Source organism: Perissodus microlepis, chromosome 8 (assembly GCF_051167445.1).
Source record: "Perissodus microlepis isolate ML-2025 ecotype Zambia chromosome 8, ASM5116744v1, whole genome shotgun sequence".
Taxonomy (NCBI): domain Eukaryota; kingdom Metazoa; phylum Chordata; class Actinopteri; order Cichliformes; family Cichlidae; genus Perissodus; species Perissodus microlepis.
The window spans coordinates 21015468-21298752 of NC_140468.1; the positions used below are offsets into that span (position 1 = coordinate 21015468).

The window sequence follows — 283285 nt, forward strand, 5'->3', positions numbered from 1 at the left end:
AAGCCTAAAGGCAGGGAGTTATCTCGTTGGGTGGAAATAAAGGAAGCACTTGTTCTGCTTTGCTCAGTGATGAGACCTGTCACAGTGATGTATTGCTCTATAAGGAGTGAATTGGTGATGCTGGAAAGGATAACTTTTGTGATGATGCATTGGATAAGGTTCAGGATAGAAAGCCAGAACGTCTTAAATGATTCAAAGCGGCACTAAGCATAGCGCTAGTCCAAGTCAGCTTTATCACAGTTATCATTAAAGTTAGGTGGGTGCTGTGTTGGTCTTCTAGGCGAGGCTGGACTAGGCCATTGGCTTTGAGGACCAAACTAGTTAATTTAAAGTGTGTTCTAGACTTCTGCTGCTTCAGTAACACTGCCCCAAAAACCTGACTGTGCACAATAATATGCTACTTTAATAATAGAGTACCACTGTGCCTTTATATCGCATATAAAACGGTTGTTAAAGAAAGAAAGTTATTAAAGAAATACCAAACATGAAAAGAAAATTCAGTTTACAGCATTCAGGTTCCTTTTTGGCATTTTTCATCAAGAGTTTTGCGAGATGTGTAAGGCATGCTGAGAATTAATCCATATTATTTTGTTGAAAAGAGTTGGGAAATTAATCAGCAACCAAAGTCAAATTAATTATACAGACTAAGACTTTTGCAAAACAAAAAAGACGTATAACCTCTGAAAATATTCACTGGTAAATGAAACGGCAGATGCTGTAATATGTAATCACACAGCGAAAACACACAAGGAGCTTCAAGTATAATCTAATTAGTATGGGAAGAAGATCTCAACACTTAATTAATCTGCGGTCAATTGCATATTGTTTTACAAGTATTTGTTTTGATCAGCGTATACATAATGAAAGGGACCAGATCATAAAGCCCATGATGCTAAAAAACGTGTTGAAAATAATGTTCATTTTGTAGAGCCGCCAACGCTGATCTTTAAGGTATTGAAAAAGCAATCACTTCACTGAAAGAGTGTGGAGATCTGTCATACTTTATAAAGAAAAAAGGTATCATAACAGAAAAGTCATTATTCCAGTTTTTTTAATAGAAATTCAGTTCACTCATTTATATAGTGCCAAATCACAACAACAGCAGTCGCCTCAAGGCGCTTTACACTACAGATCCAACAATAATGCAGAGAGAGCCCCAACAATGGCATGTTCCCTGTGTGCAAGCACTGTAGGAAGAAAGAAACCTGCAAAACCAGGCTTGGGTTTGCATACAGAACAAGAAAGCTGTTAGAAAGTAGGATCAGATGACTGATAAGTGACCGAATGCTCAGGGAGATCGGGCATTTGCCTCTACTACATTAAATTTATACCTATAAAAACTATATAAATAAATAAAAAATCAGAGATTATTTTGTGTTTGGCTCATTAAGCAAAGAGAAAGTAAAAAATTAGCATTATGAATAAGTTTATACATAATTCAATTTGCATTAGGACCTTCTGTGCACAGTGGATCGGAGCAGAGTCAATTTATTGCAGTCCTGCACCATCACTGATTATGCCATCATGGACCGAAACCTCTAACTAGCTATCATCTCCCAACAAGATACAGACACCCTCTGGATCCAAATTCTTATTCTGTTTGGGTGTTCCCTTGAGCAGTAGTCTAAAAAGGCCAGGAGTTATTTCCATTTTTATTGTGCTGCTTCAGTCCCCCGATGAATAAATCAAAGGCGTAGCTAATAGCCTTCTACAGATTCCTTAATAAATCTCTGCTTTAATGTGGATCATTAAGTACTCGCTTGCGTGCGAGGTGGCTCAAAATGCCACAAGTACTTTGTTTTCATTTGCTAAACAGTCATTTCAAACACCTTTCAAAGTCCTTCCTTTCTCTCTTTGTCGTTTTTTGCCATGCCTTTACTTCATGGAGGCAGTCTTGGGGCCTTAATCGTGGTACTCTCCCTGATTAAAATCAGTGTACTAAGCCAATTAGCATGCCCACAGGTGGGCAATTAGGAAAGTGAATGTGCAGCACAGAGCTGAAGTGGGTCAGCCAAGGCTACAGGTTGGGGACACGTGCTCCTTTGATTGTGAACACTGCACCAACACCAGCCACAACGTCTGTGCAGCAGTCATTAACAGCGGTGCTAAAAATGGCAATTGTTTTCTCTGCTACATGCTATCAAAGAAGCCTTACTTTTACGATTGTCCAGCCACTTCATCAGTCCCATCAGATTTGGCCATTACCTTGACTACACGATGGCAACATCTGTATCACTGAAATGGATCCTAGCATTAAGAGTCCTTCACACACCACTGGGAGCACACAGACCTGGCTTGGAAACGCTTCAGTTTAGTCCAGGAACAAAGGCCTGGATGGTTGGTCCGTTTGGCTGGCTGTAGAAGGCAGCTCTGATGTAGTCTCAAATGAGATGCTGGACTGTTGCATTGCGCAAACAGGAGAGAATAGGTCTGTGATTGGTGACAGAGATGGCAGTTGGAGGTCCTAAATTCTCTGTTTGAGTGTAATATGCTATCCTCTGCTTCGCTCCTCTTTACCCATTTGCTCTCCTTTCGTTCCACCCTGTCCTATCAGAATCTTTTTCATTTTCAATCACACTAACAGACACACAAACACACCCTCTGTGCGTATGGGATGATTGTTATGGCACATCTGTTTGAGCAGTAGGGAGAGGACAGCAGTCAGGCTAATGCTTAATGCTATTCTATTGGTCCAGATACCCAGCTTGTGGCTTGGCTGAGAGAAAATAAACCCATCGCACAAACCCTTAACAGCCTCTTCCTCCTCTGCTGCTGCCGCCTTCTCCTCCAATACTGGAGGAGAAAAAAAAAGTTTGAATCCAGAGCCTTAACTTCCCTTTTAAATAATTCAAGCACTGGACCACAAAAGTTTTTGGAGACAGTAGCTCCTGCCAAGATTTTCTCCTCTCCTGCCGGGAGTCGTTGCGCAGCCTCAGGTATGCACAAAGACGATTCTCAGGAGAAACAGGTTGGAGAAAACTACAGCCACAAACAAGCATCTGCGCTATTCAAAGAAGTGCTCTCCAGAGGACATTAATGTAAACTTAAACTCACGTCCACGTGGTTCAGTATATTAACTTCAACCCAAATCGTCGCTTCTCAGGTGACCGCCAATTTGCTGCGTTTTGACGAGTGCTTCCTCTGATGTGTTTGGTATGATTTAATCAAGCAGAATCCAATTTCCATTCAGCTTCAAAGTGATTACTTTCTCTGCCAGTAAAGTTGGGAAAGAAAAGAAAAAGGTAATTTAAAAAAAATTTAGCTGTCGCATTAAGGGTGATGGTATCAGCATACCAAAGAAAACCGGCGTTATCCTTTCACCAGCAACGCTTGGCACAGCAGACCTGACAGTGTTCATTTGTCTCTATAAAAATCACAGTAGCATGTTTATATTAAGTCCTCACACATCACAGTTAATTTGAACAGCTGCCTCAGAGCCATATCAGCTCCATGAGTGGACAAACAGCCCTCACTGCTGCAAATAACCGTTACCAGGATGACACTGGAAAATTGGCTGCGCTGTGGAACGGACCTCACACAGGCAGCCCACGGATGTTTGCACACAGTGGTGGTTCGAGCCTCAGTGGGTTTTTGAATGCTCTCGTAGAAAAAAAAGAAATGACCCAAACTACAACAGATAACTGGCATATGTTCACCTTTTTTAAAGATGCAACAACATGCTCAAGCAGGGCTGCAATGCTTTAGTATCCCAATTTTTAATTTACACTGGTTGCTGTCCCATAAAGGCACAAATGGTAACCATCACAACCTACAATCTGTTCCCATAGAGAGAAAGATGTAGGGAGTGGGTCAGATCTACCTCAGATCCATATTTTGCTCTTGACATTGCAGCTCAGAAACTTACACATGACTGTGGCTACCATATTTTATATACAGTCATGTTAAAAAGACTGTTTTGCTGCTAAAAACTCATGAATCCTTGGGTGTACTGTGCATAGAATCCTTTGCTTTGGTTTTCACCAGGCTGTAGAGTGGAGAAGCGGTCCCCAACCCCCGGGCCACGGACCAGTACACCAGTACCGTGAGTCGTTTGGTGAGTTGAGACTCGGGTGTGAAATTTATGGTTTTCGGGCCTTTAATCGTTAGCTCTGTCTTTTCCTGTGTTGTAGTTGTGTGTCTTATTTTGAAAGAAATATTTTACGTGTTACCATAGCAACCAGAGAGCATTAACGGGCAGAGAGGAGGATGTCACTCTCAATGTTGTTGGCGCATTTCAGGAGGATGCTGCTAATAAAGTTACACAATTACAGAGTGAATTCGTGTTTATTATTATATTTACAAAATACCAGTTTTTGTCTTGGTCGTATCATTTTATTTTGTTGTATTTATCCGCGACACCTTAAAGGCCAGTCTGAGAAAATATTGTCGGACATTAAACCAGTCTGTGGGGCAGAAAAGGTTGGGGACCACTGGTGTAAAGGATCCATGGGTTATGGGCTTGTTATTGCTTTATGAATTTAGTGTCTCGTGTCTGTTTGGTCTCTATGTTCATCTTTGATCTGTCCAGTTTGGGTGTCTTTGTCTCAGTCTCAGTATTAGTTATGTTTCCTGTTTTATTGTTATGGCCTCTTGTCTCGTGTGCATAATGTTGAGTTTGACTTCCCTTGTCTCATTAGTCATGATTTACTTCCTGTGTTTCCCATGTGTCTCATCTTCCCCCAATCACCCTCCTGTGTATATGGTGTCCCAGTCTTCCCTGTTGTTTTGGTCAGAGTGTACTCTTTAGTTCCCCGTCTTTGGTCTCTAGTGGTTCCTTCCCCAGGGTTAGTTTAGTGCCTATAGTGCAAATGTTTTCATCAGCTATAGAGTCTATATCTGTTCCAGTTTCTCCCAGATATTCAAACTGGATCAAAACCTTGAGTAAATTTATTGAAGGAGTGTGTCTCAAACTTAAAACACAGTATTGTAAGTCACCCACCAGCATCCCACCTTTTTATTACTCCGCTTACTTCTCAGCAGTTTCCCTTTCAGACAAATATTTCATAGTTACAACTGGCTTTGGGAACTACTGACCAAGTTTTGACATTCATAAGAGGTGACCAGGGAGGAGGCATTTGGAGGAGCCTTAAATGAGATGACACCATTTTCAATCTAATCACAAATGCCCAACAGAGTATCTGCTTTCCGTGTCCACTAAGTGCATCGCGGCTAATTCAATTCTGTCGATCATCACGGTTGACAGGCCCGTGCTTCTGCCTCGCACCACCGCGGGTTGCACACAATCAATGAGGGGAAGGATGAAGGAGAAGCGGTCTTCACAGCCACCTGCTCAGAAGAGGATCCTCTATCATCATCTGTCTACTAGAAAATATGTTTATACCACTAATTTGCTTTGGCAAATACATTAATGAGTAAACATTAGAGCTCCCTGCCTGAGGCACTGCTTTTCTCAAATTCTGGTAATATTCTTACACTCTGACACCAGAATAAGGCCACAGCAGGCAACTCTGATTACTCGTTGCTCGTAAACTCAGCACAACATTAACATTCAATCAGAGTCCAAACTGGTTTACACTCCACCAAGACTTGATGGAAATACTTCATTAGATCTATTAAAGCCTTAGATATGTTTTTAGTTTGACAAAAAGAAAAAAACAGGTAATCTTTTGCTCCTTTATATTCTATATTTAGACTTCAGTCAGATGATGGAGACACAAGTTCTCACAACTTGGATTTTTGTTTAACTAGTCACATTATTTCTTGTGAGGTCACAGGCGCTGTTGGATTGTACCGTGACACCCCCGCCAGAGTAGTATCACAGCTCCATCGGCCAATTACGTCTCCCCGCTTGCCACGCGGACGGCCCCCTGATCCAACTCATTCCTGCCACTGGTCCATGGGCTGGGGACGCAGGTGGTTGTGGCCAATTTCCCCCTCCCCCCATGGGGGTGGGGGTGGAGGGGGGTTGGCTAGGTCGGACGGCTCCCCGACCTAGGTTGGGCGATGGGGTACGTGGTGGGGTGTGGCTCCATCAGCCAATTACGTCTCAAATAAAAACCAAATAAAAACATCAAGGGAACTGTGTGGTTGGTGCCATCATTCGTGTGTCACAACATAATAATATGGAGTTTTATTTTGTTTATTTTTGCCGTGATGCAGGTATGATCAAGGGATCAGGCCTGTCATAAAAAGGGTGCTCCCCTGGGATTTTGTTGTGTTTGTTATTTACGGCCTGATACGGCCCAATAATTGAGGTGTTAACATGTGTACTGAAAGCTAAAGTGTTTGTGTGTGTGCATATGCAAGTTAAAACTTGTATATGCACTCAAGTTTTACCAGCAATCAGTTTGATGCTCAGGCAAATGCAAAAGCTCATGCACATCGCACCCCCGCCACAAGGTGGCGCACACCTTGCCGTTAACTGCAAGGCTTCCTCAAGGGAAACTTCCGTAGTCGTCTGTGTAACTCAGAAATCCTTGTTATGCAGCTTTGTGCAACTTCAAGTTTGTTGGACTGACAAGCTTTTACTTGCTGCCAGTGACAAATATTTATTTATTGAACATTTTACTGAGACTAACAAATGCTAGTTGTCATTTTTACAGTGCAGACCTGATGACACAATAGTTTGAAAAGTAACAGATTGCCACAGTGCAATTCATCCTAAGAGAAACATTAAACTTTGAATTTCATTCATCTGGTAATTTTTCATTTTCCTCCTACTACATGCTCGTTCTGCTATGGCTGTTTATTACCCACTTGCTTCTTGGATCCATTAGTCTTTTTCTCTTCCACCATCTTTCCCAAATTCTGATCACCACTTACCCTGCTGCTTCTAATTCCTCCCACTTCTGTCTTCTCTCGGTTTCTTATCCCTCAGTCGTTTGCTCACAGCCCTCCCAAAACAACCTCCAATCCCTCCGTGCTGCCTTCCATCTTCTCTCTCCCCTGCGTTTTCCCACACTGGCTGTTAGAAATGGCAGCAGGTTACATCAGACCTGAGCCAAGTTGTGCTGTTCCAGAATCTGCTATGCCTGGCCAACTGTTCTGCTCTGTTTGGCACACCTGACTGGGCTGGGATCTTTACAACAACCCCACCTTGAAATCCCCATCACGGTCATTCTGCTTCTCCTCCTCCATCTCACAACAATTAAACTGCGAGCCAGTCACTGAGCCCATTCTCAACTGCCATTAGCCTAATTGTCGCACTGCCTGCCTTGTTTTTTACTTGCCTGAATGCCAAATAGTAGGGTTCAGTCCAACACCCCCATTGCACTTGGCTAAGGGAAAACTCACTGCTGGGCCAATACATCTTACTTATTCTCTTAACAACTCTGATTTTCCATCAGGGCTTTAGCACAAATAGTCCCACATCTCTCCATCCATTAACTGATGATTCTCAGCTAAACTGGACAGCACAGCTTTAATGTGAGCACCTCAAAATGTGTAGCAATTACAGCACTCTGATTCTGCTAAATGTAATTTTTTCAAGAACATCCAGTTTTTGCTTGATGCATCTTTGACTTTACATTATTTGCTTTTATCATAAGGCCAGCATGAACGTCTGGACCAAGTTATGCAACAATCTGTCAAATAGTTGATAAGGCATATTTAAAATACATATATAAATAAACAGCTTCATTCCCACTAACATGAATTTCCTAGTCCTGAATTATTTGAGATGTTTTTGTTCCAAACAAAACATAGAAAATAGCTTAAAAATCGAATTATTGCAATAATACTTGTCGACAGTAATATGGTATTCAATTCAATTCAATTCAATTTTATTTATATAGCGCCAAATCACAACAAAAGTCGCCTCAAGGCGCTTCATAGATACAGAGAAAAACCCAACAATCATATGACCCCCTATGAGCAAGCACTTTGGCGACAGTGGGAAGGAAAAACTCCCTTTTAACAGGAAGAAACCTCCGGCAGAACCAGGCTCAGGGAGGGGCGGCCATCTGCTGCGACCGGTTGGGGTGAGAGAAGGAAGACAGAATAAAAGACATGCTGTGGAAGAGAGACAGAGATTAATAACAGATATGATTCAATGCAGAGAGGTCTATTAATACATAGTGAGTGGTAATAAGGTACCTGCAAACATTTTAGCACTTAAAGTAAGTGCAAATGATTTTTTGCTTTTTTTAGTAACCTTATGAATACTTTGTCTTCATGAAGTTAAAAACATTGGTATAGCCTACCTGTTCCGAGTATCTTGGAGAACTTGACACAGTTCCTCTGAGGATTTTACATTTTACGGTTAAATATTCCTTTTTGCTTTCTGTCATATCTCCCTTAGCATATGATGCTCTGGAATATTCTTTAAGAAAGTGAAATAATGCCATCCCAGCACCATCCATCCACATCTCAAGATAACATAAATCTAACTATTATGTTCATAGAGGCCAAGATTGTAAATGAGCCGGTTCTAATATAGCGCTATTCTACTCTATTCCAACACTCAAAGCACTTTATACAACACTCCTCATCCACCCAGTTACACACATTCATACTGTTTTTTTACAGTAAAGTGCTGTCTATCTAACATTCACACCCATTTACTGAAGTGTGTCTGATGGATGCATCTCAGACCAACTTCGGGTTCATTATCTTGCCCAAGGATACTTCGGCATGCAGAACCACTAACCCTCTCATTAGTAGATGACCTGCTCTACCTCCTGAGCCCCAGCCTCCCCATCAAGGGTCAATCCCCATAAAACTTTGAAACAGAGATAAACGTATGTGTATAAAAAAAACATCTTCAACCCGTCAGTTCAAAGAGAACTAACGGCTAAACTTTTAATAAACAAAAAATGATATTTTCACTTCTATCTCCACATTTTGTGTTTACTTAGTCACTCTAACAAGTTGGCTATTCAGTTTTGTTTTGTTTGTTTTTTTTAACTAGACTTCTACATTAAGCTGTAACCTGTAACCAAAACTTTAGCCTCCCAATTTAGTCAACTGTGAACTATAGATTCACCACGCTAAGCTAGCTTATGCTAGCATTAGCTGAAAACTTCCCTCCGCTTTGTACTAGCAGCATAGCATTCTTTGCTTTAGCCATTTCAACCATTTTCTCAATGATTTGGAGACAGAGAGAAGACATGTAAGCACAGGAGGAACATGCTAACACCACACAGTAAAGCCCTAGCCTGCTAGTGGATGTAAACAGAATTTTCCTTAGGATTTCTTTTTTCATTGATCCCTTTTATTATTTTTCACTGATGTCAGGAAAAAGTTAATGATATACCATAAACCATAAACAGAGCATCTCCTGTCATTTCTTCATTCTGTCTGGTAAAATACTTTGTTTAAACTTTTTTTATTCTTTTTTAAGAATTATCTTGGTCTGCAGATTGAATTTGACACCACTCAGATTTTTACCAGGTGTTGTGTGATCGATAAGAACCTAAACATATAAAGTGCATATAACTTTTCCATAATATTCTATCATATAGTGGCTGCAACAAAAATATTTGCCTAACACATTACTCTGTATGCTAAGATAATGCATTGTTATTCAGTATTGCATTAGTCAATGGTATAATTCCATAATCCAGTTAAAAAAATCTAATTACACCATTATATTTGACATTAAGCAGCAGTGTTGGTCAAGTTACTTGAAAAAAGTAATCAGTAACTAATTACTGATTACTTCCCCAAAAAAGTAATCCCGTTACTTTACTGATTACTTATTTTCAAAGGTAATTAATTACTTAGTTACTTAGTTACTTTTTAAAAACATGATTTATAACCTGAATAGGTGATAAAGCGATAGATCTTTCAGCCCAATTCTACTTTATCTGCATAATCCATCATACAAAATGTAATCAAATGGAAAAGTCTCTTTTTAAAACTTGTTTCATTAGTTTTAATTTTTTTAACTTTATGCATCAAGCAAACATTAAATTATATGCAACATTCTCTGACTGGAAAAAATTTGTTTAGCATTTAAACCTATTTTCTGCACATTCCAGCACATAAAATAAAATATTTTTTTTGTGTTTACACTCACTCTTTCAAATAGATGCAAGTGAAACAAAGCAAAAAATAAATAAAATCAAAGACTCAGCGGTCCTGTTGCTCTATTTTCACCTGTAAAGCAGGAGTGCGGTAGGCGGAGGTTTGCCCTGGTGCAGGTGAGCCGCACCGGTCACTGGAAGAATCTGCGAGTTTGTCTGTGAGTTTCCCATTACGTGGTAGCGTACTGTCGGTACTTGCTCGGAAGTTTAGGGTTTTTTTCGCTGTAAAAAGAAGTTTTCTTCCCACGCAATGAACAGCGGACGCTAATGTTTTTGTCACTTTTTATGGAATCAAACTTAAAGTAAGGTCAGTACTTCCACTCTTTAAACACTGCACGCTCATACTCTCTCCGCACTCGATATATTATCCATTGTTGATCTGCACACAGCTGTTGTCACAAACGTCGCACTTGCTTACGTCACTGTCATGAGACATTCTCGCAAAAAAATCAGGGTTTTAGTAACGCAGTAACGCAGCGTGCTTACACGAAGTAACGGAAATCTAATTACCGTTTTTGCAATAGTAATCCCTTACTTTACTCGTTACTAGAAAAAAGTAATCCGATTACAGTAACGCGTTACTGCCCATCTCTGTTAAGCAGTGTGGTTTTACTTAGCACTCTATTACACATTTAACATTTGCAGCACATAATGAGAAACATTGTTAGCTGCAATTACAACATGATCATTAGCTACATTAGCTGTTACATTCTATCTGCCGCCGTAATGCACAAGGAATTAGTGTTTTTGCATTTTGTTTTTATGTGTGTGGCGATTCTTCTGACTTTAATGTCAGGACTCAAGGGCATCACAGGAAAGGAGAAGAATGGGAGGAGACAGTGGGAGGGCTGGCTTTGACAGGTGGAAGGATGACAACGCTATCTACCTGTATATGAGCCTCTCTATGCTTTGATACACGGCAGACGACTGATTTTCCAACAGACAGATGTTATCATCAACAGGAGATACAGGTGACAAATGACTGTCTGGGAGACGGGACGCGGGTGTGGGTGGAGGGGTAAGATGAAGTGGCACGTCTAGGATGTATAGGCAAGTGAAGCTGAGGTGAAGTGGGAGAAGTTTCAAGGAGAAGGGAGAAGGGTTATGCATATTAGCAGACAGTCCAATAAGTGGCTCAACACCTGGAGGAATTCATGTGCACATTTGGTGACAGGTAACTTGAAATAGAATCAAAAATGACAGAAGCCACAGAGGGAGGATGGGGAAGAGAGTCAGCGGGATATGCCATGCTCGGTAAACTGTGATAACTGGCTGGATGAGAGAGATGTTGTTAGGCAGAGCAGAGCTGCTGCTGTATTGATCAATGCAAATTAAAAAAACAAAACAAAAAAGAAAATGACAAGGGGAAGACAAGAAAATAACAGTACATTCACGAGACAGAGCAGCCATTTGCAGCAGTTTCATATGTCATTGATAGTCAGCCAGCGTCTCTCGTCTGCACATGCTGACTGGAGACGTGTGGTAATATTCCAGTTATCCTGAAAAGAAACCACAAACCTGCTGCACTCTTTTACCCTGCGCTGCTGTCCTCTGAAGCATGAGACGCAGCTCAGTGCTTGTGAGCATCACAAAATGCAACAAGTCGAGCTGGACACACACACACACACGCACGCAAAAAACCCTTGTTGCTATGGAAACAAGGCCCTCAAAAGGGGCAAAGAGTTTTGGAGGATGCAAAAAAAAATACCCACAGAGGTTCTGACTTGCAGGAAAACAGCAATGTTAGAAACGGGGGAAAAATGTTAGCACTTACGCCATCAGCCGGTTATGACAACGTGTGTTTGATTTATCTGTAAGGTTAGGACGGCTGCTCTGTGGCATTTTTTCTCAGTGATTATTAGCTTTTCGGCTCTTTCAGCGCACTGAAAATGGTTTGGGACGCAGCACGGCAGCAGCCCACTTTATGTTTCGTTTTTCTCTTCTGGCATTTGACTCGACAAAAGACGTTAAAATAGATGTTTTATCCTCCTATGTTCACGTCCTGTCACATAAGCACAGAGGGAGATGTGTTTGCACAAACGCGCACACCGAGGAGAGACATGTAACTTATTCCAGGATTTCAGACAGACCATTGTTATTTAGAGAGCTCCCTCCATCAGCCACACCACCCCCACACACACACACACACACTCCAGTCATACCCCTCCCACACTGCCGCCCATCATCCTACCTACATCACCACGCACAGAGACACACACAAAATCAATGCATCCTCCAAATATTTCACTCTTGGCAGCGTGGCCAATCCTTCAAAGCAGCATTTAGACATGAAATTCAGAAATTGAGACAAATTTTCAGTTAGTAGCTCTTTAAGAAATATCAACAAAAAACCCCACAACTTTACAATAATCAGGGGAAAATCCTCACACACAGACACACACCAGCCAGACTACCCCTGCTCACCCATCCGGCAGCCAAACAAATTAGCGAAGGAGGCTTGACCCCTGTTAAAAGAGAGGGCATCGCCAGGAAATTGGAATGCAAAACTTGATTAGAGACCCCGCGAGCACCACGCACAGATGCATGTCACCGATATGCTACATCGCCCCCCACGTGTTTAGGGCCCGTAATTAACACACACCACCGATGCTCATCTGTGACAATGGACATGGGCGAGGGTGAGCAGACTAATTTTTACCCATCAGTACATGAATATGCAATTGTAATCAAAGCTCTCTAATTACTCTCTTTTGGTCCCGAAGCCTCCGGAAAGGACGGAAAGGCTGCGAAACTCAAGAGTTCAGTCCATGTCTGAAGAGCTGAAATGTTATTAATGTTCTGTTTAGCTGTGTAGGAAGCCAAACAAAAATCCGTTGCTATTCCGCCCACAAAAATTATTCTCAATTCTACCTCCCCCCCAAAAAAACAACAAAATAAAAGTTCACAATCCTCGTTTACCAGAAAGTGCACAATCAAGCTCTCCATTTTTTTTATGTAATGGTTTTGTCAAAATTTCTGTTAACTGCATCTTAACATATACCCTGTTTCCACATTTAGCCCTTTTTCAGGTCATTATGCCCTATTTTGTCAATCTGCAGTCTATTGTATCCATTCCCGCCTCTCTCCAGCCACGTCAGAGTACATAAATGCCAGCAAGCAATGAGGAAGCAGGAGTGTTTCTAAACCCGAACAGACAGATAGATTTGGGCTGCTTATTCAATCCATTCGTCTTTGGATTGGCATTAATGAAAGAGCTATTAGACTGAGAACACATTAGGCTCTCCATATGTGTGTGTGTGTGTGTGTGTGTGTGTGTGTGTGTGTGTGTGTGTGTGTGTGTGTGTGTGTGTGTGTGCGCGCGCGCACGCAAGTCCACAAAGAGAGAGAACATGAGATGGTATCGGCCACTAAAGGCCAATAGTCTTTAAAAAAGGAGTATTAGTCCTTATTACTGTTGAGCTTTTCTTTCAGCAGTTCTCCAGGTGCTATTAGTGTAACGTATCACATTAATGCTTCCTTACACACTCGGTATGACTCATCTTCACAGATGGGCAAAGGATGTGAAGATGGGTCAGGTCTGTTTGCGGACCCGCGCTAATTACAGTCTTTAAATGTTGTAGTATGAGCTGTTTACTCCAGTAAAATGAGCCGGGCGAGGCCAGCTGTTTTCCTGTCACTTTAGATGAACCACGCTGCACTGCTGCTTCATTCCCCGTTGACATTTAAGAACAGATGAACCGAGCTTCCCTCTTAAGAAATAGGCTCCTCTATTACCTCCACCCGACACAGCGAGTCTGCCCGTCCCTGTCTCTGTCTGCTCCTCGCACCACTGCAGTAGCAAACTCAATAAACAAACCACTTGTTCCTGTTCTAATCACTATCCATCTTCCTGAAAAAATAGAGTGTGACTTCAGTGATTGTCTCCAGCTGTTTTGGTGTCTTCTTTTCCCCAAAAAACCTAATTCACTTTAGACTTGATGATATGCTTGGTAAATTGGAGTCTGAATTAGGAATGGAAAGAGTGCCGGATCAGGTAAAACGTATCAGTGATTGCAAAGAAACAAGCACTGTGTTATCTAAAACGGCTCCCATTAGGGCTCGGTTAAGTTAATCCAACAGACAGACTTAAATGTTTCATCAGAACTTGAGGTGAGGTTTGGATACTGAAAGAGAGGATCATTAGTCATGCCTAAATGTCTGTTCAAGTGGTATATAGTAGCAACAAAAAAGATCAAGAGGAAATGAGGAATGCAAGGTTCAAATTTGCATATGGAGAATGTGGGAGTAGATGGTTGAGTAAACAAAATGTCAGACTTCAACACAGGAAGCCATTGTTCGCTTTATGTCTGCCAATTGTTAACAGAAAATGTCTTTATTATTGACCACATACGGTAATGCTCCATGTGTAATATTGCCATCACAAGAACAGAGATAAAATGATCTTGGCAAACACAGTAGCAAGAATCACGAGCTTCCTCCGAAGGCTGTCCAGGCCTGTAAAAACAGGATAGCAACTTCTTCCTTGCAATTTAGACAAACTGGAGGTTGTTTGGTGATTGCTTTGAATTTTTTTGCATTTAGCAACCGATTGCAAGTAGTGAGAATGCAACATTCTCAACAACTTTTGTTTAGAATGTGATTGCGCAACAGGCAACCTGTCTCCAAACAATTGCAGTCCAACTTGGACTGATTGCATTCACCCTCAGACAGCCTGGTGAAGCTTTGAGTCTCTTTGCAATTGGGGACGCGACTCAACTGGTTGCCAACTTGTTGCCATTTTGTTTCTATTCTTATATCAAAGCAAGGTTGCTGAGCACCTGTGGCAACTTAATTGCTATTCTTTAGCAACTATGTCACTCTTTGTGGAGGAATTTCTGAAGTTCTTATTTTTGATCCTTTTTGCTGATTTATCACAGTAAATCAGTCTCACAAAAAGAGTGGCTGTATTTGCCAACTTGACCCCATTCAATCATAAACCGATAGCAGACTGTCTCACTACTATTTCTCACTGTTCTCATGCACTAAAGTCACTTTGACGACTTGGACTGACTGTGAGTGATCGCAGGCATGACCCCATCTTCAAAGTAACACTTTCAAAGGCAAGAAGACTGCAAGTTCATTGCACACTGTTGGCACAATTTTGGCCGTGCTGGGGTCTCTAACAACTGTTAGCCCTAGTTTGACTGTAGTATTAGAGATGGGGTGAAGACCTTAGTCATTCACGAGAGGCTTAGAGTAGAACCTCTACTCCTCCACATTGAAAGGAACCTGTTAAGGTCCTTTAGGGATTGGAGTTGGATGACTCTAAGGTGAGGTGCTCTGGGCATGTCCTTCTGGATCGAGGCTCTTTGGCAGACCCAGGACTCACTGGACACCCAAAGAAGAACTGGAGGAGGTGGTGAGGGTAGAGGGAGATTTGTGTATCTGTGTTTAAACCAGGGGTGGGCAACTCAAGGCCTCGAGGGCCGGTGTCCTGCAGGTTTTAGATGTGTCCTTGATCCAACACAGCATATTTAAATGGCTAAATGACCTCCTCAACATGTCTTGATGTTCTTCAGAGACCTAGTATGAACTAATCGTTTGATTCAGGTGTGTTGACCCAGGATGAGATCTAAAACCTGCAGGACGCCGGCCCTTGAGGCCTGGAGTTTTCCACCCCTGGTTTAAACTGCTGCCCCATGACCTGGACAAAAATAAAATCAAATGGATGGACAGTAGGAAGAATTCACTGTCACACTGGATTTGTAATGAATGTTACTCCAACATTAAGTCTTTCTTTTTGTGCTGGGCAGCTTTGGTTTTGAAGAAAACTGCTTACCACACCAACTGGACTTGACTTTGAAGTTAATGTCCTGGCTGCAAACAGATAACAGCAGGGACTGCTGACATCCTGTCTGTGAGGTGAGACCTTTACCAAACCAAAAGTATGGCTGAATAGAAAATTTCAATCAGGCAAAAGCACACTGAGGATTTAAATGCCTCACTGCCTTTATAGGCAAATGCGTGTCCTCATAAAACTTCAACAACTCACCAGGCTGTCTGCTAACTGACTTTCTGTGGTATGTCATTGTCAGACTTAATGTGCAAAGCAGTGTCTCATGTCTTACAAAATTAGGCCTTAATGAGTATCTCCAGCCCCCGAAAAAGGTTGCAAAATCCTCCGAAAACTTTCTCCCCTCTAAAACTGCAGACACGCGGACGCCCTCGCTGACAGTACATGAGCATTTGATGAGCTCTATTGTGAAGGCGCTACATGATTTTACAGTGTCTCGCGCTTCCCTTTTGGCAAGCTCTCTTCACCCATCTATTACTGCATGTAACATCGTGGACAAGCTGCTTTTCCTCCTCCTCCCTCCCTCCACTCCCCTTTTCTCCAAAAATGCCTCATCAAGGTCTGAGTCAATGTGAGCCTGTGAGAAATTAAATTCCCCTAATTAGGCCAGCAGATTTGCCTACTTTATCCTTCTGCCTCCCAAACCTCCCCTCATCGAGACAAATCTTTAATTAATCGCCGCATGCTGCTGTTGACTATACTTCAGAGGCCGGGCCTCAGTGAATAGTGAAGCTTCACTCTAGAAATAGGATTCTAAAAAAGGCTATTATAATCAGAGCTCTTCTAGTATATATGTGCATATTCTCTCAAGGGTTGTTCAGTGTTTACATCAAAGGAAAACTGATAGATGGCGTAACTGGTGATATATATATATATATATATATATATATATATATATATATATATATATATTTAGCAAAGGCTTGTGCATGTTATATAACCCGTGCCTCCCTGTTCGCGTCCCATCGGCCGTGTGATGGACTTTTGAGTATCTCTGGAAACACTGCATGTGGACAAGATGGCTTAATTGCAACAAGAGGGCATAAGATGGGGGGATTTCTGCAGATTTCTTCAGCTAATTAAGGATCAAAGTTGCTGGTCCAGACGACTTCAGAAGTTCAGATTGCTAACAACTATGTCATCAGTGCTTCATACTGCTGCTTCAGATCTGCAAATAGGAAAATAAAATCATTTTCTTAGAGGAAATCTGAGTAAGTGAGTGAGAATTTCTGCTAATTCAGTTCATGAATACTTCTGCTGGTTTCTTTTTTGTGTGTGTTTATTTTGAGGAAACATGTCAGGGTCTCCTTTCTCTCTCTCTGTATTCTCAAGTGGAGGGGTGGGCCTACCTGTACCTCCAGCTATGGGCAGAGCTGCCCTTTCCCAGGCTTGAAAGCACACGCCTGCAGTGCATTCACTCATTAAGTCTGTGTAATGGTGTCTTCCCAGGTAAACACTACGTTTCAGTTGACTTATTTTAGAGCAAAATTTCAATATGGGGGATAAAAAACATGGAAATATCAGTTTATGCTCATTGCCAAGGGATCAAATACCAATGTTGGTGTATCACAGATAAGCACAAAGCTTCCTTTGGGTTTGGTTGCACGGTGAGACAGCGCACTCTATGAACTGGTTACATGGGGATAATTGCAAAGGTACACTTAGTGCCACATTTAGGCAAAACATGTAGGGTTTTGCCTAAATGTGAGTCATGCAACATACAACAAGTAACCAGTGGTGAGAAGAAAATAGTCCAAAATAAGATACACACTGAAATCTCCTGGCTCAGAAACCTCCAAGTGCAGAAGTTGCCACTCTAACCATTATGACCAATATGGCCAATAAATTTGCCAAATAAGATCTTTGTGAGACCAGAACAGCAGTGTTTGATGCCAGGAGATGAAAATGCATTGTCAGCATCCAGAGTCGTGTTCACTTCATTAAAGACAACATTAGATTTCTAAAAATGTTTATATGTTTAACACACACAAGCAAGATTGTAAATAGTTTTAATAGTTTTTGCGGGTTGGTTCACGGGTTGGTGGTTGCTCTTTTAATTGTATTGTAACGATGGTTAAATGTTATTTTACAGTGACAGGTTGGTTATCTCTGCACGCTGTTGTTATTTCTTTAAGATACATATTTGGTTGTGCTGCAGGAAAAAGGGAGTTAATGTGTGCAGGAAGGGGAGGGGGGTCCTTGTTGTTGTATGACTGTATGGGGCTGAAATGAGGTGTTGTACGAGGGCACTCTTCCCTGAGTTAACGGCCCGTTTGCCTGTGTTACGGAATAAACGAGATCAAAATGTCTGGTTCTTGAGAACGTTACAGTATTAATAGCACTCTCTAATCCTGCCACGGTGTCTTGGGCACCAAAATAATTTCTTAGCGGTATCAGTTCTTGATTTCTTTTGTAGATTTTCTTTAAATGTTATTTCTAAACTTCTAAAACATGACCGATCAATCAAGCATAAAGAAAGTTAAACACAGGAACTGCTAAAACAAAACAATGCTAATGTGCAAACTTGCTGAACAAGAGTCTCGACTGAAATCCAGTCCAAGATGTGTCATTTTATCACTGCTTTCTGTAATCTGTACCTGGGAAATATCAGAGCAGGTGTCAGAGTACTCTAAATGTGCTGCTTTAAAAATCATTTTTTTTAAAAACCTTTAACTCCTGTAGAGAATTTAAGAAGATACTAGTCCCACTGATCAGCCAAAGAACCATGAAAAAACCTGTGTGACTTTGATTTACAAGCAAATACAACAAACAAATTCCTATCTCATCTCTGTCCTGCGTAGCATTTGTTTATAGATGGTGACTATGTAGATATAGTAGGTGTAATGCATAAGAAAAACCAATATCCCATACCCCACCCCATACATCCTCACACACACAACCACATAGAGTCACCTGCTGTTTACCCGGGCACTGCTCCCATCCCACTAAACCTCAGTTAGAGAGCAATAGAAAATTCATCTCAAACTCTCAGCTAGTCCAAAGCAATCAGTGAGATGGGATTCGGCTAGCTGCTGGCTTTACATGTTCAATCTGTCTCTATCCTCTTTAGATAAACATGGCTTGCCAGGGTCTCCAGCTGCAGTCGCAATGTGGCTTCACTGTAATGAGTCGAGGACAGCTGACAGCGATGAGGAAACGGAGACCGTTTCGACTCGTGCACTGATAGAACCATGTGTAGCTGTAGGTGACTGCTGGACTACACGGGGGGAAATATGTAGGGAATATATGCCTGAGCAACTGAAAAATCTGTGTACAGTCAAAGTATGTGAGTGTAATCCATCTTGGAGAGGGCCCATGCATACCCATTTATGTGGAAAAGAGGCACATTTCACCTTTAACCTCCAAACACAAACAGACAAACACAGAGAAGCCTGAAGTTTCGCTTGCAGCTGCCGCATCTGTCAGAGGTTAATGCATTTCCTATGAGTGCAGGGGAAAGACTAAGAAAACACATTGTGTAGATGCATCCTTGTAACAGAAACACACACACATGCGCGCTTCAGATGCATGGAAATTGATTTTCCCAGGGGCCGTCTGGGCGTTTCGTGCTGCTCGACCGTAGTGTTTCTGCAGCTAACTGTTCATTCACGTGTGTCATGCAGGGATCACAGCAGCACTCTGAAGCCGGAGTCTTTGTGAAGTTCTCAAACAAAATGCGAAACAGTGCCGCTTCCCTCTCCCTGCTCATGTGAAAGTCAGTAGCTGTCCATAGTTATTACTGCAGCAACCAATCAGCATCCTTGGAGGTTTGTTGGACATCACAAATCTGATCTAGCATACCGTTAATAAACACAAACGGCACATCCGTTTGCCATAATCAAAGTCAGTCATTTGCTTGGATATAAACTGGGTTTTCTCATTTTGTCTTAATATCTTCAAACAGAGGGCGAAATTTAATGAACATCAGCGTTTCCATGGTGATGCGCAAAGGAATAAAAAAGCCCTGGTTGCCATGGGGTTTGAGGCGTATATTGAGTTAAAAGCTCCCTAAATACACTGTCAACACACTCAGCAGTCTCCCGGGACATAACAGGGAGGATCCCTCCCTCTCTTTCTCTCTCTCTCTCACTCACACACACACACACACACACACACACACACACGCACACGCTGGCTGACTGACAGAGACACAGAGTGAAGACACTTAAATGCATGGGCACGTCAATCACCAGGGGAAAAGACAACAGAACAAATATAATTATTGATTTCCATATAATTATCGGTTTGTTTTAAAGTTGGTCCTTACTTCTTCAGTTCACAGTTGCATGTTATAGTGAAGAGAAAAGTGGGGAAAAGCGTGCCTGTTCTGTAACCTTTATTTAATTGGACAGGAGAATAAATTGCTCCTAACAAATGGCGAACGAAGAGTTTAATTTGCTAAAACAAATGTGAAAAAATTCAAATAAAAATGTGGTTCTCTTTATCTTCTTTCTAAATGAAAGTATCTCTGTTTTTTTTTCTATTCTGCAGCTGTTGTGTACTCTTTAACATGCAGGACAAACAATTAAATCCTTCAGTTTATTTCATTTGTATAAATCTAATTCATTTCCATATATATATTTAATTGAACTTTTTATTTTATTTTCTGAGTCGCAGTAGAAACATTTCAATTTTAACTTTGACTATATCCTCTCAGCAGAACTCACTCTTCATGCTGCCAAATGCTTACAGACATCACTTCTTGCCCTTTTTTAACTGTAAACTGTAGCTATACTGTCCTAACTTACACATTATAACATATGTATTTGTGGTGTTTCTGATTGCTTGCTCAGGAACATTCATACCAATGTCCAGCTGGAGGTCATTTTGTAGCTCATCCCTCTTTGTCAAAGGAGCTTGCAAAGAAAAGCGTCTGGACTTCTTTAAGTTACTTGAAGACGTTTCACCTCTCATCCGAGAAGCTTCTTCAGTTCTAAGGTCAAATGGTGGAGAGTCCCAGATATAAACCTAGTGGGAGTATCCCCCCACAGAGGGACAAAAGGACCCCCTGATGATTCTCTAATCGCCTTTATCCTTAAGATGCAGATGGACTGCTGAGTCTTGTCCTGTGATAAACACAGAAGATCCACCTCCACAGGACAAGACTCAGCAGTCCATCTGCATCTTAAGGATAAAGGACACTCTTTCGAGGATGCCAATGTTCACATTTTGGACAGAGAGGACAGATGGTTTGAAAGAGGAGTGAAAGAAGCCATCTATGTCCACTGTGAGCGACCATCTTTGAACAGAGGCGGTGGTTTACGACACCAACTCTCTGCCATCTATAATCCAGTTTTGAGTTCCCTCCCCAGACGCCTTAACGCCCACTGACATCCTGGGCCATCTGACCTCAGGAATTCGCATGATAAGGTGGGGCCAGGTTTCACAATGAGCTCACCCAAAACTCTGGCTGATTGGGACCCACACCCATTTTCACACCTTGGCTCAGGCGATTAGAGGATCATCAGGGGGTCCTTTTGTCCCTCTGTGGGGGGATACTCCCACTAGGTTTATATCTGGGACTCTCCACCATTTGACCTTAGAACTGAAGAAGCTTCTCGGATGAGAGGTGAAACGTCTTCAAGTAACTTAAAGAAGTCCAGACGCTTTTCTTTGCAAGCTCCTTTGACTACGATGACCTGGATGACTGAGAACCTTCACAGACTCATCCCTCTTTGCACAAAGGAGCAGATACTGGTCCTGCTGATGGGTCAAGGACGTTTTACGGCCCTGTCCAGCTGTCTTAGAGTAACTGCCTGGCTCCTGGCATCTCCTCTATGTTCTTGAGGCAGTGCTGGGAGACACAGCAAACCTTCTGGCAATGATACGCGTTGATGTGCCCCCCTAGAGGAGCTGAACTATCTGTGCAACCTCTGTAGGGTCCAAGTATCACCCAATGCTTCCAGCAGTGACACTGACCTTAGCCAAAAGCAAAAAACTACTGAAAAAGCAGTTAGAAGAGACAAGAAGGTGCATGTGGAACCACCAAAAATGGGGAAAAAACACTATTATTTGTCTATTCACAAGAGTAGAAAAAACATGAGTATTTGACTTGTATTTGATAGCTTGAACACTGATTTATTTCATCCCATTTTTCCAGTATTGTTAGTATTCCAGACTTTATCTGAGGATTTAACATTTTCTACCTACTTCTTAGGTAGATAGATGTAAGTTTGCTTAAGACGCTCCACCTGTGACTTTCTGAGCAAACACCTCACAGATATTTCATAAAGGCCAGGTCAACGGTCCTCCATAATCCTCTTGATTTCTTATTCATTTGTCTTATATCGTTAACATGCTGGGCTGTGGCTCAGGTGGTAGAGCAGGCTGTCTAGTTAGTTGCAGGGTTTGCTGCCGGTGCCTGACCCTTCCTTTCTATAATCTGAGGTATCCTTGTGCAAGTATTAGTGGAAAGTTTAAATCCCCTGGGCAACTGTTCGGGTAAAATGAAAGTATTTATTGCCAATAAGTGCATGATATCTTTGTTTTCGTGATGTTTTCTGATGGACGAAAAGAAAAAGGAGATATTCTTGTTTTTGCCTTGACCTTGTCTTTGAGAGGTACATTTGGGAACTGAGGCAAACCCGAAATACTTTCAGTAATGCACATTATTCCTGCAGTAAATATACTGCACAACACAGGGGACTATCCAGCCTATCCACTTTACCACGTTGCTCTTGTTGACACATCCGCCCACGGCCACTAAGCAACCCAAATATGAATTGTCTCCGACCAGCTGCTTCTTTATCTGCTCTCAAATCCCATGCACCATGTTGGAGCAGAGACGTCCTCTTCCCGCTGTAGGTGGAGCGGTGGCTGTCTTCCAGATCAGACAGAGAGATGACACCCTCTGCCCTGGGCCACATGTAATTACTCCCACAACAGAAATCACAAGTGGGCAGAACAGAGGCTGCCAGAGATTTGTCTTCTCGCTCCTGACTGGCCCACAGTTTTGTCTTTTTCCTGATATCGTCTCTCTAACTTTCTCTCCTATTTTTGTGTCACCCACGCACAAACGTTAATAATACACAGTAACTTCACCTAAATGTCCACCGAGTCCAAAGCGTACACACAACCCGGACACAGTCAAGCGGATTGCCAGATACTAACAACAGCAGCACTGCTGGGAGTGCTGAAGGTTATGGTCCATGGAGAGATTTATGTCTAGGCAAACAGTCCCAGAAAGACACTAAACTACTTCCAAAACAGAAGTGTGCTCTCTGGTGTCATTGCTGGAGCTACTGTACTTCCAGAAAAGCATCACTGTTTGTTTCTGGGAGTCAATACGAATCGCTTAAAAATTGCTGAGATTTCTAACTTTCTCTATAATCTAGATTTGAATAAACCTTGTTTGAGACGCTCCCAATCCCCCCTCTGGATTTCCACTTGCATTTCAGCTGCTTAACAAAGGAGGATGAGAAATCACCGCCAGCGTGGGATTTAAAAAAAAAAAGTTTCTTGCAAACAGAAAGAAAAGAAAGTGCTCTGGGATATCTGCTTTCACTGCTATAATGTGGATGTATTCATGGGTGCTAGATATATAGTTGCCAGTCTGCATGGAGACGCCACCTGTTCTGCAAAAGCAGCCACAAACTCGCTAAAAATGGAAGCGAACAGCTAATCGCCGGCCGTGAAAGACCTGTGAAAATGAGGCGAGCGGGCTGACCGACCCGTGATGGTGTAATTGTTGCACTTCTCCGAAATAGCAGCAGTCGCCACTGTTGCTGAGAAATGAAGATAATTAGCGCACAAACAACAGAAGGGAGGCGAACGGAGTTAGGTGTGCACATGAGCAAACAGTGGCATCTTCCTTTGCAGTGACACTCGCGCGCACATAGACGCACTTACTTCCAGCAAAGCACCGACACTTAGAGGCATGTGAGGGAAGCCTTACGTAGGCGAGGAGGGAATCTACAGTACCGACAGTGTGATATTTCACAGTTTATCGTGTCGTCTTTCATGGCACTAAATCACAAGGATTCCACCTATGACTCAGCAGTAAATAAAATTCTGCCATCACAGGATAAATTGTCACTTTCTTGAGCTGAAGAAATTCTCAGTACATAACTCTAATATTAATAACACACTTAACATTCATTGTGAGTTGATGGGGGGCTACATGGAGCAGATGCTGGCTGCTTTCAAGATGTTTCTAACCTTGAATTTTAAAGTGTATTGGCTACAACATCTGACGGACCCCCACAACCCTGTTTGACAGACTCAAAAATCCCTTTCTACTCAAAACCTTTTATGTATGAATCTGTTCAAATAAATTCTGATTTCTTCTTTGGACAAAAGCAGATTTGCGCTTGTACATTTGACATGTTTTCTGTGGTCTATTGTGAGTAAAATGTGGGTTTATGAGATTTCCAAATCATTGCATTTATTTTTATTTGGATTTTACACAACAACCCAACTTCTGGAATTGGGTTTGTACACACATGTTAGGTTAGCTGGTCTGAATCGGTTTCTGTTGTATTAGAGGAGGTCATCTTTCCATGAAGCCCCTGTGATGCTTGTAACTGAATGAACGTCAAACCGACATCAATGATGTTTGTTCAAGGTATGTCTTTAGTGTTGCTTAGCCGTTGTTGTTAGAACTTCAAGTAACAGAGGTGAGTTGGGTTTTTTACTACTTTTTCTACCAAAATGAAAGAAAATAAAAATGTTTCTTGATGATAAGTTCACGAAAACTCCAACTACTTCAAGGGAAATAGAATTTGAAATAAATTACTTAAGTGTGTTTTGTTTTGTTTAGAGAGGCTGAGGTTATACTAGTGTGTACGAAGAAAAAATGTTCTAAGGATGTCTGTTCATATCTGTGCAAAAAACAGGACAAATGTATTTCCTCATTCTTTCTTTGCAGTAATCTGATCTATTATCTGTTCCTCACTTTGTAAGAGACTACATGGAAACATCAACATCCGTCTATGGTTCTGTTTTTGCTATTGTACCACAGTGACGAGGGAGATGATGTAGGTGTTTCAACCGTATATATGCAGACACAGAGAACAGAATGATTTAAGGTTTGATTGTACTTTGGGAATATTATGCTGGCTGTGTGTTTCACCTACGCGTCTCAGCACTGGACTTTTATAGGATCTGCCACTCTGTGACTGAGTTGCTGTGGCCTTTGAACGCTTCCACTTTGCAGTAATACCATTTACAGTTGATCCTGGAATATCAAAAAGCAAAGAAATTCCACAAATGGATTTGTTGTAGTTCAATGCCCAAATTCAGCGAGCTCCTTAGAGCGACTCATTCGTTCACAAATGTTTGTAAAGGCACAGCGAATGGCTAGGTACTTGATTTTTAAATACCTGTGTCAGTGGAGTAAAAACATGACTTTACACTATAGGATTCAAAGATTAGGAGGTATCAGCTTTCGTCAGTGTAGTGTTTCTATAGTGCCTCTTGATCAGTTCAGTTGTGTAGAAACCTATAAGACCTTCTTTAAAAACCTTCTAGAGTTAGCAGCAGTTGGTGAGAAACTGGGAAACCTTTTGGTTTTCTAAAAAATCTAAATTATTATCTTATTTCCTCCCCTAAAAACATTTGACTTTGAATTAATTGTATTTTGAAAGTACTCTTTGGGTTAACTTTGGGTTCCAGGCATGCAAAACTTGCCTTTTTACATCAGCCTTGAAAAGGCTAAAAAGGAAAGGACTTTCCTGAATGCTGTCAAACCATGTTATTTTTCACCACTGAAGGCCATCCTGTCACTTTCTATTCATATGCAGCGCTGTAACGGCAACACCATTATGAATTCATAAGAAGCACCTGCTTGGCAGTCAAATATATTCCTTTCTGTCACCTGTGTGTCTGTTTACTGGTTACAAGACCTCAGAAGATGGGATCAACCTTCATGTTTCCCACTGTGGACAGCCTCATCGCTCTTGCTTTTCTCGCTCTCGCGCTCTCTCATCACATGAGGGACCCTCTTGTCTCTGTGAAGAACAAATGAGGCTGACCTTGTCTGAAGCACATGAGATGGATCCAGTGTGGTGCATTTGCCAACTGCGACTTTGAATTCTATCTCCTCCATGTGCTCCATTTCCGTTTCTGAAGAGGGTGGTAGGTGGCTAGCTTCACTCTGTCCACTCCTTTTAATCTTTGCCTCATTCATGGGATCTCTACTTTCTTCGGATCGTTCCACCTACTGTCCTCTTCTCAGTTCATTTCTTGTTTCCTCCTGGTCTTGATTGGTCCTCAACCTCTTCTCACTCTCTTCCACTGCTCACATCTTTTTCCCCCCCTTCATCCTGTGAGCAACACATTTTCTCCTCTCTCTGTGTTCTTCCAACTTTGGCTCTTTTTTTTTTTTTAATTGTTTTTGTCTGTGTGCAAAGAAAAGACATCTCAGAAGCAATGACAGGGGTCATAGTCCAGGGTCAGCAATTTCTGCATGGAGCTAACGACTGAAACTGTCAAGCAGCCAGAATCTTGGCTAAAGTAAGACAAAGAAGAAAGTAAGTGAAAGGAGGAATTTAAAGGTAAGAGAGAAAAAGTAAATGTAACTTATGTATACCTGTATGTGCAGTCATGCTGCAAAAGGGTGATTAAAGCCAGTCTTCTTCATCTTTTTCCTCCTCCACTAGTACATCCACCCCTTTCTTCCATTAAGGGCCATCAGTTCTAACTGTGAAACACCACTTCCTGTGATTAAGTGTCCAATTAAAGCCCCATTTTAGTCCTACGCCTTATTTTGGCTCATTGTATGAAAGCAGATTTGAAATCATGTCTGAATGATACTCCAATATGAAGAAAAGCCCAAGTAATTACTGACTGACTTCACCTGACTCAGATGTATTTAGGACATTCACGTGTTCTAAGGTCAGATTACCTGCTGGGCAGAGCTGATTGTTCCTGTGTGCGCCAGTATGTTTATTTGGAAATTAGTACCACGTAAGTGCTTCTAATTTTGCAACACTCTGCCCAAATCAAAGACTGTGCAAAAGCTGGTTTGGCCTCTGGATCTGAGAGGTTGTAAAAGTGCTTCAAACCTCCTTTCTGCCTGATAACCAGCAGCAGGCAACTCTTCTGAATGAAAATGGAAGTCTGATTGTGTCTATGACAGGATGAGGTGAATTCTTAATAAGAAAGGACACATTGTACTAGCTCAGAAGGACCAAAAGGCCCCAAAGACCACAGATAATGTCTCAAGTGCATGACCACAGAATTATTTTTAGGGTTAAGTCATAATTTCACAACGTCTAACCACGTCACAGTATTCAGGAGGCTGGTGCATCACTGTCAAGGTCAACAATTAAGAGACACATTCAAAGGTGCAATATGACACGGTGGACTGATATTGCCTGTATATTAACTCTATATTTGCTGTAGGAAATGGGCACTAGTGTGGGAGTGGTTTTATGTGTCTCACAACTGCTGTAAGCCAGGTTGGGTTAACTGAAGACAGGTTTGCTTACATTCACAGTCTCGTCTACTTGTAGCCCTCACTGCAAACGATGTCTGTGGGACTGTTTCTGTCTCTCTCTGCAGGTATGTCATGTGGTTTTCATTAAAAATATTTATAATGGACAACTTGTTGCTCTGAGTTATACAATGAAGATACATTTGAAGGTGAGCATTATCTCTTTGTGCAGGCCAGGGCGTATTATATGCTGCAGCCTAAAGGCAGATTTGGCTTACTGAGGCTGGGATGATTGCCAGCCTACTACTTACAGGGTGGTGGCTGTTTGGTCTTGGGTCTTGGAGGACAACTGCTGTTTCCTGTCGAAGTTGTCAGCATGTGAAGTGTAACTAATTTGTGGAATAGCTGGCCGTGACCCTGGACTATGTGTTTTCTCCCCTTTACAAGTGGGACATCGGGCTGTTATAGATTATATTTTAGAATCTTATCGGTTGTGGTCTTTTGCCCACAGCTGAGGCTGTCGGTCAGACCTAGATTCTGTGTGTGTTACAGCAAACCACCAGCTACACTCAAGCACAACAAGGCCAGATCAGGCTTTTCTGTAAAACATGTCGAAGAGCCAGCACTGCTCTGTAATTAAAAAAAGATTGAAACAGAAGAAAGCAAGATTAACTTGTGCCAGAATGAAGATAGAAGTATAGAGCAGGAGAGAAATGGCTCACAGTCAAATGCATATCATTGGTCAGAAGTGTTTATTAATGATATGATTGCAAGGGGTTTTCATTGAAGTATTAAAAACAAACCTTTATATTGTCTAAGGAGCTTAGAAAGAAAAGCGTCTGGACTTCTTTAAGTTGCTTGAAGACGTTTCACCTCTCATCCAAGAAGCTTCTTCAGTTCACTGAAGAATTCCTAAACAGTTAATACAAAAGGGGTTTAACAAAAAACCCTTTAATTAATGCTGAAAGTCGGCACTTCAAAAAAAACAAACTGATTGCTAAAACTTAAAATTCACTGTGATGGCGTACAGAGGCAAAACTACAGAAACTTTGTCCAGTAGATTAGGATGACACATGTTCCCATTAGCTACTGTAGCTAAGTGAACATTTTCCTGACAAGTCTGGTGTTTTGCCAAGTTTCCAGTCATCTTCAATAAAGCATGAAGTTTATTTTGTAATTTAAGATCCCACTGAAATTGAATTAGACAACAAAGCAGGGTATGCTTGAGGGCCCGGATCCTGTGTGATTGGCAAGTCCAGTATTTTTTTCACTTTAGGCGAGCATGAGCTCCGAGTCTGACCTGGATAGTTTATCTTACTTTTGAAGAAATGTTTGGTAGATTTTTCTAGGGTCAAGCTGTTAACCTTTGTGGGTTCAATCATGCCTTTCCATGTTCACATGAGTTTTCTTTTGCAGTGACACTGACAGAACGTGTTTCTATCAGTGACCAAAGCACTGATAGAAAGCACATTTTTCTGCCTCACCAGGACCACGAGTGTGGCAGCCCACTGTAATCTTTGATGTAGTTTCAAACACATAGTTTATGTTGGCATAATTTAAAAAAAAAAAAAACCTTTCATTACTGGCTTGAGTATACCACTTGACCTTAGCTATCCATAGCATGAAGTAGAAGACTAGAGAGGAGCTCAGATTTTATTTTTTGTACTTTACACCCAGCTGTGATCTGTGCACACACACTTTTTGCAGTAGCGGTATGAGGTTGTCTCCTTTAAAGCTTTCAAGAGCTGACCTTGAAGTCCACAAGTGTGAATATAACCTGTATGGTGGCCAGTTATGAAATGACTGTCTGCCTCTCCAGTGGAGTCACCACCTGCCAGGTGTTTCTGTGCCCTCCACACAATAAATGCCAAGAATGACTCCAGCGTACGTATCCCTGCGAGAGTAAGGAATGAGGGGTCGTCTCTTTTTATTCTGAAAAATCAGACAGTGATGTTAGTAATATTTGTAAATGTATTTTGGGGTAAAAGTATACACATACAAATAATTAAATTAATTTGCATTTGTTTACTGAAGTGAGCTGTTATTTCTATGCAGCAGAGGTCAGTTATGCTGCTGAATGCAGCACATCATCAAATGCGGTTTGCTAGCTATTATATGCTCGTAAAAGCTGTGGGAAGTTGGGCAATAAAAAGACAGGCAGGGGACAAAGACATGCATGTTAGGTTAATTAGTGACTGTCAATTGTAGGTGTAAATGTGAGTGTGAATGAAGTGTTGTCTGTTCGCCCTGAGATAAATTGGCAACCTGTGCAAGGTGTACCCCGCCTCTCACCCCGTTGATACCTGGGATTGCCTCCGACACAACCATAGCTCTGAATGGGATAAGTGAAAGGAAGTGGATTCATCGGTGCTTTTGGAAATCTGTTTTTTCCTATTTCTGTTTGCGTTTTCTGTTTAATATACAGGCAATATGAGTCCACCGTGTCATTTCTATTTCCGTTGTGTTCGGTGTGCTTTTGCAGCGTTTTCCTTATTGCTGGTGTTTCCTTACGGTAAGTCCGTTTGGCCTCTCAGGGCCACCATACATTCTCTTTCAAAGCGTCTGCAGAGACAAAATGCCAGCACCAAGCTAGTACTGTAGCAAAGAACCTGGGACCCTGAGTGATGTTAAAGCTGAGTGCGTGCTAACCTGAGATAATTAGTCAGGCTTGTATTATTGCAGCTTCCATTTCCCACCATACTCGCCATGTACTCTATGTGATACAATGCAGTGTGTGTTTGGTGGTGGGTACAGCAGTGTAACAGCATTTTTGCCCTCCAGGGCTTCACACCAGTCGCATAACAAAACTATGAAGTAGTCCGAGACATTAAAATGTCCTCCATTGCTTAACATTGCCGTCTATTTAGAGAAATCAGCATTATTTCCACCTCTGAGTTGGAACAAGTTCTCAGACACCTTCAGAAGTCCTTGCCAGCGCTAGCAGCTGCATCGTTAGCGCAACGCAGGTCCCTCTCACCTCCCACTTCCTCCCCTGCTGCAGTGTTCTGATCAAGCTTCTGGGCTGATTAAAAGAGCGCCATGGACTATTGTGGAAAGCCTGCGATAGCTTTGAGAGGCAGGTAAAGCACAGTTCAGGACCTGATTGCATTGTGAGGAGGAGGCAGGTTGCAGTTAAAGGAAAACTCAAATGAAGACAAAAACAAAGGAGGGCCTCGTGAGAGCTGTTGGTTTTCTGCAGTAGGAGCTGAATCCCAACCTGAAGCTGTGAAAATAAATGAGAAATTGTAAGACAATCCATGCTGCTTGTGTACTTTAAGCATTACCATGAAATTAACATACCATGTCGCATACATATTTGATTCTTTTTTCTTATCTGGCCCCAACATGATGAGAATCTGCACATCAGTTATGTAATTAACGCTGCTGCATGTTCCCTTCATACCGGAGACGTTTATAAACAGCTTAGGGATAAAGCACACAGTTTATTTCCCATGTTCCCAGAACTGATAGCATATTAATTAACATAATCCATTACAGCTTAACTTGGGATTTCATTTAGATAAGATACAACAGAAATGTATCCTCTGATCAGAGCCTTAAGTGATCGAACCCCCTGCTCCCTCCTTATAACTACAGGTTATGTGAACTTTGATGTAACAGGCAGGAGTCTGCACTCAATGCAGAATAAATTGAAAAAGATGAAAGGAGGGGGGGAAGAAAAGCCTGAAACAATCAATTTTCCAAGACACTATTTGAAGATTCAGCGACAGACGGCAGCAGGGAGAGTTGAGAGGAAAATCCTCCGAAGGGCTGGTTCACTCTGTCTCTCCTGCCTCATCGCCGAGTAGGTAATAAATAGAGGCGGCGAGTGACTGGCTGAGTAAATACAATGTGCCAAGCAGGCTCAGTCTCTGAGGGAACAAGGTATGGCAATAGAGAGAGAAAGGATGAGATTGGAGTGGTGGAGGGCTTGGAGAGACAGGAAGGGATGGGAAGCAGTGTGAGAAGGATAAAGGTAGTCTTAGGGTTTGAGAGGCTAGAGAAGAGCAGGATAAAATCAGCTGCCTATAGGTGGAAAATGGAAGAATGGAAGAAGACATGGAGAGAGTGAAGATGAGGTGGGGATTGGAGAGCACTGTTAGAAATGAACATCATCTGAGAGAGGGTGAGGGGCTGAAGGAGGGCAGGATGAACCTGAAGAAAATCAACAATGAAGGAAACAACGAGGCAGAAAAAGGTATTAAGATAAAAGGTAAGAAAATAAAAAGACAAAGGTGAGAGAGGGAGCAGAGAGGAGAAGAAAAGACTCAGAGAGAAAGAAGAGAATGAGAGAGCAAAATTTGAGAAGGTGCTGTTCATTGGCGGTGCAGAGGAGGGGCATGGCCCACCTGCAGGGATACAGTGAACATTTAATTTAGCTTCTGCCAGCTGAAGAACAGCAAGACTGTGAACACACACACAAAAAAATGCTCACGCTCAGATGCAGGTCGTGCTTTCTGACAAATAATCAAAACCTACAAACACTGAGAAACACAAACAGCCAAGCTGAATCACAGGCTGCAGGGAACTGAAAACAGTAATAATTGCCACTTATTAACTCGTGCTAATTGATACAGATCAAAGGGTTTGGTTTTGGCATAATAGAAAATTCTCTGCAATCCTAAGAAGCACAGGAAGGGATAAATAAATACAGTGGAGAGGGATGCTAAGTAAAATGCAAAATAACTATGGTGAAGAGTAGAGTGGGGTAGAGGTGAGGCTGTTCCATGTCGTTATAAGTAACATGCGATCTGATGCCACGTGTGTCTTGTAGAGAGAGTTCTGCTTATACAGTGATCTTGTTCAAAGCAGGGTCTCTGTCTCCTTGATTCTTCTCACAAATGTAATAGCTGGGTAATTACATGCTGTCCTGTAAAATGATCCCACGAGGATCTCTGTGTCTTCAAGGAAAGGCTGGAGAGGCAAAGAAAAAGTGGACGGGGGATGAAAAGGTGAAAGATTGTACATTTCTTTATGAAATTAAAAAAAAAAAAAAAACAGGAAAAATGCAAAATTTGCAAATAAATATGGATTAATTTTGAATTAGATGACAACAAAGACATTGGCTAGGGCCACGTAGCAGCTCCTCTTTTACGGTCTGTAAATGTCTGGTAACAGACTTTTGGGAGAACAATGTTGTGCCATTCTCTCATTTCATGATGTAACAGATGTTTTCAACCAGTAAAAGGTCTGCACTGCAGGCCAGTTTGGACTCTTTGACTATGAAGCCGCACTGATACACTGAAAAAGATGTCATCTGGATGGGAACATGTGTCATCCTAAAACATGTACATACCTTCCAGCACTGATTGTACCTTTCAAGATGTGCAGACTGCTAATTCCATAGATAATGATGCATCTCATCAGAGATGCAGGCTTTTGTTGATTTTCAGCCTTGCTTTGGATTCTCTGACTCTTTTGATTATTTCGTGTACTATAGATGATGAGATATTCAAAGTCTGAGAGAACGTAATGTTAAAAACCATTGTTTGCAGATTGGTGAAGCTCTGCACATCTGTAATTCTGAGACAATCTGCGTGTCTAAGATGCTCTTTTTATACCCAACCATATAACTGACCAATTGACAGTTGAACTAATTAGTTGCACAATTTTTCTCCAGCTGTTTCCTTTTAGTACCACATACTTTCTAGCTTCTTTTTTCTGCCTGATTCTAACATCCCAAAGGGGTTCAGTCTGGTTAAGGTGAAGACTGTGCAGGCCAGTCAAGTTCTCCTGCACCGGACTTGCTCATCCGTGTCTTTATGGACCTTGCTTTGTGCACGGTGTGCAGTCATGTTTGAACAGAAAAGGGCCATCCCCAAACTGTTCCCACAAAGTTTGGAGCATTAAATTGTCCAAAATGTCTTGGTATGGCATGACTCGAATGGCATCCTGGTACCATGCTGGAATTCATTGAGCTTCTAAGAGCGATCCATTCTTTGTTAAAGGTGTTTGCAAGCCTAGGTGCTTGATTTTCACATGTAGCCGTGAAAGTGAATACATTTGGTAATACAGTGTATTTGTAAAACACAGGAACATCCCATATGTTCAGGTTTGCACAACTTAGGTTTTTTAATCTCATAAAAGCCAAAGCCAAGTCCGGCAATTTCCATTAAAACAATAGAAATGTTAGAGAACGTCTCGTGCTCAACGCTCGGTGTTCTTGGCTTATATGCAGCCAAATGAGTGTAATGTTTAAGATTGCCAAAAGCAGCCATCCACATCCTAAACGGGCTTGTAACCAATTTTCCGGTCAATGGGCGACAAGCATTTTGTACACCCTTGCTGTTCTTCTTTTAAATTTTCCCTCTATTCCAACCGAGCACAGCAAACCCAGAAACGGGGAACTGTGTTTCCCAAAAGCTCAGAGAATGCTTAGTGAGGCAGTGAAGGTTAAGTATTCATTAAACCAAGAGGAAAACAGATGCAGCGAAAATCAAATCCACAGCATCTATCCATGTATGCATACGGTTCACAGAGAGAATGTGATGGGAGGACTGATGAGTTCATCTCGCCATATAAACACATCTACGCTTTACTACACACCTAATCTGTATTTAAATTGCACGCACACACCATCTGCACGCGTGCATAAATGCACTCTGACATGACTTCGCATTCTGAGCTTATTATGCAACAAATGTAGTGGCTGATTTGCTTTCATCCGTGAACGCGAGCAACAATGTTAACAATGACAGTAAGTGACACAGAAGTGCTGGTAGCGTAGATGCGATACTCTTTATTGTTCAGTCCCTCTTTGCTGTGACAGTGATGGATAAGGCCAGGCCGCTGACAAAAGGCAAGGACAGAAAAGTACATAAGAACAAACGAGGCATACTACAAAGAGAACAGTTTGGCTGCAACTCAATAAGCCAATTTCACTTTGTTTGCTTGTCATCACTCTTGTTACCAGCCTCAAGGTGCAGCAAGCAATTACGGGGGAAGGAGATGGACTCATTTGAAAGAATACTGATGTACTGAAAACTCTACCCAAAAAGAAGGGAAGCTCCACCACTGTGCATTTTAAGACTACCTGAAATACGTAAAGAAGTGTGTGATGGGCAGCAGAGTTTCAGGTTTAAAATAAGCCCTGTGGAGTATTGAGTGCTTTTTCTCCAAAATAAAATAATTGCAAAGCTATTTTTTTTTTAACGTTTTAAATATACTGCATTGTTTACATCAACAGGAGATTGGGAGCCTTGGTCAAAATAGAAACAGCGTGTATATGGATGCTTCATAGTGCTATAAAAACCCCAAAGCGTATCAATCAGCTGCTTTAAGGGTTTCTTAAGTCTTAAATCACAAAAGCTTTTTGTTATTAGCGGGAGCTGCACAAATCTGATAAATTAGCTCCTTGTTTCTGTCTTTTAGGTTATATTAGCCACTAACAGCTAAATGCACCCTAAACTTCAACTGCAGCTGTGTGAGCTGTTTGATTAATGTGGGCACCATCCAGTCTAAAGCTCAGTGATGGTGGCTTTCTGATTGATGCTGCATACAGTTGCTGTACAGGACACTACCACATATATCGTATGAATATTTGTGCTGAAAAGTTAAATGATTCCCACCTTCACTGTAAAACTGATGAGTGAAACAGCTGCTTTTTTATTACTACAATGAACACACGACATGTTTGCTAGCAGTACAGATTACACACAATCATGATCTGTGGGCTTATTTTCTATAAGGCAGTTCTGCACCTGCAGTGTTTTATTGTATCACTGTCATATAAAAGGAATGATATAGGAAACCTATATAGATATTGATGAAAGTCGTGTGACAGTTTCCTGCCATGACTGGAGTGTTTACCAGCGGCTCGATACTAGTGAGGGTCGTTTTTTGTGTGTTTTAGAATATCAACTTAATTAAAAACACACAAGGCTTGTTCTGTTAACCTCCCATCAACAATAGTCAGGAGTGTTTACCACTTTTGCGAGCCGCCCCCTTTGATACAAGTTTCCCAAAGCCCTTCTAACACAATCACTCATTTGAACGTAGTCCGACTACTCTTGCGTAATCTATGCATATGCATGAGCTCCTGCTTTACACCACACTTGATGCTTGGCAGCACTTTTCTTGCACTCTAACAAGCAGCTTTTCTTCAAGTGTTTAGTCATTTTTAAAACATTCATTTGCAACATAACGCCGCATGAAAATCTTGCTAAGACACATTAGCAAAACAATCATTAAATATTGAATTGCAGTTCAGTCAGTCGACCTTTGATAATCACCCATATTTATGTAATGAATAGGAGGGTAAACCTCCAAAACACAGCCATTTCACAATCTTGTTCCCCCCTCCCAAAAACAAACTAGTTTAAAATATAATTAAAAACAGAGTGCAATGATATGCAAATAATTTAAAGACCCATATTTATTTGAAAATGGATGCAAGGACAACATATCCAATGTTATAACTGGTCATTTTTCTAGATATTTTTGAAAACATGTCCGTTTTAAATATGATGCCAGTCTCTTGTCCCAAAGACACAATGTTTTCCACTAACTTGCATCATTTTAGAACTGAGGAGACCAGCTGCTGTAGTTCTAAAAGTGAAATATTTTATTAATCTTACTTTTAAAAAAATAAGATTTCTAATGTTTCACAGTTTAGAGCCTCCTTTGTCATATCTTTTGTTTTAGTTTAGTAATAGGTCTGCACTGCAGGCTGGCCAGATTAACAGCCGTGCTGTTGTGACAAATGCATTGTCTTGGAGAAATGTGTAAAGATGTGCCCCAGTGCTTCCTGTGTACTATGTTCAATATCATGAAATCATTTGCAGATGATCGCGTTCTGTTTATTAGCATTTTACAGAAAAGTCAACTTTTTCGGTAAAAGACTTATTTGGTAAATTTTAGTGGTATTTTATTATTTTACCGTTTTCTAATCTTAAAATATGTACGACACGAATTGATATTACACAAGGACAAATGTACTGGGCCATCTCATTACATCTATAGGAGCTGCTCGATCATGGGAACCGATGCCATGAAGCTCCTGGTGCACAGTTTCTAAGCTGATGTTAACACCTGCAGATATTGACTCACTTTTATGCACTGTGTGCCTCAGCACTCGGCAACACTGCTTTCTTACTACACAGTCTGCAACTTTCTGGCTCGAGTTGCTGTACTCCTAATGCTTGCTCTTCGAAATGATACCTCTCACAGTTGGTTGCGTTTGTAAAATTTGCAAAGGTGGAGCACACTGCTAGGTTCTTGATTTTATAGACCTGTGGCAATGGGACTGAAAACCCCTGAATTTGAAAATAAAGAGGTGTGGGCCAATATTTATGTCCATATTATGTTTGCAGGGAAGGTTTAAGAATCTTTTGGAATAAATTGCCTGCATTTACTCATAAAATGTGGCTGCTTTAATTCTAAGTCACAATCCTGGTTATCCCAAACCTTATAACCGTGCATCAAACTAAGATCACTGGTTATGTGATCATTCATTTTTGAGAGGACATACGAATTTACACTCATTTACAGCCATTTATTCATTTTACCAAGGGGCTATTCAAAAACTATGAAGGAAAGGAAAAAGGAAAGACTTCTTTTTTTTCCTTTTTAAGCGAAACTGACTCCCCAGACACTCATTTTCACAGTCTCTTAGATATTTTAGTTTACCAGTGGTGTTTAAACCAAATCCTTTACCGTGATTATTAAATTGAAATTCTAACTTCTTTTGATAATTACTGCACCCATGGTAACATTAAGTTATGTTACACATATCACAGATTTTCTATAAAAGTCATATAATATATCAGAAGCAGGAAGAAGGAATGCCCGTTGCCTGGTGGTCCACGCCACTGATGGTGAATCAGTGTTGTCCAAAAATGTAATGGCACTAAAATGCTGAGACATAAGGAGAAAAAAAAAATCATTTCCAACCAAAGACTTTAATCCCCCCCTTTGACCTCCTTCACATGCAAACCCGTTCCCTACCAACCCAGAGCAGGAATGCAGCTACAAATACTGTAGGCACTGTGACCATGAAATACTTTCACTACAAAACTTAAGAAAAACAACATGTCCCCATCATCCCAGTGTGTTTGAGAAAATAGAGAGGATTCCAAGCTAGTCCAGGTGCAGCTTATAGAGTCTTACAAAGAGTCTTGGCAGAGAGTCTTTCAGTCTCTCAGTGAGGTAAAAGACACTGTTTGATTGGGTCCATCAATAGGCAGTTTCAGGGGAGCAATTCATCCCTTACTTAGCCAGGCAACACAAAGAAATCTTTTCATATTCTCCTGGAATTGCCTGCAGTGAAGATTTAGGTGACCCAGGCGTTTTATCTGTAACGCCTTTAGTGTCCTTCAGATGCTCCAAATGTCCTTTCACACATTTGAGCCTGTGGTTCACAGTCCAGAGGCACTGCAACATCGTCCCCAGATCTGAGTTCGAAGGCCCTCGGGTTAAAGGTCACCACTCTGAGGTTCAGGTCTGGCTTCCTGGGTGTTCCTGCGGCCCAGTCTGGGAAAACGTGACGAAGTTTTCGACCGTGGCGTCTTGGCTCCGCCATCGTTGGCTTGGGGTGTGTCTCTAGATAAGAGAGAACAGCAGGAAGGAGAAGAAAGACACGTGGAATTTAAACGAACATCTGCTGAAGTTTGTTACCAAGTTTATTATTCAAACACACCACTGATGCTGCGTCTGGTGGAATAAATGCATCATTTCCCTTCTGCCACAGAACCTCTCCCCTTTGAAAACCAGCTAACAGATACATTTCCATTTTGCTTCTCTAATTGACTGTTTGTTTCCCTTTAGTTACTATTACTACATCTGCCAAGATTCTCTCTTGGATGGCTCATTTGCAGTTTACAACAGATTCATTATTTAAAATTTGGAGCAATTTTTGAAACATGAGGTCATTGCTTTTAGACAGAGGGTGACAAGAACAGACTTCTCATTTCTAATTAGTGTGTTTTTTTTCTGTGACTAACTGATTAATTCAGGAATACCTGTATACATGGGAATAAAATTAAAGAATTGTTTTTCCAATTCAATGCAATTTTATTTATATTGTGCCAAATCACATCAGTTGCCTCAAGGCATTTTGTATTGTAAGGTAAAGACAGTGAAATAATAGCAAGAAAACCCCAAGAACTAGCCCCGCCGCCCATAAGCAAACACTTGGCGACAGTGGGAAGAACAAACTCCCTTTTAACAGGAAGCCAGCTTTTGTGTTGTAAAGCCACAGAGTCCTGTCATTAGTTGTGTAATTATAAGAAATGTGAGATCGAGTTCTAAAGGCCTCTTTTTCTTGGATTACATATTTGCTTAGATTCCTAATCAAATCCTAAAACAAGACAAAATCCTTTAAAATGAATTACATAAACTTTTATAATATAAATTTATATAAACTTCTACAGTGTGAAAAATGTTGCAGTATGTAAAGAAATCCATGGCTTGAGCTTTTGCAATGATTGTATAATCACTGTTAGTTTTACCCTTTTTTAATTTCAATCTGATGACATTGAACGAGAGCCACTTGTCAAACAAAGGAAATCAAAGGCAGGAGACCGAACACATCGAGTTGAATGCTTTCTCTGTGTACCCGTGTTCTCCTGCTCAGATTTGATTCCTTTCAGAAACAACCAGCAGCGACTGCAGCATATTAATCATTATTTCTCAAATACAGTATATAAGCCAGTCACCTCTCACTGCTGCTGGTGACAAAACTGTGACCATTAAGTGTAAATAAAAAATGGACACAGTCAAAAAAGTCAGCCATAGTTTTTTTTGACACCTTTAGAAGCTAAAATTTAGCATCTTGGCTGCTTCACAACAAGCAAAAGGTGGTTCAGACTGAGAAATCAGGGACACTGTATGCTCATATATACTTGGCCAATTGCAAAATGGCCTCAACCTAAAGTAGACCCTTGTTTATTGTCAGTTTTGGCCTAAATGGGACCACTATTTATATAATATTTTTGATTAAATACCGAATGACACTAGCTTTAGGGCTTGAACTCATATCAGAAGAGTGTTTACTGATGTCTTTTTTGCAGTATCCTGCTGCACTTGGTTTCACCTTTGTTACCTGAATGCTACATCTTTCTCATACAGTCTGTGGCAGTGACTCTGTAATAGAAGCAGTGGGTTCAACTGTTCAAGTACCAATAAGGAAGAGAGCATCTCCTTCTTGATGTCCAATTGGCCCAAATTAATGATGCACCGCAGCTGCTGGAGGTATGATTAAGATTAGCGGGGACATCTGAGCTATTCAATGTCAGGGACTTTCATTTCCACTCGAACAATACGGGCTAAAAATAAACACACTTGTGGCATGGTGAATGGGTGGAAGGCAGCAGGGGCAAAAAAGCTTCACGGTGGCGGATCCCAAAAACTCTGTCATGTTAAAACAGATGTATACATAGAAGGAACAGTCACAGCACAGGCATACATTTGCATTCAAACATGCAGTGTATAAATGCATGGCTCACAAGTGTCTGTGTCATAATCATCAAGATCAGAGAGCTTTGGGCTACAGCGAACTGCCTCAGATCAATTAATATATGGTGAATATTTTTTCCCCCCTCTGGCATAATGTACATTTAGCAGTGGCTCAAGTACCACTTATTCCCAGACCTCCACTGCACCAGGCAGGCTCAATCAAACACAGTCACACTATTTGAATTTGACAAAGATTGGAAAAAAAACTGATATGATGGGGAGTTTTATCAGCAAAAATCATACTAAATTGAGTGCAGCATGCAGAGTTGAAACTGCAAGCCACCTCATTTATTCATAGCAAACTGTGTAAAATAGCAAAATGTGTCAAATTAATTAGGCCTATAGATTTTTTTTTCCTGCCTCTCAGCATGTGTTTGTCCTCCATTTGGACACGATATTGATTTGTGCAGGATAATAACTTTCCCAGGCACTGTTGGAATATTAAAAACTTGAATGAAGAGAAATCTAATTAGAGTAAACAGGAGCACAAATACAAGCACACACCTAAATGACTGCCTAACCCAAAGGTAGGTTATAATAAACAGTACAGTTTGAATAAATATCAATTCTCGGCCATACACACACAAACAATGCACCACCGCAGTAAAAGGTTGTATACTTATTCTGAGGTCAAACTGCCTGAAACTCCTCAGCAGTGAGATAAAGGTGTACAAAACTCTTTTTCCCCTGATGCAGCAGGTCAGTAAGGCAAGAGCCCAGACTGAGTACCGTGTTCTGAGTAAACTGCAAAAGTGGTGAGGTTGAGCTGCATACTAAGTGGTGGCGAATCTAGGAAGAGGTGTTACCTCGTCACTGTTCCAGACAAGTGAGGAAAATTGCAGCATGCAAGACTGGAGAGAGTGTGGAGAGAGACGAAGATCTGTGGCCAGATAAGTGTTGGCCACCTTATTGTGCCTTATTTCTTAAAAAAAAAAAAACAAGAAAAAACACACTGCTGTAACTGAAATGGTAAATGAACTGCTTTTATATGGTGCTTTTCAAGTCACAAAGCATTTTACACTACAATCAATGATTCACACACACAAAAAAAATCACAGCTAGGTCTGCCCATGTTCGCCTCATCATCAACAATGAAGGACAGAATCACCGACCTTCTGACTGCTGAACTAGGTGTCTATCACAGTGAAGCTGGTCATTGTTAATAAAACAAGGGTACATGCACGCTAGCAACTTTATAATCCTGCTATTAATTAAGCAAACGTACAGGACATTTATTGGCTCTTCTGAAGTAAGCCTTCATTTGAAAAATGATCTTAAAAACCAAATCAATCAGTAAAAACTCCCATAAAATTGTGCACTTGACTAAGACTAAACTGTTTATAAAGCATCTTCTGTTTACTTTTCTAAACCTTAACTTTAGCATTTTTGCTACCACCATGTTGGTTCATTGGAGCCAGAAGTCTCCAAACTTAAATAAGGTGCCTAAATGCCAAGTTATCAACTGATGCTAGAAAATTCTGTTAAAATGCTCCAAAAAAGCTAAAGAAGTCACTTGAATTAGCTTAGCTTAGAGCAGTGTTTCCCAACCACTGTGCAGCGACATATACGTGTGCCATGAGAAATGATCAGGTGTGCCGTGGAAGATTATCTGGTTCCACCTGATTGGTACTCTCAGCGATTGGCTGAGTAATGGGCAGAACAATTACATTCTCTTCCACTAGAAGGCAGTACAGCTACCTGCTCTAATTAAGTGAGTTGCCAACTGCCAGTAAAACAAAAGAAGATGCAGGGCATAATAGCAATAGCTAAATATTTAAAAAGGAAAAATTAGTCAATCTGACCTGTGTCCTGGAGACAAACCGAGCTAATTCTGCTACACCTGGTGCACAGGGAAAAATGATCACTGTGCTTTTTGTGATATTTTTGTTTGGTGGTGTGCCGTGTGATTTCTCTAATGTGAAAAATGTACCGCGGCTCCAAAAGGTTGGGAAACGCTGGTTTAGAGCAATCAGCTACAGCTAGTCAATCAAAGTGGCCACTGGACTCACTTTAAGGATTAACTAAAGCCTAAATGGGTGAGTTAGAAACTAAACCCATTTTCTGGTTTTATTTAGTGAAGACATTCTTTTTAATGTGTTAGATTTATGCATTTTAACATGGGAATCTCTGGAAACTGACTCACTTTTCCTTTTTTCCCCTTTTTTCCTACACTTCAACTCCTCATAAACAAAGTTTCAAGTAATATCAAAAACCACAAAGCGTTTACTTTTAGAGCCTGCCTCATGTAACCACTCCAGGAACACTGCGTGTTAATTTAAGTGTGTTGTGCAGTGAAAAAAACAAACAAAAAAAACACTGAAGATCACAGAAGATACAGCATACTGACATCAGATAAGATTTAGTTACACGAACTCTTTGTGCTCCGTTTCGCATTAGAGACGTTTGAGCCTCTGGAAATAAAGACACCGTCCACTGTCACCTTAAAATCTCATCCTGTAACAGACTGCTGTGATCAAATAGATAAGCGTCAGCGCTTATGTCAAAATAAAGTAAAATCAAAGTAATGGGAACACTTCCAGCTCTCCGACACTTCAGACAAACCACAGGAGGAATAGTAGTGTTATAGCTGTTTAATGACTCACAGCCCATATCGAAAAGCGATGGTAAACTTATTTCTGGAGTTTGTGACAGGAATACGGTCAGTGCAAACAACCACGAATTTTCAGGTGTTGACGTCACTGCTTCAGCAGCAAAAAGCTGTCAAATCAATTCTGGCTTTGATTGATGCATCTCTCTCATAGCGATCTTTGAGCCACTGCAGATTTGTTATCTTGCATTTGTGCCTCTTCAGTCTTAGTGTTTGCCATTGTATCTGCCAAATCAGCAACCATACCTGCTGGCATCTTGTAACCCCAGACAAATATTGGCTGTGCACAGTTAACAGAGGGGGCGGGGAAACAGCTATTAAGAAAGTGAGCTGAAAAACTCATGTGTACAGATGCACTGAGTATCTGAAACTGTGAAGTAAACAACCGAGAGCTACTTTTGAGGTGAAGGTCACAGTTTATGTTAATGTTTCTCTCTGACACTGTGGTCAGATAATAAAGTGATGCATGGTTTCTTTAAAGGCCGAGCGCTACTCAACCTTGCGCCTCCTCCACCTCCGACCCCTCCCTCTTCCTCCATCAACAGGTTCATGACCACATTATTCAGGTGCTCATTCCTCACCGCAGAGGTTAGACATGAAAACACCAAAGGCAACATTGTCAAGGGCTGTTGAGATGCACGGCCCCTTACAAACCCACAGGAGTCAGTATTATTGTGGTACAGTATGCTGATCTGAGTTGATGAAGTGTCATCTACAATTTCACTGAGTCGTGTGTAAAGATTTCAGCGTCACTACAAATTACAACAAGAAGACAACAGCTATTCAGCAACTGACATATTTAGAGGCTCTCTGCTACATGCTACACGTCTGCTTGCACACCGACTACAAAGCTTAGTTGTGCGATGGTGTCACTACGGTTACACTACAAACCAGAGTTTTTTTATTTGTAGTTTTAATTGAAAACCAGCACAAATGAGCTTGTCAGCACGTTTGTTTTCCCTTTCTGCTCTAATACTTTGTTGTCTAAAAACCACACACAGAAAATATAAAATCTCAAGGACATGCCTTAAATGGGTACACACTGAGATGTACATCAGACACCAAATGACAAGGAAGGACTGCAGAAAGTAATGTCACACTGCAGAGTTATACCACACACACACACAGACTCACTCCTGAGGTGAAAACAATATCATCCACGCTGGAAAAAATGTAATCGTTTCATTTTGAAAGATGACGCCGATGTCTCGGGAGAAGAAACAGCATTCCACTCGGATGGCGCGACAGGTCAGACATGCTGGCTGATCGCAGTAAGTGGAAACTGATGTGAATATTGACAGGAAACAACTGGAACATCTCATTTTGAAATGTAGCCTGGGCGGTAGGTGGGCATCCGAGGCATCATACATTTTCAGACTTGCTAGTGTGTGTGTGTGTGTGTGTGTGTGTGTGTGTGTGTGTGTGTGTGTGTGTGTGTGAGAGAGAGAGAGAGAGAGAGAGAGAGAGAGAGAGAGAGAGAGAGAGAGAGAGGAGAACATACTGTGTATTTTGCATGTGTGTGTGTGTGTGTGTGTGTGTGTGTGTGTGTGTGTGTGTGAGAGAGAGAGAGAGAGAGAGAGAGAGAGAGGGAGAACATACTGTGTATTTTGCATGTGTGAATATGAGTGTTAAAGTCAGGGAAAGTTTGTTTTCCAGAGACTTCCAGGATTCTGTCTGCTCGCTTGTATCCTGTGCAAACTCTTCACACAACACTAGTGACAGTTAACGCTTCCTACAAAATGTTGTATATTACAATGATATAATAAACAGAGGCAAATGCCAGGAAGCTGTTATTTTTTTCTTTTTAGATGTTGTGTATGCAAACAGTGGTTAAACAAAATCTTTAAATAGGTAACCATGGGGACTATATTTGAGCTTCCTGTAGACAAAAAGCTAACACCTGCATTTGATGATAGATGTTATATAAAGGAAACTAGAAAATTATTTACATTACTCCCACTCAAATTAGGTGAGAGTTCATTCTTAGAAATTTCTGGCAAAATTTCTCTTGTAAGTTTCTATAAGACGACGCCAACCTTTAACAGACACGATCTGAACATGTGCTAGAAGCTGTTACCTGAATCTGTTGCACCTACGCACACAACTGCATGTCATATATTTAAGCTAATATTCTGTTTTTCAGGAGCTTATGGTGTGACCACTTACTGACAGAAAGGCAGCAGCGACAGCAGCGTCTCTTTGGTGGGGCTGGCTGTGAACTCTGGCAGCGTCTGGATCAGTTTGTTCATCACCGTGCGAAGGTAGCCCTGCAGCTGCTTCCTTCTTTCCTCCACAAACTTGGCATCCTGAGACAGATGAAGAAGAGTTAGTCTGAAATAGATACTGAGGTTAAAGCTGTACCTGAATACATACATCATGGATTGTTTGACTGCGTGTGACAGGATAATATTTCCTCATAGCACCGAAACCACACATGACTCTGCCTTAGAATTCATTTTCTTTTGGACTTCTGACCTGCTGATTTGGGTTCACTTTAACTGCTATTATCAGTATAGCACAAGCTGTTTAGGTAGAAAATCCCACTGCAAATACAGCAAATTTTATTGGATGATTTAGCCAAGTGCCAATGAAGGTGGACGTTTTCAATGTTAGGTTTACTGCTATTCAGCTAATAGTTAGCAAGTGCTTGAAGACTAGCTGGCATCTTACATGAAAACTACGTGTGACTGTGGAAACCTGCTAACAACCACAGAAACTCCTCTTCGTGACCGATTTCATCTAGTGACTCCCAACAATCACTCGCTAACCAGAGGTTGCTCGGGGCCAGTGATTGGTCTTTAGGCTCGTGAAAACTGAGGCGTGAAGTAATTTAAAAAATAAATAAAGCAAAAAGCGCGTGTACGCCATTAGAAGAAATAAACTTCAACATTTGGAAAGGTCAAAGAGGACCTCTTTATAGAAACAATTGCAAATACTGTATACATTTACACATTTACAGTTTTCTTTCTTAACTGTATTGGTGACAGGAAGTATGTACATTTTTGCACATGTGTAAAGTGACACAGATCGTGTTGTGACAAGCTGACCGGGACCGTGGAAAGGTAAGGAGTTGCAAATTGTGGCTTAAAGACATGTAACTGAAAAAATATGTAACTCGTGTGCCAGATTCAGATCCTTTACAGGTATCCTCTGTGATGAATGGCTTTCAGCTTTTCTAGCATCCATACAAACCAACAGCACCCTGCTGACTCTCTGCCAGCGGCCAGGCTGTCCAATCCTTTCCAATCTGCTCTGACAAGAGATATTGCATAATCCAAAAAATAAAAAGCATTTTTTAGGATTACCACATTTATTTGTGTTGATTTTGTCATTTCATTTCTGATGTTGATAAAACGCAGTGTTCTGAGCATTCAGACCCGCTTCCACTGTGCGACTCTGAAGGCAGAGGCACAGAGCCACATGGCCAATGTGAGCATGGCTAATCGGCATCCAGCAAGGCTCAGAACAAAGCCTGGGCAATGCTCCGTGTTACTCTCTGGTGTTTGGGACTGGAACAAACAGCCATTGAAGGAGGCCAATATTTCCCTTTTTTTTCCAACTACTGCTTCTCTTTTGATCTCAAATCCCAAAACACATGTGAATTTAATTGTTATGGCTTGAAATGCACATGTGGTTCTTTTGAACAAGAAGAATGAATACCAAGGCTGAATATGCAACCATGGGGAAAACAACGCTTTATTTTAAGAAGATACAGCATGTGATAACACATCCAAAGAACAACTCACAATTAAAGTGAGAACACAGGAGTGATACGGTCTTTCTTTTTTAAAAACATCTGGAATGCTTGGTGAGTTTTCTCAAAACTCATTTTCCAAGGAGCAGCCACAGTCACACTTCATTCCTATCAATGCTTAAGGAATAAATATGGCAAATGCTTATAAATAAAGACAAAGCAAACACCAGGAGTCTTCCAGGAGTTTTTTTAAGATAGGAAACTGTCTGTATACCTGCGACATGATGCCTTACAGACAAATTGTGACTCAAGATTTGTTCCTTTCACAGGAACAAATCCACACCTCACTGAGAACTATATCACTTCTAGTTTGTTAAACAGTGGCACTGATGCTGATAGGACAGTGCAGAGCAGACAGAAAAGTGGGAGACGGTGAGAGAAAGACTCGTAGGTAAGTATTCATGTGCTGTTCCCAACTAAAAATGAACCCGCCTAAAATCTCACATTTGAGTTGCAAGTCCTACATTTCACAATTGATTAATTTAGATGGATAGTAAAAGGAAAAGAATTCATTTATTTTCCCATCCCCAAAGTCATAATTAAATCAGTTTAACCCACAATACACACTTTCAGTCGGATCTTACACGCGACGCACGGCAGTGCTCCGATTACATCAATTAGCACAGAGGTAAGATAACAGGACGTGGAAGCTAAAACACTGAATCATCACTGGTTTTGCCAAAATGTTATCATTAAATATGAGAATATATTATATGATTTAATACTGAAAAACTGAACAAACTCAGTTTGGATTTTGTGTTTGAACACGAGAGGCACTCTCAAACCTTTAAAATGTACTTTAATTATTTTTAGATTATTCTTTTATCCTATCTTCATGTAATTTATTTGAAATTGTTCAATAATGCAATGACTGGATTTTTCAATTATTGCTATTGTGAACTACAGAAAAATGAACTGAGCTGAGCCCAGTTATCTCTTGTTTGCGTGTGCAACCTCGGAAAAGCTCATTTTATCATTTTAATAATAATAATAATAATAATAATAATAATAATAATGGATTGCATTTATATGGCGCTTTTCAGGGCCCTCAAGGCGCTTTACAATTCCACTATTCATTCACTCTCACATTCACACACTGGTGGAGGCAAGCTACAGTTGTAGCCACAGCTGGGGCTCGAACCGGCAACCTTCCGGTTACAAGACAAACTGCCAACTCTTTGAGCTACAATCGCCCTTAAATGGGGACCACTGAAACTCACCTCTCTGTCAGCATAAAGAAGTTCACCTACATATTTAATCCCTCAGATTTTTCAAGATTTTTTTTACTCACAAAGAAATCCTGTTGTAGCACAGAAAGAAATTGATCAGCAACTCCTTGGGCTTAATTTCTCAGAAATAATAAATGAGTAAAATTACAGGAAAAGTTCTGGCAGCGTTTTTGCTATGTCACAGAAAATATCCTTTTTTTCCTGTAGTCCCATAGAAAAAACAAAAAACAAAAACAGGAACAGAAACTTTCCTGTCATTTGATTGTTTATCTATTTCGTTTTTGGCTTGGTGTTGTATGATTGACCATGAGGGCTCAAAAGTTGCAAAAAATGACAATACAATAAAAAATTTACAATTAAAAAATACAGTAGGAACTATAAAGTCCTTCAAAGCCATGAAGTGGACCAAATTACGGTGTTTGCCAGGATGATTCTGGCCCTTGGGCCTCATGTTTGACACTCCTGTGGTAAAATATGTTTAGAATGAAGATGTTAAAGGTCGGATAACAACAACTGGTTATTATTATTTCAATCATTGATCGTTACTAAAATCTCTACATTTCAACCAGTAGTCTTTTTAGCCTTGAGTCAGAGCAGAATGGCAACAGTAATAATAACCAAGCTAAGCTGAACTTTGAATAGTACACTATTATTGCATATTTCATACAGGCAGAAAATACTAAAGGACCCCTTTAGGTCTAGCACTGCTCGGCTTAAAACAATTTAAAGAAAATCATCAGCACTTTTCTCTGTGCTGAGTTAGTAACTGTGTAAATCACTGCAATAAACACTGTAAATGTGGTGACAAGAAACATCCTCTGTGGGAGGATATGAGCTGCGTTCGGTGCAGTATTTTCACATTTTTCCTGTCTGAACCTACAAAAGTTAGGTAGATGATATGCAGGGCAACAGCTAGAGAGAACTTTAAAAAAAAAGTTCATTGTAGCCCCAAATAGCGGATAAGTACGTAAGTTCAGCAGAGTGGGAGTGGATAACTAAACTCAGCTGCATGCTGGGTAAAGCAGACGGGGGTAAGAGCGGGTAAATCTGATGTGTCAGATTAGGCTGTGCATGCCAGCACGGGTTTCATGCTATGTCGACACAACAAGGGACACCCTGCCTGCTTTCACGGATGTCAGAGCAGTAATAACACTAATGGACATCATGACAGACTCATCCTCTTGTGGAAAAACAGAGGTTTGAAGAGAGGCCAGGTGCTGTGTCTTGTTTGCAGAGAGGAACAAGAGGGCAGAGCAGAAACTACTGTGGCATACTGATGCAGGCGGATGCTGTCCTCTTAAATCTGTCCTCTTACCTCCTGCTATCATAACACTGCTCTTTACTTGCTCCCCCACACTACTACACTCGTGTGATATCACAAGGACATATAAACATAAAGGTGGTGTTTTATGAGCATCTCGGTTCTAAGCTTTATACTGTAGGTCACACAGACTGTTCAATCAAGATGGAAAAAAGAAGAAGCAGCAAGACCGACCGCTTTAGTAAAGTCAAAACTAAGATTTTGCATTTTTGTATGTTATAGAACATCTGTTCACTAGATATTATGAAGCACGTTGGTTTGGTACATCTAGAATAAAAGACTGATTAGAAGCAAGTCATGCATCTTGGCATTGCCTTCAAGCCGTCATTTTAAATTCCTTATTTACATAAAAGGGGAGACAGCAACAATTTTCATTTCTATGGTCTCAAGGAGACAGATCTGATTTTTAAAAATGATTTTAAATTTTGATGTCGCCCAAAATGAGATTCTTCAAAGCCCACAAGTTATAGTACAACTGCTACAACACAAACACTGCAAAACATTACAGCTTCATTAACTGCTCAGTGCAGAGCGCCAACACATCGACATCTGTGGCTCGTTCCACCACAGCACTAAACTAATGCCATGCTAATTCACATGAATAAATTAACCAAGTGAAACAATAACTACACCTTCATATATCATTTCTGTGATAAAGAGCAGAGATGCCTTGTAAACCTCAACTGTGTATAAGTCAGTGTGACACTACGGCTGGCCCATATATTTCCAGTTTGGGCTGTTAGCTGGTTCTTTAAAGGCAAAACCAGGACAACCCTCATCTTCTTACCATTACAGAACTATCTCCTGTAGTTAGCCACATATTACAAAGCAAACTTTTCCCATCTGACTGCTCCCGCCACTGATGATGTAGCTGATATAAGAACTGACAAAGATTTAGAGTGAGTGATCAGCGATCTTAAAACATTTAGTTAGATTAGCTAAAGTGTAAGTGCAGTAACTACCCTGTTTCTGTCCTTTTCATGGTCAACATTAAACCCTTGTTTCTTCTCTGCTGTGGTAGTTAACTCAAGCAATGTCCATTAATAAGTCTCTAAAGTCATTTGTTGCAGGAGAAATTGGGGTTTGTGTCAGAAAATGCAATGCAAATGCAAATTCCCACTACTGAGCCATAACGACTCAACAACATGGTCTTAAAGTGCAATCTAGATACATGACATTATAATAGCAGCACTAGCTAACATTTAACTGTCACTTTCCCTAGATGTAATCCTTGTTGTTTATTTGATTCTTAGTGTTATTTATGGTTTATTTTGATTTTCATTCATTGCTGAGCCTTTAGCTCTTCTCAACTCGTAGATCTAGTTCATGTTTTACATTTGTGGAGTCCTTTCTGTGGTTCCACCTTCTGTTGAGTTCATGCATGTTCTATGGATCCTTGTTCCAGTGTGGTTGTTATTCGTCTGCTGCTTTGCTTTGCTAGGCCTTCCCCTCTTGTGTTTTGTATTTAGTTCTACTGCCTCATTGACTTCACCTGCAGGATTATACACCCCTGATTAGCCTTCTGTGTATTGTCCGTCTCTGCTTTTCTTTGTCATCTGTAATCCTACCCTGTCTGTTTCCCTCTGTCTTATCAAGTGGATGTTGTTGCCCTGCTTTGAAACTGCAATTCAGTTTACTGGATCTTTTGTTATTGGAATTCTGCGTTCTGCATCCTCTCACTGGACATCTACACCGATCTGCCCCGAACGGGGATTATGAAATGGTCATGTAATGACAGATGGAAAAGCTGAATATATAGCACACATATGTACACACAGCACAGCTAAATGTCACCTCCCAGAGAGACAGATAAGCAGGAGACAGGAGCTGCCAATGGAACAGAAGTGTAAAGTAGTCACATATGCGTCAGGGTCTCCACAAGTACTCTGTAAATTTGCTGCCAGCTTTTCGGTATTCAAGTCTGGAGGAGGGAAGGAAAAAACTCTAAATAGATAGTCGGAACGACGGAATGTTGCCTGGCAACAGAAAAACTCATTTAGAAGTGAAAAGTAACTACACCCTACGGTATCAAACATTCTTACCCCCCTGAGATAAAATCAATGCCTTTGACCAAGACTTCGATCCTGCTTGAGAATCTCAAATTACTGTGTTTACAATGAAATAAATTCCTGCTGTGGCTTTTCCCCCCCCTTTTAAAGAGAGAAAGGGCAGATTTAAGGACTTTATATGATAGAAGCCTCAGGCAATGCCGTTTTTTTCTCCCAGCAATTCGCATAGTTATTAGAAGCAACATTTAAACACAGTCCTTTGGAAGCATCTGGCACTTGGTGTCTATCAGGTATTTCCTGGAAAAGAAGGTTTTTCAGCACTACCTACTCAGGTGAAAAAAAAAATTTATCATAATGAGCTACCCTTAGTCATCACATTAAAGAAGAACATCAACCTGGGCTCTGATTTAGCCTGCAGTCCACTTGAATTAAGAGGAATGACAGCAGTGGTACATGCTGGCAACAAAACAAGGTCAAAATGTTCCACAAAGTCGGCCCACACTGGACCACAGTGGGGCTGAAGAGGCTTCTCTCTTGATGCCTTGTTTAAACACTCTCAAAACTACGGGTCCGGATCATGAATAAAACATCGCATGCAATTCAAGAATGCCCATGCAAGACCTTCACAACGTCTCCTTTGTCATAATTAAAAGCATATAACATGCATATTGCATAATATGTGAGCACAACATACTAAGACTTGTTAATAATTCACTGTGTAGTTTCTGATTAATTAATCAGGCCGGCCTCGGCACTCTACTCACTTTTTGTCTCCGTATGCACAGATGGGCCAACCGCCACCAAGGGCCATGCTACTTTCAGGAAACCTAAACAAACGTTGAATGATTGTGATCACTGTTCACACCCTTGAATTCACATCAGACTGTTTTAGCATTTTGTGCATTTTAATGTATCACACTGCTATAAATGAGTCAAGCTCATGACCTGGCTAATATCTGCTGCAGATTTGAGGTATGATCACAAAACCCAGCGTGAACCATAACTTCACAGCTGTATCTTAAAGATGTAGTTTTTATACATAAGCAAGGAGCTGAATACATTTGGCATCAACAGAGGTCATGGACAATATAAAGAGACCGCTTGCATGGTTTTAGTTGCAGGAGGAACACAGGATACTTAAAAATCACTTAAACCATTTGATGCCAGAGAAACACCACATCTCCCACCTACCCCATGCTGTAGGTGATTCAGTGCCATTAATCAGCAGCACACATGAAATCTGTGTACTCTGGTTCAAAGTTTCAGCTGTTGCACCTATAATCATGCACAACAGTGGTTTCAGAGTACACTGCTTCACCTTTGAGTACACCTGTTTTTACTGCAACAAGGTAAGAATTAAAATCAGTGAATATAATCAAATATTAGGCTTTTAAGGAGCTCTTAAGTTACACTTTAGAGATACTCTTTTAATTGTCTTTCTAATAACCAGTGTAGTGTTATGCGTGCATATCTTGACAGACTGTAGGATTAAAAGTGACTACCCACCTCTACTGCTCTCTTAGTACTTTGATAATGCTCAATGACCACAGGGGAACTATCCTACTATTAATGCCACGGTACGCTTGAAACAAGCTACCCTGACAATTATCAGACCTGTTTTCTGACCTCATCTGCAGGAGAAGTTTTCATAGCTCTTCAAAGGGTGCAAACTTTAGGATAACTTTTCCTCAAAGGCATTCATGGGCTCATGCTCATTTACGCTTCCAGAAATAACAGGCAAAGCATGTTGGTTTACTCGTTTCAGAAAATCCCAAAACTGTGAAGGTGCTGAACCTCAGAAGTAAATCAGTTTACAGTTTATATCCTATAAAAGTAGATATTCTGAACCTTCCTATAGAAAATATTTGTGAATTCCCTGCTGTAGAGAAACTATTTCACCCCTGGACTGTTTGAGCCCTGAAAAACAAACCAAAAAGAAAAAAGATTTGGGGGTCTGATAATAATGTCTCTTTGATGTCATCACTCTGCCTCCTCTGTGCCTCAACATTAGCAGAAGGGAGGAGGAAGCTGACAGACATGAACAGGGAACACTTAGGCTGTAAGCGTGGGCTGGTCCCTGACAAATCAGCTGTTTAAAGGCTGTCATAAGCAGAGAGCGTGCATGTGTGTTACATCTTCTGTTTTACTTAGTTAAACAGCTGGACAGTCTCACCTAAAGCAGATGCAAAAGTGGGCGGTGGGGGTGTCTCATTAGCTCAATAACAGGACTGAAGAGACACAGAACGAAAACAAAGACTGATCAGGTCCAAACTAGCACTGACTTTGGGTGTTGACACTAAAGGTGAAGATACCATGAACAATATTAAAATCTCTAATTAATGCTTGCCATAATCAATGATCTCTTGAAGACACCAAAAAACCTACTGCATTAGGTTTGCCTACTTTAACAGACTTTGAGTCAGAGTTATGCAACTTAAATGTAACAAGACTCCAGGATGTAATTACAGTCTTTATTTTGTTTATTCCTGGCCGCATCAATCCTGCGTTTCCTTGGGACCTTGTTAGAACAAAGACGCAAAGGTAGGACTTACATGTAAAAGCTTTAGAGTAATTAATTTAGTGAAGTAAGAGGGATTCATCAAGTAACCTTCTGTTATTTACTGTACAGTGAATCTTTAAAGTGATTATGTCAGAGAGTAATGACCCACCTGCAGCCTGACATTGGACAGGAAAAAGCCAGTGATCACATTTAAATGAGACAAAAAAAACCCCCCACATGATTTATGTGAGGCAGATGAAAGTTACATAAGTGGTCCAATCAGGGTGCTACTTTAACTGCCCAAAAAGCCAGGCACATACTTGCACATGCAGGGTTAGCTGTTACATGATAGAAGTATGTATCAAAAACTCTTCCATAAGTTTCCCAGCAAACATAAATCCATAGCGTAGCTGATGTTCTTTGACAACTTCAGAAACGTGTCTCTCTGAACTGTCAATCACGTGTGTGCATTTATGTGCGCTCCTGTTAACAGGCATGAAACAGAGAGTAGGAGCCATGTAATACAGTTAGTAAGAGGTGTGTATTCACCCATTTCCTCTGTTACCTGATATTCACTGACAGCCGCTGTGTTTCATCCCTAACACAGCGAACCACAGCAGAGCGCATATTCACGGTGCAGATAAAGCGCTTTTGAAGGTCTTTCTCCCTCTCTCTCCCTTGCAACACACCAAGTACCCTATTCCTAACACTAACATTTCTCCATCATTAGCTGGATATAATGGTGTGAGGCTCTGTGTGTGTATGTATCAAAGTCCGCTTTGGATTTGCAAAGTGCGTCTGTGATGGTGGAACCCTTGAATGAGACTAAAAGCACAATAGACAATAGGAAAAACAGATGGACTGGCAGCGTTTGTGAATGCGCGTTTCAATCAAGTCCTGGCATTGTAAACAGACAGGAGACAAATGAAAGGACAAACTACAATACGCTGTCTTAGAGTAAGGTGCCTCCACGCGCATCCAAAACAGCTTTAATACACCTTGAAATTGATTCTTCAGGCCTCTGGGGCTTGTCTGGAGGGCAAAGCATCTGTCTGCTAAATGCAAGGTGGTCTATTCAGTGCCCTATGGATAGGAGCACTGTTATGCTAGAATATATCATTCCCATCAGAATAGAAATGTTTCTATAAAGGTCAAAATGCCCCCCATCAGCATAAAGGACCAAGGATCTCCTCACTGTAGGAATGAAGTTCAGGTGTTTTTTCTACCATGCATGTGGCTTATGACATTTAATCCCTCCATAGCCAATTGTTCTGGGAAAACAACTGTTTTTTAATAAAGTAAAACTACATATTCTGATAGCATTGAGTTAGGGTAATCACCAATAATGACACATGACTCAGAGGGGTAAATTATTATATGTCATCCCCAAGAAATGACACTGCCAAACATTTACATAATCTTTACATTTCAGCTAGATTTACAGCTTCCTTTAAGCCAGATGCTCTGACCACAGGACAGACAGCTACATCACCTCACACCATATTAGGAGATTAAGCCCAATGTTTCTGCTAGCTAGTTGGATACTGACACATTTTATATGTACACATATTAAGCTCTTATCTATTAATTTGTTCTTTTTTTCATTAACCATAAAATAAATAAGGTTTAAATGCTGATTATTGCTACACATGTACCTATGAGGGGTTAGACATAAGGCACATGACTTTTTATAGTAAGTCATGTGCCTTATGTCTCCATAAGAGACATAAGGCACATTGTACAGTCACACCAATCTCTGTTCAATATATGATTCATTTTATGATATATTTAACTTCAACTAAAACAAAATGTATCCAGAAGGTACACATCTTTGTTCAGCTTACAGTATATTTTCTTATTTCAATTTGGAACTACTCAATCCAGGGTGTGAGTTTGAGTAAACGCGCTGATATAATCCATTCCTGTTTTCAAAAGCAGCCCTGCTCTGTACTTCACCTGAGGTCATCACTGATACAAAAACTACAAAGTACTCCTAGGGAGCCAGAAACAAACGCTCACTGAACTGAAATAACAGGGAAATTCAACACGGCAGGCCTGCTGCTTACTGATACAACCAGGTACACAGGAACAAATACACAATAAATACACAACTAAATACCATATACAAACTACATGCACTTACTTTCACACACATACGCAGACACACAGGCACACATTTTGTTGTTTCTCTGCTTTGCTTGTACACAGAGACACAAACACTAACAACCACTTAATATTTATCATATTTCGAAGCGGTTCATCCCTCCGCCTGCTGCTGCATTTGATTTTAGTCAAGACCAAAGACTTTGAACTCTGTTTCCTCTCCCAACCTTTGTGCCTGGAACACCGGATTTTAGCATGAATCGTCAAATCAAATGAAATTTACAGACATAACAGAGGTCAAACAAAATGTAACTAATATGAAACAACTACATTTAATGCAAGCAAAAGGTCAAAGATTTTCAGATTTTGAATAAAAACTGAATATTATATATGCAAATCATTTAAACTGCATATCTGATTCAAAATAATCCAACGGCAACATAGAAAATGCTGGATTTGTGACTAACTAAACACTCATTTTAAATCAACAATGCCAGAAAACACTTTTTTTTTTTTAAAACTGGGCTGGGCACATGGTAATACGGGAATGAAGCAGTCTTGCATTCGTTGTTTTGCTTCATGATACACATCCTTTAATGGGTAAGAAGTCTGGACTGCAGCCAGGCCAGTTTAGCACCTGCACTCTTTCACTGCTGTTGGAACACATTTAGAAACTAGGTTTGGCATTTCCTAAAAAAATTCTGCCTAGACTGCAGTATATGTTGCTCCAAAAACTTCGGTGTTCATAAAATCTTCACACATATGAGAGTTACCGCACCGAGTCCAGTAACACCCTCCCTGGCGTTTGTGTGCCGATACCAACTGAATGAGCCACTTCCTCTTTAGCCCAAAGGACTATGCTTTCACAATTTCTAGAAGTATTTTAACATTAGCGCGGTAACAGAGTGAGAAAGATCTGCTCTCACACAACTTTTTGGTTGCTGGTGTCAAATTCGAAATAATAAAATGGGGATAAAATCCAAGCATTGGAGTTCTGTAGTGTGTGAACCACTAATTCGTCTCTATGTCGATTCACAGTTGTTGAAAGAGAAACAAAACCATTTCTACTCATGTGCTGCTTCCAATTAAATATAGGTAATAAACAATATGTAAGTCATTGCATTCTGTTTTTCTTGACATCTACCATCCGAACTTTTTTGGAAGCATGTGTTTCTCTTCGAGAAGAAAGTGGTGTCCCTGCTTTAAAACGTGCTCAGAGTGTAACAAAGCCTGGACTACTTTTTCTGTCATGATGGGCGACTTTCAGGAGATGGTAAAAACCAATAATTCACACAGACTGCACTGTAATGGGCTTTCAAAGAGCTTTCCAGAACACGATGACACCAACTGTCAAGGCCTTTGATAGACACGTGCACTTCCATATGATACCACATCATAATGTGAGACAGACACACACACACTGATGGCCTCCTACTTCTTCTTACATATGCAGTGCCTCCAAACACAGCGTTCGGTCCGCTTTCTACCCATGAAAGTGGGCCGTCTTTGAAGGTGGGTAGTCACACCGCATCGTTTTGGCTGTGGCAGCACTAAATCCAACCAGCCACAGAATTGAGGTCAGAGCCAAATTATCCCCCAAAGGTTGTAGGCAGACAGTGGAGAACAGGATGAAGACGAGTAAGGGAATGGTGCGATGAGGAGAAAGGTGGGGGCTCTCCAACCAGACAGAAGGGACACAAGCTTTGAGTGCCCAGGCAAGCAGCTGAAACCGGTAAAAGAGGAGGAGTGATAAACTGATGTGGTTGTTAAGGTTGCCTTTTTCCCCTCTACAGAGCTTACCATCTTAAAAGGCTCCAATCAGTTTTTACAGTCTGATATAAAAATTTATGAACATTATGCAAGGAAAGACCTCTTTTATGGGGTTTAATGCACAATATATTGAAATATATTTCAGTAGGAGTGCTTCCTATAATCAAATTGAATTTGTTTGGGATTTTATTTGGATCGAACCTCCAAGAAACTTTCTCTGAAACAAAAAATACACATTTGTTTAAGAGGCCAAGAACACACTGCCTGTATTTGTTAACAGCAGCCGATCCACATCATACTGTATCATACTGCACTGACCACATCACACTTGTCATATGAAAAGGTGACAAACACAGATTTCTGGATTTATAGTAAATATGCACTTTAATTTGTTATGATAAACAGCTGTTATTATTTGTACAGTTTTTATTGTCTTCTTCATTTTGGTTTAAGAATATTTTGGAGGGAGAAATGTCATGCTTCTGATATTTTTATATGCTTACACTTTTGCTCAGTTCAATTCACAAATTTTGAAGATTCATATTGACAGACATGTTCAGAGTTCAGTTTTTCTGGTTTGTTTTTTTTTCTTGCGATTCATTTGTTGCACGTTTCTCTGTGATTCTGCTGTGAGGACTTTCAGCATGTTTCTGTAACCGGTTGTGTTGGGTTCTTCTGCGGCTCTGCTGTAATTGATTTTTTGGTTGTTGCTTGGTATTATTTGTGTGTCTGTTTGCAGGATTAATGAAAAAGTTATGGACAGATGTGAACAACAGTTTTATCAGAGGCAACTTAGCAATGATTAACAAAGTGAAACTGGACACTTCAGCTACCAAACAGCTTAGCAGGGACACATAATTCATCATTGCTGAAGTGGGTAAGTGAGAGACAGAGCGAGGGTTGAGGTGGCTGACAGTGAGACAAAGACACACATTATATTTACTATCAGCTCACCTTGTTCCCTATGGCTTTCTTGGGTGGGAAGTTGAAGGTGTCCACCTGAGGAAACTGTGATCTCAGATGATTGTGGAGCTCCCTGAATTCGGTGTAACGCCTGTACACATTCCACTCATTGTCCAGGATGCGGATGTACACCTGAAGACATGCAGACACATCACCATGGTTGTCATCAGTATCAACACAAAGATAAGTTAGACTAGCATGTCCTGATTTTCAAAAGTTCGATATACAGTTTAGGACCTCCATCTATAATTAAATCTAATTTCAGTTACAATACTATAATATGTAACCTAATTTCTATATTCTTGGAAATGTCAAACACACCAACGACCCGCTGTTATGCAACAGCCATTGTGCAGTTCACATATTGGTCATCAGGCTCTGACGGTGCTTTACAATAACCCTTGTAAATGTGTATTTTCACTTACATATTGCAGCACATAACAGAAAGAGTCTATAGACGTAGCTGTGCAGTCACCATTTCTATGCGCCATTAGCTGCTTTATTCAGACTCACAAGAGATAGAGGGAGCAGAAAGAAAAGGAAAGATGAGCCTATTACAAGAAAGAGGGGGAGTCGGCTTCCATTTTCACAGCAGAAAACGACTGCACAGAGACAAAAGAGAGAGCAGAACAGCTTTTGAAAATTCAATTTTAAAGTGGCCTACCACAAAAAATACAGCTTTGATTCAAGTATATGAAAACAGAAACTGATTTAAAAATCCACCAAATGAACTTCAGCATAGCCCCCCACTGCCAAGCAAATCAACAAACGCCCAAACTGTGGTTCAATAATGAACCGCGTCCCTTTCAAACCCACATAATACTGAATGTGTCCATAATGGAAATCATGCTTTTATGTATAAAAGCTGTGATGGAGTACGTTAAAATGATAATGAACACTGAGGCAACCTTAAAAATGGAGAAACCCTGAGTAGAAACATCCACGCTGCAATGCTGTGCAAAAGTCTTGAGCCACCTCACATTTTCAAGTATTCTTTATATTTTCCTAAGAAAACTGGAAATGGGTTCAGTTTGTCATTGAAACGTGGAAAAACATACACAGAAGTAACAGCTTATCATGCAAAAACAGAGTTTGAATATTTTGAACATGATTGAAAGTCAATTGGTATGAGCGCCTTTATTCTTCTACACAGTCTAAAGTCTCTTACACATTTATTTCTTTAACTAGTCTTCAGGAAGAGTTCTCCAGACTTCTTGGAGGACATTCAAAGCTACTTTGGATGTCGGCTGCCTTGTGTTCTGTTGTGTTGCGATGACTGTAGAAATGGAAACAAATTGTATTGTTGCAAGATGCTGCTAGTAACAAAAGACTAAAGATATCATTTAAAACTGTTCGTCTGTCACGTCTAGACAACACTGAATTAACCTTTGAGTTAGGTGCTATTTTTATGCTTAAATGATCCACAGGTCAGTGTTCAGTGGCTTAACTTTGAAAGACCTTCAGAAAATCTGGAGAACTACTGTTCATGACCACCACAGACTCCTTCAGAGCAGATATAAAGAAATGAAAACATTTTGCAGAGTACTATACATTGATGGTTATCTTTAATGTAAACTTTGTATTTACATAACTCAGCTTACTAACTCTAGGTCTGTGATTAGCAGACTGATTTACAGCTACAGGAAATCTTTCTACATTTTGTTCATGTCGGCCTCAAAGGTGGTTTGACAGACAAAGGAGGGAGCAGATAATGACAGAATTTTTTTACTTTGAGGCAACATTTGCTTTACACCACTGAACTTTTGTCAGCATGGATGCTACGTGCAGTCTAGACTACATAGCAAACATAAGAAAATATGGCACTTTTGACAGCCATTAAGAGCAAACCAGCAGCTGAAGCTCTCCAGAATGTTTCATGGTGAATATCTCAGCAAGAGTAATAGGCAGGTCTAGACAGGGTTAAAGTTATAAAAGTAAACTTTAACTAAAACCGCATGATTGTTTAAAAATAGCATGCTTTAATTCATTACAAAATATATAAATGATGAATATCACACTATGACTCCATCTCCTTCGCTTTGTTAATTGACAATCATTTTATCTACAGCACAATTACTGACTAGTGTGATAATATGCTTAAAAAAAATATGAATTTAATACATTGTATCCCCAATAAAAACTAGTTGGTCAAGGTTATGTTTAAGCAGCTTGTTGTGTGGAGAGCAGCCGTGCACAAGCAAAGACCTAAATCTGGTAAGTGACAGTGGTTCATGACAAGATGGAAGAAGACAAGGCCACTAATGGACCGAAGACCTGTCATCTCAGCACTTCACATCTGACCTACAGAAGCACATTTAAGTTTCCACCAACTTCGCTTTTGCAAGTTCAGAGAAGCACTGCCCCGATACAGTACGGTCTAATTGTGTGTGTGCGTTGATCAAAGTGGATGATGGAGACTCAGCTGACAAAACTGGGGCACGATGACGTCCTTATTCAAGACACATTAAAGCTGTTTTGACGTTGTACAGGTCTTCTTTTTTTTTTTTACGGTAGATATTCTGACAGCTGATGGGAAAAACACAGGTGTAATTAATCGCACATCAACAACAACAACTACTGTGCATTAGATGAGCTAGTTTCAGGACCATTCTAGTACCTGCTCACTGTCACTACTTTTGCTGACATAATGTGTTCAAGTATAGAAGTTCAAGTAAGTATTGATTCTAACACATTATACATGTTGGAAAATGAGTGAAGAATACAAACGACTTAAACTGTGCTTTGAGCACACCCAAAATATTGGGTGTCCTAGCCCAGCTTTCTGGTGAGGTGGGGAACTAATACAACTAACAGGGCTGAGCATGTAACCCATATCATGCGAGATGATTGCAGGCCCTACTTTCTCTCCCACTTTTCCTGTCCACTTTCAAACTGTGAAATATAAGATAATCTTCTAACCACATGCAATATTATAGTTTCACATGCTTAATTGGCTTGCAGTTTTCTCCTCCTAGGACTGGTGTGAAAGTCTAATGAGGTTTTAGGTCATATTTTTGCAGAAATAGAGACATTCTCAAACTTTTTCACCAACTGTATTGTCACGTCTGAACCACAACAGCTGCATTAGCAACAATAAGATGACAGAATCTGTGCAGTTTCTCAGCCATCACATGGCTCCTTACATATGGCTGTGTGAACACATCAAGCTTAATCCACTTTACAGCGTCTCATTGGCATACTTATTTATGGCAACGCATTAGCCTTTGCACACAGCTACCAGCTCCTTTCCCTTGACAGGTCACAAATCTCTCTCATTATCTCCAACAAAGATCTTGGCACCATCTAAATTGTATCCCTAATGTTTAAGCACTGGTGGTTTGATATCTCCAATAAAACCAGTTTTCAAACAGTGACGTGGCCTTTAATGATGATTCAGATAGACCTTGTGGAAGAGAGTTGATGGGTTTGCGCTGTTTCTGAAAGCTTAACTGTGATGGACGCAGTCCTATTGTCAGTATTTGAATGGCTTAAAAGAATATCTGAGAAAACATAATAATACGCTTAATAAAAATACGCCCTCAGCGGGTCAACACAAAAAGGAAAGAAAAAGCATTTGGCTGCAAAAGCATAAGAAAGACTTTTTTGTTAGTACTAAAATTCATTCGGTGTGCTGAATATACCAACAAAATTAACTCAGTTACGTCAGTATTAAACTCCCAGCTTTGAGCTTCTGCCTTGAGAAACAGGCTAAAAAGTGTGAGCATTATTCATAATTCTTAACACAACCATAACTTCACATCTTTGCGTACTCTCACTGGTGCAGGTAGAGAAAGTTCCCTGTTTATGCCTGGAATTCCCACTTTTTGGGAACTATATGCAGTTGATACAAAGAGCCTGTTCTGGGAACACATTTTTCTCTGGACAGATGCTAATTGTTTTAGAAATTATTATTCGTACACAAAAATATTAGCATTTTTTTCCAGGTTTACTTCCATTATCCTGTGTACTTTAAGGTTGTGTTTAATTCACATAAATAACTTGTGTTACTTATTTATCTAATTTTCAAATCAAGAGCAGTTTGTCTACAGAAAGTGTGAACACTGCTGATGGTTAACGGTTTTCTCACAGCTGTTTAGACTCTCTTTTTAACATTCACCACAAACGTGGTCACTGCTAAACAACTTTCACTATGCTTATATAGTGAATCTGTATTTTTCCAGAACATTTGTATGTCAAAAGGCTGCTATGTGCTTCCATTTATTCATTAGCATCCCCTTTAACAGACACCTCAGTGACTGAAAGCTGGTCTGAGGTCCCCATAAGTCCACATATCCACAAAAACGTATGATTCAAAGTTTCTTACAACGTAAATTATCTAGAACATCCAAACAGCACACAGTGACAGAACCATTTCCGCAGTTTATCCAGAGTAGCAGACAGCCGAACATCTTCCTGTGAAAACGAGCCCTTGTATACTATGAAAACCCTTCGGAAACAAAGATCTGAAACACAAAGTCTGTGAACAGATAATTGCAGCTATTTCTTTCCTTGACATTTAACTGGATCTTTAGCCTGAGGGTATTCCAACAAGCAGATTGAAATGGGAGTAACTGTGAGCACAGCTAAGAAATGCAGAAAGTGCGGATGATAATTGATGTATTTCTCCATCTTATATCTTCCAGCACCACAGGAGACCCACAGAGAAAGCCCTGTTGCTCAATTTCCAGTTTTAACAATATGCAACTACAGGGCACAGAGAAAAGATGGCTAATTATGGCTTTCATTCAATGTCTGACATCATGAATATCACTGTTTTTTGGAGGCAGCTTAAGCGGCTCACACTTAAGCTCTGAAAGTCGGACATAGCCACCCTGACATCACTCGTAGGATAAGTCTCAAAGTGAAGCCTTGAGCTAGTGGTTGTGGTCATCTTGGTGTACTAAGACCAGATGTGATGGGCTAAGGACAGGTGGATCTGACAGTAGAGGTGACATGTACAAAATGAACATGCTATCATTACATACTCATAAACTTAACACTAGTACTTGAGGTCATATACCCAACTAAGACAGCGTTTGCTAAAGTCATACATCAAAGGTGCCAAACTTTTAAAGTCTGTTTTTCCAATAAAACACTTTAAAAATAGGTTTAAGGCATTTCTGCACCCTTTTCACATTTCAGACCCAGAACCTCCATCGATCTGTAATAACGTGGTCTCTGCAAACATACAATTTACAATAGCTTTGAGCAAAAACAGATATAACAAAGACGTTGAAAAAAACAAACAAAAGTGTTTTAATTAAAAAACAAGTACCTGCAAGCTACACGGTTATTGTATGAATAAATGATAAATTTACAAAATAAACAACTAAAGAGGAAACAAATCTTTTGAAGCCTCAGAAAGACACAACAGACACCCGACTGTCATGGAATATTTGTGAATGTATGTTTGTTGAGAAGGGGAGAATAAGAGGTTTGCTCAAACCAAAGGAAAAGCAGCAGAGTTTCATATTATCACCAGTCTCTTGCAGGCCTAACCAGCTGCCCAATTAGGCAGAAAATAGAATCCATTTGGAGGCTTTAGAAGGGAGAAGAGCAGCAAAGGACCATGGAGAAAAGAGGACTAATGTGCCCTTCCCCCATCTAGGTTAGCAATATAATCTGGTCTCTTCGGCCCAGACTGAAAGTCCAGACTATTGGGTGGACTGGCATTCATGGTCCCCAGAGGATGGCTTGTAATGTTTTTCTTGATTCCTTAACCCAGAGGTATCAAAGATAAGCCTCGGGGGTCATACTCAGCCAGACAAAGACTCCAACCCCGTCCACACTGCTCTCCTTCATGTTTTCCAACATAAGGTCAAAGCAGGCTGTATCTGGCCCACGATGTAAAATGAGTTTGACATCCTGCCCTAATCTTTCCATCTGACATAATTATGACATCTTTGGTTTTGTGCGAAATATCTCAATAATGTACTATATTGACTACTAAACAAAAGCATGTTTGTATCACCTTTATAAGTTAAAATGGCAAGATGAACTCAAAGCACCACCTCCCAAAGGTAGCTGGTAAAATTTGGTCTATCAACAGAGGCCAATGAAAGTTTCTACGAATGGAGACGCCACTCTCCACTATATGAACGCATAAACTTGCAGAAAGTTCATATTTCCATTCTGTTTGCCACATCCTTTTCCAGGACGGTTGGTCTCATTTAATCGCGCTCTGTCACTGTGATTAGTTTCTTTCAATTTTTTAAAAGACACGTAATTATAAAGTAAGCACAACTAACTGTTCTTGAGCCAGTTTTAATTCAGTTAAAATTTGAAAACAGGTTAATCGGAAATGAAAACTCATAAGTAATGACAATTTAAACAGCCATAATTCAAAAAACAAAGAGATCATATAATAAGACAGAACCATTTATGAATCTGTGTTACTTATTTATCTAAAAAAGGATCAAAGAAGAAGCAAAAACAAACAGAAGGTAGTGAATGGGTGATTATTGTCTTTGAATGCAGCAAAGGCGTTTATTTTGGAACGCTGGCATCCTGCAGAATTAGACGCTGAAATAACAAATCAGAAGAAGAAGAGATAAGGAGGAGGTGAAGGGGAGGTAGATGAATGTTGGTGAAAGATTAGAGAGGAGGAGGAGGAGGAACTAAAGATGTTCAGGACAAGGGGCAACTACATTTAGACAACTACGAAAACAAAAATCAAGAAACAAGGAAACAGACGCAGGACCAGGGAAAAATGGTGACGATTAAGAGAGGACGGAGGTGTGTGGATGGAAAATAAACTATGCATCTCTTTGATGAGTGTGTTTGCTTTTAACCTGTTTAGACCAGATGTGACATGTTTGTATTAAACGATCCGATCACACAATCAAATGGGGAAATTAAGGTTTGACTGAATGATTGATGAATGACCTGGAAAGCAATGGGTGGTGAGATAATTAATAAGAGATTTTATTTACCTGTTTTTTTTTTTTAAACTAGTTTTGTTGATTTGGGTTTCATTTAAACATGGCCATTTCATTGATGCATGAATTACTGCCAAACAAGCCAACGCTCTCCTCACCTTTAGGACCCAGTTGTTCTCATGTGCAAATCAATCCAGAATGCTTAATGTGGGTCAGCAAACACTGCAGAGGATGCTACAGTGTAGAAAGCTGCTATCTCAAAGACCAACAGCCTGCTGTGTACACTTTATATTCATTTGCATGGATTAACTGATGAAGCAAAGCACCTTTGCTGCCTCAGTGAGAAAAGTCAACAGGAGATATATATTTGCAACTGACAGAAAGATTGAGGGGAAACAAGTTTTCATCATACAATATTGAAAATATTCCTAGAATTCCTAATTTGCGGTGCACACATCAATAAGCCACTATTGTGTTGCTCCCATTAGCTGGTAATATGTGACAAAGGCAGTGTTTCATGTAGGATTCTTCTCATTAAAATATAATAACTGAAACTAAAGGAGCCTGCACAGGGAGGGCTTTTCCACCGATTTTACCAAGTACCCGAGCTTCTCTTGCATCTCTGTTTGAAGCAACTCTGGAAAAGGAAAAAGGGGGTTTATATTAAACAGTTCTGTTTTCTATTTATCTGTCACATCACTCGACAAATCAAAGACGCAAACACATTTCCATCTGCTACAGAGCATATTGATGCTTTAGGAAAACGAAATTACCTAAGCTAAAACTTGTTGGATTGCAGCATCTGCAACCTCATCAAACTGCATGTGGAGCCCACGCAAACACGAGGAGAACATACAAAGTCCATACAGAACTAGTCAGATGGTGGAGTTGAACTCAGGACCTTCTTGTAGTGAGGCAAGAGTGCCAACCACTGTTCCACCATGCTTTTGATGACTAAAACATAAAAGTTGCCGTCTTTTTTTCTACTGACAGTTGCTCCAAACACTTTACAAAGCATCTTACTTTCTTTAACATCAAATGCAAAATTTTTTGTTGCATTTTCATGAGAAACAGGGAGCACAGAAGCTAGTTGTACAGTTCCCTGATCAAATGTTTGCATTTAACCTTACTGCACAAGGAGATTACTTGGGATTGAATCACTTCCAACTCATCCTGCCTCGCGTCTCGTTTATATTCGCTGACCAAAGTCTCCGTACATTACATCACTTTTAGTGCTCGTACATTCGTTTTTATTTAGTTATCGTCGTGTTTCTGTCAGGAAACAAAGGTTGTTGACAAAAAGTATGACGAAGCTTACACTGATGGCACAAAGCAGCTTCAAAAGTTATAGACTTTTAACTCAGAATAGCCATCTCAAGCAACACATGAAAGCAGGGAGAGTGAATAAACGAGGTAAAGCTGTGGGTCCTAAAACAAAAAGAATGAGTTCAAATGTTTATAAAGCCTTCATAAAGCACAGAGCTGACAAGGGCAATGACCGGCGACCATTCTGAGTGGGTTAATCATCAGGAACAACCCCTTTCACAAGTGGTCCTGTGATCTATTATTCATATAGAAAATTGGATCGTAGCAGCTTGAAAACAGCATGAGCCAAGATTTAAAGAGGCCTAATCATCTGTGACAAAAGCAGTAACCTCAGAGCTGAAAAATAAAGGCACAACACAAGAACCAAAAACTGCAGTTTCCAGTATCCAAAAAAAGTCAACCCTGATTAAACTCTTCAAACAGATATCTGCATGAGGACGGGCACACAGTCTGTGTTCTTTGGTACTTTCTTCTGATCTGGGTTAAAAAAACAAACAAACAGTAAATATGCTATAATGTGTAATTAGGTACAGTTTTGCTTCCATTCTGGTTTCCACCTGGAGACCACGTGTAGTATTGAGTTTTATTAATAACTCAGGATTATCAGGACAAAAGCTGCGACCAAAAACTAGCAGAGAAAAAAGCATAAGTGTAATATATACAAAGACAACATAAGCAGGACTTTTATGAATACAGTTTTTACTTGTTGAGATGATATCACTCCACTAATTAGAGTAGGTTAAATCCATCGCTGAATATGAGCAAGGTCTAATTCTGTGCTCTCGCTGGTATTACCTTTCATCCTGGAAGTGGAAAATAAACCTCCTGGTTTTGTGTTACAGTGGGTGGACAGCTACATTAATTGACTTCAACAGTAAATTGCATCATAGCACAAACTTTTGCCTAGTAACATATGCAAGACAGGCAGAGTCGAATCATCTCATCCTTCATTTGTATGTATTAAAGGATACTGCAGTCTTCTTCTTCTTAATCTATACAGTCTGACATCTCCTGTACTTATGGATGCGCCTTGCTAGCCAAGCTAAAACTGCACAAACAAAACTGAAACAAAACATTCAAAATGAAATCAAAACGGATGACACGAAAAGTAAAAACACATGACAATGCCTCAGTGTGGTCTGTAATAAGGTGGTAAAACTCTTGCTATCATCATAAATGTAACCTAAGACTCGTAAGGCCTATAGGAATTATTCCAGTCCAATTTGATCTATTCCTAACACAGAACAGCCATCGACACGTCAGACATGGAGCTTTTTAATCACCGGAGCAATCAGCTAAAGTTCTTTCTCGAAAACTGGCAGGTGGTTACCAGATATGAGCACTCAACATCGAAGTTGGAAACTACCCAGGAGAAACTGAGTGACGCCACAGCAGGAGGAAAATGGGACACGCCGCAGCTATTATCTCCATCTTTTTATCACAATTGCTTCCCTTACGCTGGTCTCTTCATCTCCCACTTCCTTCACCTGTCAGCGCTCTCCCTCCCACTCCTCCTATTTGTGTGTCCCACACCACCACCACCACTCCTCACTCACACACATACACTCGCATGAACAAATGAGTCACTGACAGTTTGTGAGAAAGGGTTTTCAGCATAGTAAGGAAGTCAGAGATCAAGTGATTGAAGGATAGGCCACGCAGTGGATGATGCAGTGCAAATTAGAGCTGAATGAGACAAAAAAAGAGGGGAGGGGCAAGAGGAGTATCAGGAAAATGGAGCCAAGAGGGAGCGGCAGACAACTGGAGACACAAATAAATGTGTAAATATAAATTGAGGTTATCAGGGGAGAAGAAAGCAGGGAGATGAGGCAGTCTGACAAATTATGTTCCAGCTCAGAGATCTAATCAGATATCTGGAGGCTAAAGCAGAGATTACCACATTCCCTTCTGACTCCTTCCACCAAACGACGTCACCATCCAAATCCTTCCATCAGTCCAACTTCCCAATCACCCTCAGGGAGAAAGTTCCCAGCCCCCCACATCCCATTTCCACCTGCAAAGACACACTTTGAAGTTTTTATTGGCGGCCAGGTCACTGATCAAGTGCCATAGCAGGGCTTAGCACGTACTGCTCGGTGCCTTTCAAGAGCTCAGTGTTGCTTTGCTATGTTTATAAGGGTTAAATCCAGAAACAGGTGCTGCGCAAGCCAAACAGTAAGAGGTGTATGATAAGACAGACTGGAGCCAATAGAACAAAATATTCTTCAAATAAAATTTCAGCCTATTCTGAACTGCCTTCATAAAGCAGTGTGTGGATTGATCTTTGCAAATAAAAGTGCAACAATATCTTTGTGAGATACAATATCTTTTGTTTGGACAGTTTTAGCAAGGAGGAAACTCCATCCTATAGTTTCTCCTGCAAATGACGCTACCCACAGGCACAGCTAGAGGTAAATCTCCTTCATGGGGGCTTGCAGTTATGATAAATAACGTTTAGTGCAGATAAAACTGAATCGAATAAAACTGCAAGTTGAGAAAATTAATCATCCTAATTCGTTACACCAGAAACCTTTTGCCTTTCCCATCTAAAGATATTTGTACAGGCTCTAGTTGAGGCGAACTGGTAATTCCAGTTTTACTCTTTTCCAATGCATTATGCAGGTGTTGCATTTTCTGTTCTCCCCCTCAAGTCAGAAGGTCACAGCCTCATCCCTACTCCTGCCAATGCCCGTGTCCTTCCACAGAAATGCATTTTATTTAAGTACTATTGAATGAGACGCTGAAGCTCAACCTTCCCACTGTGAAATGCTCTGGATAAGAGCACTAACTTAAGTGCCTAAAATGGAAATGTAATGTAAATTACACTGATGATGAAATTGATGAGGTGCCTGTGCTGCAGTGTACAGCAGCAAAAGCAGCCTCTGCGTCTTCCCGAGGGTGTTTAATCTATGACTGATGGATGTAAGACGAAGACAACGATTGTAATTATCATCATCATCATCTTTGTAAAACATTCATCATTACCATCATCAACATAACCGTTATCTCGCTCTTTCACCAACCAGCCATTATCATAACCATAATCACTCACGTGCACATCCATACAGAGTCCAATACGTGTGTGTGTGACAATACACACACACAAAACAATCCTGCAAGCTCATGATCAGCGATATTCATGTGTCTTTAAATGCAACACCAACAAACATGCACTGCTATCTGCACACGCTCAAAGATCACATTAATACATATGGATGTACTATCTCATCTGCACAGGGAAAGCAGTCCAGCAATGCAGATTAAGCCTCTGGCTAATCAGAGCTGCTCACGTGGAGCAGGTCTGGATGTAGGGCATGCCGGCTCAGTAGCCATGAGTCTTCCTAGCTATATCCAGTGGATAACACAGAAATTAAAGGTGTTAACACAGTTCCCAGTTTGCATGTCTCTGGGGGATAGCAGTCCATTGAAGGCAGCTGTGCACACATCTGAAAGAGTTTCAAGGACGTATCAAAGATTCACAGATGCGCTGATTTATATAGTTTATATACATTAAGGTCTTTGAGAGAAGCAAGTTAAACAAGGTTTATGTAACTGCTATTTCTGTAATTGAGACTCTGCTTGAACAGGCTTGAAGATAAGCATACGCAAAGTAGATAATAACAAATATAATTAATGAACTTTAATGAACTGCAGTAAAATTAATGGACTTAATGATAATTACATATTACTTTTAGAGATGCATCCCTTGTAATCAGATTAACAGTCGATGTGGTCAGTTAACTAACAACCGTAATCTGTAATTTATCACCATCAACAGTATTTTCTGGGATCATTTTTAAGCATTTTCTGGCCTTTGTTACAGTTTAAAGTGGACTTGAAAGCTGAGAGAGAGCAGGGGGAAGACACAGGGCTGGAGCAGATGGCTCACCTGCTCAACCCAGTGAGTTATACTGGCACCATGGAAACGGTATCATCACTTTAACTTAGCTTTGAGTGCACAACAAAGCAGGTAAGGTTATATTTACTTACCGATGTTTTGAGTGTCTAGCATTGTTGTGTCTGCATTATCGTTGCTGTTTATCTGCTGACATTTGAGATCTGTTTTATTAGTTCCAGTTGCCATAAATGGCAAAGCAAGCTTTGTAGCTCAAGCAATTTTAACTAGCTATGGTCTGTTTAAAAACTTCTCAGGAAAAGAAGCCTGTAAATTTAACCGCAAAACAGCTTTTCAACCCAGGAGAGTGGAGCAGCAATGACCGGTGGACCCAACCCGAGCCTCCCTGTTACCCAACTAATAGGAAAAAAAAAGAAAAAAGAGAAACACTATTTCTCATTTCTTATGGTGTGTACAGTCTACACCTCATCTCCATCACACCCTCTTCTTATTATCTTGAGCTCAAGAAATACACAAGACCTCTGAAACAGGCAGAACCTTCTGCTGAATAAAATTACCTCTGATGGCTTAGAGTGCATACACGCGCACGCGCGCGCGCACACACACACACACACACACACACACACACACACACACACACACACTCGCACAGCCCCGCTGCTTGCGAAAAATATATTTCGTTCATAATTTAATGCCGTTTTGTGGAAAAAGAGCAACAGTGTGAGGGACAGAGGAAAGAAGAGAACAGTAGATGTTTCCAGTCAGATTAGCATAACGGAGTTTTCAGCACTGCAATTATAGGTGCAGCATTTGGCTGATCAAAGAGACGTGCTCCTCTTGTATGTGCAGATACTGTATATCTATTGAATTTATATGCGAAACGGCTAACGTGGACTGGAGACACCAGCTCTCAACTCCAGCATTTTCCATTGGACTCACTTCAAACTACAGGATGCTACATTTGTTCTTGATACCTGGATTGTGTTTGAGTTTATGGATGGACGCACAGATGTAGGCATCTGTGCATCTACTTTGCAGTTTTGTCAGTTTGCCGTCCCCCCTGTTCACGTTATCTTTGTCTCACCTGGGAAGTTGTATGTGTCACGGCCCAGCGGCACGAGGGAACAGGGATGGACACAGGTGCAGAAACCAACCCGGAAGCGAGACGGTAAGAGAACAAAGGATTTATTTCCGCCCACAAGTAAACACAAGCAAAAACAAAACGACGCCACCACACTAGTGGCGCGTAGGATAATCTAAGATAACTAAGGGTGACCTAGACACCTCTAGGAGGCAGCTGAACAGCTGAGGCAGCGGGGAGGTGGAAACAGGACTATGAAGGGGCCGGGGCATTGGTTTCAGGTGGAGGGGACAGGTGGGGCGGAAGGCCCGGATGCGGTCGAGACGTGGGGAGACAGGCAAGTGAGTGGTGGGCCGGCAGGCAGCGTCGTATCAGCAGCAGGCGGCCCAGGTCCAGGAGAGCGGGAATGAGGGACACAAGACCTCCACTCCAGGTGCTACCTATGGGGATAGCAGATACTCAGGCGATGAACGGTTGAGAGCGCAGGTCTGATATACTGCCGGAATAATTGCTCACAGGTGGTCAGCCAGGGAGGAGCAACCGAACTCCGCCTAAAGGAGGAGGAGCCGCTGTTGGAGACCTGCAGGTACCCACCCAGATCATGACAGTATGAGTTTAAAATTATGATGCATTAGTATCAAATTGCTGTGGAGGTGGAAAGATCCCAAGCATTTTGTCCTGGACTTTGTCAGCAGCACTAGAATCAATGAATAGAAAATTAATAGGTGAAAGAGGATTAAACCAGTAAAGGAGAAAAATAGTAATTGGAGGAAAAGTAAAACAGCAAGACTGATGAAAAGAAAAAGAACAACAGATAGATAATAAAGCAAAGGAGAGGAAAGCAGAAAGAGCAATTTTTAAAAAGAGATTTGGAAAGGAAGATGATGAGGGGCTATATTCAAAAACTTTGAAGTGAACAGTGCATTTGTTGGACTATTTCCAGCTAAAACCCCAAGAAAAAAACAACTTAAGAATCTTCTTGCCTTTGGAGTTACAAAGGTGGTGTTTAAAAAGCTCCTTTTATGCAACTTTTCTCTTTCTTTTGATGTAAACTGAGGTGTAACTTCCCATTTTCAGCATTTTGGTTGGAAAGGTCCCAGACTAGCTTTCGCAATTATATGTCACAGCCCATGCAAATTTACTGAAGTTATTGCTTTACTGAAAAAAAGTCAGCTCATGATAATAATACCCGTTTCTGCTTTGTTAGCAGATAAAACTTTATCATAGCTAAATGCTGCTGTGATACAAAGAGCATATCTTTCATCTACACCACAGGTATGACACCTCATAATCAACAAACTGAAAGCTCCCATCAGACAGCAGCACAGCAGTAAGCTTCTCAGCAGGACTACTTTAGAGTGTCTGACAAGAAATAACATAAAATACTTTTGAGCTAAATGGCACAAGGCTTTTATCTTTTATTGTATGTGAGCAAAAAATGAGCTATGGCGCCTAACCTAAGGCTAAAAGCTCCCCAGCTTCACTCTTGTCACACTTTGCCATGAAAACGATGTGTTAAAAACAAAAAGAGGCATAGTATGGCACAGTCGTAGTGTGCAGCACGTTGCATCATCTGATACCTCACAGATTGCACAACAGACTGCAAGAGAACAAATATGATTGTCAGAATGTCCCAATGCAATGCATGCGATGAATTTGTTATTTCTCTATAGCCCCTGCTCTCATACCCTGACCCATCATGACACATCTTTATTACATTCTATTAGATTCATTTGTGGAACTGCATTGAAAACAACAACACTTATTTTATCTGGCCTAAGTAAACTCTCCAAAAGGCACAGTAACTTTTTTTGAATTGAAAGATCAATAGGGTGTTATGTCCCTGAACATTTCTTGGTCAGGACCCGTAACTAGGCAACCAGTGAAGAATCCACAAAGTTAGTGCTTTCAGTAATGACAAAGGTGCGCCATTAGTTTTGCAGGTATTTGGTTGCCTGGGTCCACACGTTTTAATCCGTCTACTCTGATGTGTCTGGCATTGTTAAATGTAACAGCAGTTTCTCCATTACAAAAAAAAAGAAAAGAAAAAGCAGTCCAATGAAAGCCGCAGACAAAAAGTGGCGGACCAATTTACCAAACCACTGACACCGCCATCTCCAGAGGCAAATACCTTACATTTAGTTCTAAGATGTCTTTCCCAGAGTGTTTGTTTCTTCTACTTTTCGCTGACAGCCTTGTTGCAAGCACAAGGATCCCATAACACACAAGCAGCCAGCACCGACACTTCTTTGGAGCAGAGTTCCTCATCAGCCTCTGACTGATGCTCTTTTCACAACACAATGCTGGTCCAGGATACACAGGTAATGAAAAGCACAGACGCTCACGCGCACACAGAAATCACCGCTTGTGCTCGCTGACCGTGTGCAAACGATGCGTTCTCTCATTCTCTTTTAATAGCCTCTATTGTTGGGATTGTGTGGGAGCGAGTCAGTGATTTGCCACGGCCGGTATAATTCTCTCATTATGAGTTCAGGAGGGGAAAGTAAAGGGACGGAATGATGGAAGAATAAAGGCCCAGAGGCGCACAAAGAGCAGAACCCAACTTATAATGGAGCAAATCCATCAGTCTCTCTCTTCACCTCTGTCTGTCTGTCCAATGGCCGTACCACACTTCAGATGGAAGTCATTTTAGAAATCTTGGAGGGGAAAAAAGGGGCTCTGAGGACATGCAAAGACGAAAATGGAGTACAAGTAGGCTTACCCCTGTCATAATGGCATGCAATCTGGCAGGGGGAGTGAGACAGATATGCAGGCTGAAAAGGAGGACAGTGAGAATGAAGCAAGGAGGCAGACGCGCTATGAGATGCGATGGTTAGATCAGCCCTTCCACCTCTCTGGATGGGTTTAGCAGCAGTATAGAGCTCCTAGCGAGCTTATTTTCACCACAAGGTTGCCGTGACCTAACTCGGGCTCGGGCTTCTGAAATCCCATTCACTCTCCAAGCCTTACAAAAGCCAGCTTTGGCTATGGCTCATTGCTCGCATCATTGGTTCAATTTTGCAAGCATATGGGTGTGTGCGCGAGTGCAACAATGAAGGAAAAAAAGACCCAAAAAAATCTTTGCACTCGCTTGAGGGTAATTTAAAGACACCCCTGCCATTTCCTCATGATACCCTCAGGTCTTTAAGACTGTTGGCTCAGTGTTCAATCACCACAACAGCCTCACCTTAACAACAATGACTCCAGTAACCTTGGCCATCCATTAACCTGTCTAAGAACAAAAGCCGTTTCCACAGGGAGCCATTAGACGAATATAGCTCTGTGAATGGAAGTATCCAATACACCAGATGGGTTGTGCTTTATACCAGCTCCAGGGCTGGACAGTAGTCTCTCAGAGACCATTTTTCAGATGGAGAAATTAGGCTAAATTAGCACAACACATGGAAAATGCTCAGCTTCAATACTGGAGTCCATCCATAAATCCGCAACTGCAGGTGGATGCTAATAATTGCCTGCAGCGCTGTACATGCCTGTGTGCGGTTCACCTACTTTTAACCAACCATTACATCGCATTCAGTTGAAAGCGTGGGATTCCCACAGGCAAAAAAAATATCTTTAGACTCTCGTAAAGACTACGACTTTTTTTATTGTTTGTTGCACAATATATTCAGAAATGAGAGGCTCAAACAGGGTGTAGTGCTTAACAGTCTGTAATTATTTCTGGCACAAAAAACAACAACCTGCCTTTATGGGAGCACAATTACAAAGCAGTCACCCGAATATAAAAGTTACCAACTGCATTGAACGACTCACTTCACCCAACACTGCACAGCAGTTTAAATGTGGGCCACTTTCCACTGAGCATTTTACTAGCAGCAAATGATAATTCTAAATTATTGCCATCATGTGTTTGGTGGTACATCTATTACTGTGCATGCATAATGCAGAATAAAGGCAGTGCCCCGTGCATCTGCGAAAGGCGGCGTGAAGCTACGAGCGGGTAGGAGAGAAATTAAAACAATGCGCCTCATTTGCCTTTGTCGTGCATCAGTCCTGCTGAGAGGACGGAGACAGTCTGGCTCAAAAAGATGTCACACAGCTAAAAGTTTGAGTCCTGAATTGGGAATTTACATCTATTATGTATAAGTTGAGCCAAGCTGAGATGGTAGCCAGTCACTCCTGCCTATCCGTTACAGCTAAGGATGTGTCACCTGTCTCTTCCTGTCCCATATGGTTTTCACTGACTAACATTACAGCTGTACCTCCTGGCTACAGAGCAGATAATACCTGTGTGTGTACACACATGCACTTTTCTGTCTGACAAGTGTATTTGTGCAGCGTGAAGAAGGTGTCCACTGTAGCAGCACTTGTGTGTGTGTGCGCATCAGTTTTTGTCTCATCTCCAATAGTGCAGGTTTGTGTAAACACCTGAGCAGGCAGGCGTGTGTGTGTGTGTTTGTCTGTCTGATGAAGCTCAACCATGGGACTTAATGTCTGAGTATGTGTGTGTTTCTGTCTCACATGGGGGAAGCAGGGGACAGCCACGGCGAGAGAGCTGAGGTGTAACACCTTGTTAATGTGACAGACACAGTAAAACAGCCACAGAGGGAATGAGGTGCCGTTGTCTACTTTGCTCGATAACTTGACAGATACAAGAAGCAGCAGCAGTTCGGTTTGTTAAGCTGCTCTCGAGTCCAGTTCCCAACACACCTTACTTAGATAAGTACCTGGCACAGAGCTCTGGAAACACTATTTTAGTTAAGTGGAGCTGCTTTATTATCATTGGTGTAAACGCTTAAAGTTCTGACCAAACTTGATTGCAAACTCAGAAATGGCAGGCTTGAGTGGGAAGCGCAGTGAGCATTCTGGGACTTATTTAGGTCTGCAACAGTTCTGGCAGGGCACCAATCGATGACGAGGGACACGCAGCCATCTTGGAGCACAGACTGCCCCCCAAAAAAAAGCAACAGCTAGCCTTTTATTTCTTGGCATTTCTAGACAAACCTTTTCTAAGCTTAAAGAGCAACTCACAGGTTGAATTTGTCACAATTTATACTCGTATGTATGATTGCAGAAGCTCAGTAACTTTATGTTCCTGAAGATGGAGTTCAGATGTGATGATGATGAAGCCAGGACCATGTTAGATTGATATCCGGTACAGACGCCCACCATGTACCAACATTAGAAATGATCCCAGATTCTTCGGATAATTAGTTTCAACAAAAATGTGAACTATGTGATTTTTTTCCTGATGTATGCCAGCTTCTACCTTAGTCATCTCCCCCTCTTTCTGATGAGGCACAGTATTGATTTATGTGGTCAACGTGAGACATGACGAATCCCAGCTGAAGCATTCGTTTCTGTTATGGACTGTTAGAGTTGTTACAGTTTTTTATTTTCTGACTAGTTTTTATTTTTATTTCCTTTTTACTTTTTGTTTACGCAGTGGATTTGCTCGTTTCTGTTCAGCTTTTATTAATTTCAGTGAATTTGTTTATCAGTCTTTTTTCAGTACTCTTGTATGGCAAGCATAAACCAATGAAAACTGATATTTCGGTATTAAAAAACTTTCAAACAAAACAATTTGAATAAAAACAGATGATGAGCTATTAATGCACACGTGAGCGAATGTGTAATTATTTCAGAGCTTTCTCATTTTGTTCCTTCGCTCTGTGCCTTCATGAACTTTTAACTTCTTGTTCTGTCCATTACTTCCTTCCACCGTTTCTATTCCAATTAAAACGTTATTTTTGTCTTGTAACTACAGCAGTCTGTACATCAGACATCAAAGTCAATGTTTAAATCGGTATATTTTGATGAAATGACTCATTTTGCCTGGTAAACACAACGCGTGGCTCAGACAGAGATATTAATGTGGCTGTGTATACCTGATAGACGTGGTAGGCGTTGGCAGCTCTGCCTTGCAGGAACACAGAGGGGATCCATACGTTGATGAGAGCGCGATGAGCCCTGAGTGACACAAACAACAAACAGTTCTCACCGCCGTCTTCATTATCATCATCATTATCCCGAGCAGCGGCAACATTAACAGTATGTCAGCACTGTGTTTGGACAGCTACCATTGTTTGCAGTTCACTCTGGTAAAACACCTGAAAATCTAATTTAGTTGTAAACTCAGAGGAAACGGTGCAAAGTGAGAAAAAGGGGTGAAAGACATCAAACTATGAGAGGATAGAAAGGGGTGAGAGAAAGATGCGTTGGACGGGGGATGTAGAGAAATGCTCTTACGTCTCAAAATCTGACAGGCTAGGGTCATCTGACGTCTGGCTTAAATCACCTGGAACCTGGAAAAAAAATGAATGAGAGGAAGAACGCTAAAGAGCAGGGAACAAACAAAAGGAGGACTTTCATTTCAAATACAGGACAAACTCCTGCACAAATATGTTATCAGATACGCACAAAAAAACACCGAATCCATCTACCAGTGATCCCTACACCAGTGTGTTCCCTGTGTATGTATTCATCAAGCATGCATGGCTCCAGGTTGGTGAAGTAACCACATTAAACGTGCTACATGTTGGCCTTGTGGATGAGAAAGAGTATGTGTGTACATGGCCGTGGGAAAGAAAGGAGACAGCAACTGCCCCTGCCCAACAATATGTAACAACATGTGAAACGAATAACCTACATACACAGCATACCCATGCATCCATACATGCAGGATGTTCCTGCAATTCATACATACAGTGTGTAATTACTATGTAATCAATCTTAAACTTCTAATACTATTCAATTTACTGCTATTGTGCAATGTCCAAACACTCAGACAAATTACATTTTGATGCTTTGGCAATTTTGTCTCTTGACACTTTCATGCCAATAAAAGCCTCGAGAAATGAAGTCAATCGAATTGAGAAAGAGAGAGAGTGTACTTGTGTTACTCATGTTGTGTGTGTGTGTGGGGGGTCTAAATCTGTTTAGAAAATCATGTTGCCGGGATAAAGCAAGAGCCCGTAACAAAAATCATCAAATTTCACGGTGCGACAGCTTGGTTTTGATAAGGTTATGGTTGGGTGAGTAGTGCTTATATCTAAGGTTAGGGTAAGTCTCCAGGGAATCAATGCAAGTTAATGTAATGTCGCCCGAAGTGTTGGGAATACGATAGCTTGTGTGTCTTCCCCCAACCTGTCTCTCCCAGAGCTGGCATGTCAGCTATTCAGATTTCCCAGAGAGCCTATCTAAACCTGAGCAAAAACACTGTCGCCACAGCCAGTGCAAGTGGGCCGCCAGCTCCAGGCTTTCATCAAACACACACACACACACACACACACACACACACACACACACACACACACACACACACACACACACACACACACACACACACACACACACACACACACACACACACACGGTAATAGATGAGCAAGACCAAGAAAGGGATCAGTGAGGCAGCGACCCTGGTTTGGTTGTCTGCAGCAGCTCTGAGTTGTAGCAAGCACAGAGCACTTAGGAAACAGAGATGGACATGCACAAAACACACACACGCCCACAGGAGTCCAGTACAGCAGGGCTGAAGCTCAGGGATAAGAGCTCCTATCTGCTACCTGGGGCTCCCTTCACTGAAGCTATACCAACTCAAACTGTGGGCAGGCTGTGTGTGTGCACGTCTAGACAGCTTTAGGCTCTCCAGAGCATGACCAGACGTTGGTAATCTGTGCGTTTTTCTTGTTAGTGTAGAAAGTAGTGAGAAAAAGTAGCTCTGTCTGTGTACTGTCTAACAAGAACAATGGATACTTAGTATTAACATTGATAGCCATCAAGATCAGGAGAAAGTCTCCTGGAGAAAATCAAATCTCACCAACAGAAAATGAGAAAGAAGATAACTATTATTGACGCCACTGACTGTTGGCGAAAATGAACGGAGGGATGGACAAACAAACAGGACCAAGTGTAAATGAAAATCAAACAGAATCAGTGGGCGAGTCAAAGAAGAGAAAAGGAGAAAACCCGCAGAGAAATCAGACGAGACAGGATGCGTCTGTTGCTGTGTGCCACTCACCGGTCCTCTCAGGTCAATGAGCTCCTGTCTCATCTGGATTATGAGGTGGTCTTTGGCCATGAGCGAACGGTACAGGCGCTCATTAAACTCTATCAATTCACCATGCATCTCAGCCACCTAAAACACACACACACACACACACACACACACACACACACACACACACACACACACACAGGAAGAAAACTTGAATTAATCAAACCGGGGACCACTCTTCTGCAGGACACAATTATGTACAGTGCAAAACCATTTAAACATCATCGTAGGAGTCAGAAAACAAAAAATTAATTGTCAGTTTATATGAAAATCACACAAAAGGCAAACACACTCCAGTTAAGACATAATGGATAAGGACAGCAGGACAATTTCCAACAGAGATAGGAATGATGGAGGGAGAGGAGGTGAAATTAGTTCCCATCCTATGTGTTCTCCTTCCTGCCTGCTATTCAAATGTCATGAGCTCTAACTAACCTTGACACAATGTTATTCCGTGTGTGTGCGTGTGTGTGTTCATGCAAATACAGCCAAGCTATCCAGTGTGTCTGTGTGTGTGTTCCCCAGCCTGTCTGCCTAACCAGGCTGGACGCTGTGGACAGGTCTCTGTCAGGAGACTGACATCTGTGACACACACTGTGCTGTATGGAGGACACCTGCTGTCACAGCCACTTGGAAAGAGCGCCGTTGCCGGCTGACAGGTGAGCTGAGCATCAGTGTTGCTCCAGTGCTGACCTTCATACATTAACTTTATCCCATCGCATTTAGAAGCCACACACTGCCATAAAGAAGAGGGGAGATTTCTCGAGTAATAAAGACAAGAGTGTTGCCGACGATATTAAATCTGTGGTTCCCTGAATATTTTACAAAATAGTTTTATGTCAAAGTCGATTTGTGTTCTCGTACCAGGCAAGGTATATGAAAACTGCAATATTACCAAAGGAAAACAGTGAAAAGAGCAACAGGAAAGGCTCATTTCAAACAAAGGTGACAGTGAAAGTAGCCAGAAAATGTTTTTAACCAAGAAAAATGAAATATTGCAGCTTTATTTATAGAGTATGTGTGGCACTGAAAAACATTTACACAGTAGTTCTGATGCTGGTTGGCTGCAGTCTTTGCTGGCTGTGAGGACAACAACTCTGTTTCTCATTTAGGTTTTTCTTCAACTAGGTGAAATCGACTGAGGTTTAGGGGTAAAATAGATTCTGGCTTGGATAACATGATATCGATTCATTAAAATCCTGAATAGATTTTTTTATATAAATTTATTTTGCCCAAAATTTCAGAATCTCAGGTGAAACGTCACAAAATTTTGACAACCACCAAACATTTAAAACAGTAAATGAGAGCTTCTGCACAAAGACGTAAACACACAGCGTGGACCCGCGGATCAGAATCAGTGAGATGTCGCCTTTCTCACCCGACGGCACAGACACGGTCGGGGCTGAAAGCCGACAGCTCGCTGATTCTGATGTTTCGGCGGGTCCGCGCTTTGTGTTTACGCCCTTTTTGCGCTGATTCTAAAGCTGTTAGTTTGATGTCTCACCAAACAATATTGACTGAACCAGCAGCAAAAGAAGATCCAAACTACGCTTCACATAAACATTGTCATGGACTCCTTCTGACTTTTGCTGTTTTGCTTCCACCACAATAAAATCACACTTCATGCACAGCTCTCTCTCTCTTTCTCAGTGTACTTCAAGAACAGTTTCCCGTCTATCCCCAAAATCTGTTTTCTGCATCATTCGCTTGCTTGTTACGCACAAGTCTACCATTGTTTACAGCGCTGTCGGCTGATGTTTTTTTTTCCTTTTACTTACTTCCGAAAAGAAAACCTAATTTCTGCCGTTCAATAGACTTCTGAACAAATTTAAACTTTTTAAAATTAAACAAAATGCAAAACGCTTAGCCGTGTCTCTAATAAAACCGCTGTAACGTCAGAGGTAACGTTCATAAGTTGATTAATGGTTTTCTTTCGTTTTTGATGTACTGCAGAATATTTTTATAAAATCCCAGGCCAGGAAAATCACCTTCATGTTTTTCTGTGTTTTATCTTCAGCTACTTTGACACAAAGGCCTCTGCTGTGATGCTCACACCTTTGATAAAGTCTGGAAAGTGTCAGCTTCCTTTTTATAGATACAAAAATATGTAAATGTACTGATCTGAGTTATAAAATTTCTGACTGTCTGAGGCAAAATTTCCCAGATTCAAATCGAATTGAATCGAATCGATTCAGGACCTTGTGAATCGGAATCGAATCGATTCTAGAAATCAGTGACGATACCCAGCCCTACTGAGGTTGCAGCCCACTTTTACAAGCGTCTGCCATTTAAACTTGAGTTTGTCACTTTATTGGTTTGTAACAATGATTGAAATTAAAGGGGCAGTATTATGATTTCTCTTCCTCAATACAATATAGTAGATGTACTGTTACGGCACATCTTTCGTGCTCTATAAGGTCATGAGAGTGGATATCACCAATTTGGTCTGAGAAACTGAGCATGAGCTCACAAGCCCAACCCACTTGCTGTTTAAACCTTGCATTTGTAAGAGAGAACCAATTAGGAGACAGTTTGCTTACAATCAGTGAAAAAAAGCTTGTTTTACCAGTGACTACCACTGCCAGAGACAACAGTGCTGTCTGTCAGGGAACAACTGACGCATTCTATAGGTAATTTGTCAACATTTATTGAATGTTTCAAAATTGTATCAAATTTACTTTTCAGTTGCCATGACAACCACAAGACAACAGCAAAGGCAGCAAAGCTGCAGTGGAGCAGAGACGAGTTCTGCCACAAGAACAAATAACAAATCTCCTTGAAATCTGACTGCATTCAACTGGACAAAAGAATGAAATACAAATAAATAAATGAAAAAGAAGAAGAGCAGAATAAGCTAGTCTTAAGTATTCAATAGTGATAATGGGTTTTTCCTTGATTGCAAAAGACTTTACAGGTTTTGTCTTAATTGTCAATTGCTGTATTTATCTCAGTAAGGCCGCGGAGCACAAATCACACTCTGAGTCATGATGCCTGCCGTGTATTTGGTAGAAACCGTGAGCAGGAAAAGATCATTTTGCCAACGTAGGTGGAGATGTTAAAATGCTCTTTTAGGTGATACTGCTGTTCACTTCTGTCACAGCTTTGTTATTTTCAGGTAAACAAATAAAGTCATGTGTTAGACTACTATTAGATTGAGAAAGACAACTAAACAAAGTAGACACGATTCATTTTGTGTTATATGCACAATCTCAGCACATTTGTAGACTTCAAATGTAAAAAGGGAAACATGAACAACAAATGCACACGTCCAGGAAAAAAACGAAGCCACTCCACGGTTTGTTTTGATAAGTTATCGTGTTGACGTCGCCAAAGTTTGTGTTTTGCTATTACTTAGCACTCATTAGCATTAGGTGGTGTGTGTGCCAGTGCAGTCTATAGATGTAGCTTGCTAGCGTTAGCTCATAAATTTGTATTCTCACTTCTCATCCAAATATGGCCACTCGTGCCAGAAAAAAAGGAATAAACTGGTTAAACTCTGATTTTCTCAAGCTTTGTGCCAGGTTTTGTTTTTGTTTTCAGGTATTCCACATTGAATGATTTTGGTCTGGCATTACAAATGTATGTATAATTTCAGAGATATCAGTACTGCAGATTTCATCCAGTGTGATGCAACAAATAAGTACTGTATGCAACTCTACAGTCACAACGACCGTTATCTACATAGTCGTAAAAGTATATTATATATATCTCTTTTATTTACCTGTGAAAAACAGCAGACTGTTAGGGGGGCTGGGTCGTCGACCCAGTGGTTTTGTGTTTTTGGTCCTTTGATTGGGTTAATTATATCTAATGGTTTGTAGGGTTGTTCTGAGTTTAGGTTCTCTGTGTGGTTTACGTTAGAGTTTTAGTCTTTTGGCTTCTGTCTGTGTTCCTTAGTTGCTGTATCCCCTTGTCAAGTCCGCATCTCTGTGTTATGTTTCCTGTTTTACTTTGAAGTCTGTATCTCGGGTTAATGTATCAGGTTTTGCTTCCCTTGCCTCGTTAGCCCTGATTTGCCCCAGCTGTGTTTCCCTTCTGTCTCTCATTCACTGATTGCTCCCTCTGTGTATTTAAGCCCCGTGTTTTCCTCTGTCCGTGTCGCGATCTACCCTCATTCTGTACTGTGTGTTCTGTTTGCCAGCCTGGTTAGTTTTTTGTATTTTTTCCAGTTTAGTTTTTGGTCTGGTTCACCATTAAAGCCGTTTTCGTATCCAAGAGTCTGCACTTTGGCTCCACCATTCCAGTCCTGCCTGCACACAGCCACACATGACACAGATTTATTTTTCTTCAGAATTCTGTTTGTGCTCGGTTGATACTCTGCCTTGACGCTTTTTGTTTAAGCAGGTATACCAGTGCTCTCAGTCAATATAAAAATGTCTCTAAATAAGCGAGGCAGTATAAATCACTGGATCAGACAGTGCTGCAAAGCAATGAAAACAGCTGATGCTAATCTTTAAACATAAAACATAACTGACAGTGGCTCAAAAATTAATCCCCCAACCCTTAAAGTTTCCATCTCTCTCCCGAGCCCAGACATTTGTGATGAGACCAGATGAAGATGCGACATGATTTGTACGAATGAGAAACACAAACGCACAATTTGAACTTCAATTTGATTTGGTAAGCCCAGGTCAGACAGGGAAGAGTAAGGGACCCCGCACATGTATGCTTAACACCTTTGACTGCCATGCAAGCCATTCATCACCTCTATTTATTTAGCTGCCATGACTCTTAAATAGGACATTATAAAGGAGGGAATTAATTTTAAGCGTGAGGAACCCCAATTAATTCTCAGTGAGAGTGAGCTAATAGGTTTTTCTCTGGCTGTAGATGTGTGCGTGTGTACAGTAGTGTATGTAGTATAGAGTATCCAAGTGTGCATGTGAAAATGTGAATTGCAATTTTACACGCCAAACACGGGTCTGCATTAAGCAGTAGCTACGTGCTAGCATTGCCAATTTGTTTCACCAGGCAAGGTCATCTCCTCTGTGTTATTAATGCTTCATTAAAATGCACAACTAAGTTTCAGCGTTCATTCACTCATATCTGGACCTCACATGCAATGGGAATTACTCAGTGGGCATTATCACATTCTTTAGCTGACCTTTCTCTAGACAAGGCCACCCAAAGCCTCACTTCAGTGTTGCATCAGCCAATAAATATCTACTGGGTAGGAGCTGATTAGTGGCTTTTGAAATTTCATCACAAAATAAACAAAAAAATCTGTACTTCATAAGGAGATTATGGAGATTCCAGAAGTTAGCTCTAGAGTTCAATTTGATGCCGTAAATGGTTTAAAAGGAAAGTATATACATACGGTGTGGTAACATGCCAAACAGTAATAAGCAAACTAGGGATATGATGCAATTTAACCCTTGCAGACAGTGTACTGCTAGACAATACACAAAGAACAGCAATAAAACCACTGTTGCATATGTCGCCCATACTCTTCCTTGGCTGACCCAGGCTTAAAAAAATCAGGTTAAAACAATGTCCTTCTGGCAAACCTCAGACATGGATTCATGTGGATGTTAGACAACCAACTAAACACTGCTGCAGATACAAGAGGACAGGACAATGCGCCTCACCACAGTACAACAACATGACATGACAAAGAGCCCTCCAACGTTTCCAGTCTCTCCCAGTGTGAGTGAGAATCCATAGAATCCAACCCAAAATACCCCAGGACAGCATCAGAGGTCTCTTGCGTCAAAGCTATTGTGGGTGGCACCTCCAGAGTTAGGAAGGTGGCAGGGATCTGTGTGTATGACATGTATGTCCTCTTTCTCCACCTTTATTTTCCTCCTAGTACCTTCTTAGCCTCAAGGCTGATGGACTAGCTGACAATTTCCATCAAGCAGCTTCAAACTCTAAAACCTTCAGTGTGGAACCATAAAACACAAGGAAAAGCCCTGACAACTCAAAAAGTCTGAAAAATGGAAGCCTGACAGGCAGCTGTTGTAGAGCTTTGCAAAACTTAAAGTCATGGCTCAGGTAGGGATATCCAGAGGATATCCTATAATCAAAACTGAGAACCAAAAGTGACCAGAATGAGCTGCAATGGCCTGCCTGAGGAGGTAGGACATGTGATAACTGCACTCCCTTGCTCCGAACTAGGATGACTTAGGTTTGATGAATAGGCCACAATTCTGAATATTGTGCATGATAACAATATCAGACATATACTTGCTGACAGTTTCAAGCTATTGCACTGTTGGTTATGGCAATACCTTGGGAGCCAAGGACACACACAAAGCATTTTAGTGACAAGCTGTGAACGTGAAACATTACTTTACAAGGTGCTTTTAATTAGCCACGAAGCCGAAGTTTAATTGCTCATTTTGCAGAATTTCATTTGCAAGCAATTAGATTTACTAATGTAGGAATAAACACATTCATGGCTCGTTGCATTTCCTGGAAGCTGTGCTAATCAGATTAAAAATGATCTAGCAAAAACTCTGAAGGACAATATGCCTTCTCTAATTATAATCTTGCAGTATAACAGTATACAGTACCATACTTTTACGCATTTGTAAAAATAAGTGGAAATTAAACTGCAACTCACGCTGTGGTTTTTCTGGGCTGAACGAGTCTATCATTTTAATTTTCGATGAAACTGATATAATTTGTACCGTTAGCAGCACTTAAGTGGGATTAACAGCAGGAACCTTTAAATAAAACAAACGAAAAATCTGATTCAACTGATTCTCTTCCTCTACCATTAATAATGACAAATATACTAAAGCTCTGTGATTAAAACAAATACCTTTGTTGGTTATTGTGTATGGAAGAAAGACAAATTGCTTTCATTTATTCCAACTTTGCGACTCGGCGAAGTTGAAGTGTACGGCTTAAAAGCAAATACAAGGCAGCATTTATTTTTAATCGCACTGCGTGAGCCTTCACCAACCTAACTAATCACATCAAATATTTGAATAAATTAATCAGTCATGTTTTATGTAAGGATGTCATAAAAATAGCCAACAGCTTCAAAAAACGAAAACAATCTCATCTTAGCTTCAAATGCCTCATCCGATGCAGATATATCCAAAATACGGTAATGACTGACTGTGACTGAAAACTGGACTACAGAAGAGCAGAAGTCTGCAAAACTGCCACCCAAGTGATGTCGACCCCATACAGTAAAAACTCCCTGCTCGAGTGCTCAAAGGCCCACTCGCACAAGGACAAAAATCTCATGGAGGAGGATAACGCCTTATCCTTCTCTGCTTCTCTCCACTCCCATCTCAGAATCTCTCTGTGCGCCTCTCCCTCTCCTCTCCTCCCATTTATGATCTGATCTGAGCTGCGCCAAGCTGAGCTGGCCTGAATAAAAAAGGCAAAGAAATGCCATGGTGAGCTGAAACCCCCAAAAGAAGAAAACAGACGGGGGGAAAGCAGTGGTACAGCTGACCCAAAACCTCATAACCTTAATTACACATACTATAAATGGGGTGGAGCAAAATTAGATGGAGAGGAGGAAAAGCTCATCAGGACAAGAGGAAACAAAAGGGAAAGCTGATATCAGGGTTTGGAGGTCACAGGCTGTGGTACGGTGGCAATATTTATGCGTAACACTGAGTAAAACAGGCATAGTGGGTGTGTGGGTGTAGGGTAATGTGTGGCTACATACTGACTAACAACTCACTACCACATGAGTGTGCGTTGTCCCTCAGTTTCTGAGTCATACAGGGAGTGCAGAATTATTAGGCAAATGAGTATTTTGTCCACATCATCCTCTTCATGCATGTTGTCTTACTCCAAGCTGTATAGGCTCGAAAGCCTACTACCAATTAAGCATATTAGGTGATGTGCATCTCTGTAATGAGAAGGGGTGTGGTCTAATGACATCAACACCCTATATCAGGTGTGCATAATTATTAGGCAACGTCCTTTCCTTTGGCAAAATGGGTCAAAAGAAGGACTTGACAGGCTCAGAAAAGTCAAAAATAGTGAGATATCTTGCAGAGGGATGCAGCAGTCTCAAAATTGCAAAGCTTGTGAAGCGTGATCATCGAACAATCAAGCGTTTCATTCAAAATAGTCAACAGGGTTGCAAGAAGCGTGTGGAAAAACCAAGGCGCAAAATAACTGCCCATGAACTGAGAAAAGTCAAGCGTGCAGCTGCCAAGATGCCACTTGCCACCAGTTTGGCCATATTTCAGAGCTGCAACATCACTGGAGTGCCCAAAAGCACAAGTTGTGCAATACTCAGAGACATGGCCAAGGTAAGAAAGGCTGAAAGACGACCACCACTGAACAAGACACACAAGCTGAAACGTCAAGACTGGGCCAAGAAATATCTCAAGACTGGTTTTTCTAAGGTTTTATGGACTGATGAAATGAGAGTGAGTCTTGATGGGCCAGATGGATGGGCCCGTGGCTGGATTGGTAAAGGGCAGAGAGCTCCAGTCCGACTCAGACGCCAGCAAGGTGGAGGTGGAGTACTGGTTTGGGCTGGTATCATCAAAGATGAGCTTGTGGGGCCTTTTCGGGTTGAGGATGGAGTCAAGCTCAACTCCCAGTCCTACTGCCAGTTTCTGGAAGACACCTTCTTCAAGCAGTGGTAGAGGAAGAAGTTTGCATCCTTCAAGAAAAACATGATTTTCATGCAGGACAATGCTCCATCACACGCATCCAAGTACTCCACAGCGTGGCTGGCAAGAAAGGGTATAAAAGAAGAAAAACTAATGACATGGCCTCCTTGTTCACCTGATCTGAACCCCATTGAGAACCTGTGGTCCATCATCAAATGTGAGATTTACAAGGAGGGAAAACAGTACACATCTCTGAACAGTGTCTGGGAGGCTGTGGTTGCTGCTGCACGCAATGTTGATGGTGAACAGATCAAAACACTGACAGAATCCATGGATGGCAGGCTTTTGAGTGTCCTTGCAAAGAAAGGTGGCTATATTGGTCGCTGATTTGTTTTTGTTTTGTTTTTGAATGTCAGAAATGTATATTTGTGAATGTGGAGATGTTATATTGGTTTCACTGGTAAAAATAAACAATTGAAATGGGTATATATTTGTTTTTTGTTAAGTTGCCTAATAATTATGCACAGTAATAGTCACCTGCACACACAGATATCCCCCTAAAATAGCTAAAACTAAAAACAAACTAAAAACTACTTCCAAAAACATTCAGCTTTGATATTAATGAGTTTTTTGGGTTCATTGAGAACATGGTTGTTGTTCAATAATAAAATTATTCCTCAAAAATACAACTTGCCTAATAATTCTGCACTCCCTGTATCAAGCCCTCTATTAAGCTATGAGGTACCAGCTGTTTACAGCAAGTACATTTTGTTTAACGTCGGCAAAATCGTCATCCGGATTAACATTATAGTGATTACAGGGATGTCAATGGGCAAAAAGTCAAACTCTAGCCTTCACCAGTGGGTGATGTTGAGGTTTTATTTGCATACCATTTATGGATTCAATAAGTAAAATTGTTTTAGGAGTTGCTGTCTGATACTGACCTAGAAACCATCATCAGAGGACTGTCTATGGACGCCAGCAGGGTGTGCTGTGATGGAGTACACCCAGACTTCTCCTTTCTTTTTAATACTTGATTTTAAGTGGGTTTCTGGTGAAGTGGAGGCCTGTTAATTGGAGTGACAACTTGACATGAATACTCTGATTACAGAAGACAGAGAAGCAGGTGCAGCAGCACAAACTGAACCTGTTGTCTATGAACACAACACCCTTTTTTCATGTTACACTTATCCACTTTTTAAAGTTCGCACATTAGTATGTGCTCAGTTCGAAGCCAAGCCCGACTGTTTCCTCTTAAATAACAGAAAGCACTTTCATAAACGATAATGTTCATACTATTTTGCTTTTCCGGGAAATTGGAAGGTAGTGAGCAGCTGGAGACACAAAGAAAGGGGATGAGCATGAGTCAAAGTGGCACCAGTGTCCCTGTTATTTAGCAACTACACTGCATCAATACAAGCAAACAAACAATGCAAAAATCATACGTGGTTAAAGATATTATGAATCAGTAACAGACATTGTTTTTGTTCATACTTCCTCAAGTAAAATTCAAGTCATTTGTCTCCTTCCCAGTGCGTCTGAATCATTTTAAAAATAGGACTTTGACTGTGAGATTACATAAACTGTTCATGCAGATAGGAAACCTAATAAAAGGCATCAAAGGTTCATTTAAACGTTAAACCTGGGTGAGACCTTAACCATAACAGGGCCGGTACTGGGCTTCTTTGTACATCTAATAAATGCAGCTTGGGTCTCTATGTGCATCTCTGAGTCACTTCAGCACAGCTGCTCCTTAAGAGGAAGAGACACAGCTGAGAAATGAGGGAGGGGGGCAAGAAAGAGTGTGAGAGAGGACAAATATAGACATCACAAGCTGTGCTGTCCACTCTGAACTGAGGTGGAAAAAAACAACAACATACAAATAGAGATGGAGAGATGCGTTAAGAAGTGTGAGCTCATGAGAGCGGAAGATGGGCCGATAGAAAAGCTAGAAATAGAAGTTTATGGGGGGAAAAAAGAAGCTAAATCTGTCCTGTGGTACAGACGTGGGTTTTTGTCACTGCGGCATCACACGGCGAGCTGCCTGTGCACTTGGATCACACATTTTTTGATTATGCAGTATTATTACTTTGAGACGCTACAGTGATGACAATGTTAAAATACAGTCTGTCAGCTTTAATTTTAGGGGTGTTTTCATCACATGCGGATGAGCATTCAGGAAATGAAAGCCCTGTCTTGGTAAATGTTCTCGTGGCCTACACATGCCAGAAGTATTTGGGTGGATTAAGATTAGGTTTACATTGGAAAAGTTGTCACTTTCACCATCAAAACTTAACATTTTAATATACACTGACAGGAATTTGTCGGGATGAAGATTGTGGATTAAAAGAACACTCAGCTGGTAGTTATAGATTATTGCAACACATAATAAATGTTTTCTCTTATTTGTGGACTTCTGTTCTTCCATGAATCTGAAGGGCTGATCTGTGTTTGCTGTGTGGTGTAAAACCAGCAGAATGAGACATATATTATGTACAGTGTGGTGAAAAAGTATTTTCTCCATTTAATAGTTTTTTTTTTTTTGCATATTTGTCAAATTTCAATATAAAGATAATCCAGGTTAAAGCCAAGCGTTTCATATTTGATACAAGCTTTGTGAGTTTTTGAGACTTTTACATCATCATCCTCATCAGTATGATTAAATCATGGCATAATGTGCTGATTATAGAGATGTTTTAGCCTATTTCACTGTTTAACCCTGGAGAACCCATGGGGTCAAATTTGACCCCATGGGTTCCCTAGAAAACCAATGGGGTCGGCTCTGACCCCATGGGTTCTCCAGGGTTAAGAACACACCTCTCACGTGTCAGGTGATAGTTGTAACTTTCAGGCAACAAAATAAATGTTGTGAACCACTGAAATGATCCAGTTGTTTTAAAAAACTGCAAAGAAGTTCAGTGATAAATCTGCCAGTGTCTTTGATATAAACAGCATCGTGTGAAGATTAGCAGGCAAAATGATGGAAACTTGGAGGAACCTGTCCTTGGTGAAAAGATAATAAGACTGGCTAAATAAATTGTGTTAATCCTTTTAGAGTCTGACTCAACCAGCTTTTCAAATCTTACTCTGGTGCTGCAGAGCTTCAGTACAGTAGCAACGCTCAGGACTCCAGGAATCATCAGCCAAGTTCGATAGTAACAGAGACGAGCTGCGTAGCATTAATATACTTTGGCATATTGAAGCCCTGCATCAGGTACGCTGTGTTTTCATGCTGGTCTGGTGTTCGACTGCATTACAGGTCTTGAATGATTCATCTGAAGATGAATAAAAATGCCCACAAATAGTAATTGAAATCATTAGTGCATTAAGGTTATGCAATCGAAGACATGAGAAAGCTTACCAGTCCAATCTGAACAAAGAAATCCATAATTCCTATAAAAGAGAGAATTTAATGCTCTGAAAGGTTTTTGTGCTCAGAGCGTGTCTGAACACTTCAAAGCAGATTCACCTGCATTATTTGAGAAAGAATAATATGCATTATGCAATATCTGGGCTACTCAAGGGTCACATTCACTTGCATTACACAGCAAAGACAAGGAGAATTATAGAAGCATGCTGGTTCATATTTTTCTGGTTATTAATATCGCTCTTCTGAGTCAGTAGCTTGTAATTGTTGCACTTGTTCTTGATGTTGTTTATGGTTAATTAATGAGCTTGTGGATCAAAGGGAGAATCCCTGATCCCACTGGAAGTTTCGACCTATATGTCTTTTCTACCCTGCAACAGCAATCTCATTCTACTTATCAATGCAGTACAGCAGATAGAAAATACTCAACACACTACGTACTGAAACAAGATGAAAAATATCTGTAGTGTAAGACGTGACAGATCACTACTGAACAATCTGGCTAATGATGACAGAGGATCGGATGATCTGATATCGTCGTGTTGGTGTTGTTCCCACATCATCATGAAAATGTTGTTCCAGGTTCAACATTGCAAGTGACCAATCACATTCTTGTGACGTTATTCTTTTGCGCGCCAAGCCATTCGTGCATTTATGAAATTCCAATGTTGCAAGGACAATATCAATTCTGCTTACCGTTTATTAAAGGGTTAGGGTTAGGGTTAGGGTCAGGGTCCGTTGATCGGCGGACAGAGACGGTTTCTCGCAGCTTAAGTACAGTTTTTTGTTTTACGGCGGTTTTTCCCGAAGTCGCAAAAGTATGACGTCACAACATTCTGATTGGTCACTTGCAATGTTGATCCTGGAACAACATTTAGTATGATGATCTGGGAACAACACCAACACGACGATATCAGATCGTGCACAGAGGATTAGCCTAGTTAGATTACAGCACTACTGTATGATGTACCAAGCTCTCAAAATGAGGACAAAAATTGGCTGTTTAAATTAAAAATTTGCAATTTTCAAACGACTTTCAGACACAAAAGAAATATTAAATGTTTCCAAAAACTAATTACTACATAATTATTAATCTCACCTTCCAGTTTGATTAATGGTTACCAAAATTAAAAAGCCTGTTTTGGATTTTTATCAAATACATTTTGTTAACAAAACAAATAATTTTATGTTTTTTTTAAAAGCCTCTAAAAACATAAGTAGTTAAATCTCTGTCTATAACGTGCAATTATATGCCTAAATATGGGATATTTAAATGAAATGAAAAAAGAAATCTCTACATATCTGATCTGCTTCAGCAGCACTTGTTGGATTTAATTAAACTGACATTTGCAAAGTGCCCTTGTGTGCATTTTTTAAAATCTAATCTGGGTAAAGACTTCTTATCATTAGCGTACAAATTCAGTGGTTATGGCTAACAAGGTGTTTTATGAAGTCACAGTGACCTTGACCTTTGACCGCAAGATTCTCATCAGTTCTCTGATTTCAAGATTTTAAGAAATTACCAAAAGTTGTTCTTGAAACATTAAACGTATGGATGCAGTAATAATGCTTTTGCCTTATGAATGAAACTGCAGGACACTTTGTACATATTGCAGAGTTAGATGTGGCTGTTCTCATGAAAAGGATCATCACTGGGCTGGGTTGTCAGGTGACAGGTGGGAACGTTGTAAAAAGAGCATATTCCTATGATAAAAAGAGTCGCAGCAGTCTGTTGTTGCCCACCGTTTCCACTTTTTTAAAATGAGACTTCCGCCTATTCGTAGGCGACAATAAGAGGTTCTTAAAAATATCCAAATTGGTTTTCAGAAACACAAAGAACTGATTTTACTCAAAGGAGTATTTGAACATCTACTGGCTTAGAGGTTTCCAGGTATAAATCTGAATTGCCTAAAGAGAAGTAGCCTTTAAACTCTCCCTTTTTAAAATCATAACTAAGGAAGAGTTTTTCTTTAAAACTCTTTTCCTTCATTTATTTTTTTTTTTAATAGGAGGACATTTTGTGCAAAATGTTCAATAAAAACATCCTGAATGGCTGAGTTAAGTTAACTTTAAGTGAGCTAAAGTACTGCACAAAAGCCCCAAGTCTCTCTTCATTTCTTTATAGTTTGCTAGGAAAATGGAAAATGGTTGCAGTGATTTATTGAAATGTGCAAAAATATTAAAACCTAGTATGAAAGGCAAAGATTCAGCAAGGTTTTTGGAATTCAAACAAACTTGAGTCAGTATTTGGTATGACCACATGTATTTTTCAACACAGCCTGAACTCTTAGGCATCTTTCATTTCAGTAAGGATAGGCTGCAAGAATAGTTTTCCAGGCTTCTTCCCTGTCAAGATAATTCCCGCACTGTTCCAGTAATGTTAAGGTTGGGCTCTGGAGGAAGCCAATCCATGACTGATAGCATGTTTTTCTACCCAGTTATGCTTGGACTGCATTGGGAGATAGTATTGCATAGGATCAATTTTTTTTTTTATAAAAATGGCGATTTTCTCTGCAGTTTTGCAATTTTGACAGATTGGCCAACACCCCTGGCTGAAGTTGGAGTCCCAAAACATTTTATTCTAAATTTGCAGCTACTGGTTCTTTGGGAATCACCTCATTGTTGCAAAAATACTATTTTATGCTGTCAAACTGTTACCTCTGGTATTATTTGCTTATTCATCTAAAGGTATGATTGCACTGTTTGCTCAAGGCCATTTAAAGATATTACAAGAAAGTCTGCTTCTTTGGAAGCAAAATACAAGGACATGAAAGCTGGCTCAAGACTTTTGCAAAGTGCTCTGTCGGATCAGCTTCACAATTGATAAAAAATATAATTAAAAACGAACAGTCACATCCTGGTGAGTGTGCATGACTGGAAGCCTGATAAGTTCATAGAGGTGTTTCTGTACTGTACACCTTCAGCCTGCCACCAACAGCCTGCATGCGCTGATAAGACGATGTGTTACATCATCGCCTGCCCACCTTTTCCTTATCGCCCAACACTCACAGATCGGTGTCATGCAGTTTGGGTGTTTCTCAGAAACCTCGGTGGAAATCTTTACTGCATTATTCAAAGCATTTTTGTTGTTTTTTTTTTTGTTTTTTTTTATTATTCACAGACAAAGAGAAGTACAATGCCATAAAGATGCAAATTAAAATGGTTATGTCTTTATTCCCTGGAGTTGTTGCACTTGCTCTCCTCGTTTTCATCTCTCTGCATCTGTCTGTCTTTCATGTCCTTTTTGTTTATTTCACTCAGAAACAGATCCACTGGGATATGGTGACGTTCTTGCACACTGATAGCTTTTTTTAAACCAGCTTTGATCAGACATTCATGAAGATTTATGATAGGAATTCACGCAGTTGGCGAATGCGCTGCAAGCACACACGAACACGCTAGCATCACCCTCTGATTGACGCAGCAAAGAATGAAAGGAAATAAGTGAAGAATGAGAGAAAACAGATTGTGGCACCAAAAACAAAGGCTTCTTACTCACTGAGACAGTTTGGTTATAGGTTGAATGAGTAAAACCAAAAACATTTTAAACAGATGATTTAAAGAGATGATTTTAAAACAGAGATGGGAAAGGCAGACGCACAGCTAGCTGTTAGTCAAAGAGCAGACAGGCAAACGCAACCATATCAAAGAATTTCCAGATTTTTGACCTACATTACATAATTATTTAAGACACTTTTCTTGTTTATATTCATATTCATCATGCAAGACCATATAAAATGTGAAAAATTAGGACATGGAAACTTACCATTTAACCATGGCAACCAAGAACATAGAGTGGCATCCCATTATTGATAACACAAACCGTGATCATCTTCTGTCCCTACACAACTGTCTCTAGTTTAACACCTGGCTCATGGACCAGCAACAGCACAAGCAAGAATGACCAACAGACCAGCTGTCCCACAAACTGTGTATATCGTGTATATTTGTGTTTGGGTGGTTAAAAAAAAAAACAACTACAACTCCCTATTCAATGTGTGTGCTGACACATAATGGCACACACCACAGTTGAGGTCATTTCCTGACAGATGTTGCCCCTCAGGCACCTCAGGATGTTACAGCAGGACTCTGCGTTGAGTGTCCAACACAGTGCATTAACATTCCTGACGGTGGTCTGGGCCTGAACGCAACACCTTCAAATTACTGCAGAAACTTTTGCCTATTTCACAGATAAATCCTGTTCGGTCTATAAAAGCTGGAAACTCAGCTCTCATCGCTGGTGATGATCCTCAAAGCAAAAGCTGGTCACTGAGATACAGAAACTGATGTTTGCTCTCTTTGGCAGGGCTGTGGTAAAATTGCAAGGTGCATATTAGGGCTGCCACAAACGATTATTTTGATAGTCGACTAGTCACCGATTATTTTTGTGATTAGTCGACTATTCAGATCATGCATCCATTGAACTTAAAACGCACAGCTTATTGCACCAGCATGCATCTGCTCTTATATAACTATCATTAGGTTACAGCTTGAAGTGTTTAAGGTATGTGCTAACTAAAAATAAAGACAAGATGATAGTTTATTAAATTTAAATGACATTTGCAGATTGTTTCGGTGGAGTTTAATAAACTCAGCCGTCTGCTCCTTGCTACCTAAAGTATAACGGGACACCGGAGTATATTCTCGAGCATCTCACACTTCTGATAATCAGCTGTCTGCTTGATGTTTATTCAGCTGTGTAAAAACTGTAACTTTAATCTCAGCCAAACTGATTTACTCAGGAACAAATAAAATACTGAAAAAAACCAAACAATAAAATTTTTAAGTTATCTAAGTGACTTAAATATATTTAACCTGAGTAGCGAAAGACAGCGGTGGGTTTGAAAACGATTTTCCGGGAGTCCGGTGTTCTCACGGGCTCTAGTGAGCCTTGCCCCCGGCTAGCTATCGAGCTACTGGGTAACAGACGTCTCCGAAAACGTCAGAGTGCTTTTGAATATATGTGGTGTCTTGATAAACTGAGCAGATATTTGAGGTTTACACAGCTACATTCTCGCCTGAAAATATGTTAAACGTTTATTTTGTGACCAGAAAGAATAATAAGAGTAATATTAAAACTAACTAGCTGCCGCCATTGTTGGAAACTGAGCAGGGCCGCGCTATGAATTCTGGGACACAGTTTCTTCTTCTTCGGGGTTTAACGGCAGCTGGCATCCTTGTACATGCAGTGCTGCCATCTTCTGTTTCAGTCCGTTATTACACTCTTAAATCCTACTACTTATTCCTGCGTCTTTTGGGATCTTACAAAGCTTCAAACGACGCGTCGACTATTAAATTAGTCGTCGATGATTTTAATAGTCGACGTAATCGTGACTAGTCGACTAATCGTGGCAGCCCTAGTGCATATTCTAAATCTAAGAATGCGTCTTGCAGGGATCAATCTCAAACTAGCAGCCACGCTGGGAGGAAGTTCAGAGGTGTTCAAGGAAACTACCTTAAGGAGAGGTCTGCAAAGTTTACATCTGGTAAGATTTTTGTTTCCTGTGGGCATCATCGTGGATGTTTTTGATCATACTAATAGAATCAGTAACAACAGGCTGCTGTCGGTGTATTTCTCTTCACAGCCTTTTAGACTCTTGTAGCTCATTGTTTGATTTAATGGTCCACCAACTGTCAGTATGTTCATTTGTAGCCCCAGAAGGCAGGCGCTTTCTGAGGAAGTCTGATAAACCCACTGTATACTACCTGCTTAGGCTTTACAAGATGAGTTGGTAGAAACTAAAATTCAGAAACAATAGTCCAAATGAATGCCGTATGGCTCCATATCTGTGTAAATTACTTAATGATCCATTGAAACTGCCATAATAAGGCTCTAAGGTGATTATGTTCTTCTGTCTGATCTTCAGGGGAAGCCATTTGCCAGTTTATCAGAACACCAGCTAATGCAGCTTTAAAGACATTTAATAAAAGTGGTTTTATTGTAATGATAAACTGAACTAAAGTGAGTTCACTGAAACTATAACAAATGGATTTTTGTATCAGCAGAAAGAAATACTTCTTCTTTGGAGTAATCAGCAACCAGCCAATCATATTTGCTGCCTTGAATGGTGCAATCAGTAGCTTCAGTGGAATGGCCATATGAGGCTTCATTGCCCTTCATGCCTTTACAAGACATCACATGCTTGGTTCTGGTAAAAGACCCCAAGCCCAAAACCAAACTCACAGGCCATCATTACCTGCATGTCAGGAAAAAGCTACCCTGTTGAGCAACCACTAAATTACTTTCATTTGTAGAGGTTTGCCTTGTGCACAGCTTCAAAGGCAACATGAAAAGGAAACGAGCATCGAGTTCTGAGTGCAAAGTTAAAGTCAATACGAGGCATTTGCATCATTAAATTAAAACTCAAATAGGTCAGAAACACGGGCGTGTTTCACAGGTTAATGAAGGTTGAGCCCCGTCCAGTATTTATTTGTCTCAGTGAGGCCTTTATGTATCAAACAAGGCTTGATGTGACATTTTCAAAAATCAATAACTTGGCTGCTCCGATTTTGTCTCAGTCACCGAACGGAGACAGTGGAATCAGGAGTGTTGACAGCTGCTCGTGTAAATCACAAAATGTCAAATTCTTATATCAGGAGAAGCTGCGCTGCAGTTTCAGCTCGTGTGAGCGGTGCATTTATCACAGACTGAACTATGGACACGCACACACATACACTTACACTGATAAGCACTCACTCATCCCCCCTCCCTTTCCAACGCCTTCGATGCTTGTTGCCCCCTGGGAACACGAGGCGGGTCCGGGCCCGTGCTGTCGAAGAGATGACGGCGCCGTCGCAGGATGGCTGCTGTGTTGCCTGGGGTTACTCCTCATCCCCTACCCATCCCTGTGGCTTGTCATGTCTTCCATAATGTTGTGCTGTGGACATTTATGTGCTTTTTTGTGCAGAGGAGTTTTTTTGTTTCCTGTTCTCGTGCTGTCCTACCATGGAAGCACAGCATGAGTGGAGGTCTCTTTTTTTCCTCTTGTACCTTCCCGTTGTTGTGTACATTTCAGTGTTTTTCTTGTAACGCTACCGATCTCCGACTTGTAATCCCATGTGATGTCTGTGTTATGTGTGTAAGGTCGGGGGGGGTTACCATCTCGCTGCAGGGCAACCTGCTTGCGACAAATAAAGCTGTCATTCATTCATTCATTCATTCAAAAGATGGACTGAGCTGTCAGGACTGAAAAGTATGGTCAATATGGAAGCGCCTTTACTCTATTGTTTTTATTAAAACAGATTATTTTAATAAAAATAAATTCAATTATTTTTATTGCTCACCAGCCATGAGCCCAGTTGTTGCTTTTGTCTGTGAATACAGCAAACAACTTCCTGATGAGTTTATGGGCTCCGTCTCCATTTTGAAGTTTATTGAATATAACACTAAGTGCGTTTTGTAATTTCTGGCCATGCTAGGAGGCAGAAAAGTGGATTATCCAGGATAGCCTCATTGCCTCTTTTGGAATTGCTGAAGTGTGTGTTTTTACAATCAGATCCACACCTCACTCATCACATTCGGCTTCAAAATGCAAAGACACAGCTTAACAAACCAGCGGGTGACATCACACTTGCTATACACTAAATCTAAGTTAAGGTGAGATTAGGGTTGCAAAGGCCCAGGCCCCTTTTGAGATTTCCTGCGGCCAGTCACTCTACTCATCTGTATTTGTTCTCCCAGAACAAACACTGTAGACTGCAAACTCCACCTTGAATTTATTAGAGGATTTCTTATCAGCTATAGCATGCTAGCATGGTCAGCACTAAAAGTAAGCTGATACCGTGTCACGTGCAATGCACACAGAGTTTGGATTTTTTATGTGTGTTTGCTTCAACTGTCGTTCCTGTGTGATTGATGCTGTGCCTGACAATCAATTAGTCGCCACTAGGGATGGGTACCAGTATCCGGTGTCATTATGGCACCGGTTCTGACATAAACGGTAGTAACCAGACCGAAAAGCAGCGCACATTTCGGTGCTTTATTTCGGTGCTTTTTTTTCCTGAGATGTCATACACTTTGGATTCCAGCCAATCATTTTACCTTTGCGAGCGTAGTAGGCTGGCCCAGCTACGTACGTTCTTTTAGAGCAGAGCTACAGATTAAAAACGCCCAAGGCGAAGCGGTCAAAAGTCTGGCTGTACTTCACAGCAAAAGATGCAAACTCAGCAGCCTGCAACAAGTGCTTTAAGGTGATACTGTGCAAAGGAGGTAACACCTCGAATCCGATGAAACACCTGGCGACGCATAAGCGTTTTGTTAAAAGCCGAGAAATGCGCCGTATTTGATAGCTTGCTGCGAGACCTCACACCGAGCACATCTACTGCGGGTGTGGTGCCTGTTATCGGACCCGGAGTTAGCAACATCCCCCAAAAACCCGAAGAGTAGAGTCCTGGCCCCTAGCCCTGCCAGTGTAGCAGAAATGATGACGGATGATGATGGCAGCAGCAGCCGTTCTTCTCTGCGTGAGTAGCTTAATGTTGTTCGTGTGTAATTTACGTTGAGTAGGCTAACCACGTTATTACATTAATGCATGTAAGGTGAACTAGCAAACACCGTCGTAGTTACATGCAGCTGTCTTCTTGTTTGATGGCAGATGCTCCCTTCACCCTGGCCAAAAAGGCTAAAATGACCAAAGAAAAAGAGGGAAACAGCTAAACATGAGAGGTTTTTAGACAAAGTTTGTGTTTTTTCAATTGATTAAGCACTGCTTCCAGCCAAAAGTGATACCATATATGCCCTATAGCTGCAGAAAAGGCTAACATTGTTGCCTTTTTACAAAAAAAACAGCTAAACATGAGAGGTTTTTGGACAAAGTGTGTGTTCTCCATTCTTTAAGCACCGGTTCGAGCACCGTTTAAGCACCGGCACCGTTTCAAAAGTACCGGTTTGGTACTGGTATCGGATAAAACCTAAACGATACCCATCCTCAGTCGCCACATGAAGCCCAGACAGGATGCTCGTGTTCTGTGATAATTCCAATAATCACTCTGCATGTTGCTGTCTTCATTGTGCACAGAAAAGGCAGAATGTTGGTGCAAGATTGGACCGACTCTGCCATCTTACTCCACCTAGCTTAACCCAAACCAGCAATCACAGCACTCCAGTGATTGCTGGACTTTTCTTGTTGGCAATATGTTGAATAAGAGTAACTTAACTATTTTCCATAAAAAGCCATTTTTCTGCTTTGCCCGTCTCTATTTCACACTAATATCCCACTGCACTGAATATTATGGTAAGTCCTATTAAGGGAGACAGCTGACAGCACTGGTGATGAACAATAATAAGAACATTCTGTATCTCCTGTTAGCTGCAAGTCTTTCTTGTTCCATTTTCCTCTGTGGTTTGCTGTTATCTAAAGAGCAAGCACTAGCCTCACCAGAGCAGTCACATTTTACAAGATCCCTACTCTGCAACTTATTACCAAACAGGGACGAGGAAAATACCTGCATCCTGCACGACAGGATAATTTATACCAAGTTGGATGAAGGACAGAGTCTGCAGGGTGATTGTGCTCCACACTGTCCTCCGGGCTTGCTGTAAAGGCCCAAATGACACTGACAGCACGGTAAACGAACAAATAAATAAGTAAACATCATTAAAAATGCACCATACATGCATGTGCATAAATAAATGAGGACACAGTTTGGGGAAACACAGACTGAATTATTTCTTATTAAAAAAATATAAAACCTCAGATGAATTATTCATGCAGACACCCTCACACGTGTCACTACCCATTAGAATACACTCTTACTGGGAGTGTTGTCATATTGGTCAATCTAACAGTAAACTGGACACAGCTGTCATCATTACTCACACAGCAGGCAGAGTTATGCCTTATGTCCTATTATTATAGAGCTTCCTGAGATCCTCAATTGATGTTTTTGTAAAGAACCTGCTCGGGGGAAAGCTCTGTTGGCACTGTTATGGGTTTTAAATCAATGCAAATGCAGAAAGTCCAATTTCTCTACTTTATTTAGATGGAGTAGCCTGGGGACATTTTCCCCCAAAACTAAAAGCTCTGAATGCAGGTATTAACGCAAATCATGACCTCATTTACTTTGATAATATATGCAGTAAGTGAACACTTTGTATTGTGAGGTAGAAGCTGTGACTTCCCCCGTTCGTTTAAAGCAAACAGAAGCTTTCTGAAACTCGTGCACCGGCAGATGATCCTGAGAGTGAAATGCAGACGGGAACGTCGTGTTTATCCTTCCGAGTAAAATAAACAGAATAAAACTCAGAGTGAAAAATCAACTTCTTTGAATTGAGGCGCAACAAGGTTTATGTGGTTGGAATTTTAAAAGCTTCATTTCAAAGACAGACATAGCCACAGTCACAGCACATTACAGCTTCTGTACTACAGCGTGCCAGTCATGGTCATTTTTTTGAAGATGGGTGGAACTGGTTACCTAATCCTACAAATACAAGACTGAACAAACAGCGTAGCGCAAGGCATGTGTGGGGAAAACCCTAAAACCTTCCCCACTTTATCAACTACTTTAGTCTAAACAGGACCATCATCATTTACTAAATTCAATAATATACTGTAGGGAAGTCAGAAGTGAAGTGAAGTTTATGTAGAAGCACATTTAAGTGCAAACTGTTCGACAAACAAAAGAATATGAAATAAGATAACAACAAAACTGATCAACCTCAGTCTGTATGTCTGGGTGGTGGTGGTTAGTAATACTGGGTTACCACCAGTAGAAGTTCTTTGATGACCCTGCAGTGGTTGGCTGCACTAAGGGTGGGCAGGAGTTCAAGTACAGAAAGCTGGTCACTGCCATGAATGGCAGAATGGACTGGAGGACCAACAGCAATGCTCCGTACAAGAAGGGGATGAGTAAACTCTACTTTCTAAGGAAGCTCAGATCCTTTAATGTGTGCAGCAAGATGCTGGAGATCTTCTACTAGTCTGTGGTTGTAACTCCCATCTACTTTGCTGCTTTCTGCTGGGAGGAGCAGCATCAGTGCCAGAGATGCCATCGTTTAAGTCACTGAGGGCCAGCACGTAACTGAAGATTTAGTGTACATATTATTTATTACTACTCTTTTGCAAAATTCTCAAAAGTCTTATTTTTATTTTACTTCTCTATATGTAAATTTTTGGACTCTCTCACAGTATAACGCCCTCATTATGTGCTTTAACAAGAAAGAAAGAACCCACCTTCTGACAAAAATGGGGTGAAACATAAATCCAACAGCAGTAAACAGAAATCAGCATTCAGTCTGCTTTAAAAGCCAAATAATGCTCATACGAGTTTCAGAAATGACTAATTTTGGAAAGGTCCTGATGTGAAGGTGCAGTTTGGTCCACTGCAAAGGCCTGATCTCCTTTATGTTTTAATCAAGACCTTGGGACAGCTAGGAGCATCTGCTCAGCAGACCTCATTGATCTAGTGGGAGTGAGCAAAGTTAAAAGATCAGAAACGTAAACAAGTGCCAACCCATGTAATGGCTTAAAAACAAACAAGAAAATCTTCAAATCAATTCTAAAACTCAGCGGGAGGCAGATCTAAGGAAGCCAACACGAGTGATATCTGGTCTTGCTCGCATGAGCCAGTTTAACAGCTGAGCAGCTGCAGTAGGACAAGCAGTGACAGACTGAATAAAGACGCAACAGTCGAGACAAACTGAGGGCATGGATGCCCTCTGAAGCAGAGCAAAGAAGCTCGTTTTAACAACAGCATGGATCCGTTTATCAAACGCAAAAAGTGCTGTGCAGACCACTCCCAGGTTCCTCACACAGAGTTTTATAGATCCTTAAAGGCCTGAAGCAATGGAAAAAACTGAACATGTGAAACTAGTGGTCGAGCAAAAGCTTAGCAGAAAAACATTAACTGAGGTCACAAATCGAGTGATTATTTTCTCATAGACTTCAATAAATCTGACTACTTTTCACAACCACAGGAGTCCCCTTGCTAACTATTAGATAAACACAAATTGAAATGGCAGTTTAGCTAGAATTGATCCGTATTTAGTAATGTGGTAGAAAACACAGGGAACCGCTCTGGAACTAAACCCAGAAATACAATTTGTTATTTTATCTCTCTTGTTAGCACAATAATTGTCTTAAAGTGTGAAAATTGGGAGCAATGCAATGTCTCAAACATGAGGAACTAACATTTACAGTATGTCGCTCATGTGATAAACTGGAGGGAACCTGGAAACTTCCTGGTTTTTATTATAAACAAGCTTTAAAAACAGTTGACGCTGATCCTTCTCTCTGTAGCAGTATGAATGAGTACAACACTCACCTCGATGAGTTTGCGTTCATAGCTAGCAGCCAGCTCCTCAATGTCGCCCATGAACTTATTCTGTGGAATTGGAGTCTGCTCTTCGCTTGACCGCAACACGGACAGGGCTGCAGCAGACAGAGAAAGAGAGAAGGAGCATTGACAAAGATGAAAAGATACTGAGACATGTCCAAAGGACACGCTGTGGTGAAAAACTCATATTACAGAGCCATCTTCTGTGGTGAGCTTTGACACTGGCAGCTGTTCCATGTCTTGTTTTGAACAACGCAACCATGCAAACACAATGAATCTCAATTTTGAATGCGATATGAGTATAACAATATAGTCTGCTTGAAAGACAACAACACGTCCACAGAGTATGCACTCTCTTAGAGTATGCATATATACTTCCTTTCATGTGCACTTAAAACCACATTTTTCTTTCTCAGAAATCTTCTTACTGTTCTGTCAAAATGATAAACTCCCCTTCTCTCACCATTGCCTGTTCTACTCCGACTTCCTCTTCAGATAGAGTTTATTGTTTCTTTGCACTACTGTAGCTTGCTAACTCGCTAAAGTCATCCCAGCAGAGCCTGAAGCGGCGCTTCTGAGCCTATTAACGTCAACTAATCCAGTTCCCTCAGCAAAGAACGGCAGAACACGCTAAAGTCAGAGCACTGAATCTTTTTTCTTTTTTTTTTTTCCAGAAGATGGGTGTAAGATGGATTGTTTTTTCACCTCAGCAAAAGCAAATTAACAGTGTTATTTCACTGCCACCACACATAACAAACACAGAGACTAATAGACTGAGGCTAGAAGGAGGGAGAGACAGGGAGAGAGACATGAGCCAAGACAAATAAAAGAGGTTGAAAATAAATTACACAGCATGTCCAAAGGCCCAACAGAGCTCAAATAAACTCGTGGCAATGGCTCTTTAGGGGGAGGTTTTAGAAAATCTACAGCTAGACTGTAATTATAGAGAGAACCTCCAGCAAGTGTCTGAACGTCTAGACAGAGTGAGACAGGTATTGATGAAGGAGCTTCCTGTGGTTCCAAACAAAGGTACCGTAGGGAGAACAGCTGCTGAGAATCACAGGCAGGTACAAGTTCACAAATAAGAGGAGTAAAGTTATCCAAGTGGACTGCTGGTACGCACACATACCTGTTCACATACTGTAAACATGTGCATTTTATTCTCTGGAGCAATGGTTCTCCAGGTTTTTTTTAAAGGTATTTCTTTGTTTTTCTTTGGACATTGGCTTGTCACATTGGCAAAAGCTTATGTGACAAGAGAATGCCAATCAGAGTGCTGGCCAGCGACGACCAAACACGAACAAGCTCTTCACACCATGGAGATGAAGATGCTGAGGTGGCCTCTGGGTCTCACACGACTTGACCGAGCGAGGAACGAAGATGTCAGGAAACAATGGGGAGTGACACCAATCACAGACAAGATGCGAGTGGCGAGGCTCCGATGGTACGGCCATGTTGTCCGTAGCGTTAAAAATTCCATCGCAAAGACAGCCCAGCAATTAGATCTGGATGGAAACAGGCCACAAGGAAGACCAAAAAAAGCGCTGGATGGACCGAATCACGGATGATATGAAGGCTGTGAATGTTACACCAGAAGACGCCCTTGATAGGAAGAAGCGGAGGAAGGCATGCAAGATAGCGGACCTGCATCGCGGGATATAAACCGCTAGGAAGAAGATTGGCTGCTTTTTTCCATTGATTTCCAGTCCAGTCCTTGTACCTGACCATTTTTACAGAAATGCCTTTCACAAAATAAGCTTATAGCTAAAAAAGCTTAAACACTAGAGCCTATGAACACAAAAAAGTACCATCAGCTGAGTGACAATGATCCCAAACACACTTCCAATGCAATAAAAGCAAATAAAAACCTGGATAGAAAAACACATAATGGAACGCTATCCTTCATAGATCAGCATGAATTATTTTCTCGCTGAAACTGAACTGGCCTGTCTTCCCCATGTGATGTTTGTGTAATGTATGTATGTATGGTCGGAAGGGTAAGATGGCGCTGGCACGGCTGGCAGCCTTAACCCAATTTCCCTCGGGATGAATAAAGTATGATCAATCAATCAATCAATCAATCAATCAATCAATCAAAAACTGTTCACTTGTATACCATTTTTCTATGTATGTTGCCAAAAGATAAATAAATCACTGCACCTCTCTGGCAAGTGCAGTGATTACTTTGCCCAGCAATGTCTGACAAAAATCACCATTTGTAATAATGTAACACTTTAACAAACAAGTCAAGTTGTTTCTATTTTTCAAGTCCCCTGAGCTGGGTCCATTCTCATTGTAGAGTCACCGCATAAAACCAGTGAACAACTTTTATAACAAAAAGCAAACTGTGACATTTTTAATGAGGTTTGTGAGTCCACTTAAAGAGTCACTCAGAGCTTCAAACCGGTGATGTCTAGCCTCCTGCTGCTGTCTCGTAACAGCTCCAGTTTTAGGTAAAACATTCATGGCTGCAGAGCTGCACATTTTAAATTATCAAGGTAAAGTTTATGAAAGGCCAAAGTGTTTAATTAACTTATTTTCTGAGTAACAGTTAAAAAGCCTAAAGGGATTCAAAGGAAAGTATACGCGCCCCACGGACTTGACAAAATCTTCATATTTCTCTTATATAAAGATGTATGTACGCATGCAACAACAGAAACACCTCAGGAGGCTGACAGAAGCACATCATCACAGCTCCAACAAAGCGGCAGCGGCAAAGCAATCCCCCAGCTTATCTCTGGCCCGCCAACAGCACTGTACTGTATACAACAGTCAGCAGCCTAATAGCCTAGAAAGCTACAGTACACCGATATACACGGAGATAGAGAGAATGAAAATGTATAAATACTATAAAAAATACTGAAAGACATATTTCCCCAGAGAGGAATCCAAGATGCACACACACACACACAAAATCAAGCATAAAGAGGCAAACACACACACACACACAGAAAAATGCACATACATAGAGGACTGCTGACGGTGGAGCTTGCCATACCAATTTAACTCAGCTCTGAAGGGGTTTTTCCCCTTAAGTTGGATTTCTGTTACCTGTCACACTGATACGCTCTTAATAATGAAAATACAAGGAGTGTGTGGGCAGACGACAGAGGAGAGATAGTGAGAGGGGATTAGGAGGGAGGGCACACACAGATGTTCCTGACTCTAGGAAATTGAGCAGACAGCTGGTTTGGAATAACAAAACTAACTGAGCAACCGACCAAGCAGCTGTGTGTGTGTGTGTGTGTGTGTGTGTGTGTGTGTGTGTGTGTGTGTGTGTGTGTGTGTGTGTGTGTGTGTGTGTGTGTGTGTGTGTGTCCTGAAGAAAACCTCCAAAATATTGAGCTCTATGTGAGCAGATGCTTCAGCAGAACGAGCATTAGACATCGTCATAAGACTGTTTACTGGTGTTTGTGAGTGCCCTGTCCCACTCCCAGGAGTGTGAGTCTCCAGAGACATCTCTGAAATGATCACAGCGTGTGAGATAATTAGTCACTTAAGTGACGAGGTCCACTGAGACACACACATTGGGGAAAGACGGTGGAGTAAAGTTTTGGGTTTGGTTGTTAGGAGTGTTTTTGTGTTTTCAGTTACAAAGCCAGTTCATGTTTATAGGGAAGTCCATGTCATTTAGTCCATTGAGTTATTTTGCCTAAAATAAAACGTTTTTTAGTAATAAATGCATGAGAGGCTAAAATAATTCTAACCTTGCAGTACAAGGTAATGTGGAACATATATAACTTTACTCTGACCCTGCACATATGAATGTTCTTACAGACAGACTTCCCGGTTAGTTGTGTCTTATGTACACAGGACACAGATGGATGCGTGTATTTTCATAAAGCTTCCAATTAAGGTTCCAATTCAAGCAAAACAAAACTACTCATTGCTGAATGACTCAATAACATCATGCCAAGTATTCTATTAGATATGCAGTTTTGTATTTGTAAGTTCTCTTTGCTAATTTTTCAATCCTTGATAAGTAGGGCTAACACAAGTTAACCCCCTTTGTTAACTTTCCCTATCACGCACAAAGCCACAAGTTCAGACACGCCTGAGGCCACGTCCACACTAATACGTTTCGTTTGAAATCTTATGTCTCCACACTGAGACGACGTTTTCGGTCAAGGAAAACAGAGTGTTTTGAAAATGCTCTCCAAAGCATATACATTTGAAAACGCCGTTTTCGCGTCGCAGTGTGGCCAACGAACCAAGCTTTTTCGAAAACGATGACACATTTAAGTCATGTGATGCAGTCATGCGACCAATTAACCTAAGATAGCGGAGGGCATTATACAGCAGTTGTTTTGTTTACTCTCAATTTTGACAGCCCTAATAAAGCAAGTATTATATTATATGCAAAAGCCCCACTCGCTTTTGCAACTTTGTACTTTTGTGTTAGTCGCAGCAACAACTCCACCTCATTGTTAGTCCGTTTAAAAAACTCGGTGCTTTTCTTCAACATTTTGCCGCCACGTTTCAAAGAGCCGGAAAGTAAATAAACGGCAGACAGAAATGAGGCAGGTCGAATCGTCTTGCGCCTCATGCATGCGCAATACAGGAACGTAAGCATTTTTGGCCATTTCAGTGTGGACATACAACTCTGTGAAAACGACTGAAAACGATAGTGTGGACGAGGAGCGTTTTCAAGGAAAACGCCGTTTTCAAATTTATCCGGGCTAGCGTGGACGTAGCCTGAGAGCAAGAGCCACACAGCCGCCTCCCTAATATAGTACCTAAAAAGGGAGCTACATCAACCACCAGTGTGCAGTACTTTGTGAAATATGCCAGAAAACTGTTCATGCTAAAAGTGTAAACGACAAACCTGTTTCCAAAAACACATCGCCAAGTACAACCAGGAAGAGATACCAGTAGGTGTTGGTGTGGATTGTGTAGCTCCTGAAGATGTACAAGTTCCTTCAATGACAGTTATTGTTAGACTAAAATGTTAACCCATTATTTTATTAAATTTTCCAGTGAAAACACTACCTTGGCTACTTTTGTGCTTACACTTGACTGATAATACTGCTGTTGTATCCTTGTGGCTATAGAGTCATCAAAGTAGGTAGTCTGTCAGCATTTTGTTCAAATTAATGCTGCTGCTTGCAAGCTGCAATCACTGAGAAAATATTCACTATATCACAATAAACATCATTATAGGAAATTTTCCTTGAAAGATCATAACCTTGAGGCTATATTGCCCAACCATACTTAATAGCAATCCTGGGAACCTAACAAGACCATGCTCCACTTTTTTTTAAATTCAATGGTCCCTGAAACATCATCCTGTTAAAATTGGTGTCAAACCTGATTTAGAAAAAAAAAAAACTTTTGAAAAACTTGGTTACTTTGGATCAATAGAAGTTTTTGATGGCTGTATGAAGCAAATGAAACTATATACTATCTCCCAGTGAAACACAGACGAGCAGAAATATTTCTTCTCTCCTTCAGCCTGATGTCGCCACAAGCTCAAACTATGCAAAAGAAGACTTGCCAGATAAACTCCATCTGGCCTTGAAGCACTTCAAAAGCAGGTTCATATGTACTGCGTATGAAATACAGAAAGGTCCCATAAAGAATGACCTAAACCTTCTGTGAAATCAAGGAAATCCTGAAATATCCTTTCTAAAGTGGGAGCTTTGACTGGTGATAATAACATCAGTGCCAGCAGTCGAGAAAGCGGGGCAGAGCCTGACACACTTGACTAATGCTGCTCCGTCCATTAGCAGTAAGGAGACGTGGCTCTGCATCCACGACCCTGAGCACGCAGCAGACTGAAGAACAAACAAATGTCCATCCTGCTACAGATGAGCTGCTGAATAAAACATGCTTAGTGCTCCCACTACAACAGGACTTATGTGCAATCAAGTGAAGCGCTCCTTGTAATGCCGTAACGGCACAAACCTGCGGCACTCACACCACTGTGAAATTGGGGCTCTTCTGAATCTTCCATTTCTTATCTCTGTATGAAATCGCTCCATCCCTCCCAGCTCCCGTTTCCCATCCTTTGTTCTTACTGTTTTTGTGCCTTTAACTTTCTTTCATCTCTTTGCACTTAAAAAAAATATGCGCGTCCTTGTTTTGCTCGAGTCTTCTCCTCTATTAAGAATTGATTTGGTTTCTCTTTTTCTCGTCTTTGCCGCGTCCTTCTTCCCAACTTTCTGCTCTTTCGTGCTGCCTTCATTCATCTCCTCTCACCTGCTTCTTCTTTTAAATCTTACTCATTCCTTAATCATTCTTCCTTCACCTTAATGTCTGGCATCGTCTTTTATTCACTCTTAATTGTCACCAATCACTCACATTGTGAGTGCAGGTAACTTTTAATCATGCATATGTACGAAAACTATAATTTAAAATGCACACACACACACTTGGACATCAACAGAAATATAATAAAGAAAGATTAAAAGATGAGCTGATAAAAAGGGGGGAAAAACATGTTTTTTTCTCTACTAATGACAACATGCCTTTCTCCAACTCACACAAACACACACAGCTGAGTTAATCACACAGCCAGGCCATGTATTGTGGATGGGCTGGCTGGGGAGCAGGCAGGCGGCTGACTGCGTTAATTAATGAGTGCTAATCAAAAGCAATCTTCTTTCATTTTCTAATCGTTCATACTTCATTTCTCCCGTTCTCCTCCTTCCTTTGTGTATCAGCACTAAGAAAGAAAAGAGAGGGGAAAGATCAGAGCCGCCTTGCTCCCGTTACACGGGACAAATAGCACAAGATTTTCATTCACCCACACGAGAGGCAGAAGGTGTGGAAATCACTATTCTCCGCGCTCTGATGCAGGGCTCTAGAGTGCGACCAATTTGGTCGCAAATGCGACCAAATTTTTCAGTGGTGCGACTAAAAAAAAAATATTTGGTTGCACCTGTGCAACCAACTGTTCGGGTAGCAAAAAAAATAAAATAAAATCTGCAACCTTCCCTGTGGTCAACAACAGACACACATTATGCCCCTATCGTGGACTAAACCAATCAGAGATAGTAAGGGGCGGGACCTCTCTGATTGGCCGTGGTCCAGTTGAAAGTGCAGGTGGAAGTGGGAGGTGAGAAGCTTGAATAAAGCGATATCAATTCATTAAATCCTGAATCGACTTTTAAATATAACCGTGTTTTGCCAGAAACGCCAGATTCTCAGATTAAAGCTCACAAAACCATTTCAACAACAACCAAACAGCAAATGAGAGCAGGCACACGGATTCCACACAAAGACGTAAACACAGAACGGACCCGACACATCAGAATCAACTTTGTCTTTCTCGGCTTTCTCACCCGACGGCCCGTAGACGGACACGCTGTCGGAGCTTAGCGATTCTGATGCGTCTGGTCCGTGCTGTGATTACGTCTTTTTGCGCTGATTCTGAGCTGCAGGTTTTGTCTCTCTCCAACCAAAATTCACCGAGCTGAATTTTGCTGTTTTGCTTCCACGACTATTAAAATCACACTTCATGCACAGCTAGCTCTCTCTCTATCTCTCTCTATACTTCAAGAACAGTTTCCCGTCTCCAATCTCTGTTTTCCGTATTATTCATTCGCTTATTACCCACCAGTCTACCGTTGTTTACAGCGCTGTCGGCCGCTGTCTTTTTCTTTTTTTTTCACTTAAATGACCTCAGACAAGAAAGCCTATTTTTTCTGTTGTTCAATACTGAAGAAATTTAAACTTTATATGCAGAACATTGTAGAATATTTTTAAGGTTATCTGCTATAAAAAGCCAGACCAGGAAAATCTCCTTCATGTTTTTCTGTGTTTTATTCTCAGTTACTTTCACACAAAGGCATCTGCTGTGATGTTCACAATTCTGATGAAGTCAGTACTGATAAATGATCAGAATTATAATATTTCTGACTGTCTGAGGCTAAGTTGAATCGAATCGGGACTTTGAAAACCGGAATCGAACGGATTATAGAAATCAGTGATGATACCCAGCCCTAGTGAGCAGCCTAGGCACGACAGAAGTGGATGTAGCTGTAATAGGAAAAGAACTATTGCTAACTTTTCTGTTAAGTTAAGGCCTGATCCTTCTGAAATTCATAGCCAGTGCTCTGACACGGTGTCATCAATCTTTGAATGCTGAAAAAGCACAGTGTATCCAGAAAAACACATTATATTATATAAATTATTATAAAATTTTTAAAACTTTTGTGCCGGTGCGCCCATGGCAAAAAGTTAGTCTAGAGCCCTGCTCTGATGGGTCCAATCAGGGGAGCTCTGTGCCAGCCTGGCTCAGTCAGGGGTTCACTCATCATGAGTGGAGAACCGACGACATCCTGATCACACATGCGCCCCACAAGAGCACACGCTAGCTTTCTCTCTCTCTCTTTAGCCTTCCTGAGTTGTCTGAAGTGGCATAAAAGGAGCCTCTCCAATTATAATGAGCAGAAAGAAAGCGAGGGAGGAAAGGGTTTTTTGTTTTCTTTAGTATGAGCTTTGTAAAGGATTTCACTTCAACAAAGACAAATGAGAAACGTGAACAAACGACTAAATGTTGTGCGCTTAAACTGACAATCAGATTATCCTCCGAGTAAGCTATCAAACACATACAAAGGTTCAGGATTTTAATTTAAACGTTAAACAGCAAAAACGTGCGCCATTCTCCTGGTTTAACCCAGAAAAAGTTGTTCATAAAAACACTGAAATCTGCAGCACAACTTTGAAAATATCTGTCTGCTTGCATTTATTCCTTTGCTTTCAATGGTAGTATTTGAGTTTGTTTTTTTCCCTCCAGGAAGAGTCCAGAATTGCTCCAATCATAGCAAACCACCATCTATCACACCAAACTGCACTTTCCAGCCTTGCATGACACAAAAGGAGAGAAACAGTTCAAAGTCCTTTTCTTTTACCCTTGCGATATCTTTTGATTTGCAAACAACACGTCAACTTCTCTCACAGCCGTTTGGACAGAAATCTAAAATAATTTTTCTTCCTAAAATGGAACAGAGAAAGATACTTGTTGTCCGGAAGCCGACCTGACCTCGAAACAATGCCTTTTTTCTTGGTCTAGTTTCAAACAATCAGCTGGACGCTGTCAGATAGAACATTAAAGTGTAAAATCAGATGCGGTGAAACGGACAAAAACATTTACAGCGAGGAGAAGAAATGTCACATGCCTGGTGGTGTAATGGCAACAACAGTATGGTCGTGACTCATGCAGAACATTTGCAACGGTGACGGCATGCAGGGGAGTTTTTGGTCACGATATTGTGGGACAATCACACATTGAAACACCCAGGTTTGATACACCTTTGCATTTGGATATTTATTAAAGTTTTAAAAGGTAAAGGTTTCAATATTCTTATATTTAATAATATAATATCACCCTGATCACTTGCATTTACAGCTTTAGTGGGAAGCTGTTTTAAGTAAAAAGCTCACCAGTTCTTTTTTTTTTTTTTTTCCTTAAAAAAAAGAGAAGAGAAGAGAAAAGGAGTCGTTTGTTGGACAAAAGTGGCCAGAGGCATTAAGGTGTGAGGCATCAACAACAAGAAATAAAGTGAAAATAAAGTAAAAAGTAAGACGCAAACAGTAGACGTGACATTCGCCTTTTATTATCGTGTGGAGAATTCAGAAAGCTATATGTAACATTATTATTTTGAAAGTGACTTAGCTGGCTGAAATAGCTTGTAACACCTGTTAAAATAAGGTTTTAAAGGCTAACTAGATGCCGGGTGCTAAAATCGTCCTCTGACATGTGCATTTTTTAAGCGAATCAACATCAGCTTGTTAATGTTTTTAGTCCTGAACAGCAGCTAATGGAGCTGACTATTTTTTCCCAGTGGGCGTAGCTTTCAGAGAATGATACATGTGCTCTGTCATGGCGGCACATTTAGCAGCAAGAGCCTAGGGCAAAGGGTTGGTCGACACAAAATAATGACGGGGCTAGTAAATTGTAATGTCCCTCTGTGGCTGCGGGAAATGTAATGTGAGAACGAACATGTTTCAACATAAACATGGAGATGATATGAAATCGTGGATATCAACAGAATTGGTAGACAAGGAACTAACTTTTTGCTCAGAAGTCTTTCTGGTTTCCACTTGTACTCAGTGTTCTGACTACTATTAACCAATAGCGGAGCAGGATTTAGTCTACTTATCTGCAACTAGCTAAAAATGCCAGTATGTTTTACTATCAATCTGATTTGGTATTTATGTTGAGTATTGAGGTTTAGCAGTCATGTGATCATTAAAAGCATTAAATCATTTTGTCCGTCATTTTGGAGTAAAGTGAATGAGGTTCCACGGACCTGGAGACCTGTCAGTGGGTGTTGTCCTTGATTTGTTAGGAAAAGCCTCCTTGTGACTGGTTTGGTCTTTATCAGATTTCTGCAGCTGCATGAAATCTGTATGGACAACAGCTATTTGTTTGCAAACAACTGGCAGATAAAAACTCTCAGCGATAGTGAAACTGTGAGAAATGCAATACAAATCCTACAAGACGGCTGCAACTTTCACTTGATCAGTTTCTGGATTGCATCACACTTTTATAAGTTTTACTACTCGGCTAATAGTTAGCGAGTGTTTGAAAGTCAGAGTCTTGTGTGCAAATCGCAGGTGAGTGCAGGAATCTACTAGGGACCAAAGCAATCACAGGCAGGTTTTTGGTGCAGCTTCCTCTTTGCAGCCAATTTCACCCAGCAACAACCAGGATTCTCCAGGAACCACTCAAAAACCAGTTGGGGAACACGCATTTGTCACTAACGAACAGTGATTGTGTCGCACCCAACATGGCGGACAACTTTCAAGAGACTTCAAGTATGTGCACCTGAAATCGCACGAAAAACCTGTCTCCCCCCCCCTCAAGAAGATGAGGGGAGGAAAAAAAACACTCAAATGCAGGCAAACATTTTTTTAATAGTAGTATTATCCAAAACATTATAATCTACAGTTTTAGCAAGAAATACAATAGCAAGAAATGTTAAATATTAAGAATCGTATGCAGTGAATATTGCGTAGGATTGTGTAGAATGAGAATAAGAACAAAGGTTTTTCAGTATGAGACACTTCACAGTGCAGAAGATACAGAAGCCTGTGAATTTCTCCTCAGGAATCAGAAAACGTGTTTTGTTTTATGTACTCTACAAATTGCCTTTTCTGAAATGACCCAATTTAGCTGCCAGGATCAATAAAGTTCATCTGACACTCTTGGAAGGACTCAGGCGATTAAATCTGATTATGTTAGCGCAGGTAATAATGAGAGTTTCAATCTGCAATCAAACTGTGCCATGTCTGCTACAACACTGATCAAATCAGCACTGATTGTTTGGACAAGCGCATAATCCGAGTAAGCCTGTCAGAGTGACCCGGACATGTTGCCACGCCATGTTCTCGTTTTTTGACGAGATTATTGCTTTTTCCAAGCGAGGCATTACATCTCTGAACGTGTGTTTTGAGCACGTATTTTCAGCACTGTCCTGATAAACAGCACATTTGTAAACAACCTGCTGCCTCAAATGTTCCCTTTATTCTGTGTTTTATCGTCAGCGCGGCATGTTCTTTGGTTGTAATTACTTGTATTACTGTCAAGTCTCCATTTGCTCTTCTCTTGTCTTTGGTTCTCTGCTTCTGAATGACCCAGTTTCACCACTTAGATTATTAAAGTTTCATTTTATCATCTGCTCTAATCTGAGGTACTCCGCCTTTGTTTCAGCTCGACACCTCTCAGCATTACGTGAGCATCCACTGAGGTTAGCGAGCACGACGCTGTGCAAGCAGTGTGAGATACAAATAATAGGATGGGACACCACTCGTGTAGGAGAGAGGAGAGGGATGATCAATATTTGGATAATGTGCAGCGGAAGGATTGAATAAATATTCATAAGAAGTGTGAAAGCATATAAATGGCTTAATCATAGAATCTCGTAGTCTGAATCAAAACAAAAATGGCATTGCAGTGTGCACATGTCACGGTGATGAAGTTATAAATGCATAAACCATCACAAGAAAATGTTTCACACGCAAACACACAGAGAAGAGGCTTACAGGCAAAACACACACACAGAACCCACTGCTCCCTTCTCCATGAAAAATCTCATTTTACAAAATTAAACCTGTGTTAGCGACGTCCTCACCCGGTGCATATTTTGTACCTGAAAATCACCACAGGGAAAACTTGAGTTGAGTCAACATCTTGTCCACAGAACAAACAAATAAGCCAATTTCTTACGGTGGTCAAACTTTTACAACCCAGAAATGTATTTTCCTCACTATTGATGGTTCGCTTGCCGTAAACTCAGACATGCAGAGGAGGGGGATCATCTTAATAACTATTTACTGCCCCAAAACAAACCAAGCTCCACAGCAACTAACAAACTTCCCTCCACATTCAAGTTCAACTTTAGTTATTCATAGGATCACTTGAGATAAAAAGACTCGGAAGGACAGAATCACTGCTGTGGGGGGGCAGGTAATTGAATTTGGGCTTCTTAAGTCTGCACCTTCAGCACAGCATGCCAAGGTCTATTCTACAAATGGGTAGCTGTTAGTACAGCAGTTTCAAAAGAGTGACTATCCCTTCTTATCCTGGAACAGTTAAGCGCAGGTTGCGTTTGAAATTCACATTATCTCGACGGAGCACAATCTGAGTGAATCTTTGATCTGACAGCACGTCACTTGTTTTGTAGCCCATCCCTCCATCTCCTGTCAGTGTATGTTAACTGTATGTTACTGTACACTGAAGGCTGGGAGAAAAATCTGCGTGAACAGGTGACTGAGCCTGCTAATGCGTGTTTTCAGATGAGACAAGAAGAAAACCTAATTATTCCTATGATCAAAGCAATTATTAGGAGAAAGAAGGGGAAAAAAAACTCTGACCCAAAAACGTCTCAGCTGGAAAGCATCACAGCTCAATCTGCCGCGGCCTATTAAAAGAGTTATTAAGCATTCGCGGAGCGCTTACAGACACTCATGCATGACAAAATTTGCACATTTACAGAACCAATTCCGTGCAAAAATGTGAGCCAGCTCGCGTAAAATAATACTGACACACACAGTTATCACCCTTTTACTTACAGACTGACAAACAAAGGGACCTACCAAAGACCCGGAGAGGAGGGCTGAAACAAAATATTTTTATTGAAATGTTTAACACCAGTTTAATTGCCATTTAGCATCCTGAACATTTGGCTAAAAGCTCTGCTATAGTTGGGTTGTTTTCTGTGTAAACAGAGGAGCCAATTTCTTAACTGATGGCTTCCCAACCTCCATGAAACTGAGCAAAATAAAAAATGACAAGCTGCTGTAGAATAAGCAGTTTGAACACATGCACTGCAGCCCTGAAACTCTTCTGTTACCTGAATTTAAAAAACACAGACAGATTAAAAGAGAATTCAATCTGCCGGCTCCATGGTGGAAGCTCTGCGTGATGCCTGAATTTGCAGATTTGCACAGGTGAGAATGTGAGAACAGCAAAGATGATGTTTATTTGGATTAGAGGTCGGTGTTCTAAGCTATCAGCTAACTTGGTTAGAAAGCTGCATGCATGAACTGTATGGGCTCATAACAGTGTCGCAAACTTGCTAAATAAGATGCAAATACAAAAAAAGTCTGTGCAGCACAGCTGAAGCACAGACTTTACAAATGTCCATTTGGTAGAAGTAGGAATATCATTTATTAGATTATTTCAGAAATGCTCCAAATAAACCATGTCACAGTTTAGTTGAACATAACATCAAATACGGAGACTGAATTATTTTGTCTAAGCATGTTTATTCTGTTGTCATTGTAACATGTGTCTGTGGGGACCGAATGGCTTTTGGAACCAGCCATAAGTGATCACTAGAGGAGCTGCAGTTCTTTGATGCAGGATTCATAGATATTTCTAACTATATATGAATGTATGATTAATACCAAGATATCAGAGCATCTACTATTTATCTGTATATAAACATATCCATTTACTGTACGAGTAGATTAATGCCTAGTGACCCCTGTGACTACTACAAATAGCCAGCCAACCTTCAAAATGTGTATCAACATTTGAGGTCTGCACAGACAAAAACCATCTACTATCTTGTCTATTCCCATGACAACATGACTTTCTTGTTTCCAGTCAAGTCTGCTTTCTTATAGCAGCAGAGTGCACGGTGTGAGACATACTTACATATACAAATAGCATAAAATCACCCTCAAGATGTCCTGATATAATGGTTCTTCATTCTCTCTTCAAGTCAGAGAGCTCTCTTACATCCTAACAACATACAACCAAAACATCTCATGAGTAAGTACCTTTAATCTGTTTGGCAGGAAGACTGGCTTTTCGCCATTTTCCATGGAAATGTGTACTTTTACTGAATAACAAACAGACTGGGCTTTAGAGAGAGAGACCGGCACACAGACAGAAGTCTTTTTCAGGTTAAATATTTTCACACAGCGAACTTAACAGATACCTCATTTGAAATTTCAAGGATTAGAATCAGCACAGTCCATGTCTGTCAATCTGGTCTTCCCTTTGTTTCAACAGGAGACATAAGGCAAACCCAGATGTCTCACAAACAAAGAAAGTTTGTCGGAGAAAGCCCGGTGAAGCTTACTTTTATGATTAAACAGCGTGCTTTGTTCTTCAGCGTAACTCTAAGCCTGCTTATGATGTGTGACCGGGCACAGATGGATAAAAAAAATGAAAACCAGAACTTAATACTGCTCTTAAGAGTGAAAGAGGGATCAAAGTATAACTATACTAAATGGTGAAAGAATCTAAAAGATGAGATCAGACTTGAGAGCAAGGGGTCAGAAGGCCAGTTCCCATAACAACCAACTGATGTCACACATACCGATTGCATATAATAGACGGATGTAGCTACCCTCATGTCACCCTGTGATTTGTAGTTATAAAGTATCAAATTTGGAATTCACACATGAAGAAGAAGCTTTAGCCACACCCCTAGCAGCGATACCTCGTTAGCTTAGTAAGAAAGGTGCATCTGTTATTTACCTCAATATTAAGTGAAAATATCACCTGAGGAGAATAAAAGCTTTTAAATCACAGGGTAGCCCTACTTTATTAACTGTTTTACTTTGAACGAGACAATAATTTAGAAAAAAGACCCGCGAGAAGTGGTGAAAGTAACAATTAAGACCATAAATCTTTAGTGAGGTCATAAATCAAATGAGCAGTAGGGCCATGTTCTTAACACACAACACTTCCTCCAGAATTACTGAATGACTGACTCACAGCTATTAAAGCTACTTTACACTCAATCATGAAAAAAAAAAAGGGGGGGGGGGGATTCACTGGTGAATGAAAACTTGACATTTACTGGATACTGTTGGACCGAAGGAATTTATATTGTTAAAAAATAAACATGACACTAAATGTATCAAGCGCACAAAGTGCTGAGGTTGCATTTTCTGCGAAGCAGAGGAAAACCTGGAATAAAGGCACTTTTTCGATATAAGATTCTTCATAAGTAGCAGAAATTGGATTTGCTTTTTAAAAATAAGATCTTTGTCTCCACTGCACGAGATGAAAAGGTGTAATTAGAGGTTTGCCTCTGTGTGACATCACAGCTACTTTTCTGAAAACGTCAGCAGCCGCACAGCAGGCCATTTCCTTCTCATCATTTAAAGTAGAGGCAGCCAGCAGCACTTTCTCTGTCTCCAAGTATCTCTCTCACCTCTCCCACCATGCAGCTCAGCAGCTTTGCTAATTGACTGCCATTTTAGAAAGTCAATCTAATTGCTTTTTGGTTATCTTGCTAATAGTCTCTGTGCTGCTAAAGAGCACCTGAGCTTTCTAACATTCAACTTAATCACACAGACCATTCCTTTGCTCTTGGAGCCGCCCACTGACCAACTATCGTTTAACACCAGTGATTAATGAACTGTTAAAGGGGTCAAATTATGATATTATGTAACCTCACAGCAGCTAAACCTCAAAACCACAATTGGACGGTAGTTACTGGAAGCATATGAGATACTAGCAAGATACTTGGTGTATAAACGCTTACTTGGAAAACTTAGGGCTAATTGCTTTGAACTGGCTCAGCATGGTGGTGTGCTAACCACCACACCACCGTAAATTGACCATAGATGTGGATGTGAATGGTTGTCTGTCTCTCTGTGTTATCCCTGCCACAGACTGACAACAAGCCTATGCCCATGCATGGATGGATGGATGGATGGATGGATGCATGGATGGATGCATGGATGCATGGATGCATGGATGGATGCATGGATGGATGCATGAATGGATGCATGGGAAATGGGCTACCATGTATTCAAGGTGGCCTTGGTCTGATGAATAAATAAATAAAGCATTACTGAGTAACACAAAAACCTCACTGTGAAGCTTAATAAAAATAAATAAATAAAGAGTTTTCTCTCCTCAATCAGCCTTCGGTGGTGAAATAAAGACTGTAATAGTTGTCGGACTGAAAGGAAGAAAGAGTCAGAGAAGTCTGCTCGGTGCGATCTGTTTGCTTTGACAACAGTGAGAATGATTCTCTACTTGTCTCAGATTAATTACAGAGAAAGCAAACAGTGTCGATGGTGAAAAGAAAACATCCATTTAAAGCGCAATGGCAAAATAAATGCACTAAACATAGCTAAAGTAGCACTGCCAAACATTTAGCCCTGACATCCTGGTGTGTAAAGGACCAGCGTCCCATGTACTTAAAATAAAATGTAAAAAATGACAGAAAACCAGAGAAACAAAGAAGCCCATGTTGCCATCCTGTCTGCCATGGATCACTGCCCAAACATGCACTGAGGTTTCAGAGACCTGAAGAAAGCCAGAAATAATGAATGATTTAGCACAGTATGATTTTCAGACTCTGCCCATACACTAAGCTGTGATAGATATACTAGTTTTGCTAGCGGCTGTACTCAATGTAATGCTCTCAAAAGGATGCTAATATGTTCATAATCACCATGTTTAGCAGGTGTTGGCTGTTGGTGTCACTATTTACAGAATACAGGACTCTTTTACCATTTCAGTTTGTCTTGTTAACATGCTAATCTCTGTAAACTTGCACTAAATTCAAAGTGTAGCTGAGGCTTATGGGTGTTAGTCATAATCAAAGTTTCACATAATCAAGTATGTGAAACAACGAAAGGTTGACTTAATGATTGTGCTTGATGAAAAGGGTAACAGCATACACACTTTTCCTTCATCCTGAAGAACAAATTAATGTATATTTGATGTATAAATGTATAACTTTTCCAACAGTCACCATCAAAAAAATATTTTTGAACCCATCAGAGGAAAAGCCTGTGGTTCATGAAGGAGATTAAAAGTTATCCTTTGGGATGCCTGGGAAAAAATTCTGCTGCACTTCCTCCAGTTATTGCTGAGATATTTCAATCTCGACTCGCTGACCATCAAACTGTCATTTCAATCCTCATAAAATAAAAAAATAATAATATCATGAGGATGTTTGAGGTCCTCTTTTCTCAGTCTTCCATCATACAGACACAGTTAAGTATTGTACTGCTTGTTCTGCAGGGCTAAATATTAATGTTTTTGTTTGAACATGCAGCCGCTTTAATAATAACAACATACTGTGATAATATCTGAGCAATCTGTGATTCCCACTCCTACAACAGTGCACGGCACAACACAGCACAGAGAAACCTTAAATCCGTGGAGGTCAGCAACAACAACAATGCATTAAGTATTTCTATACAGAAAAAAATGTGCTCTTCAAAGCTGTTTTAGCATCACTTCCAAAGCTACTTTATTTATTAATCATTTCACTTCAAAACTATGTCTTTTATTTCAAGCGACAAAAAAATGGAAATAAAATTCTCCTCCGTGACGAAATAAAGTCAAGTTCCCCAAAAGTGAAAGCAATGAGCATGTAATACAGAATCCACTGTAGAAGCCAAAGGAGGCTGCCAGTTATCTCAGTGATTGCCTCGTTTGTTGAAAGTAGTTATTTTAATGTGTCAAAAATATTATGTTAATGATCTGTTGATGTGCATACGCTGCATGAAGTACTCTTAATGAGGATTTGGCTCAGGTGTCTTGGGAGGGTTTATTAAAAAAATGAGAAGCCTCGATATTCTTCTAGGTGTTTCAGATGAGCCCAGTGAGAGGAGACCCTGTGCTCTGGTTTTGCATGCTGGGAGGGGGGGGGGACCAATATGGCAGAATGAGCATTAAAAATTGATGTTTCCATCTGGAAGCAGAGGAGAGGGAGGAATTTTGTCCTTCTTTCAACAGTTGATAGGAACAATCCTTACATTTAGTATTAAATGAAATGTGTTCTGTCTCTAAAACTGAATTATAAAGACGGAGATAAAGGACAGAGAAAGAACGAGTGGAAAAATAAGGGCTGCTAACGTATTAGCAAGTGTAATTTAGACATTTCCTATTTTAGAGCTGAAGGAAAGCCGAGGGGACGGTGACAGAGCGAGGCTACTCAGACATACATGACACACAGAGAGACAGAGATGAGAAAAAGACAGAAAAGAGAGCCGTGAATGAAAGACAATGAGGAAAGGAGGCAGAGAAGAGAATATTACACACAGAGGTCATCTTGATCGAGAGAGGTCTTTGATTCGGAAGCTATCTGTGGGCTGTTACGAGTGCAAAGAAAGAACTGCTTGAAACTAGCACACACAGACGCACACACTGAGGTACAAACTCATCTGCCCCAACAAAATGAGTCTAGCCTACAACTTAAGCCATCTTATCTAAACGCATACAGATTCATTTAAGTCTGCAGCATCACACTGAAATGTCCCCAAAAATGTGATAAAATGGGACAAAATACTCAGACTCATTCCAAAAAGCATAAAAAAGGCTCACCTGTGCGAGCAAAAGAGCCAAGTCCTGAAGTCTAGAGCAGGCAACAACTGATTTGATTACACTGTCAAATATTCATTTACGCTCCAGACAGAACTGGTGACAAACAGCAACACCAGTAGCATTCAAGCACACGTTCTCCAGTTACACAGCAGTTAGAAAAACAAATGCCAGCTGTTACTCAACAGAGCTCAGAAAAACCCACCAACACTCAGTCCAAGATGACTGTACCTCAGGTGACCGAGAGAACTCAAACAGTGATATTGTCGCATGGCTTCTGTGGGTTAGTCTAGCAGTCTTTAGCAGGTTAGACAGTTTTATAACTGAGACTGGACACCATGTTGGCCAGTACCACCAAATAACAAAAAAAAAACAAACCCAAAAAACTGGAGCACCTGGCTCAAACTTTGTGGTTACCTACATGTAATCATGTTCTGGTGCTGTGGGATTGGCACAATTTCCCATAATTGCAAAGCTTTTCCAAATAATTTCTTCTCAGCAAAATCTTTAACAACTTCTGCAAGTTAAGTGGATCGATACAGTCGCCTATTATTTTGAACAACAAACACAAATCTTAATCTTAAACTTTTTGTAATGTGCGTTTACACTGAGTGGTTCATGAAAAAAAATAAAACAAATCAATCCTCTTTTTTTTGTTTTTCTGAATATCAGCTGTAGTCACAGCAGTCGCAGACACAGCCTGCTAGCAGACATAAGACATTGACGTATCTGTGTTAAAACATCGAAAATGCACATCTTACTCCTCCTGGTGCTCATCCATTATGAATGAGGAGTGTGACATAGGCGGCAGCTCCATATGAGCTTCAGGAAAAAAGAGCCATGAAGAGGAAAGAAAGAGGTTGCGGAGGAAAGAGGTGGTACATTCACACCAGACAGGCAGGGGAGCGTGCAAGCATGTGTCGTTAGTGCTCAGTAATGCAAATCCGCTCTCCTAGTGCGAAATCAACAGGTTCTGATCACTTTGCGTTTTGACAAAAGCAGCATTAAAAAAAAAAGGCAAAGACCAAGTTTCACAGAGTTTTTCTTTGTCCTTACTTCCATAGCTCTTGACTAGTATCATTAGTCAAAGCTGTCTGCAAATCAGTGATGTAGTCTGGTGTTACACTCGCTCTTGGAGCGAGGTCAGGCTGCCGCAGAGTGGAGCAAGATGTCTTTCCAAACTATTTAACACTGTACATCTCATTTCTTTGCAGGCCATTACAGTAAAACTACATTACAGAGTGCTGTCAGTGGTCGTCTGCCTCTTCTCATGCTATTACAGAAAGGCAGCCACACTAAGAGCGTGCTACAGACTCATGGACACACTGCCATCTATGGGTAAAAGTTTTAGCCCTGCAGAGACCTAATGCATAAACAGCACAAAACTGTACTCACATAAAGTGGAGTCTTGTGTTTTACCCTCATAAGAACCACCAATACGCACAGCTTAGTCTCGCTACTGGCGACAGTACCTGTGGCTGTCTGTCAACACAGACGCACGGCAGACATAACTGTGTTGGGTTTTTTTTGTTTTGTTTTTTGTTTGTTTGTTTTAGGGGGGGGGGGGCTTAAAAGACAATATGATTAAATTTAGGGGTAGCAGGGTAGCAGATGCCAACAGACTCAATAAACTAATCCGTAAGGCCAGTAATGTTGTGGGGATGGAGCTGGACTCCCTCAAGGTGGTGTCGGAGAGGCGGATGCTGTCCAAGATAAAGACAATGTTGGATAACACCTCCCACCCACTCCATGACATGCTGGTCAGTCACAGGAGCACGTTCAGTGAGAGACTGAGATTACCGAAAAGCACCACTGAACGACACAGGAAATCTTTCCTGCCTGTGGCCATCTCCCTGTACAACGCATCCACTTAACACACTGGTTACTGCTACAACTACACGTTTCTTTTCCAGCTATTTATTAATGAGTGACTTATATATATATATATATATATATATATATATATATATATATATATTGTACTATTCTTAGTTAGCGTATTGTCTGTCTTGTTAATGTTGGTTTATAATGGAGCACTGTAACAAAAAATAATTTCCCCCAGGGATCAATAAAGTATTCTGATTCTGATTTAGCCCAATTGGATATTATTTCAATACAAAAGTGATAAACACTGCCACTACTACCACTCTCATATCTGCTGCTGTAAGTAAACAAATTTGCTGTGAGCCAAATCACTCACAGCACATCCAAAATGATCCCAAACTTCATTTAGTTTACTTAGTAGTGCTGAATTTTTAGGCCTACCAAAATAACTCCAGTAAGGCTGTAGTGAGACAGTTTCTGATCACTGTCCATGGTGCTGAATCCAGAGCTGACCAGGGTGCTGCTTAAGATTAATGCTGTTAAACTTCCCACAGTAAATATTGAAGCCTCCATCAGCTTTTACTAGGGATGGGTACCGGTATCCGGTGCCATGATGGCACCGGTTCTGACATAAACGGTAGTAACCAGACCGAAACACAGCGCACATTTCGGTGCTTTATTTTGGTGCTTTTTTTTTCCTGAGCTGTGATACACTTTAGATTCTAGCCAATCATTTTACGTTTCCGAGGATAGTAGGCGGACCCAGGTACGTACGTTCTTTTAGAGCAGAGCTACAGATTAAAAACGCCCAAGGCGAAGCGGTCAAAAGTCTGGCTGTACTTCACAGCAAAAGATGCAAACTCAGCAGCCTGCAACAAGTGCTTTAAGGTGATACTGTGCAAAGGAGGTAACTCCTCGAATCCGATGAAACACCTGGCGACGCATAGCGTTTTTTTTTTTAAAAGCCGAGGAATGTGCCGTATTTGATAGCTTGCTGCGAGACCTCACACCGAGCACATCTACTGCGGGTGTGGTGCCTGTTATCGGACCCGGAGTTAGCAACATCCCCCAAAAACCCGAAGAGTAGAGTCCTGGCCCCTAGCCCTGCCAGTGTAGCAGAAATGATGACGGATGATGATGGCAGCAGCAGCCGTTCTTCTCTGCGTGAGTAGCTTAATGTTGTTCGTGTGTAATTTACGTTGAGTAGGCTAACCACGTTATTACATTAATGCATGTAAGGTGAACTAGCAAACATCATCATAGCTACATGCGGCTGTCTTCTTGTTTGATGGCAGATACTCCCTTCACCCTGGCCAAAAAGGCTAAAATGACCAAAGAAAAAGTGGAAAACAGCTAAACATGAGAGGTTTTTGGACAAAGTTTGTGTTTTTTCCATTGATTAAGCACTGCTTCCAGCCAAGAGTGATGCCATATATGCCCCACAGCTGCAGAAAAGGCTAACATTGTTATCTTTTTACAAAAAAAACAGCTGAACATGAGAGGTTTTTGGACCAATTTTGTGTTCTCCATTCTTTAAGCACCAGTTTGAGCACCGTTTAAGCACCGGCACCGTTTCAAAAGTACCGGTTCGGCACCGGTATCGGATAAAACCTAAAACCTTTTACTGATACCTTAGTGCTGCTGTGTTGGTTTCCTTCACTTAGCTTTTTAGTTATTTTCCTGCCAAGGCCTGAGCAAAGGTGGAGGTACTTAACAGGTGCTTATTGTCTGTTTTATTATTTTTCTGCAGGATTACACAAAAAAACTCTTAAGTAAATTTTATAAAACCTGATGGAGAGGAATAAAAAAAAAAGGCAAAGGAAGATTTCATTATATATCTGGTGTGGATCCAGATCATTTTTGATTTTTTTAAAAGTGCATAATAGGCCAAAGGCTTTAATGGCAGATCTGCCGAGTGCCCTAGTTTTATAAGTTAATTTCCTCTTGATTACATTTGGGCCGTAGAACGTGTCTTCTGGCCAACGTGATACATAAAATTAGAACTTGTTACAGAGAGTCTCTCTCTGTGCAGGATGAAGTCACAGTGTGAATCCCTGTGAATGCCGGAAAAAATGTCGAGCACGCTCCTGGTCGCACTCCTGACCAGATGCATCCTCCTTCAAGCTTACAAAGTGACTCAAAAAAACTATAGTTTGGTCTCTGGGTCATACCTGCAGACTTTACAGTAGTGAGGACCGTTGACATGAAAGTCAGATTAGCTTGACACAGACGCTGGTGTATGCTCTCTGCTTAAAACCTAGATGCAGGGGGAAATCATCGCATGTCAAACATTTGAATCCAATCTTGTAACCCCCCCCAAAAAAAATTAGGAAACAATCACACCACCCAGGTTTAACCTTAGCTATAGCCTTTACAGTAATCACTCTATCAACTATAAATAGATGAAGCATTTATAGTTGATCGAGTAAGCCACAGATATAAAATTACCATCGTTTGCATTGAACACATTTAAAAGAAGTTCAAGAACTTCCCAAGTTCCTAAACAAACATGAACAAATGCATACCTTATTTAATCAATACGAGAGCCAATTACACAGGAGATGAGGGTGCCATTACACACTGTAGTTCAGACACAGCTAATCACTTGAGGTGACAGCAGGTTTCAATCAGCGCCACCTGCTTCTCACTTATTGCTCTTGAAAACAACAGTGCCATGGTGGATTTTGTTTTTGTAAACTCTTCAACTTCCCCGTGTGTGTGTGCACGCGCGTGTCTCTATGTGCCAAGATCCTGACTCATTTATAACCACAGATCAGATCAGTGTGCTGTAACTAATAAGTTCTGACACCTAAACTTGTCAAAGTTTATTAGATGGCCTTTAATCACCAACTTATCTGCAGGCATCTGAGCTCTTTTTGTTTGTCGAGCCTAATAAGCAGTGGTAGCCCTGCAGGAAACAGGAGGGGAAAAAACAAAGCCTGAGAGCTGCTGAAACAGTGACGTGACCCCCGCCGCTGCGACGACGCGAGTCATCCAAGTTACGCTGAAGATTCCGACAACACAAACGCAAACCGCATCACCTGTCTTGTCCCCGCCGTATGCAAAACACACACAGACGACTCCACACGCAGTCATTAAGAAGTGAACTTCCAGGAAGTAGTCTTCAACTTGCGTGATGTAAACAGCTTCCTCCAAAACATCCTGACACTCCTTTCCATATTCATATAATACACAATGAGGAAAAACTTAAAGGGGGAAAAAAACCTTTAGAAGCCTTTTCCACATGCAGGGGATGAAAGGGACGCAGAGAGCAGCAAAAACTCTCTGAAGTGTACTTTTGTGTTTGCTTTTTTTTCCTCTCTCCATTATTCTCTCTGGGATGACGGCTCAGCCACGGCAGCAGCTCCAAACACAGGTGATATTAGCTCTCTATAGCTGCTTTCAATGGGTGGTCAAAGGTTTGGAAGCCGATCAAAAACATACAGTGGTGTGAAAAAGTGTTTGCCCACTTCCTAATTTCCTATTTTCCGCATGTTTGTCAGACTTAAATGTGTCAGACCATCAAACAAATTTAAATATTAGACAAAGATACATGAAGCTGTTTATTATTAATGGGGGAAAAAGCAATTGCCGAACTGTGGTGTATCACATCTTTGTAAAGCTGAGTTCATTTTGTCTCTAGCCACACCGAGGCCTGATTACTGCCACACCTGCTCCCGATCAAGAAATCACTTAAATAGCACCTGCCTTACAAAGTGGAGTGACCCAAAAGATCCTCAAAAACCAGACATCGTGCTGCAATCCAAGGAAATTCAGGAACAAATGAAAAGGTTACAAAGCCATTTCTAAAGCTGTGGGACTCCAGCAAAACACAGTGAGAGCTATTTTCCACAAATGGTGAAAACATGGAACAGTGGTGAACCTTCCCAGGAGTGGTCAGTCAACCAAAATTACCCCAATAGCGCAGTGACGACACAAAAGACCCAGATTTCCGAGACGAAAACCACTGCTGAGCAAAAGGAACATAGAGGCTTGTCTCAGTTTTGCAAGAAAACATCTTGATGATCCCCAAGACGTTTGGGAACTTTTTGGAAGGTGTGAGTTTTATTTCATGTGGTGTAAAAGTAAAACAGCATTTAAGAAAAGGAACATCATACCAACAGTAAAATATGATGGTGGTAGTGTGTGGTATGGGGATGATTTGCTGCCTCAGCGCTTGGAAGACTTAGTGTCATAAATGGAACCATGAGTTCTGCCGTCTACCAAAACATCCTGAAGGAGAATGTCCGGCCATCAGTTCATGACCTCAAACTAAAGCGCTCGTTGGTTCTGGAGCAGGACAATGATCCAAAACACAGCAGCAAGTCCACCTCTGAATGCCTTAAGAAAAATAAAACGAAGACTTTGGAGTGGACTAGTCAAAGTCCTGGCTGTGACACAGTGGCGAGGACTGAATTCATTTACCATTTGTCACTTGCATATATTGTTATTGTGTTCTGTTATCCTATAGTCTATCATAATGCTTTAATGTAAACACAGCACATGTAACCTTGGCTCTACATACTATCCCGGGTCTGTTTGTAGTAGCATTGGTTATATTCATTTCATCTGTGCAAATGTTCTTAAAGCTAAATGTCACTTCATCATTAATTGATTTGAATCTTTCATTTGTTTGTGTAGTTTGGTTATACTTACCACTGTCTGTTCCTTTGAGCAGGTCCTATGTGTAAAACAGGTATGTGGGAAGGGCTGCCCCAGTACTTCCTGATTTTATAGGATATGATGTCATTGAACATGTCAATTGGGTGTAACCAAATGAAGGGGTGTTTCTTTTGTGTAAAATTGTTTATTTCATTTAAAATAACCTCATGAGTCAGACTAAGTGAAGAGATTGACTTTTCAAACTGTTTAGTTGGGTGAATGAGTTTGTTAAGTGGAAAAATGATTTTATTCCTGTTTCTTTGTCTAGACTGTGTTATTTAGTCTACCCTGTTTTCCCAGTGGTAGAGGTTAATGAGGTCCAGGTGTGAGTGGAATTCTATAGAAAGCAGGTGAGATTTTGACTGCCAGGTTCTTATGTTTTTGTGAAACAATTGTTGAAAGGCGACGCCAGAAAATAAAGAAGACTTAGAAGAAACTTGAACAGTCTGCAGATGCTGTCTTCCTATCACTTTCCATGCTGCTTGTGTTATGCTACCTCACGCTGGCCTGAATCCAATAGATGCGCTTTGAAAAAGACTGTTCATGCTCGAAAACCATCCAATAGGGATGAATCACAGCAATTGCAAAAAGATGAGTGGGACAAATTTCTCCACAGCACTGTAAAAGTCTCACTGGCAGTTATGGCAAACACTTGATTTCAGTTGTTGCTGCCAAGGATGGCAGAACCAGTTATTGGGTTTAGGGGGCAATCACTTTTTCACACAGGCCCAAGTACGTTTGTATTGTTTTCCCCTTAATAATAAACACCTTCATTTATGTGTTTACTTGTGTTATCTTTGTCTAATGCTTTGAAACATTTAAGTGTGACAAAAGTTAAAAAAAAAACTAAAAAGGAAATCAAGAAAGGGGCAAACACTTTCACACCACTATATATATTCAGCCTCTTATTTCTATCTCTAGATCTGCTCTGCATTTGTGTGAATTACTAATGCAACAAGACGAGCAGCTAGATGAGAATAAAAGTGAGTGTAAAGATAAAAGACGGTGAAAAGACAAAGGAAAGAAAATAGGAGGTACCAAATGTAAAAGAGAGGAAACAAGAGTGAGTGAAGAAAGCTGCCATGCACGAGGCTCCGTGCCAGTATTCAATATTTCAATCACAGATTGAGCTGCTATGAAAATGCTTTTGATCCAGACTCCAAAGGACTTTTACAAAACAAGCATTTCTTTGAGTTGGCTGCAGCACAGTGGGATTCACCAAGGGAGCAAGTCCAAAAAAATCTCTGTTCGAGAGAGAGAAAAAACTTTTCACATTACGTGGATCCTCTCTAAGCGAGTTATCTTGATTATGATGTTGAAACCATTTTCCCCCTTTAGCATTACACTGTGCAAGCCCGCAGATACTAAAGCACAAAAGGTTAAAGCGTGGAACCTCTGACTTTTTCTTTGTGAGGGGAAACTTAAGGGTTGTTTAACAAAAATAAAAATATATTAAAAAAAAATTTCCATCCTAAACTACGCTAAACTAACTGGAGGCTGGCTGCAGCTTCATATCGAGAATATATAAATAATGCCGATCTTATAGTTTGACTCAAGGCAGGAAAACAAAAACTTTTTTCTCAGTGTCTCCCCTCTGAATCTGGCAGCTTGACTTTGCAGTGTTTTTGGGGATGTGATTTTTAAATTCATTTGTGAAGATTTACAGTCTGGAAGTCAGATTTCTTTTTTTTTTTTTTGAGTTGGTTAACTTGTTCGCTTTCAGGGCAGACTCATAAAGATGTTGGTGAAGTGATCTCTACAAAAAAATGAGGAAAGTAACTCCAGTTAATTTTTTTTCCAGAGGTGACAGGGACGAAGGTCCTGATCCCCTGAGGTCCAGTCCACAGCTGATGAATCTGGCTACAGCAGAGCGTCAAGTCTCTGGTGGAAAAGGAGGTTGGGCTAGAGCAGGGGTAGGCAACTCCAGGCCTCGAGTGCTGGTGTCCTGCAGGTTTTAGATGTGTCCTTGATCCAACACAGCTGATTCAAATGGCTAAATTACCACCTCAACATGTCTTGAAGTTCTCCAGGGGGCTGGTAATGAACTAATCATTTGATTCAGGTGTGTTGACCCAGGGTGAGATCTAAAACCTGCAGGACACCGGCACTCGAGGCCTGGCGTTGCCTACCCCTGGGCTAGAGCTTAATGTAGAGAAGTACTGGCTACTGGTATGCAGCCTGGGCCTGTCCCACTAAGGCGGGCAGGGATGGGTATACTTGAATCCTGCAGATCCTGTTTATATGATAAATGGCAGTTCAGTGAATCAGTCTTTCTTGAAGTTGCCCTACTGGGGACTCCATTCTCCTGCTGGGCCACTTCAATGCTCGTCCCAATCTTTTGTGTGGAAAACGCCAGTCACACGAATACAAGGGCGAACAAGACAGAGATGGACTGTCAATGCAAGAACGGTACTTTGATGCTAAAAGAGGCTAAACCATTAACAAAGGTCCAACAAGAGCCAACAAGGAAAAACAACAACCCAAAAGTCAGAAAAGTGAAGAAGAAAACACAGACCAAGCACAAACAACAGAGAGAGAGATAATAAAGGCAAACGCAATCAAGACAATAACGAGTGTGAGAAAAGTAACACAGAAGGCAAGAGAAAGCACAGAAAGTCACAAGAAGAACCTGCAAAATAAAGCAGTAAACTGTAAAAAGGGACCAAGAATAAACTCAAAGAGACCGAGAGATCAGACAGGATGAACATGGAAAAGGAAGATACCTGAGAAAGATGAGAGCAAAAACGCAGCCATAAACCGGATCAACACAAAGACAATGACAACAGGCACACATGGATTGAGGAGTCATCTATTTTTTTAACAGTTGGAGGGTGTTTACTGCAATTCTGAGGGCAGGATTAGTGAAGAGCTATGTGCAGAGGCTGAAGCATCCTGCCTATTACACTGCAGTGTCTTGTTGTCTTTCTCAACACATTTTAAATACAAAAGAGGCAGAGTGTGGGTGCAGAGAATTTAGAGTCATTAAAAGGCTCTTTTTATGAGTAAAGTAACATATACTTTTTTTTTTACCTAGCAAAGAGTGACTGAGCGCTCCAGAGACCATTTCAATATCTATGCTCATTGCTTCCATTTCATTATTTATATCCTTCTGGGATATCGTTTGATCGTTGCAATCTCCGAGCATATCTGAGATGCAATTATGACATTGAAAAAAGGGCCTGTTTGCATTTGTATGCATGTGAAAGCTGCCACAGATGATATAAGATGTGACTGCTGAGCATGATGCGAAAGCAAAAATTGCAATTTAATTTTGAATACTTAAACCCAAAGATATATGGACCTCATTGTCATGCTAAAAACAAACTGAGGATTAAGTTAATCTCAACTCCCCCCATCTCTAAAGCCGTTGATCTAAACTAATATCACAATCAGGCACACGCCAAGACAGAAATTATATTTATCTCCATCTCATTCACAAGCCTCGACAAACAACAGTGTAGTCTATTCAGATCCATGAACTGATGAATCACATACTGCGTGCTGGCTGCCCAGAATCAAAGCAAGGCTGTTCACTTTATAAAAAAAAAATATGTGACTTTTGATGAACTCCCAGTTTTTGTGATGCATCTTAATGGATTTGTTTTTTCAAAAAAAAAGAAAATTTTAACATTTGATTTATTAGGTTTGTGCTGTTTTCAGATTGCACTTGGGATTTTTCCATACATCCATTCGCTTATGCAAAGTGGGGTCAGGAGAGGGGTCAGCCTATCCTAGCTTTTATAGGGAAAGGGGGGGATAGTCTAACACAGGGCTAACATGGAGACAGCTATCCAAAGCTCACATTCACAACTGCTTTTTTTTTTTTTAAGAACGGCCAGCTAGCCTAACCCATGCAAACTCTTAACCAGGTCAAAGTTCCAGTGCATTTGCACCCCAGACCTTACCCCTGTGAGGTATCCACTAACCACTGTATCCCTGTGACTAAGATGTAGAGATTTAATAATGGGGGGGTATTCATTCGTCAGCTGATAAATTAAAATGCAGAAGCTAAGTTGCCCTGATTTTCTGCTCCGTGTTGCTGCAGAATATGCTGCTCAGCCCACAAACCATTTCACCTTCATCAGTATTCTGCCTCTGATGTGGTACAGCTTGCTTGAAAGACAGGTAAAGCCCGTGTCTTCTCCCAGAGGAAGAAAGAGAGGCACAGCTAAGGCCTTTAGAGACCTCTCCTTATGCTGTGCAAAGGTATTTGGCCAACACAAAAGAGACTAGTGGAGTGAAGATGAGAAGGCTGTTAGGATGTGGTTAGTATGAAAAACCCTCTGCAGCATCCCTCATCTCCTCAGTTGTTCCACTCTCTGCCTCTGCTCATCCTTCTGTCTTCTGTCTACTATCATCAGGAAACGCGTCATGTCAATACTGCTTTGATGCTGCTGCAAAAGACTGAATTCAATATTATTTCTAAGCACATTTGATTCGTTTACAAACTGTGCTCTGCAAGCTTAAATTCTTTTTCAGCTGCACACTTGTACAAACTTGTAAGTTCAGGTGTAAGATGTATTGGAATAGTTTTAAATCGACTGCAGACTGAAATGACTTTTCATAGTAGAGCACTCAAGATTTTACAACTAGAAATCACTGCAATGCTTGGCAAAACACAAATTAATTGCATTTATTTCAATTGGCTGCATCTGCATCCAGAGTGGGAATGTCAGGAAAGTCCTAGGTTTGCAGAAGGAAATGATGAATGTTAGCTAAAAACTATAGGTGTTCTGCAATACTGTATTTGTTCAGCAATACATTTTTGTTACTTCTTAGCAGAACAGGAAATATGTGACAGCATAAGTGAAGTAGGTTGCTGGATTCATGGACTCATCAGACAAGTTCCCCCAAAAGGCAGAAGACAGACAGGACGAGGCAAGATAGTATTACTTGAGCGGGTGAAAAACAGGCTGCTTAAAGTACCAAAAGAAAAACTTCTCAACAAATATGAGTTGATCTAAAACCAAAGCTGGACAGATGCCAGCCAAACCTCCAACGAAGAGCAATCTGGAACGCTGCTATAGAAGCTCTGCTATAATACCCAACAAACAGAACAGGCTTTCAAAAGTACTTCATTTCAAGACGTGAATGGAATAATGCTCAACTGCCCAGTTTTCTTTTATACAAACTAAGACAATGAAGACAAAATATCACCAAAAACTGAAAAACAAATGATGACTGCAGGTCTATCAGAGGAGATGTAGACACTGCCGACCACCAGCTCTCCAACAAAGCACAGAAACCACAGTGCTACAACACCTCTGTGTAAATTATAACATAAGGGTCTATAGAAGGTTTAAAAATTGAAATCTGGACTTAAGTTCATAAACTGAAAAGCTTTCAGTAAAATTAAGGCAATCGGTTGCCTTAATTTTACTGCATTTGGGTTTGCAGCATACTGGCAGGTTTGTCTTTTTGAGGGATTCAGCAAAGAGACTCTCTTAACCACAGAACATTGCACACAAAGTAATATCACACATGCAGACTAAATTAAATACAGAGTAGCTAATAAGTTACCATTAACAAGAGAAGCACGGCATGACGCAAACATGAGTTGGAAAGCGTCTCCAAACTTTATGGCCATTAAATTTATTATTATTTGGTGTTTTCTGGAGAAGAAATAGAAGAAAATCAGTGAAATGTACACTTTTGAAATGACAAGTTTGCTCCTCAGCAATACTGAATCTTCTTTACTGATGTGCTCATTCCAGTCTATGCTCCTCTGACAATTTCCTGATACTGCTCACTCTCACCTCCTCTTCCATGCAACCAAACTCATATCCATGCATATGCAGACCCACCCCCGCTCACCTTCACCTCTCCTCTTAAGCCTGCGGGTCTTTGAAAGAGCGGAGAGCATTGCTCTCCGACACATAAGAAGCAGGATTAAGTTGTTTATAGAGCCGGGCTGTTATCATGTTACACATTAACAAGCCGAACACACAGACACCAGACAAACATGCACTCTCACACACAGAGGCACACGTACAGAGGGGAGTTCAGAGGAACAGCCACACGACTGGTGATTCGCTGCGAAGGGAGGGGCTGAAGTGCTCTGAGGCGGCGATAAAGAGATAGAGATTTGCTGGTTTGCTGGTGGCAGTTATTCAGCAGAGAGTTGCTGCGGCTTCTCAAAGGCTCCATGGGGTTTCGAATGAAAAGGCTCCAAACAAGCGTGGATAGTTATCTGTGTAAGACTCTAAATATTCATATCCAAATCCCAGCAGTGCTCCAAAAAAGAAAAATAAAACTCATAATCAAGCCGAGACATATCACTCAAAACAGATTACTCCCACATGTTTGGAGACTCGATTTGAAACTAGACAAGAAGAATGATTCTTTTGTTCTGTGCAGCATACTTGGGTTCCTTGAAAGGCACTCCAAGCTAAATTATTATTACTATTATTTTCACAGAGATGCTGGTGAGCAGCACTGCAACTTGTTTTCCTTTGTAGCTGTTATTTTGGTGCACTTTCGCAGCATTTACTCCACGACTCCACACTTACCGACTACACCTGCTCCGTTGTCTGAAATTTGTGGTGGCACTGTAGCGCTGACCTTTGCAGCATCTTGTAGTATCACTTATCAAAGAATAACAGCTCATCCCTCTGTACTCACTGGGAAGATGTAAGGCAGTGGATAAAGCCAGGAGGATTATAAAGACATTAGTTTTCAATCTTGACATTCTTTTCCTTGTGCCCACCAATTAATTCTAATTATGTTCTATGTCACTGTGCAATTATCCCACTGCGACTCTGCAGTGAACGCTGTTCTCCAATAAAATCTACCACGGAAAACTGGAGCTGTCATATAAACAAAAGTACTGAAATCTTCTGTTTGTAGCACAGAAGAATTACAGAGAACTCAATAAGAGATTACAGGATTCTGACCCATTTATCTGACTGTAAGCTTTGATAGAGAAAAAGGAAAACTCTTGTAAAAGTATTCCAAGCATCTTCCATGGATGTTCCACAGGCTTCCATAAATTCTCCGCCTAGCGAGCAAGGACATTAGTCTGCTGAATCATACCCATATACACCGTACATGCCGTAATTCCCACTAACTGGACTGGTTGATTTCATGCACACATGAATGAGTTTTAAAAATATGATTTTTGCTTTTAATTAAATGTTCCTCATTAATAGTATTTAGTTCACATAACGGGTTGGATTCATAACTCATTTGATGAATCAGTGTTTATAACTGTGCTTTCTGTAGAGATAACATGGTCTCTGATTTTTAGGGTCAGTCTGTTTTAAGTCATTTGCAAGTAAACCACTGATCTGAGTCTATGCTTTTCATTTTAATTATCATGTAGATTTAGAGAGGATATAAACTAAAAATAGGTTGTAAATTAAAAGAGTTTAAATGATCCAAACATTTGGACCACTGCGAGTTAATTAAAAAAAACAAAACAACTTAAAACCTGCTTAACTTTACACTCGACTATCATGATTTGTGTCTGATTAAATACGTCTGGCAGTAGTTCAAACACAAATGCGATCGACTCTAAATTATAAACCTAAATATAGAATTTTTGCTGTTTTACTCCATCCATGTGAGGCTGGAAGCATTTATTAAACACAATATTAAATATTGTACGATTTAGACATTGATTAATTGCTGAAACTGTCCTTGTGTGCGCACTGCCAAGAAAAGCCACACACTAACTTTTTCGTTATGAATGATCTTGTGGACAAAATGCAAACTTATCAATCATGCTAACAATTTACTTGGTTGTCATATAAATTTAATAGTCTGTGAAGACTGCAACTCTAATTTAAAACCAAAGCACATCTGTTTTATCTAAACGTGAGCACCATTTTCATAAACAAATCATCAGAAAACTGATGAATATGTCTTGTTGATTAAATATGAAGAAACAACATGACCTGCGTTTCTTATTTATTATTGTGAATAAACATTTTATTCTCATAACTATGAATGATCTTACTGTGTTCTGGGCAGACTCATCTGTAATAAAGACCACGTCTGTGACCTTAAAAAACAAAAACAAAAAAACAATCCTTACTTAAAAATTGGCCTTGAAGGAAAGAAGCTGATGTACAACGTCACAGAGCAAAAGCCATATATTTAATATGTAAGGCAATTGTTCTGACAGCTCTGTAATTAAACCGATCATAAGATAAGATGTACTGTAATCAATCAAACTGACTGCTTTTTAATCTGATTAATAAACTCCAGTTATTAATCAGAGCACGAGAACCTGTAGTTAAAGCAGAGGCAAATGTGTATCTGAGGTTGTTTAGCTGCTCTTGAAATTCTCCACCCAGTGCCATTAACTGTGGAAATACAACAAAAAGACAGAAGAAGAAAAAATAACTTAATAAGGAGCACAGGGAGTGCACGTTCTCTATCAAGGTTACCCAACTTCAAACGAATTTATCTAAACACTACAATGTCTGGTACAGTTCATTTATGGTTCACAACAGTTCTACATTTTTCTGATGCTGCATATAAATATATGCTGTCTAGAGACTATGTATGATTTTTTTTTAACTTATCAAGGAACAGCTGAGCATGATATATCAAACATAACATATCAGCTGGCCTTAAGCAGACAAACAGCTGTTTCAGACAGTGGATAAAGTGAGGATCTGCATACTATTACTATGCTACTAGCAGCAGGTGCCTTTTAAACTTAACCTGCAGAGTGTTTAATTCAATTATTTGCCACAGACGGAGCAGTTTTAATAACAGGAAATGTAAAAACTGAAATGTTCAAAATGCTCACTGACATGATGGACAAAAATAAAGAGAGAAAGGACACAAGTGACAGATGCTCCAACAATTTCATTATCAGCTCCGTGTGTGGGAAACCACGTAGGCTGGCTGTCGCAGGGCACTGATGAACTGAGCCAATGTTGTTATTGCTACTAAAGTATGCTTGTAAGCCTCCACCTCCTACCCAGAGTGCACTGCAGCAACTGTGGGAGGTGTGAAATCGGTGGAACCGCCACTGGTATCCGACATACAGCTGTAGTAATTAAAAACCACCCCCTTTAAACAAGTCCACAGTCACTCAACCTCAAACTCTCCGTCTGTCATTCAAAACACAAACACGCGCTTAACTTCAAAACTTTCCTCCTGTGCTTTGTGATGCACAAACCTGATTGTCACGCTACATCACAGCACCGTCAGACACTGGCAAAAACATGCGAGTAAAACAGCAGCCGGCATAACAAATGGGATACATGTCTGTACCCAACATCTGCTCGCAGCTGCCCAGACTGTGTAGCTCCTGACACAAGGCAGCATGTTAAAGTCGGCACTGGGTTACTGTCAGCACGGGCAGTCACACGGTAAATGAGTGGCTAATAGAGCACCAGGTCATGCGCGGGCTGAAAGGCACGCAGGCGGACGAGCTCGTAACAGATATAATCTGTTATGAGCAGATGAGTTTGCCAGTGCATCGTTGCAGGAAAGGAGAATCCTTGCAGCTTCACATACAAGTAAGCCGATGTGGTTCAAAGATAGCAAGATACATGATGAGAGACCATGAGGCAAGAGAGGAGATGAATCTCCAGATGTATTGCTTAAAGCCTTCCAACTCCCTCTGACTCGTCTCTATTCACACCCCATACCCACTCTCTCTCTCTCAACTTAATCCAGTCTCAGAGACGGCGCCTCACTCCATTACAAAGCTTCGAGAGGATTGAACCAAATATCAGAACTGTCCTCCTTAAATTGAGTTGCTCTCAAATTTTCCACACAATGCCTCAGTTGCCTGAAAGACTGAAAATCCCTCAGTAAGCTCATTCCTGATCCTTTCTGAAGGTGATTTGATAGTTGAAACAAGTACAAAATCTCAGCTTCCATGTAGATTTACAGAATAGAGCTATTTTGGGGAACATTTAAAGACTCTCTGAGAGCAGCAAATGTGCAGTATTTATGAAACAATCTCAGTGCGCGGTGTTATTGGGATTTTAAATAAAGCTCATAAGAACTTAAAGTTCTTTATTTTACATGTATGTGGGGTGCTTTATGTGATGCAGGAAAACACTGTTCACTGAAAGTTGAAATGTATGTTTTTCTTTTTAAATTTTCAAACCCAGGTACCGCTGAGAAATGTTCTTACTGTTCCTCTGGGCTGGGAATTTTCTTTTTTAATTCAATTAAAAATATGGCTTTCAGTGACTGTTAAAACAATATAAGATAATAAAGACAAAATTATTCTTGTTCTTCAGTCATTTTGTGCTTTAAGGTCTGGGGATCGCTTGGCTCTGCAGCAGTGTCTGCAGCCTCTCCTTAGCTGCTCAGTTTTTCTCCACCAGAGATGATGGTGGTCAACAAAATCAACAAAATTTATGAGAAGAAACGAAAGCGCTAACAGATTCAAGGAAATACACTGCTAGAAAGAGAACATTTTAGCGGGAAAAATGGACGATCAGTCGAATAAAATAACTGTCATCTCCTCGGTCGTATGATTTTTGCCATAACCGAGCAGCTGTCAATCAAAAACACTGACAAGCAGTGAGCAGGTCATCTTCTTTAAGGCGCTGCTCTTTTCTTGGGTTGTTGAACCTTGGTGGTCATCACTGACCATTCTGTTTACCCACTTATTCGTAATGTTCCTGTATTCATATTTAGTTCTGTGACTCCTCAAACATGCCGAGTGCTCTTGCTGTCCATGTGCAGCATCTTGGTGTGAATACATGTGTGTAGAAACCAGTGTTGGGACTAACGCGTTATTAAGTAACGCGTTACAGTAACTACGTTATTATTGTGGTAACGAGCACGGTAACTAGTTATTATGCCAAAATCAGGAACGCGTTAGTCGTTACTGGGATTTAAATAGGCTCGTTACTTCGTGTGGTGGCTATCGCGGAGCTTCCACAGATTCAGTAACATTAGCAAGTGGTGGAAGCCAGCAGGTGGAGGAGGGAAAGGGGGATGCAGAAGGAAAAGAGACCCGAGACGGCCGCCGGTCCAAGTGTGAACTGAACTTCAGGTAAGAAGTTATGACCTGCAGTCTATCTGGGTCAGATATAAACCAAGTTTAGGTGGAGTTTATTTTCGTTATTCTGACTTTTTCCGTACTGCGTACTAGCTAGCATGACAGAGTTTCTATACAGCTGGGTGGGTGCTATGAAGTTAATGATGTTGAACTTTATTTTGTTCATAAGTTATTAGAATTGCCAACCGTCCCGTCTGGTATTCAGAGAAAATATTACACGTTTCTTATTGAGGTGAAAAGGAACAGTTTGTCCCGTAATTCAGCTACAATGAAAAAGGCACAAAGCTGGAGTTATTCTGTGTCTTTGCTGCACAGCTGCCTCTTCTCCTCTCATTCTCTCCCCCTCCCTCTCCCGTTTCTACTTCAATCATGAAAACTGATCAATGATCAGCTGATCGGCTCTCTTGTTTGTTTATCGCCCACTTTGCGCCAGAAAGAGGAAACCAGCGGAGTTCACGTTAAACAACAGCAGCACGTTTAAGCTTGATCAGCTGTTGTTAGAATTTATTTAATATTAATTTCTACTATCAGCTGATGTTTGCTGGAGCCACAGCTGCAAAAAAGCTGCTGGTCATGATGTCGGTTTGGATATGTGGTGAGAGGGAAACATGAAGATGAAACCAGGAGATGTCCTTACTGAATCATCAGGGCTGAACAGGTGATGGAAAAACAGGTTTACCTTTTAGGTGACATGAATGAGTTGAAGGGAAGTTATGAACTGTTTCTGAGAGACAAATAACACCAGGATCCTTTTCTAAGTAGCCGACAGCTGGTAACTGTGCAGGTGCGGATCTAGCAAAGTTTTGCCAGGGGGGCAGGTAGGGCATTAACAGGGAAAGGTGGGCACAAGGAAATACTTTTCTTTCTTATTCTCATTTAAAGTGTCTCGCTTTCAAAAAATAATTATCTGAATCTTACAACAAACGATTGATAGATTGATGCATATACACCATCAAGACAGTGTACATCACTGTCACAACAGCGTTTGTTTTCATTCAAAGGCTTTATGATTTTTCCTATAATGGCGGGCCGGTCTCTAGTCAAAATGCCCGGGATGATTTTTTGTCCCAGTCCAGCCCTGTATGCAGCTCATCTACAGTCTGGTGTTACCTACATCTTCCTATTCAGAAGGCAGACTTTCAGAGTTCTGAGTACAATCGAAAGCACCACGACTGCAGTTTTTGTGTTGGATGTAAAAGGCGCACATGACGCTGTGACGTAGGCTAGAATCATGGCAGCAGTCAATGACGGTCCAGGCGTGGGATTTCTCTCGTGGAAATGTGCACATTATCTTTTCCTTTCTATTGGTAGGTGGCACAGTGCACTTGTGGCAAGTAAGCAAGCTAGAAGACTGGCAAAGTTATGGAAGCAACACATTAACAAGAGAATTCTGAGTAAAACCAAAGTTACTTTCCCTAGTAACTAGTTACTTTGAAAGTAACGAGTAACTTGAAGTAACTGAGTTACTTTTGATAGAAGTAACTAGTAATGTAACTAAGTTACTAATTTAAAGTAACTTACCCAACACTGGTAGAAACTGTACTGAACACTGAGCAGCACTTAGCTGTTGTAGGTCAGCTACTAATCGGAAGGTTGGTGGTTTAATCTCTGGCTGCTGCAGTCAAATATAACCCCAAGTCGCTCTCCAATGTATCCATCAGAGTATAAGTGTGTTTAAATGTTCGAAAGCACTTAAAAGCATGATTCTTGTATGAATCGGTGTGAATGAGGCAAGCTGTATAAGTCACTTTGAGTGCTTAGAATGAGTTGAAAAGCACTATATGAGAACCCAACAATTTAGTAATGTAACACAACAGTACAACAATCAAAAAAGGACTATTAGAGCTAGAAATGAAAGTATCTGAGTACATATTTTCATTCCTCACCCGAGTCTGAGTTAACTGTAAAAACATTTTTTTCCACTAAAAGCTAGAAGGCTGTGGTTTCATGTATTTTTTAAAAAGAATTTGGGAACTGCTCAGAACAGCCGAATAACATTTAACTGGTGCGTGAAAATCATGTTTATCTATTTGTTTTGTGACATTTTAACAGCTTGCAGTGAACACAACCAAACACAGAAATGTTTGGGTTATCAAATCTTGCAACAAAATGGCAAAAGCTCCAACAAACGCTTCGATTTGGTTGCCTGAGAGCCAAAAAACGTCTCTGATGGGAATCCACACCCCGCTGGAGTGCTTTCCCACTTCAGCAGTGCCCTTCCATATTTATCTTTGGGAAAGGCGGATGATGACACCCAGCAGGCTCTGGCACTCAGCGAGATGATTAAAATGTTCATTAACACCGATCCGTCCAGGTGATGAAATCTGTCACACACCCCTGCTGCGCCCACATGGAATCGCCTGCGAGATATGACGCTGCCGACGCATAAATCTATACGCGCGCGCACAAAGGTGCCACACTCACTCCGACGTTGACCACCTGGCCCCACCTGTGACAAACAATACGCAATGTCACCTCTCTCGTGCCAGGTAAATAAGCAGTGTGTTAAATCCATTGTCATATACACACACATACAAACAGACCACCCTCTGCTGAATAAATGAAAGTCCCTCACACCTCTGAGACAGTAAACATGCCCAAGCTGTTGGATGAAGACCTAAAAGGCTAAACAATGCGAGCTGCCGCCTGGCTTCTCTTCTGATGATCTGAAGCTCCGGCTGTACGTGTGGGCACAATTAAGTTCAATTCACATAGAGAATGACTCATCATTTGCGCTTTTTACGGTGGGCCTACTGGGACGCAAATAACTTTATAACATAAACCACACCAGTTACAACAGTTTCATATCCACCTACAGCCGCTAATGCACAGTTTAATTTAGTCTCCTCACACTAACGTCCGTATACACCACGTCTCACCTACACTCACACGGGGGGATATGATACTCAAAAAGACAATTAGCACAAATACGAGAGTATATTATGTAAATGTGCACACATATGCACAAAAAACACATAGCTAAACACAAATTTTCAAATTATGACTCCCCTCTTGTCACTGTGACCTGCTTTCCACACATTAACCCCCCCAAACACACTCAGCAGCTTATTTGTTAACAAGTAATCAAAGTCCACCTTCATATTAACACACACACACAAATCAAAAAGTTTGTACTAGCACGGCTTCACACTTTTATGCATACAGAAGGCAGGTTTATGCAGACAAACAAAAGCACAGGGCACACACACACACACACACACACAGCTGACAGCTCTCAGCAAGATGACCGACCTCCCCGGGGCCCTACAAGGGCAAAGTGTAGCACACACAGGGCCAGCGAATGCAGATCTATGTGTGTAATGAATAAGGCCAGGCAGCAGTGACAAATGCCTCTCATTCAGTCATTAGGCTGCTGGCTGTCAGAGGAAGGAGAAGGGAGCAAGGCACAGCAAGGGAAGCTTATTGGGTTTTAAATGGCCATGTAATCCATTTCCTTATTGGAGATGAATAAGCTGCTGTCCACGGTGGGTTTATTTATGGGCGAATTAAACACGTACGCAGAGACAGGCAAAACGTAGAATGAATCAAAGCGCCGGGATGCCATCCGTGTAAAATTCATGGAGGGAAAACACAGCTGACATGCAAAAATGAAAAAAAAAAAAAAAGAAGTCAAAAATGAGGAGGTGTAGGGGATTGGACAGAAGGGGCTGTAGAAAAGTAGGAATCATTATATTGCAGTTGCAGAGGTGGGCTGGAGGATTGTAGGAGTCACGCTGCAAATATTTTTGAATCATGAAGGGAATCATTGTGCTTTACTTTTGTTTCTGCCATGTGTATACTATTATATGCATTTTATTGTATTCTATATATTCTTATGTCAAACTTTGTCATGAATAAAAAGCGTGTTCTCCCATCTGGTCTCTACTTTTTAAATTTTCATTTATTGTCTGCTATACCTGCAAATAGATCGGCAAGTCGGTGTTCTGGGAATCCATCCTACCTGACAAACCATCCTACCCGTTGTTTCTATGCATGCGCACAACAACCTTTGAGAATATGAGCTAGAAACATACTCTGATGGGCAAAGTTAAGTGGCAAACCGTCATACCCTACCTACTTAAATTTGTGCTGGAATTACTTTGTGACAGCAGAAATGTGCATAAATTACTTACGGTAGGACGTTTTGCCAAAGTAGGATGGTTTGTCAGAACACCGGGTTCAATAATCTTGAAGACACACCTCTTGCACCAAGCTTCACCTACCAACTGTTAAGACTAGCCAGCCAATCAGAAAAGAGCTGGCTTAAAGAGAGCTAAAGAAGGTAACTCCTTCACGTTTTTAAGTCCCAATACGTCCGGCATAAACCTAACATAGCAGTTCCATGATTTCAACCAGGAAATCCTGAAGAAGAATATCTGGATATCGGTTCATGTCCTAAAGCTTAAGCACACTTGAGTTATGCAGAAAGACAATGAGATAAGCAGACAAGTATGATGCTTCAGCGCGACCTTAGAATGGCTCAAAAACCCTGCAGTGTGGCTGAATTTTAAAAAAATCTTCAAAGAAGAGTGGGTCAAAATTCCAGTTCTTGCTGCCAAAGGTGGTACAGCCAGTTATTAGGTTTAACTGGCAATTATTTTCCCCACATAGAGGCAGGTAGGCTTGAATAGCTTTTTTTCCTTAATAAATGAAATCAGCCAGTTTCACTGGCCCACAGGGGACCATCAGTTATCTTAGTGGTGCTGAAACTCCCAGAATCCCCACATCTGCCCAGATTCATTTACTGCCCCCCCTCGGAGAAGCCGTTCCCTCAGGTAAAGGAGTCAGTCAAACATCAGCGAGTCGACCAGGCATAAAACCTCCACCTGGGACAATGAAACAATATCGCACGTCAAGTGAGAAAGCATCCATTTTCCAGGAAATGTAAAGTTTTTGTAATTCAGTCAAGCCCCTGATTTCATCATGTGACTTCAAACCACAGCAATCCATCACAGTGCCAGCATTAACTCACTATTTTTCACCCACTCACTACAGTTAAGAAAACAGACTGCCACCACCAGAGCTTTCTTTTTGAAGTCACCTGTATAGTTGGAGAGAAGAGCCACATGCTTTAATAAAGACTAGCTTGACAATAGTTTATGAGATATGTCAGTGTGCATTACAGTATTTTTGGCATTTTGTTGTGCGTTTGCCACAATGACAATAAAATGATTCTGATCCTGATATGTTCCACGATGCAGGTCACTGCACTGCCTGCTGCCTGTAGCAGAGAAATTCAGAACAAATGTACTCAAAACCAAACTAGATATGCTCGAGTCAAATCAGTTCTGAGTAACCTAGATGCATCACATTCCCCAAGTAAGGCCACAAACAAATAGATTGTAATTGGGTCAGTTTAATGGGGTTGAGTAGCGTCCCACTGTATTGGTCTGGGTATTAGATTACCCTAAGAGGATCCGAATATACTTGCCCTTAGCTTAAAGTGTGTATGGCATCATAACCGTCGCCAGCAGCATCTCTCCGTTTGGTTGGCTTCACTTTCAAGCAGGTCCTTTTATCCCTGACTCTATTCACATCCAATCTGACTAATCCCTTTCCCTTTCATTTTGGATCTCTATATTCACGCAGGTCAGATTCAGATACGTTACAGTGACTCAAGAAGGTGACGCTAAAACTACAGTGAAAGAATGAATTTGGGGTTTTTGCATATCTTACAAATGTCTTAAAGCCAAAGCAAAAACTGGCTTTCAATCTCACTACTGTAAATATATTATTTGAAAATCACTGCAAGACATCAACCTGCAATCTCTGCACAAGAGATATTCAAGACCCGGAGACCAGGGCGCTAGAAGCTGTTTGGGCCATTAAATGAATGTTTACTGCAGGTCGAAGTATTCTTATAGCTTTTGTCACACTTTCTGACTTATTCTTTCAGCTGGTAATCTTCAAAAATGTTCTGAACAAATAAAAACCTTTTACTAAAATCAGTAAAAAGGTTTAACTTGGAATTTTAATTCAAGGTCAAAAAGTAGGAGACTTTAGTGCTCTCCATTTTAGGATTATGCTGCCGTACATTAGCCCAGAGATCAATGAAAAGGTTTGAAATAGTTTGAGGCTGGCAGTAAAAATAAATAAAGAAGTAAATCTCCCTCCGCTGAGAATCTAAATCTCTCATTGATGCTCGTCAGGGAAAGTTTTTTTTTCCCCTCTTTTCCCTCACCTGCGTAACGCCCGCGAGAAATAGATTTAGACCTCAAATGTTCATTCACTGGGAGAACTTCCAGGAATGAATGGTAGTGATTGGTCATTAGACTGTATTTTTATACATTTATAGAGCTGTTACGGAAACACAACCTCTCTGACACATATTAGAGAGGTTCAGCATCACTACAAATGGTGATGAACCCGATAATGTTAGTAGTAAACCATGTTCTTGACACTAAAAAAATCCAGGGATAAACCAGAAGTGAACCTCATCAAGCCCCAAATCCTGCAAGTAACGTCCACAGAATGACAAAAACTAACCAAAGGAAAATTTCCACCACAAAACATTGAAGCAAAGGGAAAAACAAGGAGAAAGGTCAGACTATCCTTACAAAAAAGTGGGAATGAAATGAAAGCAGGAAGTAAACCCAACATAACATAAGTCAGTGATGAATTAAAACAGGAGCTTTTTCTCTTGTGCACAAGTATGTCTAGTATATCTACCACTTATGCAACATGTGCATATATTCAAACAGCATTCATGCATGTGAAATGATTTGCAATCAACACTCTGTAATAAAATCGCACTGCTCCTTCATATCCAAGTATAAGTGGTGTGGGGATATCCCCCCAAACAAACAGGGACAGATAGCATCACACATGGAAACAACAATTATCGCTTCTCTGAAACAAAAGGAAAGGAAAACCATCTTTTGTGGGATGTCAGTGGGTCTGACAGCGCCTGAGGAGCATTTGAGAGATCAAGTCTGCTTCGCTATCATTAGACAGGAGGGGTTTCAAAAACGCAGCACACTGATCAGGGGGAAACATGCTGACAGCTCATAAAAAAAGGGGGTGCTTGTGTATCAATTGAAACCCCCCAGCAGCCGTGATTTTCTGCTCCCCTTAAACTCCTCGCACGTTATTTTGCCTCCTTCATTCCCAACACACAACGGCAGGCTCTGGTAGTCGACATCAAAGCACGATGGAACGAGGCGCATCATTAGCAGGAGAAGACAGAGGCAAGGGAGGATGAAATCATTTAGACGCCGCTGCGGAGGGGGAATTACTATGCCTGTCGGGACGACGGAGGTGTGAATGGAGCGAGCGGGAGTGTGGATGGGTGGAAAGGAGAGAGAAATAGTACAAACGACAAGAAACTGAAAAGTCAACACGAGCAGGTAAGGTAATGAGTGGCGGCAAAACAAGAAGAGTGCAAAAGAAACAAGAGGAAGCCACAAAGTGAGGAGGAAACGCAGATTGAGAAACTGCAGCGGGTGAGGGCTATTTCCTGATAATGCACACGCGTGAGGAAATCACCATTGCTCTTTCCAATCATCTCTCATCGTACGGTTCCTCCCCGCCATGGTCTCCAGTGTCAGCCGCTCAGGCGGCCGTGTTTGACAGGCTGAACACAGTAATTGCAGGAACCAGAAAGATGAAATGTGAACTGTTGTGATGTTTTAAACATGACTCTGTTGTAGGCTGAACTCGCACAGGTCTGGGCCTGCTTAACAACCGCAGACTCTCAATGATCATCAGTTGAATTCTTCTGAATAGAAGCATCTTTTTCGTAATTAATATAAAACGAGTTTTTAAAAACCATCAGATTTTTTTTATTGCAATTGAGATTAAAACTGCATGATAAGAAAAACAAAATCCAGTTTCATGCAGGGGTCATTCCATCCAAAATCAGCCAATATTTAGAACATTAGATCAAAAACTTATGGTGCAAAGCCTGAACATGAGTGCTGTGAAATTTTAGCTTCATATTTCAAATAGTTTTCAAGATCCATTTTTTTTTAAGTGATTTATCGACCGACTTTCAGGCATTTTATTCACACACTGAAATCTGAGGCAATGTTTGAACATGAATATCTCAAAGATTATCAGAGATAAAAGCCTGAAAATTTTCGCTGCTGTTTCATACCTTAAAAATGAAACAGGCTCTGTAATTTGGAACAGATAAAACAGGCAACTAGTGACAATTTCTACATGATAAATAGCAGAATTATACACTACTGTAAACAAAAGCATGTAGAACACTATCGTGGGATTAGTCACAAAAATGAAAAAATCCCATTTTTATTTAAATTTCATGCTGGATTGAACAAATATGACAAGTTGAAACACACAAAAAATATCAGTGTATCCCATTCGCTTCCACTTCCTTTATCAGGGTCGCGGGGGGCTGGAGCCTATCCCAGCTGTCATATGGCGAGAGGCGGGGCACACCCTGAGCAAGTCACCAGTCCATCACAGGGCTAACACATAGACTCAGACAACCATTCGTACTCACATTCACTCCTGCATTCACACCTACTCCCAATAAGTGCATGTCTTTGGACTGTGAGCGGATCGGAGAGAATATAACTTAGAAAATAATGTTGTTAAATATGTTCATATATTTTATTTTAGAGACCTGAGTCAATTATTTTTAGAATATTTACTGCTCCAATTTGCACAAAAATTGTATAGTCCAAAGTTTAAATATGCAATATACAATGATTGCCTCAGTCTGTGACCACGATCCCGAGGTGGAAGTGTTTATTTTGTGACTGGATGGCGAGCGGGTGCTGGTGGTTCCTTGCTAATGCGAAGTCAAATTGGTTTCAAAGAGGTATACGGTGCTGCCCCAAAAACCTCTTTGCAATTTCTTTGGCTGCTAGCAGGTTTCCATGGTCACCCATAGTTTGCATGGAGGAGTTTCCAAACCTGTAATGAAACTCTGACACAAACAAAAGGGCAAAGTTCGCCTTCAAAGTAAAAGCTGCCCCTTTGAAATGTGTTGCTTTCGGTGGAAGGCCACACGTTTTAGTCTGAAGGCCACCCTTTTTTTCCAGTTTCAAGTGTCTACAGTTCACAGAATAAAAGGCAGATTCAACATATTCATGAATCAAACAGTTTATTATTGCTAAGGACAGACGACCTTTAACTAGTTAATAACCCTCCAGTTTTAAAATAATAATAATGGATTGGATTTATATAGCGCTTTTCAAGGCACCCAAAGCGCTTTACAATGCCACTATTCATTCACTCTCGCATTCACACACTGGTGGAGGCAAGCTACGGTTGTAGCCACAGCTGCCCTGGGGCAGACTGACAGAAGCGAGGCTGCCATATCGCGCCATCGGCCCCTCTGGCCAAGTCATATGATAGCCTCAATGTTAATTAAATATAATGCAAAGTTAAGCCTTTTTATGTTTTAGTCAAGGTGCTGAGGCTGAGGCACACTATGGCTGATTTATCACCCATGATTACATCATTGCTCACAGACAAACTTTGACCTTTCCGTGTATCGTTGGGCCTAACTGTCCATCTGGTCATTGGACTTTATAGTGCGGATGCTGACATGTTTTATCACTGATATAAATAATTAAAAAGACCCACATTTTAATACAAATTGAATTTTCCTCAAAATAAAGATAATATATTCATCTAGGCTCAGGTTTCGTGTTGGTGATAGTGTAGAGTAGACGCTGTAGTGCATTATTAGAAGTTAAGAAAAACATCATAAAACATGAATTTAATAGGGAAAAGATGCACCAAACAAAAGCACAAAAAACCCAATGAACCCTCTGGGTTTTAAAGATAACCACTCCCCATTTTATCCCATAGATTGCAATTGACCTAATATATGGCCCTCTGTTATCTGCAGTGTTCATTTTATTTGCATTTGACACAACAGAGGCTTATCTTGCTAGTTTTCACACAAAGCCTCGCTAACATCCCTCTGCAACACAAAAACAAAGTCAGAGATATCGAATATTTTCAAAAACTAAAACTCTGGATAAATGAAAGTGAGCAGGACTGAGAGGGAAACCGGCTCTCTCTGTCTGACAGGGTCTCGTACTGTAAAAATAGAGGGTAGGCATCAGAGCCCCTGAGAAAAGCACCAGAACTGATCTGGCATATGAAAGAAAACCGATGACCTTATTTTTCGCTGTTTGCATCCATGAGCGCTGCTGTTTGAGAGCAAAATAGATGGACTGGGACGCTGATACGAAATCTAATTTCAGCTCATAATGATGCACGGAGAGAGCGCGCACACGTGTGTGTGAGTGTGTGTGCGTGCGTGCGTGCGTGCGTGTATTTTACCGTCATTGCCTTGGCTTCCTTCTCTCTTCAGCATCTGTACCGCCCCCACATATTTCTTCAGCTGGACCTTCAGGACCTCATTCTCCCTGCACAAACAGACACACAAAGCTTAAACAGAAGAAAACAGAGGGCTAAAACAAGAAGGTTATAGCTACAACGCATTGTATGCAGGTCGTTTTCAATGCCAAATATCCTTAGTGTCATTAAGTAAGGACACTTAAAGATAACGTACTGATTAATGGAGAGCTAGGATGGCAATATTAGTGCAAAAATATACAGCGTATGACCGGAAGGTTCTCTGACAAAGTTTCTAGAAATTGTTTTTTCCTCTGGTTTGAGCTGGGCCCTTTAGTTCCCATTAAGGGAAACATTAATGATACAGCGTATAGTGATATTTTAGATAATGTGCGCTTCCAATAGTGTGACAATAATTTGGTGGGAAATGTCCCTTAGCGTTTCAATATGAGCTCTTCCTCACAATGCAAATGTACATGAATTTAATAAACTTCTAATGTTCTCATTCAAATATCTGATGGATCGTCTTGGCTTTAGCTCCAGTCTGACTCTGCATGGCGTGATTTGAATGCAATCATATGGAAATCTTTTCACTCATGCAGAAATGATCATTCTGGAGCAAATTAAAAAATTATCAGACTAATTACTGCAAAGGTACTTGATGTAAAAGAGAAAAGAGATCGTGTGTCTCGAGCTCATGAATGTCAGTTCTGAATTTTTTATTTCCTCTTCTAATATTTACTCTCTATCCAGACAAAGCAATACAGTTTGGTGCTTTACTATCTCCCAAATGAGAAAGAAGCCAGGCTGGCCTTGAGGCCTCTCTACAGACTGAAATAGAAGATACCTGAGAAGAAAACACGAGGTCAAATACAGGGTCAGATCAGTGCACTGCAGTAAAGCTAGTAAAACTAGGCATGGCCTTTTCAAACCTCCCCAAAACAGTGAGACCCCAACAAATAAAGAGACCTACTTTTCCCACCCTTCACAATTGTTATAGCTTACAATTCCATCAAACAGCTGCACTGCAAGCTTTGTGCCATCTTTTAGAAACGCAGTTACTTGTAAATTTGGCGAGAATCCACTGTTACCTGGAGAAAAGAAACAACTTCAGCTGTTTCCAAATTACAGGCACATGTAATCGTACTGCTTGACTATCCCACACAGATCCAGCACCAGTGGGATAAACCGGAACACTAGTTATAGGTATATCAGGGCCTCTGATAGCTCGGAGATGCATCTTAAGAGCCCTTGAAAATGTAAACGCACATGTTGTACTGTGACTGAGGACACATGCACAAAGACGCGGTGACAAAGAAAGGGACTGAGAGACAGACGCAGTCTCCTTACAAGCCGTAACCGGCTGAGCATCGTCGACTTTGGGGAAGAAATCAATCAGAACTGGAAGTGCGGCTTTATGCCCTTGGCAGTTACATCCAACAGTCTTTGTCTTGCACCGCCGTCGCGCCCCCACACCGCCACCCAAACCCTCATTCTCCACGGGTGATGTTTGGTGCCCTGCTTATCAGCCCTCATTCACAACCAACAAAAGAGGGACCTCTGGGGAAACTTCCTGAAATCCACATGACGAGCTCTCAGTGGAGCCGTCCACACGGTTATCAGAACAACCCGCAGCCCAGATGCTTTTTCAGCCTGATTTAATTATAGCTAATACACACCGCCTGCTTTACAGAGTGTGTGTGTAGCGGGTTGGACAGATACGCAGATAGAACAGAGGAATCATTTTACTGATAAAAGGCCTTGTGTCTGCAGGATTTGACATAATGTGAGACACGTGAAGCTCAGGTTAAAGTGTTCTTCTATTACGAACTCAATGAATTTGGCTCTTTTACTTGCCGTCTGTCACGATGACGTGTTAGAAATTGTTTTTTCACCCTTCTACGCGCACACAGCCTCTGCTCACTTGGTGGTTTCATCCTCCTAATCAATAGTCTCATTTTAAGACCACACAAAATGTGTAAGGAGGTGGGGCTCTAAAAGCCTTAGCAGCTCTATTATCTTCATCTCTACGAAGCATCTTTGTCCTCAGATTCTGTTAACATTCACAACAGTGCACTGCATTCCCAGAAGCCAACGTTGCCAGATTACACTGCCATCAAGACCTTCAGTGGGTGCCTTTAAAGTCACCTAATCATCGTAAAAGTAGTTTAGTGTTCTGTTTTATTAAGAAACCCGGCTCCACGTAAGAGATAATGTTATCTCTATAATAAGATATCTGCACATCTGCAGGCCAGGGGGGGAAGCTTTCTGGCTTGTCATCTATTGATCAATCATGCTGCAGGCTTTGATTGCATGTAGGTGAACAGTCTGAGTTTAGAGGAAAAGAGAAATTAAATTTGCTCAAACTTTTTTGTTTGTTTTTTTATAAATAATAACCCACGAATGGAGCAGGAAATCATGGCCCTTAAAAATTAGCTGTGGCCTTCAGAAGCAGTTAAGTATACAAGCTAATGGACTGCAGATGAGATTGCAGTATTGACTTACAAAAAGACATGGCCACTTTATAAAACCCCTAATCACAGAGCTTGCCAAACAACTAGAAATTCATAATAGAGTTTAACCAGTGTCACTATCTGGAAGCGACAAGAAAATGGTTCTTTTCTTTGTTCTTTTTTAAATGTTTACTCAGGAAACCCTAAGTTAAGTTTATCGACAGAGAAGTGGTGAATAAGTGAAGAAAAACGAGGAAGAGCCCTACATAACTGGGGCCCATTTACTACTATTGTCACTGTAATTTTATTCAATTACATTTGAAAAACTATAAATAATATACGGTGGCTCTGAGAGGTCAAATGCACTGCAAGTTAAAGAAATCACCAGAACAGATAATGAGAAGTGACAGAAACCAAAACATGTGAAGGACTCTGGGACACTTTAAAGAAGCAGACGATTCGTCGGTGCTGGGCAGGTAATGTTTATTTTAACTGCATGATTCATATTATACTACAGATACAAGTTTGCTATTAGCAAGTGTTCCACAGCTGTTCCGTCATGTTGTTGTTTCCCCAAAACACTTCTTATTTTAAAAAAAACACACTTTTTGTGAGTTTTTGCAACATTTTTTGTACCATTTCCATTTTGTTTTGCACTTTTAAAACTTTTTGTTTTTGTTTTAAAGTTGCGTTTGACCTCTCAGGGCCACCGTAATAACACCCATCTAACAGACTACAGAAAGCTTACTAAATAACTGTATAAAATATTAATATTTTTTCCAATAGGTGTTTTATAATTAGATGCCAGTTTGCATGTTTTCTGACAAAGAAAGAATTTATCCAGGTTTTTCTTTTCTTTTTTTTGTTGTTGTTGTTGTTGTTGTTGTTGTAGCCAAAAATACCACAAGAAAAAAAAGGTTTTAGCTTCTCGGTCATGTAAAATGTAATCAGACAGGCACCAGACAGCAGACAGACAAAGCCCATCGTACTCAGCAGTGAAGAATTTAGCAGGTACAAATTGAGATCTTACCCGGAGGAGTCGATGGCGACAACAGAGCACAAAGTGTGAGTGTTTAGCAGGAGCCTCGTTACTGTTATTAAATACACCTGTGCTTTTCTGCCAGGTATGTAATACAGGTGTAGTAACAAAGGTTAATCAGGCTGCTTGCTCTCTTGCTTTCTTATGACTACATTAAACAATGCTTTTATGGGCGATCGTGGCTCAAGAGTTGGGAGTTCGCCTTGTAATCGGAAGGTTGCCGGTTCGAGCCCTGGCTTGGACAGTCTCGGTCGTTGTGTCCTTGGGCAATACACTTCACCCGTTGCCTACTGGTGGTGGTCAGAGGGCCCGGTGGCGCCAGTGTCCGGCAGCCTCGCCGCTGTCAGTGCGCCCCAGGGTGGCTGTGGCTACAATGTAGCTTGCCATCACCAGTGTGTGAATGTGTGTGTGAATGGGTGAATGACTGGATGTGTAAAGTGCTTTGGGGTCCTCAGGGACTAGTAAAGCGCTATACAAATACAGGCCATTTACCATTTATTACTCGTTGCATTATTATTATTGGTGTTATATAAAACACAATACTGGGAAATTATTTTCCCAAAGAAAAAAATCCAAACTGACGAAGTATTGATTTCAAGCCTCGACTATCTTCAGCAGGTGCCGTCGCTGCCTGTCATCTACTGTGAGCCTTTTCAAATCTCCACCGTCATTCTGCTTTTTTTATACCATTTAAATTATTATGCACTCACAATCATTTCAACAGTTGTTATTGCAAGCTGTCAATAGAAAATAATAACCAGATGCCTGTCAGCTATTCAAGAATAAAATAAATAAAAAGAAACACACACACAGTTTTGTTTGTTCTCGAACAGCCGTTCCGAAAAATCATTCGGCAAGATTTGTCTGCTCTGAATAAACGATTCTTTGAACAAACAATACTTAGCGCGCTTGAAATTGAATTCCTTTCTCAGGTTACAACAGCACGATAATGAACACATTTTGCTGAATTATTGATCACTCTGATACAAGTAAAACACTTTGTGCCGGTGTAATGTGCTTGCTTTTGGAAAACAATGCCTGGGCCGGGAAAAGCAAACAATCTTTCAACGGGATAAAATGTCACCTTGGTAAATACACTGCATCTGTCAACCTCAGCTGTGCTCTCCGCTGACAAGGAATTGTTGGTAATCAAGTGCATCAAGCCAGCTTGGAATTATTTGGCTCAGGTTTTGGGGACTGATTCGAATTGCTGATTAATTAAACTTGAGCGAACTGTGCAAAGTACACTGAAAGATGTGTACAACTCCCTCCATTAAGAGCTGAGCATGTCATTAGCTCGGTAACATATAAGATAATATAAGTGGCCTGGTGGGGAATTTAGGGGAACGTACCCAAGCACTTGATAACACAGCAGCTGTCAGCGTGAGCATGGTTCTGACCAAAGCCCCAATAACTGAACTATTTTCAACTGAGTATTTTCAAATCCAATTTCAGGGCAGAGGGATAAAACACAGCCCGGAGGTGTGATAAACACCCTAGGTGTCCAGTATTGTGTCTGCAGTGGAGCAGCTTCCCTCAGGTCGTACCACAGCTCAGCCTCCCACATGCAATAAAAAAATAATCCACCTGCTTAACACACAGCTCCTCTGTTTTTGCAAATACTTTTACATTTTTACTGGTTTATTTCATGTTGTTTCTAAGTGTTGCGCCCCCTCAGCTTGATCCTTCCATGCAGGGCAGCAACCACACACTGTATTTTAAATACCCACTAAGACTGAACTCGTTGACTTTTGGTTTGCAGGAACTTCCTCAATGCCTTCAGTGAGTCTATCAAAACAAACTCAGTTCAGCGCGCCAGATATGTTCAGAACCACAGGACGAGAATTAAATAATGGATACGGAACAAAATTAAACAACAAAGCCAGAAGGGAGGAACGCCACACAATTTCTCAATTCCAAAATTGAGAGCGATCCATTAAATTATCTGGTGCTTCTACTGGTGAGCAGGACGTGTAAACGTGACACATTCAAACTCATCTAAAACTCAAAGTGGGTTGTCTGCCTTGAGGGATGCTAAAGTTTTAAATTAGCGTGTTGAAAGTTAAGGACTCGGCATCTCTGTTAAATAAACTGCATCCTTCATCCAGCAGATATGGGACCAGCCACACACTGCTTTCTCATTAGGGGCAAACGTCTGCTCTAGAAACATTTAGTGTAAACGTCTGCTTAGAGGATAAGCCTATTAAGTACACTGGGCAGTAAAACTGTTGAAGTCATCTCATCTTCCTCAATGCGAGATAAGTAAGAAGGATAAACCGTGTGCGTGCAAAAGATTTAGAAAAAAGCAGGATTGTTTTGCGCGTGAAGGAAACAGCGGGGGGAAAGAAAAGCTACGTGGCTTAGAAACATTTAGAAAAGTATTTTATGTGCAAGTGAATGGGAGCGGGGAAAGAGCAAAAAACAGTGTGTGCTTAAGAGATAAAGAAATTATGAATATTTTGTTTAAAAGAAAGCAAAGAATGTGAAGTCTGAGAATGGGTTTTATATAATGCAAACACTGTAAGACACTGTTAGAGAGCCAGTAAAAAAAAAAAAAGGAGGGGGGGCTCTTATCTTCTCTTAGAGTACAAGCAAAAAAAAAAAAAAACTATCTGAAAAGGAAAGCTTAAACTCAAACTACATACAGTAATTACTTAAACTGAATAGATGCCCTGGAGTGATTTTTTTGTATTACATTTCCCCATCCCTCCGTTTATTGGTCTAAAGCCATCTTAATGTGCAATAAACACAGCATAAATTGGCTCTTCTTCAGGTACAGTCTGGCTCTGTTTGGAAGTAGTGAATTAGAGGTTTAAAGACGCCTTCAGAGATCAGCAGCTCAGTCGCTAGGTAATGCTCCTGAGTGCAATTTACTGCACTGCCATCTTTAAAAAAACATAAATAAAAAGCCCTTAAAGCATACATTCTCTCTCCTGACACACTTCTAGAGGCACATATATGCATTATACATATAGATAAATCCACGCAGAGGCACAGCATGGCTGTGGGGTGGAGGGCTGGGTTGTTAAAACTTCCGTTTGGGCAGAATGACATAACTGACTAAACACCCCCAACAAATAAACCGGGCAAACATCACAGCCACTTGCTCTGCCACTTTATTTTATTTATTTATTTTTTTAGAAAAGCCGTACCAGACTGCTTGGAGAAAGGCGGCTCTGCCAGCTAAGAAAAAGGCATCTGCTCTCGTTTCTTTTGCATGCGAGTGTGTGCGCGCACGTATGTGTCCGCCTGTCCAACCACCCCCTCTCCCTGTGACGAGGAACTGCTAGCTGGCCCGAGCCCACTCGACTGGCCACCTTCCCGTCTTCCTGCTGCGAGAGGCCTGCTTTCCGCTCTGCCAACTGTCGCATAAAGAGGGGGGCAAGAAATAGTTGAGGGGAAAGATTTTCTGTGTGTGCGCGTCTGTCTCACTATTCTCTGAGGAATGAGCTTGGGGGTTAGACATTTAGAGCAAGGTCAACTGGTGTGGGACATTGCTATTTAGCAACAGCTTTCTGGTGACTTAATGCCTTGTGTCATTAGAAATGAAGAAATGAATATTAATCACAGTATTAATTAATAATATTCCAATATGCATTGCCATTAGGGAGTCATCATATTGATAACAAATTCATATTACGGTGTAATAATGACGAGGATCATCTTAAGTGACAACAAAAACAAGAAGGCATCCAGATGGTAAGAGGAAAGGGCAACCAGTTTCAAACTGACTTTTTTGTTTGTTTGTTTTTGCCACAGTAGCTACTGCAGATAAAAGTCTGAAGCTTTTACTTTCGTTCTTATCATGAAGATAATTCAGGACCTGTAATTTGGGACAGATACATTTAAAAAATGCTTGAGTATTGGCTAGTTAAAATATCAAGTAAAAACTCGAGCACTATTGCAAAATCCCACACTTGAGTACAAATTAGCAAAAAAATTTTGCACTCTTTTGAAATATAACTATATGATATTTAGCACTCGTCACTAGTTGTTTTTTGCTATGTGAAGTTTCTTTTTTATTAAGGTGTACTCAAATATAACTAGTCAATGCACAGAGATTTTTTAATGTATCGGTCCCAAATTACAGGTCCTGATTCGTTTTGATCATAAGAAAGAGCAGTGAAAATTTCAGGTTTTTACCTTTAATGGTTTTTGAGACACTGATGTTCAAATATTGCCTCAGATTTTAATGTGCTGAAAGTAGGTCGATGGACCATATTTCTAAAAAGAATGTGTCCTGAAAAATATTTGATATATGAAGCTGAAATTTCACAGCACTCGTTATATAAATTCAACTTTTGGACCATAAAATTGTCGCAAATAAGAGAAGGTTGAGCATAAGGCCCATGTTGATTTCAGATGGAAGGACCCAATTATAAGAATCAGTCTAAACTCACTGGATGGTCACACCAAAAACTATGACTTTTATCTATTAGCTCCAATTTATATGAAGCAAAACATTTAAGATTTTACTTGCTACATGTGCAATATTCCTTCATAGGAAATCCAACAGGTGATGGAAATACAAAGAATGCAAATTCTTGGTGTGCGTACAGCACCACAAGAGAGGACTATTACATATGTGCTTGGGTTGTGTGTTGCAATGTCACAATGTGCGAGTATGGGTCTTACACTCGTGTTATATGTGGATGGATCTGTGAGTAAGTCGGTAAAGTGGGCAGCTGCTCGTTTTAGCCCACTCCCCTCTGCCTGAGTCTACGTCATCCGGAATCTATGTATGGAGGCTTGCTCATCCTCTGCCACCCCCATGTACGACCAGGCTCACACACACGCAGGCATCCATACACGCTATGTGTATATAAGACACTTCCTTTAGTATGGGTATCACTCTACTATGTAAGAAGGATCGTTCAGAAGATTTCTAAAATAAGATGACTTCCTCAAACAGCAGGACCATCTGGTGGTAAAGATAAAAAGTTAACCTGCACAGTGCCAGAGGCAGCAAAGTGATTCCTCTCAAAGTAATCTCAGATTAAACAATGTCTCAATTAATTAAACGGGAGTAAGGCACTTCCATCGGGTCAACAAGAAAACCAGTCGTTCTTATGAGTGTTAAGATGTTACCATTTCAGTAACTCAATTCACCATTAACGCAGTAATGATGAAGAATTGTGGGGCACATAGCAACAGTTGCCAGTAGCCGCTTTCACAGAATGATGCCGACAGCTCCAAGCCCTCATTCAGCGGCTAGCTGCTCCTTCAACGGTATTTATAGCCGCTATTGATCGAGACAGATTTGGCTGAGAAGGAAAAGCAGCACTTGAGATTTAGCAGCAGACTACAGAAACGGATTTATGTGTCTGAGTGCGTGTGCGATTGATTGTGTGGACATGCATACTGTATGTCACAGTCATCTCTTGTTCTCACTGCCTCTCTACCTCGTGTCATTTCCACCCCATTAAAGTGCTCCATAGGAACATCATCACATATTAAACGGCTCAGTCAGCTGCTGCCCTGTCCGCTCCCAACAACAAACCCATCAGATTCAGTCCCCACACACTTAACTTGAGTCACCCAATCAATCCCAGCTAGTGGATTGATTTACTGTGGGAGGCTACAATCTTGCTTGCTGGGGCTTTCTGTTTCGACTGCTGCAGGATGACTAGTCATCTATTTAAAGGGCTCAGGGCTTGACTGAGGACTCTGGGCACATGCCAAGGTGATAGAGGCCACTTTCAGTGAACCGTAGGTGGTCAATTATTGGGGTAACACTGACTGTATCTGCGATTTAGGTAAAGGAAATCTCACACACCGAGTATGAATGGGGTAAAGTTTCCTACTCTGCTCTGACATGTATCCTCTAGTTCTTTTAATCATGAGTAGACTGAATTCGATGGGGAAACTTAACAGTGCACAAATATAGTTTCCTTTTCCTGTCTGCGTAAAGCTCTTGCCATTAGTGGTAATTCCTGTTATTATGTGTAAAACAGTGACGCAGGTACAGCAGGTCTAAGGAAAGGCCTTGCACAATCCTCAGCAACAAGGCAGCTTTAATCACAGACATGAAAGTCCTTGAGGCTATTACAGCTTTAACACAGTGTTTACTTCTGCTCTGCTGACTGAAAACTTTTTGGTTTAAATATGTGGATCCATACAGTTAATGAATGGAGCAGTCAATAACACGCCTGTATCTTTGACTCCAGTCCTACTGAAGTGTAAAACACAGGTGTAACTGCTAAGGACTATATTCAGTTGCAATCAGTGTTTTTGCTGCACTGCCCCATCTGGAGACACTCTGTTTACATGACTTGGATGATCATGCAGTTCCATCTGCATTCTACTGACAGTGTCTCCATCAGTGCAAACAAAAAGCCAAAATGCATTTTTTTAACGCATTAAGCGGTTAATGCTCAATGTGCCAGAATATAAAATATTTAAATGTCATCCAGCTTCATTTCTGGAATTCTAAAAGTGTTTTCAAACACTGGTGTGACAAATCCTCCCACCACAACATCATCCATACACCATTTGTCCTTAAACTACAATCAGCAGCCATTTGGGTTTTTATGTTTGTTTGGGGGCACTTTGCTGGCGCTGGGCTGGATGCCCTTTTGCTTTTAGAACAGACGTAATTCTTCATGACACAGATTTAGCAAGGTGCTGATAACATAATAGCATCACACAGTTGCTGCACATTTGTCAGCTGCACATCCATGATGTGAATCTCTCGTTTCAGTCCAGACGACTGGATTGAGATCTGGTGACTGTGGAGGCCATTTGAACATGACACAGGACCTGAGGGATACATGTGGTACTGAAGCCTCATCAGAAATGATCTCAGTGGAAGGGTGGCTGTCAAGAAGCCATTCTTAAGGAGAGGAAACCAGGAGAAAAAGGCTGAGGTATGAAAAATTACACAGGAACTGGACTCAAAATATCCTTTTATGGACTCAAAATGTATGAAGGAGAGGTACAACAGTGTCTACAGCCATCTGTAAAGCATAGTGGAGGCTCTGTCATGGTTTGGGGACGCGTTTCAGCCAGTGGTGTTGGGGATTTTGTTAAAAGTGACAGAATTATGAATGCAGAAAAATGCAGTCAGATTTTGATCCACCATGCAATGCCATCTGTCATCTGTGAAGCGTGCCATTAGAAATTGTTTTATTTTTCAGCGTGACACTGATTCCAAACACACTGCCAATGGAGTGAAAGCATACCTGGATAGAAAAACAAACACTGGAACATTATCAGTCAACATTACTGAAGCAGTGTGGGATCGTCTTGAAAGAGAACAGAACAAAAGCCAACATCAAAGAGCTTTGAATGTCCTTCAAGAAACCTGGAGAACTATTCCACAAGACTACCTAAAGAAATGACAAGAAAGCTGCCTAACAGAGTTCAGACTGTGTTAAAGCACAAAAGGTGGTCCTAACAAGTATTGACTTTCAAACTCATTAGAATTGTGCAAACTGTTTTTCCCCTCTTCCATACATGTGTGCACACTTTTCAATCCATGACTGCACCTATTTCTCATTTTCCCCGCAAAATATATTGACTCAAGAATATATAAATTTAAAACTACTGTATGGGTAAATATAGATCTGTGCCAGAAAATCATAAATGTTACAGTTTCTTGCTAGAGGTGAAACCAGAAGATCATTTGACATCATATTCTGCCACTATTTTGTGTGCCCAAAGGGTTATAGTGTGGAAGCTTTGAATGTGACTTCATTTGTTATATCAGCAGTGCCATTAACAATTTTCTGACTGAAAGTCAACAAATTGAATAACCTGTGGTCCAAAGTGTCAATAAGAGTAAAAAATGAGTTTTCTGACCAGTAGACCAAAACAAATAAATAGTCTGTTTATGTCAGCGTGCAAATGCTTTGCCACACACAATAATCTAAATTTACTGTCACCTGAAATCAAAAGCAGTATTTTTAAATCTGCACTCTTTGCTGTCATTAATTTGTTAAGAGTGCATTAACTTGTTAAACGTTAATAGAATAAGTCCCCTGCTACGTGCAGTTTCAATCATCCATTGTGCAGGCAGACGTTACGTATTAACGTATGGTCCGCAGTCATCACGCGTTACCTGGCCAGCGCCTGGACCTTCGCTGAGTGCCTCTCTTCCAGTTCTGCCAGCTTCTTCTTCAGCAGATCGGTTTCCTGCCTCAGGCCTGCTGAGTGCTCCATCTCCCCATCCAGCAGACTGCGAAGAGACCTAAAGAAAAAAAACACTTTAAAAAGCAGCTGCCATGCACGTTTATGCATAAATAACACAGGCTTCTATTACTATCATATTCAGGTAGCATCCCATACACAGGCTTAATCCTCTAAATGTTAAAATACTGGGGATGTTATTTTCATAGACAGATTAGATAAACTGACGATACTTGCTTTAATTGCAGCACTAACTGACAGACTGATTTACATTTAGCTCTGATATAAAATATTTAATCAGCACTTAATCTGTGCCTGTGTCGTTAATAATACCCTAAATTTAAATCATTTAGTATGAAATTCTAACCTCTGCTTGGCAGGAGATTCACTTTAATTATAGAGAGAGATCCTCGCCTCTCATCTTCTTAAGGAAACCCTTCATAATATTCAGGCTAGTAAATCCTTCTTTGTCATCGGGTTGTGTATCACCTGCTTTCATATGCGCTGTTGTGCAGCTTTTTTTCAAAAAGAAAACTTCTTAAAATCGACTTTAATCATCAGACCTTTTTAGACACTTGTGGTATTTGTATTTTAATGATCTTTTCTTAACTGCTGACTCGGGTTTTTCTGCTCTTTTAGTTATTTTAGATTTGTTGTGGCGTACCTCAGGGGTCCATGTTGGGTCCTACTCAGTTTTCATTATATATGCTGCCTTTGGGATCGATTTTCAGGAAGTGCAAAATTCACTTCCATTGTTACGCTGACACCATCCAGATTTATTTTCCTGTCTACGAGATGTTAGAGACGGGTTAACACAGCTTTTATCACCGGCGTCAGATTCCCAAAGCAAAATCCCATCTTCCTCCAAAAGGCCTTAAAAATCCATATTTATGCTTTCATCAGCTCTAGATTGGACTACTGCAATAGCTTGTATCTGTTTGTTGCTCGCAGGCAGTCAAAATTCTGCTCGTTTAACAGATTTTGCATCACTCCAGTTTCATCAGGTCTATAAAGGCTCCCTGTCCATTTTTTATATTAGAAAATGTGAGATCCTTTTACTTATTTTTTATTTTTAAATGGCAACCAACTATTTAACCAGGCAGTGCAACTTATACAACTCCAAATTCTCATAGTACAGCCATGGTTTCCATTAAAGCAGTTTAGTCTATTTTATTGTATTTTTGGTTTTTATGTTTTATTTCACTGTATCGTTTTTAATTTACTGATCAGTTGTTTCATCTTGTTTTCTTTAACTAACTTGTAAAGTACTTCAGTCAACCTTTTTGCTTGCAAATCTATAAGAGAAATAAATATGTATTGTATTTTTGATCTTATCAATAGGACTATTGACCTTTAACTTTCAGCATGCTTAACTTTTTTTTAGCAGCTGTTAAATCGCTGCAAGTCACACTCTGGAGGTCCATAAGAGAAGTTCTTCCAGCCTAAGTACGTGTGTGTGATGGAGCATTTGAAAGTTTGCAAGCAGCAGGTAAGAGGAGCGAATCCCAACGTACGTGTTTTGTTCTTCCAGTTCGTCCTTCCTGTTCATCATGGCTACAATGGCCTGACGCAGCTCCACTGCAGAAGAGACACTGCGGTGAGATTTCTGCATAGAAACTGCTTCCAATGGATCACAGACACACAAAGACTACACACAGTAATATACATAAACTCATATCATACAGCTTTCAAATGTAGAAATAACAGCATCCCACACGCCGCACTTGCTGTATTAATGTGAGATTTTTGTTCTGTCACAAAGATGAACTGCTTTGATAAAATCAGGTTTAACTTTTTTTTTTATTCAGCTGACAGGAGTTATACAGAATGAGATCTATCGGACTCACAGAGAGCAGCACTTTTATTGCCACAATAAAACATACTTTTGTGGTAGCTACTAAAAGCTTTGAAGAAAGAAACAAAGCCAAGAAAATCTAAGAGTGAATCCATGTTTAGATTTGGGTTCATGTAAACTCTGCTCTGCTGTGCTAGTAAACAAAAACACAATTACCTCACAAATATCTAATAATTACAATCATCTGAACATAATTTGCTTTTATTTTACTGAGCAGGCATTCCCTCTTTTGCACTCGATTCTCACAATAGAGCAACGCAAACTGTGCTGATACTGTGTGCGCCACTCCCGAGGCTTCAATTAGCTCTATTCCAACTGTCAGCAGGACGACAAAACCATCATCTTTGGCTCAAAAGTAACACCAGCCATGTTCACGGGGTTGTCAATAAGAACTGTCATAAGCTTAAACAACCAAAGAGGTTGATGAGCCATCATAATATCATGGCTGTGTTCATACATGTGTTAATAAACATAAACATCCCCACAGCTCACAGCCCAGTTTATTTCAAATTAAAAGCCTGACCAGATGCTGAAGTTCAATCAGAATAAGGGATTACAGTACCAAGGTTATACTAGGTTTTCTACCTTCTGAACTTCTCTCCGACTGTGTTGATCAGTAATACAGACCTTTATTAGCCAACAGTAGCCTGACTGCTGTTACCGAGAAATCCTCAGACCTGAAAATCCAGCAGGCCTCGGGTTCCCTGGTGTAGGAAAATGCTCGGCCATCGATGCCACTGACTGGACCTAACATACCCCACAATGCATCCAACTAGGAAGCTCTGGGATATTATGTGTCATGCATCCAAAGCCACAACATAGCACCACAGTCTGTCCAGGAGCTCACTGATGCTCGGATCCATGTCTGGGAGGGGATCCCCCGGGACAACATCCACAGGAGTGTGCCCAGATGTTATGATGAGTGCGTACAGGCATACGGTCTACTTAGCCACAGGATCACCTGATGACTTCATCCAGCCCTCACACTGTTGGTGGTTTCGCTTTGACTGACTGTTAAAATCAGTAAAGATTTTAAGCTTCAATATTTAGTTCATCAAGATGTGTGATTTAAGTGTTCCATTATTTATGTATTTGTTTTTGAGCAGTGTATTAACACAAATCCATGGGATCAAATTTAGATTGTTTATATCTTCATAGTGGCAGGAAGGCAATAATAACAGAATGGTAGCTGTCAAGTGCCAGGAGCAAAACTGTGCGACTAAAACTCGGGAACAACTCAAGAAAAGACTGAAATGAATCACTGAAAATCAGAGTTTGAGTGCACAGCAAAATATCTGAAACTGGGCAGGACCACTCGAAATTTTGGATACTGTCGCTCTAAAGTTTGGCTAAAACAAAAAAGAGAGCAAGCTGAAGCAGTAAAAAATTCTTGACCTTATGAATTATATATGTCTATGGAGTTACATCAAAAAAGGCAAATCAAATAGCTCTGAGGAAAACAGTTTTTTTTCTTCCAATTTCTGACATTTCATAGACCGGAAAATCAATTCACAGAAAAAATAACCGACAGATTAATCCCTAATAAATATAACGGTGACATTTGTGTCATATGTGTGGCAGCAACTTCAGTTTAAAGGTCTCCGGGTCTTTTTCTTCCAGCTTAAAGCGTCAGTCAGTGGAACCGTATCAGTCGCAGCCAAAGTCTGCCAGCAGTCTGCTGCCGGGTGATGCTAATCTCCATCCTGATGTTGAGGACAGATTTGGGCCAGGCTGCGCAGTTGCACGGTGACTCATCTCCATAGTTACGCTCGGAGGTGAGCGTTGAGGTTTCAAAGTGCCTAACTAGGCTGTTACCAGGACTTCCATAAATATTAACTGTGAGACACAGAGCTAATCCATCCTGCATTTTGCATGTCCTGAATTACACATGCAAAGACCTTAGCTTTGTTTTCATGGCTAATGTAGATTGTTGATATAGCCACAGACATGAGTAGGTCTCTCCTCTAACCCCGGGATAAGTGCCTGTTTGGAGGAGGACGAGGAAAAAGGAAAGGCGAAGAAGAAAAGCGATGACAAGCACAACAGTGAGGAGAAAGGGAAAAACTCGATTATCTCCACAGCTCCATTCTCCACATCAGCAGGCCAGAAATAAATGTGACCTTTAGTCCAACCACGCGTTCACAGCGGGTGCCACGGACGAGCCATTAGGGACTTCAGTAGAGCCAGACGCCCCTCTGTCCTCACAAGAGGACGTGAACAAATTACAGCACAAGTCTGTGTGCAGAAAGACAGATGCACGCACCTCTGTGCTCACGCTCTGCGTGGAAGAGCCATCTTTCCAGGAAAACAAGACTGCGTGCACTTCCGCCAGCACGTGCACGCCCCGGCTCAATCGTTTCAATAACAGATGCATTAGGCGAGAGCTACGCCTTGTAATAAGGGAGTCTTGTGAATTACAAACTCCATACTCTCCAATCAGTGGACCGCTTGGCCTCATGAGCTGTCAGACCCAGAAGGAAATCACTGAGGCAGAGCTCACACTGCACCCCTCATCCTTCTTTTTTCTCCTAACACAGTTTTTCCTTCAGGTTCTCCAGCACGCCTTTAAATAAATCCAGCACCTTCTGAATTTAGCAAAAGTTTACTCACTAAACAGGCAAACAACATCATGGGCTGTTTTTACTGCCCTTCAGTGTGCTCTAATAACATAGTACAAATTTATAACACAATCTAAACCTAATCAGCTCGAGTAATTTAGTATTTTGCATGCATCACTCTGGTGTTTTCACAGGCTCACCGTTACTCTTGTTGACAAGTCCACTCAATTCCACGTATGAAATGGTGGCACGTCTCTATGGAAAGTTTAACCTGCAGTTTAGATCAATACAAAGTAGATTTTACCTAAAGGCAAAACCCAGAGTGAAACGCTATAAAATCAAGGTTTAATCAGACATGTTCTGCGTATTTTTCCTTCTCCTTTCGGACGATTCTGCACAAATCTCAGGGGGAACTGTTGTTTTGGCTTAGGCGCAAAAGCAACAGAGCCAGGGAGAGCAAAGTGAATAGGAGTTTTTCAGCTGAGAAAAAGCTCTGATCTTTTACTGAAAATATAAAAACTGAACCAAGTCAAAAACGGTATCTCTGCCTCTGTCCACTGGTTTCCTCCTTGTGTGATGGGACTCAGTCTGGAGAGAAGCTCTTTTGCTCTTTAAAGTCTGATACCTAAATGTGACGTTAGAGTTTCAGGCAGGATTTGTCTTTGAAGGAAAAAAAAAAAAACATCCTCCGCTATTGAAATCTGCTATTCTACATCTTTTAAAGGCCTTGTGTAACCATGAAAACCATCCTCTCTGCTCTTTGCCTCTATGAGAGAAATTTTAGATCACCAGCTCTCTCTCCTTCTCTCTCTTTGACCCTCTGGCCTCCTCTTACTGAGGACTAATAGACTAGACGACCACTCAGTCCCGGTGCTTAAGAGCAGTTCCCCCTCACCTTCCCTCCTCTGGCTTTCTCCGTCTTTTTCTCTCTCTCACACACACACTAAATCCCAAAATCTCAAACAGCATCCGTCTGGGCGTCTAAGGGTCTAAGCTCTGATTAGCTCCGGGGCACTGAGCAGAACACCAAGCACACTCCAGGCAAGAGGAAAAAAAGTCTGTGTGTTCAGTGAGCTGGTCGCACACACCAAAATGTCCATCATGTGATTTCATTTTAGTTTTCTGTGTTTTTGTTTTTTGTTTTCTTACAGATCAGAAATTTGATGTGAACTACAGGCATTCTCACAATCTGATTTTTGCCATGCTCCCAAGCAAACGAGCGAGTCCATACAGTACATACAGTAACATGTCAGAACACTGGAACAACAGTGCCACCTGGTGGATGATTTGACATAATGAAAACACAATGAACAGTCTCTGGACGAAGGGCTTAACTCACTGCAATTAGATCAGTTTATCCGCCAAGAAAAATGACAACAAGGTTTGAAAACACTAATCAGGAAGTTCAATTTCATTTGCTCCGGGTTCCACAGCTGTGGAGAAATTTCCCAAGAAAGACATGTCAGGACTTCCGAAGGATTCATTACGGTCACAAACTTCTGGGCCTACAGCTTGAAATCTGATCATCTTCTGGGTAAAGCCTCTTGAGGAACAGATAATTTGACAAGTGAGTTTCCTGCAGTCAAATCTAATGTAAGGCGTTTGTATGTTTCATTCAATTTAGGAGAGGTTTGTGGCGTTTTGGGCCACTCGATATTCAGCTGCGCAAACTCAAATTTCTCACACACACATTTTGCTGATAAAAGCAAGTTTAAATGTATGTTTTGAGGTTAGACAAAGTGTGTGTGTGTGTGTGTAATGCACATATCACCTTTTGGGCTGAAGAGAGTCTCATGCATCTACATAATGCCACGTCACCATGCAACGTGCTCACACACAGTTTCAATGAAATATTAAATATGTACAAATGTTGGGTTTTTTTAGTTTTTTTTTTTAAGTTTAATTTTTGTTTTGTGTTGTTTTTCTTGCATGCATCAGTGCACAATTTTACAAATTCTACAATCATGCATGCAAGAAAATAAAAATATTAATTGAAAACATTTTTTTTACCTCAAGTTTTGCTAGCTAAATGAGTATTTTGTTGTGTATCCAGCAGGTGACTCTTAGCAATTTGTAATTAACCCTTCTGTTCCTCTTCAGGTGCTTTTTACTCGTCCTCCCAAGAAACTAATTGAGGGCCACGAATAAATGCGCGAGTAACAACATGTTTTTGTTTGGCAACCAACCCACAGCTCCGCACCAAAAGAGATCAAATCCATCTTGTTCGTGGGCATGTTTGAACCTTTCTTGTTAGAGTGACTGAATAAAATATGCTACTCAGCTGTCGTGAATAACATGCGTCAAACACCGTAATGATTCATATCACAGAACAGGTTTGGGAACATTAAGAAGAGAGAGGAGGCGAGAAATAGTAAGAGACAGACAGACGGATAAAGAAGGCACACTCACCCACTGTCATGGACTCGGGCAAAGCAGATGTTGACAGCGCGCTGGAGAGCGGAGCAGGCTGCGTTGTTGGACTGGACTCCATACTGAAAGAATTCGAAAGAGGAATCAGATCTTGGAATTGCTTCTTATTTTATTTTGCGCATTAAGCTGCAGCACAACATCACATTGAGGAGGCCTGGAAGTGAAGAATGTTTCACAGCACTTCTGCCTGAAACGACAGCTTACTTGAACGTGAGCTGAGATCTGCTGCTGCTCTCGCAGTTTCCCACTGATCCTGCCGACTCACACTGAACTGGAAATGCGGCCGTGTCTTCCACGGAGCTCACTGAAACAAAGTGAAAGTAAAGCTGGAAGCCAAAAAAGAAAGTCCCTGCGTTTCATTTGATGAAATAAATCCTTCACGGAAACCATAAGCCGCTCTGATCAGCAGTAAAAACACTGCACGCCTACCGCAAGAGAAATAGGGACCATGTCCCTTTATGGCCTTTCAGGTCCCCCATCAAAGACTGCCAGAGGCACTGATGTGTGAATGTTATGTTTTCCTAGATTGCATAAAATTGTGTACTCCTGATTGATCCTCGTGATATCATTTTGGGACAAGAAATTTCATGAGTTCCCACAGAACTACAATCAATCTTTGTCAATCAGTGTGAATTGTGCATTTCCACTGTGACGTGAGCCACTAACCACTGCTGCAGTACCTGACTGAGGGTCGGCAGGGTTCACAGGAATGAGGATGTCTGCGCTGCTGTGTCCAGCCATGACTTGTAGAGGGCTCCACGTGGACACGCTGGACAGGCTGCCCACCACCACCCTAAAACAGCACAATTTCGCTCTTGGTCAGTTTGCTGCTTGAGGAATCAGTGAATAAATTGACCCACAGGTCAGTTTATTGTGGTGTGTTCAAAGTCTGACACACCTGTAACAGACACACCTGTTAACACAGCATAATAATGATAATCAGCCAATCACACAGCATAAACCAAGTGCATGTAAACATACAGACATGGCCAAAATGAGAGGTTGAAATTAAACCAAGCTTTTTCTGGGGCAGAAAGATAATTTAAGTGACTTTGAATGTGGCAGGGTTGTTGGTGCCAAATGATGGTTTGACTAACTCAGAGACTGCTGATCTGCTGGGACTTTCCCACACAACCACCTCTGGAATCTAAAGAGAACGGTCCAAAAAAAGAGGAAATAATCATCCAGTGGCATTTCTCTACAACAGTAACTACTCTGTCCAGCCTACAGATGGACTACAAAAGCAGCAATAACTGCACCAGCTGCCACTACTGTCAGTTAAAAACAGGAAACTGAGGCTACAATTAACACAGGCTTGCCAAAACTGGACAATATGAGACTGGAAAGGTTGCCTGGTCTGTTGAGTCTCGATTAACTGCTCAATGTTTGCATGTCAGAGTCAGAATTTGACATAAAACCCATGTGGTATCAAGGGTTCAGAGTGATGATGGTGGTGGTATAATTTATCAGGGATATTTTCTTGTTACACAAGTAAAACTGAGCATTGTTTAGATGACGCTCTCTACCCGAGTATTGTTTCTGACTATGTCCATCTCTGTTCGACCACAGTGTACCATCTTCTGATGCCTAACTCTAGCAGGATAATGCACCACCTCAAATCATCTCAAACCCATTAACTGAACATGACAGTGAGCTCAGTGTACTCCACATGTGCAGCCGACACTGTGATGTTGTCAAGTCAATATGGACCAAAATCTCTGAGGAATGTTTCCAGCACCTTGCTGAATCTCTGCCATGAAGATTTAAGACAGTTCAAGTTGAAAAAGGGGATCCAGCTCAGGACTAGCAAGGTGTACCTAATAAAGTGTCTGGGGAATGTGTATCTATTTGAAAACTACAAATTAGAACTTTCTGCTGCATGTATGTCTCCGCCACCCTGGGAAGGCGCGGCTCACAGTTTGAAAACCTTTGGTATAAATAAATTCTATATCTTTTTGTGGTATTATACATGCATACATTTTATACATACATTTAAAATTGAGTGCTATAAAAATGCAATCTAAGTGAAGTAATTTTCTTCTGGTCTGTAGACTAGACTGTTCGTGTGTAAGATGGCAAGTTTTGTAGAAAACAATTACAGAAAAAGGGCACCAATCTCTCTTTCCAGAAGTCATGATCATGACCCGAACTATTTTTATTTTCTACCAAAACTAAACAACCCCCAGCCAGATCACCGTGCAGGAGCAGCGATGCATCTAGCTGTGACGAAAGGCTTATGCTCATGACAGTGTGACAGTCAACAGTCCTTCAGCTCAAATGTAATGTTAGCGAGCTGCACGCAGAAAGAAGAAAGCTCCTGCATTCAAACTGCTCACATGCTGCTTTTTGCTGAATTTCTCAAATATATTTTTTCTGCTGTGAGCACCAGAGTCTAAAGTACAACTACTACTAGTCTACTTTGGTTCTTTTCACTTACTGATCACTCGGTATCCTCTCTTCCTCTTGGGTTTGTGCTCTAGGCTTATATATCTCCTCCTCTTCCTCCTCGTTGTCTACACTCTTGGTGTCAGGCAGCGGAGGCGCCGTTATGGGAGGTGTGCGGCAAGGATGCGGGGACCCCACCCAGTTGACTATGCCCGGCTCAGACATGCCATTCTGGGCAAGCGACTCAGAGAAGACCGGCTCCAAAGGGTCAATCCCTTCCTCCACACTGCTCTGAGCAGGAGCGGTGTGACTTTTCCTCATCCCGCCAGTCTTCTGGGAGTCGTCTTCCCCGTCCTCCTCATCCTCAGCTCCTCCATCCAGATCATCATCAAAGGAAATGATGTTGGTGATCTTCTTTTTCTTCCGCCGCTCCTTCCTCAGCCCTGAGTCTGGGTGGAAAAAGATTTTTTTTTACAAAGGAGTGAACAAAAACATATTTTTAAGGTTTATACTTTCATCTTACAAACAGCTGTAATGCTTAAAAGATTAAAACGCTAACTTAGACTTAGATAACCTGCATACTGACATTTTTATCATGTGTAATAACTGAGACACAGGACACATAACTGTCATTTTATTCATCTTCTATAGAGAAAGCAGTAAAAGCTAAAAAATCTGCACTAAAATATCTATGGATTACAAGCTGTAGCTACTGTGATGTCGCTCATTGATCAGTGAAGTCCCATTTGATGCCTCAAACTGAGTATTTTGGCCAGAGGTCAAAGACTGCATGAAAAATTTAAGATCATCACCTATTCAATAATGGTTGAAACACTTGACCGAGACGAAAAATGTTTACCGACGTCATAAACTGAACGAGAAGTCTGCTTGTTTTCTCATAGACCTCTATATAACTGGACATCTCTTTGCAACCAGAGCGCTCGCACCCTGCTAGTCATTAAAAAGAGACCCAAAATACATCTATCTTTTATATACAGTCTATGTTATCGACATAGCACACTGCGATTACCAGCTGCTTTGGCTGAATGCAGATTTTGCATTCATGATTTAAGTGTAAGGTGAAAGAACTATTTAGTGCTTTTAACTGGTATTTGAGCAATGCAAAACTCAAATATTGGACTGATAGGAGGGAGGGAGAGGACTGGCAGCAGAATTGGGAGCAGTCCTGTTCGCAAATTACAGAACATGTGCACTTCTATCTGTGCATAATGAGGAAAAAAAAAACAATTATGTGTATTATCTGCCGATTCTGCCTCTGCTGACAAAAGTGATGAATTTCCTGGCGCCGTGTCTTCATACTTGAGACCAACACTGGCTTTGGTTTTTCCTCTTCGTTTGGAAAGTAGCTGATATCATAGACTCATGATGACTGTTAAGCAATTATCGTCATTTCGAAAGCTTTTGTGAGGAACAGATGAATGACGATAAAAGAAAGTCTGTCTCCTTCCTCTCAGAGCCAAAGAGGCTGGCTGTGCATTAGCAAGTCTTCTAGCGGTGAATAATCTGAATAGGCTTTCCCACTCGGAGGAGCCGGCGCAGCAGCTTAGAATTTCATTTACATTCATTTCAGCAGAAAGTTTCAGCAGCGCACAGTTAAAAGTCTAAAGGCGCTTTAGTCCCGTTGAGGAGAACATATGGAGAGAAAATGGTGTGAGTTTCCCCCCGACGGGACAGACTGGGGCAGACTTCTAAATGAGGTCAGACTTCACGGTGGGATTCTTCTCTGCTGCAGATGCCTCGAGCTGCATCCTTGTTTAAGCATCCATTATGGAAGCACAAACTGAGCCATATGTTGCTTTTTGCTGGTTTTGTGACACTTATAAAAACACATATACTGCAATACTAAAACAAAGCAAATAAACAGAAAGCATTTGGATCAATCAAGTGCAAAACTAAAAAAAATCACCAGTTTCTTGCATATAACAGCAAGTCAAACACTGCTGTTGCCCTACCAGCAGAGGTGCTGCGTGGCACCACGGGGAGTGGGTCGGAGGCCCCATCCACTTTAGGGGTGAAGCCAGGCACCACAGCTGTGGCTGTGCCGATCTCTCGCAGCAGGCTGCTAACCCCCTGAGTGGACTCTTTCCACAGGCTGCCGATGCCCTGCGTGGACTCCTTGAGGAGGTGCGACACTGAGGACCCTCCGCGTGTTACGGCGCCGTTCAGGTCGCTGTTGTCAATGTTGATGGCAAACAGAATGGAGTTCAAACCTGAGCACAGCAGATGGAGAGAGAAGGAAGTGAAATGTACTTTAGTTCCACTAGAACACATGAAGCTTTTGAACTTTCTTTGTGCTTGCTAAGTATTTCTGGGTGCACACAACAAATCTGCCCGAGATGTAAAAAAGAAGAAGAAGAAGAGAGGAGAAATGCTCTGGCACAAGATCAGTGGTTTACATTCTAAATAATTTTATGGTTTGTTTTCATCGAGTTGTGCTCATCAATAGTTCAACAGCACCAGTGCGCCCATTAACATAAATGGGGTCTGAGCTTAAACTGTCAGCAAAAACCCAGTCATGCTTAACAAGTAAAGTGCAAAGTCAGTCAGTTTCCTGTGTTTTACAGCAGCTCCGTTTGTGTGAAGTCATTTCAGAGAGACTGAGTGTGGTTAGTAATACACGAGAACACAACATTTAAAGACTAAAAATGCAGCCATAAGTTGGCTGAATTTAAATCTTCCAGTATGTAAATTCTAATAATGGGGCAAGAAATATAGCCCAGCAAAAGGACCATATTTTAAAAGGGAATTTTAAACCTCGGGCTCAGTTGTATGAGAGGGGCCACAGAAGAAGCTGAAAAACGAAGCCAGTGTGGAAATGCAGCAAACTGCACGTCCTAGAGTGGAGTTTTATTTTATGAGTCTCCAACAATTTGAATGCTGGGTGGGAGCTGACATGGACATCCGTAGCTCCCTGGCTGCCTGTTAGGCATTATCTGAGTCGCTGAGCTGACCTTTTTAACCTTGTTTATCAGACATAATATGCCCTGCTGTGTGGCTAATTACACCAACAGGCCATCCAACAAGTTGGTGCTTTGTTTTAAGCTGTGGTGAAATGTATGCAGATGTGTTTGGGCTATGCAGGCATACAGTCTGTGGATGCATTCAAGCTACCTAGAGCCTTCTGTCTGCAACTAAATAGCTTTAGCCAAAATGCTAATATTCAGGTGGCAGTAAAGAGGCCACTGTCTGATGTCAGAGTGGCTACATCCAGCTTTAACAGTTTGAGTTGCTTCCACTTATGTTACTTAAGCTTAACTTATAACCAACTCATACAGCACTGTGCAAAAGTCTTGCACCGCTCCTCATTTCTTTATATTTTGCTTGAAAAAATAATTTTTACAATTATCATGAGCATGAAAATGAAAACTTGGTATGATCACCTTTATTGTTAAATGGAGCAAACTAATACTGAGCAGAATAGTACAGCTTATTGGTCTTCTGGAATAGTTCTCCAGGCTTCTTAAAGGACATTCAAAGCTCTTCTTTGGATGTTGGCTGCCTTTAATAATTTCCCCCAGGGATCAATAAAGTATTCTGATTCTGATTGTTCTGTTCTCTGTCAAGAGATGTTTAGGCCCGGGCTCTGGGGAGGCCAATCCATGGCTGATAGTGTCCTGTTATGCGTTTTTCTATCTGGGTATGCTTTATATGTACTGGAGGTGTGTTTGAGATCATGTTCATGCTGAAAAATGAAGCTGTTACCAATCAGATGCTTGTGAAATGATGACGCATGGCTGATCAAAAATCCGATTACAAGAACTTCCTGGGTGACTCGAGACTTTTGCACAGTGCTGTAAGTCTGTATTAAAGTTTGAACCCTATACTCTCCTGCTGTGTTAGCAAGCTGTTTAGTGTGTTTACCACCAATAATTTAATGCCAAAACACAAGCTCACCTGCAGCCATGGTGGGAAGCATACTAGCTCTCTCTTCATCAAGCGCAAAAGCCCAGTCTTCATAGTACGATCTAGAAAACACAAAAGATCTATAAACAAGCGAAAAAGAAAGAAAAAAATTCCACCTAGCTGAGAAAATGTGTGCGGAGCATAACTGACGAGGGGGCTTGTCACTAACCCGAGACGGGGGCGGTCAGCCAGCAACGTGTGCAGGTAGCGCTCCAGCGAGTGCTCATTGAGGGCGCAGCGCAGCCAGGCACGACCTCGGCCGAGCTCTGAGGAGATCTGGCGCAGGGAGTAAAACCGCTGGAGCTCGTGGCGGTTCAGGTGCTCCTTCACGTAGAACCAGAAAGTCAACTCTAGCGAGCGGGACAAAAGGAAAGAGGAAGAATAAGCTCCACCTCCATTGTGAAAAACAACTGCTCTGGAGTTAAGTAAGAGTTCAAAAGGGCAGAAAAGAAGCTGCAAAAGACTCTCTCAGCACATCCCCCCTCTCATTAACAGAAGAGGGGACCCTTCACGCACCACTCACACAGCTCCATCCCGACCGTCTCCATCCTTTGTTCTCTCCTCAGAACTCAAACTAGGTCTGTTTTAATGTTGTGTCTTCTGAGGTGTGGTAATTAATAGGGATGAGCGTTATGCTGCTGGTTTGCATACAATCACCATGTGACCTCAGAGAAAATTGAAACTCTGGCTATTATTGTATTTCTAGCATTGTCAGAGGCCCTAGCTTCATTAGTAAGCTCTAAATCCTCAGGTTCAGGCACAATCCTGTCTTCTAACTGCCTGTGAAATACAGAAAAGCATTGCATATGGTAATAGATATACATGACAGAAGTCACGCATTTGTCCTCAATAGCAACACTGTCTTAATATTCCACAGAATAAGCTGTGTGGTTGTAGTTTTTAAGGATACCTTCCGCTAGTCTGCTTATCCGAGGTCACAGAGGGCTAAAGTGAAGTTTCTGCTCCACTTTTCAACTCTAAACCCACAATTTCACAGCCGTACGGGAACCTGGCGTACCTGTTTCAGTCTTGCTGCTGAAGCCTGCGGCCTGTTTGAGAGCGGCAGCTGTGAGGGCCAGACCTCTGCTCTTCCTCAGACCGTGCTGCAGCACCGCTTCAAACTGTGCGCACAGACAGATCACCCTGCAGAGACAAAGACAGGTTAGGATAACATGAAGATAAGCGGGTGGGGGTGTCGCCTAATAGTCAGAACAGCCCAGTTCACCCTGCTGTGCTTTTTATGCTGCACTGGAAATGTTGCTTTGGCTGTACATTCAGATGAAACTACAACTAATCCATGTTAATGTTAATGTTCAATTAACTGAGTGCATCACATATCGAATGATTCTCCTAATGCAGATAGTCTGAAAGGCCTGAGGTTAAACCCAGCTTCACTTTATGGGACTTGGCCTCACATTTGAATCTCATAAATCTACTATAGATATAAGATTTCTCTCATACAAGACTGCAGTAGCTCTCACACGCCTTCTCTGGATGACCTCCAGGCTCTGTTTGTGTATCCCTTTTCTACTGAGCTCTCCAAAACCTTAATGTGGCAGCTTTACCTGAGGTTATCCCTGCAGCTTCAACTCTCTGCCCTTTTAGCTCCTGAGCTTTCTGAGCTTTAGTGTCCGAGAATGAGAGAAAGCGACATTCCCTTGTGTCCCATGTTTGCGCTACGCACCTATACTGAATGCACTCCGACTGTGTGTTTTTCTGTTTTGTTAGTTCTGCCAGAGGCAAAGTTCTCTGTAAGCAGAGGCCCTCTCGCTGGATTGTGGAGGCCATCTGCCTGGCTGGCAGCGGCAGGGTCTCACTTTTTACAGTTAGAAGGCACATTCGAGCAGGGGCACAGTAACATCACAGTTTTACACTTAAAGGGCCGTCTGTGCTGCAACCAGCTGGTCACCGCCACACACTTTTTCCAGCTCTCCTATTATGATGTGATGGCGGGGAGGGGGGGTCCTTTTCTGCTGGGTATACCATGCATCACGGTACTGGTCGCCAACTTTAAGATGAACTGAGGAGAGGTGGAAAACTATACTGTGGACCATACAGTAAAAACGAATTCCTTTTGGAAGTCGTGGCTACAGCATCCTCTGACCTAACGAGGAGACAGGTCATTCATCCTACTACTTGCACGCAGTTTTAAAAGCAGCTTTCGTGATGAAACAGGTGCATTAGTGCCACTAACCAGTCTTTTATAAATGCTCTTCATCTACAAGGCGGACATAATATTGAATCTTAAAAACCAGTACTCAGAGCTGAAAATGAGATCTGAGCAGCACAGAACATGAATCAATAGTATTCTCTCTCAGCGTGAAGCTCTAATGAAACAAATGTTGGTACATCATTTTTCTTACAAAGCCACCATTAACATCACAAAGGAGAACATTCTCACTGCTCGGATATGATGGAAAGTCTGCTAAAGCTCTCAGACCGAAAACAACAACAACAAAAAACAACAATTATTTTCCATCTAAAAAAATGATTTTGCTGTTTAGAAAGTAACCCTCAAAGCTGGGCGTACAGCCAGATCGCTGTACTGAAAAAGCTGGAGGTAGCGCGAGCACATTCTGGAGCCTAAAGCACTACATCATCTATGACCTGGAGCTCCACACGTAAAACAAAGCACCTTTTAGAATGATAAATAACCACAGTGATAAAGCAAAAGAATTTCTGGGTAACAGGCAGCTCCTCTTACCTGCTGTCTGAGTCTGTGGCGATCTCCTTTCTTCCTCCAAAGCGGATTTGGCACTGGGAAGATATGAGGAAATTGCTTTTTTTTTTTCTTCATGTATGTCTGCTAAGTTAAAAAAGTCTAACAGCACCTTTCAAAGCCTTAAATTGCAGATCGCGTCCTCCTTTAGTCCTCTACGGACACTACGGAGGGTATCTGTGCTACATCTCCTGGCCTGTGGTTACAAGATTCCAGACAAAATAAAGGAATTACAGAAAATGATTTAAAGGTCAAACCGTGTTTCTGATCTGACCTTCAAGAATTAACCGTAGGGGCTTGGCTGGTGCTGCAAACCTGAGAAGGAAGCTTGTCTGACTGGCAGCACTGGTCTCAGTTTTGATATTTACATTTGACACAGTGTCAGAGTCCAGCCCAGCTCCGATACCGTACATGCAGTTTCATCTTCCCTCAAAGCATCACGCCAAACCCGATCCAGTAGGATAAGAGTTAAGGTTTTTTTCTCCTCTGACGTTAAAAAGTATCCCGTGTCAAAATGAGTTGAAACACTCTGTAAGGTATAGATAAAAATCGAAAAACACTCCGCACCCATTTCGAAATTGAGACCAGCAGCTGCTGTGTAGACAGTGAAACAGTATATTTCATTTCCATATATTTGCTTAATGTGGGACTTCAGCTGCTAAACGGTTCAGGACACGTTTTAAATGCAACCACACTGTGCAGCCCTGCTGTTATGAGACAGGGAGGACGTGATCTGGCACTGTCAGTCAAACAGGTACGGCCTTCTCTGGCAAAGACCTCGCCCGGACGGCACCATATGTGGCACCAAACAAAATAAGGAGTAACTATGAACAGGGTGGAGAAGCCTCCTACATCTTCACTTATGAAAGACACCGATCATTTTAGTCACACTAGAGTAAAAACAGAACAAAAACAGAGCCACTTGCAGTCGAACGTTAATGAGTTAATGCACATTTGTGAGAGTTTTTCAGTCTTTTATTGGTCCTGTGCCAGCTTTTTGAAACTGATTCCTGGCATTTAATACAAAACGTGTACTAGGGCTGTTCGATATAACGATATATATCGGATGACGATATAAAAACGTCTATCGTTTCATTTTACGCTATCGTTTGTTTCCTGGTGTCGCAAAATAAACTGTTTACGGCAATATTTTTTCATCGTTTTGATGGTCACTGTAGTGGCTATATTAATTTCTTAAAGTTCTCTCTTTCTCTTATATTTACTATAACCACACTACAGACGGACAAGTGCCTGTTTTTATGCGTTGTCGTTAGCAACAACGACGGTAACAGCATCGCGTGTCCTCTTGTTTATGTTCCACATAAACCTTTCACAATAAAGATCAAGATCCTGTTGAGACTTTTCAAAATAAACTGAATCACGTGAAAGAGCAGATTATTTACGGGTGAGAAGTAAAAAAAGAGCCGCCAGGTGCTAAAAAATAAACCTTAGACTCAAACGTTAGAACAGGCTTTTCCCCGCAGCACGCCGTGTAATAAATACTCACAAAGAAAATGGCAGCCGTTACAATTTATGTCTAAAAATGTATAGTTTCATGCATTGGTTAAAACACTCGACTCCAGCTACATGACGCGCAGCTGAAAATACTTCCCGCAAGACGAGCTGCACGAGATTCACAGAATTTACAGAAAATGTTACATTTTTGTGATTTATATCGTTATCGGGACGATAGGATTCTTATATCGGGATATGAGACTTTGGTCATATCGCACAGCCCTAACGTGTACCGTAGTTTTTGGGTCATAAGCCGCTACTTTTTTCCCCACACTGTGAACACTGCGGCTTATACTGACGTGCGGCTAATGCTTTTTTTTTTTTTTTTCATGCGGCCAAAAACATTTTGCCTGGTAACAGTAGACCAATAAAAGTGATAAGTAGTATATATACGGTAGCGGTGCAACGATACACAAAATTAACGGTTCGGTTCGGTTCGATACTTTGGTGTCACGGTTCGATAATTTTTCTCTGATGGAGAAATCACTCATCTTTGGAAAAGAGAGTTTATTACAGAGAAATGGCTCTTTCCAAAATAAAAGCTATACTATACGCTTCTTCTGGGGTATACTCTCAGCAGCATATTAAACATATCAGGTCCCCATAATGAGAATCATGTGCTAACGGCTGTCTAAATGACTCGGGTAAAGTTTGTAGCATGCGTGCTTGTTGTTTTTGTCTGCTTCCACTTGTCTTTGCACTAGGATGCTGTCAGCGTAAATGTGCAGTCATATCCGTTGTGTTCCAACTAGTGCTGTCAGTGTTAATCTCGTTAAAATGACGTTTACGCCATAACGCGGCAAATCTCCGTTAACAAGTTACCGCGGATCGCCCCGTGCGTGGGGCTGGACGGCGTCAACACGTTAACAAGCAAACTGCGCTAACGCAGTAGTTTCCACAAATTGAGCATTGCGTGGCACATCTGACATACTGTTTTACTTTTGTCCATGACGCGCTTACCTTCAGGGTCATACGTCACATGAAAACCAAAATACTTCCAAAGGCCAGATCTGAATTAGGGTGGGGGAGGTTCAATTTGCCATGTTGCAACGAGCTTAGCTTCTGTCTTGCTAGCTTGCGCTGCGCTCAGTGGATCTGCACTCGACAGTGCAGCCTAGGCGGAGTAGTCGAACACAGATCCACTGAGCGCTCAACACAGACAGCATTGTCAGAAGAAAAGTTGATAAAATAAATAAAAAATTTGTATTGTCCGATACATATGCGTACCGAACCGAAAGCACTGTATCAAACGGTTCAATATCGATACGAGTATCGTTGCACCCCTAATATACGGTATATATTTTTACTGGTTGTTTGTGCACTGTTCCGTAAAAAAACCATAAGCAACGTAATTTGTGTGTCACTGATACGTACGTATACTTAAAGGTAGCCGTGTTACAGGCGCTGTTCGAGGAAAAAAAGCATTTGCAGTATGTATTTTTGTATGTTACTATAACGTTTATGTTACCTTACGGATTAAATTAAACGTTAAAAAGCCTCACGTGTAATATTTCTGTGTAAATATCTCATATTACGAGTGAAACACATACGGCTTAAAATCCGGTGCGGCCTTTACAAGTACAAAATTGATTTTCTTTCTAAAATTAGAGCATGCAGCTTTTAATCAGGTGCGCTCTGTAGTCCGGGAATTACGGTATATATTTTTCATATTTTTCAACTACTTTCAATTAAACATCCTAGGTTTCACTCTGTCTTTATTCATATTTTACAAACAACCGCAGCTTTTTTGGAATGGGGTTTGTATTCATGGTCATTGTGTTCTTTTAGGTAGGACTCTACCCTTGTTTTTAACTTTGTTCTACAGAATATTGGGTTACAGAGGCCGTCAACAGAACTCGGTTTTACTTCCTCCATTGTGTTTATAGAAAGGGAGATAGAAGGAACTGTAACAAATTCAGTCACCACAAAAATGTTGACCGGGAATTTAAAAAAAGCCTGTTCCAAAGAAAAGATCACTCACAACTAGTCACACATTTAATGTGAGCTGATTTCCTGACCATAAAAGCAGAGGCTTAAAATTATTAAACCTCGCTCAGTCTATGTGGACTGCAGCACTGATGATAATTTGTCGTCTCCAGCATAAACAACGTCCAGATAACCGGTAGCTCACCTGCTTCACAGCATCCAGCAGCCTCTCCAGGAGGTTCTGCCTCTTTGTATCAGTCTGCTGGGTGCCTGCGGAGGGTAACACAAACAAAAACAAGAGGAATGAGGAAAATGACGTTGCCACAGATTAAATTTCCCATCATTTATCGTTACTCCGTTCATTATTCATGACAATGAAGAAGGAAATGAAGTTGTGTGGCAAGTAATGGCTGCTCGGAATCAACATAAATAATCAAAACTGACTGCGAAGTTCTGCGTTTAAGGACTGCTGAGCTCCAACTGCGACAGGAAGCGCCTATTAATATTACAAGGTACTGTGAGGATTCTTTAACCTCTAGAAGCACTGTGGAACAATGTTTTATATTAACATTTTATGGGCTGAGTGAATTATCCAGAAAAAAAATAGCAGACGAATCAACATTAGTAATCATTAACCCTGCAGCCCAGACAGCATATTCACAATGGCAATGATGATGCTCCTTGTCTCAAAGGTTTTAAGTCATCGAAGAGCTGCCAACCCACTGGAGCAGCTCCCCGGTCATGTGTTTCCTCTGGAGCACCTGTGAGTTTGCAAAGGGACTTAAGTTACTTTCATCCACCAGCTTGTTTACCTGTGAATTTAGGCCAGGAGCTTGTTAAACACACACCTCTTACCGTAAGCTTCAAGGCTTTCCAGAGACTTCAAGCATACTTCCCTCATATAAAAACTATTAGGTGTTTTCCAGCTTTCAGTTACAGTTGGCCTAAGCATTATGGGATTTCCAGTTGTTTACACACTGGAAACATTTGCAAAAATAAGACAGTTTTAACACTTTCATTCCTGAGAAATCCCACTTAAATTGTGCGGAACTGCTTCGTTTTCCTGGAGCATTCTTGACCTCGATCTATCGTTTCAACAAAGCTAGCAAAAAGGGGAGGAAAGCCATGTGTCGAACATTATCAGACATTATGGAAACCAGCTAAAAGGCCCCCAAATGAAACTTAGAAAGTCTCACTAAGTTTCTGAGCAATCTCCTGCAGGCGTGATTTGACATGTTGTGATTTTATGGGTAAGAAACAGAAAGCAGTGAAACAGCAAATCTTACCGTTCATCCTTATAAACAGACTCCAGTAGCATCCAAGCTAAACACTTCCCCACTGATACCATTCATCCCTTGCTGTCGCCTTTGATCACAAGAGGCTAGCGATGCACCGGGACCATGCTGTCTCTTTGGCCGAGCCGGACCCACCCAAGGGCGGCGTGAGGACTGATGCTTAGTCGGTGAACAGCGAGGCCTGCCGGTAAGCTGCAGAGCTGTGAGTCTACCACTCTGACATGTAGGAGTTGCACACAGCCAAATACACGGGTAAAGTGCGACAAGCACGAACCGGAGTGTGTTTTCTAACCAGCTACAGGATGGGTCTAAGGTGTGTTGGGCCGTTTCGGACAGAAACTGACTGTTTTCGGTTTGCTGCCTGCGACACTGCGAAAAAGGGAAACGGAGGACTGACATAGCAGCGCCAGGGTCACATGACAAAACACACAGTCGTCATATGACGGCTAAGCGGAAGTGGGAGTTGTAGTCTTTTGTAATATAACTCTAGCGTTTGAAACAGAAGTAAAAAGCATTAAATATTTTATCTGAAATCAAAAGTGTAGAAAACGTTTTACACCAGCCCTGCCACAAGGGTGCACAAGCTGGTTTTCCCCTAGAGATGTCCCTAATTCAATTCAGTTTTAATTATATAGCCCCAAATCACAACAATGGGGCTTTATATTGTAGGGTAAAGACCCCATAATAATACAGAGAAAATCCCAACAGTCATATGTATCCCCTATGAGCAAGCACCTGGCGACAGTGGGAAGGAAAAACTCCCTTTTAACAGGATGTTAACATGCAGCAGAAGCAAGTTCAGGTTTGGGTGGGGTCCGTGTTAACAATGGCTGCTTCAGGTGCTGTTGGCCAACAAGGTGCCTGCAGAAACTAGTCCACCGCAGGATCATAAGGTCACATGAAAAAAGAAAAGTTTTCAGAGGGTAGTTTTCAAGTTAAAGCTCAGCCAAAATCAGTTCATGCAAGAAAGCAATGATCTCAAACACAGCAGCAAATCTACAACAGAAGGGCTGAAAAACTAAATAATGAATGTGCTCCAATGACCCAGTTATTCCAGTCCAGACCTCAGCACCCCTGAAATGCTGTGGTGCCACCTTAAGAGTGCTGTGCATTAATGAAAACTCCTCCAGTGTGACAGCCTGATAAAGCAATACAGAAAACAGTTACTTCATGTTATCGCTGATAAAACTGGTTCTACAAGTTATCGAATCATTGGGCGCACATAAAACTTTCTTTTTCACATGACTGTAAAATAGATCTGTTACGACAAGAATAACCAACTAAAGCTTTAAAATAAGTGGTATGGAGTCCAAAGAACAATATCTATACCCATAATGCAGTGGGGTATAAGCAAAAGTACTAACAGCAGTAGGAGAAAACACGAAAACATAGAAATACTTGAATAAAGTAAGAGTACATTAATAATGCACTTTAATAAAGTACATTCGATCACCACATCCTGTGGTGCTCTACATTGCAAGGTTAACAGTAAACTGGTTTCTAGTTTAAACTGCTGCATTTGTATCAGCTGACATCAATTAAGCACATACTGTAAATACCCAGGTGTTTGTAGAATGAATAAACATTTAAACTATGTAAACTGGCATTTAAAAAGTATCAAGCAAAACTGATGAATATGAGACTTACCCGAGGACAGCACTGGGGAGAGATGAAAATTCCACATAGCCACTTATTGCAGGCCATGCAGTGTCAGGTGGAGCGAATGCTGTATGCAGTCTTGTGAACACGAGTCATGTGAAAGAATTTACAGATTTTATGTATGCACGGCTAAAAAGTCTGAAGGACCTGATGTAATGATCAACTTCAGCTGTCATAAAAAAAAAACTACTCTTGCATGTTTGACATTCAGCCTGCACAACAACAAAGGTTCACAATGATAGACTTTCATGGTTCTATGACTCAGAAGACTCCATAACTGCATTTATCTTTGACTGTGCCTATTATATGTTTTATAGCAAATCAGGGTATGTGTTCAGGCAGGTGGACAGAGAGTCTGGGACAATAACATGGCAAAACGAGCACCAACATACTAATTTATGGTATTACTACTTGTGTATGATTAACATGATATCAGTATTATTATTATTATTTGATTTAACACTGGTGGTTCAGAGTTTAACACCCTGAAATTCATACTTTGAACAGAGTTTATGAGCTCACAGCTGGTCCTGGACCAAAAGATAACTGGGAGTCAAAACACTGGGAGGTGATCGCTGTAGGTTTTTTGGATAAAGGAGGAGGTGTTGGTGGCATTTAATCGCTCTCCAGCCCACTCATTTACTCTGGGTTTTGTTTTTTATCCAAGAAGAGGTAAATCTTCAGTCATGTCTGCAGTAGATCTTCGAGCTAACAAAACTCAAGTAGAATCGCTTACAAAATAAGATATTGGCAATGTAAAAAGTTACTGGAAACCTATGTTCATGTCCAACTCAGTATTTTTTTTTCACAGTTAAAAGAAAAAAACATCTTCTTTGTCTTATACTGAGCCTTAGTGCAGCTCTTCACACCATCCTCTGAAAGAAGCTGTTTTAGCTCCCTCCCTTTAAGTCTTCTTTCTTCTGATTGGCTCGTCCAAATAAAAAAAAGTTCTAAACAGCAGGTTTGTCCTCACAGCCATTACTCAAATGACCATATTAAAGATGTTATTAGCCAGTAGTAGAAAGAAAAACGCCTGATATGGAGCATTCAGAGCACCTTTTCTTTTGCTCATAGTGATAAGTTGTCCGTATGCTCAGCAACCTTTTTCAAACTTTGGGTATGTTTAATGTAAGCATCTACAGACGTTTACAAAATTGTTGGTACCCTTCAGTCAAAGAAAGAAAAACTCACAATGGTCACAGAAATAACTTTAATCTGACAAAAGTAATAATAAATAAAAATTCTATAAATCTTAACCAGTGAAAGTCAGACATTGCTTTTCAACCATGCTTCAACGGAATTATTTAAAAAATAAATGCATGAAACAGGCCTGGACAAAAATGATGGTACCCCTAGAAAAGAATGAAAATAATGTGACCAAAGGGACATGTTAATCCAAGGTGTGTCCAGCAATCAGCATCACAGGTGTCTACAATCTTGTAATCAGTCAGTGGGCCTATATATAGGACTCCAGATAGTCACTGTGTTGTTTGGTGACATGGTGTGTACCATACTCAACATGGACCAGAGGAAGTAAAGGAAAGAGTTGTCTCAGGTGATTAGAAAGAAAATCATAGACAAGCATGTTAAAGGTAAAGGCTATAAGGCTATCTCCAAGCAGCTAGATGCTCCTGTGACTACAGTTGCACATGTCATTCAGAAATTTAAGATCCATGGGACTGTAGCCAACCACCCTGGATGTGGCCGCAGGAGGAGAATTGATGACAGATCAAAGAGACGGATAATCCGAATGGTAACGAAAGAGCCCAGAAAGACTTCTAAAGCGATCAAAGCTGAACTTCATGCTCAAGGAACATAAGTGTTAGTTCGCACTATCTGTTGTTGTTTGTGCCAAAGTAGGCTACATGGGAGACGACCGAGGAGGACACCATTGTTGAAAACAAATCATAAAAAAGCCAGACTGGAATATGCCAAACTACAGTTGACAAGCCACAGAGCTTCTGGGAGAATGTCCTGTGGATAGATGAGACAAAAATTTAACTTTTTGCAAAGGCACATCAGCTCTATATTCACCGACGGAAAAATGAAGCATATCAAGAAAAGAACACTGTCCCAAATGTGAAACATGGGGGAGGCTCGGTTATGTTCTGGGGCTGCTTTGCAGCATCTGGCACAGGGTGTCTTGAATCTGTGCGGGGTACAATGAAATCTCAAGATTATCAAGGGATTCTAGAGAGAAATTTGCTGGCCAGTGTCAGAAAGCTTGGTCTCAGTCGCAGGTCATGGGTCTTACAACAGGACAATGACCCAAAACACGCAGCTAAAAACACCCAAGAATGGCTAAGAGGAAAACATTGGACTATTTTAAAGTGGCCTTCTATGATCCCTGACCTCAATCCTATTGAGCATCTTTGGAAGGAGCTGAAACATGCAGTCTGGAAAAGGTGCCCTTCAAACCTAAACAACTGGAGCAGTTTGCTCATGAGGAGTGGGCCAAAATACCTGCTGAGAGGTGCAGAAGTCTCACTGACAGTTACAGGATTCGTTTGGTTGCAGTGATTGCCTCAAAAGGTTGTGCAACAAAATATATAAAAGTTGTGGGTAACATCATTTTTGTCCAGGCCTGTTTCATGCATTTATTTTTTTAAATAATTCAGTTGAAGCATGGTTGAAAAGCAATGTCTGACTTTCACTGGTTAAGATTTATAGAATTTTTATTTATTATTACTTTTGTCAGATTAAAGTTATTTCTGTGACCATTGTGAGTTTTTCTTTCATTGACCGAAGGGTACCAACAATTTTGTCCACGTCTGTACTACTGTAACTGTAACGTACGAAAAAAAATGTGGAAAGTCATAATAAGTCGTCTTATATTTGTAACAAAACCTTCTTTGACAGAAGGTCAGACCTGCACAATGTTAAAGAATTTGTGTACCTTCATAACTGCAAGGCTTCAGTTGAATCACACTCTGGGCTGAATCGCTTTCTTGGGGTCATCCCGTCACATGGTTTATTGATTTATTGTCTGTGCCTCTATAAAAGGTCAAAGTTCTTAGTTTGAAGCCAATCTGTGATAGATTTTCTTTACCATATAGGGCCATTGATTGTTGCAACACATATAAGCACACAGGGGGACCTGAAACCAGACAGCTGGTAGCAAATAGCTGAATGATCTAAACTTAGCTTGACTTATCACTTTCATGACGCATAAACAAGCATGGAACTTTCCTGTGTTATCAAAACTACAATGTGTTTATTTTGCGTAACGATATTGAAGCTTTTTCAACATAAAATATTAATTTGAGTAAATGTTATAAGTTTAACTTGTTACAAAAACCATAAAAACCATATATCATTCCTCTGATCGTGTTTAGCACACTTCTACTGCCGTTCTTTTACAATAAAAGGCTGTCCGTAACACATTTATCAATATACCTTTTCATTTTCTATTTACAGTCAAAATCTGTGACGCGAATAATATCAGAAATAGTGATAAGTGAGGAGGCTGTTGTCTCTTAATCAGTGTCATGTAAAAACACTGTTATAGTGTGCAAAGTTTGCATCTTATCAGCAAGGTACAATCATGTCAGGGCAGCACTTCATTGTTACCTAATCATTAGTTGTGCATGTTGGTAGAGCAAACACAAAATCCTTTTCAACAAAAGGCAAATATAATGATCGCAGTCCAGTGTCTCTGTGTTCTGCCGTGGAGCAGCTCACACTGACAGTGTCTCTCTCACAAATTCGTTTGAAGTAGAAGCCAGGGTGCCGTCATAGATTGTAGAGAGCGACACATCTGCACCGGCGTTTACAACTCCGTTGTCGCCCGGGGGGCCCTGTCTAACCAGCCTGCCGCTCTTTCTGAAGGAGTTCCTGATCCCGCTGGCGAGGCGATCAGACAAGCGCCTCACCGCCCGGCTCAGTCCACGGTTCTTCTGCTTCGTCATGCCCACGTCGTCCTCCAGCTCCTCCGGCGACACGTCGATGTTCCCCGTGTACCAGAACACCCACCAGATCAGGCTGAGGAAGAGGATAATGGCCCCGCCGTAGACAAACAGATCGTGGATAACCAGTCCTCCAAACACCCCAATCATTATAATCAAGACACCGAGTATGTCGTGGGCCACTGCGAACCAAAATGAACACTTGCAGCGGCCAACTCCTCCGTACCTCTTCTCCATGATGGGCTCCACCTGTACAGGTGTTGACATGATAACTTATCCAAAGACTTTATCCAGACGTGGAAGAAAATCCAAAGCAACAAACTTTAGCAGCCGGTGTAAAAGCAAAGACAATCAAGTCTGATCCTCGCTGAGAGAAACATAAAACAACCTGCTGTGACACGGTCAAAGTACAGTGTACTCAGGCCATTATCAGCAAGAGCCACACCAGCTTGACTGTACTGGATGTGTCAGAGCACTATATAGAGCATTTAATAGCATTTTATCTTTGACATCATCAAGTCTTTTCCATCTTCTGCTCAAGCCCCCTGGCTGATCCGTTTCCGCCTTTCCTTCTCTTTCAGAATGGGGACCCACACCAGCCCCATCGCCACAAACATCAGCCCTAAAGACAGGCAGGCCGAGGCTACAGAGCGGGACGCTTCAGTCACCCCTGAGTACTGGAGCAGTAAAAGTACTGCGCCTGCTACAGACATCAGAGATCCCATCACAATCACAATGATAGGTTTGTGGAGGTAAGCACGGCCCGGGCCTTCGGCAGCTGCTGGCTGTGTGTCTGGGTACAACCGCTGGCTCCCAAAGTCACCCGAAAAAGAAGTTTCCATAGTTGAAACAAAGCCTTGTACCTTTGATGTACAGAGAAGGGAGATGATAGCAAGTGGACCTCAACAGGACACCAATTGTCTTCTTTAAATCAGTCCCGAGCCATTCTGTTCATTCTCCCAGTCCATGCAGACTTCTGTCAAGAATGCAGCACCTCCCAAAAGTCACATGAAAGAGTTATATCATCTGCACGATGACCAAGTGTGTGACTGCCTGATGCATCTCTTAATCTGCTGCTCAGTAACCCGTGAACACGCTGTAATTCCAGATGGGCCACCACACCCACACAGCTGAGTGAGGACAGACAGTCGCAGCCCACCTGATGACAACAATGTCATCACCTCTCATTAGCTTGCTGTCAGGACGATCTTTTTACAGTACACTTCCAAAACAAAGGCTGTCTATTCGAAAGCAGGAAAAAAACAACCCAAAACTGCTTATTGTCACAAGAATCAGATGGTGTGTAGAATGTTATGCATGCTTGCAGTTTCTGACATTATTATGTTGCAAAGAAATGCAGAGTTTCATATATTGGATATACTCCACCCTCTCCACTCTCTCTCTCTCACACACACACACACACAACGCACTATTATTTGCTGACAGCAGCTGCACAGGCTAGGTATTATAGGTATTATTCCCATTAACAATGGGGATGTCATCTGATACAGCTGGATGGCTTTCCAAGCACAGAGCCATATCCAGCACAAGCAAACAAGGCTAATACATGTTAGAGCAAACAACTGTTCATAGATAGATAGATAGATATTCTGTATAAATCCTCAACCATGTAAGCCACATGACTATACCTTACTGATGTACGAGCTAATCCTCCTTGATGTAAGGTGGATGGTGTTCCGGTCTCCTCTGAGACCTGAGTGAGCTCCTTGGACAGTCTGTGTAATTTGTGGCATAGATGCACTGATAAATCATGTCCCAGAGGTTCCCAAACAGAGTGCAGTTTAGCAGTGTAGTTGCCTATTCACAATTATTTTGCTGCCATTTGACCAACAAGTGCAGCTATAAATAACAGGAGTAGCTGTAAATACTCATCTTTGCAGGCCTAAAAAACAGTATCTCGTTATTTACTCTAAAATGTTCACAGGATTACACATCAGGCTTCATCCACTGCTCGATTACTTTATGCATCTTTGCAAGTTTCCAAATATTAGAGAAATTGAAAAAAAAAATCCACCTTTCAGAACTAATGAATGTCATATTAAAGAACCGTGATTCATTTACAATAAGCAAGGCTGTGCCTGCACATGATAGCAAAAACATTCTGAATATGAGGTTGGCAAACAGTTAAATTTTTTTATTCACATTGCCTTATTATTATAGCTTTTAAATGGAGACTCGGGTTTGATAGGTTGAGCAACAATATTGTTTTCATAGTGGAGGAATTAAATCCATTTTTGTGTGCACACTCCTCTACTTTCAGGAAGTCATTGTAATTGGGCAAATTAGCATCACCGTACATAAAATCTTCATTTTTAGCTTGTCATGAATCCTTTGAGGGCATTGAATCTGCTGACATCACCGAGCAGCGGGGTTTCTCGTTTGTGATGTTACTGCCATTAGAGTCACGTTCAACAAATAAAATGCACCAATAGATGATTGGCTCACCTGCTGCACAAAATTCCCCCCACAATTTTCAAAAACTCACCGAGTGCCTTTTTCAGCACATTTTGGATCGTTGTCAAAATTATACACTCATCAATGTCTCCCACCAGCCTAACTGACAAACTACTCACTGTTACTAGTGAAGTGTCTGTAATTGAACACTTGAATCTTAGTAGAAAATGGCTGTAAATCTTCAACACCAAAGTTTTAACATCTCCAATTAAAGCTGAATTTTATGATCCCATATTAATCATATAAATATAATTTGAATGCATTTCCATTTGTCAGTGGCAACAAGTAAACATATTAACCCAACTACAGCCCTTAACCCTGTAATACCGTGTGTATTGTATTTGATGCATGAGTTTGTGTAATTTTTTCACCCACAAAACGTAAAAGAATTGCACATTTTTTTGCAATAAATTGCTTAAAAACAATCAGGTGTATTGACAACAGTACACATGAAAACTAATGCACCACACTTTAGCCCTGCATCAGGCAGGTGGCTGGTCCAGGATGTACCCCGCCTCCGCCCTATTGTAGCTGGGATAGGCTCCAGCCTCCGCTGCAACTCCTCCAGTTTCAAACACATTTAATGACAAAATATTTCAGCGTTCAGGCTTTATTACAACAGCACATAACCCCAACACTGTATATGAAAACTGGAAATTGTGAGAGAATCTTTCACACGTTAGCTGCTTGATTAGGTCGCGTCCAAGGCACTGACACTGTATAATGACTCACCACAAGATGGGCTTGAATCAAACACATTATGAGTAGTTTTGTCTCTACTGTCATCAAACAGTAACATTACATTCACAGAATACAACAAAACTAGAGGGAAAAAGAAGAACAGAACAAGTACAGAGAAAAATCTTTTTATTTAATGTCCACGTTAACGATCATTTCACTTTAGGTACTTTTCTTTTTACTTTGGAGTCGGTCTTCTTGATCAGTTTGCTCTGAGCTTTTGTTCCTTTCTTCAGCGCTGCGGGTTTGGGGGCTTTCTCCAGCTTCTTCTTCTTGGACGGCTTCTACAAAAAACGGAGGAAACGTTAACGATGCTAAAGAAAAACAAAACCTGAATCATCTGCAGAGGTTCCCTTCAACTCGAACAGCTGTGAAAAATACTGACCTCCAGTTTAGGCTTTTTGACAGGGGTTTCTATGGGAACCAGCTGTGGGATTTCTTCCTCCTCTTCAGCTGCTGCTTTATTTTTCTTCACCTTCTTCACCTTCCTCTTGCCCTCTGCAGTAGCATCTGCTTGCTCTTTGTCCTCCGTCTTATTTTTCTTTGTCTGCTTTGTGGATGCAGATTCCTGAAATGCACACAAACTTGTTACTTTTCCGAATGTTTCAACAAATGCAGCTTATACAAAAAAAAAATAATACATTTTGAGTGCTAACTTGTACTCACCTTGTCTTTAGGCGTCTGAGCTTGTTTGGACTCCAGGACAGAGAGATGGCCCAAGTCTGAGGTGTAGATAGGCAGAGCCACCGACGTTTGACTCTTAATGTGGATGAGTTTAATCACTGGTCCTTTCTGTAAAACAGCGATCAAATCAGACACGGCAAGAAAAACTTGCATCGATACATAAAAGAACGCTGTGCAACTTTTTGAATTCCAAACTGAAATTGCAAACTCTAAATAGTGTTGGACGATATATCGAATATACTCGATGTATCGTAAGTTTGTCCACGTACGATGGTTAAAATAGCTTTATCGTAACCATCGAGTATAGGTTGCCATGGAAATATTAAGCTGTCTGCACATAATTCACTGAGTTTTTTTTCCTCCCACAAGCTGCGAATGCATCATTAATCCCCCCTCCCAACCGAAAAGTTTTCTACCCGGCACACTGCACTGAGCATGCGCGTTTATACACCATCAGATAGGAGAAATATGGCGACGGCAGGCCATTCAGACTTGGATTTCACAAGGAGGATGTTGAACAAAATGCGGTAATTTGCAAATCATGCCGTTAAACTATTGCCGGAAAAGGTAGAAGAACCACAAAGTTATTCCACCAGCTGAAAAGTGATCCACTGCAGAATGAAAAATGTTTTAAACTCCGCGTGTGAACGTCTCCCCACACACCAAAGAAAACTTTAAATAAACCAGCTGTGACACGAGCTACAACTGCGATCGGCGAGAGAAAGAAAAACAGCACGGTAAGTTTAATTCCATGTTATTTTTTATCAAACAAAGTTATTTTGGTCTGAATCTGTGAGATCTCTACACGTGCCGTTTGCTTGGTTACGTAAAGTCAAGTGAGTTTGTAGCTTCCTTGTTTGTGTTTAGGCACATTTCACGAAATTGCGTAACTGCGTTTTTAATAGTTTGCCGTTTTTGCTGTTCGATGGTTGTTGAAATGGTTTATGTGAGCTTTTAGCTGAAATTCGGATGTTTCTGTGGATCCACACACGCTGACTTCACTTAGGCTTAAACTGCAGCTCACTCCCTTTCTCCCTGGTGCTGGGGACACTGGGGCTCAGGACATATTGTGATATTTTATCGCATATTGCAATATAGCCACAAAATAATCGCAATATTAGATTTTCCTCACATTGCCCAACCCTAACACTGATCAGTGCCCATTTTAGTGCACAGAAACTGTGCTGTTTGATACCGAGAGGAGCGTTTTCTTCCATACACGAAACAATCAATTAACCACTGACTGCACGAAAGGCCCGATCCCACTGAACGCATCATCCATCACGTTTAATCACAGGAAAAATAAAAACTGCTGAAGCCAATGAAACAAATCAGCCGTTATCTACATGCTATTATGACACGTACGACTCAAACGTCTTCATTTCTGCACCGAGACGCTGGATTTTTGTTTTTGTCACCAGTAGACTGGTGCTGGAACCAGTTGTGGGGACTTCCCTCCCACGCTAAAGAGGCAGAGCCTTACTGGGGATTTATGTTGCCATCACTATGATGCAAAGCCTTCTGAAACTACTGCGGCTTCAAACTACTGTGATTTGCACATTTCTACACAGCTACTTTTCGTATCAGTGAGAGAATAACAATTACCATCTCAATATAAGGAATATTATTGAGAGCTGGCATAGATCAGCTCAGTCGGGGTGTGATAAGTCTAAAATCTAACAACCAAATGTAAAACAAAAAATTCTCACCATGCGCAGTTTGGTGACCACTGTTTGCACGGCAGCCTCGATGTTTTCCGTCACCTCGTCCGCAGTCATGCCCGAGTGGGCAACACGTGCCATACTGCAACACAGGCAGAGTGCACGAAAACACAGTGTTACCAAACACAAAGATCACAGCAGTAGTATATGAAGCACCAATGTGACTGTTTCTTATTTTTTAACCGAGTAAGATGCTAAACATTGTGTATCAAAGTTGTAGAGACAGGCTCCACAGAAAGAGGAGGTCCATCTGGATTTACTTTGAGTTTCTATAGCACCAGTCTGACCCGTATCGATTACAGAGAATCGACAGGGTTGTACTGAGGTGCAGTTAAGATTATCTGCTACTGAAGAGTTTTTTTTTTTTTTTTTTTTAAAAAAGGGAACTTCTGCACAAAAAGCTGAAACCAGGGACACGTGAATAAATCTCACCAGCAGCAGCCCTTGTTGGTAACCTTCAGGCTGGTCCCCTGGATGACTCTCTCGATGTCTCTGGCCAGATGCTTGCTCTGCAGGTTCACGCACAGCGGCTCTCTGGAAAAGAAAGCAAAAGGGTAAGAATATATCCGTCGCAGCTACACGACACCTTAAAGTCATTTGCAGCAAAGTATCCAAAACAGAGAAACGTTCAGAGAACACAAGTGGGGGTGAAAAATTGTGGGAATAAGGGGCTTTACTTTCAATAATGTTTCAAATGACATTAAGCTCTCATCTTCTTTGGATACCGGATTTGCTCTTTTCTCCTCTGCTGCTGAATTTTTTTTAATGTGATAGTTTGTATTGCTTTGGCATGTTCTCCCTCTGCGCTTCTTAGTGGCTTCTGTGGCTCAATGCTATATTTTCAAATCCAATTTCTTGCATTCATCCTCATACAGAAGCACGAGCAGCTGCATTGCCAAGGGCTCCGAGAATCACCTGCAGTGAGTTTCTGAGGAAGCCGACGCGAAAAGAGAGGCAAGTAACATGATTGGTCAATCTGTTTGTATTGGGGCACTTTTACACTGGTCTATCATCTCGAAATGAGAAAAGACATATGGAGGGTGTTTCTGTCTGTTGGCTGATTTGGAATTAGAGTTTAATGTTACAGTGTTCGCACAGACGCAAGTTTATCTCCCACCTTCCACTGTTTTTTTCCTCCCCAATAGGTGTTTGTTGCTCCAAGACTCGACTGCATGCCAGGACAGCACAGCAAAGAGTGGAGGAGGTGAGCCCACGACTTGCCACGGCCAGCTGTGGCGTTTGGGTACGATGCCACGACTGGCCACAGTCTGCCAGAATGTTTGGGTGCGATGCCGCGACTTGCTACAACCTGCCGCGGCGTTTGGGAGTGATGCTGCAGCTTACCACGACTTGCTGCGGTGTTTGGGTGCAATGGTGCGACTGGCTACGACCTGCCGCGGCGTTTGGGAGTGATGTCGCGATCAGGGGTGAGACTGGGACTCGCCACTGCATTTGAGAGGGATGCTGCAATCTGCCACAGTGTTTGGGAGTGATGCCGCAAATTGCCAAGGTCTGCCGTGGCGTTTGGGAGTGATGCCGTAACTTGCCACTGCGTTTGACAGTGATGCCGCAAATTGCCAAGGTCTGCCGTGGCGTTTGGGGGTTATACTGCAATCTGCCACAGTGTTTGGGGGTGAGGCCGCGGCTTGCCAGTCTGCTGCTGCGTTTGGGGGTGATGTCATGACCTGGCATAAACCCATGAAGCAAAAAACTTATATATAGTATAGTTTACAGTCAAACCATAGTTCTTATTTTTCTAACACACACACACACACACACACACACACACACACACACACACACACACTAAACAGGACAAACTGAAAAGCGCTCTCACTTTTTACTTTTGTAGAAATGTTTCCCGAGGTGCGATGGCAGCAGTCGGCGGATGCGGTCATCAGAAATGAACAGGTCAAAGTTTCCCAGCAGGCGGCGCTTGGCTTCGTATGGTTTGTACTCCGTCTTCAGGACCTTATACGGTATGATCTGCCACAAACACATCCTTGAATGTTTCTTACCACTGACAAGACGGTTTAAAGCAGAAAAATGTACACTCAGGATAGCAAAAAAAAAAAAAACCTTGCCCATGTCTACTTAGGAAAAATTCCCAAAAAGGTGGCAGTTAAGCCCTTCTTCCTTTATACCTACTCTGAGCAGCTTAAGTGGACTTGACTCCCATTACAATCGAGTACCACCTATGCGCATAGGGTCGTTATAGCAACGTGGCAGAGCGTCCTGTGACATCATTATTTTGCAACACGAATCCCACAACAAAGGAGACAATGCTATACCTGCTGCTCAGTCTGTGGCTTTTTGTCAGACTCTGGCACTATGGTGGTGATTTTTGTGCAGCCGTTTCCCTCTTTACCAGATTTCAATGAGGGTGGGAACATGATCATGGTTAGGATTAGGGTTGCGGGACTATAGTTATGGTTATTGGGTTAGGTGAGTGGTGTGATGGCTTTTCCATATGCTACTATGACCTCACACCAATATGATTGGTTGCTTGCAATGCTGAACCTGGACCAACATCAGTTTAGAACAGTGTACCTCTGATATGCCTTTGACACCTCTCTCCTGCAGAAGCTTCTTATAAAACCTCTGGGTCTGCTCTGAGGTCATGTTGGGCTCATCTCTGGTGAAGAGGCAAATCTCTTCTGTGTCTGACCGCTGGCCACGGGGCAAGGGACTGCGGATAACAAAAAGAAAACAAAAGAAACACAATGACTCTGGGGGAATGCCATTATCAACGAATTACTTTAAATTTGGAAAACATTTGCTGCGACGGAGGAACTAAAATTCAGTCGCCTGGGCTGCTCACATGCGTATGGTCTGCGGTTCTTTGGGTATCTTCCACAGGGTGAAGAGCAGGCTGATATGCTGAGTCTCATCCAGAAACGGGGCTTCACCACTAGCTTTGTTTTTTAGGAAGGCCTGCAGGGCCTGGACGGCCTTCTTTACCTGTCAGACACATTAAGTTAAGACACCACAATACAAATGAGGCAGCTTAATACCTGAGCTATAAATTAGCATTTGCTAACGCCAAACGTGTTAGCATGTTGAAGAAGCTAGTTGGAACCAGCTGGCTCATTAGAGACACGTGGTAACAAACTTGATTAACAAGCAGCGTAACCCAAACATTCTAAAAACGACTAATTCAAACAAATCTGAAATCACAAATCAATCAAACTTTTACCTGCGATCGGTCCAGTAAAGCTTTCTCTGCCATTCTTCACACGTGGATCCCCCAAAAAACACCAGGGCGCATGCGTTGAGCGTCATGCTATGACGTAAAGTATATGTGTACATAAAATCAATATCAGATTCCACCAACAAAAAGGCTCTCAAAACAATACATATATGTGAATTTTGGGGTGTATTTATATAATTATTATTATTTTTACCCCTGGTTATTTGTATTCATGTTCTATTCTTTTGTATATTTCATCTGTTTATATGTTTTATACTCATTGTTTGTTCAATAAAGTTCCCGTAAAAAACAAAACAAAAAACAAACATCTCACCTATGGAGACAGCTCAGGATGGACTAATCCTGTCTATCCTAATGAAAATCCTAGTCTGTGAAACGCTTCTAAAATATCTGCTGCCCTATTGGCCTTATCTATCTTGAAAAATAACGTTTTAATGTCAGTGTGAATTTTACATCCAAAAATAAAGGATATATAAAAGTAGCTTTGCCAAAAAAAACTTTTTCTCTCTGGCTTAAAATGGAACTGATATCATTCACGGGAAATATGTTCAACAAATATTTCACAGCTCAGGCCAGCAAATACCGGAAATCCCTTTTTTGCACATCGGTCTTTCTGCTTCCGGATCTGTGACTCGTCACATGACTCTTCTTCCGGCTGAAACGAGGTGCCACCCACTCCAATCAGAGACATAACAGATGATGACGCTAACGATAAAATGGTGATTCAAAACGGTAAGGAAAATTATAATATAAATAAAAGAATAAAATATAACAGTAAAATGCAGCACTGTGGCAAATAAGAGATTAGTGCAGAGCAAATCGTTAATCAGGTGATTTAGCCAGGTTTTTTTTTTTAAAGTCACTTTCCTCACTTGCAAAACTCTGACGTTAAGCTCAACATAGCTCGTTAAGACATTAATCTGGCTTCGTAATATACCTCAGATCTCACTACCACCTGATAAACTTTCCCTTTCTGTTGCTGCTACCATTACTTCACTCTTCTCCACCTTGATATAATCTTTTTCTCACCTTGAACCCATCCACCTCCCTGCCCTCACACCTGTCCTGCATCTCTGCCACTTCAGACTTCCTTAATCTACCCTCAAACACTTTGCATAGAACATTTACATATTAAAAACCTAAATTAAAAGTGCATCAAACAGATTTGTAAGGTCATGGGTCTTTTACTGTTAGACATTTGTTATTTGATTAAATAAGGAACATATCTAAAAGAAATGTGGCGTGCGAGTGCAGTTGTTTAACCTGACATCTATATGCACAATACATCCCTGCTGTAAACCTGTGGTACAAATCAGACAAATACACTTTTCAGTTACAGCTTGATCTTTTATTTTCCATTTCGATTATGTAACAGCTGTGTGGGTCTGTCCGTGTGAGTGTGTTTATCCTTGGTTCATCAGAGTAGTATGTGAGCTCAGTCCAATTAAACCATCTCATGTGGAGAGAGACCAAACTAAAGACTCTGGCACAGCAATCCTTAAAATCAAATAAAAATGTCCTCTCTGGACTCTAAATCCTGCTCTTGAGATGGGAGAAGCACTTAGCAAATGATAATTATAGACTAACTCTGCTCTTTTTGCAGGATATGAAATCCTTCTGGACTTTATTTGTTTTTGTTGTTTTTTTCCCTTCCCCAAACTCAACAACACTGCATCCATCTCCATTCAAAAAACAAATGGCGCGGCCAGCAGACCATACGGTCAGGCCTGGGAGTACAGAAAGGGGCGGGGCATGTAGCTACATTAGTGGCATAGCTGAGCTCTCAATATGAGAAAGCTGACACACTGGACTTGGTCTCTCATTTCATATGGTTCATCATAAAAACTGATTCAGTCATGTTTTCTTCATTTGACATGATTTTATTCTTCCCTCCTTTTTTGTCGTTGTTCGTCTCTTCAGCATAGTTGTGTGTAAAGAGAGAGTAGCTGTTTGGGTCGGCTCTAGCAGCATTTCTCCTCTGGGAACGAGTGGAAGAACTCCATGCATGCTGCCATTGTTGCATTTAGTCCTTTTCTGGCACCAGCTTCAGCACTTTGCCAATGGCGATTGTTTTGCCTAATAGTATCAAGAGAATTGAGGGACAAAAGGGCGATTCAAAGATGCCTGAAAACAAATCCAGCTAACTTCAAGCCTGCACGGTGTCCTTACCTTCGTCTCTCAGTGTGAATCGCCCCATCTGAGGGAAGTCTTTGAAGGTCTCTAAGCAGATGACTCCTGCTGCCCGGAGCCTGGCGATACAAACCTGGTCCTGCTTCACAAAGCGTGGTCGTGTTTTGCTTTTCTCTCCTGTCTTCTTGTCCACCAGACAGATTAAGGCCTGTGGTGAGAATTGCACAAGTTTAGCACGAGTAATCAAATAATTAAAGAATGAAATAACCAAATAACTAATATGTAAGCCCAACAGTAACTTACTGTAATTTGCACTTCTTCGATGCAGGTGTGGATGTGAAGGACTGCATTGTAACCAGGACAAATGATGGATTTGTGCTCGATGATGACGATCTAAAAAAAGAAAAAGAACATTTCAGAGGACTTGAAAACCAGATTGTGTCTTTAGATACTTTGCTATTAGTAGCCTGTTACAAAAGCACATCATTTGTTTTAATTTCTTGAATATAAGAAAAATAAAGAGTATGTACATAGTAGAAAAAACTGAAAAAAAAGGCAGCCAACATCCAAAGAGCAGCGTTGATGTCCTTCAAGAAGCCTAGAGAACTATTCCTGAAGATTACTTTAAGAAATTATAAGAAAATTTGCCTTCTTCTGACTCTTTTTTTTTGCCTTATATGCTGTATTTTCCATGTGTGTTTGGATATGTTTCAATACATACAGTACAGGAAAAGCTGACAAAAGATTCAGCCCGAGAATCCCAGCTGTGCATGAAAACAGCCAAGGAATGACACAATCAACAACAAGCGGGCTTCGCAGTATTCCCAGTGTTTGTTGTCTTAACTTCAACCGAGCCACGGGGGGGTCCCAAGCCCGGATAAAATGCATCTTTGATCTTTTCCAGATCAAAAATGCAGATAATCAACAACTAAAAGTGAGACCCGAGTCTCACTAGAGACTACTAGATGGGTAAATCATTTTTTGCATGTTAAGAATCTCTTGAAGCTTTGAAATTTTAGGAAACATTTGGTAAAAAATGAACGTTTTGGACTACAGGTGGGTTTTTGCATGCTGCGTCACATATTCTCTTATAATACCAGAAAAGATCCTCTGAACCTCGTGACCCCTTAATACAAAGCGGTGTGTATACTACGATGTTTAAATGGATGTCTTGCCTAAGCTTATTTTCAGACCTGAAGGTAAGCATTTCACAAAGAAAAGTACAGATTATCAACACATAAGTAACTATTTGTCTGGCAAAAGTCTTACTTTATAAGCCTGTGTCTGCTCAACTTGTCCAAAGCAAGCTCCATCAGACAACTCTGCAATTAACACGGGCTTGAAAAATGTGTCTCCAAAGCTCTTATGGAGAAATGCCTCATCTTTGATAATTACTTCTGCTGGTCTGTGTAGACCTGCTGTGAACACATGATCATCAACCAGAGTGGCGACTGCTTTCTAACATAGCCAACCTGCAAAAGGATGCATTTAGTTTTGTTTTTAATATGAGACACAGCAGAGACACGGGAGCGGATTCATTACAGGAGCCTGTGGTGAGGAGTTTATTTGCTGGCATTAAATTAAATAAATGGCATCACCTGTGGTTACCTCACCCCCCTTCATCCCCCCAACTTCTCCCCACAGTTAACGACTGTCAAAGTCAGGAGTTAGAAGCCAGCATGCAGTAATTCTCCAGTCTTTACCTGCGCATCAAAGGTGCGCCCAGAGTGGCAGAGGTTGTCGGGGCTGCAGAGGATAAAACCAGGAAGGATCTCTTCCTCCTCTATGCCCTTCAGCCGCAACTTCAGGTTCTCCCCAGGACTTGCGTCGTCCGTCTCCACATCGTCACTCAGCAGGCTCAAAACCTCCACCGTGTGCTGCAACACACACATGCATACAGCTGCACGTAAAGTGAGGAAAGACTATTTCTGCATTGATGCAGAAGTATATATGACTGGCAATGAAAATGAAACTGAGTATTTGTGGTTACAGGATCCTCTTTCAATCAAGAAGAGGACTCACCCTGTTTGGCATCATGACCAGCTGCTGGGCTTTACTAATGGATCCAGATTCCAGCTTTCCAAGGATAACAGTACCCATATCCTACAAACAAGAAAACCCACAGTTAGAGGCAATATTCAAGTAAATGCACTATACTTTGCTAACCGCTAATACACCCATGTGTCCAAATAACATCTGCCATATAGATAATTTTACACTGGTGGAATGTCATATCAAATATGGTCAAAGTTTCTTTGCTGTTCGCAAATAATCCCTGTGAGTACAGGAGCTCCGCCCCCCTTCTGTCCAAATCTCCTGTTTACGAGGAGCAGCCAATCACAGGAAAGTTGGCTTAAAGGGAAGGTGGGTGAACTGAAGGAGTGCACCATAGCTCATAAGGATTATCTTGAACTGTGAATCATGCAAAGCTACTCTAGTAGAGTCCAAAAATAAAAAATATACAGTTCAAATATATAAGTTCACTTTAAACAGTCAGTGAATACATTCTGACTGTGGTGGGTGTGGCTCAGGAGGTAGAGTGGAAGGTCAGAGGACTGTTTCTCCAGCCACTCAAGTCTGCATGTCAGACTATGGTTGGGGGAAAGATACTGGGCCTCCAGTTACCCCCGACACATATGTGAGTGTGCAGGAATGTTAAACAAACCCTTAGGTACAGACAAAAGTGCTATATAAATGTGTGTAAGTGCCAGTCCATATCCCATTTACTTTAGTCTCAAATACTGCATTTCCTCATACTTTCAATAAGCACATAGTTCTAATGCAAGCCTTAGAAAAACATGGACTCTTGGAAGAAGCAGCTTGCTGTATAAGATATGATACTTTTCTTTTGGCAGTAAAAAAATGAAATAATGATCATGACTGTGAGCTTTCAGACACCACCAAAATAATGCACAGTGTTTTCTCCACAGCTGAAGGGTTGCTGTATCAAAGTCCTGGCAGTCTCGGTGACCATTAGTATGCAGCATCCAGTTGACTGAACCATAATCCCATTACATCAGGAGAACACCAATTGAGGCTACTTAGTCATATAACTGCTACATAAGGCTCTTATGCAATCGCTGGGAGAGAAAGACAACAGGATAAAGACAGATGATGACATATGAAGAAAGGAGGAAGAGCCGATGGTCAATTTTTGTTTCAAAATAATTCAATTCCAACAACGCTTACAGTGTGTGATGAACTGCTTCCAACATCTAAACCAAGCCGAGCGCCAAGGAGCTCAATTATCTCAAAGAGGAATGGCTGTGCGGAGGCCACAGTGTGTGTGTGTGTGGCTCATTGTGTGACTGTCTGTGTGTTCTGGGAAAAAAAACTCAAGAGGAAGCAAAATGACAAACTGACAAGAGAGTGAAAAAGGATTTTGGCAAAGTGAGCACGAACCAAAAGAAATTTTACACCCACTCATCCTCTGAGAGCGGAGCTGTGCAGAACACAAGCTGCCAATGGTTTTGGTTTTCTTCTTACAGGAAATGAGGATCAAAAGCTTCCAGTTGCTCACCTTGTATTTGTCTACGATAGGTAGTCTGACAGGCCCGTCACTTGATCTGGTGAAGTTTGGCAAACTGTCCAGGTGGGCAATAAATGGCAAACCCCTGTTAGAAAAAGAAATAAGCAAAACAGTAAAGGTTTTTATTGTAGTCAGCATTTGGTCGAAAGATTGCTTCACACAAATCAATGCACAAAAAAACCAAACAACACTACAGAAAACAGAACAAATCTGTGCAGTCTTAGTTCTCTATGACTTATGAGTTCTGTAAAGCAAAGAGACAAAGAAACACCGCACACACCGGCTTCCTTCATTATAAATACTGGAAATATTTAAATCAGCATGTGTAAACAAGCCTTACCTCCATCTTTTTAAAGGGGACCCGTTGTATTTTTCATTATTACCCACCATTTATGCATACTGTTACAATTGCAGATGCTCATATTAAATGTGACTCTAATGCTCCGGCTTCAGACCTTTTTTTCCACTTTTTTCCGATTTGCATATTATGAAGTGTGCATGTAGAAAGCAACACATTTGAAATGTTCCCCAATTTATCGCAGTTAACTGCCACGTTATCAAAAACACATTGCATCCAATTGCCAACTTGACCGCCCATTCAATGGCAAACTGATAGCAGACGTTTTATCGCCGTCTTGAAGCGCCAGTCTCTTTAAAGATGGCAGCTGAACACAAGTGGTTGCAAACCTGGTCCCTGTCTTTGAAGCAACCATTTCAAAGGCAACAACATCCCAGATTCACTGCACACTTTTGTAATAATGTTGTTTATGCTGCAGTGCCCAACCTCTGTAGAGGGCCAAATGGAGAAAACGTTTAAATGGAGAGGTTATGAAGCGCTAACGCAGCGTGCTTCAAAGAGTTCATTAACTAAGTGGCTGCCTCAAGGCCTAGGGTAAAATACATAAGTCTGATTTTAAACCACTTTGACAGATTACAACAGAGAAATATGGAGTTTAAACTCAGCATAATAGATCACCTTCTTTAATTTAAACAAATTGTCTCTTTGGCCTCAGAATTTTGATCCTCTGATTCTCCCAAAGTCACCAGAGGGTGAAGGAGTGTGAGCTGAACACTACATATTGATTCTTTCTTCACACATAATTATCAACTTATGCAGCAAAGCAACTATCCTATCACCCCAGCTAAGCTTTAACATGGCCATTACGATCACTGTGTACTTCAGAATCACTGTTATTATTGTTATTTATAGATTATTATACTGTAAGAGATGATTAAAGCAGTGACCAGTTGGATGACGGGGACTAATTAGTATATTTATGTGCTTAAAGGTCAGTAAGGTCGACACAGTGTTGTGGTTTTTTTGGTACTGACCCTTCTCTCTGGTCAGGTCTCACTTTATCTTATAAAGGTTGAAGCCTGGTGATGCCGTTCAGAGCACAATGACCTAACTGTGTTCTGTTTGTCTTTTGTTCTCGTGCTGTGAAGGCTTTCAAGGACAGCCTGTCTGCTTGTTGACAGTGCAGGACGTCACCATGTGCCTTTACATCCAGAGGGGTATAATGAAAACTCTCTACTCTACACAGTAATATAATAATATAACCTGAAGTATTGACAGAACACCTAGTGCCCCTTTAGTTGTTGCTCATCATAATCATTCATATGGTCAGCACCATAATTACAAAGAATCAAAGAATCCTCCTCACTCGACAGCTCATTTATTCATTTTTTTAATTCACTCGCATATTTAAATTAGTACCTTTAACTTTATTTTTTCTTAAAAAGCCACGTGTTTAAATATTCATTCTTTCTTTCTTCCCCTTTTCTCACTCCAAACATAACATTTATTCACAGGCTTTGTGTCAGCTACTAATCTGCATATCTGTGTAATCTATCCCTTTGTTGTCTTTCGCTTTGATTTGTCTTCCTGCAAAGCACTTAGCGTGCATTTTAAATAAACTCTCGCACGCAAATAATAGGCCGAGCCGGGCACTCATCATTTTGTACTCGTCATAGAGCAGGAAATACAGACTGCAAGAACTATATCTGAATTCGCTGAAATATAAATAAGCGTGACATGCTCAGAAAGAGCTCACGCGTTCAACGCCTGATGACTTCAGGGGCCGTTCAGAGAGCTGACTTACGTGTACCAGGGGCATTCGGGTACAGGGTCCTTGAGGTTGGCACCTGTGAGTCCAGAGCAAGGCATAAAGTGGATGTCCTTCTTAGGGTTGAAGCCCACCTTCTTTAGAAATGGCACCAGCTTCTCCTTACACTCCTCATACCTGCGAGAAGAAAACAAAAAAATTATTAAAATATTTGTTTAACATTGTGTTTGACATAAATATCACGCTGGAATCATTAATGAACAAATAAAACAAATAAAATCAGTCATTTAACCACGACTGGTGATGCTTTAAAGCCCAAAATCACTACTAACACTTTCCTGGAGATACTGCATGTTTTTCTTTTTTAAATAAAGTCCGACATAAACATTAAAATTCCCAAATTATCCATTTTAAATCACCTTTCTAGGCTCCAGTTGACAGTGGGGTCATCCATCTTGTTGATGAGGACAATGAGATGTTTAACTCCTGCCGTTTTAGCCAGCATGGCATGCTCCCGCGTCTGCCCACCCTTTTCGAATCCCGTCTCAAACTCGCCCTTTCTTGCCGAAATCACCTGGCAAAAACCAATAAGGCAAGAGAGAAATATTTAGAGAGCGCCTTTTATATTAAATCAACCCGTGAAAGAACCGGGTGATATGTTTCTGAGGTTCAGGGATACAGATCTGTCTCACCAGGACTGCCAGGTCAGCTTGTGACGCCCCACCGATCATGTTGGGGACAAAGCTCTTGTGTCCGGGGGCATCGAGGATGGTGAAGTGTTTTTTCTCCGTCTCGAAGTAAGCTCTTCCAACCTCGACCGTCTTCCCTTTGTCTCTCTCCTCCTGATTTGTGTCCAGAGCCCACGACAGGTACCTGCAACAACCGCGCTCGTGCATTCATTTATGTTTTACAAAAAGGTGCGTACGGCACAAAGAAGGTAAATGCCGTCAAAACACGACGCCCCTCACCATGTCTCCCTGTTTTTTTCTTTCGCTTCTCTTTCATATTTCTCCAGGGTTCGTTTGTCCACCATTCCAGTTAAGTACCTTTCAATGAGGGCACAAAGGGAGGAAACATTAACAAAACGTGCAGCCCAGTGCACGTCCGAGACAGCCAGAGGCTTCGGCTGTTGTAACAGATGATTCAACTCTGTGTTTTTATTCTCCTGTATCGCTAGTTGAGCTAAAAACAACTCCATAAAGAAATGAATCAAAAACAACACAAAACATTTAAAAATAAATGGATCACTCACATGATCTGTCCTCCGATCGTCGATTTCCCGGCATCTGGCAAGTACAAACAATTTTTTAGTGAACATAACTTTGCATAAACAGCCTTAGATGAAACACGACCGAATGCAACGCACCAACATGACCAATGAAGACCACGTTAACGTGTTCTTTCTTAGGAGCGTCTGGTGGCGCCGGAGCCACTTTGGGCAGGGGCATCTCCTCCTCTTCCTCCTCCATCATCTCCTCGTCCTCTTTCCCTGCTGCGCCTCCCTCCTCCGCGCAGGTCCCCCCAGACCCCAGATCCTCGTGTCCGCCACCACCTTCGTCTCCCCCGGGCTCCTCTTTCTGCTCCCACGTTTCTTCCTCTGTGGGCATGTCTGCCTCTGTGCTTCCATTCTCCACTGGAGCTGGAAGCACACATTTTGTACATTTCTAGTTATCTAACTCCGCTGTAATAACCGGCATCGCACCGACAACTTGGGGGCTGCTTTTCATTTGCTGGGAGGAACTTTAAAGACGCTGTATGATAGGAATAAAATCAAAAGTGACAACTGACTTATTGCAGATCCTGGACTTCAGTCAAGCTGATGTAAATCTTGCCAGATCTTTTAGCAAACTTAAATCTTTTCAAGCACATTTGCACAAAGATTTTAATCAAACAACTTCAAAGACAGGCCTCACCCCCATTTATCTACATCTCCTGCATAGTCTATTGCTTTAATCCAGCATGCTGTGTAATATGTGCTGCAAGACTTTGTAAATAACCTAAAAAGCACCCTATTGCTACATATCCGTGGTCTGCCCACTTTATAAAGACAAAATCAATGTGATGTTCTGCAACGCAAGCGCGTCAAAAATAAATAAATCAGGAGCAAGAGGACGCTGAAAATGTGCTGTGCCTTGCAGAAGAAGAAGCATCTTCCCTTGGCAACACACAAATAAGCCTCCAATTTCCGTCACTATGAAATTATGCGGCCCAGCAGTTGAGTACAATGTCTATTTTCTTCTCCACGCCCTTCATTTATAATCAGCTGACTTTGTAGGCTGTCTCGTCAAGCTGTACTTATATTTTGAGACATGTTCGGGGACATCTGAAGGAACGAATGTTGCCGCAACCATCTCCATGAATGTGTCTGCAGGCAATGGGCCTAAGGGAGGTGACTGCAGAGCTCGCTCACTTATCTGTCCTTATGTACACTACACGGTCATCTGGTTTTGTGTCCCTGCCTCAGCCACTCTTTGAAAAGCAAAAATGAGTTCCCCATAACTCAAGCAGAGGTGTATGACATCCGGGCAAAAGGCCAAATATAAGGGAAATGAAGCCTCGCCAGAACAAAGTTAATATGTTTCTGGTGTAACCAAACACAGTGCACTGACACAGAGCAGGCCGGGGCCTTGGACAGGCAGCTCTTGACACATAGGAATCATGGCATGTGCCAGTAGGAGATCTATTTTGGGCAGGAGCGAGTGAGGTTGCATCACATTCTACCTAGGCCCATGCACGTGGGTTTCTACCAATGACAGAAAACCAAAAATGGCTCAGTAACTGTGATTACAAGTAGTGAGCATCCAAGCTTTAAAAACTGCATGAGGTCTGGTGTGACACTTATAACGTGGATGTTAAATCTTGCACACCTGAGCCTGTATCTACCCCCTGAAGCCTGAGCTAGAGCTGTAACTTAACCAAGTGAACATGCAGTGCACTGGAGTACACTGTGGATGCGTACCGACTGTTTCTGACACCTCCATACTGGCAGCTGGATCAGGGGTACCTTAAAGATAAGAAAACAAAAAATACTTTCGTAACTACTCATTAGAAAAGATTGCCCGCGGCTCACATATTTGTTACTACTACGTCATGAATCAGCTATTGCACCACAGCCGCACTTGTGCCGACTTGTTGATGAGTTAGAGGGTATGCTGTGCTGTTCAGCACAGCGAGTTACACACAGGAAGGCTAACTTAGCTGGACTAGCAAGCAAGCTAGCAAGTTAAGCTAACTTCCAGCCAGCTGTCTGAAATTTAACCTACCATCTGAAGCCGGCATTTCCACAGCGCTGGCTTGAAGGAAGCTTGGTACAAACACCGGGGCGTTAACGTTGGGGACAAACGGCTTGGCGTTGACGTTAAGGGCGGCGAAGGCGGTTGGGAGTCCCGCCGCGGCAGCAGGGGCCTCGGCATCCTCTTCCAGCTCCCACGAATCCGGGGCTGTGTCTCTCGTGTCCATCGCTGCTTTTTCCAGAGTTGACAGGCTTCCCACCACCGGGCAAGGCGAATGATTTTTGTGGTTCCGTTTATACGGGTTTAGTTGCTGGTGTGTTTTAGACTCTTAGCAGCACGCTCGGTGAAGTTCCCATTGCTTTGTTAAGCCTTGCCTTGACAAGCATATGGATCCCGTAGCTGACGAGAAGTGGTGCACGGCAGCTGCACGTCCCTCGCACACCGCCAGAGGGCAGCACCGGACACCTGCAAACCCGCTAAGTATACAGTCAGGGTACAATTAGTCTTGCAACCCCCCCCCCGCAATGAAACCCAAGTATGAAACATCAGAAAAGGGATTTTTATTCTTTATTAATTTCATAACAATCTCTCAAACAGAAACACCCCCACCACCAAATAGTACAATACTATATGTCAGACTTTAATCTTTAACAAATTACATAAGGTTAATGAAGCTATTAATAAATAAATAAATAATATAACTAACAAGTTGACGGGTGAGCAAGGAACAGTGTTAACATGCAAGTCTCATCTTTTCCTTTTATTATACTTCAATTATACTTCAATCTTTGGCATCAGTAACTCCTCCAGCAGAGATGGCAAAGGTTGCCTCATTCTCAGGCATATCAGGACTGGAAGCAAACACGAAGAGACAGATGAGTGTAGAACATTTATCTAAGACTTTTCACGCTTTGCTCACGTTCACATCTTTGTCACTACAGTGTCATATCATGTCTTATACTTTATCCAAATAATTAAACTGATCACTATGAAAATTGCCCTTGAACTGCTAAATACCTGTCAAATATCTTGGCGATTCTCATCTCCCCACGCCCCTTCCTCAAGCTGATGCGTGTGGTGGAAGCGTGGGCCAGGATGTGCCCACCAATTGGCTTCTTGGGATCAGCTTGAAACCTGAAATGGGTGAGAAACCTAAGAACATCTCAGCAGTGTTTCACACTGCGTTTGTATCAGAAAACCTCCTATTTGTAAGCATGAGGGAATCTGCGCTATCTTACGTCATTCCGGCTCCAGGATCAGCTGTCATTTGGTTGGTAATAAACACAGCTACGTTGTACTCTGACAAAAACATAGATCAGAGTCAGTGAAGTTTGAACGCAAGCATCAGTTTAAGAATCGCAATCACCCACAGAGATAGTTGAAGGCTTGTAAATAGTTGCTGTCTCATTTATGAATGCAAACAGACTGCAATCAGTCTGATTGAGGCATTGTCAATGAACACAGACTCAGCTGGTTGTATTCTAGTTATATTCTTATAGACCAAGAAAGCTGCTGAGCTCAAAAGTGAAAGATCAGTGTAATATTCTCTTAAGCATCTCATGAGTTGTTACAATGTTATTTGCGATAAGTGTGCATCATGGGGTGCCTGGTGATTCCCACCTCTAGGACCTAGCTTCCAGGTTGGAAAAACGTGGAAGTGGAAGTGCTTTAAACCTACAGTCTATATAAGGTCACCAGATGGTGAGAGTTGTAGGTGCAAAAAAACTTCTGGTCCTCTGAGAAAACAATTTACTGACTTCTCCTATGTAAACACTGTCCTGCTGAGTTTATGGGCTCCGTCACTCATTGTGGGTGATACGACTCCAAAATGTATCGTGTGTCAAAATGGAAGATTTTTTGTGGCTAAGGAGTTACAAATCACAAGTCATTGGCCCAATTAGCACACTGTTTCACAGTCAGTTCACAGTCAGTGGAAACACTCATCTCGAAGCTTTAAAAACATTCTGTCTCCATGTTGATGATTGTTTATCCTACATTCCTTATACATAAAAGTTACTATATGAGGAAAATGATCAGGGTGCTATTTCCAGTCAACCACCAGCAACTTCTGTTTCCAACAGTTCGTGTAAAAGATAAGGTGTTAATGGCATAAATATTTATACACAAAAACCGAGAATCCTGATTCAGACCTTCAGAGATTTTCTGCAGCCTTGAAAGCATCTGGGCCAGTTTCTGCTGCCGCTCAGCGAGCTCCCCTCTGCCAGAGAAGTCCACTCTGAACAGAGCCATGATGGAGTCGATAATCTACCAATGACGAGCACACAAGCAGAGTGAAAGGCCAGAGAAACAGGGAAACCCGGTTTCTAGGTGTTGTTCTCCACCTTGATTAGATTTACAGAGTTGATGATTAAAACCAATATCAGAAGAAAAGTTCTCTTGCTTACCAACAGCTTGAACACGCCTCCTTCTTCATGAAATTTGGCTGCTACAAAGTCCAACAGCTCCATCTGGTGTTCACCTGTAGAGTTTTCAGTTCTTTATAAAATGCTCTAAAAAAGTCAGTCTAAATCAACTGTAACGGATGTTCGTACTAGTGTAGGCTCGGGCGTAAAGCACGTTGTCCAGCACGGCATCATGGTCCACGTTAAACCTGTCAGCGATGTCTCTCAGTCTGTCCGGGCGACTCAAATCAGACAAGTACAAGTCAAGGAAAACATCTAACATCAGCGTTACATGGCAGTGTTTCAGCTGACGATATATATATTTAGTGCCGTGCTCATTCCAAGGATACAAGGTGTTCTCCGTGTCAATGAAGATTACTTTTCCGCCCGAGTATCCGTCCTCGCCTGGCAACTGAGCAGTGACTGAACGACAAAGAACGCGTTTTAAACTACTCTGTATCAGGAAGCTAAAAACAAACAAAAAAGGTTCTTTACTCACCACAGAGCGTGTGAGACAGCTGGGTTTTTCCTGTGCGAAACTCTGGAAGAAGACATACTGAGAGTAAATTCATGAATTTGAAATGTATTCATGAATTTAGATGGGAAAACATCAGAGAGAAACACATTACAGGGGGGTGTCTGCTCACCTCCAAAGGCCTCTGTGATCGCCATACTCTCTACACCTCCACCCAGCAATTTACTGCAGAGACACAGTTCACATACATGTAAAATCATACAAAATCCCATCGGTTTAATCAATACTAACGCTGCTGTTGATAAATCTCAAAAACCTCCTATATCCTCCATGTTACTGCCAATTTATCTATTAATATGCTAAAGCTATGAAGCAAAGAAGAAAGTCTAGTGTGATTACTGCGTGCACAAAGTTCGGTGAAAAATAACCCTGAGATTCACAACTGTGTGTATTTTATTGAACTACAAGCATTCTGAGTCAGCAGACGACCGCTCGCTACCTGTTATCTGCGTGAACTGCGGGGAAGTTGAAAAAAACAAACGAACAAAACTGGATAATTTATGACTGAAGGAACTGAAACAGTGCCTGAGGAGGAAGCCAGAAAGTGCACAGCTTTTAAAAAGAGTGAGCTCAGAAGGGACAATGGTTAATAAGAAAAGGGAGGTTTCGGGTTAAACAAATAAACAAAGTGATGAACTTTATCTCCCCTGAGACAAGAAGTCTTCTAGGGTAAGAAAAGGAAACGTTTTGACATAAAAAAATTATACAAAACAAACAGAACAACCCAACGGAAGAAAATGTGCAGTCTGAATGTGTGCTCTGAACACAGACCACACAAAAGGAAGAAGAGTGAGGATCTGATGAGTATCTGATCTGTCAGCTCAACAATGTCAATGACTTTTTTGTTTAAATAGCACACCTGATTATACTTAAACTCAGTCTGATTAACACGGGAGACAAAAACATAAAAACCCATGTAGGTTTTAAGGCAGTGAAAACAAAATAAAAGCTCAATTACAACAAAAGCTCAATGAAACTTTACAAAGAACACACATGCACTAATTAATGTAACAAAAAGATTTCGAGGGTTTTTTTTAATGTCGGCACAGATGCATGTGACCTCTGGTCAGCAGGCAGCTTGTTCCAAAGAACAGGACCACAGTAACCAAAGCAACCTCAGCACAGTGAGAGGTTTGACTGGGTTATAAACAATTAGTAAGTCAAAGACACATTGGAGGGGTCAAGCAACTGAGAGGCTTATGAACTAGCACTGAAAGCCAATGAAGTGACTTCAATAGTGGGGTCACATTTTCACATCTATAAGAACTGATTCGTCCTACTGATGACCTGGAGACTCCTGCAAATTGAGCGTTACAATAATTCAACCTGCTTGCTTGCTAACCTAAAAGCATGGATCAATTTCTCACCAATCTTAAGTTTTAATATTTTCTGAATATGATTATCAAATCTAAGATCATTCTCCAAAATAATTTCAAGGTTCCTGACTTGAGACAGGGATGATAAATATGAGCAAATTTTCTGTCTCTGACTTTTTGGACTAATACCAAAAACAAAGACGTTTGTTTACATTTTATGTGACCTTCTAGCCTTCATCCAAGTGGCGAGAATTTATGCATAAAGATAGTTTGAGGGAGTTCTTAATTAAGGTATGGACGAATTCAGGTGAGAAAATACTGATGAATGCTGGACTTGCGTGTAAAATGAAAACAGGGTACACAAGGTTTTGTCCACTGTTTGTGAATGAGGCCCAATATGAGGAAAACTTAACTCAAACTCTTGGCTCCCAGTTGTGACGTGGAACACCTGCTTCCTCCTTGCGCTGTATTCAAAAGCCGTCAGGAAACCGACATTCTACAACATAAAGAGAATCAACTATAACACAAATCGTCTTTTCAGTCACGTTTTGATCCCACTACAGATATAAACAGGACAGAGCAGATATTTAAGGATTCAAAACGCAGTATCTTACCAGCAATTTTCCAGCAGCTTCCTTAATTTTTTCCACTTTTGCTTCTGACAGGCCCTTGATGTTACACAGAGCTTTGCGGGTAGTCATCTGGATCCCCTTAACAGTGCAGATGCCCACTGACTTCAGCTTTTTGATGTCTGCCATGTTCTGTGATCACACGGCAGGAGGGTCAGATTGATGCTCACACACTCAAATTGCTTTTTGTTAGATGAGTGTTTTTGAGCTCAGCTGTTTACTCACTATCCCGTGTTTCTGCAGGAGATCAATGTCTTGGAAGAAAGACTCCTGTGAGGTTCAGAGGAAAAATCTATATGAGCTAACTGATCAAGAGTAAATATAACATTAAAAAGCCTGCAGATTATAGCTTTTCATAATGTTTTAATCTACTCTTCTGTATTATCTTTATACAATATTTGTAACCAAAATATAATATAGCTTAAACTTTAAGTTATTTAAACATTTTTTTTTTTTTATCTTAAGGCAAATCTTTATTTAACATATTTTTTTTCTCTTTAAAGAGGGACACTATAGTATTAACACGCACTGAATAAAATAATACTCAAATCTTACCTCATCATCCTGGAAACTAGAATCATCTTCAACAACTTGATCCTCTGCAACTTTCATGTTTAATGCAGAATGAGGTCAGAATTAAAGATGAAAGGTATTTTGATTACTCAGCTAAGATATTTAGCCAGTCTAAAATCAAGCTAACTCTTTGCTAACCATACACTGCTCTTTCAAGGCAAACAAACAAACAAACCAACAAACAAAAACAGGTTAAACTACAAAACAAGACTGTCAGATTATCGTATGATTATTAGCTATCGGACGCCAACTACAGTATGCTCATGGACGAAAAACAAATATAGTGTCTAAAGTTTAAAAGATAGCTTTGTGTTCATGACAAAACTGGCCTTTTGTCACCGGCGGGAATTTCTGACTCTTCAGGTGCAAGCGGAAATTTCTATTTTGACCAGTTAAATGAACGTGACCAAACAATAGTTAGTATTAATGTTGCATTTACGTGTTCCCAATTACATCATCGGAAGTTAAGGCTTTAAACGAATATCCCCATAAAATATTTGAAGGAGTTTTGTCTCTCGAAATCTTTAAAACACATTCCTATCTTAATCCTTTGGAAACGACACGTGAATGCAGCATTGTAAATGGTAAATGGCCTGTATTTGTATAGCGCTTTTACTAGTCCCCTCTAGGGACCCCAAAGCGCTTTACACACCCAGTCATCCACCCATTCACTCTCACATTCACACACTGGTGGAGGGAAGCTACAGTTGTAGCCACAGCTGCCCTGGGGCAGACTGACAGAAGCGAGGCTGCCATATCGCGCCATCGGCCCTTCTGGCCAACACCAGTAGGCGGTAGGTGAAGTGTCTTGCCCAAGGACACAACGACCGAGACTGTCCGAGCCGGGGCTCGAACCGGCAGCCTTCCGATTACAAGGCGAACTCCCAACTCCTTTGTATACAATAAAAACATTTTTCTATGACAATGGAACTTTTTATCTGAAGACAAGTTACTGATTGTCAGAATCAGTATTGTTAGATGGTTCTTACAAGCTAAAGTATCTCATGTAAATAATAACCAATATCAAGACTTTATGATCAAAATGTGGTGAAATAAATACAGACTCTATGATTACGAAAATGACGATAATTTCAATAATACCTCTTGTTGATTATTTAATACATTTGACAAACACACCTCAAAATATTTGATCTTACACACAAAAACATGGTGAAAGTAGACACAAGGCTTTCTATTTGATTTGGTGTTTTAATTGTGGCAGTCATGTTGAACACAAAACAAAATCATGGGGTTGCTCAGTGGAGATTATAAAATACTGTCATATGAATGACAACAGAGGAAAACAAAATTACATTCAATTAAGACGGGACACATCAGCGTAATTTAACCAGGAGGACATGATAAAACCAATAACTGTGGAAAGTTCAAAGCGAGAGGCATTACACTCTGACATACTATACACATATAGTACACTGGTGATCTGAGACAAAGACGGAACCACAGCACATGGTCAATGTAGACACCCATCTTATAATTTAATAAAACTTGTCACATATGATCAGATATTCTAACTTCATTCTTCACATGCAAGTGGAACCAATAAGCATATGAAGATGACCTGAACTACCAATGAGAGTACCATTCTTCTGACTACAAACACCGAGCTATACCACTGCTAACCTCCACACTTCTCTTTTCACTGTATCCAACGTCAACTGATATCCCCTATGAAGAAATTATTTATGCTGATATAAGTATTTAAAAAAAAAAAAGGGAAAAAAAAGAACCCAAAAAAGAAAAATAACAGAAGCTGTGCTTCTGGAAATCAGTCTCTGCATGATCCTGGGAGTAAGGAGAGACAGCGAGAGGGAAGTGTTGGACACACATCACATCCTCCTCCACAATATTGCTGGAGTGAGCTGAACGCTGCTGACATACAGCCTCTGCCTTTTTTCTTTAAACTTCAGGTCTTCGCTCTTCTCTCTTGTCTCTCTGTCTCTCCTTCCGAGTGACTCTGCTGCCTCTCCAACAGCAGATCTCAGGCTCCTGTCGGCCCTTCCTGCCTCCTCACATCTTGCCGGGTGCAGGAGGCATCATGCCCGGCATCCCACCGGACATTCCAGTGTTAGGACCCAACAGGATCTAAAGGGGGAAGAATCGATTATTCAGGCTGGACACTGAAATTTCCCAGTAAATGCTTTTCCCCTGAACAACTACTAATTAAGTACATCATAGTTACCCCATGCATGTGCTATATCAGCTAGCGCTCAAGTGCCCCATAACACTCACCTGTCTCTGCTGTTGTAGCTGCTGCTGCTCCAGCTGTAGTCTTTCTGTCTCAAACACAACAGGCAGCACCAGGATCATGAAGGAGGTAGTGCCGACCCAGAGCGCAGAGCGGGAAAAACTGAAACAACACACCAACCTGATTAGTACCTGCAGTTTAAAATGTGTTATACGGTACCCTTTAGTTACTCTAATACTCCTTTTAGTTAGACTCTAATATGCAAAGACTGGAATAATATTAGTTCACCCCCAGACCCTGTAAGCGGTAGAAAATTCATGGACGGATATTGCATTTTGCTATATGTAAATCTGTGGTTTGGTGTTTTTCCGTTCTTTATAATGTTGTAGCATTTACCCAATGCATACTTGAACCAACAGATTTAAGTTAAGAGTTGACTTAATTGGCACGAGCAAAGAATTTGTACCTGTTATATCCTTTACTGTGGCCTCTTGACAAACACATTCGTGCAATTACTGATGAAAAGCAACAGACGGGGAGAGACATACCTGTAGAACTTTTTAATCAATGAGACTGAGCAGTGTGCAGACACCTCTGCAGCTGTGCGCATCGTTTCAGGAAACATCTCAGTCAGGCCCCACAATCTCTCCATCAGCGTCTCATCCAGCTTATGGACGACCACAAAAAGCAAACATTTGAGCCGTGCATTAGAAAATAAAGAAGCATCTCTAATGAGTAAGAACATACAGGAAAATTAGCTAACATCTAAGTGGGAACATGAAATACATTCGTGTACAGTGAAACTGGTTTTTAGCTTGCAGCATTGTTAGACAGACCATATACCTCAGGTAGGTAGCTAGCTAGTTAGCTTTGGTGTTGCCCTATTTAGGCAGGGGAACTAACACAGCAAACAAAACAGTGCAACACACTGCTAAAGTCCCATTTTCATTCAATCTTTTTTCAAGAGCCCATGAATAATAAGGTAATTACATCTTCATCTTCGTCGTCGTCAATCTCGTCCTCTGGGGGCCGTACGGACACCGAACTCGTAGCGGGGGACAGTTCCTCGACTCCGGCCATTTTTTCCTTCCTGTTAAATCCGCGACTAAATCAGAACAACGAGAGTCACTGCGGCCAGAATAATGTGTTTCTGAGGTTTTACCTGCAGCTAAAGGTAAAGCTCGGAAGTGTGCCGACTGTCTGAGGTCACAGTAGAAAAACGTGAGACTCAGGGTCGGATGACGTCAGGAGGTCAGGGGTCAATTTGTACATGAAGAGAAACGTAGTGCGCCCCTTGCTGTATGGACTGTCTAATGGCAAGCTCGGGAGTATTACTGCCACTTGCAGGATCAGCCGCTTAGGCTAACTCTGTGAGGTCTAAGTCAAGTCTTTTGTAATCAGGGGACAATAAAAATAATTATTCTGTGTGACTCACATCAAAAATTAAAAATTTCCAACAATAAATATTTCTTTCATTTCTCCAAAGCACAGGGTTAAGGTGTTGGCTATGGGTGGGGTTATCGATCAATGATGGCAAAGACCTCATTAGGTTATCCTTGTGTTCAGGGGTTAAAGTGAGATTTGGTAACCCTAAGGTCCAATGGAGCGACTCATTTGTGAATACAGTGTGACAAATGCAGCGCATATGCACATCAGACTGTGTGATCAACCTCATCCTCAGTGGGCCAGAGAGGAGGAGATGCTGCTAATGGGGATAATCCCACTTTCCACATCAAAATATTCACAATCATATTTTGAGAGTTTAAAAAACACTGCATTGTTGTCTTAATGAGCAATGCTGTGATAAGCAATTCTTCTGTGTGTTCTAAACATTTGTGCCATGGTGCAGTGTTTTGTGTTTTTTAGATGAAGTTATATTCTTTGATTTGTTGTTTTTCATGGTTTTTGTTTTCTTTATTGTTTTCTGCTTGTGTTATATTTATAATTCCTAGTCTTTAATTTCTCTGTCACTGTGCTTTCCCTGTGTTCCATGGTTAGTTACTCATGTCTCCATGTTTCAGGTTCCCTAGTCAGTCATGTCACTGTGTCAAGTCTGCGTCTTTGTGTATGTCTCTTGTTTCCTGTTTTACTTTGACAGTCTTGTGTCCCATGCTCAGTGTTTTCAGTTTTGTTTCCTCCCTGTCTTGTTTTATCAGATTAGTCCCAACTGTGTTTCCTTCCTGTTTCCCATTCCCTTTTTACTCTCTTGTGTATTTAAGCCCTGTGTTTTCCTCTGTCCGTTGTTGCGTTGTTACCTTATAAAATGTTTTTATAGCTCAGTAAAGCTGCCTTTTTGTGTTTATTCCTCCGTGTCTGTGAGTCCTGCATTTGGTCCTTCATCCTGTAGCTGCTGCAGCCACACGATAGAACGACGCAGCCATCACACGAACCTAGCAAACAGCCTGAGATGGGGACCTCCTCTGCACCGCGCAACCACCTGCAGGAATGAGCTGCGGGAACCACCAGTGGAACCGCCTGCTCCTGCCATGCTGCCACCTGCTCAACCACACCACCGTCTGTGGAACCGCCTGCTCAACCGCCTGCTCAACCGCCTGCTCAACCGCCTGCTCAACCACTTGCAGCTGCCGCGGCGCCACCTGCTCTACCATCTGTGGCTGCTGCGCCACTGCTTGCCCAACCGCGCCGCTGCCTGCTGGAACTGCATCTGAACGGCCTGCTCAACCACCTGCAGATGCCGCGCCACCACCTGCTCAACAGCCTGCGGCTGCCGCACCACTGCTTGCCCAACCGTGCTGCCGCCGGCAGGAACTGCCCGTGGAACCGTCTGTGCAACCGCCTGCTGAGCTGCCTGTGGCTGCTGCACCGCCACCTGCTCAACCACCTGCGGCTGCCGTGAAAATCTCCTGCTCAACCACTCGCAGTTGACATGCCGCCACCTGCTCAGCCACCTGCCCCTGCTGCGCCGCCACCTGCTCAACTGCCTGAAGGTGCCGCACCACTGCTTGCCCAACCGTGCCGCCTCCAGCAGGAACTGCCTGTGGAACCATCTTTGCGACTGCCTGCAGGCGGCCTGCGGCTGCAGCACCGCCACCTGCTTGATTGCCAGCGGCTGCCACATCACTTCCTGCTCAACCGTTCACAGTTGCCGTGCCGCCACCTGCTCAGCCCCCTGCTCCTGTCACACCGCCACCTGCTCAACCACACCACCGCCTTTGGAACCGCCTGCTCCTGCCGTGCTGCCACCTGCTTAACCGCACCACCTTCTGTGGAACCGCTTGCTCAACCGCTTGTAGTTGCCATGGTGCCACCTACTCAACCGCCTGCGGCTGCCGTGCCACTGCTTGCTCAACCACGCCACCTGCTTCACCGCCGCCTCCCACGCAGTCGGTCTCCTGAACTGTTTTGGCACTGAAGCCAGGCGGGTGACCACCACAACTGTTTTTTTTCCCTATTGTGGACTGTTGTGGCCTCCTGTTTTGATGTCTCTTGTTTCCTGTTTTACTTTGAAAGTCTCGCGTCTCGTGCTCAGTGCTTTAATTTTTGCTTCCTCCCTGTCTTGTTTTGTAGGATTAGTCCCAGCTGTGTTTCCCTCCTGTTTCCCATTCACTCTTTACTCCCTTGTGTATTTAAAGCTTGTGTTTTCTCCTGTCCGTTGTTGCATTGTTACCCCACGTGCTGTGTGCTTCTTCTGTGCTCCTGGTTTTCTTCGTCCTTAGTCTCCAGTTTCCAGTTATCTAGTTTTCTAGCTTCCCAGTGTTTAGTTCTTAGTTTCCAGTTTCAATGTTCAAGTTTTGGTTTTGGTTTTCTCAAGTTTATTTTATAGAATGTTTTACAGCACAATAAAGCTGCCTTTTTGTGTTGATCTTGTTGTGTTTTAGAGTCATAGCAAAAAGAATGGACACCCTCTTTTAGTGCTAAGGTTTGTATCAGGTATCATAGCAGATCTTCAAATTAAGTAACTACAACCTCAAATAAACAATAATCATCAGATTACACTGTCATTATTTATTTAACAAAACTGAGCCAAAATGGAGAAGCAATGTATGAAAAACTAAGTACAGTGGTCCTTCATTTATTGCGGGAGTTACGTTCCAAAAATAACCTGCGATAGGTGAAATCTGCAAAGTAGCCAACTTTAGTTTTTATAATTATTATAGAGATTTTAAGGCTGCAAAACCCCTCACTACACACATTTTTCTCAGACAGGCATGAACATTTTAACACTTTTCTCTCTTGTTTAAACACTCTCAAAGTTCAAACCTTGGTAGAAAAATAAGTCCAGTATTACAGAATGAAACCAAAGGCACCCGTGGTTGCCTTTAACGGTGCAAAACATTTTGTCGACATTGTTGTATTTGTTGGGGAGAAAACTTACAAACATACAGTACCGCACTTCAGAGTCACGCTGTTAGCGATCGAAGATTTATGTAAATTCCGCTCTCTCAGATCTTTATCTGCCACTCATCTTGTTGTTCCTTCTGCTCGCCTTACCACTTTAGGGCACAGAGCTTTCAGTCGCTCCGCTACTCGGCTTTGGAACTCACTCCCTTAAGAAATATAAGCTGTGTCCCAAAACGTCGGCTGCATCCTTCGGAGGACCCGGCCTTCGCGGTCTACGTGGGCCGGGTTTAACCTGAGTAGCGAAAGACAGCGGGGGTCTGAAAACGATGAAGCCGGGAGTCCGCTGCTCTCGCCGGCTCGAGTGACCATTGAACCCCCTGGCTAGCTATCAAGCGGGCGGGTAACAGACGTCTCCGAAAACGTCGGCGCACTTTTGCAAATATGTGATGTCTTGATAAACCAAGCAGATATTTGAAGTTTACACAGCTACCTTCTCGCCTGAAAATATGTTAAAAGTTTATTTTGTGAACCAGAAAGATTAATAAGAGTAATTTTAAAACTTAGTAGCGGCCACCATTGTTGGAAACTGAAATTGGCTGGGCCACGCTATGAATTCTGGGATATGGTGGGCCATGAAGGACACACCCGACCCATCCATCAAATTCGAGGAAGGTCAAAATCAAAATCAATGAATCAATATTGAATTGGTGTGTAACTTTGCCAAAACAATGTCGGACTCTGGTCCCCTCCCCAATCAGACCAGGAGTGACATGTTTAGCCGCATGTTCTCCTTAAATTGCTGTCTGTCTGAATGGTGTCCAAAAAACCATATGGGCTTTATAGATAATTGAGAAACTTTCTAGAGGAAACCTGGTCTTGTTAGGAGAGACGGCATCCATCCCACTTTGGATGGAGCAGCTCTTATTTCTAGAAATCTGGCTAAATTTATTAAACTCCCCAAAATATGACTATCCAAATTTGGGACCAGGAGGCAGAGTTGCAGTCTTACACACCTCGCTGCAGCTTCTCTCCTCCTGTTATCCCCCCAAAACCCCATCCCCTTAGAGACTGTTTCAGCTCCCAAACAGACAAAAAACAAACTAAAAACCAGCAAAAAAAATGACTTAAACACTTTAAAAACTTTTTTTAAAAATCACAAAGGACGAACAATACAGTATCCCCAACAGCACCAAAGAGTAAAACAGTGAAATGTGGATTATTAAATATTAGGTCTCTCTCTTTCAAGTCACTGTTAGTACATGACTTAATAATTGATCAACAAATTAATTTACTCTGCCTTACAGAAACCCGGTTACAGCAGGGCGATTATGTTAGTTTAAATGAATCAGCACACCCAAGTCATTCTAACTATCAGAAACCTTGAAGCACAGGCCGGGGGGGCGGGGGCAGCAATTTTCCACACCAGCCTATTAATCAACCAAAGACCCAGACAGACTTTTAATCCATTTGAAAGCCTGATGCTTAGCCTTGTCCACCCCAGCTGTAAAACTCAGAAACCAGTCTTACTTGTTATCATCTATCGTCCACCTGGGCCTTACACAGAGTTTCTCTCTGATTTCTCAGACTTTTTATCGGATGTAGTGCTCATCTCAGATAAAATAATTTTTGTGGGTGATTTTAACATCCATGTAGATGCTAAAAATGACAGCCTCATGACACGACATTTAATCTGTTATTAGACTCAATTGGCTTCTCTCAAACTGTAAAAGAACCCACCCACCACTTTAATCACACTCTAGATCTTGTTTTAACATATGGCATAGAAACTGAACATTTAACAGTGTTTCCTGAAAACCCTCTCCTGTCTGATCATTTCTTGATAACATTTAAATTTAAAATAATTGATTACACAGCAGTGGGGAGTTGACTTCATCACAGTACATGTCTTTCTGAAAGCGCTGTAACTATGTTTAAGAATGTAATCCACTCACTGTTATCAAACACGTAGCCTAAACCAGATAACTTGTAAGCTGGAAAGGAAATGACGTGTCATAAATTTAGAAGATCATTTAGCCTGGAGAAATAGTTTGTTGCTTTTTAAGAAAGCCCTCCATAAAGCTAGAACATCTTACTATTCATCACTGATAGAATAAAATGAGAACAACCCCAGGTTTCTCTTCAGCACTGTAGCCAGGCTGACAAAAAGTCAGAGCTCTGTTGAGCCAAACATTCCTTTAACGTTGTCTAGTAATGACTTCATGAACTTCTTCACAAATAAAATTCTCATCATTAGAGAAAAAAAAAAATACTCATAATCATCTCACAGATGTAACATTGTCTACAACTTCTTTCAGTACCATTGATATTCACCGTTGATATTCTTTTTCTCAAACTGATCTTTCTGAGTTAACTTCAATAATTTCTTCCTCCAAACCATCAACGTGTCTTTTAGACCCCATTCCTACAAAACTGCTCAAAGAACTCCTACCATTAATTAATGCTTCATTCTTAAAAATGATCAACCTATCTCTAATAATCGGCTATGTACCAAAGGCCTTCAAGCTCGCACTATTTAAACTGTTACTTAAAAAGCCATCTCTAGACCTAGCTATCTTAGCTATTTAAAGGCCAATCTCTAACCTTTCTTTCATATCAAAAATACAACTTCACCTACTTCCAAGGTGCAAAAATTCTTGTCAAACAGCTAACAGATCATTTGTAGAGGAATGGCTTATTTGAAGAGTTTCAGTCAGGTTTCAGAGCTCATCACAGCACAGAAACAGCTTTAGTGAAGGTTACAAATGATCTTCTTATGGCCTCTGACAGTGGACTCATCTCTGTGCTTGTCCTGCTAGACCTCAGTGCAGCGTTCGATACTGCTGACCATAATATTCTATTAGAGCGATGAGAGCATGCTGTAGGTATTACAGGTACTGCGCTGCAGTGGTTTGTATCACATCTATCCAACAGACTCAGTTTGTTCATGTAAATGGAGAGTCTTCACACACTAAGGTTAATTATGGAGTTCCACAGGGTTCAGTGCTAAGACCAATTCTGTTTACATTATAAATGCTTCCGTTAGGCAGTATCAAGTCAAATCAAGTGGCTTTTAATGTAATTTCAACCATGTACAGCCGGATTTCCAAACCTCCCCCTCTTGTCAGTCCTCCGCCGGCAAAGATTGTCTTGTTTGTCCCTTTCTGGATCACTGGGATTTTATCATTGAAACACTTCTCCTTTACTTGCAGTGCGCCGAGACTCCCGATTGCATTTCCTGGTGCCCGTGCCCGCCTTCCCTGCCTCAAGCCAAAATCCCCTAGAGAATTAACGTTTCTCTTGTTAGAAGTGTTTTTGTGGTAAGTCCTAGTTGTAGGTTCTCATTTAAATCATAGACCCAAGATAGCTAAATTCATAGTTCACGGTTCGAATTTCTCGTTTCCTTTTGGATTCTCAGTTGATAGTTCAGGGTCTTGACCTTTTGCATTTTGCTTAAAACCTATGTCTGTACTGGACCACAGAGGCAGAGCATCATTCAATCCTGCCAGCTGCCTATCTTGGTAGCATTTCAAGGATGACAGACTCCACTTTCTCTGCAGCAAGACAGCTCATAACGTTTTAACAGTCTCTCCCTGTCCTCATACTCCTATATCATCTGCTATAATCAAGAGCCATACACTATCATTGCATCTACACTGCAGCTCAAAAGTTTGAAGTGCATTAGAAACGTCTGATTTTCTAAAAACACTGAAATTCATGTTCATATTCTTGTTAAATTAATCAGAAATGTTAAGAAATATGAATGTTTAAAAGTGACATTGATCACAGTTGATGACTGAGGTTCAGTGGAATATCTACATAGGTATACAGAGGCCCAGTTTCAGCAATAATACCTGCTGTGTTTCAGTGGTACATTGTGTTAACTACTGTCAGTTTCTCATGTGAAATCCTGAACTTGTCAGTCAAGACATAAGCATAGACCAAAATCATTGTGCAGATTCAAAACACAGCAGAATCTGCAACATTCATGTCAGATCATCCCATTTTCACTTTGTAACCTGATTAAACCAAGTTTGAGCTTTTCTATAACAACAGTGGCACACCCAGATGTTCAACACCTTCAGTTGTTCTTAAATTGTTCTTTTTTCACTTTTCATTTCCTATAATCATATTTCATCAAACCAGTTCTTGGAAAAAAAAAGTTTTTTCTTTCGTTCACTTTCAGACTGATTGAACTCATAAAGTTGAATTTCCAGACCCCAACTAACCAAATTTAGTGTTTTTTAAGCTGCAGAGTAGTTTTCAGCTCTGCTTGTCAGTAAGATGATTCGAATCATATATTAACCATCTGACCTGATACATTTGCATTAAGTACCACCATGTGACCTGTAAATACAGGAGTCATTGTTACTGAAAAGTGGGCCCCTGTATTACTGTGTAGAGATTTTCTAAAACAACATAACTGATTTGTGTGAAAAAAAAACATCTGTGCAAACATTACTGTTAAACCTCATGTAATATTACATGAAAACCAACAGAAATTTGTCTTTTAAACAAGGACTTTTCAAACTGTTGAGCAGTAGTGTGTATTGTATGCATGTATCTGTCTGTATCTGATCAGGATTTTCTCTTCACTTCCAATCCAAGGTTACATTTTTAAACTGTGTCCTTCTTTAAAAAGTGACTTCAAGTGTTTCAAGGCTGATGGGAAACTCTCCCTAACAAGTCCACTTTATTGCGTGCTCATTTATTGTCTCCTATAAGTGGCTCATAGGTACTAGTCCACTTTCTGCATGCTTCCTAATCTGTCACGCTTATCAGTGGCTCATGGTTGCTTAAAGCCTATGTCTGTACTGGACCACAGAGGCAGAGCATCATTCAATCCTGCCAGCTGCCTATCTTGGTAGCATTTCAAGGATGACAGACTCCACTTTCTCTGCAGCAAGACAGCTCATAACGTTTTAACAGTCTCTCCCTGTCCTCATACTCCTATATCATCTGCTATAATCAAGAGCCATACACTATCATTGCATCTACACTGCAGCTCAAAAGTTTGAAGTGCATCAGAAACGTCTGATTTTCTAAAAACACTGAAATTCATGTTCATATTTTTGTTAAATAAATCAGAAATGTCAAGAAATATGAATGTTTAAAAGTGACATTGATCACAGTTGATGACTGAGGTTCAGTGGAATATCTACATAGGTATACAGAGGCCCAGTTTCAGCAATAATACCTGCTGTGTTTCAGTGGTACATTGTGTTAACTACTGTCAGTTTCTTATGTGAAATCCTGAACTTGTCAGTCAAGACATAAGCATAGACCAAAATCATTGTGCAGATTCAAAACACAGCAGAATCTGCAACATTCATGTCAGATCATCCCATTTTCACTTTGTAACCTGATTAAACCAAGTTTGAGCTTTTCTATAACAACAGTGGCACACCCAGAGGTTCAACACCTTCAGTTGTTCTTAAATTGTTCTTTTTTCACTTTTCATTTCCTATAATCATATTTCATCAAACCAGTTCTTGGAAAAAAAAAGTTTTTTCTTTCGTTCACTTTCAGACTGATTGAACTCATAAAGTTGAATTTCCAGACCCCAACTAACCAAATTTAGTGTTTTTTAAGCTGCAGAGTAGTTTTCAGCTCTGCTTGTCAGTAAGATGATTCGAATCATATATTAACCATCTGACCTGATACATTTGCATTAAGTACCACCATGTGACCTGTAAATACAGGAGTCATTGTTACTGAAAAGTGGGCCCCTGTATTACTGTGTAGAGATTTTCTAAAACAACATAACTGATTTGTGTGAAAAAAAAACATCTGTGCAAACATTACTGTTAAACCTCATGTAATATTACATGAAAACCAACAGAAATTTGTCTTTTAAACAAGGACTTTTCAAACTGTTGAGCAGTAGTGTGTATTGTATGCATGTATCTGTCTGTATCTGATCAGGATTTTCTCTTCACTTCCAATCCAAGGTTACATTTTTAAACTGTGTCCTTCTTTAAAAAGTGACTTCAAGTGTTTCAAGGCTGATGGGAAACTCTCCCTAACAAGTCCACTTTATTGCGTGCTCATTTATTGTCTCCTATAAGTGGCTCATAGGTACTAGTTCACTTTCTGCATGCTTCCTAATCTGTCACGCTTATCAGTGGCTCATGGTTGCTTAAAGCCTATGTCTGTACTGGACCACAGAGGCAGAGCATCATTCAATCCTGCCAGCTGCCTATCTTGGTAGCATTTCAAGGATGACAGACTCCACTTTCTCTGCAGCAAGACAGCTCATAACGTTTTAACAGTCTCTCCCTGTCCTCATACTCCTATATCATCTGCTATAATCAAGAGCCATACACTATCATTGCATCTACACTACAGCTCAAAAGTTTGAAGTGCATCAGAAACGTCTGATTTTCTAAAAACACTGAAATTCATGTTCATATTTTTGTTAAATTAATCAGAAATGTCAAGAAATATGAATGTTTAAAAGTGACATTGATCACAGTTGATGACTGAGGTTCAGTGGAGTATCTACATAGGTATACAGAGGCCCAGTTTCAGCAATAATACCTGCTGTGTTTCAGTGGTACATTGTGTTAACTACTGTCAGTTTCTTATGTGAAATCCTGAACTTGTCAGTCAAGACATAAGCATAGACCAAAATCATTGTGCAGATTCAAAACACAGCAGAATCTGCAACATTCATGTCAGATCATCCCATTTTCACTTTGTAACCTGATTAAACCAAGTTTGAGCTTTTCTATAACAACAGTGGCACACCCAGAGGTTCAACACCTTCAGTTGTTCTTAAATTGTTCTTTTTTCACTTTTCATTTCCTATAATCATATTTCATCAAACCAGTTCTTGGAAAAAAAAAGTTTTTTCTTTCGTTCACTTTCAGACTGATTGAACTCATAAAGTTGAATTTCCAGACCCCAACTAACCAAATTTAGTGTTTTTTAAGCTGCAGAGTAGTTTTCAGCTCTGCTTGTCAGTAAGATGATTCGAATCATATATTAACCATCTGACCTGATACATTTGCATTAAGTACCACCATGTGACCTGTAAATACAGGAGTCATTGTTACTGAAAAGTGGGCCCCTGTATTACTGTGTAGAGATTTTCTAAAACAACATAACTGATTTATGTAAAAAACAACATCTGTGCAAACATTACTGTTAAACCTCATGTAATATTACATGAAAACCAATGGAAATTTGTCTTTTAAACAAGGACTTTTCAAACTGTTGAGCAGTAGTGTGTATTGTATGCATGTATCTGTCTGTATCTGATCAGGATTTTCTCCTAACTTCCAATCCAAGGTTACATTTTTAAACTGTGTCCTTCTTTAAAAAGTGACTTCAAGGCTGATGGGAAACTCTCCCTAACAAGTCCACTTTATTGCGTGCTCATTTATTCTCTCCTATAAGTGGCTCATAGGTACTAGTTCACTTTCTGCATGCTTCCTAATCTGTCACGCTTATCAGTGGCTCATGGTTGCTTAAAGCCTATGTCTGTAATGGACCACAGAGGCAGAGCATCATTCAATCCTGCCAGCTGCCTATCTTGGTAGCATTTCAAGGATGACAGACTCCACTTTCTCTGCAGCAAGACAGCTCATAACGTTTTAACAGTCTCTCCCTGTCCTCATACTCCTATATCATCTGCTATAATCAAGAGCCATACACTATCATTGCATCTACACTGCAGCTCAAAAGTTTGAAGTGCATTAGAAACGTCTGATTTTCTAAAAACACTGAAATTCATGTTCATATTTTTGTTAAATTAATCAGAAATGTCAAGAAATATGAATGTTTAAAAGTGACATTGATCACAGTTGATGACTGAGGTTCAGTGGAGTATCTACATAGGTATACAGAGGCCCAGTTTCAGCAATAATACCTGCTGTGTTTCAGTGGTACATTGTGTTAACTACTGTCAGTTTCTCATGTGAAATCCTGAACTTGTCAGTCAAGACATAAGCATAGACCAAAATCATTGTGCAGATTCAAAACACAGCAGAATCTGCAACATTCATGTCAGATCATCCCATTTTCACTTTGTAACCTGATTAAACCAAGTTTGAGCTTTTCTATAACAACAGTGGCACACCCAGATGTTCAACACCTTCAGTTGTTCTTAAATTGTTCTTTTTTCACTTTTCATTTCCTATAATCATATTTCATCAAACCAGTTCTTGGAAAAAAAAAGTTTTTTCTTTCGTTCACTTTCAGACTGATTGAACCCATAAAGTTGAATTTCCAGACCCCAACTAACCAAATTTAGTGTTTTTTAAGCTGCAGAGTAGTTTTCAGCTCTGCTTGTCAGTAAGATGATTCGAATCATATATTAACCATCTGACCTGATACATTTGCATTAAGTACCACCATGTGACCTGTAAATACAGGAGTCATTGTTACTGAAAAGTGGGCCCCTCTATTACTGTGTAGAGATTTTCTAAAACAACATAACTGATTTGTGTGAAAAAAAAACATCTGTGCAAACATTACTGTTAAACCTCATGTAATATTACATGAAAACCAACAGAAATTTGTCTTTTAAACAAGGACTTTTCAAACTGTTGAGCAGTAGTGTGTATTGTATGCATGTATGTGTCTGTATCTGATCAGGATTTTCTCTTCACTTCCAATCCAAGGTTACATTTTTAAACTGTGTCCTTCTTTAAAAAGTGACTTCAAGTGTTTCAAGGCTGATGGGAAACTCTCCCTAACAAGTCCACTTTATTGCGTGCTCATTTATTCTCTCCTATAAGTGGCTCATAGGTACTAGTTCACTTTCTGCATGCTTCCTAATCTGTCACGCTTATCAGTGGCTCATGGTTGCTTAAAGCCTATGTCTGTACTGGACCACAGAGGCAGAGCATCATTCAATCCTGCCAGCTGCCTATCTTGGTAGCATTTCAAGGATGACAGACTCCACTTTCTCTGCAGCAAGACAGCTCATAACGTTTTAACAGTCTCTCCCTGTCCTCATACTCCTATATCATCTGCTATAATCAAGAGCCATACACTATCATTGCATCTACACTGCAGCTCAAAAGTTTGAAGTGCATCAGAAACATCTGATTTTCTAAAAACACTGAAATTCATGTTCATATTTTTGTTAAATTAATCAAAAATGTCAAGAAATATGAATGTTTAAAAGTGACATTGATCACAAATGATGACTGAGGTTCAGTGAAATATCTACATAGGTATACAGAGGCCCAGTTTCAGCAATAATACTTGCTGTGTTTCAGTGGTACATTGTGTTAACTACTGTCAGTTTCTCATGTGAAATCCTGAACTTGTCAGTCAAGACATAAGCATAGACCAAAATCATTGTGCAGATTCAAAACACAGCAAATTTGCAACATTCATGTCAGATCATCCCATTTTCACTTTGTAACCTGATTAAACCAAGTTTGAGCTTTTCTATAACAACAGTGGCACACCCAGAGGTTCAACACCTTCAATTGTTTTTTTCACTTTTATGTATAGAATAATTTTTATTTCCTATAATCATATTTCATCAAACCAAATCTTAAAAACATTTTTTTCTTTCGTTCACTTTCAGACTGATTGAACCCATAAAGTTGAATTTCCAGACCCCAACTAACCAAATTTAGTGTTTTTTAAGCTGCAGAGTAGTTTTCAGCTCTGCTTGTCAGTAAGATGATTCGAATCATATATTAACCATGTGACCTGATACATTTGCATTAAGTACCACCATGTGACCTGTAAATACAGGAGTCATTGTTACTGAAAAGTGGGCCCCTGTATTACTGTGTAGAGATTTTCTAAAACAACATAACTGATTTATGTAAAAAACAACATCTGTGCAAACATTACTGTTAAACCTCATGTAATATTACATGAAAACCAATGGAAATTTGTCTTTTAAACAAGGACTTTTCAAACTGTTGAGCAGTAGTGTGTATTGTATGCATGTATCTGTCTGTATCTGATCAGGATTTTCTCCTAACTTCCAATCCAAGGTTACATTTTTAAACTGTGTCCTTCTTTAAAAAGTGACTTCAAGTGTTTCAAGGCTGATGGGAAACTCTCCCTAACAAGTCCACTTTATTGCGTGCTCATTTATTGTCTCCTATAAGTGGCTCATAGGTACTAGTCCACTTTCTGCATGCTTCCTAATCTGTCACGCTTATCAGTGGCTCATGGTTGCTTAAAGCCTATGTCTGTACTGGACCACAGAGGCAGAGCATCATTCAATCCTGCCAGCTGCCTATCTTGGTAGCATTTCAAGGATGACAGACTCCACTTTCTCTGCAGCAAGACAGCTCATAACGTTTTAACAGTCTCTCCCTGTCCTCATACTCCTATATCATCTGCTATAATAAAGAGCCATACGCTATCATTGCATCTACACTGCAGCTCAAAAGTTTGAAGTGCATCAGAAACATCTGATTTTCTAAAAACACTGAAATTCATGTTCATATTTTTGTTAAACTAATCAGAAATGTCAAGAAATATGAATGTTTAAAAGTGACATTGATCACAAATGATGAATGAGGTTCAGTGAAATATCTACATAGGTATACAGAGGCCCATTTTCAGCAATAATACCTGCTGTGTTTCAGTGGTACATTGTGTTAACTACTGTCAGTTTCTCATGTTAAATCCCATCTAGTCATACAAGAAACGTATTCACAAAAACATCAACACTCTCCAAAAGTGTTTGGTTTCTCTTCTCAAGAAACCAAACACTTTCCCACAATATTGTACTGATCATCCCATGTTTTTTTTCCTTCCAAGGTTGCACTTTTTGATCAATAATCAAAGTCAGGTTTTCAAAATTTTTTAGGTTTTTCTTGTTTCCCACATTGCATACTTTTCATATCCCACAATAAGTTTTCTACAACAAGCTTTTCATTTTCCTTTTTTTGTGTCTTTTCAGACCACTTGAACACATAAATCTGAAGCTTTATACCCTGACCTTATCAAATGTAATATTTATTTAAATCAGTCCAAAATATTTCTCTACTCTTATTGTAACTGCAGCTAACCAGGATTAAGATACTTTGAATTTGAACTATCTATTAAGTTTCAGTGCTCTTAGTGTGTTATGTTACTCACAGTTTTGCCGTCCGTCTCTTAGACTTCATGATTTTCTCTGGTCACCCTTTTTTTGCTGTTTTTCTCTCTCCTTATCCTGTACGTTAATGTGTCCTGTCTTCAGATGTAATCCTGACTCCTGCCTCCCTGTTTCCACCTTGACTTGTATTGGTAAAACTTCCAAAGTTAAGAGTAATCCAGAAAGGTTTTTCCTCTTCAAAAGCTCTTGTCTTCCAGCTGTCAGTCTTGTTGTTGTCCTTTAAATTTGCTTAGTTCAGTTTCTGTTCTTGATTTTTTTTTAACTTAATGTTACCGTGACAACATAACACAAAGCATTATGGCAGATTAGATCAGGGGGTTCTGTCCTCCTGATGGCAGATAAATCCAAAACTCTGTTAATGATGTTCATCTTTAAGACACTTAATGCCTCAATTTACATAAATTATAAGATTTTACAAAACAGGGGTGTTTTCTCCTTATTATTATTTTCTTGTTTTTTTTATTTTAATTAGATTTCTTTACATACAGAAAGAGAAAATCCAGGTCAAGTCAAATCGACGTCATTTTTCTTTGACCTTTTTAAGCACAGCTGTCTGCACTGATTTCTACTGTGTATTTTTACTTGTGATTTCAACTGTTTGATTCTAAATAAATGTGTGTGATGGCCCTCAGGCCTCTATATCCACTTCCAGGATTTTTGGATTAGGAGAGTGGCTCATTTGGAACAACGTTTGTTACTTTGGTTTTGTTTGAATTTTGTTAGCTTTGCACAGCACAGAAACACCCATACACAGACTGCACACATTAACAATCAACTGATGACACAAGACACTTTTTAATAAATGTACTTTTTATAGTACACATAGTCATGTGTCATGTCCATAATATGCCCTTCCTGTTGAGCCGGGGGTGTGACATGGTTGATTGTCCTAGGATGATACATTTAATGACACTCACACATAACTGAAGGCACAGACTCGACTTAGTCATCTCTCAGTCTTCATATTTTTAAGGTGGATGTGCCTGATACAATTCTTGATAATCTTTTTTAGATAACTATCCATGCACCGGTCAGTGAATTACATTTTTAGTTATGAAAGAAATTTTCTAACATACCAAAAATATGTCTTAATATAAAAAAACCTTCATGTGTCAGCAGCTAATGAGCATCTGTCCTCTGAGGCGTGCAGTGAGTGTAGCCATCAGACTCTCTGCTAATAGTCAGCAGTCGTCCTCCATTAGGTTTTCCCAGCCTGACGTAACAAATATTTTCATGCTTCTTCCATCAGGATGTCAACCACAGCACAGCACTGAGACGTTGCTAGGTAAAGTTACAGACATGTACATAAATACGGAGCGCATTTATACAAATACTGGTAGATGCAGTCTCTGGCCGTATTTTTATGGCAGAGAACGAGAGTGGACCCAAAAGCAGATTCATACGGCGGCACTTTACTTGATCGAAATAACAAAGCTTTATTTACAAAACACGAGGATTGCACTTGAAGCTCCAAACATAAAGCGTGAGCTACGGGTGATTCGAAGATGGGGTCATGGTCCGAGGGACGATAGTCAGAGTCACTGCAGCAGAGGAAGAGATATCAGAGGTGCACTGGTGAGATCATGGGGAATTTCGACAGGTAATTCTACTGGTGAGTATCCAGCTGGTGGGAGCGGTAGCAGAGAGTCCAGGTGGAGCGATCCAGAGATTCTGAATAGTGAAGACAGAAGGGCAGGCAGGCGGAGCCTGGAAGAGTATGAGTCGCGGCAGAGATTAAACAGAGAAGACCAGCGTCCGATGACGTGAGTATTGCAGAGTGGGTGAGTAAAGGATCCGAGGAATGACTAGAACACATAGAAACCACAAGATAAGTAAAACAAGCACAGATGGTAATATATACTTTTATAGATTTCAAGCTGCAGCATTTACCCCAAGTACAATCCACATTATTAATTCAAAGCTTCTTTGCCATCTTTTGAATCTGGTATCATTTAGTTTTCAGTAGCTCCAAGTAATTATCTGCATTGTATCTAAATAATGAAATCAGATGGGGCCGTTTTGACCCCACGTACTGACATGGGGTGCATCTTATAACCTCTCGCCACCACTAGTTCCATCTAGTTTTGCATATGACAGTGTTTTCTATTAAAATAAGCTAGTACTGATGCTTTGAGCAAGTCTAGCTACAATTAACTTTAAATATGAATTCTAAAACTGAGTGTATCGCATAAGGACCCAGTTCAGCTCATACAACATACCCCCCTGCTTTTATCTTGTTGTCAATAGCAACCAATGCCACGGTCTATGACGACACCTATGATTGCTGTCAGAGGAGATTTTGATCTTAAAACGATTTCTGAGTACATACAGTGTGGGAATGATGACAAGTAAAAGGACCAAAGGTATCAGGTAACTTACCTTAACATGTATCAAGAGAACAGAGTGGAACCCAAAACAGACCCATGTGTTACAACAAATAGGGGCAGAAGAGGAGTTTTCCCCAGCAACAGAAAAAGACCTCTCTGACAGGTATGATTTTAAAAAAACGATACAACGGTGCCTTTAAAACCAAAAACGTGTTCAAATCTCGATAAAAGGATGTTATGATCAATCGTGTCAAAAGCGGCAGTCAAATCTAAAAGGACTAAAATAGCAGAACAACCTGAGTCGACAGTTAAAATAAGATTATTTAAAACTCTTAAAAGAGCCGTCTTAGTACTGTGATGAGATTAAAGCCAGACTGGAACTCTTCAGAAATGCCACGAGTGTCTAAAAAAGTCTGAAGTTGCTTTTTAATAATTGGTTGCACAACAGCGTGTTTGAAAAGAGCTGGTACATAACCTGATCACAAGGAAGCATTTAATAAAAGTAAAATACTTGGCCCAATAATGTGAAAAGCTTCCTCAAAAAGGTGAGAAGGGAGGACATCCTGAGGGGAATTAGAGGGTCTTAAATGATCGATTACTGCCTTTCTTTACTAAGAAAGTAACAGGTTTAAAGTGCTGAAAAACAGTATTTAGAAGACGAATCTAGGTCTAGCACTGCCTGTGAATGTGAAGACCTTAAAGCGGAGATTTTTTCACTAAAGTATTTCAAAAAGTTTGCACAAAGTGCAGAGGAAGCCTCCTTAGGAACAGTGGCACAGGGGTTAATCACTGAATAAAAAATATTAAGAACTCGGGGCTTGTCATTGTTGCTAGAAAAAGAAAAGCAGATTCTACAGCTTTAACAGTCATCTGATATTTTGATAAACAGTCATGTAGGATTCCTAAAGACACCTGGAGTTTGAACTTCTTCCACTTTGTCTCTGCACATTGACATTCGCGTCTGAGAGCGCAGGTGGTTTCATTCAGATAAGGTTGATATGAAGACTTAATATGTTTAGTCCTGAGTGGAGCAACAGATACCAGGATAGCAGAACATGTTGAGTTTAAAAGATCAGCTAGCTCTTCAATGGGTCGTTCCTCCTCTCACTGAGCATGACAGATAACTCTTAATGTTTACCTGCAGTTAAAGAGTTAAAAAGCCAGTGAATCAATCGTAGTTACTGTACAGCCACAATACTGAGGTGCCTCGTGGGAAGGGTAGTTTCTCAAGTGGGTGTAAAATTGTGATGAAAAAATGAAAAAATGTATATGCAAAATACAATTAAAATACAATTAATACATTTTCTAAGAAGATACCCAGCGAGAAGAAACATTTAAGACAGAGAGAGAAAGTTTCTGTGCAAAGCTGAGAGGAAGAAGCTGATAAATACCACACTGTGTTCCTAAATCTAGACTCTCATTCATTTTCTTTGTGTTTGTACAGTTTCTAGGGCCTAGAGGGCAGCAGAGACCACACTAATACTGACAACCTCGTTCTCAAATACCACTTTTCTTTCCACGCACTCCCCATCGATGCTGATGGGCTGCAGCACAGACTTCCTCCTTCTGAAGTCAACTACCAGCACTTTTCTCTTAGTGGTATTGAGGTCCTGACTGAGGTACTGACACAGTTATGAGTGTATAGAGTGTACAGTAGGGGACTATGTACACAGCCTTTTGGAGAGCCAGTGTTAAGGCTGAGGACTCAGGAAAGATGGGGACCCACTCTAACTCTCTGTACATGGTCCAAGAGAAAGACTCTGATCCAGCAGCAGGCGGTAAAAGGAAGTCCGAAATCCGGTAGTTTTACTATTACTCTATCTGGGAACTCCTCAGAGGACTATACTGTTTCCATTCCTGCTCATTTTGTACACCTCAGACTTTCATTACAACACCTACAGAAATAATTAAACAATTCTGCAGTGGCTGAATGTGTTAGTGATGGGCAGGTGGAGGAGTTCGTAACACCTGTGGATGATTTTCTGAAGTGGTCAGGAGGAATCATCTGCTTCTGAATGTGAATAAGATAGATGGCAACCAACTTCAGAAGGAAGAGGATGGCTACATGGTCCGTGTCTGTGACAGGATGTGGTGGAAGCTGAACTGGGAGACCAACACGGAGGCTGTAAACGAGAAGGAGGTGACCGGCGCCAGCGCCGTTGCCACAGGATAATACAGGAATTCTTTCAAACCTCACACTACCATGTGTGATACCATATGTCACTGTTATCTGGCACAGTCTGATAATAATAATAATTTATGTTACATATTATTTTATGAGTTATTTTTATCATTATTGTTATTACTCTATTTTAGTTACTGTTATGACTACTCTTAGTATGTTGTTACTTCAACTGCTGCAACAAAATAATTTGTTGGAAAACCAATAAACTGCTTTGCCAAGAGGATGACGTCTTTAGCTTCAGTCCTCAGATTACTTCCCTCTATCCCACAACCTTAAAAGCAATTCATTCTGTTTTCACTCTGTTCTTATTTGCCTCACTATGTCCAGTCGATACCATCTGAAAACAGGGAATATCCTCTAACGCTCATGTCATTCCTTTTCTACCACAAGCCAAAGACTGCTGAGTAGACTGGATTAAGATCTCTGTACACACAGGCTCATTAAGATGCCTTCTCTCTGGTATTGACTCAGCATACTAGTATACAGTGGAATGACCTTTATTTAACTGCCTCCACCAGCCACCTGGAGACTGGTCAAAGTTGAAATGTCCTGTGCTCTTCAGGCGATCTTCCTGGACACACGGACACTGTCAGTGCTATTGAAAATCCATTCACATCCATCTACAGATGTCCGGTCGTTCAGTTTTTGCCTGCTTTTTCCCCTCATCTATTTCAGCTGTCTCCCAACCCCCATTCTCCGTCAATCAACCAAACACAAAGGCAGCTTAATGAAAGAAACACAATTGCTGAGCAGGCAAAGCAATGTGGCCACAAATAGAATCTAATTAATTTGGATTGCACAGTGCTTCTCCTTTATTTTATACAAGCTGGCAAACAAAGCTGGACTGTCCCGTTTCTCTAGTTAGATTCAATAGTACTGGAAGATACAATAGTATGTGGCTGCGTATATACACATCCACAAAACACATCCACCCGTTGTCTTCCGCTTATCCAAATCAGGGTCAGCTACCATAGAGCGACTGGCGGGGTACACCCTGGACAGATTGCAGCGCTAATGCAAAGAGACAGACAACCATTGGCACTCACATTCACACCTATAGACAATTTAGAATCACCAATTAACTTGGTGACTGCATGTCTTTGGACACCAGTAGGAAACCATCCAAGACCATTTGCTGAATGACTATGCTCACCATCTGGCTGCTAACTATGACCAGGGTTAGAGCACGCAGCACAATGGAGGTTTGAACAAAGCTTCTTTGGTTCACTTGCTCATTACTTCAATATACCTTCAAAACTTCAATCACAGTACTGCATAATAACATGACAGGTCATAAATACTTTGCTGTTGATTACGAATGAATGAAATGTGTCGTTGGGATTGTTAGCAGCATGGACACTCCTTTTTCCAATGCTTTCAAGAGAAAATGAAAACTATTTGTTGTTTAGCTCATTAGTTAAAACCAACTTACATTAAAATGTCAGTTAGATGTCAGGTGTTGTAGCTACATGGGCAGGCACTGTGTTGTAGAGTAAGACTGGTGTTCTGCAGATCTCAAGCTAATGACTAGCTAGTCTCTGCACTAGCTTTAGCACTCACTAGTTAAAGTGTGTACAAGATAAATAGGATTTTGGCAGGAAAGCTAATGTTGGACTGTCTTCTATATCTGTCTTTTTAAGCAGATTTGCTTCAACTTGAATGAAATAAACAATCTAGTTAAACAATCATTATGGGGTAGCTTTCAATCATGGTGAGTTTGTTTATTACTCAGAAGAACATGGGTGGATTTACACAACATTTTTAACTGAGGCAGATCTTGGCCTAACTTAGAAGTAATTTGTTATTTAGAGTTGTTCTGGATTTGGATCTGGGTCTAAAATTCGTTACCATCACAAACCATTCTTCATCATATCGTCACAAATATGTATCAAATTAAAATAATTTTTTAAAACCACTAATCTACCACGCTCTAGCATTATTCTCGACTCGGTTTGTGCAGCTTGTTGAATTCTTCAGGCTGCTGCCCAGCTCAGTGTGGACTCTTCTGCTTGTGACAGAATGATTATGATGATGATGATGTTACTCCTCTATGCATCTACATCGGGACACCCTTTCCACTCTCTAACTCTTGCACCTAGACTTCCTCAGGGAAACAGACTTTCTTTCAGAAGACACCGTGACACCATGTCACAGCATGGAAAGTAACGGCAGAATTCATAATGGCTCACTTCCATTAAGTGTCCCAGAAAGCCACGACAGTGAAACAGCATGAACAAAAGCAGGACAACCCCCCTGAGGGGAATGGAGCCATTATTAATACTCCTGTTCTACAGTGACAAGTCATAATGTCTGCCATGAAAAAGGTTTATTGGCTGTCATGGAGAGATTAACAGCTGATTCAGTTCATCTGGCACACGTGCTTACTGTCTCTGACCTTTAAGATTTGTACCGCCAGCAAGTGATCTGCTTATATTGCTTATGTGTCATATATATTTATTTATTTATCACCAGTATTTGAAGTGTTATCATTTTTATTTATGCAGTCAAAAATACACTAGTTTTGCATATCTTATAGCATTATCTCAGCAGATGTGTGGAAGCAGTACGTCTGCAGCTGTAATATAAATTAAGCTTGTTTTAAATAAAGCTCTGGCTCTCTCCACGTCACGTTTAGGTAAACATGTTTCTTTATATAGAGAAATGGGGGCATGGAGGTATGTAGATTACAGGTAGTGAGCACAAGCCTGCTGATTTACACTGGATGATTTAGCTTCCTGTTTAGTTAGTGGAGTCCTAAATGCACATATGCATCAACTCTAACGTAGGAAAAGGACAGAGTAAGAAAATTCAGATAAAGAGAGGGGAAGTCAGACAAATGTCATCCATATTGCATACACCACAGTCTGCTCTCCTGTCTTCTCCTCTCACAGCCATTAGTGGATGAAGTCATGGTTCTGTGCTAATTGTCAGTGACAGAGGAGTAAGGGAGGGTAATGGGGGCAGAGTGGGGTTAGAGAGAGATAAAGACAGTGGAAGACAGACGGATAAACCTCAAAGGAAAACACCTGTGTGTTGTGTGCAAATTTACTTTCCTTTCTCCCAATTAAAGGCATTCGATTTATTATTTGGGCAAATTTAAGAACATTTGTACCAGTGCGATCCACATCATACTCTGCATACAAGCCAAAGTGCAATTAAAACTGCATAGACACCTGCACTAGGATTGTGGGGACAGATCCCAACTGCTTTTCTGAATTTTGATCTAATTGCTTCAACAATTATTTTTTAAAGCTTTGAAATAGAGCTTCAACCAATAAATGAAGAAACGAATAAATTTGCTGCAGGCAATGGGAATGAAGGCCATTTCCCCTTTAGAGACTTTCTGATAACCTGTGTGGGTGTGGTGTAGTTTAGCTAATAAAAAAAAGATTTGCCTTTAGGCCTCTTTTACGCAAAAGCTCGATGATTGAGAAGTCATTTTGACCCTATCCATTTCTAAAGCAAGTATGCTTTTGACCAAAACCAACCAGTGACAACCTCAACCTTCCTAAATGAGGGTAAGAATAGTACATGACTAAAGCTAAATATTTAACAAAATAGATGCACAATAATTGAATGAAATGCTATTTAGACTAAGAGCACTTTCTATAATAGCTGATACAATAAGATAGGATATTTCACTGCATAGATGCAAGCTGTATGAATATATAAAATTCTATGATAGCTTATAAATGTTATCTTGGGGGTCTAGGTTGTCATTTATTGCAACCCTAGTGTTGTTTATATGAAATGTTTTCCATATAATTATTTAGGTGGCGTTAACAGCACTATAGGCAATTCTGGTGAACTGCTGCCCATCACAGTCGGTCAGTGGTGATCAATAAGTAATGCTAAGTCAACAATCACACCTTCAGTAGCCACCCCGTGGGTCTGTTTTAGCACAGCCCATCAGTGCCAATATGAAATTTTAATCATTCTCACTATCAATATTTGAAAAGGTTTTCCAAACACTGTGGACTTATTATCATTCTGACCATCATCCCCAGTGACATTATTTGACCTCAAAGGTGACGGAGGAAAAATAAACACAATTATAGACTTGGAAAATTGAAGGGAATGTGTTGGGCGTCACTGCTTGTCGAAGTAACAGTCCTGCTCATCCAATTGCTGAATTTGTGGAAGCTCTTCTAGCAGGAGCAATCAATAAAAACAATGCAAAATACTGATTTAAATCTGTTACTGTTTAAAAATGTGGTATTCAGAATACAGTTACTTTGCTGAAATAAGGGGATTTCATGGCGGTCTTTTCCTTTTTCATATGTTAGGTTGTCCCCTCTGTTTTTGCAGAGGGGACAGCCTTACCTAATGTCCACCCTACTGTTACTCATTTTATATTAAGATTTAAATATCTAGTTGGTATTGGTATGACGAGTAACCTTCAGTAATAGTAATAAATCACACAGCAATAGTACATTCATGTAGTTGTAAAAAGCTTGATAATATATTAAGTAATCCAAAGTATTTCGAATACGTTACTCTCATTGAGTAACATAACAGAATATGTTACAAAATATATTTTGGGGCATGTATTCTGTAATCTGTAGTGGAATACATTTTAAAAGTAACCTTCCCAACACTGCTGAAATCGGACCAAGAGGAGGGACGGATGGATGGACGCCTATTTGTGTAAATTCAATGGTCCTTGAGCAAGAACCTTTCTACACTGTGTTCAGACAGACATTCTATATACAAGTTACTGTTTTAACTCATGTTAAATGAACGGTTTTATTGTTGTTTGTAATTCTTAAAAAAAATCATACAAGGACCTTGACAACTGGCCGGAGGAAACTCAACAGTAACTTTTTGAATTAGACCATATGAGCAGCTTTATTCAGTTTTCAGTTATGTTCAAATATATTGGTAAAAAAAATTAAGCCCGTTCAAGGGCCTGAAAGGCTTCTCTGAGTCTGATCTAAGCTGGTCAGTCTAAGTGAATTTAGTCTTTGCTAAGGACTCCACTCTATACTACATTAAATCCACAACCTCTTTAAAAGCCAGGTGAATGATGTTCTCGTCAGAGGCATAATCCAAATTAAAGCTTTCCAAACAGTCAGATTCAGCTTTTCCTGTCCCTGTGCCAGACAGCTGATGGCTGAGTGGTGTGTGTTTATTTTGATGGCCACTGCCTTGTGCGTTTCAGGGTTTCACTTGTATACACAGCCAAAAGCTTGTGTGTGAGACACTGGAAAATGTACAGAAAGGAAAAAATCAAGAAGGCGTAGGCAGAGGTACAGGAGAAAAAGTGTCACCCTTCTTTAGTACATCCTGTCTCCCTCAGATTGGACAACCTGACATTTAAGCGAGCTCTTAGGCCCAACAGTATATATCAGAGTTCTGGTGAATGTGTGGTGTACACAGAGCACTGGCCTGTGGTTATGGCTAAACAACAACAGAAAGGGTTGTTTGTGGGTTGCTCTGTTGGTTTGCCACTGGTCTCACTCTGTGGCTTCATATGTCCAGTCTCGAGTCTATCTTGCTTCTTCCTCTTTTATCCAACATTCCACACTGTGATAACACAACAACATGTGGATGATTTGGGTGATAAATATAGAGGGAACAACGCTGAGAACCACACCCTGCACCGTGTGGCCACATCGCTTTAACCCAGCCTCAGTCTTAAAGGGAACGCTGGCACCGAAGGCTTTTTTTTTTCCCACTGCTGGCTCATTTTGGCTTCTTGGTGTGTATGTGTGTGTGTGTGTGTGTGTGTGTGTGTGTGTGTGTGTGTCCCTCCTCCTTCCACTGTTTCATTGTAGCTTATGTGACCCCTATCTCTGTTTGTTTCAGCCTCATTTTGTCTCCATTCTGGTTTGCTCTCTGCGTGTGTGCGCTAGATCTGTCTCTGCATTTGCTGCTTCATTTTAGCTGCTTGTTATCTTGTGGGTATGTGTGCCTGTATGTGTGGAGACGCACACCCCTGACCCCCTCTGTGTCTCCCACTTTGCTCTGTAATAAGAGCAGCTGTGGTTGTCGTGAGGCCAGCTCTGATTCAATTGCAGTGCAGGACTTAAGGCTATTATCCTCTGTATGCTGGAGGAGGAGAGCAGCACAGCTGCTACAGCAACGACAGGTTTGATGCCGCCTTCCAGAGATGACTGAGAGCGGGATATTTCAGACATCAGACAGGGACAAACAGCCCTCTAACACAGAATATGCCTGTTAAACCAAATGCAGTCAAGGTATTTGGTCCATTTAGTCAATTTTGATACATTTTGTCCTAAATTTGTCAGTGAAATATGTTTAGATATTATGAATTTATTATCAGCAATAAACACGAAATGATATATGTAAATACTGGACAAATGTAGAGACTTAAAAAAAGTCTTGTTCAATAACCAGTGTCCATCAGTAAAGTCATATTTTAACCAAAATTAAATCTGAAGGAAAAAAACAACAAATAAGCTTTCCTTTAACAGATAGTAAACATTACAGTGGCATTGAATTTTACTGAAAAAACTAAAGAGGCATGTTCAGTTCATAAACAGTATAAAGGACACATACATTAGGCTAATTAGCGTTTCGCTAGGCTAATTAGCTTTTAGCTAACTAGCTTTTAGCTTACTAGCTTAATGTTTTAGGACTATTTGTTTTGTTTATTTTGTCCATTGCAATTAAATTCAGCTTTTATACAAAAATGCTATAACAAATGTATCAACCAAAACAAATGGAAGTACATTTATTTCATTGTTGTAAGTGATTCGTTTTTTGGGTTGCCGGTTCGAGCCCCGGCTTGGCAGTCTCGGTCGTTGTGTCCTTGGTCAAGACACTTCACCCGTTGCCTACTGGTGGTGGTCAGTAGGCTCTGTCAGTGCGCCCCAGGGTGGCTGTGGCTACAATGTAGCTTGCCATCACCAGTGTGTGAATGTGTGTGTGAATGGGTGGATGACTGGATGTGTAAAGCGCTTTGGGATCCTTAGGGACTAGTAAAGCGCTATACAAATACAGGCCATTTACCATTATTTTTATTCCCCAGTTTAAAAAATATGCATGCTACACACTACCAAAAAAAGATAAAAAAGAAAACTACAAACTAACTCTTGCCTAAAACCTCAATTTCTTTTCCTTTTAACTGTGGTTATACTCTACAATGTGTAGTCCTGAGTAAGATGTCTCAGGTACGAACCCCAAATCCCCAAAGATTGGAGTGGAAAATAGTGAATTAAAGACACACTGCTGCTTTAATGATTCCTTTTTTTTATTATGATTAAAGTTCAACAGTAAACACTAATTTACCTGCAGTGTTTGTTTGCTTGTTTGCATATCCTTCATTTCATAATTAGTGCTGACTCACTGATACATAGTATTTGCATTATTTTAAAAGCCCAAAATTTCACTATAAGTGCTTCCCTATAGGTGATTCAGGCATGGATACTATCAGAATCTTCCTATAATGTGAATTTTTACTAATGTAATTGATTCAATCTAACCTGGCAATTATGTTTTAGCTTCTTCCCTTAAGCGAAACCTCCATGACAAAAACATGGATGTTGAAGATGTGAACTACAGCAGCTTGCTGAGTTAATGAAGTATCCTTTCTGCTAACCTGAAAAAAGAACACCTGTAACAAGTACTAAAATGGTTGAAATAGCCTCAGATTCCATAAAAGCCTATACAAGTTTACAAAATAGACAAAAATTTTACTGATGAAAGCCAGAAGTACTAAAATGAACAAAAACAGCTTTGAATTTTCCTTCCCAAGGGCCACACTCCTACTCACTTTCCTGAGTCAATTACAGGCTGTCGCAGCTCAAGGAGACAGGACGTTGTCTTTTAGAAGGGGATCTGTATTTTTTTATTTCCCCTGGTCTTTCTGAGTAGTGTCACTGGTATGCCTGGAAGGTGCAATTACAGCCTAGTGCATGAACTGGGAATTTCTTACACCCGATTTTGAACCGGAGGCTGTATCATTCTTAGAAAGCCAATGCTGGCAAAGATAAAAATGGATTGCCAGATCATAGGCTATAGAGGAATTTAAAAACAGGAACTGGGGTGAGAGAGGAAGGGAAGGAAGTGAGCAGATCAAATATTGGTACAGCAAGGAGGAGAGATGAGTGAGAGAGAAAGCAGGAGATGGGTGAGGGGAAATGAGTAATTAAGGGTGGGAGGTGGAGACGAGCTGCAGAGCTCTGCTGCTTAATTAGTGGCAGAAGGAGGAGACACCTGCCAGATGAGCACTCCTCCTCTTCCTCCCTTTTACAAACAGACAGATCTTGACGTAAAAAAAGTAATCACAGTGGAAAATAAGAGCACTTAAAATCAGCCATCTAATAGCCAGTCAGACCCATTTTTTGGAGGAGATCCTCCTCATGTACCACAGGCGGATGTACCACTATGAATAATGTAAAAGGAAGGGGTGGAGGACACTGGGCGTGAGCGCAGGCATGGCAAAAAAACAGGGGTAGTTCCTCCCCCTCCTTCCCTTCACCACCCCTCTTCTCTTTCCATTCTCCTCCCCTCCCCGTGTTCACCCAACCCCCTAGCTGCCGGCTGCACTGCAGAAGGTCAGTGGGAGAAGGAGAGGAGAGAGGCAGAGGGAAACGCAGGGGTGGGGTGCGTGGATGTACAGGAACATGCCGACAGGAGAGCGTGCGGACGAGCGATGACAGCCATGCTGAGCCCAAAGATCAGACAGACCAGGAGAGGTAGGTTCACTCTCTCTGCCTTCACATGGACGGAGATACATCACGTCACATCTCACAGGGACTGTGGTGAGAGTTTTAGATGATGGATTAGTAGATGCACTAACTCCTTATGACACTGCATCGCACTTTTACTATAACAAACAATTGCTCCTATACTTATGGTTTTCTAATACCCATGGAGAAGCACTTTTTCTCCCCTCCATCTGTTTGGCTCACATTTCTGAATGAAACAGGCGATCTGCCCACACAGGGAACCTCTCGCGTACATTAGCATTTTACTACAGCTGGTTGATGCCGTCGGTGTGAATTCTATTAGGAGGCGTGAGTAGCATCTCTAGTTTCATCACTGCAGCGCTAGGCACTATCAGGCTGCCGTCAGCTGCCGCTGAAGCTGCAGCCATGTGGCATGTGTGTGTCTTTGTGGATGGATACATTAATATGTGTGTGAGAGTGTGCGTCTGTCTCCCATTTCTTTTTTGGCACCAATAGAAAACTACAATTATCTAACTGGATCTGATAAGATGACATGAATAGTTCCCAGGAATGGCAGAGCGATGTTTAAATCCTCTGGAGTGGCACAGAACTGGTTGCAAAGTCAGTTAAATCTGTAGTCTGACCTAAACAAGGGGTTTTATAGACAAAATCCCTCGTTTCCTAGCATAAAGGTCAAAAATGCATTTTTATGAATCAAGGAAGGTAGTCTAGGGAAGAATATTTCGTATAATCTAAGGAGCTGACACTACCTCACATCCTCGCTGCACATCTGAGACAGTGAAAATGAAAGAGATTATAGCGACTGTGTGAGCCCCGCGTGGGAAACATTCTCTGCATACCGTCTGTAAATTACTGCTTCACTGCTGACAGCATCACATTTGTTGCATGGAGTATCGCACAGACGCATATCACAAGTTGAGCTAAGGTCACAGTAGGTCGAGAAGGGACGGGGCACCAACCAGCGTGGTGGCGACGCTGTGGATGATTAGGCTGCTTGTACTGGTAAGTCAAAGAAGACACTCATAATATAAATTAACGATGTGTCAAGCATGTATTGATCATTCCTGGCTCCTGAATTCATGACGGCAGAAGGTCAAGCTATGAAAACCATACAGCGTAAAAAAAAAAAATCCTAAAAAAACAGTAATATTCCAGCAGCTGGGGCGCCAAAATAATACCATAAAATAACAGAAAATAACTTTCTCATAAAAATATGGTTATTTTCAGTAATGACAATACAGTTTGTTGCCCTAATTTTCCATGGGATTTTGCCTTTTTCAAGTGCTTTTAAACATTAAATTAGAAACATTTTAACGTGATTAAACAATGAAATTACCTATAAACAAGGTCAATGAATGCGGCAATATGAATACTAATACTTAAAAGTACAGAAATATACAGTTAACAGTTGGTTTAAATAATAATGGATTGCATTTATATAGCGCTTTTCGAGACCCTCAAAGCACTTTACAATTCCACTATTCATTCACTCTCACATTAACACAGTGGTGGAGGCAGCTACAGTCGTAGCCAGAGCTGCCCTGGGACAGACTGACAGAGGCGAGGCTGCCATAGCGCACCATCGGCCCCTCTGGCCATCACCAGTAGGTGGTAGGTGAAGTGCCCAAGGACACAACGACCGAGAGAGTCCGAGCCAGGGCTCTAACCGGCAACCTTCTGATTACAAGGCAAACTGCCAACTCTTGAGCCACAATCGCCCTAAATAACAATGATAATATTATTAATATCTAAATATGCATATGTACAGACAAATACATTTAAAAAACAAGAAAATTATGTTTTATTACATTTACAGTGATTTTACGTTAATTTACATTTGAAATGTAAAATCACAGTCTATTTATGTGAATTTAATGATATTCTAGAAAAACAGTACAAAACTGTAAAATACACAGTAAAATACTTTTATATTGCAATTTTTTTTTACAGTGTAGCCTGTATGTAAAAGATGGCTGTGAAGTCACCCGTTGCTTTGTGATTTCTGTTTTTCTGAACATTTCAGTTGGCACTGTTTTGTTTTTTGGACGGCAGGTTAGAGATGGGGATTACCGTACGCTCGTTTCATTACAGCACTGTTTTAACTTCTTACTTATTTTAACTGAATAAGATGAATTGCAAACAAACTGTCCTTATCGTGTCAACTTTAAGTCTTAATATAACATAAACTAATTGCATTATATTAAAAAAATAACCTTTTCTCTTGCACAATGGACACAAAGAAAGGAAAAGTCAAAGTCAACTTTATTGTCAGTTCTAAAATATGTGGAATGTGGCATACACAATTGAAATGTCATTTCCGTCTGACCAAAAGTCTGCAGCTAGACTGAATCAAAAATAAAACAGTTATAAGAATATGAGTTATACATGTGAAAAGAAATATTTAGTATCAAAGTATAAATATTAATTTCACAGGATAAAGTTGTGATCGGAAGGCCTCCAGTGACCTTTCTCCACGATGGAACGATTTTACAATTTACATCTTTAATGACCCCAAAAAAACAAGAGTTGGTGGCACAAGCTTAAATCCAGCTGGAATCTCTCCAGTCCACTCTATAAAGACCAAATATAAGATAAGATAAGATAAGATAAGATAAGATAAGATAAGATAAGATAAGATAACCTTTATTAGTCCCACACGTGGGAAATTTGTTTTGTCACAGCAGGAAGTGGACAGTGCAAAAGTTATGAGGCAAAAATTAGGATACAATAAGAATAAATACAGTACACAACTGTACAGAATAGAATAAAATACAATACTATATACAGTAGAATAAAATAAAATAAATATACAATAAGATAAAAATAGAATACAAATGCTATATACAACTGAGTAAAAATACAACGATGACAGAAAAGATTATTGCACTTAGTGTTATTGCACATGTGTGGATGTGTGTGTTTGATCAGTTCAAGTCTTTATTGTGGAGTCTGACAGCAGTGGGGAGGAAAGACCTGCAAAATCTCTCCGTATGTTTTGGTGTGTCAGTCTACAGAACATGTCTAGTTCTGTTGCTGGACATATTTACATGGGAGTCTATTGGGACTGACTCCACTTTTGGAGCCAACCTCAACTACCCATTTGAGGAAATTGCCATTTCCACATTGGCTTCATTTTCTAACCTTAGAGAGGTTTCTACTTGACGTGAACAACCATATGCTGTGTACAAGAAGTCTTGACAATGTCCCTGGTACAGTGTCCATTTTGGTTTTAGAGCTAATGGAGGTAGTTGCCCTTGTAACAAATTGGAGGGTAAATGACAGCATGTCACCCAGATCCTAGAGGGCCTTGTGTTTTTGCAGATATTGAAGACGTAACACAATGTTCAGTCTGGCTGTTACACACTGCTCTTCAGATGCTTCTGCTTCTTATTTAGCAAACAGACAAACCGTATCAGATTTATCTTTCTATCAAGGAAGCAAATAAAGGTAAATTTCCATCATGTCTAAACTACAGACTTGATATTATTTACCTTTTAGCTTCTATCTAACTGTTGGCTTTTAGCAATAACTGTGTCAGCCACTAACACATTAAAACTGTAACAGGGTTGTGGTTACAATGGTTGGCAACAGAAATAGTAGCAGATTTAATTGCCCACATATCAGCTGCGTCTTTTTGATCTGTGTTACCTTGGTTTTGTGATCAAAGTGCTCCAATGTAGCAACACCCTGACATAACGCCTGTCAAAGAAACATGAACGAACACCCCCACAACTACATGCTGTGAGCAAGACTGTGGAGGAAAAATTCACACACATAACGTACATGTAGAGACGATAACGCGCACCCACCAGTGCAGATCACGTCCACCCCACTGCAGTTTTAACATAACAGGCTGTATATTATTTGCAGCCCCCACCCAAGAAATGCTACCACACACACACACACACATAACAGCTAACGCATTAATCAGCAGTGATAGGCTAACGTATTGATGCACCTGTAACTCCCTGTGCTGTTTTTTTCGCAAGCCATAAATCACTGGACAAAAACCAGATTAATGAAATTGGATTCTTCCAACATGCCAATGTTTGTTCTTGCGTGCATGTGATTTAGCCATCAGTGTAGTGCTACCAAGCTACTCTGGAGCACTCGCCTGGCCATGCTAATGGATCCACTCCTCTCTGATGTGCATAACAGCCTTATATCAATTTCCCACTGGTGATAAATATACAGCTCCAAACTGTATAAAGTGACATCACAGGCAGTGTGCGCGTTCAGGCATGTGTGCGAGGCATCATGTGTCTTCATGTGTCAGACCACTTGTGCTTTGTTTTACGTTTGTTGACAACCATTTGTTCACATGGTGGCATTAGTTCCATATGTGCCACTGCTGAGTCCAGGACAGGGCACTCCATCGCTGCTATTTTGAGGGCTGCATGAATTTCAGTCTCTGTGAGTTTGTCTATTTCTGTGGCTGAACAATCAGCATCACCGTTCTCATGTTTATACACGAGCAAACTGAATGAAGCTACATCCTCACATGGTTTTGCTTTGTGGAGTCCTCTGTCCTGTAAAGCCTTCTTTAAGGCTCAGTTCACACAAATTAGCAAACATATGCACTTATCTGCCATGTTTATACTGCGGCTTTATCTTCCACATAATACAATGGTGAATAAAACATTTTAACAATGAGCAGTAGTCCTAAAAATTTCATCAATACTGGTGAAGTTATAAAAATCCACTGTTAACATGCCACTGTGAAGCAGTGAACATTATGTAAATTACTGGCCAAAGTAGGAATGTCATGATACCAGAAATTTAATAGTCAGTACAAATATCAGTCCTTTGTAAACATTTTAGCATGTAGAAAATAACTGATTTACAACGGCAGTGCTAAATGTCTCAATACATAAATAATAATAAGTAGTAACGTGTATTTCAGGACAACAATGCAAAGTACTTCCTTACATGATTCCTTAGCATGTAAGGATAGACTAAAATTCACAGAAGAGTTGCAGCTAGGGTTGCAAACTTCCTAACTATCACATAAGAGACACTCTGGTGTGCCAGAAACACAGTGCACAGCTAGCTGGGCATAGTGTAAATATGCACTGTATGTTCATAATCAATACCTCATCTAAAACAATAAATGACAGAAATCACATGGGCAAAAAAGAAAAATGATCAAACAAAATACTGTAAATACAGGTTTACTTAGTTTATTAAGCAGACCAAATGGCACCGTATTTTTATGACTCACATATTACTCCTCACATCAGTTGTCACTGGACACAAGCACTCATCTGATATAATTGCGGTCAAATCAGATTTGGTATTTGTAAGAGTGCCAACTTTTGGTCAGAAAGTGACGTTGCAGGTAACAATCAATAAACGGGACATTTTAGTTAATATAAGGGATGCACCAGTTTTGCTCATTATACTGCATGTCCTGGCTAAAACAGGACAATTGGCAACCCTAACTGCAGCCTTGGGGATGCCTGCGGTGCTAAATAAAACAAGTACTGTTTCCTTTTTTGAATGTTGGTATCGTAAGTATCAGTCCTCATGACATTACTGGGCCAAAGCACTTTGAAAGAGGAAGGAGTTTCAGTAGTAGCATTACTAATATCTAATAGTAATCATAGTAACCTCGTTTTATTTGACATGAACCAAAGGAAAGGTTCCACATCAGTTTGTAGCTGATGGCTGCTAGTGGACAATCCTGGCTTAAAAAAAAACTTCTAATGTATTTACATCCCTGTACTTGTTTGACTTGAAGTCGCTAATGTTAGTTGCTAGTGCTAGAGGCTTGTTGACGTAGAAGCTACTCACTGGGCTAGTAGGTAAACTAATGTAGCTGCTGAGCTAAAAGCTAACACAACTGTAATCTAAGAACATGCTAGAAGTAGTCAGTCACAGCTTTCTGTGCTTTAATTTTTAAGCTAGCTGACTTAGCTATCATTTAGTCAGCTTGTTTCTGGGGCTTTGAATGGTAAGTTTGGTCAAAAGGCACATTTGTACAACTAATTAGTCTTGAAAAGCACAAAGCATATAGCTAATAAGATACAACAGCTTTCTACATTTTAGACTCTTGATTGTAACTCAGGGGTGTAGTGTACTGGACAGATAAATATAATTATTGGTAAATAGCACAAAAAATATGTTTTTTAAAGTGATCTACAGTATATGGCCTTTTTTTTTTTTTTTAACAATTTCCTTTTAACCAGCTTCAATTTTCATGATATCGTAACTGGATATGTAGCCAATCCATCAGGTATTCCTTGATATACATACAATTATTCCGTGACAGTGAAATAACATGATGCATTCTCTCAGTTACATAAGTTATCATCAGAGAAGTCATGATGGACAATAATGGGTATATTGTACTGCACAAAGTCATCCATGATGATGAGCCCTTGCAATTTGACTCAGCGCTTCCATAACCACACTGAATTGCAGTGATTGTGTATAAAGTGCACTTTTACAGCAAAATGGCCTTTTTTCCTTCATTGTAGTTGATAGTTGTAGAAGTGACCACAGACCAGCTCCACCCAAACCAAGGAACGTCTGAATCACTCTGAATAGAAGGTCCAAATTGGCACAGTGGGTAGTTGTGCTTGATACGCACACACACACACACATGCACACACACACAAATCAAAAATCAGTTGTGAGTCAGGCGTGAATCATCGCCCTGCGTATGTTCCATCGAGTCCATGATCCAGGAAGCTTATGTGTTGAACAGTGGTCCTCTTTTATGGGAGCAGTGGCAGGTTGAGGAGCGATGGAAAGGCAAGAGGGACGGGATGTGGTGCGAAAAAGGAGAGGTGTTAAAAAGAACAGGGAAGGTGAGTGACACAACTGCAATACAACTGCAATACAACTGCAATTTGTTAGTTGTAGCGATGATCCCAGTCAGGGTAAGACTGATCTGTTTACACCGCTGATGCTGCACACATGAGACACTTCACCATGTCGAAATATCCAGATGATCTGTGCAGGGGTTGTGCTATCACATTTGTGTAGTCAAGGCAACACTGGACAACCAAAACATCAAAGAATAGAGACAGCTAAGGAAAGCATAGCTTAGGATTCAAAAAACAAATCTAAGAAAACTAGAGATCTACAAAGTAAAATGATATAAGAGAGATTCAAGTTATGCTTCTTCTGCTAAATATTAACTGGTTAGAGAAAAAGCCAGCTGCAGAAAAGTCTTTTGTTCAAAACAATAACAGATAACCCTATGCTTTGCAGTGCTTCAAATTGACTTCTCATGAAAAATGAAAATAATTTTACATGTAAAAGATTATATGCAGCCAATTAAAGTTTAGCTGTAATTCAAAAATGAGTTACCGTGCCAGTTTGATAACAAAACTGTCCTTTAAATGCATGTGCGCTGGGTGCTCTCAGAGCAACAGAGCTTTGATTCAAAAGACGAGAAGAATTAGAGCGAGTCAAAGTACGAGAAATGGAGGGTGTCGGGCAGAGGAGTGAAAATAAAGAGCCAGGGGAGACGGGAACTGTTAGCAGTGAAAAAGAAATAAAGCCAATCTAGAGGAGAGAGGTAAAACATAAAGAGAGGGGAGTCTGCTGATATTAAAGCTTTTTAAAATATGTTTAATTACTTTAAAATGATTCAAAATGAACTCAACAGCAGAATGTGGAGAAATAAAGAGTCTGACCAAATGTCAAAGTTGTCTTGCATAACGTTGCAGAAATATTGACCCATAACAAGCAGCTAGTCCCAACCAGACCCTTGTAATCTGTCTTCGTAGCTTAAGAGGTGATAATGAGTCCATGGGTAGCACTGCCCACACTGCATATGATGAGCTCGTGTTATTAATGGCAGCCAAAGGAGACGGCTCTTTGTAAAAAAGGTATTCATTTTTATGTTTAACTAGCAACGCTGCCTCTATCCTGCACAGTAAGTTGTGGGTCGGTACTGACAGACTGAATGCATCTGATTCCTTCTTTTGCAAGAGCAACTGTCTAAACAGAGATGTGGAAAAAGAGTGTTCCATGTATAAAATCATGAAACAAAGGAAAACGTCACTTCATATTAAAATGGAAAATGGGAAAATGTTACTTAGTTAGTGGCTCTGGTTCTACTGAGCCCTCAGATTCACTCCCCATCCCTAAACTGGTTATCTTTCCTCATGAGTCATGTGTCAATGTGACCATATAAATAAATCCCAATTAGAGGCACTCTCCATGACTTCAAGAGTCTTTTGAAAGAAAACCATCTAGAGCAACACGTGAATTCATGCCAATCTTTAGTGTTTTGGAAAAAACTGAAGTCATAGGGGATTACAGTCACCTGACCAGAAGGCTTACCTTACTTTACTCTACAATAGTGGAGTATACCACTACCAAAGCATTCTAGTAATGAGCTGCTCTCCCTTGTGGGTTGCTGTTAATAGACTGTATATTATTATCTTACATATTATACCTTTAAACATGCCCCGAGCAGCAGCCCAAACACTAGCACCACGATGCAGTACTCTGTATCTGCCGCCAGTGTTTTCCAACTATCTGCACAAACATTCAGAATAAAGGAGCAAGCTAACAATGAAAAGCTGGATTAAACAAAAGGGGTAATATGACACCACTCTTTGTTGAAACCAGGGAACATGAATAATGCTTGGTCACTGGCAAAAAGGCTAAATGGCACAATTATAATGAAAGCCACACACTGAAGCAAATTTCAAACCATATTCAGCAAATTTGAAACTGAATCCAACCAAGTTAAAGTCACAGCTGCACTAGCAAATTATTCTTGCAGTTTAGGCAGCATTTGTGTGCTCTCTAAAACCTTCTTATTAAAGAATGCAGACAGGACAGCATTAGACACAGAGTGGAAAAAAGATACCACTTTAAGGTAAGATATTACTGAATATATATTACTGATATATATTAAAGAGGTTTCCACAGCAAGCCTGGACCCAGTTTGCATAAAAAAATAGTGGGCCACACCACGTCTGTCAGCATCAACAGGCTTTTCAGGGTGTCAAAACAGGCTGTGATGTGCAATAAAAATGATATGAGCCATGTTCGTTAAGCTCAATGTATAGGCTGAAGGTAAAGATGTGGGACAATAAAAAAGAATAAAAATTGATTTTTTTTCCCCTTCCATGCCTCAGTGCCATCGATTCCATGTATACGTGTGTGTGTGTGTCTGAGGTATGTGTGGGCAAAGAACACACACCAGCAGGGAGGATGTCAGCAGAATTGATTGCTCTAAATAATACATGATCATCAAATAGCCTTTCACTAGTTTGCCCCAGGTTTATTTATCTGTGCCAAACCTTTTTGTGTGTAAAAATAATGTATCCTTTAACGTCTGATGAAAACACACATCTCAGTGTAGACATAAAACTTATGTCTACAGAGGTTTTATTTAAATGTCAGTGCAATAACTACAAAAATGACATTATTTAACCGCTGATGTCATACCAGGAAAATCTGAGTACCTCGGTAGCTATAAAGCTGCCACACACTCCCTTTTAAAACCCATCTTTGACTTGAGCTCAGGTTACACACGTTTATTGAGGATCATTCAGTCAGCCAGTCAGTCCCATGTGGTCCTATTATCTGAGCTCAAAAGCCTCAGCTATTCTGCTGGGTTGTACCTCTGCACAATAAGTCTATTCCAAGGACCTCTGAAATTGAAGGGGGGGTACCCCTGTCACCCGAGGCTATGCATGGTGTGTGTCTGTGTGGGTGTGTGTGTGTTTTTCCCCTTAGTTTTTGTGTCTGCTGCCTCTCTGCAGTCCCATTCCCTTTTATGTGGAGCAGCCTGGGTTAAAAGGCTGTCATGACTAAAGCCCCTGGTAGAGCACTATGTGCATTCAGGATAAAAAAAAAAGAGGGACAGCATACACCTACTAGAACGCAAACAATAAGATGGTAAATAAATCAAAACAAACAATATCCTTTGCTTTCAGCTGCTTGTGTATAAGCCTAAAAAATATGCTGTGTGTTGTGTATGTGTCATCAGCCAGGTCAAAGAGCATGGTGATGAGCGAGGTGTCACGAGGATCGTGCCGCCCAGCCTCCCCGAGCCTCCACGAGGGGGCTCTGAAGGCGGGGTGGCTGAAGAAGCAGCGCAGCATCATGAAGAACTGGCAGCTGCGCTGGTTCGTGCTGCGCTCGGACCAGCTCTACTTCTACAAAGACGAGGAAGAAACCAAACCGCAGGTAATATTTCAGCCACGTTCACACACAACAGAAAACAGTCAGAGGGTGGCGAAATTAAAAGCTGGAGCACTGCTCTTTGGCCGGCGTGATTATATTTACATAATGAGGTGCAGCTTCCTTTTGGAGGACGGGACAGCTGAGTCATGCAGCTCAAACATATGGAGTTTAATGTGCAGCTGAATACATGAGAAACCTTCATGTAAATGATTTGATCTGAAGCTTTTCAAATCTGATGTTCAGTCTGAGTGTCTGAGTGAGGGAAGGGAAAAAACTAATTTAGGTCTTTCAAATCAAAGCACGAGCAGCTCACGTGGCAGAGCAGATTGCCCATTAATTAAAGAAACTCTTGTTGATCCCTAAGTACTCTCGAGCAAGCCCTGTTTTCCTCTGACGTCATCTCTGTAAACGACTTTGTTCCCAAACATTTTTCTGTATCATTGGAACTGATTGCAGTTTTGCCAAACAGCACGTTGAGCCATTACTTCAAGAAAAAATTATCCTAATTTCCATCTGTGAGAAATCTGCTTGTTTTAAGTCACTCTACAGTTGAGCACTGGACTTAAACCCACCTTAAACATGCATTCATTCCATTTATTGGCTACTTGGGGGCAATAGAGAGGTTTATGAAGTAAACAGGCCTTGGCCAGAACTCATAGTTATGATATTCAGATATTTTGTAAGAAAATTCTCTCATAAAATGAGATAAGATACAATTCACTAGCTGGGCCCACATCCTCATTTTAAGTTTGACAGCATTTTAGTAGATAAAGGTGAATGGCTTGGATGTGAACTGAGCTGCGGTTTGTGGAAGGCCTCAAACCTGGGCCTAGCAGATCCCCATGTACTAAATAGAAGTGAAGAAGTTAAAGAATTGAAAAGGGGAGGGAGGATGGGGCACGTAAACGAGAATTAACAGCTTGTAGAAGTGGGGGAACATATATAGATAAGATCTGGAAGGAGCATGTTTGGAGGTGTGGTCCCACTCGTGAAATTCAGATACTTTAGGTATGTTCCAGTTCATAGACTGCATCCTTTAGAGGCCGCACTTGAAGGCCGATTACGTCACAGCCAGGTGACGAAGGCTGTCCCAATTCGAAGGCTGCTCCAAATGCAGCCAACACATGCGTCCTTCATTTCTCCGAATTTGAAGGATGGGTTGAGTGTATTCTTCATGGCCCAACCTATCCCATAATTCATAGCGCGGCCCAGCCAATTCCAGTTTCCAACAATGGCGGCAGCTACTTAGTTTTAATGTTACTCTTTCTGGGTCACAAAATAAACTTTTAAGATATTTTCAGGCAAGAATGTAGCTGTGTAAATTTCAAATAACTGCTCGATTTATGAAGACATCACATATATAAGTGCTCCAACGTTTTTGGAGATGTCTGTTACCCACATATGTGGGTAACATTATATGTGGCTCAGTATTTCATTTTCAGATTTTTAACATTTCTTTAGGGGTGGGAAAAATGCAACATATAACAACATATATCAATATCACTTCTTCTTGAGCACCTTATGCAGCTGCACTAGGCAGATACTGCCACTACAAATGATTACATTTGAATAAAGCAATGAATATAAAGCAATAAACTAACAGCAATAAATCAAAGACACACTGAAGATACGCAGAAAAAACATTTATCCCTATTTTTCCCTAAAAACTTGAACAATGACTAATAAAAGTGCAGAGTGCAATAAGGCACATTCTTAAAGCTTATATTTATCCAATATTATTATTTATATTTGCTAAACACCTCATTTTTTTACATTTACATGCAAGTAAGTAACAAATTCCAATTCTGCCTCCTCATGGTTCTCATAGTTAAAAACATCAAGGCTTGGAGCTAATTATGTACAATGAGTGACCGCTGCCAACAGTAATACTGCATGTGCTTTATTGCTGTCAGATGAAAACACTCAACTGTAATGATAACTCACCACACTCAGCAGACATTTCAGTGCATTAGTACAAACAGCAGGGCAGTGTGTGACGCCTGTCTTCCTACTGCATTAGTACATCATTGTAAAATTGTCTACAGAGTAAACCTCCAATCAATCCCATTGCTTCTTTGTTGAACGCCATCTTCTGTGGCAAACAGCTGACTCACATTTTCCCACTCTGCATTCCTACAAAACACAAACACACACACACACTTATATCGAAGACTTTTAGATGGAGATTCAGTGAAGCTAATAGGTTTAGTTGTAGAAGCGATGTAATCCAACAATAAAAGACAGAAGGTTCATGATTGACTGATGCACACACACACACACACACACACACACACACACACACACACACACACACACACACACACACACACACACACACACACACAATGACATGTTCCCCACTTTTCTGTCTCCAATTTTGAGGAGAAAAAATGACAGTCTTTAATCAGAGCTTGCCAATACTCATCCAGCTCATATTGATTCGCAACTTCCAAGGGATTCAAGTCACATGTAGTGTGTGGCTGACTGCACACGCGCACACACACACACACACACCATCACAAACCCGCTCATGCATGCACACCCTCTGAGTTGTGTGAGAAACTGTGATTCTGGCCTTTTTTTTAACCCTCTCATCTCTTAATCGATAGGAAACCCGAGGCCGGGAGTGTGGTCGGGGGTGGAGACGTGGGTGGGGAGGGTGTAGTCCGAGCGCTGCTGCGAACAGAACATGACTGCCCCACTACCAAGATGAAAGGATGTGATAATTGGTAGCAGGAAAGGCAGCGCTGGATGAGGATCTATGGGGGTTTTCTTTTCCTTTTCATCATGTGTGTTGGTCTGGGGGGGTGGAATACACTGCTGAACAAACAGAGTCCAGTTATCTGGCGGTACACAAAGGGCACCACCATCACACAACCATGACTCTGGTTGTAATACACAAAACCTTTGACAAAATAAACAAAAAAAGCTTAAAAACAGCTTAAACTTAAAGTTTATATTTGGTTTTGTTTTGATTTGATTTATGCCCAACCCCATCACTTACTTCTTTCATATGATTTTAGATTTTTTTCAGCCTGACATTATGGTGCTCTGAAACCTTGGCAGCATCAGCATTGTACATGGATTTCTGTTCCAGTAATTCTTTACTGCTCCTTCGTTTCTTGCTTTACGCCCACTTCTGGCACCGATTACTTTTAAGAGGCGTGCATTTATAGACCTGGGCATGGCACGTGCCAAACAGGACGAGTCTGGGGTGCTTCAGGTCCAGATCTAGGCACACGGTACCGATCAACAGCACTGCGTAATGTCCATGAGTAACAATGCGCTAGCTGTTCATGTTGCACTGTTGCCAACATGAGATAAAAGTGTGAACAAACCTCGAGAGGCCAGGCTAGAATAATAACTGACTGGCATTCGTGTACAAACGAGGTTAAAGTAGGCGTGGCCGCATCTGTTTGCAGCTGCTTTGAAGCTCTTACATGTGTGCACAGTTCCCGTATCATTGGTTAAAACGCAGGGAAGGACAAACAGTGCTATCTAGCCTACTTTTCTGCGTGATTTGTGTTCTCGGGTTACGTGTTGCCTTTTCTTAGTCATTCATCCCCAGCCAGCTACTTGTGTTATTCTGAGCACATAGCACCCTTGGGACACCCATCCTGCCCTGCCCCTGTGCTCTATCCATCCACAGCTTCCACCCCTTTCCATTTGTTGCCATGGCGACTAATGCTGGCGACAGCCCGGCCCTCAGGCTGAGGCTGTTTGGCAGACTCTTCTGCCTGTTTGATGGAGGATGCCAGTGTGGAGATTAACGGTGCCGACCTTCAGACGCTGGCATCTCTTCACAGCTCACTTGGCCCTAAGTTCTCGGGGCTAAATGGGTATTGATCTGGATAATGTATTCTGATAATCTGTGTGGGTCCCTGTTCAATCACAGGAGTAGCTGCTTAAAATTTTAGAGGGGCTAAGAGGTGAGTAATAAGGAGTGAGGAAACAGGAGGTGGGAGGGTGAGAGTAGGTAACTAAGTCAGACTCAAGCCTCTCACGCACACATTTCATTACGATGTAATGGCAAAAACAGGCAATCTTGCAGAATCCGAGTAAATCTGTGCGCTATTTTGTGGCTCATTTGGGGCTGCTTTTGGAATCAGTCACACCCAGTCCTCAGGTTTGCAGAGTCGGTTATTGACAAAGGACTGGAGATCCTTTCTTAGACATGGTCAATCACTCCAGATCAATCAGCCAGGGACGCCTCTTTGAGCAGGTCAGGGCATGGCACACTTGCCCAAACACAATTTGCAGCAATCCCAAAAGAATCGGGCACTGTTGGTCCAGCATGCTTGGCCACACTTTGGATTGCCTAATGGGAGTACCCTAAGTCTTAATATCATTCCAAATGGTGTGCCAAATTTCAACTTAAAAAGATCGTCAATGATGACTTAGACCTAACAGAGTTAAACCATAACCCTTGAAAACATGACACAGGTTTGGGTTTAGACCTCAGAGGGTTAAGCAGGTACTAACTGTAGCTGTCTGTCAAATGATCTTAAAATTAGCCTGGAGTTTCCACCATATCCTGCCAGAATAACTGAGAGTTTAGTTAGGAATAGAGACCACAAGCAAACTATTTGGAAGCTGTGATAACACGTTGGCAGAGGTGACTGAAAACAGAGAACACCAATAATCAATGCAGAGCTCGAGAGAGGGTGTCGCCACCGCACAAAAACAGATTTTATCACAGGCTTGGACTCATTTGCATCCTAAACATTTGCCATAGATAAGGTTACCTGTTAAAATAAGATTTTCATAAACTACCAACTGACCGAGTGTTTCGTCACAGAAGCCAGGAAATTTACATCCATCACAGGTCATGTTGTAGGTCACGGTCACTCCAAACCACAAGTGTTTATCTCAGTGTGCCCAGCTCCTCATATTTGTCTTTCTTTCTTTCTTTCTTTAGCCAGTTTTCTGGAAAGTTACAGTAAAATATAAGTAAAAAGTCGAGAAACTAGTGAAAGTAGAGAAAAGACAAAGGAAATCGATGCTTCTGTGGTGGGAAACTATTTGAAAGCTTCTTCCTGTACGTTTCAGGGCTGTATACCACTACAGGGATGCCTGGTCAATGAACTCACAGCTAATCCAGACGAACCAGGAAGGCACCTGTTTGAGATCGTACCAGGTGAGATCCCTTATTCTCTGCACCCTTATCACAAAAACCTGCAGGTTTCCCATTGTGCGTTTATCTCTGTGCTGACCGTCAGAGCCAAAAATGTAATATCCTGTTTTACGGTGAGCGATGCAAATATCTGAAGTCACGTGACCACAGATTAGATACAGGAAGCAGCAAGGAATTCCCATCAGTTGCTAGTTTGCATGACATTAATTTCACTGAGCTTCCTTTTGTATTAAAAAAGAACCTGTAAAATAATTTTACTCTCTCCTAGCTGTTATAGTTAGCATTAAATTTGCTATTCACCGTCTCATATCGCCTCACATACCTACTCGTATGCATTGTGCCTGGACTCTATTTATTCTTTAGTTCCTACTCTGTTTGCTAACACTAGAGAGCGCTGTTGTCCACAGTGGTCTGCCTCCTTGTCTTGCGTCTCTTGACCTCAGTGCTGGCAGTTCCAGTATTGTATTTCTAGCTTGTGGCGTGTGAGCATGAAAGTCAATTACTGTGTGAGAGTAACATAAAATAAGACAGAGAACAGCCTCGCCCTCCATCATGCTGTTGCTCTGAGACCGTAGATTTCAGGACTGTTAGTGAGCCGTCATGCTTCAAACACAGAAGCACTGCCTGCGGCCAACTGGTCTTGCTAGATTGACCTCACATGGCTTTCCAAGGTTTCACTCAATCAATACAACACATTTTATTGTCATGAAGGTGAAGTTTGTCATAATACTTAACCTTTTGTGTAGCAGATTAAAATAATACCATCTCTGAGCAGCAGTTTAAAGTGTATATTAAGACATATCTAAGAAGATATGCGTATAAAAATGGGCCACAACTAAACAGCCACAGAGCTACAGGTATAATCTCTAAATCGGGTTCTCTAATCCAGCGGTCCCCAACCTTTTTTGCGCCACGGACCGGTTTATGCCCGACAATATTTTCACAGACCGGCCTTTAAGGTGTCGCGGATAAATACAACAAAATAAAACTAGTACCGGTACCGAAAAAAAGAAGATTTATTCATAACACACGACCCAAAGACCCAGGAAAACCGAGTTAACGATAAAAACGATAACAAAATAACGCTGAAAACCGATAAAAACCCTGAAAACCATACATTTCACACCTGAGCCTCAACTCTCGCGGCCCGGTACCAAACGACTCACGGACCGGTACCGGTCCAAGGCCCGGGGGTTGGGGACCGCTGCTCTAATCCATACTGCAAATGACCTCTGTAATAGTTTGACTGTTTATTACTCATTCTGTGGTGTTTGCTTGGAGATCCTTTCTTCTGTTTAGACTGGCCGACAGGCTTGTGAGTGTCTATGTGGTTTGTTTAAGGCCAGTCAATATCGCAGATGGGTGTGAACCCCAGAAAAGTCTTAAGAACCCCGACATGTGAGAGGACTGTAAGAAGCACAGCTAGAGAAGGCAGGAGAAGAGTGTAAAGAAAGAGGAGAGGAGGAGGTCAGTCAAAGGAGACAAATATAATTTAGGATGCAGGAACCACAAGACTCCAAAGAAATTCAGTTCATGTTAGGTGTGTACATGCTGAGTGTGGAAGTTAGTCACTCAAGATCCACAGTCCACATCCTGCCGGATTCTAACTGTAATAAAAGCTTATCGGGATCAGTCTGTATAAGTTATGTTTTCCCTCCTGTCCATAATTTATGACAACTCCATCTGCTGTTTACATCACGTTAGATTTGTTGTCTGCTCAGCGCAGAAGCACGTGTTAGCATGCCCTTTCTTCCTCCAGCCTGTAATTGGCTTAGTGTGATGAAGGTTTACACGCTCCCGTTTGTATGAAATGAATAGGCTTGGAGATTCGAGTCTGTACCTTGTGTTAAAATGATGCTTCCTCTCATTTCTAAAGCAATCATTAATGTGTCTGGCCATGTGTGCAGCCAATTTCACAGAGCGGTCCTTCTTGAAACATACAATAATGAGCTCACCGAACAGTGATTCGCCACTATAACATATACAGTGGAGTGCCGTGTTGCTATGTTGTAGTCTCTGTTATACAATAAACAGGATTTATGTCTTTTGTAAAATTTACATTTGCATACGTTTACATAGAGCAGAGACCTAAAAATGTTAATCTGTTAGTTAATTAGGTGGCAGGTAATTTTTTTAAGGGTATTTTTATTGTGCGTTTCCTAATTTTCAGTCATATTCTATATAAATGGGCTAGTATAGCACTTTCCTACTCACTCTGAGCACTGAAAATGCTTTCCATAATTTTGCCATAATTTCCTTAGGGATTATTAAAGTATTCTGATTCTAAGCAATTACACACACACACACACATATATATGTGTATATATATATGTAAGATGCTCACATCAGCCACACAGATCTGGTTGTGAGCGCAACAGCCTCACCCACCTGGAGTTCAAATGTTCTTTTTGTGAGGGACAGCCAATCAGAAGAAACCTGGATTCAAAGGGGTGGGGTGGCCTCATGGGGGATTTATGTTCCCACGTTGATAGTTGGGCCTGTAAAGCATAGGATCAGGACCTTTAACCTTCAGAAGTCTAAAGCCTTGATTTTCCTCCACTGCAGACAGCTGGAGACCTGATTGCAGAGTAGTCATTTCTGTTATATTTCTTTGAAGTCCACCACCCGGGGAGCATGTGTAGTTTGTCCATTGTAAAGGAAATTCTCCGCAGACAAGTCTATGTGGTCACAAAAACCAAGGAAGCATGTGGTCTGCACGGACCCTCATCGCCCGATGACAAAATTTACATAACTCAGACCCTCTAATGGACTTGCAAATATAGAAAGTATAATCATCAAAGAAAACCCTAACGCTAGCCCTACCTCTAATTCCAGGCAAGCAGATTTTTTGTTGAGCTGGAAATCAGGGAACAAAGAAAACAATCACCTCAGAATATGAGGTTAGAGTATGGGTAGGGCTAGCATCAACACCTATGATGATTTACAGTTCAGAGGGTTAAATGGGAAGGGTTAACAAGCTTGTTTCAGGTAGAAGATGACCTGAGGGGCTGCATTATTGCCCAATATGTAATAAAGATCAACTGAATCAAACATATTTTATGGTCAAATTATTGTCAGTATTTTCAGTTTTTATGATTTGTACACAAACAGATTTGGTAAAAAGACAAACAGATTGCAGCCCAAATTCACTCTCCTGTTTAAAATGGTTAAATAGTGCATGGATCTCTATGTTCCCTCACATTAGGTTCACCTTTTATTTCTGGCTGGAAAATGAATCATTTGTATGTAAAGGTTTAAAAGTGAACCGTTTTGAACTACATCTGTTTGCAACAGGCAGTCATGAGCAGCGGTGCAACCCACACGCACTGCAGCTGTTTGGGACTTCTGCACTGGTAACCCCTCGATATGAGGTCAGACCAGAAATGAAGGTGGGGACTTTTCTATCAGTGCTGATAAATCAGCGCCTGGTTTTCCTTCACTTTCAGCACTCTTTTGTCTGCTGTAATAGTAGCCTTGTCTTTCAAGGGAGCCCAGAGACCTTGGCTTTTCATCTGGGTCATGTCATTGACTGATAGACTCTGCTCTGGCAAGACTACGTTTGCGTGTGTGTGTCTGGCCGCAGAGTAAATCTACTGGTCATTCTTTTTTGTGGTGCTAAGTAGCCAACCGTATTGGAAAAGGTAGACACAAGGCAGATACTAGCAACACAATAACCCCCATGCAAGCAAGCAAGTGCTGCTGAATGGTTTTCAGTGTTTGACAAATGTGAAACATCAAAGTCATAACCAGCCTGCATTTATCCTACATCTCTGCAGACAGCCCTCTCTTAAATGTCACTTGAGTGGAAGCAGAAAAAACACCAAATTCCTTTTGGCATTTGTCTGAAATAACATGAGTAGTTTTGCATGCCTGCAATTAAAAACTGGGCTTCTATTATGTTTTTTTTTAAATCAGTGTGTACTCGAGACAAAGCTAGCAGCGCACCCAAACAAAGCCGATTCAACAGTCATGTGCCTGAGTCTGAATTGAGCTTGTCTTAAAGCCTACATGCATGAGGGAAATAAGCAAATAAGTAGATATCTTAAATTATTCTTTTTTAACTTAACGGCTGGCTCGGGGATATTAACCCTCTATTCTGGCAGTGCGGCGCAATGATAAGCCACCTGGACAAGAGCACAAGCAATTGCGGCTGTGCAAATGTGATAGCTTCTGCCAATTCATTACTGTGGACTAGTTGCTCACACAGTACATCACCCATGGATGAATAATACACACAGACACACACACATAGGATTTTTGTGCGTTTGAAAAGCCATTTTGCCTCATATGGCAACCCTAAATGTCTGACTGCAAGTAAAGAACCAGTTCTCTTTACACTTTGACCTTTGTAACATTAACACAGCTACATGTTGGGTCCCATGTTGATTCTCTCTGACTTTAAATGAGTCAGATGCATGCAAGATGCATCACATTAACAGTATTTTATAGCAGCGGGTATGAAAAATATGCTTGTGTTTTCTTTTTTGCTTCTTTTCTGTCAACAGAATACATGGTCACATATTGGCTGGTTAATTTGCTCAAGAGACATTTTACAAGACAGAACAACACATCTTCCTAAAGTTTTCTGAAATTGCAACCAGCTTCAGAAACTTCTAGAATAGTTTGTAAAAGGGATATGTATCAGTAACATATTTTTTGTTCTGTCTCATTTAAGGAAGAATCTGTCTCACAGAGCCTGATAGAAACTGCCCCGTTTCTCTTTGTATATGTGTGTGTGTGTGTGTGTGTGTGTACGGGTTTGTTTGACAAAGACTGGAGGACAGCCCATCTCCCAGATACTGCACACTCAGAAAGAGAGAGAGAGAGAGACTTGTTACACTCCTCCTCAGGGATTTGCTTCTCCCCAGGGGGGCTGAGGGAACGGACCTGCTGCCCACACTGCTGAATGTGAGAGACAGGAAGAGAGGAGTGAATGGAAGGGCAGAATAAGCGAGTGAGGAGTAAGAGGCTGGGGTCATTTGACGGGGTTTAGTTTCCGCTAGCATCGAGCATGCCTCGCTGGCAGGTTCTGGCCATCGGTGCTACCTGCGTACTGATCTGCTTCCAAACGGACTCGGTGGTGGCGGAGGAGCCACTCCTTCGAGCTCTAGCTTTAGGCCGGAGGCAGTGCCTGCCCCAGCCCACGCCGCTCACTCAGCCATGGGGCCGGTCTGCTGTAAACCGGACAGACTGAAGAAACAACATCTCCAAGGTAACGGGAAACAGATGCTGGAGATTTTTTACAAGTGTAGCAGACAGTGAGGTGGAGCGGCCGAGCAGCTTTGAGACTGTCAGATTTACAGCATGTTTAGAACTTTTATTTATGGAGCTTTTTTTTCACAGATTTAACATGACCGCTCTGTCCTCCTGCCCCACAAAGAACACTTTTAACAGATGGTGTTTTTTCAAAATATCTATGCCTCAACAAGAGCAATTATATGAAAAGCTTTGCTGCAAAATGCCTTTTACTTCTTCAAAATATGTGAATACAAAAGAGAATGACATGCTGACTACTTTGCAGAAAAGCACTGAGCTGGCTAATTCCTGTCTAACAACTTTTCTTTTAGTTTAATCCACTCATATTTTCACACTGCAGTATACTGACTTGTTGAACTTCTTCCCTTCTGTTTAAGGTAAAGTGGTTTTATACCCTTATGAGCAAATTAATGTCTCTTGGCAGTTACTTGCATGACTGAGAGGTCACTTGCACACAGCTACTGGTAAATTACAGCTGTTCCTGTGCTGTAAAGCGTGTTTGGAGAATACAATAGTTCTACACTGTGGTTACAAGGGTATCTGTGTCTTTGGTTATGGTTAGCACTGCTACAGTCTGTAATAGATTGTCAAACTATAGATATCTATAGATAGAAAGCCTATGGGCATTTGACCCACTCATTTTGGACTACACATTTTGAAGGTTTGATGTTAGTGTTTTGGTTGCTGGCATGCGGATTTCATGGAGCCAGAAGCTTATATGGAAGAAAAAGTGGAGTGCTAAGTCCAGGTAGCTTTGTGGAAAAGTTATTTTAAAAATTCAACCCCCTGTAAAGTTCTTATGAAGCAGGAAACCACCCATAGGCTGTAAACATGCTTGTTAATGCTCAAAAGTTAGGCGTTCTAACAGGAGCGTCTGTTGGGAGTTACTTGCTTTCTGGTGCCTCAAGTGGCCACTAGAGGACGTGCAGTCTTTCAGGAACTTCATTTTTAAGTTTCAGAGGCTGCTACTTGGTCATACCACTATTTGATCTCGTAGCCATCACTCACTGTATAGTTGGTACAACGTATCAGGAAGCAGAACCTGTTGTGTAATCATTTTTATTGTTTTTATTGTTTCCCTTTCTTGGTCACTCATTCATTTGGAGCCTATCCCAGGGCAAGAAGCAGGGTACACCCTGGACAGGTCGCCAGTCTGTCACAGGGCTGACACATAGACACAGTTACCAATTAACCTAACCCCACTAACTGCATGTCTTTGGGAGGAAGCCGGAGTACCCGGAAAGACCCCATGCACACAGCTCCATATGTCCATTCTGGGAGTAGAGTAACTTCAGAGTAACTACAGTAACTAACAGAGTAACTTTATATGATTTCCCTTTAAAAAAAACAAAAACTTGACCTACTTATCTTACACCAACCCTTTATGCAGTTCCTTAGTTCATCCACTATCTGAAACAAGCTGCTCATGCTCTTTAACCCCTCCCTCTCAAAAACCCACATTCTTCTGATTGTCCAGTTTCTGGAAGCTTACTGAGGGGCAGTATCCAGATTTATAAGCTTTACTGTTTATATTTTGCAGGTATGTTGCGGCTGAATCAGATGATGACACAAGTATATTACTTGTATTTCTTATTATTTGAAAACCCTTAATGCAAACATACTGAAACGTCTTTTGCTTGTTTGCTGTAACAAATAATAGTGTTACTTTTCCTGTCAATTAATTACATTTCAAATGATTTTTAAATGATAAGTAATTGATACATTTTTTAAGCAACTTCATAGATGGGGGATGCCAGCAAAATAATTGTTCAATTTTGTTTAATAAGAAAACAGACAGCCAGTCCACAGGATAAAAATATAAGTGACATAAACAGGGGTGCACATAAGTGGTCCGCAGGTGCGCATTCGCTGTCTATATAAAAGACGTGCACTAGATAAGACGTTGCAACGCGCGTTTGCGTACATAAGATTTTCTGGAGGAGGACAGACCTTTGTTTAGAACTCCTAAAGATGTCAAAGAAGCAAGCTCCTTTAAGTAATTACTTTGGTGTTCCTCCACCTCCAAAGAAATGTCAGAAGGAGCCCAAACTGCAAAAGAAGCGCGTATTCTCGGAAAAGTGGTTGGAGGAGGTGAGCTGGCTTCAAACAAATGATGAACGCACAGAGATGTGGTGCAGAATATGCTGTCTTTTGCGTCCACTTGTGTGCACCCCTGGACATAAATATACTTATGATGAGAAAGTAATGCACTACCTCAACTGAGTGCAGGTATCTCAACCTATTGTGACAGTTTACTAAGTTCAAACAGTGACTTCAGCTAGGAGAGCTCTTGTTTATACTCCTGTCCTCCTCCACTCATCCTTTCCACTCCTTATCGTTTATTCCACAGTGTCTATGAGCTTTGTGACATTTAAATACTGAAGCAGGATTTCTCCAGGGCGTATCTTCAATGGAATATACACAGGCACTCCTAACTCCTAACACTGCAGCTTTACGCATGTGCTCTGCAAACATTTAACCTCTTTGCAGGCTCAAATGTCAACCTGTCTCATGCCTGTGTGGAGCAACCAAAATCAAATTGATTGCAGGGAGCTGAAGAGGAAAACCCACTCAGACGACTGTCTGCAGTAAACATTATCTTAACTGGCTGCAAATAGGATCTTTGTGTCGCTGGTCAATCCAGGCTTGGATGTTCCAATTTAAGTGGCTCTGTGTGTGTAGAGGAGATGTGGTAGCACTTTAATGTCCAAATCTCTTCTCTACATTTTTATCACCCCTCTTCTCCTGTGGACTTATTTACGACTCATGCTCCTATGACACTACATATATTGCTCATTAATACAAGCAAGCTTGACAGTGAGTCTATTTCCTCACAGTATTCCCAGACAGTGGAGCATTTGTGATGACATGCCGCTGTGTATTGTTGATCATGGTAGTGTGAGTTTGAAAAGCTGGGTGACAATGGCACTTAGCTTTATAGCACCACTGTTTATATTTGGTTTCCCTTCTCACAACTAAATGACTGTAACAACAGTGACGGTGACTGTGCACCCACAGCCAATTGCCCACATCTAACCCTAATGCCCAAGTGCTGCTGAAGATCACACCAGATCACATTTCACACATTTGAAAAACAAAAATAAGATGTCTGGTATTCTTATATCAACCTGGCATCGCTCACTGTGACTCGAGTTTACAGTACGATGTGATTTTCTTCCCCACATGTTTTCAGGCAGCTATGAGCTTTGCTAATGTTTTAGATCCCTCACTTCTTCTCTGGACCACAGTGTGGGTCACAGTGCAAAAGTACAAGCACCCAATAGGACAGCTCTGCCATCTAGTGGTAAGAAACCCACATTTCTAAAGCACAGTGATTTTTCAACCTGGTTTATCCAAACGAAACAAGTTTAATACACAAAATTTAAATATGGACATTTGCTGCTGTCAGAAATATTATAAATATCTTTGATAAAATAAGATAATTTTCACTTTGAATTCACTAATGTCCCATCTAAATGTCTCATCTAGGGAGGGAAAAGAAAATCTGCTACCTTGTTCATCTTCAAATAACATTTTTTAAACCTTTAAAAGATGTTGAGATTTGAGCCTAAATTAAGACCTTCAATGTAAATGTAAAAAAGGAGTTTTCAAGAGATTGAGGGAGGGGTACTTTTAGATGTTTGCATCATTTTTGAGGGGTTATTTCAAAATGTAATTATGTTATTTATTTTTCTAATTGTTTAGAAGTTGGATGTGTGTGTGTGTGTGAGGGGAGGGGGGGGGGGTATCTTCAAGTGTCATTGTCTGTAAAATGTTCAGTTTGATGAATAAACTATACATTTAGATATCAATACCCTACCAGCAAAACTGTGGTTTCTCCAGGCCTTCAAATCAGCTCTCGTTCTTTGTTGTTACATCATGAGGCCATATTCACAGAGTCACAGTACCAAAACTTATAACTATATACATTTTCTAGATTTTAAAATGCCCTTAAAAATGAAATAAATAAAAAAATAAATAAAAATAAAAGTAAATATCCAGCTCTTAGTCCAAGAGCACCTTTGGGATGTTTAGGACATTCAATCTACTAGCAGAGGAATTACCTTTCATTTGTACTGTTATTCACAAAACCATTACTGTTCTGTCTCTGAGATACCCCGAGCAACATTGATAGATACCCTTTTAGCCAAAGATGCTAGTCTCAAAAGCACTATGACAAGGATCTGCAATACACTAGCTCCCAAGTAGGCTTTGAATACAGAACAAGAAACAAGAAACTGTATCTCTACTTTTAAGATTAGGCTTGAAACTTTCCTTTTTTGCTAAAGCTTGTTGTTAGTGCTGGATCAGGAAACCCTGAATCCTCCCTTAGTTATGCTGCAATAGGTGTAGGTTGCTGGGGGATTCCCATGATGCATCCTATGAGTATTCCTTCCTCAGTTACATTTATTACCCACTATGTGTTAACAGACCTCTCTACACTGAATCACACTTGTTATCAATCTCTGGCTCTCGTCCACAGCATGTCTTTTATCCTGTCTTCCTTCTCTCTCCCCAACCAGTTGCAGCAGATGGCCCCGCCCCTCCCTGAGCCTGGTTCTGCCAGAGGTTTCTTCCTGTTAAAAGGGAGTTTTTCCTTCCCACTGTCGCCAAAGTTTTTTTTACAGGGTTTTTCCCTGTATGTGTTATTGTAGGGTCTACCTTACAATATAAAGCACCTTGAGGCGACTGTTGTTGTGATTTGGAGCTGTATAAATAAAACTGAACTGAAAATTGAATTGAATTGAATCCACCTTACCAAACCAAAACATTTACCCCAGCATTTAGCCCACTCAAGTCCAGTGCAAACGTATGTTTTGGACTTGTTTTCAGTTTAGATGTATTATTTTGGTATCAAACATGCATAACATAGAGACCTAATAAGAGTTCAAAACCTCTTCACCTTAAGGTAAAGAAGATCAAATTCACTTATATATGTGTAACTAGTAAACAATGCTCTCTGCGAAATCTGCTGCTATCACAATTCCAACTTAATCCAAATAATCATTTCCCCTTTATCAGATCTGTGAGGTTTTTGGCTTATTATTTAGCATGTTACATGTTTATGATATCTGTAATAGTTACTTGTTAATTCTTAACAGTAATGGTTTGTTTTAAATGTTTTTTCTGTTAGAGTTCATCTTCTCAACAATTTATTATCTTGTATTCAACTGCTAGGATACTTCAAAGAAAGTCCTGAGCAGTTTGACATTTATTTCAAGGTAAATTTATGAGGCAGTTCCCTATAAAGACAAAAAAACAAACAAATAACCAAAAATAAAACCCATCTAGTAGCATCACACTGCAGACCACAAGTTTGATTCCACGATTAAGCCCTATTTCATCTCTGTTGTACTCACTCATACGCTTCTTCCTTGTGTCCCCGCAGGCGGAACAGGAGAGAAGGATCGGGCACCCATCAGCCATGAATCCTTCCTGCTCATGGCAAACTCCCAGAGCGATATGGACGACTGGGTCAAGGCCATACGGCGGGTCATCTGGGCACCATTTGGAGGAGGTAAAGCCAAACCTTTGAACTGAAACACAAAAAAAACATATTAGGCCACCAATCAGTAGCAACTAAAAATCCATATTTCTCTAAGGAAAATATACAAACATAAAAGCCAAGCTAACACTGCTTTTGTTCATCATCTTTGTGTAAAAGAAAGCAAGATATATTATTCATATTTCTTTGCCAGAAATAATTCAAGGCGTGCCTTCCAGTGCAGGAGATTTCCTCTCTGCCTTATAAGCTCAACACATCGCCCAAAATATTTGAAACTTGCTCTTTCTGCTAGAATAGAAAAGACTGCAGTCCACATCTCTGCTCTGTCTTTAATGTTTAGGTAACACACTTGAGCTGAGCTATGCAAACTATCTCCAACCCCAACTCTGTCTCATTTCTTTAGCCTGCAGGTAAATCTCACCCTGTCTGCTCTGGATGTCTAACTAGTGTAACGCGACATAAGGCCAGAAATATAACCAGGCCTGTCTGGTTATGATGTGGGGCATAAGGAGCAGCTGAGCGGGAAGGTGTTGGGTTACAAAGCAGCTCTATATTAACAGGGGGATAAATGTAGAATAACACATAAATAATATACTGTATGATATCATTACTCTAATTTTAATCCTTGTCGTTAGTAAAGCATGTTTAAGAGCTGCTGGCAACTAGCAGACCTATTCTTTATGAAAATGAGTCATTTATTTTTGTTTATTCCCTCAATTTTAGAAAATAAAAACACCCAAAAAAGGAAGTTCTGTAAGCTTGGCTGATGGAAAAATAAGGGAAGATCTATGACAAGCATGACTAGCTTAAATGTCCACACAAGTAACACAAATAACAGATGTTTATAAATAGCTAGCATAGGCCTAATTAATTAAGAAAAAGTTGCAATACCACAATGCTATGCACGGAGGTTAGCACTGCTCTCACAAAACAAGAAGTTTTAAATGTGGGCTTGAATCCACTGGCTTGCTGGGGTCTTTCTGTGTGGAGTTTTCATGTTCTCCCTGCGTCTGTGTGGGTTCTCTCCAGCTTACTTCTACAATCGAAAGACATCCAGTTAGTAATTGAAAGGTCCCAAATTACCATTAAGTGTGAATGTGAGTGTAACGTATTTGTGTCTGTGTTAGCCCTGTCCTGACCTGTCCAGGGTGTACCCTATCACTCCCCCCATGGTAGCTGGGATTGGCTTCAGTCCCCACCCCCTCAATTTGGATAATAGAAGAAAATGGATAGATAGATTTTATACTTGGTGCATGAAGAAACGAGAGTAAAGAGTCCTGGGTCATCTTTCCAGTCACACTAATGTTTATCGTTTTGGACAATGACAGCATTTCTCACTATCTGAACCTTTTTAATACCCCCAAAAAGATTGGAAAAATAATAATTAATTTTAATCTTGTATTAAATATGTGCTAGTTTTTTGTCTATGCTAGCTTTTTATTAAAACGCTAGCATTTTGTGCTAGCAACTGATAAAATTCTAACAGCATTTTTGTCCAGCTTTTTGTTAACTTTTGTGAAATGCTAGCTTTTTGTGCTGATAGGACAAAAGGCTAGAGGGACAGTGAGAAAGGGCACTTAAAAAGAGAAAGAAGAAAAAAAATCTCCTGGATCACCTGTTGAGACAAAAAGAAGAGAAAACAAGCAAAAAAACAGAGCAACATACTAAACACAACAGCATCGCATTAATCTAACTAAGTGTAAACAGCAGTAAATAGTAAATATTGAATGTTGTTGTGTAGCAAGCAGGACCGACAGCGCACAATGTCCTTGAAGATAGCAGCCAATAGAGGTGTAGTGTATGTCTATAGCTGGCTGCCGGCTGTGCCAGAGTGAACTGAGCCGCAGGCCGAGAGGCCAGAGGCCCGAGGGCCCCCTTTGCCCCAGAAGAGGCCTGACCGAGCAACAGGCACCAGGCCCCGCCAAGTAGTCACCGGGAGTGAGCCGATACATACCTGAGCGCCCAGCCCCGGACACCAAGAACCACCAACGCACCGACCCCTGAGGGCATCAGTTAACGGCAGGGAGTGTGGTGAGGGGAGATAGGCCTTGGAGGGCCTGGGAGTTCCCAGAGAGGTGGAGTGTAAGACCCGACCTGACATATAGACACGGACACAAACATGCATTCCCACCCTCATGCACACATATACAAATACTCAGCACTCACCCAACGTAGGGATAGACATACATGGACACTGTACACACAATCACACTCCCCAAACAAACTCTATACCCCGAGTCCAGGTACCCTCGCCCCTGGAGGGAGAAACGGCACCTAGACCCAGAAGATGTTACCCTTTCCCCCGGGGTGGAGGCAAGCAGACCGCCCCAGGCTCCGCAGCAGCAGGGAGGCCCTGCATCCCAGATCCCAATCGGACGGCCAACACCTCCTTCCAGCACCCCGCCCCAATGGCCAGCAGAGAACAGGGGTGTGTGAAGACCCCAAACCTCCCTCCTCTCGCTCATGTGTAGTGTTGCTGCGTGTTGTTTTAAGGTGCATTTAAAACACGGGAGAGCATGGTGCTGCTGCCAGAGAGCAGCAGGTGTTAGCACGGCCCCTCCCGAGAACCCTCAATGTCTACATGGATTTAAAATTGAGAGGTGGGCACCGGCGCCAGAGGTGGGGTTGAATACACAGACCGTCCACTGGACGCCGTTAACGTGCCCACCCTCAAGGCCCTATATGTATGTGTTATGAGAGTGTGAGTAATGTGGATGTCTAAGTTGTGGAATAAAATTGAGGCACAGGTGGCCAGAAGGGGACTTTATCCTTGGTTCTTTGAAGCGTTTTTAAGCTGATACGCGGGGGTTTATCTTTCCAAAGGAAAAGTTTTAAAACGAGATAGAAAAAAAAATTGTGAAAAAGTAACAATAGAATGAATATATAATAATATATTTTTGCGCATTAGCTTAGCTTATCATTAGCCTATATCACTAGAATTTTCACTTTCCCCTCAACATTCATACTAAATCCACAGTGAAAGTCAATACACTGACACCTATGTTCAGAGTGAATCCCCTGACCGGCTGGGTGGTATTTCCAGCCTCCCTCTCCAGTTCACAGGCAAAATGTGTCAGTCTGCTGCCTCTGTGTCCAGAATAGATCTGTGCCAAATCATAGACCCCTTCTTAACAGCAGCACTGCAGTCACAGCAGATCCCATGCAACATGTCTCTGCTTCCTCAGCTGCTCTTTCCAAGCTTCTCTGTCATTTTCCTCAACTTGGTTTGTTTCTGCTGAAAGATTAATTACCAGCTACAAGAGTCAAATGCCTGAACAGGAATGGATGAACATGGTGAAATGTGGGCTGGGAAGGTATGACAAACGCTTTCTGCAACTGTGCAGCTCCTGTTCTTTCAATTACTACCATTACTGCAAGCTAACATCCAGCTGTGACTGCTGCAGCCAAACAACAGGTAATAACCTGCAGTTATTAGGATGTATACAATTAAGCATGTTTAGATATTTAAGTTGGCATAAAATTGCATATTTATTCTGGGCATTTTTTTTCCTCTGTTCATGTTAACTGTCACTTTTTATTTATTTATTAATTATCTTTGTAATCATATGAAGGCTACAAATAACCACAAAGATGCTGTTCCAGAAACATCCTGTCATATTCAATTTTCCCACAGAATAAATGTACATTTTTTCATCACTTGCTCCACAATCCAAAAACCAACTACGGCCTCGTGCCTATAGAAAGCCAGCAAAGCACTGACATGTTATGTTTCTTCCATCTGTCAACAGGGATATTTGGCCAGCGTCTAGAGGACACAGTGCAGTACGAGAAGAAGTTTGGCCCCCGCCTTGCACCCCTGCTGGTTGAGCAGTGTGTGGACTTTATCAGAGAGAGGGGTCTGGATGAGGAAGGTCTCTTTCGAATGCCAGGACAGGCCAACCTGGTCAGGGAGCTGCAGGAGGCCTTCGACTGTGGGGACAAGCCCCTGTTTGACAGGTGTGTGAGAGGACTAAATGGGAAAATTCACTTTGCCAAAGACTTTTATGATCATCACTGATTTGAATTCTACTGAATCATCTTTCTTTCTGACTTGCAGTAACACAGACGTCCACACAGTGGCATCCTTGCTGAAGTTGTACCTGCGAGAGCTGCCTGAACCAGTTATCCCCTTCTCCAAATATGAAGACTTTCTAACCTGTGCGCAGCTGTTGGCCAAAGATGAGGAGGAGGTATGTGCTGTTTACCTTTGGTGTGTGGACTTTGAGTGGTACTGTGAGTAGAATAAGGATGATTTGTCTCATATCAGGGAGTCCAGGAGCTTGGAAAGCAAGTTAGCACTCTACCTCTACCGAACTACAACCTCCTCAAGTACATATGCAAGTGAGTGACTTCATCCGTTAGGTTGAGAACTTAGGCTTTTGTAGCCTAATAAGTTTTTTACTCTAGTTTTTCACTATATCTCTCCTTAGATTCCTTGATGAGGTCCAGTCCCACTGTAATGAGAACAAGATGAGTGTCCAGAACCTTGCCACAGTATTTGGACCTAACATCCTTAGACCGAAGATGGAGGACCCAGTCACTATCATGGAAGGTACAGACAAAATAATGACAATCAAATAAGGTTCTGTTTTTCTGTAATTTATTTATTAAAAATGATAGTTTAGAATAAAACTAAAAAAGTTATACCGACACCGGCTGAATGTGATTTGTATTGTCTAGGAACTTCTCTTGTCCAGCACCTGATGACAGTCCTCATCAGGGAACACAACCGTTTGTACTCAGGGAGGGAACAGGAGGGGCCAGCTCTACCCCAAACTGAGATCCCCATCCAAGGGCATCATCTCCAACACCGCAGCCTGGGAGCCTGGATCTCTGAAGAGGACCTTCAGAGTTGCCCCGTCTCCAACCCAGACCAAGATCTGCACAGCAGTGCCTCATCCCTGGACACCAAGCTGTGCGCAGCCGTCAGTCCCACTCAGACCCTTAACCCAAACCCTGGACCAAAACTTGGATCTTCATCGGGAAAGGGTGAGACGGTAATCAGTCCGAGTAAACAAGCCAAGACCATGCCTTCCTGGAAATATTCCTTCAAAAGCTCCTCAGCGCCTCGTTCCCAGCCGCAAGCTAAGCAAACCAGCAGCAGTGGCTCCGCAGCAGATACAACCAGTCTGTCTTCTGGTGGTGGAGGAGGTGGAAGCGGGGGCAACTGGCTTATGAACGGTTTGTCCTCCTTGAGGGGACACCGGCGCACATCTTCAGGTGAACGGTCCACCCGTGACCGTGACTCCACCGGCTCCTCCCAGAGGCTGTCCACGTATGACAACGTAACCTCCTCCTCTAGCATGGGGAGTGTTCCAAGTGTATCCAGCACACCGTGGTCCACGTCCTCCTGTGAAATATCTGTCCCGGACTCAGCAAGCGAGCCCCCGGTGCACCAGAACTGTGGAGGTGTGGTGGAAGGTGGAGAAAGCCACAGAGAGATTAACAAGGAAAGGGATGGAGGGATGACGACAGACGCGAGCTCCGAGCAGGACAGTTGCGAGGCCATGGAGCTGTGCAGCAGCAGCGCAGCCTGCAGTGAAAATGGAAACGTGGCCACGGCAGCCGGGGTGCCGTCCATTATCATGTCCGAAGATGGAGATGGGGAAAAACTAACACTGAGCAGCCTGGTAGAGGGACTGAAAGACGAGCTGAGAAAACAGAAGACTACATATGAGGCCAGGATCCAAAAGTAAGTCTCTGATGCAGGATCTTCCAAACTTATAATAGTAGTGTCGGTCTTTTATATGGTAAATAGAAAGACATTTGAATGAACTTTATGGCTTTGGATGTCAGGCTTTTATTTCATTAGCACAGAACCAATGGGACACTGAATAAAGACTGAATAAATAAATATGAAATACATCCTGAGATGGAAAAAGTTCCCAAAACAAAAGATTGTATATTTACCATAATTCCAATTACCATTTTTTTTATACTAAACCCAAATGGCACGGTTAAAGCACACCTATGCTCAGTTTGTAACATACCAATTTAAGTGTGTTAACACTTAAAATGTTGTTACCTGTAACACTGAAAATGAACTGGTATTTTCAAAAACCTTTCCCTTTTTGCAACTAAAACCTGTCATGGAAATAAATGGCATGTTTTTTAAGACATACACAGAGTGTCACGGTGGGGTGCGCCGGTGTGAAGAAGAGGTAGACCCAGATGCAGACACGGTGGAGACAGAACTAGGTTTCCAAAAATAAAGCGAGCCTTTATTGTGGCTGATGGCATGAAAAAACACTAGAGGACACTGAAACTGGGAAAACTAAGGAGACTAAGAACACTGTGTAAACTAAAAAGACTATGACACTCTGTGAAAGAACTATGAAAAAACTATGAACACAGAGTAACTAGGCAGGCTATGAAACAGTGAGACAATAACGGAAACTATGAAAAGATGAGGTGAGGATAACAGACGATCTGACACCGACTGAGCAGAAACACACGGATTAAGTACACATAAGGAATGATCAGGGGAAGCGGAATCACATGGGGAAAACAGCTGACAACAATTAACATAATGACAGGACAGGGGACGCGAAGCTAAATACAATAAACAAAAAACACAAGGATCCTTCCAAATAAAACGAGGAACATAACGAGACCCAGACATGACTCGAACTTGACAAACAAAGAAAACTTGGACATGACACATGACAGATAAGCACACGAAGACTTAACACAAAAAACTTCACACAGGGATGAGACAAATGGGGAGCTTGATAAATCATGAATTAAAACTGTAACCTAGGCATGACAGAATGTAACTAGATAAACTGAAATGAAACTAGACTGAAAAGAATAACAAAACTCAGAATACTGGGTCACATGACCCAGGACCATGACACAGAGGTGCTTTAAGCAACAAACAAAATGTTAAATCATTGGGCTGGAAGCAGCACATTTATATACCTGTGCCCATGCGTCATTATTAGCGTGTCCAAATTCATGGGCTGCATCCTCCTGAGGACCCGGCCTTCGCGGTCTACGTGGGCCGGGTCCTCAGAAGGTCGGGTAAGCCGGAAGTAAACGGCTGTGAAATTGGACAGTCTAGCCTTCTGATTAGCGTCACCGCTGTCTCGGTGGAGTTTAATAAACTAGGCCGTCTGCTCCTTGCTATCTAAAATATAACAGGACACTGGCGTAAATCTCACACTTCTGTTTAATCAGTTTTCTGTTTGACGTTTATTCAGCTGTTTGAAAACCAAGGAGGAACCCACCCGGGGGATTAATAAAGTTTTATTTTATCTAATCTAATAACTTTACAACAAATAAAACACTGAAAAAAGCCAAACAATAACATTTTAGGTTGTCTAAGTGACTTATATATTACGTTTAACCTGAGTAGCGAAAGCCCGCGGTGATCTGAAAATGATGTGCCGGGAGTTGTGCCATTCTCGGCGGCTCTAGTGACCCTAGATAGCCAGCTCTTGGCTAGCTATCGAGCTGGTGGGTAACAGACGTCTCCGAAAACATCGAAGCACTTTTGCAAATATGTGATATCTTGATAAACCGAGCAGATATTTGAAGTTTACACACCCACATTCTTGTCTGAAAATATGTTAAAAGTTTATTTTGTGACCCAGAAAGATTAACAAGAGTAATTTTAAAACCGCCATTGCCGGAAACTGGAGTTTGGCTGGGCCGCGCTATGAATTCTGGGATATGGTGGGCCACGAAGGACACACCCGACCCATCCTTCAAATTCGGGGAAAAGGAGGACGCATTTGTCGGCTGCATTCGGAGGAGTCTACGAATTTGGACAGCCTTCGGCACGTCGCTGTGACATAATCGGTCTACAAATGCGTCCTCAGGAGGATGCAAGCCCATGAATTTGGACACGACATTGTTTGGTCTATAATTTTAGTCTGTTGTTAGGTGGTTGCATGGCAACATGATGACATCATAATATATTATATATAATTAAAGCTGGATATAAAGGAAATTTTATTGTTGCAAAATTAAAGTTATACAATGCTCTTATAAGGCATTAGAGGTGCATAAATGCTGCAAATGGGTCATTATAGCCCTTGGTAGGTGTTGGCTAGGCAACATGATGATGTTATTATCTGCTATAGATAAGAACTATAAGATATACCTGTGTGCCAGTTTTGGTAGCTCAGCTCCAGATAGTGTTGGAAATGTTTGCAGAAAACTGATAGAGATTATGTGTATTATGTAAGTAAGACATATATATATGTAGAGAGAGAGATAGCTAACAGCGGTTCTTGCAGGGCAGATTTGTTTTATTTCCTCCAATGCCAAGAATATCACATTAGTATTAATCTGGGCAGACAAAAAGTTGGGAAGGTAGGAAGTTGTTTGAAATGTGCTTTACTGGGTGGTTCAGCCAAACAGAAAAAAGGCAAATGTCCGTGACCTTTTCTGTGTGTATTGTGCTTCCACACAGATTGGAAGAGTCTAGTGCTGCTCTGTGTGCCCAGATGGAGCGTTTGGAACAGGAGATGGAGCAGGAGAGGAAGAAGCAGCGCATGCTGGAGATAAAACTCAGAAACTCTGAGCGGGCACGGGAGGATGCGGAGAATCGCAACCGCCTCTTGGAAAAGGAAATGGAGGATTTTTTTGCCACGCTGGGCGATCTGGCCCTTGGTGCAAGGACTAGTGACCTTTGATACATGGCCTCTCATCTGTCTCGGGGTGGGGGTGGGGGGGTGGGGGGGCATTTTGTGGTATGGGTCCTAACTCAAAATAAGACTGAAAATAGAAAATAAAGAAAACCTACTTGTGCACATTCAGGAAATGTTTAAAGATGCGTAGAGATCAGATAGAAAATTCTGAAGGAAATAAACTTTGACTGTTTTCTTTCTGAGGATCATCTCTACTAAACAGCAAGTGGTCTTGATTTTGTTACGCATGCTTCAAACTCATTTTAAAAAGATGGCCCTCCTGTGATTACTGCAGAGGTTTGTCTTACAAATGGAGTTCAGGTGCCTGGATATGAATGGTGGAACATAATGTAACATTTTATGAAGTGGATAGCACTGACTTCTTTAACCACTACTTTAAAAGGACAATAACTGAATGGATTTTGTGTTAAAAGTGTGCAACTTAAGACAGCGGACTGCTGTCTATCTGTATGGGATCTTAAAGCAAAAGCTTCACATTTTGGGAAATACACTTATTTGCTGTCTTGCAGAGTTAGATGAGAAGTGTGAAACCAATCTCATGCCTGTATGTCAAAGAAGGCGCTAAAGCTAATAGCCATTGAGCCTAGCTTAGGGGCACAAACACGAGGCTCTAGAACCATTGGTAAAGAGCCATTTTTTAAGAAGTTTTTTTTTTAAGCTATTAGGCTATTGATTATAAAATGCAAAAGCCTACTGGGCTTATGAACACAGCTTCATAGTGATTGTTTCAAAGTAGGCGTAAACATGTTAATAGGTAGCTAAGACATAAATAGCTAATACCTTAGAGATATTTTCTTACACTTCACAGTTATTCTGCTTTGTTGATGATTTTAAAAAAGGGAAAGTAATTAGTTTTTGTTAGATCAAAATATCATTTTAGTAATAAAAACTTAAAACCAACAAAGAATCATTAATAGACAAAAGCTGTTATGCATAGTATGGTAAAAGACTTTAATTTACACCTGTTAGTAATAAGTCATTATACACCTAACAGGTGGTGTTTCCTTCATCATACACCTCAAAAAGCATTTTGGCCCTATACATAGATTTTTTGGTCAGAAATGGCTAGAAATGGCTCGTTTGATAAAGGTAGCTCACCAATTAGCCTAGCATAACACAAGTTAAAATGGTGGCCTAGTACTGCTTATATATAAAAACTTCACTGACACTTGCAAAGCTAATTGATTAGCATATATAATTTCATTTTCTGGGCACTTAAAAACTAAAATATTAAGAAAATATTAGGTTGTGGTTTTCATGCTAACCCGAGGTAGCTATGTCTAGCTTTAGTATGCATAATGGTATTGGACTTTTTAGCTAAAACTTGGCAAGAAAGCAAATACACTTCCCAAAGTGTCAAACAGTGTCTTTTACAAATTGACCCTTTTTAAATATCATTTTAATCTTTTAAACACCAGACACTGAAATTATACTAGGTTAGTGCTGGCCAAAATCCCATTCATGTACTGTATATCTTCAAATCTGGGCAAATGAAAGTTTTTGAGTAGCTTATAACTTCTAATTACGAGTATTTTGTACTATTTGGGTAAACTGACTCCTTAACTACAGTGGTAGCTTTAGCAGGTTCAATTTGTATATTGCAACACAAAGGCAGGTTTAAGAAAACTACTCTTTCCAAACAGTTTCTTTTCAGAGGGGAAAAAACAAACAAACGCATTAACAGATGGGACTTCTGCCATAGCTCTTCTTTATCCTCAGGCCCTTCCAGTGCCTCTCGTCACCATCGACATGGTTCCCGAACTCATTTGATGGCGAAGCCTAAATCTTTGGTTCGCTCTGATCCTCACTGATGTCAACATACCTTTAATGTACAGATAATATAACAGGTTCTTTTCAGCTTAGCACACGGGATATGTGCCTCAGTACATGAAGGCCATTTACAGTACACAGTAAAATACCAAAGCTAGACCGCCTCAGTTCGCTCACGAGAGATCAGAATGGCCTGCCTGGAAGCCATGTTGATTTTGGCACACGAAGCTGAACACTGCCCTCAAAGAAACAATGGAGTTTCCTGGTTGTGCCTTCAGGGAAGTGTTTTGAACTAGGAAAAATGAAGTGTTGCTTGCTTGTCCACAGATGTGGTGCATATACTTCTCCATAATACATGGCTTTTTTAAAAGACATATGGAACAAACTGCTGATGCTGATGAGTCCCTCGAAGGTGCCAATTCTTGTGAAAGTGAATTGTGAATTGAATGGAAGTTTTGCATTAAGAATGTATCTTTATAGTGAATGTAATGTGTCGTTGAGCAAACCAGCCCGATAGAAAATTGTAAACAATAGAGAAAGTATCAAACTCACTGTAACACTCAAATGTCTGCTCCCAAGATGAGTGAGTACTACTGAGTTTTGTGAGAACGTTATCTTCAGCATCTTACCGTTAATCAGAACATCGAGAGGTGTAACTAGTAACAGTCAATCCCCGAAGGGCCCCTTAGGCAGTACAATTATATCTGAAAGCGTGCTTTTGGTTGGGCAATGTGACCATTTTTTAAAGAGCTAAAATACAGTGTTGTTATATTGACTTCATTTGCACATGTACACGCTGGTCTAACTCTTTGATTCCAACAGTCTTTTACTTTTCTCCTATGTATGTCTCATGACGAAGGTTAAATGTTTGTTATTGCTCTGCTGATCATCTATGGTGCTTATTTATTATGGATTTCCACTATTGTAACAAATGGCCATGTATGGAAATAAAGGTGACAAGGATCACACACATGACGGTGATGAACCTGACCTACTGGAGTTTTAGCCCAAATAGCAGATGCTGGCTAATAATCAATCCAATACTGGCACACCTCACAATCCTGTAATACTTAAACTTTGAATGATAGAATAAGCACAACACAGTGAGCATATTTTGATCTCAGAGATAATAAAGAAGTGAACCTAGCTTCAAAGTGATGCTAACTGCCATTCTTTCAGATTGGCAACATAAAACAACTGCACTGTTACAAAAAGTAGAGTTTTCACTTTTTACCAAGTAGGTTTTTTAGTGGATTTATGATGGCTGATGATCCCATTCAGAGTAAAATGGTCCAGGAAGATAAGTTTTAAGATTCAGCTACTTTGGAATAGATAAGATGCAAGGGTACCTAGACCTGGGGTATAGAGTACGCTTGGGGAGTGTGATTGTGTGTACAGTGTCTATTTATGTCTGTCTCCACGTTGGGTGAGTGTTGAGTACTTGCATATGAGAGCATGAGGGTGGGAATGGATGTTCGTTTCTGTGTGTGCCTGTTTGTCTGTGTCTATATGTCAGGTCGGGTATCAGACGCCACCTCTCTAGGGGCATCTCAGGCCCTCCAAGGTATGGAGGCCTATCTCCCTCACCACTCCCCCTGTCAGTGGCAGACGCCCTCAGACATCGGTGCATTGGTGGTTCTTGGTGTCCGGGGATGGGCGTCCAGGTACGCACCGGCTCACTCCTGGTGGCTGTTTGTCGGGGCCTGTAGCCTGGGGCTCGGTCGGGCCCCTTCGGGGGTGGAGTGCCCTCGGCCTGGGGCTCGGTCACTCTGGCACAGCTGGCTGCCGGCGGAGCTCACGGGCACGTCACTGCAACCCCCCCCTGGCTTCTGCTCTGCGGCTGCTGAGTGATCCCTCATCTGCGACTCTCCTCAGCTCTTTCCGGGAGAGTGGTACGGTTGCCCCTCCGTTGGTCTTCCTTGGTCTCTTGTGCTCTGAGGGCCTCTGGATGTCTGGAGCCTGGATCTTCTCCATACCTGCTTCATGCCCTGGAGGACGGGGCTGTGGCTCCCCACACCCTCTAGCAGATCATTACATGAAGGAACCTTTTGAATACAAGCGCGCTCATGCTCACAGGTGCACACACGGGTGCTCACACACACAAACTACACCCTTTTTGGCTCCTACCTCAAAGCACACTGTGCGCTGTCGATCTTACGTGCTGCACAATAATATTCAATATTTAGTATTTACTGTTATTTACTGTTAGATTATCACAATGATGTTGTTTATTGCATTGCTCTCGTTTTCTTGCTTGTTTTCTTTTTTCTTTCTCAACAGGTGATCCAGGTGATTGATATATGTATTTTTTGTCTGTTTGTTTTGTTTGTTTTTGTTTTTTGCCCTTTATCACCGTTCCTCTTCCCTGCTGTTTTTCTTTCCCTACCTCTCTTTCTTTCTCCCTTTTCTTTCCCCCAGTCATGTCTGTCCCGTGTGTAGCAAGTGAAAATAAAATAAAATAAACAATAAAAACAAAGGTCAATCAAATGGACCAATACGGCAAGGCCGGGATGTTTCATTTGGTGAAGTAAATCCGTTGGGCATCTTTCTTTGCCTTTAGACAATAATTCTGATGGCAAAAGAACCAAACGGGACAGGCGAGAAAAAAAAAAAAGGAATAGATAAGATGCCAGGATGTAGACGTACATGGTGTTTTTAGGTTCCCATTCAGACCCAGCTCTTTGTCGATGCCTAGCTTCTTATTCAAATACGGTCACTTTGGTTCACAATAAGCAGAAAACAAAACAAGATGGCAACTGCAAAAATTACTAGTCACTGATAGTTTACTTTTTTTCTTCCGTTTCCACAACTGACTGTTCACATCCTTGTTTCAGGTCATTTGGTTTATGGCAGTTCCTTCCCAATGACATCACTCAGGCCATTAAAAAAAAAAAAAAAAAAAAAAAAAAAATCAAACAAGCCATGAGTGGTCATCACTTGTTACTCTTAACTATACCTGCAAAATATCACAAATAACCAAAAACACACACATCAATACTTGTCCTTAGCTGATGAATATATCAACTGACCCAAACTGATTGTCTCAACAGAAGCTACATTTTGATTGAAAGGGTTTCATGAATGTTTGACATGTGTGGTGATGTTTAAGGACAACTACATGAATATTTTTTTTATTATTATTATTGTCATTACTGTTATTATGCTGCTTCACAGTTTGCTGGTCCTAAAAGGTACTTTATGTAATTACCCGCTGCAAATCTTAAACAAACCTTGCACCACCAGGGGGCAGTATTTTACCAGGTGGTATGTTGAAATGTTTGATTTTTTTTTTTTTTTTTTTAGCCCAA

The 283285-nt window shown here is 41.0% G+C and overlaps 8 protein-coding genes and 1 non-coding gene across 12 annotated transcripts; 1 reads left to right on the plus strand and 8 right to left on the minus strand.

The window, feature by feature from the left end:
- Positions 1-33873: 33873 nt before the first annotated feature.
- snx29 (sorting nexin 29) lies at positions 33874-182338 on the minus strand. The gene is made up of 21 exons (XM_084938170.1): positions 181922-182338; positions 180841-180905; positions 177180-177232; positions 175494-175618; positions 174645-174825; positions 174467-174537; positions 172525-172782; positions 170604-171000; positions 168847-168959; positions 168371-168470; positions 168146-168228; positions 162838-162901; positions 161256-161384; positions 149690-149775; positions 103191-103297; positions 78990-79106; positions 77216-77271; positions 76855-76936; positions 57856-57996; positions 44382-44521; positions 33874-37693 (listed from the first exon to the last, which is right to left on the minus strand). Exons 1-21 carry the CDS (start codon positions 181926-181928, stop codon positions 37567-37569), a joined length of 2502 nt encoding a protein of 833 aa, XP_084794296.1. The 5' UTR covers positions 181929-182338; the 3' UTR covers positions 33874-37566.
- A 4483-nt stretch (positions 182339-186821) lies between these two features.
- Positions 186822-187862, minus strand: LOC146381962 (transmembrane protein 238-like). The gene has a single exon (XM_084936834.1). The coding sequence runs from the start codon at positions 187759-187761 to the stop codon at positions 187267-187269; it is 495 nt and encodes a 164-aa protein (XP_084792960.1). The 5' UTR covers positions 187762-187862; the 3' UTR covers positions 186822-187266.
- A 147-nt stretch (positions 187863-188009) lies between these two features.
- LOC146381963 (phosphoinositide-interacting protein-like) lies at positions 188010-188408 on the minus strand. The gene has a single exon (XM_084936853.1). It carries the CDS (start codon positions 188334-188336, stop codon positions 188031-188033), a length of 306 nt encoding a protein of 101 aa, XP_084792979.1. The 5' UTR covers positions 188337-188408; the 3' UTR covers positions 188010-188030.
- Positions 188409-190819: 2411 nt separating this feature from the next.
- Positions 190820-196414, minus strand: rsl1d1 (ribosomal L1 domain containing 1). The gene is made up of 9 exons (XM_084938173.1): positions 196309-196414; positions 195934-196073; positions 195663-195801; positions 194950-195098; positions 193545-193646; positions 193101-193194; positions 191374-191499; positions 191093-191275; positions 190820-190991 (listed from the first exon to the last, which is right to left on the minus strand). The coding sequence occupies exons 1-9, from the start codon at positions 196339-196341 to the stop codon at positions 190860-190862; spliced, it is 1098 nt and encodes a 365-aa protein (XP_084794299.1). The 5' UTR covers positions 196342-196414; the 3' UTR covers positions 190820-190859.
- LOC146381965 (small nucleolar RNA SNORA55) lies at positions 193314-193441 on the minus strand. Its single transcript, XR_014801237.1, has one exon. It is a non-coding gene; the product is annotated as a small nucleolar RNA SNORA55 (small nucleolar RNA).
- Positions 196415-197649: 1235 nt separating the features above from the next.
- gspt1 (G1 to S phase transition 1) lies at positions 197650-207730 on the minus strand. 2 transcript variants are annotated; one of them, XM_084938171.1, is made up of 14 exons: positions 207312-207729; positions 207008-207052; positions 205415-205687; positions 205301-205334; positions 205017-205094; positions 204741-204921; positions 204468-204622; positions 204085-204225; positions 201974-202067; positions 200476-200556; positions 200157-200330; positions 198757-198846; positions 198493-198661; positions 197650-198399 (listed from the first exon to the last, which is right to left on the minus strand). In XM_084938171.1, exons 1-14 carry the CDS (start codon positions 207505-207507, stop codon positions 198347-198349), a joined length of 1764 nt encoding a protein of 587 aa, XP_084794297.1. In that variant the 5' UTR covers positions 207508-207729; the 3' UTR covers positions 197650-198346. The 2 variants fall into 2 exon arrangements, with proteins under 2 accessions (XP_084794297.1, XP_084794298.1); XM_084938172.1 differs by lacking the exon at positions 207008-207052 and having other exon boundaries at positions 207312-207730.
- A 90-nt stretch (positions 207731-207820) lies between these two features.
- On the minus strand, positions 207821-212783 carry dmc1 (DNA meiotic recombinase 1). Its single transcript, XM_084938174.1, has 13 exons — positions 212719-212783; positions 212389-212433; positions 212149-212295; positions 211948-212030; positions 210331-210383; positions 210183-210224; positions 210034-210106; positions 209834-209925; positions 209687-209760; positions 209432-209546; positions 208520-208580; positions 208299-208415; positions 207821-208132 (listed from the first exon to the last, which is right to left on the minus strand). The coding sequence occupies exons 1-13, from the start codon at positions 212773-212775 to the stop codon at positions 208063-208065; spliced, it is 1029 nt and encodes a 342-aa protein (XP_084794300.1). The 5' UTR covers positions 212776-212783; the 3' UTR covers positions 207821-208062.
- Positions 212784-213838: 1055 nt separating this feature from the next.
- On the minus strand, positions 213839-216206 carry tomm22 (translocase of outer mitochondrial membrane 22 homolog (yeast)). Its single transcript, XM_084938175.1, has 4 exons — positions 215933-216206; positions 215491-215609; positions 214987-215104; positions 213839-214839 (listed from the first exon to the last, which is right to left on the minus strand). Exons 1-4 carry the CDS (start codon positions 216020-216022, stop codon positions 214765-214767), a joined length of 402 nt encoding a protein of 133 aa, XP_084794301.1. The 5' UTR covers positions 216023-216206; the 3' UTR covers positions 213839-214764.
- A 27079-nt stretch (positions 216207-243285) lies between these two features.
- arhgap22b (Rho GTPase activating protein 22b) lies at positions 243286-278211 on the plus strand. Of its 3 annotated transcripts, none has more exons than XM_084938177.1 (10): positions 243286-243502; positions 253458-253657; positions 258704-258791; positions 269434-269562; positions 273300-273507; positions 273608-273740; positions 273818-273891; positions 273981-274102; positions 274231-275242; positions 277970-278211. In XM_084938177.1, exons 1-10 carry the CDS (start codon positions 243460-243462, stop codon positions 278190-278192), a joined length of 2232 nt encoding a protein of 743 aa, XP_084794303.1. In that variant the 5' UTR covers positions 243286-243459; the 3' UTR covers positions 278193-278211. The 3 variants fall into 3 exon arrangements, with proteins under 3 accessions (XP_084794303.1, XP_084794302.1, XP_084794304.1); XM_084938176.1 differs by lacking the exon at positions 243286-243502 and adding an exon at positions 249883-250308; XM_084938178.1 differs by lacking the exons at positions 243286-243502; positions 253458-253657; positions 258704-258791 and adding an exon at positions 263582-264000.
- Positions 278212-283285: the final 5074 nt, after the last annotated feature.

What these genes read in the sequence shown, in the direction of transcription:
- snx29 (XM_084938170.1), bottom strand. An exon ending in GCTGACCGCCCCCGTCTCGG is followed by an intron (nt 174,538 to 174,644) that starts GTTAGTGACAAG and finishes TGTGTTTTCTAG; the next exon opens with ATCGTACTATGAAGACTGGG. An exon ending in GCCCGAGTCCATGACAGTGG is followed by an intron (nt 162,902 to 168,145) that starts GTGAGTGTGCCT and finishes TCTCTTCTGCAG; the next exon opens with TGGAGCTGCGTCAGGCCATT.
- LOC146381962 (XM_084936834.1), bottom strand. Translation starts at nt 187,761, where the DNA reads ATGTCAACACCTGTACAGGTGGAGCCCATCATGGAGAAGAGGTACGGA.
- LOC146381963 (XM_084936853.1), bottom strand. Translation starts at nt 188,336, where the DNA reads ATGGAAACTTCTTTTTCGGGTGACTTTGGGAGCCAGCGGTTGTACCCA.
- rsl1d1 (XM_084938173.1), bottom strand. Translation starts at nt 196,341, where the DNA reads ATGGCAGAGAAAGCTTTACTGGACCGATCGCAG. An exon ending in ACCAACAAGGGCTGCTGCTG is followed by an intron (nt 193,195 to 193,544) that starts GTGAGATTTATT and finishes CCTGTGTTGCAG; the next exon opens with TATGGCACGTGTTGCCCACT. An exon ending in TCAAAAAGCCTAAACTGGAG is followed by an intron (nt 190,992 to 191,092) that starts GTCAGTATTTTT and finishes CGTTTTTTGTAG; the next exon opens with AAGCCGTCCAAGAAGAAGAA.
- gspt1 (XM_084938171.1), bottom strand. Translation starts at nt 207,507, where the DNA reads ATGGACACGAGAGACACAGCCCCGGATTCGTGGGAGCTGGAAGAGGAT. An exon ending in GAAAAAAACAGGGAGACATG is followed by an intron (nt 204,922 to 205,016) that starts GTGAGGGGCGTC and finishes CGGTTGTTGCAG; the next exon opens with GTACCTGTCGTGGGCTCTGG. An exon ending in GTCAACTGGAGCCTAGAAAG is followed by an intron (nt 204,226 to 204,467) that starts GTGATTTAAAAT and finishes TTCTTCTCGCAG; the next exon opens with GTATGAGGAGTGTAAGGAGA.
- dmc1 (XM_084938174.1), bottom strand. Translation starts at nt 212,775, where the DNA reads ATGAAAGTTGCAGAGGATCAAGTTGTTGAAGATGATTCTAGTTTCCAG. An exon ending in GCTGTCTCACACGCTCTGTG is followed by an intron (nt 210,107 to 210,182) that starts GTGAGTAAAGAA and finishes TTTGTCGTTCAG; the next exon opens with TCACTGCTCAGTTGCCAGGC. An exon ending in GCTGCAGAAAATCTCTGAAG is followed by an intron (nt 208,581 to 209,431) that starts GTCTGAATCAGG and finishes TGTTTTTGTCAG; the next exon opens with AGTACAACGTAGCTGTGTTT.
- tomm22 (XM_084938175.1), bottom strand. Translation starts at nt 216,022, where the DNA reads ATGGCCGGAGTCGAGGAACTGTCCCCCGCTACGAGTTCGGTGTCCGTA. An exon ending in TTGATTAAAAAGTTCTACAG is followed by an intron (nt 215,105 to 215,490) that starts GTATGTCTCTCC and finishes GTGTTGTTTCAG; the next exon opens with TTTTTCCCGCTCTGCGCTCT. An exon ending in AGCTACAACAGCAGAGACAG is followed by an intron (nt 214,840 to 214,986) that starts GTGAGTGTTATG and finishes TTCCCCCTTTAG; the next exon opens with ATCCTGTTGGGTCCTAACAC.
- arhgap22b (XM_084938176.1), top strand. Translation starts at nt 250,245, where the DNA reads ATGGAAAGGCAAGAGGGACGGGATGTGGTGCGAAAAAGGAGAGGTGTT. An exon ending in CCTGTTTGAGATCGTACCAG is followed by an intron (nt 258,792 to 269,433) that starts GTGAGATCCCTT and finishes GTGTCCCCGCAG; the next exon opens with GCGGAACAGGAGAGAAGGAT. An exon ending in CTGGGCACCATTTGGAGGAG is followed by an intron (nt 269,563 to 273,299) that starts GTAAAGCCAAAC and finishes ATCTGTCAACAG; the next exon opens with GGATATTTGGCCAGCGTCTA.